Source organism: Bos indicus, chromosome 21 (genome assembly GCF_029378745.1).
Source record: "Bos indicus isolate NIAB-ARS_2022 breed Sahiwal x Tharparkar chromosome 21, NIAB-ARS_B.indTharparkar_mat_pri_1.0, whole genome shotgun sequence".
Lineage (NCBI taxonomy): Eukaryota > Metazoa > Chordata > Mammalia > Artiodactyla > Bovidae > Bos > Bos indicus.
The window spans coordinates 56,379,052-56,641,279 of NC_091780.1; the positions used below are offsets into that span (position 1 = coordinate 56,379,052).

General features: G+C 39.3%; 3 protein-coding genes and 1 pseudogene across 4 annotated transcripts; 2 read left to right on the top strand and 2 right to left on the bottom strand.

Moving 5' to 3' along the window:
• Positions 1-468: 468 nt before the first annotated feature.
• On the bottom strand, positions 469-35,313 carry PPP4R3A (protein phosphatase 4 regulatory subunit 3A). 2 transcript variants are annotated; one of them, XM_019983467.2, is made up of 15 exons: positions 34,403-35,313; positions 24,498-24,553; positions 21,541-21,639; positions 17,455-18,072; positions 14,349-14,426; positions 14,151-14,267; positions 13,606-13,722; positions 11,791-11,922; positions 11,587-11,689; positions 9,985-10,143; positions 4,837-5,006; positions 3,848-3,990; positions 3,006-3,196; positions 2,375-2,601; positions 469-1,190 (listed from the first exon to the last, which is right to left on the bottom strand). In XM_019983467.2, the coding sequence occupies exons 1-15, from the start codon at positions 34,542-34,544 to the stop codon at positions 1,080-1,082; spliced, it is 2,463 nt and encodes an 820-aa protein (XP_019839026.2). In that variant the 5' UTR covers positions 34,545-35,313; the 3' UTR covers positions 469-1,079. The 2 variants fall into 2 exon arrangements, with proteins under 2 accessions (XP_019839026.2, XP_019839025.2); XM_019983466.2 differs by having other exon boundaries at positions 13,567-13,722.
• Positions 34,535-45,517, top strand: LOC109575228 (cAMP and cAMP-inhibited cGMP 3',5'-cyclic phosphodiesterase 10A-like). Its single transcript, XM_070775558.1, has 2 exons — positions 34,535-35,713; positions 36,239-45,517. The coding sequence occupies exons 1-2, from the start codon at positions 34,681-34,683 to the stop codon at positions 36,379-36,381; spliced, it is 1,176 nt and encodes a 391-aa protein (XP_070631659.1). The 5' UTR covers positions 34,535-34,680; the 3' UTR covers positions 36,382-45,517.
• Positions 45,518-76,416: 30,899 nt separating this feature from the next.
• On the top strand, positions 76,417-79,625 carry LOC109575610 (U3 small nucleolar RNA-associated protein 14 homolog A pseudogene; annotated as a pseudogene).
• A 6,611-nt stretch (positions 79,626-86,236) lies between these two features.
• Positions 86,237-208,414, bottom strand: CATSPERB (cation channel sperm associated auxiliary subunit beta). Its single transcript, XM_070775557.1, has 24 exons — positions 204,239-208,414; positions 202,266-202,344; positions 199,695-199,783; positions 196,880-197,020; positions 186,799-186,859; positions 175,398-175,493; positions 163,662-163,811; positions 155,960-156,055; positions 155,701-155,819; positions 155,352-155,384; positions 148,680-148,746; positions 148,373-148,419; positions 147,641-147,793; positions 141,265-141,417; positions 138,912-139,056; positions 124,857-125,011; positions 121,770-121,924; positions 108,333-108,523; positions 105,350-105,688; positions 99,890-100,029; positions 96,226-96,423; positions 95,366-95,476; positions 91,257-91,367; positions 86,237-89,620 (listed from the first exon to the last, which is right to left on the bottom strand). The coding sequence occupies exons 2-24, from the start codon at positions 202,342-202,344 to the stop codon at positions 89,447-89,449; spliced, it is 3,003 nt and encodes a 1,000-aa protein (XP_070631658.1). The 5' UTR covers positions 204,239-208,414; the 3' UTR covers positions 86,237-89,446.
• Positions 208,415-262,228: the final 53,814 nt, after the last annotated feature.

Genomic DNA, 262,228 nt, shown 5'->3' on the forward strand with positions numbered 1-262,228 from the left:
ATTCATCCTCAATTTTGATTTAATGTACCATCATTTTTCCCCAGATATGAAATTTCAGAATCTCTTTGGAATACTAATTTCACGTTTCTAGGTTTAACAAAACTGTTGAAATTTTAAATTCCATTCTGTTTCCCTGAATTCTCAAGACAATTGCTGATGTAAATTTTAATATAAAATATTTAGTCACAAAATAGTATTGCTTTTTGTATGCACATAGTTGTAAGATTACTTTGCTTTTGTCAATAAAAACTATACCATCTTTCATAAAACTCTAAACAAATTAAGAAATGTAGAACAAAAATTACACATGGTAAAACAGGTACCAGCACAACGTTAGGTTATATTACATCAAAAAAAATTTTAATGGTCCCAAATATATATACTCAACAACTAAGCATACACTCAGAGAAGAAGAAAAAAAATCAAAAACAAAATGAAACAAAAAATTATGACACAAATGACCACATCTAGAATTCCACTCAATCTTTAATCAAGTAGGGACAAATCCCCACTTAAAAAAATCTGCAGTTTGAAGGGCAAAGGGAACAGATAAAAAAGAGGAAACTTTATATTCGCCCCTCCCCCAAAGAAGTTTTCCAAACCTGTTGTAACTTGACTAAAATGTTCAGAATGTATGATTTTAAAGGCAGGTCTCTTTATACAAAGAAACTGCTGGCATTCTTAACTAGTGAAGAATTATGGCAGAAAAGCCTATTCTTCTGAGTCTCAAACATGGTCCGAGAAAGCATATTCTGATTGTAGCAACTGACCAGTCAAACCAGAGTTCCACTTACAAAACCCCTGCCCTGTTGGCTTTTTGTTTCCATTTCCTTCCCTGAGAAAAGGGCAATGTGTGGTCCAAGCTGGAGAGCTCAAAGGCGTAAGTCCTTCCCCTAAATGCGTAACATCCCCTCCTCCTGCTCCACTGAATTGGCACTTGATGAGCAGAAGTCAAGTGTGCGAGCTGATGGGTGTGTCAGTCATTCACAAGAAACCACTGCTTTGTTGTCGATGTTGTAGTGGGGAGGGGTAGAGAACCAGTTTTCTTGACAGGTCCTGATCACAGGCAGTTGCCACTATTATGACTCAAACTTTGCTTTCTTTGACAACGGCAGAGTGTCTTCCTTGTCATCATCCTCATCGTCCTCTTCATCATCGTCAGGGTAATCTACCAGACCCACGAGGCCTCCCTGTTCAAAAATAAGGATTATTTCAAGAAAAGACTACGTTTTTTAATACTTGTGTTTTAAGTCTGAGTAAAGGACATCCTCCCACCCCAATATACAAACTGGTTATTTCTGGGAGGTGAGACTGTATGGAGCTGAAATTTATTACATATTTCCCAAGTTTTCCATGATAAATTTTTAAGCAGCTGATGGGATTTCCCTGGTGGCTCAGATGGTAAAGAAATCTGCCTGCAATACAGGAGACCCAGGCGCGATCCCTAGGTTGGAAAGATCCCCTGGAGAGGGGAATGGCAACCCACTCCAGTATTCTTGCCTGGAGAATCCCATGGACAGAGGAACCTGGTAGGCTATATAGTCCATGAATTACAAAGAGTCAGACACAACTGATAAACTTAACACTTTCACGTGATCCTTGCAAACCACTCGGGAGATCAATACTAAGTACTGAATTTAAAATTCAAAATTTAAGTTTTAAGACTTAATGCATTAAAATTTTTTAACACAGTCTCAACAGTATCAAAATTAAAACCACAGAAAATAAACAGACCACTAGAAATAAGGGTAGACAGGCTCTCAGAGGCTAGGAAAGTGATTCTGCCCTGTTCCTTTCTCATTTCATCCAGGCCCTGCTCCTTCACCAGAAACCACTGTGACTCACATCAGACCTGTTGTACATCAATGAATCCCAAATGCCACTGTGTTAGCTTAGTCCAGGGAAACATAAGGTGGCCAAAAAAATTGGTTTTTATTTAGAGATTATGTTTGTCTCGTATTTTGGTGGTAAAATTTTGATCCTTCCTAAATGAAATGTTTGTGATAGTAGACAGTTAATTGCTTTTTATAAACCTTGCTTTAAAAAAAAAAAAAAAAGGCATGTCCAGATATTTAAATTATCTTCTCCCCACGAAGTCTTTACCTGGGTATTAATTGGGAAAATTGATAAAATATAGTAAACTTTCTGTAAATGTTTTGACATATACAAGTATGAGCCTAAGGTTCTAAAATGTGAACAGCCAAAATAAGAATATATTCAAACTTCTATATGGGTTGTAAAAACTTTCAGAAATCTTTCAGCTCCTGGTGGGAGAATTCTTCTCTAGTTCACAAATGTTAAAATCAGTTCCAAAAGACAGTAACTGAAAGGAGTCCTAGCCATGACAATTAGTGTTGAGAAAGCTGGAACATACCTTGGTAGTAATAGCTGCCGTCTGAGATGTACTTTTAGGGATGGATCCAGGAGAGCCTGGAGACCCTGGCGATCCAGGTGATCCTGGAGAACCAGGCAGATTTGTTGCAGGTGACTGGCTGGAGAGGGTGGTCTTTGTTCCACTAGAGAGGGAAAGCTTGAAACTTGGGCTCTGCCGACCAGAAAGATTCGTTTTCAGAAGCACCTCCTTTTCCTCACTTTCTTTTACTAAAAATGAGAATATTGTCAATAGTTGTCACCCGTACTCATCTTTTACAATACCTCCAAATGAGGTGGCACTAAAACACAATAATTAACTAGCTTACTCCTTTGCAAGAGAGCAACACTGAAATTGTTTGTGAACAAAGCTTAGCAAAATATTAGGCGTCCTTATCCAGAAAAGGAAGGAAACCTTCATTGTTCTACCCTTCCTGAAATATCTTACACAAGTCAGATGAAGGAAATTTAGTCTATACCTTCACAACAGAGCTATTTAATCCACAGTCTATAAAAGCAAGAGTCTTTTAAAATCTGTTGTGACACAAAGTAGATACGAATCACTGTCAAGAAAAAAAAGGATAAACCTAGAGTGAGAAAGCCTTCATTTTTCTCTGCCCATCTTTTCAACATACATTTCTTCCTCTCCATGAATTTACTTATTGGATCCATAATGTCATCATCATTCTTAGTTTTGTCAGATGGAGACACTACAGCTTCTCCATCTTCCATGTCGTCTTCATCTGTGTTGAACCACATCTCCTCTTCATCTTCTAGTGTTCTAGCATCTCTTCGATATCGATGATTCCTCAAAATGGAACGCATACTGTGAGCAAAGAGAAGAGTAAAATGAACAGACTTATAAGGACTTTTTTAGTCTTCAAATATTATCCCAAATTACAGTCTTAATAGATTAATGGAATATTACAGATTCACAGACATAGAGGCTGTGGGAAAAAGAACAAAACAAAACAGATTTTACCCAGCACAGAACAAAACACTACACTCTACCATATCTAGTGTTAATTAGTGGAATCAAAATCCCTATTATCAAAATTGTACTGTTACAGATCAGTTATTAAACTAGGAATTAACAAGTCTTAATTTATGGATTTAAAAATATACCACAAGTATGTGAATTCAGGTATTTTGGAAAAAGGTACACAACTTCATTAAAATAATTTGTAACATTAAAGAAAAACTAATAATCTGATTTTACTTTGGACACAAAAAATTAGCCTTACTGTCATATCAGTGTTTTGCTTTTTTTCTTTTGCATTGTCTAACTGGATATATATGCCTGAGATAGGTCTACAGGTCATATCCACCTAACACTGCCAGGAAAACATTTACATTGATCATTAGAGAAAAATACAACTTCTGTTTATTTCCCCCTCCCTTGCCAAGCTAAATAATACACAAACAAAAAAGAGCTGCCACCATAAACCTGAATAGGTTCAAATATGTGGTAATCTACCTGTCAAGTTTGGGATTATCTTGCCTTTCTCTTTGTTGTTCAAATCTCAGTTTCAATCCTTTAAATGTTTGTACATAATCTACATCTTCCAGTGCTTTCCAGTAATTTTCAACTACATGAGCAGTTAATGACTTTATATCTTCCTATAAAAAGAATTATAATACAAAATGATAGGGAAAATGTTAATTTAGCAAAATATGAGGCTTAACTGCAGTGAACTCATAAACTCTCCCAGAATAGTAATTTCATAAAATTATTATCCAATCTTAGGGACAAATGAAAATGTGGCTACTTCCATATCCCCCAACTTTTGGTGCACCTCATAATTATCCATGGCTCTTTCCAAAGTAAATGCCCAGGTTCCACCCTAGATGATTCTCATTCAGTTAAGTCTGGGCTGAGCAAATATATTTTAAAATCACACTACAAAACAGTGCTAGAGATGGATGGCGGTGATGACTGCAAAACAATGTGAATGCACTTAATGCCACTGAACTGCACCCTTTAAAAATGGTTAAAAGGGCCAATTCTGTTATGTATATTTTACCATAATGTGTTAAAAAAACATGCCACAGATAATTAAGACACACACCAGTGTTTGAGAACTGCAAACATACTATATCAAAGAATCAAGTTTTCGCTCTTAAGAAACATGAAGAAACGTCAAGAAAAATCCAGAAAACCTCAAAGTCAAAAACAAAATAAAAACACATCCAAACACTAAGTCAACTATAATTTCACTTTCTTAAAACGACCAACATGACATTATTATATCAGTTTTCAAACTATTCTATAAAGGATTCATAGCTGCTGAGAGAGATTATTTTATTTTCTTAGTTGGAATTGAATCTCTCGTAAGCTTTTGGTAACATTGGTTTCCTTTCAGAAATTCTCTCCAAATATAATCTCAAAAAAGCCAAAATACCAATAATGCTTATTAGATTTTCTCAAACAAAATCAAAATTCTAACTAAAAAGCATAAAACCTACCACTCTAATAAATTCAAACATTTCTATTATAGCAGAGTTCATCAGATTGTAGCGGGATCCATTGTTGAGAAATGCTTTGACTACTGGTTCAAATAAAAAACTTTTCATTATGTAGCGGTTGTAAAACTCATCTTTTAATCCAATGATCTTTCTCTTAAAACGAAGAGCACCTGAAACACAGAGGTATTGTTGTTCAAATCACATACCATATTTTCGTATTTTAGAATTACAAAAAATAAACCAAAACTATTTAATAAACATAGTTCTTCATGCAGTAATAAGTTACTGCTTCCAGAAGTAAGAACCTAAAAGATTACAAAAGGGTTATCAGAAAAATGTATTCTAAAAGCAGTGTATGTCATCATAGAACGCAAGTCTTAGCCAGAAAAATTCTGGAATTAAGTTACTAATTACCAAGATGTATTTTATATCTGAAGTAAGAAATAAGATTGGGCTAATAAATGAATTAACCTATCATACTACTGCAGATGAGAAAATTCCAAATGTAACCTTTTGTATCTACCTTCAGAACAATAGAAGAAATATTAGGGCAATCCACTCTATAATTTGACCTTATTTTTGGACACTCTTATTATTTTAAATCAGGGTTAATGGGTTTACATTGGTTTGTATTTCGATGTGTTTGCAGAAATGCCATAAACCCACAGAAATCTGTAGGACCCCAAATTTGCCTTCCCATAGATTAGGAATCAATTTAGAGGATGCTTTTAAAATGTGGTCCTCTATGCTTGCTGCAGCGAGTATGCTTTTTTTCCCTAGTTTTCCTTTTTACAATTAATTAGGCTTTAACTTACAGATTAAAAGGTATATTTACATCTTGAAGTATGGGGAGTTACTTAAGTCACCATTCATCAAGATCCAAATATACTCAGACAGCTAGACTTCAACAAAGCCCTCTTCACCTAAACGTAATTATCAGTAAGTTAATGCCCCAGTTATTGTAAACAGTTCAAAAAAGCATACTCACTTCATGCAGTCACATCGTCTTCGGTTGGCAAGATTAAATATTGTGTTTGTATTTTGGTTTCTTTGGAGATCATGGAAGTGGCTCGTTAAATTGCCAATTTGTTATTAATCAAGTCCTTCATGAGCAGGTAGCCAGGCAACCATGCTGACACGGTTTCTGGGTAGGAAGGCAGAGGAGTAAAGCAGCTCAATTTTTCTTTAGTTGGCAGAAAAGAGGTCCACAAGTGAATGCCCAATTAGGTACAGTTGAGTATAAACTGCCTTAACAATCCAGCTTATTTAAGAGTGTCTCTTACTAAAGAGACACACTGGGCAGGGAGTTCAAAATAGTTTAAAAGTATTTTTAAACTACTATATAGTTTCAAATACAAAAGCATGGTGAAATAAAACATTTTAAACAATAAGCGGCATCTTTCTTTGTGATAATAAGTCAAAGCCTAACAATGAGTTTTAAGAGCCTTTTTTTTTTTTTTTTTTTTTAAATGTTGCTTGACAGAGGAACTTAGGCAGTTCCATTTGTCAGAATAAAAATCAGAACTCATGCTAATAGGCCAAATTTTAAGCTTTTAGTAAATAAGGCAAGTGCTATTATCTTAAAAATTGTTACTCCAGCTTTGCAGGCTTTTTGGAGACTTGTGTCCTACCATAACACACACTGGCTAAACCCCGTGGTCTGCATGCATTTCCTGGGTAAGTGAAAAGAACTCCCTTTCTAGAATTCACTAAGACAGAGTATGCAGATGGTGCCACTGCCATCTCCTCAACAGCAGTTTTGTTCAAAACTGCTAAGGTGGATAGAATGTGATTCTAATGGGCTTTTTTGTTTTGCTCCTCATTTGCCCTTATATATTTATATTAAGAGTTGTGTTATTTCCACCCATACCTCTCCCCAAAAAGAAACTTGTATGAAAAATATCCAAACACTATTCTTGTTCTTGAATAAAAACTTACTTTAAAAAATTTACTAGTGAGTTCTATGAAGTCAAGCTGCTCAAAGGAGAGTAGAGAAAGCTTTTGGGATAAGTCAAATTAGCACAACTATAGGATTTTCAATGTAAAAGTGGCACTTGGCTTCCACTCACATCTCTAACATTCATTAGCATGCCAGGGATCTCTTAATGCTTAGTGTTAATCATCTCTGAAATAATAAATCTTACCTTATACAACATGAGATCTTATATATATAAGTGTGAAACTTTTTGCCTCACATGTAACTAATGATACCATTAGTTATACTAATGAATCATCTACCACAAAAGTTTTACTTCATTCTTCATATAGATTTTCATACTTTAAATAAAAACAATCAAACATCATAAAGGTATGAGCTAAAAAGCTACAGTGTAAAATCCAAGAATCTGGAAAAGGCCAAGACTGATAAAACTGGTGTGTATATTTGTGTATACTCAACACAAACATATCTAATGTATAAGGACTAGGTAACAATTGCTGTTCTCACCCACAGACTTATGTTGTCTTTAAATATAAGAAAAAAATTAAGAACCAGCAGATATAAAAAATGCAAAGTCCTCAAAATTTAAGCAATCTTTTGTCTTTACAAATGGGCATCTAAATTTACTTATAAAACTTCCCTTAAAAAACAAACCATATTTAATATTTCAATGTACTCTTTTCTAAGACTGAAAACACCTTAAATCTCAAACTTACGCTAATTCTTTTAGAAATTCTTGATAAAAATTCCTACTATATAGACAGTTCTAAAGAATGCATTCCTAATGACTGGCATCTTCTTTCAGAAGCTACTCATTCTCAATCCTGGAGAGAGCCGCACTGAGAATTACTTGAGAAAGAGTAAGGTTTAATCAATGATAGCCTAACTTAGTTTGGAAAATATTAATAAAACAAAACTTAGATTTTTGCGAGCATGCTTAGTTTCCTGTAATACAGACTCATTAATTAGTCACAGTTCTCTTCATAGTTCTCATCAAACTGAGACATTTTCTTTGCAGTATTCTAAGCAAAATAACAAGATGAAGGACTAAAGAAAAGGCCTTTCCTTTTCTGCCACTCTTCCACTAGACTCACATATTCCACCTATACCAAACCACTAAAACATCACACTTAACATTTTGTTCATCTGAATTATGTATTCAACCAAGAATGTCACCCTCTCTCATGATCAAGACACAACTTACTTTACTCATTTCTGCAAGATCTCCCTCGTCTGCCTCATTCAGGTAGAATAAGTCATTTTCACTATACATCCAAAAACACCTTGATATAATGCTGCTGTTGTTTTGGTTTTATCTCCTCCTAATGAACTCTAAGCCACTTGACAGCTGAGTCTAAGTCTTAATCATCTTTATCCTAATACCAGGTATGTACCATACTCCATCAAATCTAAGATGCCACTGATTACAAAAAACCTTTTCTACTATTAAGAAAACAAAACAAAAAAACTACCAATCATAACATGTCATTAATTTTAAGACTCAACTTGATATGAGTATCAATACATATCTTAGAATCAATAAAACGTGGTAGTAGGTGTTAAATTTACTGAAACAAAATTAATGTATTTATTTATTCAGTTTTTCCATTCTCTCCCATCTGCTCAAACTCCCTTTCCCGCACTCAAATAAGACCTTCCAGACGTGAAAGAACAATTCAGAGGTGTTTGTTATTAACTCCCTCTCAACTTGCTTTGGGACTCTCACTTTTCCTGTGGTAGGTTTATAAGGGAAATGAGTATGAGTTTAAAAGCCCTTCTTTATATGCACCACATGTGTTCTCAGTACACACTGCAGAATCCACACTAGCTAATTCAGCTGTAACAACTGTCACCCTGATAGGTTTCCTTCTAAGAAAAATTCATTCAACTTTCTATGTTTAATACTGTTTTAAAGATAAAATGTTGACACGGTAAGTTAACATCAGGAATATCCTTATAACATGTTTTTAAACTTAAGGATGTTTTAAAAATTAATTAAGCAAAACCTTTTTTTTTTTTGGCCATACCACATGGCTTTTGGGATCTTAACTCCCCAACCAGGTATTGAACCCGTGCCCTTGGCAATCAAAGTGTGGAGTCCTAACCATTCCATTCACCAGGGAATTCCCAAGCAAAATAATTTAAAATGAAAGTAAAAAAAGATAGCAAAAACATGTTTATGTTCAGGCCTCTAACTAGTGGATGATTACAATGCCTTTATATACCAACAAAACCAAACTTACCCATAAAAACCAAAAGGCCAAAAGAGTTACCAACAAACATCTCTTACTGAACCTCTAGTGTACCCTAAAATTGGTGTGTCAACTTACCAAAGAAAGCTGACTGCTACATGATCAAGAACATGCTAGATTAATCTATTTATAATTCAGAAACATGTTTCATTTCAGTAAACTAGGGTTTTATGAATACAGTGAAAGTCAATTTTTGAAAAACGTATAACTAAAACAGCCTTGTTAAAAGACTTGTTGCTCTAAGAGTTAACAAACCTTTCTCATAAAGGTCTACAGAATACATATTCTAGGCTTTGTGGGCACAAATGGTCTCTGTAGCTTTATTTCAACAATGCTTTTAAACCATAAAACTATTTTTCAGCTCACAAGTGGTGCAAACACAGAGCACGGACTGGATGTGGCCACAGCTGTGGTTTGTTACCCTTGCTCTAAAATACCTGCGGTGACACAGGGTAATGTATTACAGCTGGGTGTCAAATATGTCTCAGTAAAGCAAGGGGGAAAACATTTGGGGAATTAATGAATGGACCATCTGTAGACATTTGTGCTAGGCAGTCTGTAACTTAGAAAAAAATGCATTTTGGAAACTTAGTACTATTAGCTATGTTTTCCAAATTATGAATATATTCTTCATGGCAGTGTGAGATTCTAGTCTCACAAGAGTGTCTAATTTGTGACTGTCATGCCATATATACTAAGTAAAAAATAAATAAGGTAATAAAATGATTTAAGGTGTCATTTTAATAATGTAATACTTTAATATATCTTTATTGTATACTGAGAAAGAAGAATCAGGAAAATCACCGCTCAAAATGTGGCAAGAGTACATTGTCAGTATAGTTTAGTATTAGAACCTAGGTTTCCTGAAATCAGTGATCTTTTCTTCTCAGGCAACAAGACTGAAAGATACCACAATAATACAGAGACAATAAGTAATCCAGCAGAAGCAACACTTACACAATGCCAAGAAAGCATGCTTCGAGGCCATAAGAACCAGCACTCTCCGGAGGATGTCCTTGTTAATAATGTAGTTCTTTATGTGGTAGGTATGGTGCTCCACACAAAATGTTAACAATTCCAATACCAATGCCAATAACTGGGCAGTCTGAAAATCATCTGAACAAAACACAATTATACTTAATGGCTTATATTCATTTTCCCCCCAAATTCCAATCAAATAAAATCCTTCCTATTAACCCAAATATGTTCAAATTAAGGAAAAGGAAACTAACATTTACTGAATGCCTACCATGTGCTAAGAACTGTGCTTTCCATTTTTCACATCTAATTTAAACAACTCTGAAGACTTAGTGTCATAAGACCCAGGTGTGAAATGTTATTAGTAAGGCAACTGGGATACAAATCTATTAGATCTGCTTTATTCCGAAGCGTGAGAATGCTCTACCATGTCTTACCATGTTCCTCAGCGGATGCAGATATCACAGGAGGTCCTACCAGACATCATCCAGCTTTAATGAACTGCTCTCTCTGCTCCTTTGATTCGTGTGCTTGATTTGTGCCTCCTTTTACTCCATATTACTGAGTCCACACTGCATTATAATCTAATCACCGGTTTATCTTCCTCACCAGGCAGCAAGCCTCCAAAAGTATTTCACACAGTTTTTTTCATTTCCTTCATTTAACCCCTGAAGATTAGCACAGTGCCTTTCCCACAGAGGGCTCTCAATAAATGTTTGATGAACTAAACATGTAGGTTTGGAAGGAAGCCTCAAGATTTACCTACTATATATTGTGTTCCTAAGACTTACTTTCAGAGTCATAAAAAAGGGTAAATTAACATTTATTTTCTAAGTGGTATTATGAATTATCAATATAGCATATTTAACTTATATGACAAAATTACTTATTGTCAAAGCTTCAATAAGGAATTTCTCAATGTAGACCCTAAAACTACTGTTATTTTCTAAATCTCACACAAGACACACACAAGCTAAAGTAATAAAATGCAGAAATAAATAATCCTAACTTGGAATAATCCTTAATGCCAAAAAAAAAAAAAAAGTTTAATACTGAGGACAAGCTTTGCTCTAGCTATACATGTGAAGTACAAATAACTTAAAATCAATCCTCTAATAATTACTTCCATTTGTTTCACATATGTAAATACAAACTAAACACAAATATTGCTTTAACAAAAAAATTGTTTTAAAACTCTGAGAGCAACAAATTATCTCTGGTATCTTCTTTCAGAGTTCTACTACCTCTGATTATAACACTTAAAAAAAAGAAACTTATCTTGACATTACCTCTTTTGAAAATATATTATCAGACCTCCTGTTGGCTCAGATCTGCCTGCAATGCAGCAGACCTGGGTTTGTTCCCTGGGTTGGGAAGATCCCCTGGAGAGGGGAATGGCTACCCGACTCCAGTATTCTTGCCTGGAGAATTCCATGAACAGAGGAACCTGGCAGGCTACATACAGTCCATGGGGTCGCAAAGAGTTGGAAACGACTGAGCAACTAATACACATTAACACCAACTTTTGGGGTTTCAGAATTCAAGAACAAAGAACTCAACTACCACCCTATATTATCTTACCTTTGCTAGGTTTGTCTTCAGTTGTATTTGCCAGCAAGGGGGCAGTAAGGACATGCATACAGTGCTTGTAGAAGAAACCCAGAAATTCAGTCTTTTCTGTTTTCTAAGGAATCAAGAACACTTTCATGAACTTTAACTGCACTGGTTCCTACCAGCAATAAAAATTATACTAGCATGAAAAAGTGAAAAATGCCCGTGGCTTACATTGGCAGTAGCCAACATGTTTTCCGGATCAACTAATGTTCGAAGCAGGCCCATAAGCTGGACTGCTCCTCCAAGTTCAGGGTCTGTATCACAAATCATATGTTCTATGATGAGGTTGATGAGCAAAATATCCTGTTGAGAAAAATGCACATAATAAGGATCACTTATTATAGGAGAGAATGGAAAGAGCACATACTATGACACATGCTACTGTATTACACCTGTATTTTGTTAACTGCAAACCAAATACTTGACTGACTTAATAGGATAGTGAGCAGTTTCCCTAAGTATGGTATAGGCACATCACACAAACAGTACCAAAACGAAAAGAAAGTTCCTTTTTCTATTATCTTTAAATCCCCTTGATTAAAAGAATGTTTAGCTAGAATTTATAATATTGTTCTTGCACTGCTATAGATTCCTTCTATTTATGGCGAATAGTAACTGTATCTGTTCTCCATTTATGGAAATGATGTAAAGTTTCCATTTAAAACAAATTTAAGGAAAAAATAGCTGATACCTAAATGTCTCAAATTGGAGGAAATAAGATTGTGTTATTTAGAGAGCACACAGGAGAACAAATATAGATATTCCAAATGACGTAGAAAATTGACTGTTTTCCTGATCCTCTACTATGATTGGTTTTCGTGGCTCAAGGAGTAAATAAAAACTGAGGGATTCAGTGAAAAAATCTCCACTCATGCCTATATATGCAGTAGTAGGACAGACAAGGAGAAAATGCAGACAGTATATGAAAATGATGATCAGGACTGGGAATCAAGAAAATTACAGCACATAAATAAAGTACATCGATGTGTGTTCAACTAGTGGCTTACAGGGCTAACAATAGTCCTTAAAAAAAAACACCCGTATGTTTATTTAGGTTTTTAAGATAGGACTATTTTATAAAAGCAAATATAACATAATATTCAACAGTTCAATCTGGCACTTCCTGCACCTACCCTGACGTTATAATCTTCTTTTAAAATTATTAAATATACAAGTTTCTAGGCATTCCACTTCATTTTGACATCACAACACATTAAGATCTTTTTAAAAAGTAAAAAGTATTTTCTATTTTGTAAAAATACGACAGGGTGCAATTCTGCATATATATTTTTTCTAAGAGGTATCTTTTTTACCTCATCCCTTAAGAAGGAATTCAGGGCAGTATATTATTTTTAAGTAACAAAGTACTTTCAAGATTTTATAGGGGAAGGAGGAAATAAAAACTCATGATCATTGGTTTAATTATCTGAAAACAGAGCACACACACTCAGTGCTTCCAGATACGCCATGTACCACAGACTCTGGAAGCACCTTTCGCATCACCAGGATACACTCTCACTGACTCTGAAACTGACGGGTGTTACAGGGGATGGAGGTGGGGTGTGTGTGCATTCCTCATCATTCTTGTTGATTTTGAGACTCTCTCCCTAACAAAGCCAATGTTTTCCTAGGGAAATTATTCATAATTCCACAAAGAGAAGAATGATTTATTGACTAAATGATTTAAACAACACAACACAGCAGGTTAATTTCAGAATTAAGAAACTTCATCTCAAAAACCTTTAAAGAAATTTAAGTTGAGCATTATCAAATAACTGCTGTAGGACAATTTATAGACTGAAACAGGAGTCAATTTAGGAGAAGAATAAGTCATGATATTATGGCTATACTTTTCTCAAACATTAATTATTTAAATCTTTAAGAATGAGTAATAAATATAGTTATAGCTCCCCATGTATACTTACTGTTAGTGCAAATAATATTTACCTTGTTGGTTATTTTTTGCTCTGTTAACTTCTTACTTACATCATCATTCTGTTGTGCCTCCTGCATGACAAACTCTCGTACCATGGATGGATTATATTCAACCAAGTATGAGAATATATCAGTAGCAGCACTTCGCACCTGTGTATCATCCATGCCCTGCAGATAAAAAAAACACTTATTTCTCCTATAATAATAAAAACATGGAACTTGCACCTATATAAATCCAAAATCTAACAAATAATAATGAAAAAAGGGAGGTCAAGGAAATTCTGCCATATGTAAAGTTCTTTTTCTGTGGATAGTTATACTTTCTATTCCTGTTTATTTTTCTACTTTAACATTTCAATGAATAGGCTGCAAAGTTAACAAATTATTAAAAATATGGAAAATTCCTGTGAGTATCCTTTCAGTACTGTGTTACAGGCTATCTAATACTAGGACTTTATAGCTTTTTAACTTTATGTAACACACAACTTATATTAAATATTGGCTATAATCAAATAGTTGCATGTTACATAAAAAAATACAGTATTTTGTGGCTTAAAAATATAATGGCAATTAAGTATAAGGAGAAATAAACTTACAAGGATGACTTCTAAAGCTGGTAATATACCCATGTTTGACAAAGTCTTGAAAAAAGCATCTCTGTTTTGAGGTTGTAGCGTTTGGGAGAATGCACAAAATTCTTTTAAAAAGTTAACCTGAAATTAAGAAAAAGGGTAAGTAATTATAAAAGGTATGTTGTTTTAGCTTCACGCCCTTCATAATATCAGATTTCTTACCAACTCTTGTCTTTTTTCCTCATCTGTTGCTTCATCTGTTAGTTGTGCAAATAAATCTGTCAGAAATTTTTCATCTTCCTGTGAAATCAAAGGATAAATTTAATTATGCTAATAATAAGACTATACTTTTAAGATACTATTATAGAAGATATAAATTGTATAACTAGAAAAGGGGAGATGGTATTGGCAATGCTGTTTTTTAAAAGAAAAGTAAAAAAACTATAAAGGATAAATTGGGCATTTATAAGGATATCCTTTGTATTTCGGCACGGCTCTATTTCCTAAGGGCCACATTATAAATATTTTAGGCTTTGCATTCTCTACCACAGCTACTCAATTCTGCTGTTATCGTAGGAAGCGGCCATAGGCAATGTCAGTGAATGAGTTTGGCTGTGTTTAGATAGAACTTTATTTACAAAAACAAACACGGTTTCTACACTCATCGTTTTCATAGGGTTTCATAACCTTAACCTTCGAAGTTAAGGTCCTATAACCTCTCAAATGAAGATAAAACTTCCTTCACATTTTAACAACAGAAATGATTCAATTACTTAAAAAGCTAAATTCAGAACTTTTAAAAAAACATTATTTAAAGATTTCCACATACACAATAATTTAACACATAATCAAATTATTCTGAAAATGAGTCAAATGATACTCTACAGGATACTAATCTGAGCATGTAAAAGTTAAAAGTACAGAACTTGGAAATAACATATGTTGTCTTATTCTTACCTCTTTATTTTATAATTGAGACATGATTAAGAAATTTATCCAAAGCCCAATCAGTTAGCAGGGAGGTGGGCAGAGCCTTCCTGACTGCCTGTTCAATATTTTCTGCCACTATTTTTAGTTAAAATTTTAATTCCATACTACCACATCAACTAGAAGTAAATTCAATAATACATGCCCTACAGTTATGCATATGAGTTATTTCCCATTCGTTTATAAACCCCATATTCACTACTGTAAGCGCTCAAGAAACATTTTGTGATACTAAATTAGTTATTCCCACCTTTACTTTTACAATACATAAGCCATACCTCAAATGGCATCCAATATTAAGATCCACCTCGGATATAATATATCCCAATTAAAAATCTAATGATTAAAAAACAATCTCTGCACTGCTGTGAAGTATAGAGAATTAAGAATGCTCCACAGTATTACAAAGAATATAACCAGTCAATGTAAGGCTTATGACCATGTACAAGGTGGATAAGAACCTGCTTTAATTACTCCCTGTCAAAATATTTGTAAAACTCTTCTTTCTTCACAGCAGCACTTTGGATATAAATGCTCAGCAACAAGAGAACAGAAGGACTACAGCACTGGCAGTCAGCATTTTACAGAGCATACTATAAGGAAACAAAACTTAACTTGAAATTATTTATACTTAATGAGTAAAACTGGCATTTTACCGGTCTGAAGACCAAGAAAAACAAGTGATGGATCCCTGTGAAAGAAAACAAACGAGAACCATGTGGAGCTAAATAAAAGGACCAATAGCATTTGGGACTATCCAGGGAAACCAGGAATCAAAACTACACCAGAACAAAGGATCTGTTAGGTGGCTGGCGAAAACTAGTTCCTTAGCCAAGAACAAATGAACATTAGTACCAGAACCCTCCTTCTTCCATTATCAATCACAATACACTATGTAGAAGAATACTACTGTAGTTACCAAATTGTACTGCCTGTATTATTTGTCTTAAATGAATGAAAAATAGGTCAAATTAGTCAACACGAACTGGACTTATCACTAGCTTCAGAAAAGCAGTTTTGGTAAAATTGACCTTTCTATTTGAATTCGTGTGTGTGTGTGTACGTATATATTATACATATATATATATATAGTGACAAAACCAGGATCACTGAAAATATAGTTTTCTAAAAAGGAAGAGACAAAAATTATATTTACAGTTTTATTCATAACATATGCTACCAAGCAGCTCTTGCTGACATTTATTTGCTTCATTTTTTAATATAACAAATCCAGGTTCCAAATAATTATTTTATTTATAGATCTGGGGTAAGGTCTTATAGCTTTCAAATCACATCACATATATGTTACTGTTACAATATTCTGGGTAGGAACAAAGCACACAAGAGGTGTGCAACTCACAAATCTTGGCACTATGAAGACATATTTCAGTTGAACTAGACTAATTCACGCACCATGAGATAATTTACTGAGAGATTCTCTGACTTTGGGGCTGCTACAAATGTAGATTACGAGCCAGCTCAGAGATCTGGATTGTGTGTTTTCTGCAGAATCCAGGATGTATCCTAGGTAATTCTGATGCAAGCACCCTAACACACCACACTTGAGAGACTGGGCATACTATAAAAAGAAAATTTGGAGTTTACGTTTAATAGGCGATTAACAGATATTTAAAATAATACTCAAGAGTCTTGTATCATGTTCAATGCTTTACATGCATGCATCTTATTTAATCTTCAGATGACCTTATAGGGTAGATACTAATATCACCAACCTTAAGATTAGGAAGCTGAAGCTTTTAAGAGATTAAGAAAGTTGCCCAAGTCACACAGTTATTAAGTAACAGGCAGAGCTGAAACTCAAGTGCAAGTCTAACCTCCCCACACTCTCATCATTACAAAAGCATGCAGCTGTAACTTGCCAACCTCTGCTATATTCTCTTGACCCTAAAGCTAGACCTTTAATAAATAATTACCCCGGAGTTCTCCATATTTTATAGAATTTGTATTCTATATTTAATGACATATTTTTTGGCTTCTATTTTTTTCTTTCCTGTTCCAATCTATTCGGTTTTATGCCTAATTGATAGTTTAATATCCCTAAAATTCTACATTCAATTGTTTCATTAAGATCCTTTCTCTATAATTTCTTTGAGCTAGATTTTAAAAAAAATCACCTTTATCATCCCTAATCCAAACACAACCTTCTGTGTTCCGCAGTATTACATATTATAATCTCTTGCAATATCACCAAAGTAAATACCTTTAGACAAAAAATAAAATTCAACTTATGTGCCTAAAGGAACAGAAAATTTTTGCTGAAGGTAACGGGCATTTTTTTTAAGCAGAGAAAAAAAAAAAAAAAAAGAATGATCTAACTCACCTGTAACATACCAACAATTTCTACCTTATTGAAAAAAATAAAGGAGTGAAGTGTTGATAACATATTTTCTTCAAAGACTGAAGGGGTAGGGAGAACCATATCTTGTATATACTGAACTCTGTATGTCTGATGAATTTTTTGTTTCAACTCAGGATCTGATATGGGAATCACTTCTTTAAACTTGGCTGTTTTTGTTAGAAATTCCCTATGTTTTCGTGGTTGTGATAAAGCAGGATCATATTCTAAGCATCCAATGACGTCCATGATACATTCCTCAGAGAACATAACTTCAAAAAGAGCAGTTCGATTCAAGAGGAAGATGCCTTTGATAATTTCATACAAGTGGTGCAGTCCTTCAATATTTTCCAAATCCTCACACACGTGGAAAAGCTCTAAGAGCTTTTTAATATAGCCCTCATTTTCCAGTGCTAGTGCAAGTTTTTCACGACGCAGGGGAGAAGGTAAGGATGACGCCACAAGTTCTGCAATTTCCTCAAGACGACTTAATTCACAAGATGGCAATTCTAAACCTGGTGATGACATATCATCGAAACGCTCCTCTTCAGACTCATCTACAAGGTCCTGAGTGATGTCCACTGATGGGTCCTTTCCTTGAACCTATTAAACAATATTTGTAATAGCTGAAGAAGTATAATCAAAGCAAATCTAAATGATATTCTTAGATATAAGAAACGTACAACAAAACTGTAATCATGATTTTCAAGATTAGAACTTTCTTCAAACTTGACACAAATGCCTGCTTTTCTAAGCACATTTCTATAAATAATACACACTTTTAATTTTAAAGAAGGAAGTTCAAAGTTCAGAAATGTAATGAGCTTCCTCATAAATACAAGGTTTATCAACAATGGAAACATTCATCCACTAAAGTATCGGTGACTGTGACTTAAGAGTGCCCTGCAGACCCATAATAAAGAGGCCTGATGGTAAAACACCCATTCATCAACAGGCCAGGGCAAATTCCAGAAACATTCCTAGCATTATGCTATGGTACATCCATTAAACTCTTCAAAGTTTAAGTAAAATTCTAACAAATGCTGTGACCATAGAAAATATGTATCACTGTAAGCAATAAGAAAAATATTTAATATCAGTTAATTTAGAAACCAAAGGAAAAGAGCATGTACAAACTGGCTTTGGACCAAAGTGGGTCACTGATTTGGTATAAATGCTGGTTGGTAGCCCAAAAATATGATTAAGAAAAACTGAGCTGGAAACTGCACCCACATAAAAATAAAACCACACAAAAAGTAACTGCAACCTATATGTAGTAGAGCTATGCCCTAAGAATACCCGCTTATAGTTAAGTAACCAAACCATTAAGTTTTTCTTTCTACACATCCAGACCTTTACCTTTCATGATCCCCTAGAAGCTCTAAAGTTTGTCATAAATCCCAACCTTATGTCAGTGTAGGGGACTCTACTTATAAAAAATTAACTTATAAGTCTTCACAATTAAATATAATTTAAGGTAAAAGAAACTTTTTATAAAAGGTCAAAGACATATTTCAGAATGAAATGAGTTTTGCTCTCTTGGCCCTATAATCTGACACTGGCATTAAACCAGCTCAAAAGGCCAAACTGAAAGGTAAAGGAATGGAAAAAATAGGCCTCATATGAAATGACCAACAAACTTAAACTGCTTAGAATGGTTAAGAGATGTTGATGAATATCAGAAGGGAAGAAGACCTGAACTAAGTCTTGAAATATGCTGCAAGGTGACACCATCTTGACCTTAATCCAGTGGGCAGAACCACTAAAAGGAGGCCAGGCACATTCACAGCTTGTACCTGGCATGGTCTCAAGTTGGCTCTGGATTTTTGAAATTACATAAGATCTCACCACAGCTTTAGACTCCTAATATTCAAGCTATGGCTTTACCTATAGAAACATGGTAGGCATTTGATTACAAAATCAAATGAAAAGGGATTAAAGACTGTAAATGTATTGAAAATGGTATCTTCTTGAGTGAACTCGCAAATATGAAGACTGAACAGGTAATCCAAAAGGCCTGTGTTTAGGAATCTGATCTGCTTAGGGAAACAAAGTGAAACTCTTAAATATTTGACAAGTATGTTTCAGTCTTGCTTTCAGAACAGAAGCAATATGAGAATGAAAATTTTAAAAGGAAACGAGGCTAAGCTAGAAGAAAGAGCTTTCCTGGAGAAAGGATAAATCTCAGAAGTCAATCTGGATATAAAGAAAATGAGAATGTGAAGACCATAAAAGATGTGCAGTCAGGGTCATAAGTCATTGGGAAATGACATTTTGAACATGAACTATGTAACTATATCAGAAAAGAACAACAAAGTAGGCAGGATTCCCAGGAATGTTACTACAGAGAAAAGTATGTAAGTACTACTAGTGTCCCAAGAGACAATGAAGAATTTATGGTGTTACAGACTAAGGAAAAGCATAATAAAGGTCTGAGAATTTTAAAGACCCAGGCCTGACAGTAACAGACTGAGTCCAGGACTGAGTTAAATACTAGCCTAATAAAAGACTGTGTGCAGGGTGGGGCTGTTCATGTCAGAAAAGTGAAGAGGAAACAAGATTTGTGTGAATAACAGATACTTTCAGCACCACCCTGAACTCATTAATTTCATCTGTTTCTACCGGAGAACTCCAAATGACAAAATCTAGAGGAATATGCTGTAGAAACAACTGTATGGGGCAGAAAGCAAAGAAAACATGAAGAAGGCATAAATACATATATGTTAGTTTTTCACCTGTTAAGAGAAGGAAAGCAACAACTAAACAGGTTAATTTATGAAACACAACTGAGTAGAACGATATAGCAGAAATAAACTTTGCAAGTTAAGGAAAATCTGTGTCTCAAGAACACAGGCTTCTATAGTCTATTAAGGCAGTGGCTCTCAAATGTCATGGTTCACCAGTCACCTGAAGCAGGCACTGACAGACAACTGCCAAACTTGGCCCACCACCTGTTAATAAAATTTTACTGGTAAGAGAACGACATCCATTTGTCTGTCTATGACTACTTTCTCAGTACAACAGCAGAACTGAGTAGCTAAACAGTAGTTAAACAGTGTAGTCCACAAAGCCTAAAATATTTACTACCTTGCCCTTTAAACAGAGAAAATCTGATCCAGAAGGCTTATTAAAACTGGTACCTACTCATAGAGTTTCTAATTCAGCAGATCTGGGATAGAGGTCTCATAATTTGCATTTCTATCAGATCCCAGGTTATGCTCATTCTACTGGTTTAAGAATCACACCTTGAGAACCAATGAATTAAAGAATCTGCTGAAAATTATTTCTTCTCCAGATAAAATAAACGTGAGGATAGAAAAAGTGTCCTTAGGATATAATGGTCTATATGAATCTTTAATAAGAAAAAACGGCTTGAGCCACTAGAGTGCATTATCAATGACCATTCACAAAAGATTGTGGAGATGTTACCACTAGACTCAGGTACAAGAACCACTAAGGAATTCTGGAATCAACCAAGAACAAAAATGATGAGACTGAAGAGAGAGTCGAGAGTCACAAGAAGTTACTGAACAAAGATGATCAGACTTCCATTTTAAAAAAGATACTCTAGCTGGGTAGATCTGGGATGAATGCAATAAACCAAGCAAGAAATGATGGTAGCTTAATAAACCAACAGCAGTGAAAATGAAGATAAATGAATGCATTGAAGACTTAAGAGTTTAAGGACTGAATGGACAGAGAGGATGAAGGAAGGATAAACTTGTTTCTGACTTCAGCAACTGAATGGCATTTACTAAGATGAGAGAGATAGGAAAATGAACAAATCTCAGTGAGATTAAGCTCAGTTTTAGACTACTGAATTTGAGATGCTAGTAGCATTCATGGAGGACAGCTCTGAAAGGCAGGTGAATATAAAACTCTGGAGTTCAGCAAAGGTCTGGACTGGGTATACTGGTGTCAATAAATTGTGCTTTTCTATAAATCAAGTTTTCACAGACAGTACTAATCTATATGACGTGTCTCTATGCATTTTAAAGTATGAGGTATCAGCTTAAAGCACAGCAAAAAACAAAATGCTTAAAATGAAAGCATGTTGATTTTCTAAATTACCTGACATATCTTCTCCCAAATTTCATCACATCCAGCTTTTTCTTGAAAGCTGAGGGCCAAGTCATAATTTTCTGCTTCAGACCACACAATCAAAGTGTCCTTAAGAGAAAAAAAGAAGTCTGAATGATTAACCTATATTATCACAAACTACTTTAAAGTAAAAAGCAAACGAACAAAATAGGGAAATGAGAACAGTACTCATTTCTGCTTTTTGCAACACTGATATTAGTCATTTCCAATGTTCTTTTACACTTCACTTTATCCAGTCTATAAAACGAAAACAATGTTCTCCTTAAGGAAAAGCTGAACCCATATATGAAAGCCACTACAACTGCACACACCATCCAAATGTACCAAAAGATACAAACTAAAATTATGTCAGTTTGCTTGCACATTGTCACATTTTATGCTCTAGTCAAAACGCCCAAAGAGAAAGTCTTGAGTATTTTAATGACAAGGGTATGTTAGGAGGATGGGATTAATAAAATAAACACAGTTCCTCCTCCTCATTGTCAGTATCCGGTGTTCTTTACTGGGGCACTCGAGGCCCGTAACATCCTTGAAATTATTAGTTAAATTTGTAATATGTGAGCATTTATCTGGTCAGAGGTTTTTTTTTTAACTTTTACCAACATTCGGGAAGCAAGAAGCTCCTAGCACCCCCTTTATTTTTCATACTGACTTTTTTATGACAGTAAGTTTAATAAACAGTTTTTACTAAAGATACCATCTCAGCAAGACACTACAACCACAATGCCAAGACCACTTTACATTTGCTGTAGTACAGTATGTATTCTACAATATGCATGGTATAATATTTATGGGATTTAAGATATCCTTTCAAGCTTGCGTTAGCCACTTAGTTGTGTCTGACTCTTTGCAATCCCCCAGACTGTAGCCCGCCAGGCTCCCGTGTCCATGGAATTCTCCAGGCATAAATGCTGCAGTGGGTTGCCATTCCCTTCTCCAGGGAATCTTCCTGACCCAGGGATTGAACGTGGGTCTCCTGCATTGCAGGTGGATTCTTTACCATCTGAGCCAACAGGGAAGCCCTTTCAAACTTACTGACTATATAAAGAAAAATAATTCAAACTGATTAATAAGTAACTGAAAAAAGCCAAGCCAAGGTGAGTTGAGCATCTGATTGGAATGATTAAGATTCCCATATTGAAGAGGAAACCTAACTGTATTTTAAGGTATCTTAAAGGATCTATTATTTCTTATACTTTTTACTACCTTGGCAAGGACACTTTATTATACACAAACAGATCCCATGTTCAAAAATCTATCTGCTAAACTTCATATAAATTCTATTCAATCATTTAACTATCAATCATGAGGCCAATAATCTCTTACTAAACTAAAGTGATGCCAGCCAGAAGTAAATAAATGATCCTCTGACTGGGTTGTGCAGCATTACTAACAGGATAAATCTACAAGTCTTACTCAGAATTTTTAAAAGAACTCAGAGCCCTTTTTATTACCTTCAAGAACTTCTAGAGATCCCAGGCAAGCAATCTGTTCCACAGTGACTGAGTAGCTATTCAAACTCAAAATAATTTACATTACAGTGTAAATTAGTCAGTTGGGTGGCCTCCCTGAGCCTCAGTTTGTCTTTAAATGAGACAATACATACTGTTTGGAAAACTGGTAATAACATAAGATTCATTGGAAGAAGTCTAAAACCACTACATTAGTAATGAGTTTAATACAACTAGAAGCAACTGTTCTGCTACAGTGTATATTCAGAATCACCTGGAGACGTAATCAGGGCACAGCTAGAAATATGCCCTTAATGACCCATTTGACAAATTTTTAAGTTTGAAAATTTTTAGGAACTGCTCCTCTGTTTTCCTTGAAGAGCCTAATTTTCACCAAATCATCTTGCTTATCATCCAACAACCTATAGGTTAAAACATATGGATTTGTTCATTCATCCTCAAAACAGATTCAGTCTTTTCTTTTTCTAAGGATATGCTTTTACTGTTCAGCTGACTGAAACCTCAAAATGTGAATTTAAGTACTGAACATCAAAACCAAATACTGTAGCCTCCAGCCATTCCAATAGAACCTGAAAGTTTTCTTAAGAACAACAAATAGTGTTAATAGACCATTAAACCATCAAGAGAATATTTCATATTGTACCAATGCTTGTTGGACAAATAAAACATCATTAAATAAATTTAGGAGTAAATATCAAATTTCCTATATATTATGTGTGACCTCAAGCAAGTCACAACCTTTAGGCATCATCTAATGTGCAAAGTAAAACTTCCCTCTAATAGTATTTTAATGGTCAATGAAAAAGCACTTTATAATTCATTTATATAAATGTGTTAGTAATATTTTTAAAGTTATTTTATATCTGCACCTTCAGAGCAATGAGAAGACTGATAATAATTTCAGTGGCTTTGTAGAGAACTCAGTATTATCTGTGTATATTTTGAATAAATAACAATTTTGGTGATAGTGCTTGTAGGCATTGAGAGATTTACTTTCAGATATCTCTTGCACCAGAAGGGTACAAGAAAGTTTATTCAAACTGAAAGTTCTTTAAAAACTGTTACATCATTATAAGGTCCTGCTCAGGCTATGTAAGAAATCAAATTCATATTTATACTAAGTTGCTGTACAGAGATATGAATGTTCCTCCTACACTACTAGCATTCACAGCAGCAAAGAAAGGAGCTGATTATTCCACCAATGGTGACTTTTTAAATTCTCTTTAGAAGAGAAAACTGTGGTATTTTAGATGTAACTTGTGAGAAATAAGGCTCGGCTGGTCAAGTATCTGGAACTGTATTTTGGAATTAGGCAAAACATGTAATCTGCTCCAATTTTTCACTGTAAGGAATCAGATGGTAAATTTTCATTTAATCACCAAACCGAGGATAATATTCAAGATAAAGCACATCAAAAAAAAAAAAAAAAAAAGCACAACATCTTCAAAATTTTACCTGTTGTTTCTGGTATGCAGTATTTGGATTTATTTTGGATTCTAAAAGTAGAGAACCTAGGAAAGAGGGGAGAAAAAACACACATTCCATTATGTAACTGCAAAGCAGCAACACTGTATTATTCCCTTACATACACACACATTTCCTTTTTGAAGGTCTGATGCGCATACAACTTCAGTACAGGAAATATTCCTTTAAAACAATACGAATTTAAATATAATAGCCTATAACCCAAGAAATGCTCACGTCATACATGCTTACTTTTAACAAGACAAACACAATCAACTGAAGAATGAGTACTGGATGGTAACAGAGATCTAACAAACTCCCGAGCAGCAAAGGTAGTGAAATAGCACAATGTGAAGCCAGATGATCTGGGATTAAATCTCTGATATTCACCAGTATTGAGAAACGGTAAAACATGCAAATTAGCATTATAAATAAAACCTGGCTAAAATAAGAATTTACTGATAAAAGTTTGAAAACATTAGGGGTGATTCATTAACCAAGTACATCCCCAAATTGTGATTCACCTTCAGAAAATCTTATATTTTTGTTTAATACAGGAATTACCAAACTTCTCCATCTTCAAACTATCAATTTACTTCTCAGAACAAGCAAACTTGCACATATCTGTTTTTCCCCTGGCAGTATCACAGTATCATAAGACTCAGGGTATTAGACCAAGTGTTCAATTATATAAATATATACATACACACACACTTTATCATGTTCCTTTCCACCATGATTTAATCATAGGGTGAATATAGTTCCCTGTGCTATACTGTAGGACCTTGCTGTTCACTTATTTCATATGTAACAGTTAGCATCTGCTAACCCCCCACTCCTAGCCCATCCCTGCTCTCCCTTGGCAACCACAAGTCTGTTCTATTAATCCGCTTCACGGAAAAGTTCATTTGTGTCCTATTTCAGATTCCATATGTAAGTGATATCATATGGTGTTTGTCTTTCTGTTGGACTTACCTTCATTTCCCTTCTATGAACAAGCTGTTTCCATGTCTTGGCTATTGTAGACAGTGCTGCAATGAATACTAGGGTGCATATCCTTTCCAATTATAGTTTTCTCCAGTTACACGCCCAGGAGTGGGATTGCAGGATCATATGGCAACTCCATTTTTACCTTTTTTTGGGAAGAACCTCCGTATTGTCTTCAGTAGCGGCTGCACCAATTTACATTTCCACCAACCATGTAGCAGGATTCCCTTTTCTCCACACCCTCCCCAGCATTGTTTGTAGATTTTTTGATGGCCATTCTGATTGGTGCAAGGTGGTATATCTCACCGGTGTTTGTTTGCATCTCTCTAATTAGCAATGTGAGCATCTTTTCTTGTGCCGGTTGGCCATCTGTATGTCTTCACAAAGAACAAATTTTAAGACTAGATTTATACCTCTCCGCCTGGAGAGGTATAAATTGTGTTTAAGGTGGAATCAACCAAGTCCAGTTTAAAGACAAGTTCTGGCCCAAAATACTTAAGAAGCATTTTCTCTGCAGCTGTCTCTCACCCAAGGCTTTCATCTCCTATTACATTTAACAATTGTTTTATCCATTCTAAATAGTGGCCAGACACTTGAGAAACAGGTGTGCTAACATTTCCAAATTGAACTAGCTTTGCTTTAAATTCATCTACTAATTGTGATACTGTCCTTTGTTAGTAATTTACTGACCCTTCACTGCCATGTACTCATAATGGTGCTAAATGGTACTGAATATATACAGCAAAATATCAGCACTTGCCAAGTTGTGGTGACTTAATTTGCAAACACCCAATTTAAAAATGCGCAATGGTTCTGAATAGATACTTCTCCAAAGAAGATGGCAGTAACAAGAAAAGATGCTCAACATCATTATTCATTAGATAAATTAAATCAAAACCAAGAAAAGATAACCATTTCACATCACTTAGGAAGCCTATAATCAAAGACAGATAATGACAAGAGCTGGCAACCGTGTGGAGAAATTGGAACCTCAAACATTTTCTTGTGGGTATATAAAAAGGCATCTACTTAAGTTTGGCAGTTCCTCAAAATGTTAAGAGTTACCAGCAATTCCACTCCTAGGTATATACAAGAGAAATGAAAACATGCCCACACAAGTACAATATACATTCATAGGAGCATTATTCATAATAGCAAAAAAATGGAAACAATCCAAAGGTCCAAATACTGATGAATGGATAAAGTGAACTACTATTCAGCTATACAAAGGTATCAAGTTCTGATCCATGCTATAACGGATGAACCTTGAAAAGATAAGTGAAAGAAGCCAGTCACAAAGGACCACATATTTTAGGACTGTGTTTATATGAATTGTCCATAATATGCTAATTTAGTGGATCTGCAGATTAGTGGCTGCTTAGGATTGGGAGGAAGGGGGAGCAAATGGGTGCTAATGGGTACATGATTTCTTTTAGAGGACAAAATGTTCTCTTACTGTGGTGACAGGTGCATAACCCTGTGACTATACCAGAACATACTGAATTATACACTTTAAATGGATCAATTAGCTGGCATGTGAATTCTGTTACCAAAAAAACCCCTAAAGAGTAAATATTCATACTTTGGAATACCATATAGCATTGTTAATGAACCAAATGTATGTAAATGCAATAATGTATATGAATCTTACAAACAAGCCTCAGACAAATGTATATCCCATAAGTCCATTTACATAAAGTTAAAGAAGTGCCAAATATTAATCTATGGTGTTAGAAGTTAGGTTTATTGCGGGGAGGCGGGAGACAGTGACTGGAGAGAGACATGAGTCAGGCTTCCAGAGTGCTGGTTACGGAGTTTGTTTTCAAGAGAAGGGGTAAAACAACACACGGAACAGGGGCTGCACTTCAAGTTGTGATTTCAAGAAGCACGTACCTGACTTGGCAGCTGCTAAAACAAAGCACCCAGCATTGGTAAAACTGTTATTTTTTAAGAACCAGTTTCCATCCCCAGCCCCTTTTCATTTGTTTCAAAACTCTCAGTAATGTTACAGAAAGGAAAAACTAGAAAGGAAAAACCAGTTACAAATTATCTGAAGTTTGAAGTGTTCCCTCCCAAAGTGCTGGCTAAAACAAGGATAAGCACATACCAGAAGCTTCAGGTGTTACTAAGTTTTTCTCTCTCCTGGGGCATTCAAGATTCAGGGGAAGTATCTCTCCTAAAACCCATTTCAGCCATATCCCATGGTTTAGTCTAAGATACAACTTCAGGTAGTCCAGCTCTGGTCCTCAAGTACCACGCTCCCTAAGATGTTAATACGTTGTAGAGGCTGGATCATGGAAAGCAATCTTTTAATTGGGAAGCTAAGTAAGACAATAACGGAAAGACATCATGCTGACGTATGGCAGAAACCAACACAATATTGTAAAGCAATTATCCTTCAATTTAAAAAGATCCCATAAAGACATATTTCTAGTTTTATTCCTAGCCCATCTATTAGGTTCCCCACCCCCATCTCTCAGTTCCTATTGGATCAAGTTATAAGCACTTATCCAATCAACCGAAGAAGAATCAGTTGAGACACGTGCTTTCAATAATGGATAGATCCAGCATATATATCTTAATAACTGAATCACATACGCAGAACAGCCCCCCATCCGAATTTGAGAAACATATTCATCCTCTCCAATGAAATAGATGCCTTCCTTTATCCTCCAAGGGGAATTTCATTCTCACCACCCCGCTACGATACCATCTCCCCACACATGTGAAAACCTCACATATTTGAGAAAGACACTCTTACAGACAAGAGAAAGACAAGCCTAGAGAGCAAACCCCAATATCAAAACTTGAAAAAGGCTTTCCCACTTGAATGACTCAGAAGGAAATATGGAAATGCAAAAACAAGAGAGATGGATGAAGCTAAGGGGAATGCATCAATTAAACTTGTCATTGTAGAATTTATCACAGCAAAATCAACTACTCTCAGGTGAACTAAAGAACACTCCTGCACAGCAAATGCTTGCCAGTCCATCCCAAAGTTCCGATGCACCCGCAAGTCGATATTTATGCATATATATACTTCAAAAGGAGAAGGCAATGGCACCCCACTCCGGTACTCTTACTTGGAAAATCCCATGGACGGAGGAGCCTGGTGGGCTGCAATCCATGGGGTCGCTAAGAGTCGGGCACGACTGAGCGACTTCACTTTCACTTTTCACTTTCATGCATTGGAGAAGGAAATGGAAGCCCACTCCAGTGTTCTTGCCTGGAGAATCCCAGGGACGGGGGAGCCTGGTGGGCTGCCGTCTATGGAGTCGGACACGACTGAAGTGACTTAGCATAGCATACTTCAAAAAATAAAAGAGGGTCCTTAACTTTCATTTACTATTACCAAAACTGAGTATCAGCACAACCCCTTTGGAGGGTCATTTATCTTTATGAAGCTTTTAAACACATATTACTCTTTAGTCCAACAATCCTTCTAGGAAATTATCCTACATCCTCATACAAGTGCCAAGCATATGAATAAAGATGTCATTAGCAGTGTTTGTAAAGGCTAAAGAAAACTAGAAACAATGTTTGTGCCAGCTATACTCAGAGTGTGGGGATCTCAAAAGGCCTAGAAAATAAAAACTATTTTCATAATATTACTAAGAGATTAGTTGCCCTTTTCATTCATATTCTCTCAGTATGTCTACACTGATACTGTAACAGATTGAATGCAGAAGTAGCAAAGAATCCTTTAAAAAAAATTAAACTGGACATTAAAGAGATATGTAAAAATGTAAAAGAAAAGATCTTTGAAGTCTAAGCTTTAACGTGGTAAATACTGGTATTTTTTGTTTAAACATAAATAAAGCTTTTAGAGGTCCTCAGTTTTACTACATTAAAGGTATCCTAAGGGAAAAAATTTGAGAAATGCTACTGCGTCAATAATGCTATACTTTGTGAATACTATGCTGATTTTAGATGAGATAGAACTGTTTGAAAAAGTGAAAGTGTTAGTCAATTTGTATATCCTGACACAAACAGATGCCCCAAATATACTGATAAAAAGATCTATACACTCAGGAAATAGGAAGACAATGGTAAAGAAGGGGAAATGCCCACTTATAACATAACCAAGACAATCACAGGTAAAGCTGTCATGGACTGACAGCAAGAAAAAGTAACCATAAAACAGTACAACTATGAGTATAAATATTTAAGTCATTAAAAATGTTCCCTCTCTACTTCATATCTTGGGTCTCCTATAAAATAAAATGTGATAATTTCTCTAGTATCCTGTTGCAAACTCCCAACACAACCCTATCAAAACGAAACGAACACCTTCAGGGATAGGGGAGAGCAGTTAACATGCAAAAGAACTGAAACGAGAGAACGCAGAACTAGTGCCTGTAGTATGGATCCAGCTCGGGACAGCTTGTTTAATTCCCAGTTCTAATAAACATACTCATTCAATATGTGCGTGCTCAGTCACCAGGCTACTCTGTCCATGGAATCTTCCCCACAGGAATACTGGAGCCGGTTGCTATTTCCTACTCCAGGGGACTGGCCCTACCCAGGGATTGAACCTGCATCTCCTATGTATCCTGCATTACAGACAGGATTCTTTAACCACTGGGGAATAATTCATGCAAACCTTTTAAAACAGAAAGATTTTATATTAAAAAAAAATATAGGTTTTTGGCTGGGTACAGGAAAAAAAGACCCCCAAACTATCCAATCAAAGAATCAATGCACCAAGACTTAAAGTTAGAAAAAATAATAAAGCAAAGCAACCACAGGGTTGCTTTTGAGTATTAACTGAATATATAGTGCCTGACCCAGAACCTAACACATAACCAGCACTCAATACTCTCTTTTTTAATAGCAAGATCAGAATATCATTTCCCTGGCATCACTTTATTTCTGAATAGTAGAAAAATTAGTATTGATAACAATGATCTAGAAACACATTATAAACAAAAGACTAAGCATCACAGGCTCATTGTACTGTTTAAGAAAAACATTCTAGTATACAATATTTAGGGAGCATTCCATAATAATTGTTGAGACTTTTAAATCTTCTGTTATACAGTTTAATTTAGCTGGAAAATTCACTTGTTCAAAAGGTACCAAAAGGAATTAATATAAGACCAAAAATCTCACCTGGATAGGAGATTAGTGTAATGCTTTAAACCTATAGTAGATTTGTATTCCAGGTCCCTCCCACTCAATTTTGTGGACTACAAAGACACTTAAAAACAAAAATGAAAGCTCAGGAAAAACACTCTGTAGTGTTACATTAAGAGGTTTCACACGTCTGTCAGCCTTCAAAACTCTCCACCCCAGTTATACACAACGTAGCCCATGCCCTGAACTCAAAAGTTATCACATGCAACAGATGATAACTAAAGGCTTGACTATCCTAAGCCTATTAATTTTCCATAATGCAGGACTACACAAGAGAAAAAGTGCATTTAAATCATGTTTTCAAAGTGAAATAGTTCTCCCACTGGGCTCTTCGTGGTAGCTAAATTTTGAAATGCTTATTGTTGCAAGATCATATACTACCTTATTGATTTATAAGAACAACACAGAAAATGCTGATTCTCTGTTCATTTCTCACCACAGCAGCCAAAACAAAACAGACTTTCCTACCCAAAGTGTTGACCTCTTCTCCTATTTATAGTGTATATAAATAGGAGAAGAGGCAGGTCTACTATAACCAAGTTCTATCAAGAGGTAGAAGCAGAAGATTCCAGTTTTCACCAGTAGCTAGCAGTACTACCCTGAACAAAACATTTCTTTTGTCCCATTTCTTCAGGCCTCAAGTAACAGTGAAAATTAAATCTTTTAAACTCTGAACAAGTCAGAATTAAAACTATTAACGTAAATTAATTAAAACTATTAAATATTAATAAAATTTATTGATTTTATTAATAAAAATTAATCAAACTATTGTAAATAAACATTAAAACTATTGTATGTAAAAAAACATAACTTAAAGTAAAAAACATAAGAACACTATTCTTGATAATTGGCAAGTAATCCAGAATAAAGAGTACTGATGTGATTTTATGTTCAAATACATCCTTCAGTACGTGAAGAAATTCCAATTTATCAATTCTAAAATTGGTAGGAGGTGGTAAAAATCATAATGGAAAAAAGGAATGATTTGAACAAAATGAGAGAGTAAGCAACAAGCTAATAGGTACAGCATAAACTGGAAGAAAATACACTAAATAATCTTTACTGAAGATGGAACCTTACAAGTACACGGCTATGATAAAGCCTGAGAAATTAGGTAATCTTTGTTTTTAAAAAAGGATACATTTCAACAACCTATTTTGCTAGTAGGAACCTACTGAATTGCAAATCAGAAAATGGGCTCAGTAGCTAGTGGGACATCTCTCCTCCAAGGCAAAGTGAGCTACAGAATTGTCAAGCCAACTCAGCTTCCAGAATGCAATCCAGACACGGACTGACGGAAGACACAAGTACTTCCATTCAAAAACTGCCTTCTTGATCTTCAGGTAAGTCTATAAGCTCCTCTAACAAGATAAATGACTCATATGGAAAACCAGAAATAACTTTCCATAAAAAGAAAATTCTGAATTATCCCGTATGGCAAATGAGGGAAACACACAATGGATAACCCAAGCTAGCAGCCAATGTGAAAATTCCCACATGTGGCTTGGAGACAAACTACAACTTTAAATACCGTCAGGCTAAACATTTGTCTTCATTTCCTTTGAAATAAAACTTGGGTCTAAGTATAAAGCAGCAAATGCAAGTAGACAATAATATGGGTGTTTCAAACACACTGTAAACAGTTAATGATATTAATTAAATAATTGATAATACAAGTTTCAAGTCATAGTCTAGAAATCTCATTCAATCTGATACCTCTCCACGACCTCAGTTTGAACACTGATCTTCCTTGCTTTTTTATTAACCTAGCTATGTGATCTTTGGTTCTTTAGCTTCTCTAGGCCTCAGTTTCCCAATCTGTATATATGGCTAAAAATAGTACCTACGTCAGAAAACACCAGAAGATACAAGTGGCACACAGCAGACACTCAGTAAATTTTGACTATTATTCCTATTTGGAGTTTTCCTGTTAGAAAAAAGAATAATCAAAAGCAAAAATTATTTATAAAGTATTCACAAATATCTTGGAATTTTCTAAGCCTACTCTTGGATTTAGTTTTCCTAATAACTTATAAATTGAACATGGCACAGTTAATTTTTTTAGCTCTTTCCCTAACAGATAAAAATGGGGGGGAAAAAAAAGATTCTTATTGTGTTAAACGAGTATGATTCCCTATGATAATATGACAATGGGACTTAATGCTTTAAAGTACTTTAAACAAAGGACTTTGTATGAGTACAATTAAACACAGGATGTGAAGTTACCTCTTATTTTAAATTATTATGAGATTTCAAAGAATTCATCTCGAATCTACACATGCTTGCATCTTAAGTTAACCAAACCCATAAAGCCTATACTTTCCAACTTATCACATAAAAAGTTTTCCAAACAAAAACATAGAACATAGAGTAGCTGGTTATTATATGATAGTCATATACCAAAGTAAACTAACACTTCACATTCAAACTTGTATTTTAAGAGGCAAGTAACATAGGCCTCAGAAAAATATACCCAATGAATTCAAAACCCTTTAAACGCCTCCAAGAAAAAATAGTTTTTCTCCGCTTTTATTTTGGGGGAGCCTTATAAAGTAACCTGTGGGTAATATACTCCAAGTTACCATTTTTCTTTCAATTCAAATTGAAAAGCAATGTCCCTGCAGTCGTCAATTACAGAATGGTGAGTCTTATCTGTTCCTTGGAACCGGAGTTCTGGCTAGGAAGTCCAATTAAAATTCCTTAAAATGAGTTTGTAGTAATGCATTTACAGAACAACTACAATTATAAACTGAGATAGTTAGCTACCATAAAACTATGGGATATTGTTACAAAACAGGTTTTCAAATTGAGAGGAACAATTTTGAAAAAAGTTTTAGCCCATGTGAACTTTTTCTTTAAGGGAAATTCACGGTATGCCACCGGGGGAAGTGGCAATTCCTGAAGAGTTGAGTCTTTAAAAATGTGAAAAGCTTATCTTCAAACAACTTGGTCTTTGAACCTTGAGGGCTGTTTCAAAATCTGTGAAGCTTACGCACCACTGGGGCAGAATCGAAAGGTTCTAGAGATACTTGCCAACTTCTCCCCACCTGTTAACTAAACCAAACTATGAATACAAATTTAAGCAATCAAAAAGCTCCGATAAAATGACTCCACACTTGAGAAACGTTTACACAGTGAAACTACGCACAAAAACCTTCATTTCTAATGAAAAAGACAACTAGCATTGGGGAAACACCCATCTACTTAGGCAAAGAAATATTTTCTCTGCCTAGTGCAGAGTTGCCAGATCCATGAACCAGCGCTGCCAACCTGCAACAGGGTCGGAAAGATGCAGCAGTAATGTGTTTGGGCGGGGGGCGAGGGGAGTACAACAAAATATTCATTCCTGTTCCAAAAAGCGAAACTGTTAAGAACTTTCTTAGCTCCGAGAAAAGTTTCATGCCTGCTCTACAGATGGATGAACTAAGGCAGGAGATCGGTTTAATGAGTACCTTTCTCAAGGTCACTCTGGTGCACAGGAACGGCCCGCTCCGGGCTCCCGCGTCCACGTCCCCGATCTCGCCACACTCCCAGGCGGTTCCGCTCAAACGCGCCCGGTCCGCTCCCGCCCGCAAGTGCGCCCAGGCGCTCAGACACCTAAACACTCTCCGGGCAGTTCCCGGAGGACAGGGGTGCCGGGGCCCGCCCTGCCCCGAGAAGGCGGCAGCTGCAGCCCATTCGCCCCCTTTTCGTCATCCCAGGGAGCGGCCCAGGGGTTCCAAAGAACCGGGGAGGTGGCCCAGGGACGCCGGGGAGACGAGGGATTCACTCACCGTCACTCTCGGCCCTGACAAGCAGAGACATGCCCTTCAGGCGCTCCACGTAGCCGGACGACACATGTCCGGTGCCCCGGTCGTCCCACTGCCGGTCCTCGTTGAGGGTGTAAACCTTCACCCGACGCCGGGTGTCGGTCATCTTGCCGCCTGGGGTCCGGGCCCCGCCGGAGTCGCCCGGGAAGGGGGTCCGGGGAAGGCGGGAGCACGCCCGCGAGCCGAGGGCCCCTCGGCCTCACTGCAGCTGCTGGCCGCCCCGGAGCCGCGCTGCCGCACGCATGGCCCGCCGCGGGGCCGAGTTCTGGTCCCCGCCTTTCCTCGCCTCTGGCTCCTCGGCGCTATTGTCCAGGCCCGGGGAGCCCTGCCGCCCCAATCGGGGCGCGCAGCGCTTCGCAGCTTCCCGCCCCGCCGCGCTAGGAACTCGGGGCGCCGGTCACTGCCCTGCTCCCGCCTCCGCCATGATCTCAGCCAAGCCGCTTCCCGCGCCGCCGCCGCCTCCTCAAGCTGCCGCCGCCATGTTTTCCTTCCTTATACCTGGCCCTGCCACCGCAGCCGGACGTTGTGCTCCTCTCGTCTGCTTCAAATGTCCGAAGCTGACGGGCGCCAGGTCCCGCTGCAACTTCTACCACTGCGCGGAAGACTCCGAGAGCCCCCAAGCGCACGAGCGCTTCTGGCTACTGGGAGTCCCTGTCCCTCCGCCGCCGCCGCCGCCGCCGCCGCCTCTTCCGTCTTCCTCACCGAGCCAAAGCCGCCGCCATCTTGGTTCGCCCCTCAATAGTGGCGCGCGCGGGGCCACCCAGGCAGCGGCTGCAGGGGCGGCCCGTTGGCCCCACCATTTAAAGAGGCAGGAACGAAGCTGTGAGTCTCGCAGCGGCGGAGGCCTCGGATGGAGGTGGGAGGCGGGCCCCGGGTTGCCGAGGTGGCGGGAGCGCAGGGAGCGGAGGAGGCGGAACGCTGGTCGCGCCGGTGACGAGCCGGGTCTCCCTCGCGCTCCTCGCACGCACCGTCGTGCGAGCGCAGGGCGGGTGTGCGTCCGTCGCGCCCTGTGTTCGTCATCAGCTCCGCTCCGGATTCGAAAGGGCGTGGATCCCGCCTCTGGCTCCTGCGGGTTGCGAGGCTTTTTGCCCGCGGGGTGCTCTGGGTCTGGGGTTCTGGAGCCCGCAGTTGTCTTCACAGGTGGCTCGCGGTCCAGACGCCGATCCCGGCGGGCATCAGGCGGCTTGGGCCTGGGGTCCTCCCGCGCCCGCCCGCCTCCGCGAGTATCCTGTCCGAGCCGCCTTTGGGGCTGGACTGGGCACCCGGCGCGCAGAGGTCGGTGGCGGCGGAGCCTTCTGGCCTCGGGCCCTTTTCCTTTGGGAAGAAATAGAAAAGTTCTTAGGCTGGGAGGTCAGCCGCCGGTCCTGGGCATTGCTGTGGGGCAAGCACTGCGTTGCGAATCTGGGGCCCTGGGGCAGTTTCCAAGCTTGAAATCACAGGTCTAGACCCTCCACTTACAATAGCTGCTACCTCTGATCCTCTGTCCTTTGTCAGAATTGTTGTTTTCTAGCTCTTCATGTTGCTAAAAGAACTTAAGGGTTTTACAGAGACAAATGGGGTACTGTATAATCATACTGAGTAATTTTCAACGTTCAGTGTTAAGCACTGTTAATCTTCATGGAAGAATGACGTTGTCATTCCTATCATACAAACAATAGCCACCGTTTTACAGGGCTTTTTACTATTTGCCGGGCCGTCTAGGTCATTGCTGGCCACTGGGGGAAAAGTGTGAGTTTCATATGTAGCTTTATGGTAGCCACTTCTTTAAAAGTATGAAGCATGTGTTTTTAATGTGTTAAGAAAAAAATGCCTGCCATGCCAGTTCTGCAAGATTCCAAGCATTAGCCACTGCAGTGGCCCCAAGACAGTGCACCCTGAGGGGAATTCAGGATGGGGAAAAACGGCAAGTATTCTGTGCTTTGGATTCACTGGACCCAAGATAAATAAGATATACATATCTATGGGAAAATTTCTATGACCACCAGATTCTAACATCTTCCCCAAAGTACAAAAGCGCTAAAATCATTAACTCAAGATGTCTGTTATTTGTGATTTACAGTAATCTTTTTATGCTTTACTAGGAATGTTTTTCCTAGCAAAAAGTTTGTATATATTCCTGGCTCCTCCCTTATTACTTTGGAGCAGTACCTTAGCGCTAAGAGCCTGTCGCAAGGGCTATAGCCATCAGTAAGGTCTCTGAATAGAACTTAACTCACAACTCTTACACGGTGTCTTTTTCAGTTGACAATTGAATGCAAAATATTCCATATAAAATCAATGAGATATTTTGAATGATTATTTTCATGCCAAGTTCAAAATGTGATATGTACTTTACCTTGAGTGTCAATTTCTATTTGGATGCTGAATTTTCATTGGAAATATATGATGTGGGTTTCAGTTCAGTTGCCTAGTTGTGTCCAGCTCTTTGAGGCCTCCTCCCTGTGGGTTTAGGTTTCACTAAATTTACAGCTGAAAAAGTAGATTCACAAACTAAAGTTATGTCAAATATACTTTTTTTCCAAAAATAAATCAAGTATCATTTTTTAAATTTAAAAATTAATTAAAATTCAGTTCAGTCGTGTTGGACTCTGTGACTCCCATGGACTGCAGCATGCCAGGCCTCCCTGTCCATCATCAACTCCTGGAGCTTGCTCAAACTCATGTCTATTGAGTCAGTGATGCCATCCAACCATCTCATCCTCTGTTGTCCCCTTCTCCTCCCGCCCTCAATCTTTCCCAGCATCAGGGTCTTTTCCAATGAATCAGTTAATCGCATCAGGTGGTCAAAGTATTGGAGTTTCAACTTCAGCATTCAGTCCTTCCAATGAGTATTCAGGACTGATTTCCTTTAGGATTAATTGGTTGGATCTCCTTGTAGTCCAAGGGATACTCAAGAGTCTTCTCCAACATCACAGTTCAAATTAATTAAAAGTAAGTAAGATTTAAAATTTAGTTCCTCAGTCCCATTAGCCAGATTTACAGGGCTTAGTTCTGAAACCAAGCAGGACCCTATGGGGCTTCTGGGCACAGAAGACTCTGTGTTCCCTGTGCCTTGTTTTCAGGGAATAGATTCCAACCTCCATCACCTTCCCTGAGTCATAAAGGGCACATTGAAACAGTTGCTCATCAGAGAAGGGAGGGGATACAGAGACAGGGGAAAAAAAAAAAAAGCCAAGAAAGCATTAGTGCAGCCCTGGGGGCCTCAGGCATACACAAAAATTTATTTAAGCTCCTTCTGTAACTAAGTTCCGTTCAGTTCAATCGCTCAGTCCTGTCCGACTCTTTGCGACCCCATGGACTGCAGCATGCCAGGCCTCCCTGTCCCTCACCAACTCCCAGAGTTTACCCAGACTCAAGTCCATTGAGTGGATGATGCCATCCAACCATCTCATTCTCTGTTGTCCCCTTCTCCTGCCCTCAATCTTTCCCAGCATCAGGGTCCTTTCAAATGAGTCAACTCTTCGCATCAGGTGGCCAAAGTATGGCGTTTCAGCTTCAACATCAACCATTCCAATAAACATTCAGGACTGATTTTCTTTAGGATGGACTGGTTTGATCTTGCAGTCCAAGGGACTCTAAAGAGTCTTCTCCAACACCACAGTTCAAAGGCATCAATTCTTTGGTGCTCAGCTTTATTTACAGTCCAACTCTCACATCCATACACGACTAATGGAAAAACAGCCTTGATAGATGGACCTTTGTTGACAAAGTAATGTCTCTGCATTTAATATGCTGTCTAGGTTGGTCATAACTTTTCTTCTGAGGAGTAAGCGTCTTTTAATTTCATGGCTGCAATCACCATCTGCAGTGATTTTGGAGCCCCAAAAAATAAAGTCTGCCACTGTTTCTCCATCTATTTGCCATGAAGTGACGGGACCAGATGCCATGATCTTAGTTTTCTGAATGTTGAGTTTTAAGCCAGCTTTTTCACGGTCCTCCTTCACTTTCATCAAGAGGCTTTTTAGTTCTTCACTTTCTGCCATAAGGGTGGTGTCATCTGCTTATCTGAGGATATTGATATTTCTCCCGGCAATCTTGATTCCAGCTTATGCTTCTTTCAGCCCAGTGTTTCTCATGATGTACTCTGCATAGCAGTTAAATAAGCAGGGTGACAATATACGGCCTTGATGTACTCCTTTTCCTATTTGGAACCAGTCTGTTGTTCCATGTCCAGTTCTAACTGTTGCTTCTTGAACTGCATACAGATTTCTCAAGAGGCAGGTCAGGTGGTCTGGTATTCACATCTCTTTCAAATTTTCTTCAGTTTATTGTGATCCACACAAAGGCTTTGGCATAGTCAATAAAGCAGAAATATATGTTTTTCTGAAACTCTCTTGCTTTTTCCATGATCCAGTGGATGTTGGCAATTTGATCTCTGGTTCCTCTGCTTTTTCTTTTTCTTTTTTAAATTTTATTTTTAAACTTTACAATATTGTATTAGTTTTGCCAAATATCGAAATGAATCCGCCACAGGTATACATTTGTTCTCCATCCTGAACCCTCCTTCCTCCTCCCTCCCCATACTATCCCTCTGGGTTGTCCCAGTACACCAGCCCCGGGCATCCAGTATCGTGCATCAAACCTGGACTGGCAACTCGTTTTATACATGGTATTATACATGTTTCAGTGCCATTCTCCCAAATCTCCCCACCCTCTCCCTCTCCAACAGAGTCCATAAGACTGTTCTATACATCAGTGTCTCTTTTGCTGTCTCGTACACAGGGTTATTGTTACCATCTTTCTAAATTCCATATATATGCGTTAGTATACTGTATTGGTGTTTTTCTTTCTGGCTTACTTCACTCTGTATAATAGGCTCCAGTTTCATCCACCTCATTAGAACTGATTCAAATGTATTCTTTTTAATGGCTGAGTAATACTCCATTGTATATATGTACCACAGCTTTCTTATCCATTCATCTGCCGATGGACATCTAGGTTGCTTCCATGTCCTGGCTATTATAAACAGTGCTGTGATGAACACTGGGGTACACGTGTCTCTTTCCCTTCTGGTTTCCTCAGTGTGTATGCCCAGCAGTGGGATTGCTGGATCATAAGGCAGTTCTATTTCTAGTTTTTTAAGGAATCTCCACACTGTTCTCCATAGTGGCTGAACTAGTTTGCATTCCCACCAACAGTGTAAGAGGGTTCCCTTTTCTCCACACCCTCTCCAGCATTTATTGCTTGTAGACTTTTGGATCGCAGCCATTCTGACTGGCGTGAAATGGTACCTCATAGTGGTTTTGATTTGCATTTCTCTGATAATGAGTGATGTTGAGCATCTTTTCATGTGTTTGTTAGCCATCTGTATGTCTTCTTTGGAGAAATGTCTATTTAGTTCTTTGGCCCATTTTTTGATTGGGTCATTTATTTTTCTGGAGTTGAGCTGTAGGAATTGCTTGTATATTTTTGAGATTAGTTGTTTGTCAGTTGCTTCATTTGCTATTAATTTCTCCCATTCTGAAGGCTGCCTTTTCACCTTGCTAATAGTTTCCTTTGATGTGCAGAAGCTTTTAAGTTTAATTAGGTCCCATTTGTTTATTTTTGCTTTTATTTCCAATATTCTGGGAGGTGGGTCATAGAGGATCCTGCTGTGATGTACATCGGAGAGTGTTTTGCCTATGTTCTCCTCTAGGAGTTTTATAGTTTCTGGTCTTACATTTAGATCTTTAATCCATTTTGAGTTTATTTTTGTGTATGGTGTTAGAAAGTGTTCTAGTTTCATTCTTTTACAAGTGGTTGACCAGATTTCCCAGCACCACTTGTTAAAGAGATTGTCTTTAATCCATTGTATATTCTTGCCTCCTTTGTCAAAGACAAGGTGTCCATATGTGTGTGGATTTATCTCTGGGCTTTCTATTTTGTTCCATTGATCTATATTTCTGTCTTTGTGCCAGTACCATACTGTCTTGATAACTGTGGCTTTGTAGTAGAGCCTGAAGTCAGGTAGGTTGATTCCTCCAGTTCCATTCTTCTTTCTCAAGATAGCTTTGGCTATTCGAGGTTTTTTGTATTTCCATACAAATTGTGAAATTATTTGTTCTAGCTCTGTGAAGAATACCGTTGGGAGCTTGATAGGGATTGCATTGAATCTATAAATTGCTTTGGGTAGTATACTCATTTTCACTATATTGATTCTTCCAATCCATGAACATGGTATATTTCTCCATCTATTAGTGTCCTCTGATTTCTTTCACCAGTGTTTTATAGTTTTCTATATATAGGTCTTTAGTTTCTTTAAATAGATATATTCCTAAGTATTTTATTCTTTCCATTGCAATGGTGAATGGAATTGTTTCCTTAATTTCTCTTTCTGTTTTCTCATTATTAGTGTATAGGAATGCAAGGGATTTCTGTGTGTTGATTTTATATCCTGCAACTTTACTATAATCATTGATTAGCTCTAGTAATTTTCTGGTGGAGTCTTTAGGGTTTTCTATGTAGAGGATCATGTCATCTGCAAATAGTGAGAGTTTACTTCTTCTTTTCCAATTTGGATTCCTTTTATTTCTTTTTCTGCTCTGATTGCTGTGGCCAAAACTTCCAAAACTATGTTGAATAGTAATGGTGAAAGTGGGCACCCTTGTCTTGTTCCTGACTTTAGAGGAAATGTTTTCAATTTTTCACCATTGAGGATAATGTTTGCTGTGGGTTTGTCATATATAGCTTTTATTATGTTGAGGTATGTTCCTTCTATTCCTGCTTTCTGGAGAGTTTTTATCATAAATGGGTGTTGAATTTTGTCAAAGGCTTTCTCTGCATCTATTGAGATAATCATATGGTTTTTATTTTTCAATTTGTTAATGTGGTGTATTACATTGATTGATTTGTGGATATTGAAGAATCCTTGCATCCCTGGGATAAAGCCCACTTGGTCACGGTGTATGATCTTTTTAATGTGTTGTTGGATTCTGATTGCTAGAATTTTGTTAAGGATTTTTGCATCTATGTTCATCAGTGATACTGGCCTGTAGTTTTCTTTTTTTGTGGGATCTTTGTCAGGTTTTGGTATTAGGGTGATGGTGGCCTCATAGAATGAGTTTGGAAGTTTACCTTCCTCTGCAATTTTCTGGAAGAGTTTGAGCAGGATAGGTGTTAGCTCTTCTCTAAATTTTTGGTAGAATTCAGCTGTGAAGCCATCTGGACCTGGGCTTTTGTTTGCTGGAAGATTTTTGATTACAGTTTCGATTTCCGTGCTTGTGATGGGTCTGTTAAGATTTTCTATTTCTTCCTGGTCCAGTTTTGGAAAGTTGTACTTTTCTAAGAATTTGTCCATTTCTTCCATGTTGTCCATTTTATTGGCATATAATTGTTGATAGTAGTCTCTTATGATCCTTTGTATTTCTGTGTTGTCTATTGTGATCTCTCCATTTTCATTTCTAATTTTATTGATTTGATTTTTCTCCCTTTGTTTCTTGATGAGTCTGGCTAATGGTTTGTCAATTTTATTTATCCTTTCAAAGAACCAGCTTTTGGCTTGTTGATTTTTGCTATGGTCTCCTTTGTTTCTTTTGCATTTATTTCTGCTCTAATTTTTAAGATTTCTTTCCTTCTACTAACCCTGGGGTTCTTCATTTCTTCCTTTTCTAATTGCTTTAGGTGTAGAGTTAGGTTATTTATTTGAATTTTTTCTTGTTTCTTGAGGTATGCCTGTATTGCTATGAACTTTCCCCTTAGGACTGCTTTTACAGTGTCCCACAGGTTTTGGGTTGTTGTGTTTTCATTTTCATTCGTTTCTATGCAAATTTTGATTTCTTTTTTGATTTCTTCTGTGATTTGTTGGTTATTCAGCAGCGTGTTGTTCAGCCTCCATATGTTGGAATTTTTAATAGTTTTTCTCCTGTAATTGAGATCTAATCTTACTGCATTATGGTCAGAAAAGATGCTTGGAATGATTTAAATTTTTTTGAATTTACCAAGGTTAGATTTATGGCCCAGGATGTGATCTATCCTGAAGAAGGTTCCATGTGCACTTGAGAAAAAGATGAAATTCATTGTTTTGGGATGAAATGTTCTATAGATATCAATTAGGTCTAACTGGTCTATTGTATCATTTAAAGTTTGTGTTTCCTTGTTAATTTTCTGTTTAGTTGATCTATCCATAGGTGTGAGTGGGGTATTAAAGTCTCCCACTATTATTGTGTTATTGTTAATTTCTCCTTTCATACTTGTTAGCGTTTGTCTTACATATTGCCGTGCTCCTGTGTTGGGTGCATATATATTTATAATTGTTATATCTTCTTCTTGGCTTGATCCTTTGATCATTATGTAGTGACCATCTTTGTCTCTTTTCACAGCCTTTGTTTTAAAGTCTATTTTATCTGATATGAGTATTGCTACTCCTGCTTTCTTTTGGTCCCTATTTGCATGGAAAATCTTTTTCCAGCCCTTCACTTTCAGTCTGTATGTGTCCCCTGTTTTGAGGTGGGTCTCTTGTAGACAACGTATGTAGGGGTCTTGTTTTTGTATCCATTTTGGGGCATTCAACCCATTTACGTTTAAGGTAATTACTGATAAGTATGATCCCATTGCCATTTACTTTATTGTTTTGGGTTCGAATTTGTACACCGTTTTTGTGTTTCCTGTCTAGAGAATATCCTTTAGTGTTTGTTGGAGAGCTGGTTTGGTGGTGCTGAATTCTCTCAGCTTTTGCTTGTCTGAAAAGCTTTTGATTTCTCCTTCATATTTGAATGAGATCCTTGCTGGGTACAATAATCTGGGCTGTAGATTATTTTCTTTGATCATTTTAAGTATGTCTTGCCATTCCCTCCTGGCTTGAAGAGTTTCTATTGAAAGATCAGCTGTTATCCTTATGGGAATTCCCTGTGTGTTATTTGTTGTTTTTCCCTTGCTGCTGTTAATATTTGTTCTTTGTGTTTGATGTTTGTTAATTTGATTAATATGTGTCTTGGGGTGTTTCTCCTTGGGTTTATCCTGTTTGGGACTCTTTGGGTTTCTTGGACTTGGGTGATTATTTCCTTCCCCATTTTAGCGAAGTTTTCAACTATTATCTCCTCAAGTATTTTCTCATGGTCTTTCTTTTTGTCTTCTTCTTCTGGGACCCCTATGATTCGAATGTTGTAGCGTTTAATATTGTCCTGGAGGTCTCTGAGATTGTCCTCATTTCTTTTAATTTGTTTTTCTTTTATTCTCTCTGATTCATTTATTTCTACCATTCTATCTTCTAATTCACTAATCCTATCTTCTGCCTCTGTCATTCTACTATTTGTTGCCTCCAGAGTGTTTTTAATTTCATTTATTGCATTATTAATTATATATTGACTCTTTTATTTCTTCTAGGTCCTTGTTAAACCTTTCTTGCATCTTCTCAATCCTTGTCTCCAGGCTATTTATCTGTGATTCCATTTTGATTTCAAGATTTTGGATCAATTTCACTATCATTATTCGGAATTCTTTATCAGGTAGATTCCCTATTTCTTCCTCTTTTGTTTGGTTTGGTGGGCATTTATCCTGTTCCTTTATCTGCTGGGTATTCCTCCGTCTCTTCATCTTGTTTAAATTGCTGAGTTTGGGGTGTCCTTTCTGTATTCTGGCAGTTTGTGGAGTTCTCTTTATTGTGGCTTTTCCTTGCTGTGTGTGGGTTTGTACAGGTGGCTTGTCAAGGTTTCCTGGTTAGGGAAGCTTGTGTCGGTGTGCTGGTGGGTGGAGCTGTATTTCTTCTGTCTGGAGTGCAATGAAGTGTCCAGTAATGAGTTATGAGATGTCTATGGTTTTGGGGTGACTTTGGGCAGACTGTATCTTGGAGCTCAGGGCTGTGTTCCTTTGTTGCTGGAGAATTTGCTTGGTATGTCTTGCCCTGGAATTTGTTGGCCCTTGTGTGGTGCTTGGTTTCAGTGTCGGTATGGAGGCGTTTGATGAGCTCCTGTCAATTAATGTTCCTTGGAGTCAGGAGTTCCCTGGAGACAGGGTTTGGACTTAAGCCTCCTGCTTCCAGTTATTGGTCTTATTTTTACAGTAGTTTCAAAACTTCTGCTTCTATACAGCACCACTGATAAAACATCTACGTTAAAGATGAAAAGTTTCTCCACCGTGAGGGTCACCCAGAGAGGTTCACAGCGTTACATGGAGAAGAGAAGAGGGAGGAGGGAGTTAGAGGTGACCCAAATGAGTTGAGGTGGAATCAATAGAGGAGAGAGTGGGCTAGCCAGTAATCACTTTCTCATGTGCACTCCACAACTGGACCGCTCAGAGATGTTCACAGAGTTATACAGAGAAGAGAAGAAGGAGGAAGGAGACAGAGGTGGCCAGGAGGATAAAAGGGGGGAATGAAAAGGAGGGAGACAGATCCAGCCAGTAATCAGTTCCCTAAGTGTTCTCCACCGTCTGGAACTCACAGAAATTCACAGAGTTGGGTAGAGTAGAGAGGGGTTAGGGAGGAGACACAGGCGACCTGGTGGAGAAAAAGGAGAGTCCAAAGGGAGAGAGAGCAGTCAAGCCAGTAATCTCGCTCCCTAGTGAAAAATGGGTACTGAAGATTGGATTCTTAAAGGTACAAAATTGGTAACAAATACATAAAAGCAAAAATTAAAAATCTAGAGTAGAGTTTGGAATTTCAAAAATACTATGTTAAAGAAAAGAAGAAGGAAAAGAAAGAGAGAAAAAACGAACAAACACAAACAAGGTCGCGAAAATTATAAAGAAAATACAGGTACAAAATTGATAACTAATACCAAAAAGCAAAAGTTAAGAATCTAGAGTAGAGTTTGGAATTTCAAAAATACAATGTTAAAAAAAAGAAGAAGAAAAAGAAAGAAAAAAGCAAAAACAAACAAAGTCGCAAAAATTATAAAGAAAATAGAGGTACAAAATTGATAAGAAATACCAAAAAGCTAAAGTTAAAAATCTAGAGTAGAGTTTGGAATTTCAAAAATACAATGTTGAAGAAAAAAAGAAAAGGAAAAAAAAAGGTCAAAAAATTATAAAATATATATATATATGAGGTTTGCTGTAAAAAAAAAGGTCTTTTTTTTTTTTGCAAAGTAGTAGGTTATAAAAGTGAAATTAAAGGAATAATACAGGACTTAGAATTTTTTTTTAAAATTAAAAAAAAAAAAGAATGATCATAAAAATAGTAAAAATATATCTAGGACTTTCTCTGGTTTTGTTGTGAGTATTGTGGGTTCAGTTCATTTTTGGCTAGTTCCTTGTTCCAACTTATATTTCTCAAGATCTATAGGCCCCTTCCTATGTAGTCGGTAGTAACCACAGGGTTTTAATCTATTGCCTAGCTTCTTCTGTTTGCTGGTATCTTCAGTGTCTGGTTTCCGCCCTGACACAAAGGGGACGGTGGAGGACACTTTTTTTTTTTTTTTTTTTTTTTAGGCTCACTTGTTCAGTCGTGCTGTGGGGAGGTAGGGAGGGATGCTGCAAACAAATAACACTGGAGTGTGCTCGCAGTGCCTCAGCCACACTGGGTCTGCCCCTGCTCACGGCGCGTGTAGCCTCCCTGCCCACACTGCTCAAGCTCTAGGTTGCTCCGCCGGGAACCATCCGTGGCCGGCCCTGGGCTGCCTGCACCTCCCAGGTCCAAGCCGCTCAGGTTCAGGCACTCGGGTAGTCCTCAGAGGTGCAGACTCGGTTGGGCCTGTGTTTTGTGCCCTTCCCAGGTCCGAGCAGCTCAGGTGATGAGGTGTTTGGCGAGCGCGATTGCTGCCACTTATCGCCTCCCCGCCGCTCGGTTATCTAGCTGTACAACCGGCGCACCTTCTCAGGCAGATGTTGACCGTCCAGACCCCCAAGAAGTTTTAGTTAGCAAAGAAGCCTGCTTACAGTTTTATAGATAATGTCTCTCTGTGGCTGCGATTGCCCCCTTCCGGTTCTGGCTGCCTGTCACCGGAGGGGGATGGTCTGCAGCCGGCTATCTCTGTTCAGTCCTTTGTTCTGTGCACAGGCCTGGCGGTGTCTTAGGTTAGGGCTGGCTTTTTGCGTGGTAGATATCCCACAGTCTGGTTTGCTAGCCCAAATTATTTTGCTCAGATAGCGCTCAGGGTATTCAGGCCAGGTCCTTACTCTAAGCGATGCAGCCCGCGCCGCGCCTCCCTGCCCAGCCCCCGCTTGCTAATGGCGTGTGCAGGCGTCTGCGCTGCTTCTCCGCTGGGGGAGTTACCGTAGGTCTCGCAATCTGCAGGTTTTAATTATTTATTTTTCCTCCCTGTTATGTTGTGCTTTGTGCTTCCAAAGCTTGGCACAGATTCGGCAGTGAGAAGGTTTCCTAGTGTTTGGAAACTTCTCTCTTTTTAAGACTCCCTTCCCGGGACGGAACTCCGTCCCTCCCTGTTTTGTCTCTTTTTTTGTCTTTTTTATTTTTTCCTACCTCCTTTCGAAGACTTGGGTTGCTTTTCTGGGTGCCTGATGTCCTCTGCTGGCCTTCAGAAGTTGTTTTGTGGAATTTACTCAGCGTTTAAATGTTCTTTTGATGAATTTGTGGGGGGTAAAGTGTTCTCCCCGTCCTACTCCTCCGCCATCTTGGATCCTCCCCTCCCCTCTGCTTTTTCTAAAACCAGTTTGAACATCTGTAAGTTCACGGTTCATGTATTGCTAAAGCCTGGCTTGGAGAATTTTGAGCGTTACTTTGCTAGCGTGTGAGATGACTGCAATTGGCAGTAGTTTGAGCCTTGCCTTTCTTAGGGATTGGAATGAAAACTGACCTTTTCCAGTCCTGTGGCCACTGCTGAGTTTTCCAAATTTGCTGACATATTGAGTGCAGCACTCTGACAGCATCATCTTTTAGCATTTGAAATAGCTCACCTGGAATTCCATTACCTCCACTAGCTTTGTTCGTAGTGATGCTTTCTAAGGCCCACTTGACTTCACATTCCAGGATGTCTGGCTCTAGGTGAGTGATCACACCATAATCATCTGGGTGGTGAAGACCTTTTTTGTACAGTTCTTCTGTGTATTCTTGCCACCTCTTCTTAATATCTTCTGCTTCTGTTAAGTCCATACCATTTCTGTCTTTTTTTGAGCCCATCTTTGCATGAAATATTCCCTTGGTATCTCTAATTTTCTTGAAGAGATCTCTAGTCTTTCCCATTCTATTGTTTTCCTCTATTTCTTTGCATTGATTGCTGAGGAAGGCTTTCTTATCTCTCCTTGCTATTCTTTGGAACTCTGCATTCAAATGGGAATATTTTTCCTTTTCTCCTTTGCTTTTCACTTCTCTTCTTTTCACAGCTATTTGTAAGGCCTCCTCAGACAGCCATTTTGCTTTTTTGCATTTCTTTTTCTTGGGGATGATCTTGCTCCTTGTCTCCTGTACAGTGTCACAAACCTCTGTCCATAGTTCATCAGTCACTCTATCAGATCTAGTCCCTTAAATCTATTTTTCATTTCTACTGTATATCGTTAGGGATTTGATTTTACTGTATATCGTTAAGGATTTGACCATACCTGAATGGTCTAGTGGTTTTCCCTACTTTCTTCACTTTAAGTCTGAATTTGGCAATAAGGGTTCATGATCTGAGCCACAGTCAGCTCCCGGTCTTGTTTTTGCTGACTGTATAGAGCTTCTCCATCTTTGGCTGCAAAGAATATAATCAATCTGATTTTGGTGTTGACCATCTGGTGATGTCCATGTGTAGAGTCTTCTCTTGTATTGTTGGAAGAGGGTGTTTGCTATGACCACTGCATTCTCTTGGCAGAACTCTATTAGCCTTTGTCCTGCTTCATTCTGTATTCCAAGGCCAAATTTGCCTGTTATTCCAGGTGTTTCTTGACTTCCTACTTTTGCATTCCAGTCCCCTATAATGAAAAGGACATATTTTGGGGATATTAATTCTAGAAGGTCTTGTAGGTCTTCATAGAACCATTCAGCTTCTTCAGCATTACTGGTTGGGTCATAGACTTGGATTACTGAAATACTGAATGATTTGCCTTGGAAATGAAGAGATCATTCTGTTGTCTGTAACTAATACACCCAACCAAAGGAAGATGTTGGATTCTTCACTCAGAGACCACCTGAGGCCAGATTAAAGGAGACCCTGCACACACCTTACCCTTACCAGCAACCCCACACTTTAACCATAAAACCTGGCTTAAAACTCAACATTCAAAAAAGTAAGATCATTGCATCTGGTCCCATCACTTCACAGCAAAACAAGTGGAAGCGGTGACAGATTTTCTTAAGCTCCAAAATGACTGTGGATGCTGACTGCAGCCGTGAAATTAAAAGATGCTTGCTCCTTGGAAGAAAAGCTACGACAAACCTAGACAGTATATTTAAAAGTAGAGACATCATTTTGCCAACGAAGGTCCACACAGTCAATGCTATGGTTTTTCTGACTCACTGGATGTGACTTTGAGCAAGCTCTGGGAGATGGTGAAGGATAGGGAAGCCTGGCTTGCTGTAGTCCATGGAGTCACAAGGAGTTGGATGTGACTGAACAACAATGGTTTTTCCAGTAACCATGTATGGATATGAGAGTTGGACCATAATGAAGCTGAGTGCCGAAGAATGGATGCTTTCTAACTGTGGTGTTGGAGAAGACTCTTGAGAGTCCCTTTGGAGTGTAAGGAGATCAAACCAGTTAGTCCTAAAGGAAATCAGTTCCTGAATATTCATTGGAAGGACTGATGCTGAAGTGAACTCCAGTACTTTGGCCACCTGATTCAAAGAGCTGACTCATTAGAAAGACCCTGATGCTGGGGAAGATTGAGAGCAGGAGGAGAAGAGGGTGACAGAAGATGAGATGATTGGATGTCATCACTGCTCAATGGACATGAGTTTGAGCAAGCTCTGGGAGATGATGAAGGACAGGGAAGCCTGGTGTGCTGCAGTCCATGAGGTCTCAAAGAGTCAGCCACGACTGAGCGACTGAACAAAAATCTGTTAACTTTTTACCCTTTAATTTTTCTGCCAGCTCAGACCTTCCATCTGGGATCATTTTATTTTTGCCTGAAAGATATCTTTTCATAGTTTTCTGTGGTGAGACTGTGCAGTTGGCAAAACTCTCTTAGTTTTTGTCTGAAAATTATTTTTTTCCTCATCTCTGATAGATATTTTTGGTTGCTATAGAATTCTAGGTTGGTGGTTATTTTCTTTTAAATATATTAAAGATATTTTCAACTGTCTTATTCCTTTTGTTGTTCTGAAGAAATCAGATTATTTCTAATTGCTACTAATGTTTGCCTTTTTGAGGATGATACATTTTATTTTCCCTGGCTGCTTTTTAATTCTTTATATTTTGGTTTTCTTTAGTTTCACTATTTATTTCACTTTTTTTACTTGTATGGCTTGGAATGTGTTGAGCTTCTAGAGTCAGAACTGCTGTTTCTCATCATGTGCTTGACATTATCCATCATTTCTTCGAATGTTGCCCTCTGCCCTCTTATCCTCCCCTTGGGGTACTCCATCTGACTGTATTTTAGATTTTTGTATTGCTTCGTCTTCATCTAAGTCTACCATGTCTTCTGTATTTTCTATCATTTTCTCTTTCTAGTTTGACATTGCTTGTTTGCTTAATGGGTTTCTTTGTTGTAACAACCTATAATCCAGTTATCTAACCCTTTTTCCCTAGCAGTATTGTCACTCTTGTTCCTCATTCACTTAAACTTAGTTTGCACAGCTGTTTCATAACATGTATCTGATAAATCCAATGCCTGAAGACTTTGTGGGTCCTTTTTGGTTTGTTATTTCTGCTTACTTTTGCTGATAGAGTCCTTTTTTTTTTTTTTGAGGGAGGGATCCTGTTATTCTTCAGCTGCGGTTTGAACATTGTATTTGAAAAACTATTTGTAGAAATGGCCTAAGGCCAAGAATTGAGGTGCTTTACTTTTTCTGAAGTAAAGCACCTTGGAAGACAAGCTATGCTCCTTGGAAGGAAAGCTATGACCAACCTAGACTGCATATTAAAAAGCAGAGACTTTACTTTCCCAACAAAGGTCCATCTAGACAAAGCTATGGTTTTTCAGTAGTTATGTATGGATGTGAGAGTTGGACCACAAAGAAAGCTGACCGCCAAAGAATTGATGCTTTTGAACTGTGGTGTTGGAGAAGAGTCTTGAGAGTCCCTTGGACTGCAAGGAGATCCAATCAGTCCATCCTAAAGGAAATCAGTTCTGAATATTCATTGCAAGGACTGGTGCTAAAGCTGAAGCTCCAATACTTTGGCCACTTGATGCGAAGAACTGACTCACTGGAAAAGACCCTGATGCTGGGAAGGATTGAAGGCAGCAGAAGAAGGGGACAGCAGAGGATGAGATGGTTGGATGGCATCACCGACTCATGGACATAAGTTTGAGCAAGCTCTGGGAGTTGGTGATGGACAGGGAAGCCTGGCATGCTACAGTCCATGGGGTTGCAAAGAGTCGGAAATGACTGAGCAACTGAACTGAACTCACTTCAGAGAAGACTTACATTTGCCTCTGCCAGGTGTTGGGGTTACTGCTAATTCTGAGTCACTTTAAAGCAAGTTTAAACTTTGTCAACCCAGGTGATTTGAAAACTGGCCGTATTTCCATGAGGGCTGTTCCACTTCTTGGTCATCCTGTCCTATTTGTGCTTTGTGTTTAGTTGTTCAGTCGAGTCCGACTCTTTGTGACACACCCTCCCCCGCCCCCCACCATGAACCGTAGCCCCCCAGGCTCCTCTGTCTATGGGGATTCTCCAGGCAAGAATACTGGAGTGGATTGCTGTGCCCTTCTCCAGGGGATCTTCCCAGCCCAGGAATTGAATCAGGGTCTCCTGCATTGCAGGCAGATTCTTTACCAGCTGCTTCCAGGGTTCAGTTCAGTTCAGTTCAGTCACTCAGTCGGGTCCAACTCTTTGTGACCCCATGAATCACAGCACGCCAGACCTCCCTGTCCATCACCAACTCCCGGAGTTTACCCAAACTCATGTCCATCGAGTCAGTGATGCCATCCAGCCATCTCATTCCTGTATTGTCCCCTTCTCCTGCCCCCAATCCCTCCCAGCATCAGGGTCTTTTCCAACGAGTCAGCTCCTCACATGAGGTGGCCAAAGTATTGGACTTTCAGGTTTAGCATCAGTCCTTCCAATGAACACCCAGGACTGATCTCCTTTAGGATGGACTGGTTGGATCTCCTTGCAATCCAAGGGACTCTCAAGCGTCTTCTCCAACACCACAGTTCAAAAGCATCAATTCTTCGGCACTCAGCTTTCTTCACAGTCCAAATCTCACATCCATACATGACCACTGGAAAAACCATAGCCTTGACTACACGGACCTTTGTTGGCAAAGTAATGTCTCTGCTTTTCAATATGCTATCTAGGTTGGTCATAACTTTCCTTCCAAGGAGTAAGCATCCTTTAATTTCATGGCTGCAGTCACTATCTGCAGTGATTTTGGAGCCCAAAAAAATAAAGTCTGACACTGTTTCCACTGTTTCCCCATCTATTTCCCATGAAGTGATGGGACCAGATGCCATGATCTTCGTTTTCTGAATGTTGAGCTTTAAGCCAACTTTTTCACTCTCCTCTTTCACTTTCTTCAAGAGGCTTTTTAGTTCCTCTTCACTATCTGCCATAAGGGTGGTGTCATCTGCTTATCTGAGGTTATTGATATTTCTCCCGGCAATCTTGATTCCAGCTTGTGCTTCTTCCAGCCCAGCGTTTCTCATGATGTACTCTGCATCTAAGTTAAATCCCTGTCCTATTAGAGTCCCTGGAGAAGGCAATGGCACCCCACTCCAGTACTCTTGCCTGGAAAATCCCGTGGACGGAGGAGCCCGGTAGGCTGCAGTCTATGGGGTTGTGAAGAGTCAGACATGACTGAGCAACTTCACTTTCACTTTTCACTTTCATGCATTGGAGAACAAAATGACAACCCACTCCAGTGTTCTTGCCTGGAGAATCCAAGGGACGGGGGAGTGTTGTGGGCTGCCGTCTATGGGGTTGCACAGAGTCAGACACGACTGAAGCGACTTAGTAGCAGCAGCAGCAGCAGCTACAGTCCTAGGCTTTGGTTCTGTCCTTCTCTTCTGGAAAATTGTTTTTTGTTTCCTTTTGGGGCTTACAATTTCTTACTGTATTATAATTTTTAATGCTATTAAGATTTTTTTAAAATGTGTTACCCACTACTTTTTTGTCATTTTTCAGCATGTAAATTAGCCTCCAATGACAGGATGATATATGGTATCTCCTTTTATCAGGTATAGAAAGTTCTTAATAGCTACAAAGTTCTACATAGTTAAACAATGTGATCTGAAGAAAAAACCCACAATTAAAACCTCGTTTGTCAGGCTTCCCTGGTGGTCCAGTGGTTAAGAATCTGCCTGCCAGTGCAGGGGCTGTGGGTTCAATCCCTGAATGGTCTAGAGTCCATGCTCCACAATAGAGTAGCCCCCGCTTGCCGCAACAAGAGAAAACCCACACACAACAATGAAAGCTTAGTGCAGCCGAAAGAAAACAAAAACGGAAACCTCTTTTCCCAAGATCGGGAAGCGTTGTCATTTCTCATTACAGACGAAAACTTCTGTGATTCCAAAATATGATAGTCCTCTTGGGTGCTTGTTTGAGTTTCTACTATAGAAAAAATATATATAAGCATCAATGAAAGACTAAGAGATTTAAAAACAGTTGAAGTTCTATAAAAACACCAGAAAGTAGAGTAACTAAGGTACTATATTAGTTTTCTAGAGCTCCCTAACAAATTACCAAAAATTGTGTGGCTTAGAACAACCTAAAGCCACCTCTTACCCTGGAGGCCAGAAGTGTGGAACCCACATGTCAACAAGACGGTGCCCCCTCCAGAGGCTCTAAGGGAGAGAATCTGTCCCTCACTTCGCTAGCTTCTAGTGGCCGCAGGTGTCCCTGCCTCATGGCCACCTCGCCTCTGTCTCCCTTATGGTCACGTGCCTTCCTTTTCTTCTGGGTCTTCTCTTCTGTGTCTCTATCACATCTCCCTCTGCCTTTCTCTTATAAGGACACTTGGAATGGCATTTAGGTCTCAGTCACATAATCTAGGATAATCTCTCCATCCTAAAATCCTTAATCACTTTTGCAAAGCAGTCCTACCCACCCCCAAATACAATGAATACAATAATTCTATGCCACGCCATGCCAAGTCGCTTCAGTCGTGTCCGACTCTGTGCGACTCCATGGACTGCAGCCTACCAGGCTTCTCTGTCCGTGGGATTCTCCAGGCAAGAACACTGGAGTGGGTTGCCATTTCCTTCTCCAATGCATGAAAGTGGAAAGTGAAAGTGAAGTCAGTCGTGTCTGACTCTTAGTGACCCCATGGACTGCAGCCCACCAGGCTCCTCCATCCATGGGATTTTCCGGGCAAGAGTACTGGAGTGGGGTGCCATTGCCTTCTCCCCAGTAATTCTATAGGAGTCATATTATTAACAGCATATTATATTACATAGTGCTAAGTATACTCTGTTAATTTTTAAAAAAGCCATAGTTTGTTGCTGCTTGTAAACATGATGTACAAATGTCAAATCTTTTTATTTTAAAAGTTAAACGTTTGTATTATCCAACCATATAGTTTAGCAACAGATTTACATGTTAACAGAAGGATCCAGTATGACAGTTTTGCTATCTACCAAGTGTTTAACATGTAGATTTTACTCATGCTATATGAAAAGCTAAAAACCTCGCACATATTCTATAAAATTGGAGGAAAAAATCGTAGGATTATAAGCATGGAACAATACTTGGATATTCTTTACTTGATCTTCTGTCTTTTTAATAGCGATTGATAGCTAATGAAACGTGGCTAAAAGATTCATGAGATCATTTGTATGATGTGATCAGGGCTACTCTAGGTCAAATTGGAGGGTCCAGGTCATTCTTTATACCTTCTTTCATTCTTCCACCTTCCCTCAGTTTCTCTTAGTTAAATCATGACAGTCACATCTTCCTCTCACATCCAGTCACCTAAAAAAGAGTGATTACATGTGCACTATGTCTTCCATACAAAAATAACTAAAGCTGCACGGATATTGGGCCTATTAACTCTGAAATGTTAGCAATGATCCTCAAGGAAGAACTGGATGTACACTCAGAATACATTGAGGACCCCCCTGCATGATAGATTGCAAGCTCCATCCTCAGAACTCTTTATGTATGCAGTTAAGATGGATACCTACTGAAATTCCAATTTTCCAGTCACTTCAAAAAGACTTCAATCCTTGAGTGTGTGTGTGTGTGTGTGTGTGTGTGTGTGTGTGTGTGTGTGCCCGTGCTTACTAACTCAGTCAAGTCCGACATGACAAAAGTGTCATGTCCGATACTTTGGCACAAAATGTTTCCTTCTACTGTTCTCTGTTGCATTTCTCTTTTGAGCCACAAGGGGGAGTAATCACTTCTCGCTATCCTGACCTGGGAGGTTCAATGCCCTCTACTGGAATTAGGGAGTCAGTTCAGTTCAGTTGCTCAGTCGTGTCCGACTCTTTGTGACCTCATGGACTGCAGCACGCCAGGCTTCCCTGTCCATCACCAGTTCCCGGAGCATACTCAAACTCATGTCCATCGAGTCGGTGATGCCATGCAACCATCTCATCCTCTGTCGTACCCTTCTCCTCCCGCCTTCAGTCTTTCCCAGCATCAGGGTCTTTTCAAATGAGTCAGTTCTTTGCATCAGGCGGCCAAAAAGTCCTTCCAATGAATACTCAGGACTGATTTCATTTAGGACGGACTGGTTGTATCTTGTTGCTGTCCAAGGGACTCACAAGAGTCTTTTCCAACACCACAGTTCAAAGGCATCAATTCTTTGGCACTCAGCCTTCTTTATGGTTGAATGCTCACATCCACACATGACTATTGGAAAAACCTTAGCTTTGACTGGATGGACCTTTGTTGGGAAAGTAATGTCTCTGCTTTTTAATATGCTGTCTAGGTTGGTCATAACTTTTCTTCCAAGAAGCAAGTGTCTTTTAATTTCATGGCTGCAGTCAGCATCTGCAGTGATTTTGGAGCCCAAGAAAATAAAGTCTGTCACTGTTTCCATTGTTTTCCCATCTATTTCCCATGAAGTGATGGGACCAGATGCCATGATCTTAGTTTTCTGAATGTTGAGTTTTAAGCCAACTTTTTCACTTTCCTCTTTCACTTTCATGAAGAGGCTCTTTAGTCCTTCTTCGCTTTCTGTGCTAAGTGTGGTGTCATCTGAAACTTCACAATGGCCTTCACTTCTTGAGTTTTTTTAAAACACTAAATAATATAACAAGCACTAAATAAATGTTGGCTCGTTTGATAAACTGCATGTGTGAATGCTTGGCTGAGAGCTGCATTTTCAAAAGACATTTTAAAAGACAGATGAACAGATTTCATCATGTTGGACTGCTAGTATCAGTTAACTTTCTAGTAATCAACATGCTTTTGATTTCTGCATACTTAGCCTCTTAGGTCCCATGAAACTGAAAGTTGCTCAGTCCAGTCCGACTCTTTGCAACCGCATGGACTTCAGTCCATGGAATTCTCCAGGCCAGAATACTGGAGTGAGTAGCCTTTACCTTCTCCAGCGGATCTTCCTGACCCAGGAATCGAACCAGGGTCTCCTTCATTGCTGGCAGATTCTTTACCAACGGAGTTATCAGGGAAGCCCCTTAGGTCCCTTAGCAGGAGGAACTTTTTGTCTTCTGATGTGAGGTTGCAAACTGCTAATCTGAGGATCAAATCCAGGTGATTGACCTATTACCTTTGGCTGTATAGTTTAAAAGTTGGGAAGTTTTACGTAAAAGTGTTGATTTGTGATTCCCTTGAGGGACTGGGAAATGTAACCACATTGCTTACATTCCCACAGGACAACAAAGTGTTGGTGATACACAGCAGAAATTAGCTTTGAAGAGGACCTGCAGGCTCCAGTTGGCTACAGGTTTCTCTTTTCTTGCTTCCTTATTAATTCCTGGCTCCTGTAAGCCCATTAAGTTTCTGACTATTCTTAGGACATCAGTAAATGCCTTGCTGCCTAGGAGACAGATGGCTACATTGTAGATGAGTCAGCAGAACAGTTTTTGAGAGTTTGTGTATGTGTGTTTTTAGTGTAGCTGCAAAAAAAGTTAAGTACCAAAGATTCAACAGACTTGAAAAGAAAAACATTTCCTAGGTTATGTGATTTATATCCCTTTTGAAGTTCCTTAACTCTTTGATGAGTTGATGAAGTTCCTTAACTCTTTGATGAGTTGATTTATCTCTCAATATATCTGATTTTTCTTTTGCTAAAGACATTAGAAAATTTTATTAAAACTAAGACTTAAACCACATTAGTAAAAAACATTACCAGAGCTATTTTTTCTTTCTAAAGTGATTAATAATAATTACTCTAAAATATTGAATGGTGAACCAAGGAGGCGTGTTGCCTGATGGCATTTACTAGAAGCTATTATTTCCAACGTGTAGATGTAAGTATTAGCTCAATAATTTTTTATTTCCATTTAAGCACATTCAGATTTCCTACTAACACCTGAATAAATGTTACAAACAACACATTGGCAACTGCTGTGGAACCAAGAACTATTTACATTAACCTGGTAAGATAATGAAAAACTATGTTTTAAAAAAGTCAAAGTTATGCTCAAAATCCTAGAGCAGAGACCATAAACTAGTAGCCCTATTCCTATATCTGTCTCACACATTGTATTCAAAAATTTTGAATGACAGTAGTTGCAAACTTGGAAAATCACGGTGCTGTAGTGTAGCTTCCACAAGGGGGCGCTGCCACAACACTTGACCAGGTTAAGAAACATGCCTGGCCCATAGGCATTAAGAGTTTGTGACCTGTGCTCCACAGTTACTCTTTTTCAGTTCAGATGTATTACAAGGAGACTCATTTTTACCATTTATTCCTATTTTTAGAAAGTATTGATGGAAAAACACACACACACAAGAAGTAGCTGTTGGAAACGATAAGGCCAAAATGTGACATCACTGTGAGTATTAAATCTAAATAAATTAGCAAACTATCAGAATTAGAAGATTTAATAAAATGACTGTGAATAGATAAATGTAGCTGTTAATAATGCTCTAGTATTTCAGCATGGAAAATAAGATAATTTCTCCCTCACCTCATCTTTTTAAAAGTATGTACTAAATACAGCGATTCTTGTTACATGTGGTAGTTAAGTTCTATAAAGTTGCCACACTCTGTGTTAGTGAATATTGAACCATTACTTCTAGGGGAAGTACAGGGACAGTTTCCTGTGAGCTTCTGGCCACAACTGACCAATACATGACCTTGTTTTTTGTATGTTTCTGTTTAAAGACACTTTGTTTAACATAGTGTTAGCCGCTAGAATTTTTCACACTTGGAGAATCCCTCTGTTCCTCTCTAGTGATAGAGGAAATCACCACATTGCTAGGTACTTCCACCTCCACAAAAACGACACTGTCCTTACCATCCTTAATCCTCAAAAAATAGAATGGGCCAGAAGTACAAGTTAGTCAAATGCTAAGGAACTCAACCTGACTCGACTCCTAAGTCTTGTTGTTAGCCCTGAGGATCCTATAATCTTCACTTTCCCCTCAACAATGATTCTCCCTTTGAGAAATAATCACTGGCAGGCCCATGAAGATCCCTTTACTTAGACCGTAGGAGGTTCAAATCTGATCCAATTTGGTTTTCTTAAATATTGTCAAGGTCTTATCCAATAACACTCATACTTATTATTGATAGTTCAAATGCATTCAGTACTTTCCTCTGAGATATCCTACCTCAGCCCTTACACGATCTTCATGTTGAAGACCTGGTCTTCTGGGAAAAAAAAGTCCATCAAAAGACCAATCTTGAAGCCAAATGGAAGGAACCTTATTTGTTGTTGTTTAGTCACTAAGTCGTTTGATTCTTTGCAGCCCCATGGACTGTAGCCCACCAGGCTTCTCTGTCCTTGGAATTTTCCAGGCAAGAATACTGGAGTGGGTTGCTATTTCCTACTCCAGGGGAATTTCCCAACCCAAGGATCAAACCTGAGTCTCTTGTGCTTTGCTGTGCTAAGTTGTTTCAGACATGTCTGACTCTTTGCGACAATATGGGCTGTAGCCCTTCAGGCTCCTCTGCCCCATAGGATTCTCCAGGCCAGACTACTGGAGTGGGTTGCCATTTCCTTCTCCATAGGATCTTCCTGACCCAGGGATCGAACCCTTATCTCCCGCATTGGTGAACACATTCTTTACTGCTGAGCCACCTGGGAAGCCAAGGAAACTTATACTGTCTTTCTAACCACTTGTACTGCAGCAGAACTATAAGGAATACATCTTTTCATGTCTCAATATTTAAAAAACAAAAGTCTTATTTTGAAGTTGGGAAAAGTCACCCGAGCAGCAGACCTTAAACTGAGGTTCCTTGAGAGCTCCCAGAAGCAGATGATGACATTAGACAAACTGCTTTCTCATGAATTTTGGAAAAAGCAGATGGCGCCACAATAGGGTCAACTTCCACCCACAATCTTGGAGCACAATTGCCTAGGATTCCTGTCTCCAGTGCCCTTCATGTTCCTCCTTTGTATCTTCATCATTTTTTAATTTTTTGATTTTTCTTTAGTTTCAGAGCTTCCTGAGTCATGTCTTTCCTATTCCTTTCCATTTCTGCCCTCCTTCTCTATTGCTCATTTATCTACAGTTGTGCACTTTTTTTCACATTTGCCCCACCCGCCAACTTCTCTGACCTCTACATCATAGGCAAGAACATGTGAGATGCTAATCAAGAAATTCACTGCATTGCCTCCACAATGGAGTCACAATCCTGACCCCATCCTTGAAGGATCTCCACATCAATTTCCTGGAATCCACTAGACTGGTTCTCACTGGCCTCGGGTCTTGGTTTTACTCCTTTTTACAGCCTCTGATAAACAATTTTCTGCTTTCTTTCGTAAGTATTCTTCTAATTAAGCACCTTTTCCCCAGAATCCTTTCTCAGCTTTAGACCACCATCAGAGCTCAACAGATGATGATTAAGCCCATGCTCCAAGTGGGGAGCCAACAAGAAACTGCTGACTCCATGGCCAATTTCACTGAGCCTTGACCAAAACCCGCAGGAATTAATGAGATTGTTCTAAGACTGATGATGTTTGTATTCAACAAGAGGAGGCACTAATTAAGGCCAAATACAGACCTTTCCCTCTTTGTCTGAACCTGCACATGAGGCCAGATACTGACCCTCCAACATTCCTTCTCTGTCTCATGACTGATTTGCTAAGATTACAGTTGTTTGTCCCTGGAAACTAGCTAACCACAGAAAAAGACATTTCCTGTTCACATAATTGATGTGACTTCTTGCTGGAAAAAAAAAAACAAAACACACACAACTATAAATCACCCCCTCTGCAACTTGTTTACTCCTCCCTATGAAAGTCTAAGGCAGAATCACCCTGCGGAGAGATTCTGATCATTGGATCTTAACTATAAATCACCCCCTCTGCAACTTGTTTACTCCTCCCTATGAAAGTCTAGGGCAGAATCACCCTGCGGAGACATTCTGATCATTGGATCTTAACTATAAATCACCCCCTCTGCAACTTGTTTACTCCTCCCTATGAAAGTCTAGGGCAGAATCACCCTGCGGAGACATTCTGATCATTGGATCTTAACTATAAATCACCCCCTCTGCAACTTGTTTACTCCTCCCTATGAAAGTCTAGGGCAGAATCACCCTGCGGAGACATTCTGATCTTTGGATCTTAACTATAAATCACCCCCTCTGCAACTTGTTTACTCCTCCCTATGAAAGTCTAGGGCAGAATCACCCTGCAGAGACATTCTGATCATTGGATCTTAACTATAAATCACCCCCTCTGCAACTTGTGTACTCCTCCCTATGAAAGTCTAGGGCAGAATCACCCTGCGGAGACATTCTGATCATTGGATCTTAGCTGTTGTCGCTATTGCCTGAAGACAACCTATCTCCTTACTTGACTGACTTACCTTTGATATTTGTTGTTCAGTCACTCAGTCTTGTCCCACTCTTTGCAACCCCCAAAACTGCAGGCTTCCCTATCCTTCATCATCTTCCAGAGCTCGTATCTGGAAGATACTGACCATTGAGTCAGTCAGAAGAGCACTGACCATTGAGTCAGTGATGTCATTCAAACATCTTATCCTCTGTTATCCCCTTCTCTTTCTGCCTTCAATCTTTCCCAGTACCAGGATCTTTTCCAGTGAGTCAGTTCTTTGCATCAGGTAGCCAAAGTACTGGAGCTTCAGCTTCAACATCAGTCTTTCCAATGAATATTCAGGGTTGATTTCCTTTAGGACTGACTGCTTTGATCTCCTTGCAGTCCAAGGGACTCACTAGTACTCACTAGATCAGTGATTGTCTGATCACTTTAGTGTGATTTAAAAGTGACCAGACAGTAGAGTACTAGTGCAAAATCAAACGGACCAAGAAACAGAAATCAATCTATGTTATAAGGGAATTCCATGTAGGATAAATAAGGTACCACCAAGGAATGGCAAAAAAAAATTTTTTTTTAATTTTTTTAAAATTTTATTTTATTTTTAAACTTTACATAATTGTATTAGTTTTGCCAAATATCAAAATGAATCTGCCACAGGTATACATGTGTTCCCCATCCTGAACCCTCCTTCCTCCTCGCTCCCCATACCATCCCTCTGGGTCGTCCCAGTGCACTAGCCCCAAGCATCCAGTATCGTGCATCGAACCTGGACTGGCAACTCGTTTCATACATGATATTTTACATGTTTCAATGTCATTCTCCCAAATCTTCCCACCCTCTCCCTCTCCCACAGAGTCTAAGACTGTTCTATACATCAGTGTCTCTTTTGCTGTCTCTTACACAAGGTTATTGTTACCATCTTTCTAAATTCCATATATATGCGTTAGTAAAAAAAAATTTTTTTAATTGATGCTACTGGCCAAATTGCCTGGAATATTCCATGGACAGAGGGACCTGTTGGGCTACAGTCCATGGGGTCACAGAGTTGAACATGACTGAGCAACGAACACTTTGATTTTCATGGAGAAAAATAAAGTTGAATCCTTACCTTATTCAAATAAAAAGATGGGTCTCAGACTGAAGTCCTAAATTCAAAAAGTAAATTTATAAATCTAATTGAAGAAAATGTAAGAGAATATCTATGTGAACTAGAAGTGGAAAGAAATTTCCTAACCAAGACTCATGTAATGAAGAAATGTGAGTGCATCAAACTTAAATTTATGATAAGCAATGTACCCATTTGGCAAAATTAACAGAGACATGACAGACCAGGAGATGCTTGAAAATCTATAACTGATTAGGGATTACAGCAAGGACAATTGATTTTAGATAATGATTTGCAGATCATTATTGAGTGGTAAATTCAACTTAGAGAGTTGCAAGCAGAACTTTAGAAAATGAAGCAAAATAGAATAAATATCAGCGTTCATAACAAGCATCATGAAAATATACTCATCAGCATTTTGTCTACATCATGTAAATAAAAATGTAAAATATAAAATGCGTATATATACAATAGTGTATATATACATTGTTTATTGGGAATATACATATTAATAATTAGTCATATTTAATTGTATAGAAAAAAACAATTATTTTACAAAATTAATCAGAATCTAAAAGTTTTGTTACTTCATAATATATATGCTATTTCTAAACTCCAAAATGAAAAAAAAAAAAGAGCACTAATACCAGAAAGGTATCTTACTGTATTAGAAAAAAACAGAAGTATTTTTAGTATGGAATAAAAATAAATTTATAAAAATAAATAAATATAAAAGATAAATATAAAATAACTAAAATATATAATTAAAATATAATTATATATTTTATTATATAAATTATAAAATTATATTTATAATTTTATAATTATATTATAATTATAATTATATAATTTATATAATTAAAATATATAAAAAACAAAAAAAAATTTAGAGACCACAAACAAATCACAACTAAACATATCTGTTCTAATATAAAATCAATCAAGGAATAAAATGTCTCTACCATCACTGACCATTATATCTACTGCTGTGTGCAGAAATCCCTTAGAAGAAATGGAGTAGCCATGATGGTCAACAAAAGAGTCCGAAATGCAGTACTTGGATGCAATCTCAAAAACGACAGAATGATCTCTGTTTGTTTCCAAGGCAAACCATTCAGTATCACGGTGATCCAAGCCTATGCCCCAACCAGTAATGCTGAATAAGCTGAAGTTGAACAGTTCTATGAAGACCTATAAGACCTTTTAGAACTAACACCCCCAAAAGATGTCCTTTTCATTATAGGGGACTGGAATGCAAAAGTAGGAAGGGAAGAAACACCTGGAGTAACAGGCAAATTTGGCCTTGGAGTACAGAATGAAGCAGGGCAAAGGCTAATAGAGTTTGCACTGGTCATAGCAAACACCCTCTTCCAACAACACAAGAGAAGACTCTACACATGGACATCACCAGATGGTCAACACCAAAATCAGATTGATTATATTCTTTGCAGCCAAAGATGGAGAAGCTCTATACAGTCAGCAAAAAGAAGACCGGGAGCTGACTGTGGCTCAGATCATGAACTCCTTATTACCAACTTCAGACTTAAATTGAAGAAAGTAGGGAAAACCACTAGACCATTCAGGTATGACCTAAATCAAATCCCTTATGATTATACAGTGGAAGTGAGAAATAGATTTAAGGGCCTAGATCTGATAGATAGAGTGCCTGATGAACTATGGAATGAGGTTCGTGACACTGTACAGGAGACAGGGATCAAGACCATCCCCATGGAAAAGAAATGCAAAAAAGCAAAATGGCTGCCTGGGGAGGCCTTACAAATAGCTGTGAAAAGAAGAGAAGTGAAAAGCAAAGGAGAAAGGGAAAGATAAAAGCATCTGAATGCAGAGTTCCAAAGACTAGCAAGGAGAGGAGATAAAGCCTTCCTCAGCAATCAATGCAAAGACATAGAGGAAAAGAACAGAATGGGAAAGACTAGAGATCTCTTCAAGAAAATTAGAGATACCAAGGGAATATTTCATGCAAAGATGGGCTCAATAAAGGACAGAAATGGTATGGACCTAACAAGCAGATGATATTAAGAAGAGGTGGTAAGAATACACAGAAGAACTGTACAAAAAAGATCTTCATGACCCAGATAATCACGATGGTGTTATCAGTCACCTAGAGCCAGACATCCTGGAATGGGAAGTCAAGTGGGCCTTAGAAAGCATCACTATGAACAAAGCTAGTGGAGGTGATGGAATTCCAGTTGAGCTATTTCAAATCCTGAAAGATGATGCTGTGAAAGTGCTACACTCAATATGCCAGCAAATTTGGAAAACTCAGCAGTAGCCACAGGACTGGAAAAGGTCAGTTTCATTCCAATCCCAAAGAAAGGCAATGCCAAAGAATGCTTAAACTACCGCACAATTGCACTCATCTCACACGCTGGTAAAGTAATGCTCAAAATTCTCCAAGCCAGGTTTCATCAGTACGTGAACCGTGAACTTCCAGATGTTCAAGCTGGTTTTAGAAAAGGCAGAGGAACCAGAGATCAAATTGCCAACATCTGCTGGATCATGGAAAAAGCAAGAGAGTTCCAGAAAAACATCTATTTCTGCTTTATTGACTATGCCAAAGCCTTTGACTGTGTGGATCACAATAACCTGGAAGATTCTGAAAGAGATGGGAATATCAGACCATCTGACCTGTCTCTTGAGAAATTTGTATGCAGGTCAGGAAGCAACAGTTAGAACTGGACATGGAACAACAGACTGGTTCCAAATAGGAAAAGGAGTACATCAAGGCCGTATATTGTCACCCTGTTTATTTAACTTATATGCAGAGTATATCATGAGAAATGCTGGGCTGGAGGAAGCACAAGCTGGAATCAAGATTGCTGGGAGAAATATCAATATCCTCAGATAAGCAGATGACACCACCCTTATGGCAGAAACTGAAGAGGAACTAAAAAGCCTCTTGATGAAAGTAAAAGCGGAGAGTGAAAAAGTTGGCTTAAAACTCAACATTCAGAAAATGAAGATCATGGCATCTGGTCCCATCACTTCATGGGAAATAGATGGGGAAACAGTGGAAACAGTGGCAGACTTTATTTTTTGGGGCTCCAAAATCACTGCAGATGGTGACTGCAGCCATGAAATTAAACGATGCTTACTCCTTGGAAGGAAAGTTATGACCAACCTAGATAGCATATTCAAAAGCAGAGTAAATATTCAGTTCAGTTCAGTTCAGTCGCTCAGTCTTGTCCGACTCTTTGCGATCCCCTGAATTGCAGCACATCAGGCGTCCCTGTCATCACCAACTCCCGGAGTTCACTCAGACCATCCAGCCATCTCATCCTCTGTCGTCCCCTTCTCCTCCTGCCCCCAATCCCTCCCACTTTGCCAACAAAGGTCCGCCTAGTTAAGGCTATGGTTTTTCCAGTGGTCATGTATGGATGTGAGTTGGACTGTGAAGAAAGCTGAGCACCAAAGAATTGATACTTTTGAACTGTGGTGCTGGAGAAGACTCTTGCGAGTCATTGGACTGCAAGGAGATCCAACCAGTCCATCCTAAAGGTAATCAGTCCTGGGTGTTCATTGGAAGGACTGATGCTGAGGCTGAAACTCCAGTACTTTGGCCACCTCATGTGAAGAGTTGACTCATTGGAAAAGACCCTGATGCTGGGAGGGATTGGGGGCAGGAGGAGAAGGGGACGACAGAGGATGAGATGGCTGGATGGCATCACCAACTCGATGCATATTAATTTTGTTGAACTCTGGGAGCTGGTGATGGACAGGGAGGCCTGGCGTGCTGCGATTCATGGGGTCGCAAAGAGTCGGACACTAATGAGCAACTGAACTGAACTGAACTGATCTGTTATATTTTCAAAAGGTGTTCATAAACTATTGTGAAATTTCTTTATTTAGGGAAAAAGCCTCCAAATCATAAAGAAGATAATATAGACTCTGGTAGAGAATAGAGAAGAGGAATCCTTTAAAAAGAAAAATTAAATCTCTACAAAATGTATAAAGCATGGTTGTGAGAAAGGTGAGTTTTTGTTTATTTTAGACACTATCCTGAAAATAATAGACAATAAGTGAAAGGAGCACATTCTGTTGATTATAAATACTAAAAATATTGGGCTTCCCTGGTGGCTCAGCAGTCAAGCATCTGCCTGCAATGCAGGAGCCTTAGGAGACTCAGGTTCAGTCCCTGGGTTGGGAAGATCCCCTGGAGAAGGAAATGGCAACCCACTCCAGTATTCTTCCCTGGAGAATCCCATGGACGGAGGACCTGGTGGGCTACAGTCCATAAGGTCAGAAAGAGTTGGACATGACTGAAGTGACTTAGCACACAATGATTATATATCCCGTACCTGTAACTCACCACGTTACTGGAGGTAAGAAAACACTTGACTGTGTTATTCTTTTACAGTTTTTTAACATCAGAGTAACAAGGAACAGTGTAACTTATTTTCTCCTAAATAATATAAAACACATGTTTTTGGTTATACATTTTTTAATAACAACAAACAAATGAAAAAATTATACAACTCAAACAGAAGAATCATGATATACTTTCATATTGCAATCCATCTTGCCCAAGATATTATTTAAATCTATTAAATCCTTGTTGTTGTTTGGTTGCTAGTGGTATCTAATTCTTTTGTGACCCAGTGGACTGTAGCCTGCCAGGCTGCTCTGTCCATGGGATTTCCCAGTCAAGAATGCTGGAGTGGGTTGCCATTTCCTTCTCCAGTGGATCTTCCCAACCCAGGGATCAAACTCACATCTCCTGCATTGGCAGGTGGATTCTTTACCACTGAGCCCAACTAAATGTTTAAAAACTGTTAATTCATACACAAAATACAGATTTTTCACTGAGCACAGCAGATCTGTAATTCACCAGGGAACCAGCTCATCTTTCACTTCTCCCATTTTCTTATTCTCCCAGACTCAAAATCTTGATATTACCTCAGACTTTTTTCTTCTCCCCAATTTTTTTTTTCTCCTGCATTTAATCAATTTTCATATGAAGGTCATAGTTTTTGATTCATCCTTTCCTTGGGATTCTATTCTGACCACCTCAAGTTGGGGCCTCACTACTTCAGTTGTGGATTGCTACAATAGCATCCTAACAACTATTTTTCTAGTTTGTCTTTTCTTTTTTAAATATTTATTTATTTTATTTATTTATTTGTCTGTGCCAGGTCTTAGTTGCGACACGTGGGATCTAATCCCTGACCAGGGATTGAACCTGGGCCTCCTGTATTGGGAATGCAGAGTCTTAGCCACTGCACCACCAGGGAAGTCCCTGCTCTTGCCTTTTCAAATTGTCCTCTTCTCACTGGTTAAGTTGGTATCTCACATATTACTTTCATCATGCTTTAAGAACTTACCTACCTACTACTAACTTCTCAGATTCATGTATCCAAGGACCTAATTATGTCTTATTTATCCAACATTGGACTCCTCTTCCTCTGCATCCTCCTTCCAGAAAACATGTTTGAAGTCTTATTTAACTGACACCAAAGGGATAAGTATTTAACTGACACCAAAGGGCTTCCCTGCTGGCTCAGATGGTAAAGAATTTGACTGCAATACAGGAGATACAGGTTTGATTCTTGGGTCAGGAAGATCCCTTGGAGGAGGAAATGGCAACCCACTCCAGTATTCTTGCCTGGAGAATCCTGTGGACATAAAGGAAGGAATAACGGACAACACAACGTCCTCACACAGTCTGCATCAAAAGGAGTGGTGGGGTGCGGGAGGTTTCTCTCGTCTCTGATCTGCTTTCAGTCTCTCTAATCAGTCACTGGCAACAGCTGTGCTTCTAGGGAGCGTCTGCCAGGGATATGTTGGGTCCTATACAAGTAATCTTGGAGAAGGCAATGGCACCCCACTCCAGTACTCTTGCCTGGAAAATCCCATAGGCGGCAGAGCCTGGTAGGCTGCAGTCCATGGGGTTGCTGAGGGTCGGACACAACTGAGCGACTTCACTTTCACTTTTCACTTTCATGCATTGGAGAAGGAAATGGCAACCCACTCCAGTGTTCTTGCCTGGAGAATCCCAGGGACGGGGGAGCCTGGTGGGCTGCCATGTCTGGGGTCGCACAGAGTCGGACACGACTGAAGCGACTTAGCAGCAGCAGCAGCAGCATACAAGTAATCTTGGAGAAGGCAGTGGCACCCCACTCCAGTACTCTTGCCTGGAAAATCCCATGGGCAGAAGAGCCTGGTAGGCTTCAGTCCATGGGGTTGCAAAGAGTCAGACACGACTGAGCGACTTCACTTTTACTTTTCACTTTCATGCATTGGAGAAGGCAATGGCAACCCACTCCAGTATTCTTGCCTGGAAAATCCCAGGGACAGAGGAGCCTAGTGGGCTGCCGTCTATGGGGTCGCACGGAGTCGGACACGACTGAAGCGACTTAGCAGCAGCAGCAGCATACAAGTAATCCAGCATGAAATCAGATTTCCAGGTGTCCGTGGGGAATGGTAGCCATGGAGGTATCGGCTCAGGTCTCTGCTCCAGAGAACCTGCAACCGAGGATGGGGTCAGCAAACAGCCTCCAGTTTCCCCACCTCGTTTCCCTGCAGTGTTCCCTGGGGGAAATGCCCTCCCTCGGCTTGTCTCAACCAAGGGAGGCCTGCGCCAGAAGGGACTTAGAACTGGCCATTTCTGCTTGACATGAAACTCTTCTCAAGGCAATCCTGTTCCTAGGCTCACCCCTGGCTGAGACTTTTTTAGGATGGCATGCAGCCTGAGTCTCCTCTCCCTTCCCCTTCCTCTCTCCTTCCACCGGAGGCTCTGGGGCTCCTGTTCCCTCCTCTTTCTTCATTCATTCTCTCAGGCATATCAGGTTCCATCTTGGAAGCTACAGCAGGACCCTGAGACTAGCTCTTAGATTCATAGGAAAACCTATAAATCCCCACCGTTCCTTACTTGGGTCCTGGAACTTCAGGCAAGTTATGAGGCCTAGATTCCCCCAGTTGTAGGGGGATTGTGTGAGCCAAGACCAACTCGCTGAACAGAACTTCTCCACTGACAATCATTTCTATATTACCAACCTTTGTTTTTTCTGATGTTCTTCCTAAATTACTACCACAAAATGAGTTACATCTTCTTACAGTGGTCTATGGATCAAACATTTTCCCTTACAGGAATTTTTTTTAATTCAAATGGTCCCTCCCCCCCCCACCCCCCCACCGCCACACACACACACACACATTGAAAATGCTTACTATTACTTAGAATCTTTAACTTGGTATTTTTCATTTCGGTTTTCAATTTTTAACATCTAATTCTCTTTCCTTGATTAATTCTGCTAGAGATAAACAGATTTGAAGTATCTTTTTTTCATTCATTCAACACATACTTAGTAATGACTACGTATAAGAAGCAATTTGCTGAAAGAAAAGATAAGATGGAAACGAAATATAAAAAATTCTTGATAAAGAAAAAATTATTTTAAGCTCCTGTTTCAAAAAAATACATTCCCAGGAATGAGACTGTGATAATTCTATCTCTATTAACAAAATTGATTTTTTTCCTAAGATTGCTGTTAATTTGCAATAATTCATTTTAGACAGATCAATTTGTTATCAGAGGGTTTTTTCTTCTAAGTCCCAAAGGAAAACTACATGTTCTTAAAAATATGATTAAAACAGAAAAAAAAATTGACCAGAATGATTATCAATTTTATCACAACCAGAATCTCTGAGATTTATGAATGGCATGATGGCAAATCAGAAAGGGATCTCTTTTTTTAATTTGATCCTGAGAAATGTTCACAAGATATAACCAATTTATTCAGAGACAGGATCTAACATGACAGATTCTCCTGTAAACTGATCTAGGTTGGGGACCAAAGGAGAGTTAGGATGAACCACTGCTGCTGCTGCTGCTAAGTCACTTCAGTCGTGTCCGACTCTGTGCGACCCCATAGACAGCAGCCCACCAGGCTCCCCCATCCCTGGGATTCTCCAGGCAAAAACACTGGAGTGGGTTGCCATTTCCTTCTCCAGTGCATGAAAGTGAAAAGTGAAAGTGAAGTCGCTCAGTCGTGTGCGACTAGTAGCGACCCCATGGACTGCAGCCTTCCAGGCTCCTCCGTCCATGGGATTTTCCAGGCAAGAGTACTGGAGTGGCTTGCCATTGCCTTCTCCAAGGATGAACCACAGTCTGACCCCAAACCATTTTTCCAAGAGAATTACTTTATCTTAGGTATGCTTATACATGCACATACACATACACACACACACACATAGATACACACACACAAAACACAGAAGACTAAGAAAAGATATAAAAATTTTAGGTGGTATGATTTTAATTTTTCTTCCTCATACTTTTATTTTCTAAATTCCCCCATTACTACTCTTAAGAAAACAAAGACAGATGAAAAAGAAACACATAATTATATACATATCATAGTGATCCTCAAAACCTCTTCTTCTGAGTCCTGCTTATTCATTTCAACAAATATTTATTGAGTGCCTACTCAGTAAATTGTGGGATGTGCCTATTGTGCCTGTGGGATGTTACATATCGTGCTACTTCATCTGAACATCTTTCATAGAAGGGTGCTCTCATATCATATTTATGTTCTCCTGTTCATCCCTAAATTTGATATAAAATATTTTTCATTCCTCATTCACTTATTGAACATCAACCATGTGTTAGTCACTACCCTGGACAGGCATTAAAAGGAAATGTGATAGAAAATCAGCACCACACCTAGTGAAGAGGAGAGACAAGTGTGTAAAGAGCAGACCCAGGCTAAGAGGTGTGATAATATAGAACTGTGCACAGTGTTGCACTACTCAAAGGAAAGAAAAACTCCTTATCAAAGAAAGCTGGGAGAGAATTTCTCAGTAGAGGAGACATTTCAACTGGACCTTGAATGATGGGTCAAATGATCATGGATGAGAAAGGAGACTGGCAGAGAAGGAGAAGGCTGGCAGAGAGGTGGAGGCTGACTGGGAGGCTCTGTGGGGCAAGCTGGGGACAGCAGGGAGGGCTCCCAATTCCAAAGCAGGCAGAGGTTCTAATGACACTGGCTGGCGTCTACCAAGAAAGGCACGGAGGGGGTCGATGGGCTTGGAGCACACATCCTTGTTTGGAGGTAGAAGGACTCCAGTCACCCACCAATCCCAGCTCTTTCCCCTTCCCTTCCATCTGAATTGCACTGCGGTTTGCCCAGAGCCCTCAGCCATTGATACTCAGTCATTGATACCATGCTCAGTCCTCATCTCTGCTCTCCATAGGCTGCATCAGGTTTTTGTTCTTCAGCAGTTAGAGGGATTGCCAAGCCAAATAATGGTTTTTCCTTTTCTGGAAATGGTGCCAGTGAACAGAAGGTGAGGTCTGCATTGCTTGACTTTGTCCCTGGCCATAGCTGGTTGATCTAGGAATAACCATCTGATCTTTCAGCCAATCAGGTTCCTGCTGAGGACTTTTAACCTGAACTGGGAGCCCCACAATGGAAGTTCTAGCTGTGTGTATGTGCAGGGAGTTTAGTTACACGATGGCAAAGTGTGAGGTTGCTCAGGAACTCCTGACACTGTAGCCTGAGCTGCTTAGGTTAATCATGGACTTCCTGGCTGTGACATAACATGGGAGTGGGCAGGAAGAGGGGGTGGATATTAGTTGAACACTGAAAGAGGAATATTGTAATTTAGAATGGTTGCTTCTGATGGTGCTGAGAGACTCAAATCCCAGTATAACTGACCTAGCAAAAAAGCCTTCCTCGGAACTGTCTTGTTACCCTTCTGAATGAAGCTCTTATGGCTGTGGCCCAAAGCTGAGATGATGAAAACCCAGTTCAGAACAGATTTTGAGGATTTCTGAAGTACACTTCCAGTTGAATTCACAACCCAGGTAAATATTGTTAATGAATATCAAAGTGGTAGATTAGATTTCCAAGTGTGTATTTCAGTTGTGTCCGACTCTTTGTGACCCTATGGACTGTAGCCTGCTAGTCTCCTCTGTGCCTGAGATTCTCCAGGCAAGAATACTGGAGTGGATTGCCATGCCCTCATCCAGGGAGGAGATCTTCCCAACCCAGGGATTGAATCCTTGTCTCCAGCATCTCCTGCATTGGCAGATGGGTTCTTTCCCACTAGTGCCACCTGGGGAGCCCTTTATACTTCCACAAATGACTAAAATAATCCCTCCTAACCATATAGGCTCTTCTGCCATGTCACCTTGCCATTCAAAAGAGGTGGTGTCTGTTTCTCCTGCCTTTGAACCTGGGCTGGCTTGGGACCACCTTGACCAGTAGAATGAAGCAGAAGTGATACTCTGAGACTTTGAAGTCTCACGTGTTAAAGTCTGGCGGTGCTCACTTTAGTGTTCTGGGGGAAGCCACCTGCCATGTAAGAAGTCCAATTACTATGAAAGTACAAGTCTGTGAGTAAGCCAAAGCTATTAATAGCTTCATGGAGATGCCACATGGAGAGACAGATGCCTTTTGGCCAGAACCCAGCTGCTGCAGTCAACCCAGCTGAGGAGCCAGATGTGTGAGTTAGGAAGCCATCTTGGGCATCCTAGCCCTGGCCCACAAAGAAGCCTAAACTTGTTCCTTTGGAGGATGGTGCTTTCTGATAAGCCTGCTGCATTTGGTGGCCTTCAGTGAACCTCATCTCTCAGTATTTATGATTGTGCATAGTCCTCCTCCCTTAAATCTGGGCGAGGCTGGTGATTGGCTCTAGCCAATAGAATGTAGATGGTGTTACGCTAGTACTAGGCCCAAGCGTGGCAGTTTCCTCTTGCATTTTTAGGAGACCTGAGCTGCCGTGTAAGAGGTCCAACTAACCCGTAAGGAAGCCACATAGAGGGGCCAGGTAGAAAAGAAATAGGTCCAGAGACTACTACATGGAGTGAGAAAGAAGCTCAGACATCAGGTGCCCAGCTGAGCTGAGTCTCCAGCCAGTCCTCCAGCTGAGGATATACGAGAGGGGTCATTGGTAAGACCAGCAGAAACACCCAGCTGAGTCCAGCCCAGGCTACCATCTTGAGAAAATAAAATGGTGGTGGTTTTGTTGTTGTTCTGTCGCTCAGTTGTGTCTGACTCTTTGCGATCCCATGGATGCAAAGATCACCTAAATTCTTATTTAGATCTAAATTCTTCCTTCAGTGAAACCTATGCCAGTTCCTGCTGTGCTTCCCTTGTAGACCAAATCTAAAAATCCCTCCTTTTGCCTACTCATTGTCCAATGGTGGATTCTGACTCAAACAGGAGAGTGTTAAGCACTATCAGAATAGAAAAGAGTTATACCATAGAATTGCAAATTATAGAGTATGCTCATTTTATTGTTAAAACTCAGAGGAAATGTTTATGGACCAGGAATTTTGAAATGCTTGAAAAAAATTGAAGAACATAATTTGTGATTATTTTTAATTCATTGTCATAGTGATATTGTATTTGTTATGCTAGCTAAGGCTGCTGGCTGGGGTTCTAAGGGATTGGATTGACTAATGTAAATTGGGCCCAGTACCTGCACTATGTTAGGTGATGCTGAAAGGCCAGAAAGCACCTGATACAGTGGAGAGAGAAGAATTCAAAGACTAATAACACCCAGAAGTCTGTCTCCCTTTTTTCATCATTAAGAGCAGATTGATAAGGGAAGCATCTGAGTCTTTTAAAATGTACTCCCTGACACTCCCTGTATAATAGCTAACACTTCTAATAGCACCTTCTAGATGCCAGGCTCTGTTCTAAGCACTTTACATATATTAGCTCCTTCAATTCCCAAGGAATTGAATGAGGCAAGTAATGTCATTTTTATATTGGCAATAAAACTGAGACACAGAGAAGTCACTTTCTCAAGATGACACAGCTAGAAAGTGGCAAAGACAGTAGATGATCCTACTCTGGAGTCCAAGCTCTTAACTGCCATCTTGGTAGGACTGGTTGAAGGCAGGCAGTGCTACACTTAGATATGGATCCCTCATATTGATGGAAACGAGAGGTGCCGAAGATGACCACATCCCCTGTGCTCATTATAATGACAGCCAAGTGGGCACCATAGCCATGGCACCTAGAGGGCCCTGGCACCTGGCATGTTGCTTCCATGTCAAGTATGGGCCTTCCCCTGGCCATTTAGTGGCACGCTGTAACTCTTCTGCCACTGTGACTCTGTGCCCCAGTCTAGCGGGGAGCAAGGCGACCATCTCATGATGTAGTAGGACCCGAAGAGCATAAAGAAACAATTTCCTAAGATATCTTGGTAAGATTCCACGATGAAATAGAAAATTAAAGTTAGTAAGAATACGCTTTAGCAAAGTTTGGATGAATTCAGTATTCTGGATCCCATAGTGATGTCCCATTCCAAAGTAAAGAACAGGCTAGAGAACCGCACATTCCCTACTGCCAAGACAAACGATGCCTGGAAATGGGAGGCTGAACATGCCACATACCATTTAGAATTTCTGCTCTAATAATTTTGGTTCGAAAAAATGGACAGCTTTGAGTGGGATCTAGCCCAGTTCCAGCTGCAGTACAAATTGGTTACTCTTCTCTCATGACCCAGTAGACCCATGAACAAATTTAAGCCTTGTTTGTGTCAAGAACTGTGAAGGATCTGAGATACTTAGCTACTTGCTAAGTAACGACGTAGTTCTGGTGATGCTGGTGGAGGACAGAAGACACTGGGACAAAACAAACAACTCATTAATTTCAACAACAGCAGTAGCCAGAGGATCAGTGTCTTTGTACCACACTTTGCACCTGAGCCCTCAGTTCGGTTCATTTGCTCAGTCGTGTCCGACTCTTTGTGACCCCATGAATCAAAGCACACCAGGCCTCCCTGTCCATCACTAACTCCCTGAGTTTACTCAAACTCATGTCCATTGAGTCGGTGATGCCATCCAGCCATCTCATCCTCTGTCGTCCCCTTCTTCTGCCCACAATCCCTCCCAGCATCAGGGTCTTTTCCAATGAGTCAACACTTCACATGAGGTGGCCAAAGTATTGGACTTTCAGCTTTAGCATCAGTTCTTCCAATGAACACCCAGGACTGATCTCCTTTAGGATGGACTGATTGGATCTCCTTGCAGTCCAAGGGACTCTCAAGAGTCTTCTCCAACAGCACAGTTCAAAAGCATCAATTCTTTGGCGCTCAGCTTTCTTCACAGTCCAACTCTGACATCCATACATGACCACTGGAAAAACCATAGCCTTGACTAGACGGACCTTTGTTGGCAAAGTAATGTCTCTGCTTTATAATATGCTATCTAGGTTGGTCATAACGTTCCTTCCAAGGAGTAAGCGTCTTTTAATTTCATGGCTGCAGTCACCATCTGCAGTGACTTTGGAACCCAAAAAATTAAGTCTGACACTGTTTGCACTGTTTCCCCATCTATTTGCCTAGGGTGACACAAAGCAGGCTAGATGACAGGTGCACACATGATGAGTTGCGTTACCTGGTAGGAACCCTGAACTTACAGAACCTGAGACTGTTATCACAGGCAGTAAGCATGCTGCCTTTTGCTCCATAAAAAGATGAATTCCTTGTACAGTAGGCATGTGTGCCCATTCGCTCGGCATGTCTTATCCACTACCATGTGTTGCTCCATTTCTGTCACTTTATGTACCAACACAGGGAATGAGGTAATAAAAAATGAGAATAGTAAGGCTCTGACGAATTTGGAATTTTTCCAATCAGGAAATCTGGAAAGAAGTTAATTTAATTTCCACGTACATTTAAGTGTTGTATTATAATCAAACACTTAAATTTTAATTACCCGTAGGGAGACAACAACAATCTTTTCAGCACACTGGAACCTTAGACATTTTAATCCCTCACGATTTGCCTCTGTCCTATCCTCATTCATATCACAAAAAGAAGTGAGGTAACGGGTAGATGTTTTGGGGATTCATAGCATTATTTTTTTTTAAGTCTTTTTTGAAATTTTGTTTCTGTCTTATGTTTTGGTTTTTTGGCCATGAGGCATGTGGGATCTTAGTTTCCCAACCAGGAACTGAAGCTGCACCCCCTTAACTTCTGGACCACCAGGGAAGCCCCCATTGCATGATTGCTACTCTGCTATCCAGAAACGTGGATGGTCTTATGACATAAAGAAGTCTACCGAAAGTTCATGCACAGTGGTCCTGGGGACGCTGTGATTTCTCCCGTTGGATGAAATGTATGTTCCATGTTGGAGATCCCCAGTATACAGGGATGCTTGAGATAGCTGGAACACAATAAAATGGGAAGTAAGGGGTGGAGAATGAATGTGATTATTTTTAGATTTCACTTAATAAGCCACTGCCAACAGTTTTGCTTTTTTGAGCTCTGTTAATCAAGTGACCTATCTAACCAGTATAAAAATACCAGTGAACACAACAGTGACCCCAGTGATTCCACCAAGACTGCCATGTAGCCATTTTTGTGCATTAGAAAAACAGGCACAAGAGGGGATCATCAATCTTATTGAGAAAAAATAGAGATGCTCTAACACAGGGAAAAGTGAAAGTCTCTCAGTCGTGTCCAACTCTTTGCAACACCATGGACTATACAGTCCATGGAATTCTCCAGGCCAGAATACTGGAGTGGGGAGCCTTTCCCTTCTCCAGGGGATCTTCCCAACCCAGGGATTGCACCCAGATCTCCCACATTGCAGGCAGATTCTTTACCAGCTGAGCCACAAAGGAAGCCTGTAACACAGTGAGGACCAATATTAATTGGGTGGCTTTCAGGCCACACACTTTTACTACCAAGGATACCCCAAGATAAAAATCCATATAAACTGAAAAAAAAAAAAAAAATCAATGGAAACTAACTTACAGAGTGATAGGTATCTGATTGCCAAAGCCTCAGATCCTTCAGGAATGAAGGCATTTCATTGTTTGGGGCAAAGGATCCTAATCAAATGAGGTACAGTTCAGAGGCAAGGCAGCATGTGGAATGTGTGGAGGAGAGATAAACCTAAGATAAACTAAGCCAGCTTTAGGGGCTTAGTTACAGGGTCATAAAAGTCACTTTTTTTTTTTTTTAATTTTATTTTATTTTTAAACAACATAATTGTATTAGTTTTGCCAAATATCAAAATGAATCCACCACAGGTATACAAGTGTACTAATTATCACCATTTTCTTCCTTTTTTGACAAGAAATTAAGAGAAATTGATAGCACCTAGAGATCCTGGACTCCAAGAACAGTGGCTGTATGACATTATCTCTGGAATCCCATCATTAGCTGACTTTGGATGGACTGTTTTCAGGGAAGAGGCGAATAAATTTGTGGTCACATGAAGAATGAATTAGCTGAGCAGGGGTATCTTTGAACACACAGGAATACAGATGCATGCATACATGGCATCCTACAGCTCAAACAGCCAAAGTGTGGACCACAGGATGGAATCTTAGGTTAAATAACTTTCCTGAGGTCACACAGCTTGTAGGTGATGGAGCTAGATAAAAACCAGGCTATAAGATGTTAATATCACCTTTCGACTTCCGCTCCTGGTCCATGTGAGAGACAGGCTGCTGAGATGAGCAGGAACCAGGCTGCGGAGAGCAACCTTCTGGCTTTGAACCAACAGAAAGAACTAGAGGATTTGCCAAAAGACTACCCCTTGAGCACCAGTGAAGATGAAGGGGACAACGATGGGGAAAGAAAGCATCAGAAGCTTCTGGAATCAATCAGTTCACTTAATAGAAAGGATAGGCAGAAATTGGCTGAGAGGTCTGAGGCTAGTCTGAAGGTGTCAGAGTTCAGTGTAAGTTCTGAAGGATCAGGAGAAAAGCTGGTCCTTTCAGATCTGCTTGAGCCTGTTAAAACTTCATCCTCATTGGCTGCTGTGAAAAAGCAGCTGAATCGAGTGAAATCGAAGAAGACTGTGGAGTTACCACTTCACAGAGAAGAGATTGAGCAGATCCACAGAGAAGTGGCATTCAATAAAAGCTCCCAAATCCTCTCCAAATGGGATCCTGTCGTTCTGAAGAACCGGCAAGCAGAGCAGCTGGTTTTTCCCCTGAGCAAGCCCCAATCAGTCTTTGCTCCCATTGAACATGTGGTCAGTGGCTGGAAAGCAGGAACTCCCCTGGAGCAGGAGATTTTTGATCTTCTCCATAAGAATAAGCAGCCTGTGACAGAGCCTTTACTGACTCCTGTGGAAAAGGCCTCTCTCAAAGCTATGAGCCTGGAAGAGGTAAAGATGCGCCGAGCAGAGCTTCAAAGGGCCCGGGCCCTGCAGTCCTACTATGAGGCCAGGGCTCGGAGAGAGAAGAGAATCAAAAGCAAAAAGTATCACAGAATTCTGAAGAAAGGAAAGGCCAAGCAAGCCTTAAAAGATTTTGAGAAGCTGCAGAAGGTCAATCCTGCTGCGGCACTGGAAGAACTAGAAAAACTTGACAAGGCCAGAATGATGGAGCGAATGAGCCTTAAGCACCAGACCAGTGGGAAATGGGCAAAATCAAAGGCAATTATGGCCAAATACGACCTGGAGGCTCGCCAGGCTATGCAGGAACAGCTGGCCAGGAACAAAGAGCTGATGCAGAAGGTCCAGGTGGCCTCTGAGAGTGAGGAAGAGGAGGAAGTCCAGGAGGAAGAGGAAGAACCTCTTGTCCCTGACATGGTGAATGGGGTGCAGATAAAGGCAAATGGACTGAACCCCTGGATGTTCCAGAATCACTTCATTGTTGCCAAAGAGGCTGAGGTCCAGAAAGACCTGGAAAATCCTGCTGAGCCTGAAGCCCAGGAGACTTCTGAAAGTGAGGAAGAAAGTGCAGTGGTGGAGGAAGAAACTCTCTTGAAAGAATTTGAGGAAAGGCGATCACTTAGACAGAAGTCTGAGCTCAACCACATGGCGGAGCCAGTGCACAGACATGTAACAAAGGATCCTAGCAGCCAGGAGGTTCTGTCCGAATTGAGGGCACTGTCTCAGAAACTCATCACAGAGAACCATCAGTCAGGGAAGCAAGAACTGAGTTCAGCGAGGACAGCTCAGAGAGAGGAACCTGCCAGGGAGGAAGAGGAGCCCATGTTGCTGCAGAGGCCAAAGAGAGCTCAGACTCTGGATGAGCTGGAGGAGCTGGGCAGAGAAGGGTGTGTTGAAAACAAGGAGCTTCCCAGAACTGCAGTGGAAGGCCTGCAGTTGGAGAAGAATCTAAGTAATCATATTGGCACCCCCAAGGAGAAGAAAAGGAAGGAGCAAATGATTGATCTCCAGAACCTCCTAACCACAAAATTGTCTTCCGTGAAGTCCTTGGCAGTTCCCACGACTGTACAGGAGTTGGAAGATGAAGAAGAGAGAGATCAAAGGCAGATGATAAAGGTAGCTTTTGCTGGGGATGATGCCATCAGAGACTTCTTGAAAGAGAAGAGGGAAGCTGTGGAGGCGAGTAAGCCAAAGGACCTGGACCTGACTCTGCCTGGCTGGGGCAAGTGGGGTGGTATGGGCCTGAAGCCCAGTGCCAAGAAGAGACGCCGGTTTCTCATTAAAGCCCCTGAGGGTCCTCCAAGGAAAGACAAGAATTTGCCAAACGTGATCATCAGTGAGAAGCGGAACATCCATGCAGCAGCTCATCAGGTGCAGGTGCTTTCACATCTATTCACACACCATCACCAATTTGAAAGGACCATCCAGACCCCCATAGGATCTACGTGGAACACCCAGAGGGCCTTCCAAAAGCTGACCATGTCCAAGGTTGTCACCAAGCCAGGCCATATCATTAAGCCTATCAAAGCAGAGGATGTGGGCTACCGATCTTCCTCAAGGTCGGACCTCTCTGTCGTACAAAGGAATCCAAAACGACTTTCCATACGTCACAAAAAACTTCTGGAGAATAACTGTGTGGATTGAATTGCTGAAGTAGTGACACCTTGGTGCCGGGAACCAATAGCCCCGACTGTTCCTCCACTGGCCTGGTTTTACTTGGAGCTGCAAGATGATTCCAAAACAAGCTTAGCACACCATGGGTGTAGTTAAGCCACATTTTAGAAATAAAGGCATTTTTATCTATTTAACTGGAAAAAAAAAAAGATGTTAATATCAGGGGCAAGTGAGTGTGGGTTATATGAGAACTCTCTGTACCACCATAATAACTTTTCAGTAAATGTTAAAGTAGTTAAAAAAATTTATTAAAAGAAGAAACACAGGTTGTCAAACTCTGTAGTTTACACTTTTAATCTCTGTGCCATGTTTAATCTCTGGAGCCCTAGCCCAAGTGATGCTCTGAGGAGCTGACAAATTCCTGTCTCCTAGGTCCCCAGAATGGGTCTCCTTCCTCCCCACAGACAAGCACTCCTTGTCCAGATTTTGCTTTGATTTTCTGGCTTCCTGTAGTATCCTTCCAATAAACTCCCTTTTCATTGTAATTAGACAGGATGGATTTCTATTACCTGCAACAGAACAGCAATTCACAAAGCCAGGCACTGTTCTAATTACTTTGTTTGTATTAATTCATTTGGCCTTCACAACAGCCCTATTAGGTAGGTATTAATATTATCCCCATTTTACAGGTGAAAACACTCAGGCACAAAGAAATTAAATGATTTTCTCAGGTCATACATCTCGGAAGTGGCAAACTTGTAATGTCTGGCTCCTGAGTCTGAGTGCTGGGTCTACCCTGCCCACTGTCCTCTCAGAAGAACTTTCAGGATACACAGGCACGGCCATGGTTTGCGGTTCCCAGAACTGGACTCTCCTGGGCTGGGTGCCTAGCCTTGCCCCATGTTGTTAAGAGCAGACTGTGGCTCCTCCTGGGCTTTTTCAGGAGGGTGTAACTCTCTGATCTCCAAATGTGCTGGCCATCTTCTGACGACCTGGGAACGGGTGCTCTCAGAGCACACAGAGGTGCATCTTTTGGAATTCTACATGTCACATGTAGTTCTGTAAACCAGTACCGCCCCCAGACTCAGCCCCATGACGGAGTCACATTTCCTCTTTAGGTATTACAATCTGATTTTGAAGTTGCCTCAAGAAAACCCAAATGGCTTCACCTGTAATTCCCACGAGGTTCTGAAAGCATACATGGACATGGGCCTCCTTTATCACCTATCTTTCCCTCATCAACTGTCTTTCCCTGGCAGGACTGCATTCTCCTTATTCTAATCAGAAAAGGACAAGGCTCAGAATGGGCTCCAGTCAACAAAAGCTATAGAATAAATACAGAAAACCCGTTCCCCAAGAGATGGTTATCATTTTTCATTTTCTTAAAAATCTCAAGGAAAATTTTCTAAGTGTTAACATAAGAAATTTTCTATGTATCCAAAATAAGAGAATGGAATGGTAAACATGTTGACAAAGTGTAATTTGAGTTAAAATGCTAATTCTGTAGTATTTTATCTAATTTTTACATTAACATTTAAATATATTTTTTCTAGGAATTCTCTAATGAAACTAGGAAATACAGAGAAAATGATGATTATCATTTGTTCAATATTCAGATTTTCATCTATGAACTAGCTAATTGGCAGTGATATTTGTGGGGTTCACATTGTTTCTTCTAATCAGTTTTTTGAATGTATCCCATGGGTGGATATTACGTATTTGGAACATAAATGCTATAAAAATTAATCCCCCTAGCAGTACAGCTGCTGCAACAGCAATAAGTGTGTGTCCTGGAAACGGCAGAGGGACTTCGTCAACATAAATCTGCAACAGAGAAAGCAAAGTCTTATATTTAAGTTTTCTGAGCTCAGCAATTCAAAACATTGAACTTGACATGATTCACACAATGGTGGAAACACTACTACTCATATAGCAATATTCTGTCCAGACCAATATCGATATTCAGCCTCCACAAACCTTAGAAACAGTCTCTTGGCAATCTGACAGGTAACAATGTGCAGAATTTACATAGGGAATAAGAATTCAATTTATATCCTGTATCTTTATCTTTCATCTTTTTTCTTCTTCTTAATCTTTTTTCCTACGCTTGGGCTTACTTGCTCTGTGGCATGTGGGATCTTCCCAGACCAGGGATCGAACCCGTGTCTCTTGCATTGGCAGGCAGATTCTTTACTACTGAGCCACCACGAAAGCCCTATCATTTGTCTTTAATGGCAGAGGTGGTCAGACAGAGCACTTACACAGTAGGAAAACATTCTGTGTTCAGTCACAGAGGAAGAGGCAAAGTGCCATTGGAACATGGTGAAAGTGAAAGTGGCTCGGTCATGTCAGACTCTTTGCGACCCCATGGACTATACAGTCCATGGACTTTTCCAGGCCAGAATACTGGAGTGGGTAGCCTTTCCCTTCTCCAGGGGATCTTCCCAACCCAGGGATCAAACTGGGTCTCCTGCATTGCAGGCAGATTCTTTACCCGTTGAGCCACAAGGGAAGCCCAAGAATACTGGAATGGGTAGCCTATCCCTTCTCCAGTGGATCTTCCTGACCCAGGAATTGAATCGGGGTCTCCTGCATTGCAAGCTGATTCTTTACCAACTGAGCTATCAGGGAACATGGAACATGGTGAGAAGTGCCTGACTGCTTAGAGTAACCAGGGAATGTGCTTCCCGATCAGAATCTTGGAGAATAAGAGGAGGAGGAGAAGGTACATTCAAGGTAGAGGAAAGAAGCATGTGCTCTTCCAGACTACCATCTCTTCAGAAAATTCTCAGTATGAGTGACAACAGTGGGAAATTTCTGTATATTTAAAATGTTTCCTCTGCCTGAGAGAATAATTAATAAAAACAAGTTCCTAGAGGGGAGACAGGACACTGACAGAAGCAAGGATCTTTTCCTCTGAGACTAGAGGTAAGGATGGACGCCATGTATGCTACAGGTAGAAATGGGGGCATATGGAGGGTAAAATGGTTCAAGCTTACGTTTTCCCTGTGAAGTAAGAAGCAAGATTATCTTTTGAGGTAGGAAAGTAGAGATGAATGGAAATAGGATGTGGGAATGTGGGAAATGCCAGGACAAGATAAAGGATTAAAAAGCTGCTGTAGTGTATAGCTCAAGTTCAAGGTATGACCATCCTTCAGTGACCTAAGGGTATATATGTTTTTAAGAAGCAATCCTATAGCTATTAATTTTTAAAACACTTTTTTCAGGTTCTTTCTGTTCTACTTTTGATATTGCTATTTGGAGTTTTATTACCTTACTTTGTATAAATAGCCTCCATTCCATGCTGTCAATTCATGTTGACATAATAACATTGCCAGATTGATCTTTGTAAAACATTGGTCTATAAAACAATTTTTTTTTTTTTAAACACAGACTGCTTTATTTTCGAAAAAAAAGAATCTTGACCGTCTAGGTGAAGGTGAAAGTTGCTCAGTCATGTCTGACTTTTTGGACTCTACAATCCATGAAATTCTCCAGGCCAGAATATTGGAGTGGGTAGCCTATCCCTTCAGTGGATCTTCCCAATCCAAGAATTGAACTGGGGTCTCCTGCATTGCAGGTGGATTCTTTACCAACTGAGCTATGAGGAAGCCTTGACTATTTAGAAGTAGTACCAAAAAGGAGGTATTGAAAGCAACAGTATTTAAAAGGTGGCTCTGGCAAGTGGTGTGGAAAGCAGTGAGAAACTGCTTCTAATGTGAGAAGATAATTATCCTCGTGGTAATGGATCAGCTGGTTTAATCATGTCCTGTTGTACTTGGAGGCTCAGACTATGTACCCAGTGCTTCAGGAATTATTGGGGATTGAAGGAAATGGCAACCCACTCCAGTACTCTTGCTTGGAAAAAACACATGGATGGAGGAGCCTGGCGGGCTACAGTCCATGGGGTCGCGAAGAGTCAGACACAACTGAGCGACTTCACTTCATTTTTATAGAAAAATATTACCTATTGAATGTGATATACTACTTGTGGTTTTTGGAATGGTGCTCCAAGACAACAAAAGTCTTTCTTAAAAGGTGGCCCATCAGAGGAGGTTGAATAATTAGCTTTGTAAGATCTAAAGATCTAATCTGTTTGTGGTCTGTGAGGAAGACAATTGTGTGCTGCACGTAATTGCAAAAATGAGTCTGCTTTTCTCTAAAGAAAATACCAAAGTTAGGAAGACCAGAGGAAATAATCCATTGTAATCATAATCTTTTTTTTTCTTCTATCTCTCTGTTCTGCTTCCTCAGTGTCGGATAACTCCCTCCAAAGTCCTAACAGTCCTACGGCTTGATAGTAGCTCCTGAGGCTGCAAGCTTCCTTGTTCAATGTCATTAAGAAAGAGCAAGTTCACATCTCAGCACTTTGAGCAAAAGCACTGGGATTGCACAGTTGTAGATCATGTGCTCATTCCTAAACACTCCTTTTCAAAAATGTTTAATAGCTTCTCATTGCTGATAGGAATTTTCCAAAGTTCTCATTCTGACATTCAAGGTCTCCCACAATGGGACCCTAACCTACCCACTTTCATATATATAACTTTGCATTCCAACCAAATGGATCTACTATTGAAATGATTGCTTAATACCTCTCTGTATCTGTGTCTTTGCTGCTGTCATTCTTTCCACCCAGAATGCGTTCCTTACCCATTTCTACCTAAAACAAAATTTTAGTGACTTTACCAACTGGACAATATGAAAATTTCATTTCTTCAGTTAAGCTATATAATACATTTCTAGGGCTTCCCTTGTGGCTCAGCTGGTAAAGAATCCACCTGCAATGTGGGAGACCTGGGTTCAACCCCTGGGTTGGGAAGATCCCCTGAAGAAGGGAAAGGCTACCCATTCCAGTATTCTGGCCTAGAGAATTCCATGGACTACAGTCCATGGGGTTGCAAAGAATTGGACACCACTGAGCAACTTTCACTTTTATACATTTCTGAGAGTGGAAACCCCAACGCCCCTGAAATCATGTATTCTCCAGCTAAATTTCTGTCTCTAAAGCTCTTGAAAACAGTTTTTCTTTAAATGTTTCCCTTCCAATCTTCTATGATTATCTAAATATTCCAGGACATGTTTTTAAAAAAGGTTGAACACCAGAATCACAGAAAAGTATGTTCTAGACACGATATCTTTTTATCATCAAAATACTTCAGTTTGTGCTTCTTTAACACAAATTGAAAGGATTCACTCATATTAGAGTGCAATTATCAAAACCAAGATATTAACTGTGAGACAATGCTACTTTCTAATCTACAGATCTTACTCAAATTTTGTCAGTGATTTCAATAATGTCCTTTATGGTGAGAAAAAAAGCCAAAATTTTGTTTTGCATTCCATTGTTTTAGGATACTTTCAAAAGCATGATTTAAGAAACTTTATCTTTTTCTATTGTTTTTTAATGATTCTCTTCCTTTATTAACTGTGCAATCACTTCCTATTTTTCTTTCTTTCATTTTTATAATTCTTCCTTCATTCCTGAAACTTTGTGTCTCTGCTGACTTGTCTTCTTAGCCTGAAGAACTTCCTTATGCATTTTTTTAGAGAAGTTCTGCCTACAGTAGATTATTTTATTCTTCCTTCACCTTTATTTCCCTCTCATTCCTGAAGGATATTTTCACTAGATACAGAATTCTGGGTAGACAGTCCTTCCTCCCTACACTATGACTGTCCTCAGTACATTAAGGATGTTGTACAACTTTCTTCTTGCTTCTGTGGATTCCAGAATCTAATTCATTAGAGTTTTATCCTCCCGTATTATTGTGCTCTTCCATGAAACTGGGGCTGACCATGGGACAAAGAGGTGAGAACAAAGAGAAAAATAATGAGGATTTTCTCTTAGGCTCCTCATATGACAGGTACTTCTTTTTCTAGATCCTCTTTCTAGTGGGATGGATTTTCTCTCAGGATCTTAAGTGTCTACACTGCTGCTTTGACCACCTATCTGGTGCAGACTCATTACTGAGGCAGGGCCAGGACAGAAAAAGGAAAAGGAGAGAGTTGAGAGCTTTTGTTTCTGATAATGTTGTATTGGTATTTGACAGTGAATGAGCCATTAACTAATTTAATTAAATCCTCATTCCTCTACAACCCCATAGGCAGCAGATACCATTATGCGAGTAAGCAAAAATGAGTCATTGAACATCAGAGGGTGATTTGAGGAGACGGACTTTGATTTCCAATTCTTTTGGATCTTGATGGCTTTGGCAGCATATAAGACTCTACTGTAACAATGCAAATAACCAAAGGGAAGATAATGCTGGAAACTAAAAAGTTACAGACCGTGGTCTCTGTGGGGAGATAGTCAAGGGGATCAGAAAACCTAGCTAAATATGGAAGGTGAAGAGGGAACAAAAACAAACACAGGCAATTATTGCAACTTTCCCAGCATCAACTGGTCCTGAGACCTTTTGAGGACCCTGACTTCACCCTTGCTGATGATGTCACCTCCAGTCTCCAGGACCCCCCATCTCTGAGCCTTGTCCATCATATACATTCTGTCATTTTTTTCTCTTCAGTGTGTCCTGGACGGATGCCTGTCATATTACTTCCTCAGCCATCACCCCACTGGATACCTGTGCCTTCACTGTACCTGAAATTCTTCAACTAAGTTACAGAAAGAGACCCCCGGAACAACAGACACTCTGAAGTGAAAGAGCTCAGATCCCTGTGGAAAAAATACACCAGGCATTAGCAACATCGACATGTATGTTCCTTTAAGTAAAAATACACACTGGGGTTACTTTCCCTAACTGATCGTGCATAGAAAAATTCCCATCTCTTTTCTAAGCTTCTTGAGCATATACTTTATATAACAAAATAAAAATGGAAGGAGAAGGACAAGAATTTGAAACAGAGGGACTCTATAGCTGATACTTTTTTCTTTTTCTTTCTTCTTTTTTTGAAGAAAAGATATTCATTCTATTTTATTTATTTTCCCTACAGCTCTACTGAGGTATTATTGGAAAATAAAAATTATATACATTTAAGGTATACATGTGCTGGGGTTTTGGGGTAGATTTTTCTAAAATTGGAGTATAATTTCTTTTCAATGTTGTGTTAGTTTCTGCTGTACAGTAAATCAGCTATATATATCCCCTCCCTCTTGTATTTCCCTCTCTGCCCCCCTACCCATCCCACCCATCAAGGTCATCACAGAGCTCCTAGCTGAACTCCCTGTGCTATACAGCAGGTTCACAGACACATAAAGTCTAACAAGGCCTTGAGGAGCACTTTGGGCTAGTCCACATATATGGTTTTAATATGTCCCCTAACTTTTATTGGCTTTCACCACAATTACCTAGATTATATCAACCTGCTGTGCTCTTAGAGGCAGCTGGACCCAGAAGACATGTATCTGTGTGTGTCAAGGTGAAGAACAGTGAATCCGTTTCCACTAACTTTGGGAAACACCTTATCTGTTCCACCTTGATAATCCATTAGTCTTGTATTTCAGCTCAAAAAATGGTAAGTTAATGTTAAATTCAACATTAAGGTATCTATAGAAATAACAGCATCAAGGGAAATGAAGGAAAGCCTCCACACACTTCTCAGATGCTATTTCCACCATTCATAGATAACTAAACTTTAAAAACAAAGACATAAAGGTCTTATCTAAACTCAAAATAGGGAAAATACAAATGTTGTCAACTTACTTTTATACTTAAGTTGAGGCCTAAAGGATTATACACTGGAACAGAAAGAATCGATTCTAAGTAGGCCTTCATTTTTTTAACGTTTTCTGGCACAGTGTGTCCTAAAATCACACCAAGTGTATTTTAAGCACATGTATGCTATTTTCTCATTCTGCATAAAGTTTCTTAAGTACATTAAGGTACAATGAAAGATTCCAGTCTATAACATGGCTACCTTCTTTCATAGTTTTAGTTCTTCTTGACTTGGTGGAGAATATATTTATGGGAAATTAGCCCTAGCGTATGACAGTGTATCTTCTCAGGGGCATCATCAAGAAGGACAAGATCTCTGACCACCTTAATCCAGACTGACCTTTCTTTCCTGCCTTATGCTCTTGACTAGTCCTGATCTGCCTACATTTTGGATATTTGGCAATGAAATAATTTCAGGACTACCTTAGCAGTTGGTAAATGATTTCCAGTAAGGTAGCAGAGAAATTCCACAATAAGATCACTAAATCTTTTCTAAAGGAAATGATCAGTTACTCCTGTTTTCTTATAATTCTTTCTAAAACTAGATATGTAGTGTAGAGGTTAGAGATTGCAGTGGTGTAATGGTACATGGGATCTAAAGGGGGAAAAAACCCTCTGATTGCAGCATCTGCCAATTTACAGGATGTGAATATTGTTTTCTAAATTAAATTTAAGTTGAAGTGTAGTTGATTTAAAATATTATGTTAGAAAAAATATTATGTTAGTTCCTAGTATATTGCAAAGTGATTCAGCATATATATATATATTCTTTTTCATATTCTTTTCTATTATAGGGTATAACAGGATATTGAATATAGTTTCTTGTGCTATACAATAAGACTTGTTTATTTATTTAGTTTATATATAGTAGTTTGTATCTGCTAATCCCAAACTCTTAATTTCTCCTTCTCCCACCCCTTTTCCCCTTTGGTAACCATAAATTTGTTTACTATGTCAATGAGTTTTCTTCTGTTTTGAAAATAAGTTCATTTGTAACATATTTCAGATTCCACATATAAGTGATATCATGTGATATTTATCTTTTTCTTACTTTGCTTAGTGTGATAATCACTAGGTCCATCTATGTTGCTGCAAATGGCATTATTTCATTCATTTTATGGCTGAGCAATAGTCCATCTATATATGTCTCTCTTTCTCTCTCTCTCTATGTCTATATATATATATATATATATATGTATCTCACATCTTCTTTATCCATTCATCTGTCTGCGGGCACTTAGGTTGCTTCCATGTCTTGGCTATTGCAAATAGTGCTGCTATGAACAGAGGGGTGCATGTATCTTTTTCAATTATAGTTCTGTTGGGATAGACACCCAGGAGTGGGATTGCTGGGTCATGTGACAGTTCTCTCTTTGGTTTTAAGAAACCTCCACACTGTTCTCCATAGTAATTGTACCAATTTACATTCCTACCAACAGCATAGGAGGGTTCCCTTTTTTCCATACAGGGTATGAATATCCTCTTCATGACTAACTTTAAGCAACTAGTGTGTAACAACCAGCATGCAAAATACTTGAATATTTAACAGTTGGCACTCAAAGAGAACAGGTTGCAGCAAACCATGGAAAAATGAGGATGTTAGTTAAAGCAAAATGTTTACTAATTCTCTTTGCTTAATTTTTCATTTCAAAAATTCATATGTGGGTCAGAGTACGACTCACAGAATATGAAATGTCTGGATATTTGGTCACATTTAGAAATTTCATTTAACTCCATTTATTGATGTATCAATCTATCTACCCATAAATCTCCTTAAAAGTACACATTCATGAACAAACACAAATGTGCAACAAAAAATTATCTATTTGAGGTAAAATTGAATTTTGGTAGATTTCATTTTACTTATTTAGAAATACTTCTGCATTATTTCAGTTATTTTATCATAAGCTATTTAATAAACTTTTCTTATATAATTAGAAGACAGATCCTATGGATAACCTGGCAACACCTTTTATATCTTCCTCCATACAAGCGATGAAAGGAGACGCCAGACCAACGTGTAGCACAAACTCAATCATTTTTGCTGCTAATCTAGATAATGGTCTGAATCCAGGTCACTGAAGTGATGATGAAATAAGTGTGAGACACAGACACAGAAAACAAACTTATGGTTAACAAGGGGAAAGGGGAAGAAGGGATAAACTAGGAGGCGGGGATTAACATAGATAAGCACTATTTACAAAACAGATCGCCATCAAGGACCTATTGTATAGCACAGGGAAATCTCAATATTTTGTAATAATTTATAAAGAGTAAAGAATTTGAAAAAGAATATATAAATATATGTACAACTGAATCATTGCACTGTATTAAAAATAAGTATGAGATGATAGAAGTAGCATGGACACTGATATAATAACCGATTCAACTTCTTTTCCAAAGACCTCTTGATTATCTTTTGTGTGAGAAGGTTTTGTAAACCACTTCCCTAGGTAATAACAACAGTGTGTGTGCTGTGCTCAGTCGTATCTGACTCTTTGCAGCCCCATGGACTGTACCCCGCCAGGCTCCTCTGTCCATGGAATTTTCCAGGCAAGAATACTGGAGTGGGTTGCCATTTCCTATTCCAGGGATTTTCCTGACCTGGGGCTTGAACCCACATCTCTTGCATCTCCTGCATTGGCAGGTGGATTCTTTACCACTGCGCAACCTGGGAAGCCCAATAACCACAGTACTTATAGCTGTAACAATTGTAGAAGAAAGCAAATCCTACTTAGGTTCCAGTTTTCCCTGTTATTCACTTCAGTCACAGTAACCAGGTATGGAGTTTCCACTGGGAAATTTCCATCTTCACTGTAAACTTGCAAAGAAACTGGATATTGTATAACTGGAAACTTAAAACGAGGAACCTAAAATGCAAATGCCAAGAATGAGTATAAATTTGGAAAATTCAATACTAATTTCATTTCCTGGAAAAGGATGAATAGAATTTGGCTATTCTAAATTAAGTGTGCTTCTGAGAGAATTTCTGCCTTCTCAGGTCATGAAAAAAAATCTGTCTTACAGTAGAATCAGTGTGAATTCCAAAAGTAATATGCAAACACTGTGGTAGCAAAACTTGTATCTTTCTATTGACCTTTTTTTTTCCCATAGGAATTTGCTATGATGATTTTTTTTACTAACCCATATCCCTTAAGGTACTGTATGAACTGTAAGGTACTGTATGAGGAGAGTGAAAAAGTTGGCTTAAAGCTCAACATTCAGAAAACAAAGATCATGGCATCCGGTCCCATCACTTCATGGCAAATACATGGAGAAATAGTGGAAACAGTGGCTGACTTTATTTTTTTGGGCTCCAAAATCACTGTAGATGATGATGGCAGCCATGAAATTAAAAGACGCTTACTCCTTGGAAGAAAAGTTATGACCAACCTAGACAGCATACTAAAAAGCAGACACATTACTTTGCCAACAAAGGTCCATCTAGTCAAGGCTATGGTTTTTCCAGTAGTCATGCATGGATGTGAGAGTTGGACTCTAAGGAAAGCTGTATGAACTGGGTCTTCCCAAAGCCCTCTCCCTGCCAGTCATGATCTTTCCGTATTCTCATTAAACTCAGGCTCCAGAGTTGAAATCTAGCTCCATCACATATTAGTGATGTGATCTTTAGCAAATTACCGGGCTTCTCTGTGCCTCTAGTGAAACAAGACAAGTCATGGAGAAGACTTAGAGCAGTATATGGTAGAAGTAAATGCTCAAGAAATAGTGGAATTCAGCAAGCGTGGAGTTGTGGTGGTATATAATAGCAACCTTTGTAATTTATTGAATGCTGACTCTATGCCCAATATTATGGTGCATGATTTTATTTTTATATAAAAACAAAACAAATCACTTAAAATAACATCATATGTAGTCTGACAAGGACTTTGAAACAGATCTACTTAAAAGTTATACCAAGTGCATAGGTTGAGTCAGCTAATGCAGACACCAACATCAGCCTGATACATGTCTGAATGCTTGGAGACTAACAGAGGAACTATTTGACATAGAACCCACTCTCTTAACCAGCGTGTTATACTGTCTTCTAGTTCGTCACTACTACCTTGAGCTTCAAGTTTGATATTCCAGAGCCTGATACATATTATATACTCAATACTTTTTTGAATAAATCAATATTTACCACAATCTAGTGTAGTTTTTGACAGGTAATAAATTGCTATCATATAGATATATGCATGTGTGTACCTTTATAAGAACCTGTGAAATGAATAGGGCAATGCAAGTTTTATTCTCTTTTACAGATGAGGTTAATTACTATGTCTCAGTTCAGTTCATTTCAATTGCTCAGTTGTGTGTGACTCTTTGTGAGAGAATTACTATGTCTGGGAACATTTAAATTACAATCTTTTTAGCTTGATGTCATCTTTAATTCTATGTCACGATAAGACATCTACGTCTTGGGTTTCATGTTTAACCAAAATGCCCATTTCAAAATCTTATTAATACGAAAGCACTCTGTCTTCAGGAAATTAAAGATTATCTTACCTTTTCTCGACAATCTGAGAAAGCAACAGCGTATGAAAACTTCTGATCGTTGGTACAATTGCACTCCTTCCGAGTAGTTGCATTTGCACACTGTTTGAATTTACCAGATCTCTGCAAATAGAATTAAAATAGGTCGATGTGCTGGTTTTGGTGGCAGAATTTCTGCAGACTGAGTAAATAGGAAATAAATATTTGTTCCCTGAATGAATAAAACCTTGAGAAGGTCAAAGGGGAAAAATCCATTAATAATAAGGTAAAAGCACAGTATTTCTGAATTTTGTCTCCTTGCTTAGTAAGGAATCCAAGTATCACTCAGCTGCTTACCTCAGGGTTACCCTAGAGTCAACAGGCAGGGGACCAGAAAGCTTGTATCATTAAAAAAAAATTATTTTATATTTGGTGCGCTGAGTCTTCCTTGCTGTGCACAGGTTTCCTCTGGTGGTGAGTGGGGGCTACTCTTTGTTGAGGTGCCCGGGCTTCCCATTGTGGTGGGTTCTCGCTATGGAGCACGGGCTGTAGGGTGGAGAGGCTTCGGTAGTTGTGGCTCCTGGGCTGTCGAGCGTGGGCTCAGTAGTTGTGGCACACAGGCTTAGCTGCTCCGTGGCATGTGGTATCCTCCCAGACCCGGGGTCGGTCTTGTGCCCCCTGCATTGGCAGGCAGTCCTATCCACTGTACCACCAGGGAAGTCCAGCCTGTGTCATTCTGAATGTAGTAATTAGGATGTTCACCTCCCTGTCCTTGGCTGCTCCCATCACTGGCATGGAAGCTGAGACCTAAGGGAGCAGACTTGATATGCCGTGCTGCAGACTGTGGATAGTCTTCAAGCGTATTATTTTGTACTTGTCTCTTCTCATCGCAGTCACTAATGCTGTTAAAATCCCCACTGTAGCCATCCATGTGTTAATCATTTTTTCATTTGATCACTCTTTCCAGAGGTTAGTTTATTCATTTTGGCAAAGAACTGGCTTTTGATTTTGATAATCAACTCTATTTCTAAAAAAAGTTATTCTTCCTTCTTTTTATAAGATTACCATTCTTGTCCTCATTGCTTCTTTTCTTCTTCTATTGAGATAAAATTTATCATTTTCAAGTGTACAATGCAGTGGGCTTTAGTACATTCACAATGCTGTTCAGTCATTACCACTATTTCATTTCAGAACTTACTTGCTGCTTAGTTGGGTTCATTAAGCTCTTTGAATCTTTTGAACTGGTTTCACAATTATATTTTCAATTTTTGACATTCTTTTTTGTGTGTATGTGTATGATGTCTCTCTCCATTTTTTTCATCATTACAATAGTTCCTTGAATTGTTCTGAAATAATTATTATGCTTATTCTAAAGTTTGCTTGTATTTATGATACAGTTTTCTGAGGCACAGTTTTTTAAGTTGTTGAGATTATGCTTCTTTCTTATTGTAGAAGTTTTTTTTTCAAATATTTGTTGTTGATCATCATTGTTCAGTCACTCAGTCATGTTCAACTTTTTGTGACCCCATGGACTGCAGCACACTAGGCTTCCCTGTCCTTCACCATCTCCTGGAGTTTGCTCAAAGTCATGTCCATTGAGTCGATGATGGCATACAACCACCTCATCCTGTTTTTCCCTTCTCCTCCTGCCCTCCATCTTTCCCAGCATCAGGGTCTTTTCCAATGAGTCAGTTCTTTCTATCAGGCGGCCAAAGTATTGGAGTTTTAGCTTCAGCATCAGTCCTTCCAATGAATATACAGGGTTGATTTCCTTTAGGATTGACTGGTTTGATCTTGCTGTCCAAGGGACTCTCAAGAGTCTCTAACACCACAGTTTGAAAGCATTTGTCTGCTTATCCTTGGGAAGTCTAACTGCAAACTGTGTGTCTGGAATGATGTTACACATGATTCCTAGTAAGGGGATGGTGTCAGTGTAACACGAAGTTACAGCATCAGTCCAGATGCACTTTTCCCCCAGGTGGTATATTTTGAGGTGATCAGAGGCAGAATTACATACATTTTTAGTCTGCTCCACTAGGTGATGCTATTTAATTTGTATAGCTTTCAAAACTTGAAAGTGTTAGTGAAAGTGTTTGCCGCTCAGTCATGTGCCATTCTTTGTGGCCCCATGGACTGTATAGTTTTCAAAGCTTATTCTCCCCCATTAAAGATCCTCAAAGATGTCATGTTTATCTAGTTCACTGTTGTCTCTCTAGAAAATATCTATACAGTGTCTGATAACTCTGGAAATGCTGGAGTGTGAAATTAACATTTGTTGAATATAGAAAAGGTGCCCACCAAAATCTGTTATTTACTTATATGTAAATTAGATAATTTCCTATTCAACTCCTAAGAAAATCCAGAAGAAAAAAAAAGAAAACCCAAACTAAGGATTTCCATGTAAATATATTAAACTCATATTTCAATAGAGAAGGCTTGATTCTAGTGACATAACAGAGTTCATCTTTGGAAGAGACTAGAATTGAAGAATTCAGTATTTGAGTTGTTCATTGCCTGGAACAGAGTTTTTTACCCTGAAATTTAAGTTTCAACAAGTCAGCCTCATGTTGTGCATGTATGTGTGTGTGTGTTTGTGTGAGTGTGTGTAATAGGATGTGTATAAATGTGTATTATTAGCTTGTTGAACAATTTTTAAGCACTTCCTATGTCTGGTACTTTTCTGGGTACTAAAGATGTATGTGTGCCAAGTTGCTTCAGTCATGTCCTACTCTGAGACCCTATGGACTGTAGCCTGCCAGGCTCCTCTGTCCATGGGGATTCTCCAGGCAAAAATACTGGAGTGGGTTGCCATGCCCTCCTCCAGGGAATCTTCCCAATGCAGGGATTGAACCCATGTCTCTTACATCTCCTGCATTTGCAGGCAGGCTCTTTACCACTGAGCCACCTTCGAGGGACACTAAAGATAGCAGAGAGAATAAAACTGATTAACAATCCTCAATAATAACCCTGTCTTATGTAGCTTACCTTTTAATGAAATCTAATAAATAAATGGGTAAAATACGTAAAATTGTAAAAAGTGCAATGAAGAAAAATAAGGCAGGGAAGAGGGGCAAGGTTGGTATCAGTGGAGGTGGATGGTACAGTTTTAAATAGAGTGGTCAAGGAAGGCCTCACAGTGATGGCAACATTTAGGCAAAAACCTGAAGATGGTGATGAGATGTGCCATGTGATATCTGGCAGAAGTGCATTCCAGACAGAGGAAATTTTTGAAGCTTAAAGACCCTGAGGTGAAAATACATCTAGTATATTTGAAGAATAGCAAGGAGGCCAACATGGCCAGAACGGACTGACCTGAGGGGAATCAGGTCAGATGCAAATCCAAAGCTAAACCATGGAGGACCTTATAAATCATTGTAAGAATAAAGCTTTTATTCTGAATTAGATGGGGAGATGAAGAGTTTTGAACAAAAGGAACAACCATTTTCTGTCTTTGTGTGTGCATGTACATTCAAGAATGGATATGAATGTCTACGTGTCCATATATATACGCAGGTGTGTTTTTCTGGAGGGAGATTTCACAGGTATCTATGAGGTTCCCTTGGGCAGCCACCCCCTGATGCACTTTCCTTTTGAACCTAGTGGCTTCTCTCTGTTCTCTCTACTTTGTTCACTCAAACTCCAGAGAGGCAGAGTGCTGCTGGGGTTTGGTTATCTTCTAGGCAGGAAATGAGTCTATGGAGCAAACACTCTTCTCTCCTTTTGGACATCATTCCTTTTACAGGGCTCGAACTATGAGATGCCTTGGGGCTCTTTCGTTAAACAAACAAACAAAAAACAATGCTCTCATCCTCGTTATGCTCTTTGAAATTCAAGTGGGAGTTTGGGAGAGTCCATTTAGACTCTTTGGTTCCAAAACCAAATCCAGGAATAGCAGTAAGAGAAGAAAGGGCTCAAGTAGTGGCAGGAAGAACAGGGATAGCAGTAGTAACAGTAGTAGTGGTAGTAGTAAGGGAGGAGGAGAGGGGGAGGGGAAGGAGAAGAAGCACTGCTGTACAGGGCATATTATGCTTAATGCACCTTCTCATTTAATCTCTGCAGCTAGGTCTGTTCATCTGTAATTTTACCGAATGATTTCTTGAATTAAGATAAATACTAGTTTATTTGCAGAAAAAAATATTTACCTTTGACTTGTAAAATAGATTTCTCGGTATGGGTTTGCTAGGATCTGCATGATAAAAATGATCTGTAAGTGGAATAGCAATTCCCATATTAGATGGAGGCCTGTAGTTTATCTGAAAATGACCAAACAAAGATACTGTAAATTTCATTATTATTTACCAAGTCTTTAATTTAAAAATCTTGATTTTCCAGAAAACCATTCAAAACAGATATTTCACTTTTAGCTCCCCATATTTAAGTAAATTTCTCTTCCCCCAGAACTCCCGTACCATCCTAATGCAACTTGGATCTTGTAAATAAGTGAAAAAAGTTTTAGAGACTAAGGTAGCTGTCATGAAGTCATGCAACAAAGTTTTAAAATCTTATTAAGAGTCTTAGTGACATATTTAATAAATAATTCAATTATTTACTAAATAATTGAAGGTTTGGGTAATAATTTGGGGTTTTTTGTTACAAAGAAAATTATAAGTAATCAGTTAACAAAGAGCAGTAATTTATATTTTAAAAAGAATCACGTGTTCTGATAAGACAAAAATTAAAATTGTTACTACATTGAAATGGGACCAGTAAGATATATCAGCTCAAGAGAACTATGAGTCATCTTAAGGGCAAATAACTATATACTGTGAAAGCCCAAGATTATGCCACCATAATATAGCAGAAAATAATGATGAGACTATTACACTAAGAAAAACCATTAGTTCAGAACATTTTCACATTTTAGTCATCATATCCTCAAAATGACACAAGGGTTGAAAAATAACTTAAGTGTTTTGAGTAATTCAGGAAAGAAATGCTAAGACCAAATGGCCAGCCAGTCACACAAAAGTAACATATCACTAGAACTGCTTAGGTTTCTTACCGGCAAAACTTTGATCATATTAAAACCCTGACTGTTCACGTAAACTCCACTCATCCAGTCTTCCAAGGGGATAGTTTCACTAGGAATGTGATGCATAGACTTGAGATAACTACAGCTGCTTTTCAACACTGGCACGAATGTTGTAACATAGCACTCAGTCGATGCTCCCCAGACAATAAACTCCAGTGAAGTTGAACCCTGGAAATATCCAAATAAATGAAGGCTAATTAAAGTAACTGTTATCTACTGAACTGTGCCTATACCATATGTTGAAGTCCCTACCGCCAGTATCTCAGAATGGGACTATATTTGGCTATAAGGCCTTTTTGTTGTCATTGTTCATAAACTCAGTTGTGTCTGACTCTTTGGAGACCCCATGGACTGCAGCACACCAGGCTTCCCTGTCCATCACGAACTCCCAGAACTTGCTCAAACTCATGTCCATTGAGTCAGTGATGCCATCCAACCATCTCATCCTTTATCATCCCCTTCTCCTCCTGCCTTCAATCTTTCCCAGTATCAGGGTCTTTTCTAATGAGTCAGCTCTTCGTATCAGGTGGCCAGAGTATTGGAGATTCAGCTTCAGCATCAGCCCTTCCAATGAATATTCAGGATTTATTTCTTTAGGATTGACTGGTTTGATCTCCTTGCAGTCCAAGGGACTCTTAAGAGTCTTCTCCAATACCACAGTTCAAAAGCATCAATTCTTTGGTGCTCAGCCTTCTTTATGGTCCAATGCTCACATCCATACATAACTACTGGAAAAACCATAGCCTTGACTAGACGGACCTTTGTTGGGAAAGTAATGTCTCTGCTTCTTAATATGCTGTCTAGGTTGGTCACAGCTTTTCTTCCAAGGAGCAAGGATCTTTTAATTTCATGGCTGCAGTTGCCATATGAGGTGATTTTGGAGCCCAAGAAAATAAAATCTGTCATTGTTTCCCCACCTATTTGCCATGAAATGATGGGATTGGATGCCACGACCTTCGTTTTTTTGAAAGTTTAGTTTTAAGCCAGCTTTTTCCTCTTTCACCTTCAACAGTTCAGCTCAGTTCAGTCGCTCAGTCATCTCCAACTCTCTGTGACCCCATGAACTGCAGCACACCAGGCCTCCCTGTCCATCACCAACTCCCAGAGTCCACCCAAACCCATGTCCATTGAGTTGGTGATGCCATCCAACCATCTCATCCTCTGTCATCCCCTTCTCCTCCTGCCCTTAATCTTTCTCAGCATCAGGGTCTTTTCAAATGAGTCAGCTCTTCACATCAGGTGGCCAAAGTATTGGAGTTTCAACTTCAACATTAGTCCTTCCAATGAACACCCAGGACTGATCTCCTTTAGGATGGGCTGGTTGGATCTCCTTGCAGTCCAAGGGACTCTCAAGAGTCTTCTCCAACACCACAGTTCAAAAGCATCAGTTCTTCAGCACTCAGCTTTCTTTATAGTCCAACTCTCACATCCATACATGACCTCTGGAAAAACCATAGCCTTGACTAGACGGACCTTTGTTGACAAATTAATGTCTCTTCATCAAGAGGCTCTTTAGTTCTTCTTCGCTTTCTGCCATAAGGGTGGTGTCATCTGCATATCTGAGGTTATTGGTATTTCTCCAAGCAAACTTGATTCCAGCTTGTGTTTATCTGGCCTGGCATTTTGCATGATGTACTCTGTATTTAAGTTAAATAAGTAGGGTGACAATATACAGCCTTGACTACTCCTTTTCCAACTTGGAACCAGTCCATTGTTCCATGTCCGGTTCTAACTGTTTCTTCTTGACCTGCATACATTTCACAGGAGGCAGGTAAGGTGGTCTAGTATTCCCATCTCTTTAAGAATTTTCCAGTTTGTTGTGATCCATACAGTCAAAGGCTTTAGTGTAGTCAATGAAGCAGAAGTTGATGTTTTTCTGGAATTCTCTTGCTTTTTCTATGATGCAGTGGATGTTGGCAATTTGATCTCTGGTTCCTCTGCCTTTTCTAAATCCAGCTTGAACATCTGGGAGTTCTCAGTTCACATACTCTTGAGGCCTAGCTTGGAGAATTTTGAGCATTACTTTGCAAGTGTGTGAAATGAGTGCAGTTGTGCGTTAATTTGAACATTCTTTGTTCAAAGGCCTTAAAAGAGGTAATTAAATTAAGATGAGACCAATTAGTGTGGGCTCTAATCCAATATGATGGGCATCACATAACAGTAGGAAATTTGAACACAAACACGCACAGGGGGAAGACCAAGTGAAGACACAGGGAGAAGTCAGCCATCTGCAAAATCAAGGACAAAGACCTTAGAAGAAACCAACCCTGCCAATGCCTTGCTCTTGGCTTTTTGCCTCCAGAACAGTGAGAAAATAAATTTCTGTTGCTTAAGCCACTCAGTCCATTGTATTTTGTTATGGCTGCCCTGGCAAACTAGGATAGTAATCAACTAAAGAATATAGAAAATGAAAAGAAATAAAAAATAATGATAATATAATAGGAGACAAAAATAGAGTCATAAATTTGACCATAATGATCTGTTTTAGAATAAATCTTAACAGAAGACATATTCTTTTCCAGGAAGAAATACATCCCAATCTAATTGTCTGTGGGTGACATTTGAAAATGAACAAGGATCAAGTGTTTATTATTAAATAAACACTATAATTGGATGTAGTTGGATATAAAACCAACTTAGAATAGCAAGGCCTCTCTCATTCATTGATGAGCCTGTGGACATTTGCTTTGATAATACAAATAAAATTACTTCCATTGGTATACATTCTGAAAAGAAGATATTCACTTAGCAATCACTGTATTTCACAAAGATATGCTTTTAGTAGAAATTTGTGTACAGAAAACATATTTTCACCTTGCACAACATTAAACATTCAACAAAATTTGATAAATTCTGTTTGAAATTCTCAAGTATTTCTGGAAATTAAAAAACGTAGAGATACTAATAATTGTAGAGATATAGTAACTCTGGTAGTTTTGTCCCTATCCCCATACTCTATATTCCATTAATAATAACAATTTTTAATGAATTTCTGCCAAAACACATCAAATCAGAATCTAAGCAGGGTTCTACTATTAAAGGAAATTTGGGATGTGAGGAGGGGGGACGCCCAAGTTCAATAAGAAATAAGTTGACGCCATAGACGGCAGCCCACTAGGCTCCGCCATCCCTGGGATTCTCCAGGCAAGAACACTGGAGTGGGTTGCCATTTCCTTCTCCAATGCATGAAAGTGAAAAGTGAAAGTGAAGTCGCTCAGTCGTGTCCGACTCTTGGCGACCCCATGGACTGCAGCCCACCAGGCTCCTCCATCCATGGGAGTTTCCAGTACTGGAGTACTGGAGTTGGTTGCTGTGCCCTCCTCCAGGGGATCTTCCAACCCAGGAATCAAACCCAGGTCTCTTGAGTCTTCTGCATTGGCAGGTGGGTTCTTTACCACTAGTGCCATGTGGGAAGCCCACAAAAACAGTAGCAGCAGTGAAAACCCAGTCTTTTCCAGAGCTTAATTTTTTAATGTCTATCACATACAGACTTTTTGTAATGCCCAAGATATTAAAAGTGTTTCATCATCCTTGATAGGTAGGATTCTGCATGATTTTTCCTTCTTTTTCTTGATTTATACCCTAAATTTTCTATAATCAATAGATTTTAAAAAATAATTGAAGGAAAATTTACTTGGTGTAAAGTTTTGCTAGCTGTAGAAACTTCCATTATATAACTATCAGTTTCATCAAAATAGCCTTCAACTTTAACTTCCAACAAATTTGGGTTTCCAACAATTACTTGCAGTAGCGGTATTTCAAGCGTTCTAAGAACTATGGAAACAAAACCAAGAGTTAACATGAAATCAAGAAAATTTTAAGCAGTTTCATAATGATTGGTCAATCAGAATTCTAGAACATCTACAGAATCTATTATGAAGGCTGCATAATGGCCACAAATATACCTAGGGAACTTTAATACTTCTTTGAAAAAAATTATTTTTTAATTTTTTTAAATATATTTAATTGGAGACTAATTACTTTACAATATTGTATTGGTTTTGCCATACATTGATGAATCAGCCATGGGTGTACATGTGTTCCCCATCCTGAACCCTCCTCCCACCTCCCTCCCCATCCCATCCCTCAGGGTCATCCCAGTGCACCAGCCCTGAGCACCATGTCTCATGCATCGAACCTGGACTGGCGATCTGTTTCACATATGATAATATACATGTTTCAATGCTATTCTCTCAGATCATCTCACCCTCACCTTCTCCCACAGAGTCCAAAAGACTATTTATACATCTGTGTCTCTTTTGCTGTCTCGCATATAGGATTATTGTTACCATCTTTCTAAATTCCATATATATGCTTTCAGTTCAGTGGCTCAGTCATGTCTGACTCTTTGCGACCCCATGAATCACAGCACGCCAGGCCTCCCTGTTGTCCATCACCAACCCCTGGAGTCCACCCAAACTCATGTGCATCGAGTCAGTGATGCCATCCAGCCATCTCATCCTCTGTTATCCCCTTCTCCTCCTGCCCCCAATCCCTCCCAGCATCAGGGTCTTTTCCAATGCGTCAACTCTTTGCATAAGGTGGCCAAAGTATTGGACTTTCAGCTTTAGCATCAGTCCTTCCAAAGAAATCCCAGGGCTGATCTCCTTCAGAATGGACTGGTTGGATCTCCTTGCAGTCCAAGGGGCTCTCAAGAGTCTTCTCCAACACCACAGTTCAAAAGCATCAATTCTTTGGCGCTCAGCTTTCTTCACAGTCCAACTCTCACATCCATACATGACCACGGGAAAAACCACTTGACTAGACAGACCTTTGTTGGCAAAGTAATGTCTCTGCTTTTGAATATGCTATCTAGGTTGGTCATAACTTTCCTTCCAAGGAGTAAACATCTTTTAATTTCATGGCTGCAGTCACCATCTGCAGTGATTTTGGAGCCCCCCAAAATAAAGTCTGACACTGTTTCCACTGTTTCCCATCTATTTGCCATGAAGTGATGGGACCAGATGCCATGATCTTCGTTTTCTGAATGTTGAGCTTTAAGCCAACTTTTTCACTCTCCACTTTCACTTTCATCAAGAGGCTTTTTAGTTCCTCTTCACTTTCTGCCATAAGGGTGGTGTCATCTGCATATCTGAGGTTATTGATATTTCTTCTGGCAATCTTGATTCCAGCTTGTGCTTCTTTTAGCCCAGCATTTCTCATGATGTACTCTGCATAGAAGTTAAATAAGCAGGGTGACAATATACAACCTTGACATACTCCTTTTCCTATTTGGAACCAGTCTGTTCCATGTTCAGTGCTAACTGTTGCTTCCTGACCTGCATACAGGTTTCTCAAGAGGCAGGTCAGGTGGTCTGGTATTCCCATCTCTTTCAGAATTTTCCACAGTTTGTTGTGATCCACACAGTCAAAGGCTTTTGCATAGTCAATAAAGTAGAAGTAGATGTTTTCTGGAACTCTCTTGCTTTTTTGATGATGCAGTGGATGTTGGCAATTTGATCTCTGGTTCCTCTGCCTTTTCTAAAACCAGCTTGAACATCTGAAAGTTCATGGTTCACATATTGCTGAAGCCTGGCTTGGAGAATTTTGAGCATTACTTTACTAGCATGTGAGATGAGTGCAATTGTACGGTAGTTTGAGCATTCTTTGGCATTGCCTTTCTTTGGGATTGGAATGAAAACTGACCTTTTCCAGTCCTGTGGCCACTGCTGAGTTTTCCAAATTTGCTGGCATATTGAGTGTAGCTCTTTCACAGCATCATCTTTCAGGATTTGAAATAGCTCACCTGGAATTCCATCACCTCCACTAGCTTTGTTCGTAGTGATGCTTTCCAAGGCCCACTTTACTTCACATTCCAGGATGTCCAGCTGTAGGTGAGTGGGAGTGATCACACCTTCATGATTATCTGGGTCATGAAGATCTTTTTTGTACAGTTCTTCTGTGTGTTCTTGCCACCTCTTCTTAATATCTTCTCTTTCTGTTATGTCCATACCATTTCTGTCCTTTAAGGAGCCCATCTTTGCATGAAATGTTCCCTTGGTATCTCTAATTTTCTTGAAGTGATCTCTACCATTTCCTGTTCTGTTTTCCTCTATTTCTTTTATATATTATATATATATTATACAATTATTTTTATAATGTCTTTCTGATTTTTCTATCAACTCAAGATTGAAATTTGGTTTCCTATGCTTGTTGACTTTTTCTTATGTTGGATCATTTCCTTACATGGTTTTAAAATTATTTTTTTCAATACATGGTCAATGTAGATAGATATTTTTTTAATTTGAGGATAATTGCTTTACAATATCATGTTGGCCTCTACCATTCATCAGCATGAATTAGCCATGGGTATACATATATCCCCTCTCTTACGAACCCACCTCCCATCTCCCACCCCATCCCACCCTTCTAGGTTCACAGAACACTGGGTTGAGCTTCCTGTGTCACACAGCAAATTCCCACTTGCTATCTATTTTACATATGGTATGGCACCCCACTCCAGTACTCTTGCCTGGAAAATCCCATGGACGGAAGAGCCTGGTGGGCTGCAGTCCATGGGGTCACTAAGAGTCGGACATGACTGAGTGACTTCACTTTCACTTTCACGCATTGGAGAAGGAAATGGCAACCGACTCCAGTGTTCTTGCCTGGAGAATCCCAGGGATGGGCGAGCCTGGTGGGCTGCTGTCTCTGGGGTCGCACAGAGTCGGACACAACTGAAGCAACTTAGCAGCAGCAGCAATGTATGTTTCCAGGCTATTCTTTCAATTTGTCCCACCCTCTCCTTCTCCCACTGTGTGCACTAGTCTGTTCTCTATGTCTGCATCTTCCTTGCTGCCCTGCAAATAGGTTCATTAGTACCATCTTTCTAGATTCCAAACACATGCACAGAGCGAAGTAAGTCAGAAAGATTGACTTTTTTTTTGTGCAAGTCCATGTTACCTGGTTTATGAAAGTATTCATACAGGTGGTTTTGTGCTTCCTTAAGCTGGGGCCCAGGGATTGTAATGATTTCTCAGTTTGGGATTCTTGTATCTGGTGTGTAGTCTCTGGGTGTTACACAGTCTAGAAGTTTGGGTTTTTTATAAGAAATTCTTTTTGAGTCCCATGGAGATCATAGTCCCCCTATCTCCTTCTTTACGTTGTTGGGTAGCATTGTTCTTATTGCCTCTTCACCTCTCCACTATCTGATGGTTCCAGCCTTACTTAATGTTCTCAGTTCCAACTTCCTACCACAAGGTAGAAATGTCTAAAGGTCTACATCTTCAAACCAATGGCTGGGCATTAGAACACATTCCACTGTCTACATCTGAGCCTCATAACCTTGTAGGAGCTACATATTAGCTAACTCTTTTGATTTTGAATTCCCTCTTCATTTCTTGTTTTTGTTGCTCAGTTGCTCAGTGGTGTCTGACTCTTTGTGACCCCATGGACTGCAGCACACCAGGCTTCCCTGTCTTTCTCCAACTCTCGGAGTTTGCTCAAACTCATGTCCAATGAGTTGGTGATGCCATCCAATCATATTGTCCTCTGTCATCCCTTCTGAAAGAATATTCAGGATTGATTTCCTTTAGGAATGACTAGTTTGATCTCCTTGCAGTCCAAGGGACTCTCAAAAGTCTTCTCCAATATCACAGTTCAAAAGCATCAATTATTTGGTATTCAGCCTTCTTTATGGTCCAATATGCTCACATCCATACATGACTATTGGAAAAACCTTATCTTTGACCAGATGGACCTTTGTTGGCAAAATAATGTCTCTGCTTCTTAATAAGCTATCTAGGTTTGTCATAGCTTTTCATCCAAGGAGCAAGCATCTTTTAATTTCATGGCTGCAGTTGCCATCTGAAATGATTTTGGAGCCCAAGAAAATAAAGTCTGTCACTGTTTCCATTGTTTTCCCATCTATTTGCCATGAAATGATGGGACTGGATGCCACAATCTTCGTTTTTTTTAAAGTTGAGTTTTAAGCCAGCTTTTTTCACTTTCCTCTTTCACTTTCATCAAGAAGCTCTTTAGTTCCTCTTCGCTTTCTACCATAAGGGTGGTGTCATCTGCATGTCTGAGGTTATTGATATTTCTCCTGGCAATCTTGATTTCAGCTTGTGCTTTATCCGGCCTGGCATTTTGCATGATGTATTCTGCATATAAGTTAAATAAACAGGGTGGCAATATACAGCCTTAACGTACTCCTTTTCCAACTTGTAACCAGTCCATTGTTCCATGTTCAGTTCTAACTGTTGCTTTTTTACCTGCATACCTGAGGTTTCTCAGGATGCAAGGAAGGTGGTCTGGTATTCTTATCTCTTTAAGAATTTTTCTACAATTTGTTGTGATCCACACATCAAAGGCTTTAGTGTAATGTTGAAGCAGATGTTTTTCTGCAATTCTCTTGCTTTTTCTATGATCCAGTGGATATCTGATTCCTCTACCTTTTCCAAATCCAGCTTGAATATCTGAAAGTTCTCGGTTCACATACTGTTGAAGCCTATCCTGGAGAATTTTGAGCAATACTTTGCTAACGTCTTCATTTCTAGTGACAAGATTTTCCTTTTTCTCTCTTCTCTCTTTCATCTTTTTTCCCTCACTTTCCAGCTAAGTTATTTACTAAAATTTTTTGTTTTACTTTTTTCTAGCATGCTATTTTATCATCATCTTTAGTAAGCTTTTTATTTTTAAATACATAAATACTTTAAATAAATACTTGGATAATGGAGCAAAGTATAGAATTCTATTTAAAAGTGTTTTTTTTTTTTTGGCTTAAAATAAATATTTGAAATGGTTATAACAATAACAAGATAATTAAAAGGTTTTCTTTTCAGAGGGCAGCTAAAATTTAAACTAAAATCCTCTGTAAATTTGTGCTGGTAATATAACCTCATTTTTCTCATTTATAAAATAAGGATTATAATCTAGCCCATTAGGATAGTCATAAACCATAAATTTTAAATGTATAAAAACATTTAATATACAGTTTTGCATAAGTGCTCAATAATTAGAAGGTTATACTGTTAGTGATAAAATGCCACCTACTAATGAAACCAAAGATAAAGGAAATATCAAAGAATGTATTTTACATGCAACAAAAGCAATAATATCTCCTCTTGTTATTTCCCAATAAAAATAAACTTACGTTTTGTATTAGGTATGACCTTCATTTTTAAAGTGTGAGATTTCCCCAGATCAATGTATTTCAGGACACTGAGGGATAGTGAATCATCATGTTGTTGAAACCAGTAATTACACGGTTTTGCATATATGTTCCATGTTTGTCCATTCCTTTTTCCAAAGTTGTATAAGAACCAGGAATCTTTTTGAAAGGTCATGTTATGGGGGACTATTTCAGGCATGGTAGCAACAGCTAAAGCATTCTCATTGTCCAATATCGTTGTGATCAGGAAGCTGCTATAACCAGGAATCACCACAGTCTTTTCTATATCCGAATCTTGAAATGAGGAGATAACACCTGGAGCTAAAACAAGAATGATTTGGCATAAAATAGAATGGCCAATGTTCTCTAAGCAATACTGGTGGACATAACTGAGGAATATATTATTTGAGTTTTTAAAGTATGGTCTTAACTAGAGAACATATTTGTCAGATTTCTGGTCATAATTCAAATTATTTTGTTGAAAGTGTATCACAACTTCTACTGTAAAACTAGTTCTATAAAATTCTCAGCAAAAAACAACCCACATAGGGTTAAGTAATTATGAGAAAGTTGATTTCTTTTCTATAGAACTAGTAAGAGCCTTAATAACCTAGAGATTGGAGAAAATCCATCAGAGTAGATATGAGAGAAGTCAAAAGATGGCTGTTTGAAGGAGAGGGAAGTCATTATTTTAAAATGTTTTTGAAACACATCAACAATGATACTCACCTTGTTCTGAAAAAAATAAATAGAAGTAGTCTGAAGAGAACCTAATAATTCCTTTATTATGCACACATGTTCTAATTTTTCCCATTTCAACAAACCAACAAAAAACCCTTTTCTACATTTCCTTCAACTACCATCTCATTTCTCTTTTCCCCTTCACTGTGAGATTCCCCAAAAGGATTGCCTTATTCACTGTCTTCAATTCCCTGCCTCTTGTAATTTTTTGACCCTAACCCAATGACTACATGTCATTTTTGTCTACATGATTCCACCCAACAACAGCTTTTGTCAACTTTACCAGTGACTTTGACACAGATCCATCGGGCAGTTTTCTCTTCTGACCTTTTTTCTAAACCCACCTCTTGGCAGCATGTAGCACAGCATCACTTCTTCCTTCTTGAAGTAACTTCTTCACTTGGTTTCTGAGACATACTCTCTTCTCCTAGTAGACCATCCAGTCTTCCCCATCTCTCTGACCACTAAATGTTGGAATACCAGAGATTGGATCTCAAGCTTTTTCCTTTCTTTATCTACACCTGCTTTCCCAGTGATCTCATTTAATCTAGCAGCATTAACTATCATATATGCTGACCACTGGGCTTCCCAGGTGGCTCAGTAGTAAAGAATTCACCTGCCAATGCAGGAGATGCTGGTTGATCTCTGGGTTGGGAAGATTCCTTCAGGAGGGAATGGAAAACTGCTCCAGTATTCTTGCCTGGGAAATCCCATAGGCAGGGGAGCTTGGCAGGCTACAGTCCATGGGATCACAAAGAGTTGGACATGACTGAGTGACTGAGCACACATGCATGATGCTGGTCACTCACTTTCCTCTCCACCTTTTGACTTTTTGAGATATAATTGATACATAATATTAGTTTCAGGTGTACAACATAATTTGGTATTTTGGTATTTTTTTGGTATAAAACACCAAAAAAAATTAACAAAGTGGTGATCAGTGCATACCTACCCATAACTACTTAAATGTAAATGACCTAAATTCTTCAATCAAAAGATATAAAGTGGTTGAGTTGATTTAGAAACAAAAACAAGATATGCTATGTGGTGCCTACAAGGGACTCATTTTAGATGTAAGGAAACATGCAGACTGAAAGTGAAGGGATGAAAAAAGATATTCTATGCAAGTGGAAATCAAAAGAAGTCTGGGATACCAATACTTATATCAGAAAAAGTAGACCTTAAGACAAAGGCTAAATAAGGTTATTATATAATAAGAGTCAAACAAAAAGATAAAACATTTGTAAATATTTATGCACTTAACAAATGAGCACCTAAATAATAAAGCAAACATTCATAGACTTTGAGGAGAAATAGATAGCAATATGCAAATAGTAGAGGATTTTAACACCCTACTTTCATCAATGGATAGGTCATACAGATAGAAAATCAACAAGGGGCATGATTGAACTTATGTTTTAGTAAGATCACTTAAGCTGCTCTGTTGAGAATAGACTGGGCATTTGACAGAGAAAGGGCAAGAAGGAAAGCAGAGAAATCAGTTTCCCTAAAAACTATTGCGTTGGCCAAAAAGTTTGTTCAGGTTCTCCTGTAAGATGTTATGAAAAACCCAAACAGACTTTTTGGCCAACTCAATAAATATGCAATTACTATTCAGCCCAGCAATTGCACTCCTGGGCATTTATTCCAGAGAAGTGAAAACATATGTATACACAAAAACCTGTACACAAATACTTAAGGTAGAGTCAAAATTCTGTCTATTGTATTATTCCATTTATGTAATATTCTGGAAAGGAGAGAATTTGGGGAACAGAAAACAGATCATTGGTTGCCAGGGGCCAGGGTTGGGAGAGCAAAGAATTAGGAGAGAGTTTTATGGGACTGATCACAATGGTGGCTCCATCATTGAATGAATTTATCAAAATCCATAGACATACACTGAAAAGAGTGAATTTTACTGTATGTAAGTTATACCTTAATAAACCTGACCAAAAAAAAAAAAAAGAGAGAGAGAGACTATTGCAATAATCAAGTGAGAGAAAGTATTAAATGTAAGATACCTGTTATTTGTCCCAGTGGAGAAATCAGGTTTTATTATATTAAAAATAAAGAATTCCTCTAGGAATTTAAGTATATGTAGACTTCTGTAGATTATCAATTGGTTTAAATTTTGAAATCTATTGTTCTATAAAAGAGCATGAACACTCATCCCAAAAGATAATTCTTCATCTTTCCCAGCCATCAGAAATATCATTATACTTACTTTGTAACTGAAGACTAAGTTTATAGGAGTGATTTCCAGCTTCACTAATGGAAAGGGAACTGGACAAACAAGAGCTCTCATTTACTTCCTCTATTCCAAAAGGGTCTATCAGTTCTGCAATAACTGAGGACAAAAATCCTTCAGGAGTGTTATGTTGAAATACCTTTCTTATGTAAGCTGTTCCAGTTTTCCTAAAAACAAACCAACAAATATCAAGCAATTTGGATAAAACAGTGGTTTAAATTAGCAAGTTCATAAACATATAATTTATAAATTAAAAAAATACCACAAACGGTTAACAAATGAATATTTGAGTAACATTTATTCAATTTTATTAGTAATTGATGAAATGTCTGTTACAGCAACGGGATGTGATTTTTCACCTATCAAATTAAGGAAGTTTTTAAAAGACAGTAATTAATATTACTATTAATTACTTATTAATGGTAATAAGAACTGAGAGAGACTGACATTAATGAAATGGTAAAATGGTACACTACTCCTAGAAAGCAGTTTGAAACTATGCATTGAGTTCTATTTTTTTTTTTTTTTTTTTTGCCCTCTGATCCCATAAATCTACTGATAGGTCTCTATCCTAAGGACATAACTTGAAAAACAGAGGGGAAGAAAAGTTTTCCACACAAAGATGTTCATCACAGCATTATGATAAAAGTTAGAAATAAAAATGCCAACAATAGGAAAATTAACTAAATGATAACACCTCATCTACCTAGAAAAAAAGTATCCATTAAAATGATTCTTACAAAGAGTTTTTCACATTATAATGTCTAAAATAAAGAAGTATAGTGAAAAATGTTGAAATGAATGTTGAAAAGGACTAATCCATAATTCATCAAAGTGTTAACAGTCATGATTTTCATTGTCTTCTTTATATTTGCCTTGTAGGAAATTTCTGCAATGATCATGTGCTTTATAAGCAAGAAAAACAATGTTCAGATGTTAAGCTAAGATGTGTATGTGTGCTAAGTCACTCAGTCGTGCTGACTCTTTGCAACCCCATGGACTGTAGGCCACCAGGCAAGAATACTCGAGTGGGTTGCCATTTCCTACTCCACGGGATCTTCCCTACCCAGGGATCAAACCTGTGTCTCCTGTGTCTTCTGTATTGGCAGCCAGATTCTTTACCACTGAGCCACCTGGGAAGCCCTAAGCTAAGATATCTATATCAAGAAAAAACAAATCTACACACAGACCTTATACCCTTCACAAAAATCTAACTCAAAATGAATTACAGACTTAAACATAAAATGTAAAACTTCTAGAAGATAACATGGGAGAAAATCTAGAAGAACTTGGGTATGGTGATGACTCTTTAGATACAACTTTAAGGACACAATCCTTAGAGTATCCTTTCACAATGAATGAAAAAAATCAACAAGCCATACTTTGTTAAATTACAAACTTATGCTCTATGAGAGACACTGTCAAAAGAATTAGAATACAAGATGTGGGCTGGGAGAAAATAGTTATGAAAAACATATCTGACAAAGGACTGTTATCCAAAATAAACTATTGGGGAAGAATAGAATCTCCTTTTCCTCTACTCTTCTAGGTTCTGTGCCTGGGACCCTAGAAATTAAACTGGCAAAGGCCATATTAACAATAAAAAATTAACAATTTATTAATGTGTATCATCCTTACACAGGGAGAAGCCTCAGTGATGAGTAATTCAAAGGAATGTTTAGAACCTGGGGCTTATGTAGCATCTTAATAAAGAATAATATATTTGTGGGGAAGTGACAAGAGACAGAAAAAGGGGATAGCTCAGATGGTAAAGCGTCTGCCTGCAATGCAGGAAACCTGGGTTCGATCCCCAGGTTGGGAAGATCCCCGGAGAAGGAAATGGCAACCCACTCCAGTACTGTTGCCTGGAAAATTCGATGGATGGAGGAGCCTACAGTCCATGGGATCGCAAAGAGTTGGACACGACTGAGCAACTTCACTCACAAGAGAGAGAAAAAGGGGATAAGACTTTTAGGGGTGGCAAACTGAAAAAGTAAATACATGGGAGAAACTATTGTAAGAGAAGGGTTGGTTTTAATAGTGCTTATTGTGAAGAATTCTCTCAATGTCTCTAGACTGGTAGAAGTCTCCAGTTGTCTCTGATGGTTAAGAATCATCCTGCCTTTCTATATGTCTGCTTTTTCTTAATTGCCTTTGACTAAAAGTAATCCTTAAGCCAAAACACCATATTTTGGATTGCTAGATGCCAACCCCCACAATACAAAGAAGTCTTAAAATTCAACAGTAAGAAAACAAATAGCCCAGTGAAAAGTGGGCAAAGGGTCTAAACAGACACCTCACTGAAGAAGACATGCAGATGGCAAATAAACATATGAAAGGATGAGTATATGCATCATATATCATCAGGAAATGCAAATTAAAACAACCATGAGATACCACTACATACTTATTACAATGGCAATAATCCAAAATGCCAAATTTACCTACAATGCCAAATACTGCTGAGGATAAAGAGCAACAAGAACTCTTGTTTACTGCTGGTGGAAATGTAAAATGGTACAGCCACTCTGAAAGCCATTTATCATATGATCCAGCAAACAAATTCCTTGGTATTTATTCAAATGAGTTAAACACAAAACCTGAACAAGAATGTTCATGGCACCATTATTCAAAGTAGCCAAAAACTTGGAAGCAACCAAGATTGCTTAATTAGTATGTGAATGGATTAAAACACTGAGGTATATCCAGACAATGGAATGTTATTCAGTGGTAAAGAGAAATGAATGATCAAGTCATGAAAAGACATGAAGGAAGCTTAAATGGATACTACTAAGTGAAAGAAGCCAATATGAAAAGCAACACACTGTGTGATTCCAACTACATGACATTCTGGAAAAGGTAAAACTATAGAGACAGCATCTACTTCTGCTTCATTGACTATGCTAAAGCCTTTGACTGTGTGGATCACAACAAACTGTGGAAAATTCTTAAACAGATGGGAATACCTTATCCGTCTCCTGAGAAACCTGTATGCAGGTCAAGAAGCAACAGTTAGAACCAGACATGGAACAACAGACTGGTTCAAAATTGGGAAAGGAGTATGACAGGGCTGTATATTGTCACCCTGCTTATTTAACTTCTATGCAGAGTACATCATGCACAATGCTGGGCTGGATGAATCACAAGCTGGAGTCAAGATTGCTAGGGGAAATATCAATAACTTTAGATATTCAGATGATACCACTCTCATGACAGAAAGTGAAGAGGAACAAAAGAGCCTTTTGATGAATGTGAAAGAAGAGAGTGAAAAAGCTGGCTTGAAACTCAACATACAGAAAATTAGTATCATGGCATCTGGTCCCATCACTTCATGCAAACAGAAGGGGAAAAAGTAGAAACAGTGACAGATTTTATGTTCTTGGGCTCCAAAATCACCATGGATAGTGACTGCAGCCATGAAATTAAAAGACACTTTCTCTTAAAAGGAAAGCTATGGCAAATCTAGACAGCATTTTAAAAAGCAGGGATATCACTTTGCCAACAAATGTCCATATAATCAAAGCTATGATTTTTCCAGTGGTCATGTACGGATGTGAGAGCTGGACCATAAAGAAGGCTGTAATTATTAAGCTGTAAGCAATCTGAAAGAGCACAGCACAGTAGTTAAATGGCCAGACTGTTGTGCTTATGTGCTCAGTCATGTCCAACTCTTTGCGACCCCATGGACTGTAGCTTGCCAGGCTTCTCTGACCATGGGATTTCCCAGGCGAGAATACTGGAGTGGGTTGCCATTTCCTTCTCCAGGGGATCTTCCTGACCCAGGAATCAAACTCATGTCTCCTGTGTCTCCTACATTGCAGGTGGATTCTTAACCCATTGAACCATCAAAGAAGCCTGAACACCGAAGAACTGACGGTTTCAAATTGTGGTGCTGAAGAAAACTCTTAGAGTCCCTTGGACAGCAAGGAGATCAAACCAGTCAATCCTAAAGGAAATCAACCCTGAATGTTCATTGGAAGGACCCTTGCTAAAGCTGAAGCTCTAATACTTTGGCCACCTGATGAGAAGAACTGACTCATTGGGAAAGACCCTGATGCTGGGAAAGATTGAAGACAAAAGGAGAAGAGGGGCGACAGAGGATGAGATGGTTGAATGGCATCGTCAACTCAATGGGTATGAATCTGAACAAACTCCAGGAGATTGTGAAGGACAGGGGAGCCTGTCTTGCTGCAGTCCATGCAGTCACAAAGAGTAGGACACAACTTAGCAACTGAACAATAACAGCAAAATAGAGACAGTATAGATGTCAGGGATGAACAGGAAGAGCAGAGAGGACTTCCAGGGCAATGAAACTATTCTGTATGATAATATAGGATATACATGTGTCATTATAGAACTGTCAAAATCCATAGAAAGTACAACACCAAGAGTGAATCCTAACGTAAACTATGGACTTCGGGTGATTGATGATGTGTCAGTATAGGTTCATGGATTGGAACAAATAAACCACTGTAGTGTCAGACACAAAGTGAGGGAGATATGTGTGGAGATGAGGCACATGGGAACTGTCTGTACTTTCTGATCCATGTTGTTTGATCCTAACACTGCTCTTAAAAAATAAAGCTTATTACCGTAATTAAAAAAAAAACTATTAACCTCTTTGCATCTTGAGTCACTGACCAATAGCCAGGCAGACATCTTAATTATTGACCCTGCCATCCCACTTCTCCCACCACTGGAGAAGTAAATGAGTCTCTTGTATTCAAGTGTCCAGGATGGCTCTTGGGGGGCAATCAAGCTTCACTCTTACAGGAGAGGTAAGAATTCAGCTTTTAAAGGAGAGAAGAGGGTTTGGGCAATGAAGGATGGGGTTAAAATTAGGAGTCAGGAAGTTCCTGAGGTGGAGAGGAATATCTGTTGAGTGGAGAAAACACTACAGAAAGGCAGTCGCCATCAAACGTAACTACCTATACCAGATAAACTCCAATTCCAGTACCCGTGCTGTTTCTCCAGCCCACTGCCCTCATCCCAAGCCAATGAAGCTGCTTTAATCAAGGTTACTACAGCTTGGAAGGTTGCCATATCCAAAGGTCACTTCACTTCTTGGTTCTTATGTTACTCAGTCTCTCAGTCACATGGTCACAGTGGTTTACTCCATACTTTCCAAAACATCTGCCTCCCTTGGCTTACATGTCCCCACTTTGCCCCCCTCTTTTTTTTTTTTTTTCTATTTTATTGACTATTCCTTCTTCGTTTTCTTGGCTGGGGCCTCCTCTTCTGCCTAATCTCTCTTCCAGGAGTGCCCTAGGCCTTTTCTTCTCTATATACATCCATTTATATGGGAACAACTACCAAATGCAGAGCTCCTGCTATTTTTGCGGTATGCATTTGTATATCCAGGCAACTGTCACATCTTTACCTGGGTACCTAATAGGTATTTCACACTTAATATTTCCAATGTGCAAGTCTCACTCACCCTGCCTAACCCTGCACTCCAAATCTCAGAAAATGACAGCATCCTCTACCTAGCTACAAACTAAAACCCTAGCAAATTCTTGATGGCTGTCTTGCTCATTCCCACAACAGGCAATCCACCATCAAATCCTGTCTTTTCTCAAGTGCACTGCTTTGACCATCTTCTTTTCTCACCTGTATTATTTCGGTAGCTTTCCAAGGAGCCTGGAGACTTTAACTCTCACCCTGTCCTATACTTTTCACAGCAAGTGAGCTTTTAAAAAATATAAATTATTTCACTATCCTATATAAAACTTTCCAATGGGGCTTCCTCTGGCACCAAGAATAAAATATAAACCCCTATGCAGCCTAAAGTTCCCTATATGATCTGGTGCTTCCCTACCTTCTCACTGACCTTTCAACACACCATCTCACTCTGTACTATCCACACAAACAGTCCAAGTGTAATTGGACTAAGCTCTCCAATTAAAAAAAAAAAAAAAACAGTTCTAAAAAAAAGAAAGAAATAGTTCTGGAGATGGACAGTGGTAATGGTTGCACAACCATTAATACTTAATGCCACAGAACTGCACTCTCAAAAATGGCTAAAATGGTAGATTTTATGTTATGCATATTTTGCTATACCCGCTAGGCTGTAATACAAAAAAGCATCATAAATATAAACGTAGTTATTAAATACCAATAAAATTTTCAACTCATCAAGAAGATGTAACAATTCTTTTTTTTAACACTGCAAGTAGCTGTCTTATTTTAAACTACTTTATTGAAGTTATGATTGACACATAAAAGGCCTTACATATTTAATATAAACAACTTGATAAGTTTCAGGATAAGTATATACCCATGAAATCAACATCATAAGCAAGTCTGAGAAGATGTAACATATTTAAACTTATACACATCCAACAACAGCCTCACACATATATAAAGCAAAACTGACAGAACTACAATGAAGAATTGACAAATTCAATATCACATCAGAAAATTTTAACATAACTCAATAATTGATAGATCACAAAAGAAAAAATCAGTTAAGGATAAAGAAAATTGGAAAATCACAATTAACACAATTAATCTAACAAGTGAATACTAACACTGCACACAAGAATGTATGAAATGTATAAACATAGATAATACACAATGACCAAGATAGGTTTATTCCATGACTTTCAGTCTGATTCAACATTGAGTCTATAATATAATTCACAGCATTAAGTAAAAGTTCAAAGGAAAAAATTATATAGATAAGTTCAATAGATACAGGAGAAACATAAGGAAGCCCACTGCTAATGATCTGAACGTTTGTATCCCTCCAAAATTCCTGTGTTGAAAACATAATGCCCAAAGTGATGGTGTTTGGAGATGAAGCTTTTGGGAAGTGATTCAGGTCATTCAGGTGAAGCATTTGTAAATCGGTTTAGTCCCCTGCCCCTTTCAATCATGACAGTATATGGTGAGAAGTTGGCAATCTGTACCCAGGAAAGAGCCTGCACCAGAAACTTACCATGCTGGTACCTTAATCTTAGACTTCTGGTCTTCATAACTGTGAGAAATACATTTGTTTATAAGCCATCTCTCTGGAGAATCCCCATGGGCAGAGGAGCCTGGTGGGCTACAGCCCATGGGGTCGCAAAGAGTTGGACATGACTGAAGTGACTTAGCACACACATACAGCCATCCAGTTTTTTTATGTTTGATTAGAGCAGCCTGAACAGAATGACACCCATTAACTTCGTTTATATTTAATAAGCTCCTAGATACTGTAACAGAAAGAAATGTATAATATGCTAAAAGGTGTTAAAATAAATTATCTGAGGTGATGTGATTATCTGCTTAGAAAAATACTTACCCCTACTCAGAAAATCCAAAAGAATATATAGAAAAAGTACTAGAATCAGCAAATGAGTTTAGCAAATTTAAAACACTTGAGATTGCTACACAAAAGTCAATTATAAGGCATTCTGCTTTGGCTTTTGATGTAGAAAGAAGCAGCCCAACAAGCAATGAAACAAAATGGATAAATCACAAAGTTGTCACTTTGCTTAAGCCATCCAAGAACTAACCAGAAATCCAAGGGAATAAGCCATTCCAAGGAAAGTCTCAACACAGCAACAGTCTCACTTGTGGAATAGCATAGAAGCGGGAAACATGGTACTGGCCACAAAAGAAATAAATAAGAAATGTCTAAAAATAGAAAAAACAGAAACAAAAAAACTGCCAAAGGCCAGGATGTGCTGGTATGTGAGTCTGGAAATGCTGGGGCACCTTTCAAAGGGGAGCTGCACTCACTTGCAAGCTCCTTCCCATGGGCCTCAGGAGAAAGACGGGCAGAGAGTGAACCAGAGAGAGTCCCTGCTGGTGATGTGGAAGTATGGGGCAAGGTCATTAGTGGGAGGTTGGAGAGGGTGGGAGGAAACAGGGAAGAAGTCTCATTCACTTCCCTGAACCTTCTTTCATAAGAAGCAAAAGCCTTGGCTGGGCATTAAACAGTTAAACATAGGCCTCAAAAGAGGTGATCCTGGCTGGGGAGGAGGGCCTGGAGGGTGCTGGCCCTGAAGCCCCGGCTCCCTCCCCTTCACTCCCACCTCCCCTCTCTCCACCCACCCTCGTCTCCCCCACACAGCAGAAGCTTTAAACTACTGAGAGGGAGGAAGCAAAGCCACCTGTCACTGGGGCACAGGCAAAGACACATTATGAGTAAGGGAAGACTGAAATAATAACCCTCTATCCTTATGGAGAGTCAGGAAGTTGTCCTGGGCCTAAAATTCTAGAAGCGCAAATAGAGTATCCTACTGCGAGAAGAGTCAGGAATCTCCACCCAGGATCTAACTGCAGCTATAATGCAGAATTTGGTTGGAAGAAGTAATTTTTATTAACAGGTTGTTGTGCTTTTTTTTCCCTTTAATGGAACTTGACTAGCTGAACCTAACATTTAAATGCAAGAACAAAGGCCAAGAAGATCTAAGACAGGGTGCTATTCACACAAGTTACCTGGTTAGATAAAATTTGTCAGCGTGACCTAGGGAAGGTCAAATACAATAATGAAACAGAAGAGAGACAGAGACAGGCTGATGCACACGGGGAACTAGGATATGTTACAGTGGTGACTGCAGATCAGAAGGGCCGTGTTTGCACAGTTGGTAGTCTAACCATAAAAAAATAAAGAAATCTGATTTCTATTATACTTCATACTACACTCCACATCTATTCTAGATTAAAAACTTAAAAGCTATAAAACTACAAGACATAATAGGAGAATAGCCAAATAGATTGTGATATATTCATATGAGTGAATATAGACACATACATCAATACCAAATAATTTTTTGTATGAAAAATGCAAATCATAGGAAAGGGTATACATTGCTAAGTAATACATTTGGCAAAATGTAACAATATAGTTTGATACACATGTATGTTAAACCTTTAAAAAAACATTTCTTAAAATGTTCACACAAAATTTAAGATAAAGGTTATTTCTGGGGAGGTGTGGTTTTGGGAGGAGAGGCAGGAAAGAAAAGGAAAGTTGCCCAGAAGTAATAGTGGAAGAGTTCAGGGCCCCCAACAGAGGGGAAGACTGTCACACACCTAGAAGTGAGGGGGGCAGTGGTGTTCAGGTCAAAGAGTCACCCCCATCAGCAGACCTCTTGCCCCTTTATCTCACCTCACTCTCAGTCAAACTCCAGAAGGGCTGGCAACCATCAGCTAAGAGGGAGGGAGGACACGAGTCTAAAAATAATAAGAAAGAGAAACTCTTCACCCCCTATACTCTAGGCTCCTCAGACTGGGTCAGGCTCAAATGGGAGTTGGAAAACAGACTTAAATCCAATAAGGGTTTGACGTTTCTTAAAACACTGGACAGCAATGGAGTCATGTGGTAATTGACTGACTTAGATATTTTTAAGCTAAGGAAACAATTATATACTCTCTAATGGAAAAGCTATAGGCCTTGCAGATACTTCATCTAGAGACAGAAAGCAAATAGGTCCACAGAGGTGGTTTGAAAAGACAGGATGAAAAGTAAAGTTGATATTTAGCTGATTGAGTAAACAAACTACACATAATCAATCTGGTCATTCATTTAATTAGAATCCTTCAAGCTTTCTGCTCCCTTAGAATAACATCCACATTCCCTACTGAGACTAAAAGGGGCCCACCTGGTCTCGAATAACTTTTCTCCTTGGTTCACAACACTTAGGTCACTCTGGTTTTTCTCGAGTTTCTCAAGCACACATCATACTTCTTTGGGCCTGGGGGCCTTTTCCACACTGTGGTTTTGGCTGGAGCCTTTCCCCAACCCGCTTCCTTCACCCTCATTCCTCTGATCACATCTTAAGCATCACTGCCTCTGTGAAACCTCCCCAAATCCTCCAAACAAGGACTCAGCCCCTGAGAACTCTCTCAATGCTCCATGCTCCTCTGTTGCAGACTCACGTTAACTATAATTTCATAACTGTCTACATCCTGTGCTGGAACACAAGTTCCAGGAGGGCATGGGCTTGAATGTCTTCCTCACTCTATCATCAGATCAGATCAGTCGCTCAGTCGTGTCCGACTCTTTGCGACCCCATGAATCGCAGCACGCCAGGCCTCCCTGTCCATCACCAACTCCTGGAGTTCACTCAGACTCATGTCCATCGAGTCAGTGATGCCATCCAGCCATCTCATCCTGTCATCCCCTTCTCCTCCTGCCCCCAATCCCTCCCAGCATCAGAGTCTTTTCCAATGAATCAACTCTTCGCATGAGGTGGCCAAAGTACTGGAGTTTCAGCTTTAGCATCAGTCCTTCCAAAGAAATCCCAGGGCTGATCTCCTTCAGAATGGACTGGTTGGATCTCCTCGCAGTCCAAGGGACTCTCAAGAGTCTTCTCCAACACCACAGCTCAAAAGCATCAATTCTTCGGCACTCAGCCTTCTTCACAGTCCAACTCTCACATCCATACGTGACCACAGGAAAAACCATAGCCTTGACTAGACGAACCTTTATTGGCAAAGTAATGTCTCTGCTTTTGAATATGCTATCTAGGTTGGTCATAACTTTCCTTCCAAGGAGTAAGTGTCTTTTAATTTCATGGCTGCAGTCACCATCTATAGTGATTTTGGAGCCCAGAAAAATAAAGTCTGACACTGTTTCCACTGTTTCCCCATCTATTTCCCATGAAGTGATGGGACTGGATGCCATGATCTTCGTTTTCTGAATGTTGAGCTTTAAGCCAACTTTTTCACTCTCCACTTTCACTTTCATCAAGATGCTTTTGAGTTCCTCTTCACTTTCTGCCATAAGGGTGGTGTCATCTGCATATCTGAGGTTATTGATATTTCTCCTGGCAATCTTGATTCCAGATTGTGTTTCTTCCAGTCCAGCGTTTCTCATGATGTACTCTGCATAGAAGTTAAATAAACAGGGTGACAATATACAGCCTTGATGTACTCCTTTTCCTATTTGGAACCAGTCTGTTGTTCCATGTCCAGTTCTAACTGTTGCTTCCTGACCTGCATACAGATTTCACAAGAGGCAGGTCAGGTGGTCTGGTATTCCCATCTCTTTCAGAATTTTCCACAGTTTATTGTGATCCACACAGTCAAAGGCTTTGGCATAGTCAATAAAGCAGAAATAGATGTTTTTCTGGAACTCTCTTGCTTTTTTTGATAATCCAGCAGATGTTGGCAATTTGATCTCTGGTTCTTCTGCCTTTTCTAAAACCAGCTTGAACATCAGGAAGTTCATGGTTCACATATTGCTGAAGCCTGGCTTGGAGAATTTTGAGCATTACTTTACTAGCGTGTGAGATGAGTGCAATTGTGTGGTAGTTTGAGCATTCTTTGGCATTGTCTTTCTTTGGGATTAGAATGAAAACTGACCTTTTCCAGTCCTGTGGCCACTGCTGAGTTTTCCAAATTTGCTGGCATATTGAGTGCAGCACTTTCACAGCATCATCTTTCAGGATTTGAAATAGCTCACCTGGAATTCCATCACCTCCACTAGCTTTGTTCATAGTGATGCTTTCTAAGGCCCACTTGACTTCACATTCTAGGACGTCTGGCTCTAGGTCAGTGATCACACCATCATGATTATCTGGGTCGTGAAGATCTTTTTTGTACAGTTCTTCTGTGTATTCTTGCCATCTCTTCTTAATATCTTCTGCTTCTGTTAGGTCCATAACATTTCTGTCCTTTATCGAGCTCATCTGTGCATGAAATGTTCCTTTGGTATCTCTGATTTTCTTGAAGAGATCCCTAGTCTTTCCCATTCTGTTGTTTTCCTCTATTTCTTTGCATTGATGGCTGAAGAAGGCTTTCTTATCTCTTCTTGTTATTCTTTGGAACTCTGCATTCAGATGTTTATATCTTTCCTCTTCTCCTCTGCTTTTCGCTTTCTCTTCTTTTCACTCTATCACAGCACCTCCCTAAGTGCCTTGCATGTAGTAAGTATTAAAAAACTATTTGTGGAAGAAGAAAATATAGGGCTCATCCTGCTTCACCCCTGACCATCTAGACATCTTCCTTTGGCCTATGGCTGACCTCATGACTCCAGCTCCCAAATCCTTGACCTTTCTGGTTGAAGTCCCACCTGCCTCCAGTTCCCAGATCTGGCTCTTTGCTACCATGTCTTTCCTCAGAAATGCCCATTCTCTGGTTTCTGTGCAAGTAGAGCAAAGTTACTGACTGTACACAGAACATGCTATGCTGCTTTTTAAACATTCTGATCTTTTAGAGAATTATCATATGTTTTCAAAATAATTAGGATAAAAATTGATATTAATAGAGATGATACTAATTATATGTTAATTTTAAAGAGTGATTCTCTACGTTTTCTACAAAGACATACCTATATAAACAGGCATTAATGGATCTGTAATATCATACATACGAAAGCCATCAAAAACAAATAGTTCTCAACGATCACAGATACTTTTCTTTGAGATAGAAGGTTCTACAATCATTGTGGAATAAAACCTAATGCCAACATCTGCTATATTATGTTTGCTTCCTGTCTGCATATCTACCTCTGAGGGAGGTGTTGGGTGGAGTATGGAGCTGTTGGCTGCTGCTGCTGCTGCTAAGTTGCTTCAATTGTGTCCAACACTGTGCGACCCCATAGACGGGAGCCCACCAGGTTCCCCCGTCCCTGGGATTCTCCAGGCAAGGACACTGGAGTGGGTTGCCATTTCCTTCTCCAATGCATGAAAGTGAAAAGTGAAAGTGAAGTCGCCCAGTCGTGTCTGACTCTTAGCAACCCCATGGACTGCAGCCCACCAGGCTCCTCCATCCATGGGATTTTCCAGGCAAGAGTACTGGAGTGGGGTGCCATTTCCTTCTCCAGCAGCTGTTGGCTATAGGAAATTATCTAGTTGATAGCCCAGTGGATGTACAATAGAGAGATTTCAACCTGGTGGAACAAGGCTCACCAGTTTGGGAACAGGTGAGTTTCTGGTAATCTGAGACTGTTCCTTTTCTGGTTGTTAGATGTGTGTGTGGGGGAGGGGGCAGTTGTAGAATTCATACTGTTTTTCAAAGATTTTAAGCCTTAAAGGCAGCTTTCAGGGTCATTGGCTCTTGCTAATATCTTGGGAGAAAGCATTCCTGAGAACTCTGCACACCCTGTCAGGCAGTATTTCATGCAGGATGGTCTCCTCTGTTAGATTTGCTTGTCATAGGGCATATGACAACTGCCATGGGAGTGAGCTCTGAGGATAAGCAGTACCCAGTGTAGCCCAGACATTTTTGATACTCAGGACAACAAGCACACATTTCTTTAGCTTGGCTTGATGGTGCTGATAACCTGGCCCCATATTCCTAAAACTGGGGCACTGTGCAAAGCACCTTGAAGTCTACAAACGTGTATGACCTCGCAAGGTGTTCAAAAAGACTTACTCTCCTTGACTAAGAAAATTACTCCAAAAAAGTAGGCTCAAAATTTAGAATTTAGATACCAGTGTGCAATCTAAGTAAAATGTGAAGCTAATCAGTACCTACCTGGAGTGTATCAATTTTCCAAAGTGAATGTCATAGAATTGCTTAGTGTGTACTCTGTCCTTTGGTTCATTCTTGGGCACATATGCATAAAATATCATTTCATTTAAGGTGAGATACTGTGGAGCAAGGGCAGTGTCAAAGCCCATGTCAAAAGCCTGGAACATGAAAAAAGAAAATATTGAATTTATTTAGACTGCAAGGAGAACAAACTGTCAATCCTAAAGGAAATTAACCCTGAATACTCATTGGAAGGACTGATGCTGAAGATGAAGCTCGAATATTTTGGCCACCAGATGCAAAGAGCTGATTCATTGGAAAAGACTCCAATGCTGGGAAAGATTGAGGGCAGGAGAAGGGGGCTACAGAAGATGAGATGGGTGGATGACATCACCAACTCAGTGCACATGAGTTGGAGCAAACTCCAGGAGATAGTGAAGGGACAGGGAAGCCTGGCGTGCTACAGTCCATGGGGCTTCAAAGACTTGGACACGATTTAGCGACTGAACAACAGCATAATTCCATTACAACAAAATACAAATAATGGATTTGCTTCCATTTCACATCAAAACAATACTGCTTTTCTTATCGATAGAAGGAATATCGCTGAATATCCATGCAGATGGGAGGGAAAACACACTTTTCTATTGAGGAGGAGAGGAAATTCTGAAGAGTTAAGTTCAGTTTAACATTCCTGTATAGAAGGCTGCAATGGCAGACAGGAGTGTCTTGTCTCATATGTGGGGGAGGAGTTTAGAAGTGCAGGTTCTAGAACTTGGTTCTTGTTTGGAGTATTCTGTAAGCAAGGGGCTGAGAAGCACCTCCTGACACTTGAGAGCTACTCCCACCATGTCATGCTGGTAACTCTGTACTGCTGCTGCTGAGTCCTCAAGGCTGGTGGTTCACAAGGCTTTTCCTCTCTCTCTCAACACAGACAACTTTGGACCAGATTTCTGATATGCAAGTCATCTTCCCAACATACCCTTCTCTGATGCTGACCTTGTCCAGCTTTGGGAAATTGTAGGAGTGAGAAGACAGGTGGGGACCAGTCCCCAGGGGATGCTGGAGTTGCCCTGGTTGCTGTGACATGAGGACGGAGGGGTAGATGCTGCAGTCTGATGGAGCAGCCCTCATCAAGCAGTGCCGTTCAGACCATGTTCTGTCATGCCTTTGCCTCTGGTCTCTGAAATTTGGGAACTCGCTGAGAAAGGGAAACAGATGCCAGGAGAATACACATGGGACTGAGCATGTATTGAACGGATGGCTTAAGGACTCTTGCAAACTGACAAGGCTTTAGGAGTTCTGTGTGACATTCGAGACTGGGAGTGGCAAGAACATCCCATGAAAGAATGTGCAAGTCCTGGCAAAGACAGTATAGTGACTAAAAACACAGGTCCTGAACCTGTTGCCCCAAACTGATTTGATGCCTGATTCCAGGAACTAACCAGTGGTGTGTATAATTTGGGGTGAATTATTTACCCTCCCTGTGCCTTGTTTTCCTTGTGGGTAAAATGAGGATAAGTAATTGTTATAAAGATTAAGCATTCACAACAGTATTTGGCACCTACTGAGAGCCAAACAAGGTTTATGGATCATGTGTATTCAGAGAGGACACAGATATAGTTTGTTTTGGGAGAGGGAGGTGATATTGAGTGCAAATTCCTTGAATGAAAATTCCTTGAATGCACTCACCCTGAGTATAAAAACCCATTTTGGCTTTTGATTTTAATAATTTAAACTTTCACGTAAGAGAACATTTTCTACAAATTGTGAAGTTAGTGAAAATTGAGGTAACTGCTTTTTTTGGTTAGGGCTACCCTGCTGATCACAGGATTTGATTTGTTTCTATGTAGCGCCACACAACAGACTGGTAAATAAATTACACAGGGAGTCACATGATGGCATCTTACTGTCACCAGGAAGTTCCACTTTTTTCCCTGTCAGTATCTCAGAAGACAGGGAAGTTAAAGCACCGTGTTCTGAACCACAGTCTTGGCCTGGTAATTTTGAGTGATTTATTAAAACTAGAGTCACCCTTGGAGAAGGCAATGGCACCCCCACTCCAGTACTCTTGCCTGGAAAATCCCATGGACAGAGGAGCCTGGTAGGCTGCAGTCCATGGGGTCGCTAAGAGTCGGACACGACTGAGCGACTTCACTTTGACTTTTCACTTTCATGCATTGGAGGAGGAAATGGCAACCCACTCCAGTGTTCTTGCCTGGAGAATCCCAGGGACAGAGGAGCCTGGTGGGCTGCCGTTTGTGGGGTCGCACAGAGTCGGACACGACTAAAGCAACTTAGCAGCAGTAGCAGTAGCAGCAGAGTCACCCTTTATTCTATATCCTTTAAGCTAAAGTGCAGATTTTATTAGATCCCAGTTAAAAAATCTGTTTATTTGCTGATATACTGATGAGAACTCATTATCATGATTATGTGTTCTGTGATGAGTTTGTAGGTTCAAATATCTTTATAAGTTGGAGAAGGAAATGGCAACCCACTCCAGTATTTTTGCCTGGAGAATCCCATGGACAGAGAAGCCTGGTGGGCTACAGTCCCTGGGGTCGCAAAGAGTCGGACACGACTGAGCGACTTCACTTACTTACTTATCTTTATAAGTGGCCCACTGTACATTAAAATTATTAGAAAAATCTGCATGAAGTATCATCTGTGATGCAGATGATTATTCCTTTCTCTGTTAGCATTAGAAAAGGAAGAAACAAGTGAGGGTTAGTAAGAAAGAAAAGTCAACAGTGGGGAAAAACAGAACTCATGTTTCTTTAAGGTCAACCTTGAGAGAGTCAAACTCACCATAAACCTGGGTTGGATCTAGTTTAGAACATCTGGTGGTTTGCTGTGAAAACATTTATATGAAAATATTCCAGGTGAGTGTGTAAATCTATAAAGCTCTGTATGGGACTTAAAAGATTTTGGAGATGTTCCCTGATATATGAAAGTTTTTCCTTTAGTTAAAAATAGCAAAGAGTATTAAGAGTGTTTGTCCCAAGGAAAACACTTTCCCTATTTCTCTGTATATAGAATATGACATCTATTAAAACAAGGCACACTGTTTCAACACATTAGATCACTGACCTGTCCAAAAATACCTTTAGAATTTCCAAAGGCAGCAAGTGATCCACCAGCTTCAAAGTGGTCTGGAGTCAGTTTATGTATGAATCCCATGTGGTCATAGTATAAAGTGAAAACTTTATCAGAAATAGATCCAATTTTACTATATTTTCCTAACCCTGTTAGGAAAGAAATGGATATCGCTTGATATTGATATGATACACTTCAGTTCAGTTCAGTCGCTCAGTTGTGTCCGACTCTTTGCGACCCCATGGACTGCAGAACGCCAGGCTTCCCTGTCCATCACCAACTCCTGGAGCCTGCTCAAATTCACGTCCATTGAGTCAGTGATGCCATCAAACTATCTCATTCTCGGTCATCCCCCTCTCCTCTCGCCTTCAATCTTTTCCAGCATCAGGGTCTTATCCAGTGAGTCCATTCTTCACATCAGGTGGCCAACGTATTGGATGATACAACTAGAGAACTTTTAAAACTCTACCTTATAAAAACTCTATTTAAACTAAGAGGTGAGAGAAGTGCTCTGAGACTCCATAATTAGCAAATTCATGTTAGTTTTTGTTAAGTCCACGGAAAGTTTTTTTTCAAGCTCCATTTCATTACTGAACCTGTTTGCTGAAGCAGGTGGACAGTGAGCAGATGTCTGGAGGAAAGGGGGCTAGCTCCCCCTGGCGGTGGGTTCTCTTCATAACACTGAAATCAGACTCACCAGTAGGTGGAAGTGGAGAAGGAAATGGCAACCCATCCAGTACGCTTGCCTGGAAAATCCCATGGACGAAGGAGCCTGGTAGGCTACAGTCCATGGAATCGCGAAGAGTCGGACACGACTGAGCGACTTCACTTTCACTTTTCACTCTCATGCATTGGAGAAGGAAATGGCAACCCACTCCAGTATTCTTGCCTGGAGAATCCCAGGGACAGAGGAGCCTGGTGGTGTGCTGTCTATGGGGTCGCACAGAGTCGGACAGGACTGAAGCGACTTAGCAGCAGCAGTAGGTGGAAGGCAGTGAGAAAATAACCCTCGGGGAGGCAAGGGGGATTATCAGTAGAGACCACTGGGTCATTAGCTATACTAGGATTAATATGTTGAACCAGACTTGGTTATTTCATGTTTCTCCTGTGTCCTGGCAGTAATCTCGTGGTGCAGCAACATTCACTAGACCAGACATTGATCCACTGAAAGAGAGTGCACCCTCTCCTGGATGGACGATGAACGCCCAAGTCTCAGTATGAGAAAAGCTGATTTCCATGCCCCAGCCACCAAGCCCTCTCATCTTCCCAGTTTGGCCAGGGTCTCCTGGCCTATTCTCCTGTCCCAACACCTAAATACTGGAGTGACCCAGGACTCAGTTCTTAGATCTATTCTCTCACTCTCTGAAGATATCTGGTCCAGTTTCAGGTTTTTAAATACATCTTTATGTGGATGATTCTCAAATTGAAACCTCCCATCTCACTCTTTCCTGAACTCTAGACTTATCCATAACTGTCTAATGACATCTCCATATGCATGTCAGCCATGTATCTCCCACGGAAATGATCCCATACTGCACTCCTAACCCTCACACAAACTTCCTCCATGTTCAGCCTTGTTACTCACCCAGTCGTGTCTGTTTGTGACCCCATGGACTGTAGCTCACCAGGTTCCTCTCCAGCAAGAATACTGGAGTGGGTAGCCATTCCCTTCTCTGCAGATCTTCTCAATCCAGAGATAAAACAATGGTCTCTCGCATTGTGGGAAGATTCTTTACCATCTGAGCCACTAGGGAAGTCCTCCTCATCTCCAATAAGGGAACTGCGTTATTCCTGCTGCTCAGTCCAGAAACCATGGTGCCATTCTTAACACCTTTCTTTCTGTCACACCCTGTATCCAATCCATCAGGAAATCCTACTGACTTTAGCCTCAAAGAGGTATGTGTATAAAACCCAGCCTCTCTCACCAGAATCACCCTGGATGAGCCAATATATACATTTAGTTATTAAGAAATTTATGAGGAATTACCTCATGCAATTATGGAGGCTGAGAAGTTCTGTGATCTGCTGTCTGCAAGGCAGAGAAGAAGTGCAAGCACCAGGAGAGTTGGTGGTGTGACTCCTAATTGGAGCCCAAAGGCCTGAGAACTGGGTTGTTGGGTGGGAGAGCAGAAAACAAACATCCCAACTTGAGCAGGTGCAACAAGAAGCAGAAGAGGTGAATTCCTCTCTCCTCCACCTTTTTGTTCAATTTAGGTCTTCAACAGACTGGATGATACCCACCCATACTGGGCAGGGCAGTCTATAGATTCAAATGTTAATCTGGTCCAGAAACAGCCACACAGACACATGCAGAAATATGTTTACTATGGGCACCCCTTGGAATCATGATGGTGTGATCACTCACCTAGAGCCAGACACCCTGGAATGTGAAGTCAAGTGGGCCTTAGGAAACATCACTACGAACAAAGCTAGTGGAGGTGACGGAATTCCAGTTGAGCTATTTCAAATCCTGAAAGATGATGCCGTGAAAGTGCTGCACTCAATATGCCAGCAAATTTGGAAAACTCAGCAGTGGCCACAGGACTGGAAAAGGTCAGTTTTCATTCCAATCCCAAAGAAAGGCAATGCCAAACAATGCTCAAACTACCGCACAATTGCACTCATCTCACACATAGTAAAGTAATGCTCAAAATTCTCCAAGCCAGGCTTCATATGTGAACCATGTGAACCATGAACTTTCAGATGTTCAAGCTGGTTTTAGAAAAGGCAGAGGAACAAGAGATCAAATTGCCAACATCTGCTGGCTCATGGAAAAATCAAGAGAGTTCCAGAAAAACATCTATTTCTGCTTTATTGACTATGCCAAAGCCTTTGACTGTGTGGATCACAATAAACTGTGGAAAATTCTGAAAGAGATGGGAATACCAGACCACCTGACCTGCCTCTTGAGAAACCTGAATGCAGGTCAGGAAGCAACAGTTAGAACTGGACATGGAACAACAGATGGGTTCCAAATAGGAAAAGGAGTATGTCAAGGCTGTATATTGTTACCCTGCTTATTTAACTTATATGTAGAGTACATCATGAGAAACACTGGACTGGAGGAATCACAAGCTGGAATCAAGATTGCCAGGAGAAATACCAATAACCTCAGATATGAGGATGACACCATCCTTATGGCAGAAAGTGAAGAAGAACTAAAGAGCCCCTTGATGAAAGTGAAAGAGGAGAGTGAAAAAGTTGGCTTAAAGCTCAACATTCAGAAAACGAAGATCATGGCATCTGGTCCCATCACTTCATGGGAAATAGATGGGGAAACAGTGGCAAACTTTATTTTTCTGGGCTCCAAAATCAGATGGTGACTGCAGCCATGAAATTAAAAGACCCTTACTCCTTGGAAGGAAAGTTATGACCAACCTAGATAGAATATTTAAAAGTAGAGACATTACTTTGTCAACAAAGGTCTGTCTAGTCAAGGCTATGGTTTTTCCAGTGGTTATGTATGGATGTGAGAGTTGGACTATAAAGAAAGCTGAGTGCCAAAGAATTGATGCTTTTGAACTATGATGTTAGAGAAGACTCTTGAGAGTCCCTTAGACTGCAAGGAGATCCAACCAGTCCATCCTAAAGGAGATCAGTCCTGGGCATTCATTGGAAGGACTGATGCTGAAGCTGAAACTCCAATGCTTTGGCCATCTGGTAGGAAGAGCTGACTCATTTGAAAAGACCCTGATGCTGAGAAAGATTGAGGGCAGGAGGAGAAGGGGACGACAGGGGATGAAATGATTGGATGGTATCACTGACTCAATGGACATGGGTTTGGGTGGACTCCAGGAGTTGGTGATGGACAGGGAGGCCTGGCGTGCTGCGGTTCCTGGGGTTGCAAAGAGTCGGACACGACTGAGTGAATTGAACTGAACTGGTAGCTCAGATGGTAAAGAATCTGCCTGCAATGTGGGAGACCTGGGTTCGATCCCTGGGTTGGGAGGATCCCCTGGAGGAGGGCATGGCAACCCACTCCAGTATTCTTGCCTGGAGAATTCCATGGACAGAGGTGCCTGGTGGGCGGTCAGAAGAGTGGGACATGACTGAGCGACTTTCACTGGCTCAGTCAAGTTGACACATGAAATTAACCATTACAATTACTAAGTTTCAATATGCTGTATTTCATCTATAAACATAAGATAGATTTTTTTCATATTTTAACATCTTGGAAATGAACATTTTATAATTGATGTCTTATAATCATCGTCCACTAGGTGGCACTGATGCCATAGTAGTCAGTTAGCTATGGGCACTATATCAATATTGTCTCCGTTCTTTATATTGTCATTACTTCCCTGGATCATTGGTATAATACATGTTGAGTTATAATGCTGCTTAAAATGCTTTAAAATATTACATTATAATTTGGTATTGAAACAAAATTACTGTGGGTTCAGCAAGAGAGGAAAACAAAGCATGGCCTATATTCATCAAAAAAAGCAAATGGCACTAAAGAATTACCATACTATCACATTTTCTTGTAGGACATTCACCAACTATTTTATATGACCTAAGAGGAAAGAAGCCTATAAGTAGATAAAATTACATGTTTTACTGTGCAGATACACATGAAATTATTGCCTTATCACACACCAAGCTGGGGAAATAACGTCAGCATAATCCATGCATCACCCATGATCATTATTAAAACACTGTGTTAAAGTTTAACTGGAAGAGTTATTCCTTTCTTTGTGTGAATAGAACCAGGTGTATCTTATACTCAATAAAGCTCATATTTGATGAAATACGTTTATAACATTCGTCTGTTGGTTTTGCATATGAACAACTCGTTGTGCATGAACAGTTGGTCAGCCGTGTCAGACTCTTTGTGACACCATGGACTATAGTCCGCCAGGCTCCTCTGTCCATGGGATTTTCCAGGCAAGAGTACTAGACTCGGTTGCCATTTCCTCCACAGGAGATCTTCCTGACCCAGGGATCACAGCTGCGTCTCCTGCGTTTCCTGCTTTGGCAGGCTGAGTGTTTACCAGTGAGCCACTTGGGTTGAACTGGCTCCAGATTCTTAGGTAACCTTTTTCTCCAAAGGTTCTTTAAAAGAATATGTGATGTTATTTGTTGCAGCAGAGAAAAAAAACCAAGGTTGGCTTGATTCTTTTGTGCCTTTAACATTGATTTACATTTTCTACTTCAAATAATCCAGAAGTGTTTTTTGCTTTCTTTATTGGTTTTGCTTTCAGCTAAAAATTTAATGTCTTATCAATTTTGGTTTCCTTTATTCTTACTATTTTCAGTATTGATTCATTCATTCATATTACAGAGCTACAATGTGCCAGGAAGAGAAATACGGAACCACCACCTTTGTTCATCACAGAAAATCCCCACCACTTATAAGTTCTCAATCTTTAGCATCAATATTTGTCATCTGAGATTCTACTTACTTATTCATTCTATATGTAGACATGTTTCTATAGTTTATATCTATGATTTTTAATAGTTTATATTGTCAAGTTAGTTTAGTTTTCTTAAGTGTTGGTTATTTTTACTATTTCCAAAGTAATCTTGCTTAGTCTATTTTGACTTTTGTTCCTAATATGTGTTTATTCTCTATTTGACTATTCCCCTGGATCCATTCTCTGACTTTCTTCCTTGTTTGGTGCACTGAAAGGCTCATCCCTTTGAATTTCAATCTGTTGCTGTTCAGTTGCTAAGTTGCGTCTGACTCTTTGTGACCCCATGAACATCTAGGCTTCCCTGTCCTTCATTATTTCTCTGAATTTGCTCAAACTCATTTTCAGTGAGTCAGTGATGCCATCTGACCATCTCACCCTCTGTTGCCTTCTCTTATTTCCCTCAGTCTTTCCTAGCATCAAGATCTTTTCCAAAGAGTCAGCTCTTCACATCAGGCTGAAGTATTGGAACCACTTGTGCTGTTTCTAGCAGGCTTCTGATTGCCAAACCAAGTAAAGGGAGAGCCATATATCATTTACCCAACTCTACCTCTTACAAGCTGTGGATATCAATTTAATCTGTAAAAGTAACTAACACTACCCACGTCACCTTGGTTGTGGTGAATATTAAATGAGATGATACTTGTAACATTCTGAATACAACTGCAGTAGCTCAGTGTGTGGGAGCTATTAGTATTAATCGTCTTTGGGTAGAGTGACATTAATAAATGAGAATAAAGCATGTTTCAGAGTTCCCCTGCTTTAGGGTTGTTCACAGGATCCTACTTTTGTAGATCCTAAAAATCTACCACCACCACCCCATCCCTGCCAGAGGATTCTGGGAAGACGGTAGAGTAGGTTGCACTAGGAATCTCTCTCCCCACATGGACAACAATTGCACTGGAAGATTCTATCTGATGTAACTCTTTGGGAACTCTGGAGTCTATTGAAGGCTTGCAACTTTCAGAGGAAGACTTGGATAGTAAATTGTGGTTAATTTCAGCTCTTAACACAGAAGAAGCTACCCATCCTCCATTTTCAGTCTCATGGCAAACAGTTATGCATATGTTTCTGGGGCAGTTGCACACAGCTTACAGGAACCAGAGTGGGCAAAAAGAACTTTGTCCTCCAAATATTGCAGATCTGTGTTCTGTTTGCTGATTGTGGCTTCTTATCACACAAGTGCAGACAAAAAGGTGGGTGGCCATTCTTTTTGCACATCTCTCAGTGTTGCAAGTCTCACTCTCCCCTGGCTGAAATGACTTCCAGGGAATTTAAAGGGCCTGGGCTTTTCCAACCCTTATTTACTCTTTAATTTCTACCCCTTTTCCATTTTTAGAACCAGATATTAAAGACTAGACATCTCAGTTATCAAAAAGACTAAAGATAAAAAGTAATAGTTAAGATTTAGTATACTGTATTGGTGTTTTTCCTTCTGGCTTACTTCACTCTGTATAATAGGCTCCAGTTTCATCCACCTCATTAGAACTGATTCAAATGTATTCTTTTTAATGGCTGAGTAATACTCCATTGTGTATATGTAGCACAGCTTTCTTATCCATTCATCTGCTGATGGACATCTAGGTTGCTTCCATGTCCTGGCTATTATAAACAGTGCTGCGATGAACATTGGGGTACACGTGTCTCTTTCCCTTCTGGTTTCCTCAGTGTGTATGCCCAGCAGTGGGATTCCTGGATCATAAGGCAGTTCTATTTCCAGTTTTTTAAGGAATCTCCACACTGTTCTCCATAGTGGCTGTACTAGTTTGCATTCCCACCAACAGTGTAAGAGGGTTCCCTTTTCTCCACACCCTCTCCAGCATTTATTGCTTGTAGACTTTTGGATCGCAGAAAAGAGAATACTTGTACACTCTTGGTGGGAATGTAAATTGGTGCAGCCACTGTGAAAAACAGTGTGAAGACAACATAAAAAATTAAGACTGAAAATACCATATGATCCAGCAATTCAACTTTTGGGTATATATCCAAAGGAAATGAAATCACTATCTTGAATAGATAGTTGCATCCCCATTTTCTTTAAAGCATTGTTCAGAATAACTGAAATATGGAAACAACGTCAATGTTCACCAACAGATGAATCGATAAAGAAAATATGGTACATATACACAAAAGAATATTATTTGGCCACTAAAAAGAAGGAAACCCTGCCATATGCAACGATGGAGGAAACTTGATGGCATTATGCTAAATGAAATAAGTCAGAGAAAGTACTATAGGACCTCATTTATATGTTGAACCTATAAAAAAGTCAGTATCACATAAAGTATCTCCTCTGACCACAAGGAGATGATGTTAAAAATCATTAACAAAGAAACTGTAAAATTCCAAAATTGCGGGAACTAAATAAAGCACATTAAAACTAGCAACTACCAAAGAATAAATCACAAGGGAAACTGTAAAATACTTAGAGGCAAATGAAAATGAAACTACAATATGCCAAAACTTACGGGATGAAGTGAAAGTGGTACTATGGGAGTAATTTGTTACTATAAATATTTACATTAAAAATAAGGAAGAAACAAGAGCCTATTATATGGAGTGAAGTAAGTCACAAAGAGAAAAACAAATATTAACGTATATATGTGGAATCTAGAAAGATGGTACTGATGACCCTACTTGCAGGGCAGCAATGGAGACCGCAGACATAGACAACAGACTTGTGGTCACAGTGGTGGGGGGAGGAAGGAGAGAGTGGGATGAATGGAGAGAGTAACACGGAACCAAATACACTACCATCTGTAAAACAGATAGTCAATCAAAATTTGCTGTACGACTCAGGGAACGCAAACTGGGGCTCCGTAAAAACCCTAGAGAGGTGGGCTGGGACAGGAGGTGGTAGGGAGGTTCAAGAGTCAGGGGACAGATGTATACCTATGGCTGATTCATGTTGATGTATGACAGAAACCACCACAATATTGTAAAGTAATTATCCTTCAATTAAAAATAAATGCATTTTTTAAAAATTAAAAAAAAGGAGTAACTGAGTGAAGGGAATCAAAGACTACAAAATTTCAATTATAAAATGAATAAGTCACAGAGATGAACAGGAATATCTTGGAGATGCTGCAACTTTGTTTCTAATAAAGCAAATATTGCAATAAAGTGAGTCACATGAATTTTTTTGATTTCCCAGTGTATATAATGCAACTGATCAATGTGATTGATCAATGATCAATGCAATGAAATAAAGGAAAACAATAGAATGGGAAAGACTAGAGATCTCTTCAAGAAAATTAGAGACACCAAGGGAACATTTCATGCAAAGATGTGCACAATAAAGGACAGAAATGGTATGGACCTAACAGAAGCAGAAGATATTAAGAGGTGGCAACAACATGACCCAGATAACCACAATGGCTTGATCACTCACCTAGAGCCAGACACCCTGGAATGTGAAGTCAAGTGGGCCTTAGGAAGCATCTTTATGAACAAAGCTAGTGGAGGTGATGTAATTCCAGGTGAGCTATTTCAAATCCTAAAAGATGATGCTGTGAAAGTGCTGCACTCAATATGCCAGCAAATTTGGAAAACTCAGCAGTGGCCACAGGACTGGAAAAGGTCAGTTTTCATTCCAATCCCAAAGAAAGGCAATGCCAAAGAATGTTCAAACTACTGCACAATTGCACTCATCTCACATGCTAGTAAAGTAATGCTCAAAATTCTCTAAGCCAGGCTTCAACAGTATGTGAACTGTGAACTTCCAGATGTTCAAGGTGGATTTAAAAAAGGCAGAGGAACCAGAGATCAAATCATCAATATCCACTGGATCATCGAAACAGCAAGACAGTTCCAGAAAAAACATCTACTTCTACTTTATTGACTACACCAAAGCCTTTGATTGTGTGGATCACAACAGTGGAAAATTCTTCAAGAGATCAGAATACCAGACCACCTTACCTGCCTCCTGAGAAATCTGTATGTGGGTCAAGAAGCAAGTTAGAACTGGACATGGAACAACAGACTGGTTCCAAATTGGGAAAGGAGTATGTCAAGGCTGTATATTGTCACCCTGCCTATTCAACTTATATGCAGAGTACATCATGCAAAATCCTGGGCTAGATGAAGCACAAGTTGGAATCAAGATTGCCGGGAGAAATGTCAATAACCTCAGATATGCAGATGACATCACCCTTATGGGAGAAGAACTAAAGAGCCTCTTGATGAAGGTGAAAGAGGACAGTGAAAAAGCTGGCTTAAAACTCAACTTTCAAAAAACGAAGATCGTGGCATCCAGTCCCATCACTTCATGACAAATAGATGGGGAAATAGTGGAAACAGTGACAGACTTTATTTTCTTGGGCTCCAAAATCACTGCAGATAGTGACTGCAGCCATGAAATTAAAAGACGCATGCTTCTTGGAAGAAAAGTTATGACCAACCTAGACAACATATTGAAAAGCAGAGACATTACTTTCTCAACAAAGGTCCACCTAGTCAAAGCTATGGTTTTTCCAGTGGTCATGTATGGACGTGAGAGTTGGACTATAAAGAAAGCTGAGCACCAAAAAATTGATGCTTTTAAACTGTGATGTTGGAGAAGACTCTTGAGTGTCCCTTGGACAGCAAGGAGATAAACTAGTCAATCCTAAAGGAAATCAAGACTGATATTCACTGGAAGGACTGATGCTGAGGCTCAAGCTTCAATACTTTGGCCACCTGATGCAAAGAACTGACTCACTGGAAAAGACCCAGATGCTGGGAAAGATTGAAGGCAGGAGGAGAAGGGATGAGAGGATGAGATGGTTGTATGGCATCACCAACTCAATGAATATGAGGTTGAGTAAACTCCAGGAGATGGTGCAGGACAGGGAAGCCTAGCATGCTGCAGTCCACGGGGTCACAAACAGTTGGACACCACTGAGCAACTGAACAACAACAACATTGTACAGGAGGCAGTGACCAAAGTCATCCCAAAGAAAAAGAAATGCAAGAAGGTAAGTGGTTGTCTGAGGAGGCTTTACAAAGAGCCAAGAAAAGAAGAGAAAGGCAAGGGAGAAAAGGAAAGATAAAACCAAATAAACACAGAGCTCCAGAGAATAGCAAGGAGAGATAAGAAGGCCTTCTTAAATGAGCAATGCAAATAATAGAGGAATGCAATACAATGGGAATGACTAGAAATCTCTTCAAGAAAATTAGAGACACTGAGGGATCATTTCGTGCAAGGATGGGCACAATAAAGGACAGAAATGGTATGGACCTAGCAGAAGCAGAAGATATTAAGATGAGATGGCTAGAATACATAGAAGAACTATACAAAAATGGTCTTAAAGACCTGGATAATTGTGATGGTGTGGTCACTCACCTAGAGCCAGACATCCTGGAGTGCAAAGTCAAGTGGGTCTTAGAAAGTATTACTACAGCAAAGCTAGTGGGCATAATGGAATTCCAGCAGAAATATTTAAAATCCAAAGCGATAATGCTATTAAAGTGCTGCACTCAATATGTCAGCAAATTTGGAAAACTCAGCAGTGGCCACAGAACTGGAAAATGGTCAGTTTTCATTCCAATCTCAAAGAAAGGCAATGCCAAAGAATGCTCAAACTACCGCACAATTGCTTTCCTTTCACATGCTAGTAACTGCTACTGCTGCTGCTAAGTCGCTTCAGTCGTGTCCGACCCTGTGCGACCCCATAGATGGCAGCCCACTAGGCTCCTTCGTCCCTGGGATTCTCCAGGCAAGAACACTCGAGTGGGTTGCCATTTCTTTCTCCAATGCATGAAAGTGAAAAGTGAAAGTGAAGTCGCTCAGTCGTGTCCGACTCTTAGCGACCCCATGGACTGCAGCCCACCAGGCTCCTCCGTCCATGGGATTTTCCAGGCAAGAGTACTGGAGTAGGGTGCCATTGCCTTCTCCAACATGCTAGTAAAGTTATGGTCAAATCCTTCAAGCTAGGCTTCAACAGCATGTGAACTGAGAACTCTCAGATGTATAGCTGGATTTAGAAAAGGCAGAGGAACCAGAGATCAAATTGCCAACATTTACTGGGTCATAGAAAAAGCAAGAGAGTCCCAGAAAAACATCTATTTCAGCTTCATTGACTCCATTAAAGACTTTGACTGTGTGGATCACAAAAAACTGTGGAAGATTCTGAAAAAGATCGGAATGCCAGATACATTATCTGTCTCCCAAGAGACCTGTATGTCTGTCAAGAAGCAATTGCTAGAACCGGACATTGAACAACTGACTGGTTCAAAAAACTGGGAAAGGAGTACGACAAAGCTATATATTGTCACCCTGCTTATTAAACTTATATGCAGAGTACATCATGAGAAACGCTGGGCTGGATGAAGCACAAGCTGGAATCAAGATTCTGGGAAGAAATATTAATAACTTCAGTTATGCAGATGACACCACCCTTATGGCAGAAAGTGAAAAGGAACTTTAGTTCCTTTAGCCTCTTGATGAAAGTGAAAGAGGAGCGTGGAAAAGCTGGCTTAAAACTCAACACTCAGAAAACAAAGATTATGGTATTCGATCCCATCACTTTATGGCAAATAGATGGGGAAACAATGGAAACAGTGACAGACTTTATTTTTGGGGGCTCCAAAATCACTGCAGATGGTACTGCATCCATGAAATTAAAAAACACTTGCTCCTTGGAAGAAAAGCTATGACCATCTTAGACAGCGTATTAAAAAGCAGAGACATTGCTTTGCCAATAAAGGTCCGTCTAGTCAAAGCTATAGTTTTTCCAGTAGTCATGTACAGATGTGAGAGTTGGACCATAAAGAAAGTTGAGCACCAAAGAACTGATGCTTTTGAACTGTGGTGTTGGAGAAGACTCTTGAGAGTCCCTTGGACAGCAAGGAAGTTAAACCACTCAATCCTAAAGGAAATCAGTCCTGAGTATTCATTGGAAGGACTGATGCTAAAGCTGAAGCTCTCATACTCTGGCCACCTGATGCCAAGAACCGACTCACTGGAAAAGACCCTGAGGCTGGGAAAGATTGAAGGCAGGAGAAGGGGACAACAGAGGATGAGATGGTTGGATGGCATCACTGACTCAGTGGACATGAGTTTTAGCAAGGTCCAGGAGTTGGTGATGGACTGGGAAGCCTGGAATGCTACAGTCCATGTGGTCACAAATAGTTGACCTGACTAGTGACTGATCAACAATAACAACAACCTCTTCACACCCAGAAGGAAGATTGCTATCAAAAGACCAGAAAATAACGTGTTGGCAATGTTATGGAGAAACTGGAACCATTTTACACTGGAAATCAGAATGTAAAATATTACAGTGCTGTGTAAAATAGTATTGCAGATCCTCAAAAAATTAAAAGTAAAATTATCATATGATTCTGAAATGCCACTTCTGAGTATATACCCAAAAGAATACGACCCAGAGGGATGGTATGGGGAGGGAGGAGGGAGGAGGGTTCAGGATGGGGAACACATGTATAAAAAAAGAAAAAAAGAAAAAAAAAAAAAGAATTAAAAGCAGGTCTTAAAGATGTATCTGTATACCTGTGTTCGTGGCAACACTATTCACAATAGATAAACACAGAAGCAACCCAAGTGTCCACTGATGGACAAATGGACAAGCTAAATGTCATCTATACAGTACAATTATTATTCAGCCTTAATCATGAAGAAAACCCTGATACAAGCTATTATATGTATGAAGCTTAAGGCCATTATGCTATGTGAAATAATCTAGTCACAAATAATCTAGTCACAAAAGGACAAATACTGTATGATTCCACTTATATGAGGCACCAGAGTAATCAAAATCATAGAAACAAAAAATAGAATGGTAGTTGTGAGAAGCTGTGGGGAAGAGGGGTGTGGGGATTTATTTTCAAAAGGTATAAAGTTTTAAGATGAAGAGAGTTAAGGAGATGGATGTTGGTGATGGTTGCAGAATATTTGCATGTATTTAACACCACTGACGGAGAAGGCAATGGCACCCCACTCCAGTACTCTTGCTTGGAAAATCCCATGAATGGAGGAGCCTGGTGGGCTGCAATCCATGGGGTTGCGAAGAGTCGGACACGACTGTGTGACTTCACTTTCACTCTTCACTTTCATGCATTGGAGAAGGAAATGGCAACCCACTCCAGTGTTCTTGCCTGGAGAATCCCAGGGATGGGGGAGCCTGGTGGGCTGCCGTCTATGGGGTCGCACAGAGTCGGACACGACTGAAGCGACTTAGCAGCAGCAGCAGCAGCAGCAGCACTGAGGCCTTCCCAGGTGGTGCTTGTGGTAAAGAACCCACCTGCCAATGCAAGAGACATAAGAGATGCAGGTTCAATCCCCGGGTCAGGAAGAACCCCTAGAGGAGGGCATCACAACCCACTCCAGTATTCTTGCCTGGAGAATCCCATGGACAGAGGAGCCTGGAGGGTAAGTCCATAGGGTTGCAAAGAATTGGACACAAGTGAAGTGACTGAGCACGTATCTAATACCACTGAACTGTATACTTAGAATGGTTAAGATGTTAAATTTTGTTATGTTTATTTTTATTACTATAAAACATTTAAAAAATCCATCTAAAACCCCTAATATGTCTGAGACCTTAGGGTCAGTTCATTAATATGGCAGATTTAAAAATACATCTTCTAACCCTTGGCTCACAGGTAGTGCTTATACCAGTAAAAGTGAATTCCTCACCTGCCTTTGTCAAGTAAACCTTTCCACTTTGGGAAACAAGCGTAATATCTGAAGTATAAAAACTATGGTAAGTATTCTTTATGATATCATCATGAAAGTCAGCTATTAAATCAAAGGTGTTGCCGCCATCAATTGAAAGCCATACCTAAGGGAATAGAAAGACAATACCTCACTAAAGAGCTGCCATGTAACAGTCAGCAATTACCTAATCTTCCTACATAAGAAAGTCAGGCAGCATAAGCATACTCCCACATCCATCATGCATTCATCCCCCCTCACACACACAAGTGTAAAGGCTCCTTATGTACTTGGTCAGCCCTCGATTCCCTTCCTAGAGTTTGCGCAACAGTGCATGTGGCAATCTTCAGTTTTATAAAAGATGCATAAAAGAACAAAGTTATTTCATTATCTCTCAACTGGGTCCTCCTTGTTCATAAAATGATGAAGTGTTAGATGAATTGCTGTATGGAGGAGAGTGCTTACCCATATTAAAACAGGTAAATGCTTATCCATATTAAAATGACTTTTTGCTGAATTCCTCTAACAGGTTTTTTTGTTTGTTTGTTTTTTGCAGTATCTTCAGAGTTTTCTACATAGAAGATCATATCACCTGTGAACACAGATAATTTTGCTTCTTCTTTTTATACGCAGATACTTTAAAATTTGTTTTTCTTGTCTAATAGCTCTGGTCAGAACTTCTAGTACTATACTGAATAGAAGTGGTGAGAGTGTGCTTCCTTGCCTTATTCCTTCCTTACCTTAGAGGAAAAGCTGTAAGTCTTTCACTGTTGAGTATAACGTTCATTGTGTGTTTCTTGTATGAGGTTTTTATCATGTTTAGGTGGTTCTCTTCTATTTCTAGTCTACTACATGTTTTTATCATGAAAGTATGTTGAATTTTATCAAATGCTCTTTTGTATCAACTGAGATGATGTTGTGATTATTTTCCCCCTTCATTCTGTTAATGTGGTATATTACACTGTTCAGTTTTCATATGTTTAACCATCTCTGTGTTACAGGAACAAATTCCACTTGGTCGTGGTATGTATAATCTTTTAAATTTCATTGCTGAATTCAGTTTCCTAGTATTTTGTTGAGAATTTTTGTATCAATGTTGTCTAGGGATTTGATTTATAGTTTTCTTGTAGTATTCTTATCTGACTTTGATATCAGGTTAATGGTGGTCTTAAAAAATGACCTTGAAAATATTCATTCCTCTTCATTTTTTTTCTTCCCTTTGGCAAGAGTTTGAAGAGGTTTAGTATTAATTCTTCTTTAAAATTTGACCAATTCACCAATGAAGCCATATGGCCTTGGACTTTTCTTTGTTGGGAGGTTTGATTACCGATTCAATTTCCTAACTAGTTATTGGTCTGCTCAGATTTATTTTTTCATGATTTAAGAATTAGTAGGTTGTGTGTTTCTGGGAATTTACCTATTTGTTCTAGGTTATCCAGTTTGTTAGCATACAAAACTATTCATAATATTCTCATATCCTCCTCATTTCTGTGGCATCAGTTGTAACATCCCCTCTTTCAATTTTTAGACGAATCTTCTCTTTCTTAGTTTACCTAGTTAAGTTTTGTCAACAAACCAGGTCTTAATTTAACTGCTTTCTTCTATTCCCTATTACATTTATCTTTCCTCTATTCTTTATTATATCCTTCCTTTTGTTAGCTTTCAGTTTGTGGCTCTTCTTTTTTTAGTTCCTTAAGTTGTAAAATTAGGTTGCCCATCCTCCTAGGCAACTATTTAATTCTGTTGTCTCTTTCCTCAAATCCCCTCCCCTCTACATTTCTCCTCCATCATCACTCATAAATAATTCTGATTTTTTTTGTGTGAGAAAATAAAAGATAAATTCCCACATCCTCCATTACCATAGCTCCCCACCTAACTGCTTTTGAAACCCAAAACCCTTCCTCCCTCCACTTACTATTGTTTGTGCTGAGATCAATCTCTTCACTAGTTCATATAGATTATCTCCTCTCACCTCTTCAGAAATGTCTCTCCAGCAGTTTGTTCTCTTTCCTGCATCATTAATTTTTCCCTCTCTACCAAATAATTCCTGAAAGCACACATCATAATTCCTTCTGTCTTAAAAAAAAAAAACTCTTCTTTTGACCTTTCCTTTTTCAAATACTGTCATATTTCCCTGTTCCACTTTTCAGCAAAACTTTGCAAAAGATTTGCTTGTATTCACTGTCACCAATTCCTTTCTTCTCATTCTCTCTTCATTAGGCTTTCCACCTTCCTGACCATCAGAACAACTCCATTCTTAATGTATATCCATTCAGCATAGAGTAAGTGAAGAATTTACATCTATACTAGAGTGTAAAGTTTAATCTATACATACCTGATTACCGTAAGCATACAGAAAATGGCTTCGTGGGTGGAATATCATTCCAACAGGAGAAGAGAATGATGAAGGAAAAGAGAAAGGTGGAAATTTTTGTATTAAGTCTGGTTTGTTGTGTTTTAGGATCCTCACAGAGACAATGGTATTTTTCTAGAAATAGATAAACAAAGAAGGAGCAAATTGTAAGGTTTCTTTGCACCAACAGTACTATGTCTATGTTACAATTTTTAGAGTTTCTTGTTACCTGGATTTTGATTAAGATAGGGATACAACCTTTAACAGCATAGAATTGAAAGGATTAGCAGCTATTGGTATCTCTTTACTCTGCTTCCCTCTACTGTATAGGTCCATCTTGTAGATATTGAACATAAAGTAAAGAGGATTAAATAATTTGTCCAAGGTTCTAAAATAAATGTCAAGGGATTTATTGTAGACTCATTACTGAACTTGACAGACTCCAATGCCCATTCACCAGAACTATAATGTCAAATTACTTTTTAAAATATGAACCCCTAGGCTACACTACAGTTCTGTCAGATCATGATTCTGGTGGGGATCAGAATATGTACCCCAAGGTATGACATTTTGGTATAAAGTTTATTTCATGCTGATATTTTAGATTCAAAAGATGCAACAAATTTCTTCCCTCATCTGACTAAAAGCAGCAATATCTGGAATATAAGGCTGCCATTAATTTCTCTTCAGAGCATATCTACTCCTAGAAGGCAGCATGCGAACAAAACCTACCCCAGATCCCTTCTGCAGGGGAGCTTTAAGGCCCACAAGAGACAGAAAAATCACTCAAGCTTATTCAAACAAATATTATCATGGACTTTCTTAACTCCTGTTTGTTCTCCTGTAAACCCATTACCTTTTCACTTGTTTTCTTTCAAGTATCCTTCTCACTCAATTTCTTAAACTATTAAGATGGTATATAACCTCCAAAATTTAACTACCTTTTGAGTTATTCATCACTGACTTTCACCCATATGTTTGTGCATTCAGTTCACAGTCAGTTGTGTCTGACTCTTTGCAACCTCATGGACTGAAGCATGCCAGTCTTCCCTGTCCATCACCAACTCCTGGAGCTTGCTCAAACTCATGTCCATCAAGTTGGTGATGCCATCCAACCATCTCATCCTCTGTTGTCCCTTTCTCCTCTTGCCTCCAATCTTTCCCAGCATCATGGTTTTTTTCCAAGGAGTCAGTTCTTCGCATCAGGTGGCCAAAGTACTGGAGTTTCAGCTTCAGCATCAGTCCTTCCAGTGCACATTCAGTTTTGATTTCCTTTAGAATTAACTGGTTTGATGTCCTTGCAGTCCAAGGGACTCTCAAGAGTCTTCTCCAACACCACAGTTCAAAAGCATTGATTCTTCGGCACTCAGCTTTCTTTATAGTCCAACTCTCACATCCAATACATGACTACTGGAAAAACCATAGCTTTGATTAGATGAACCTCTGTCAGCAAAGTAATGTCTCTGCTTTTTAATATGCTGTCTAAGTTGGTCATAGCTTTTCTTCCAAGGAGCAAGTGTCTTTTAATTTCATGGCTACAGTCACCATCTGCAGTGATTTTGGAGCCCCCCGCCAAAATAAAGTCTGTCACTGTTTCCATTGTTTCCCCATCTATTTGCCATAAAGTGATGGGACTGGATGCCATGATCTTCATTTTTTGAAAGCTGAGTTTTTTTTAAATATACATTTATTTATTTTAATTGGAGGTTAATTACTTCACAATATTGCAGTGGTTTTGCCATACATTGACATGAATCCGCCATGGGTGTACATGTGTTCCCCATCCTGAACCCCCCTGCCACCTCCCTCCCCATCCCATCCCTCTGGGTCATCCCAGTGCACCAGCCCCGAGCACCTTGTCTCAAACCTGCATCAAACCTGGACTGGTGATTCATTTCACATATGATAATATACATGTTTCAATGCCATTCTCCCAAATCATCCCACCCTTGCCCTCTCCCACAGAGTCCAAAAGACTGTTCTATACATCTGTGTCTCTTTTGCTGTCTCGCATATAGGATTATCATTACCATCTTTCTAGGGTTATCATTACCATCTTTCTAAATTCCATATATATGTGTTAATATACTGTACTGGTGTTTTTCTTTCTGGCTTACTTCACTCTGTATAAAAGGCTCCAGTTTCATCCACCTCATTAGAACTGAAAGCTGAGTTTTAAGCCAATTTTTTCACTGTTCTCTTTTACTTTCATCAAGAGACTCTTTAGTTCTTCTTTGTTTTCTGCCATAAGGGGGGTGTCATCTGCATATCTGAGGTTATTGATATTTCTCCCGGCAATCTTGATTCCAGCTTGTGCTTCAGCCAGCCCAGCATTTCACATGATGTACTCTGCATACAAATTAAATAAGCAGGGTGACAATATATAGCCTTGACATACTCCTTTCCCAATTTGGAACCAGTTTGTTGTTCCACGTTTGGTTCTAATGTTGCTTCTTGACCTGCATACAGATTTCTCAGGATGCAGGTAAGGTGATCTGGTAGTCCGATCTGTTGAAGAATTTTCTACAGATGGTTGTGATCCATACAGTCAAAGGCTTTGATGTAGTCAATAAAGTAGAAGTAGATGTTTTTCTGGAACTCTCTTGCTTTTTTGATGACCCAGCAGATGTTGGTGATTTGATCTCTGGTTCCTCTGCCTTTTCTAAATCCACCTTGAACATCTGGAAGTTCACAGTTCACATACTGCTGAAGCCTGGCTTGGAGAATTTTGAGCATTACTTTGCTAGTGTGAGAGATGAGTGCAATTGTGTGGTAGTTTGAAAAATCTTTGGCATTGCCTTTCTTTGGGATTGGAATGAAAACCGACCTTTTACGCCCTGTGGCCACTGCTGAGTTTTCCAAATTTGCTGGCATATTGGGTGCAGCACTTTCACAGCATCATCTTTTAGGGTTTGAAATAGCTCACCTGGAATTACATCACCTCCACTAGCTTTGTTCGTATAGATGCTTCCTAAGGCCCACTTAACTTTGCATTCCAGGATGCCTGGCTCTAGGTAAGTGATTACACCATCGTGGTTATCTAAGTCAGAAGATTTTTTTTGTATAGTTCTTCAGCATCGGACTTTACTTCCATCACCAGTTTCATCTACAACTGGGCATTGTTTTCACTTTGGCTTTGTCTCTTCATTCTTTCTGGAGTTATTTCTCCACTCTTTTCCAGTAGCATATTGGGCACCTACTGACCTGGGAAGTTCATCTTTCAATGTCATATCCTTTTGCCTTTTCATACTGTTCATGGGGTTCTCAAGGAAAGAATGCTGAAGTGGTTTGCCATTCCCTTCTCCAGTGGACCACATTTTGTCAGAACTGTCCACCATGACTCATCCGTCTTGGGTGGCCCTACACAGCATGGCTAATAGTTTCATTGAGTTAGACAAGGCTGTGGTCCATGTGATCAGTTTGATTGATTACTTTTCTGTGATTGTGTGTGCATTGCATGCATAAATAATTATTTTCTTTTCTCTTATTAATCTGTCTTTTATCAGTTTAATTTGCAGGGCCTGAATTAGAGGGTTTGAGCATTCTTTGGCATTGCCTTTCTTTGGGATCGGAATGAAAACTGACCTTTTCCAGTTCTGTGGCCACTGCTGAGTTTTCCAAATTTGCTGGCATATTGAGTGCAGCACTTTCACAGCATCATATTTCAGGATTTGAAGTAGCTCAACTGGAATTCCATCACCTTCACTAGCTTTGTTCGTAGTGATGCTCTCTAAGGCCCACTGGACTTCACATTCCAGGATGTCTGGCTCTAGGTCAGTGATCACACCATTGTGATTATCTGGATCGTGAAGATCTTTTTTGTACAGTTCTTCTGTGTATTCTTGCCACCTCTTCTTAATATCTTCTGCTTCTCTTAGGTCCATACAATTTCTGTCCTTTATTGAGCCCATCTTTGCATGAAATGTTCCCTTGGTATCCCTAATTTTCTTGAAGAGATCTCTAGTCTTCCCCATTCTGTTGTTTTCCTCTATTTCTTTGCATTGATCACTGAGGAAGGCTGTCTTATCTCTTCTTGCTATTCTTTGGAACTCTGCATTCAGATGCTTATATCTCTCCCTTTCTCCTTTGCTTTTTGCTTTTCTTCTTTTCACAGCTATTTGTAAGGCCTCCCCAGACAGCCATTTTGCTTTTTTGCATTTCTTTTCCATGGGGATGGTCTTGATCCCTGTCTCCTGTACAATGTCACGAACCTCAGTCCATAGTTCATCAGGCACTCTATCTATCAGATCTAGTCCCTTAAATCTATTTCTCACTTCTACTGTATAATCATAAGGGATTTGATTTAGGTCATACCTGAATGGTCTAGTGGTTTTCCCTACTTTCTTCAATTTCAGTCTGAATTTGGCAAAAAGGAGTTCAAATAAAGAGTTCAAAGAATGCTCAAACTACCACACAATTGCACTCATTTCACACGCTAGTAAAGTAATGCTCAAAATTCTCCAAGCCAGGCTTCAGCAATACGTGAACAGTGAACTTCCAGTTGTTCAAGCTGGTTTTAGAAAAGGCAGAGGAACCAGAGATCAAATTGCCAACATCTGCTGGATCATCAAAAAAGCAAGAGAGTTCCAGAAAAACATCTATTTCTGCTTTCTTGACTATGCCAAAGCCTTTGACTGTGTGGATCACAATAAACTGTGGAAAATTCTGAAAGAGATGGGAATACCAGACCACCTGACCTGCCTCTTGAGAAATCTGTGTGCAGGTCAGGAAGCAACAGTTAGAACTGGACATGGAACAACAGACTGGTTCCAAATAGGAAAAGGAGTACGTCAAGGCTGTATATTGTCACCCTGCTTATTTAACCTATACGCAGAGTACATCATGAGAAATGCTGGGCTGGAAGAAACACAAGCTGGAATCAAGATTGCCGGGAGAAATATCAATAACCTCAGATATGCAGATGACACCACCCTTATGGCAGAAAGTGAAGAGGAACTAAAAAGCCTCTTGATGAAGGTGAAAGAGGAGAGTGAAAAAGTTGGCTTAAAACTCAACATTCAGAAAATGAAGATCATGGCATCTGGTCCCATCACTTCATGGGAAATAGATGGGGAAACAATGGAAACAGTGTCAGACTTTATTTTTTTGGGCTCCAAAATCACTGCAGATGGTGACTGCAGCCATGAAATTAAAAGACGCTTACTCCTTGGATGAAAAGTTATGACCAACCTAGATAGCATATTCAAAAGCAGAGACACTACTTTGCCAACAAAGGTCCGTCTAGTCAAGGCTTTGGTTTTTCCTGTGGTCATGTATGGATGTGAGAGTTGGACTGTGAAGAAAGCTGAGTGCCGAAGAATTGATGCTTTTGAACTGTGGTGTTGGAGAAGACTCTTGAGAGTCCCTTGGACTGCGAGGACATCCAACCAGTCCATTCTGAAGGAGATCAGCCCTGGGATTTCTCTAGAAGGAATGATGCTAAAGCTGAAACTCCAGTACTTTGGCCACCTCATGCAAAGAGTTGACTCATTGGAAAAGACTCTGATGCTTGGAGGGATTGGGGGCAGGAGGAGAAGGGGACGACAGAGGATGAGATGGCTGGATGGCATCACTGACTCGATGGATGTGAGTCTGAGTGAACTCCAGGCGTTGGTGATGGACAGGGAGGCCTGGCATGCTGTGATTCATGGGGTTGCAGAGTCGGACACGACTGAGCAACTGAACTGAACTGAACTGAATTAGAGGGTAGAGGAAAAATTTTTATCTCCTAAAATCATGCAGGTAGAGCTTGTTCCACTTTTTGTTCATTTAAACTAACCATTTTATGGAAACTTAAATATATACAGAGCAAATACAGCTTATACTATCCTGAAGAATAAGCAAAGCAGAATCATTATACAGACAGCATTGAATTTTGTGTTTTCATCAAACTGAATGATAATCAGAAACAAGACATCTATAAGGTATCAAGTGAAAGTGAAAGTCACTCAGTCATGTCCAACACTTAGTGACCCCATGGACGTCCATGGAATTCTCTCCAGGGGATTTTTCCAACCCAGGGGTCAAACCCAGGTCTCCTGCATTGCAAGTGGATTCTTTACCAGCTGAGCCACAAGGGAAGTCTAAGAATATTGGAGTAGGTAGCCTATCCTTTCTCCAGTGGATCTTCCCAACCCAGGAATCAAACCGGGGTCTCCCGCATGGCAGGTGGATTCTTTACCAACCTAGCTATCAGGGAAGGTATCAAACTATATTAATTATCATAAATAATTTCACTGCAGCCAATTTTTATCAACTTATACTGCCAAAGAAAACAAGAACTTGGAATAAGCTTTGGTTAGGTACATTTTCATTATTGTGGTGTCAGGAGCAATCCCCTCTGGGCTTTAAGGCCTACCTGGTTATGGAAGAGGTAGACTGCAGAACTTTGCTCTTGGTCAACAAGAAATGTTATCACAGTTGAAAGAATAGTTTTGGTTCCTTTTGGAACAGGGGGTAAGCAAGGTAACCATTCAAGAAATGGTTCTTTACTGTAAAAACAAGAGTTTGCCTACAAAAAGAGAAAGGAAAAAGTAATGCCATTGTTGAACTCTAGAAGTCCTCATTAGCTTCTATAGGCAAATAAACCAATGGACCACTGTGTTGTTATCTTCTGGGGGCTGAGAGTCCAGAAAACATGGCCAAACATCCCTTTCTGGCATGAATTGTTAGATAATTGCTGCTGCTGCTAAGTTGCTTCAGTCGTGTCTGACTCTGTGTGACCCCATAGACAGCAGCCCACCAGGCTCCTCTGTCCCTGGGATTCTCCAGGCAAGAATATTGGAGTGGGTTGCCATTTCCTTCTCCAATGCAGAAAAGTGAAAGTGAAGTCTCTCAGTCGTGTCTGATTCTTAGCGACCCCATGGACTGTAGCCTACCAAGCTCCTCCGTCCATGGGATTCTCCAGGCAAGAATACTGGAGTGGGTTGCCATTTCCTTCTCCAGTTAAATCCAAGTAGAGGCACCACTGGGAGCAAAGAGTGGTTGTTAAGCCTTTCAGTCTGTAGAATTGCCATTCTTTAGATTAAAAAGAACCTATAAAATTATGCACAGCAAAATTTCTTACTTTTTAAAATATTGAATATCATACCTCACTTAGGGTCCTGTTTCTGTCAAAGGTGATAGTAACATAATCAACTATAAAATATAAAGGTACAGAAATTATAAGTAGCATCTATATTTTTAAATATATCATTAAGTATACTCAAATACAATTTTCTTACATTTTATAACAGGGCATGCCTATTGCCTTATATTTAAATTAATCCCCCCCCCCCCCAGTTTTAGGCTCTTAACTTATACAAAACAAATCTATCTTTATGCTTAATTCTATTTTTATTTCATTTTATCTAATCTATATGTGCTATCTATGTTGAGAAAAGTTTATTAAAATTTACCTTCAAAGTGTTCTCTGTTAGCAAAACATCTTTCATTATACCACAGTTTTCCTTTGATGTAGTCAACCTACATAAATAAACAGAAGTATCATTTAGGCAATACATAGACTTAAGATATAAGATAGAAAAACATCAGAAAATTTAAAAGTTAGTTCAGGAATGTGAGGCAAATAGAAAGAGAAAAACTGTATGCCAACAAATAAAAGGTCATAGAGGGCAGGAAACAAGAATATGATTTTTGAACAACACACAAAAGAGGAATACAAAATTTTGCTTGATTAGCATATGTTAATGAAGATGCTGCTGCTGCTAAGTCGCTTCAGTCATATCCGGCTCTGTGCGACCGCATAGATGGCAGCCCACCAGGCTCCCCCGTCCCTAGGATTCTCCAGGCAAGAACACTGGAGTGGGTTGCCATTTCCTTCTCCAATGCATGAAAGTGAAAAGTGAAAGTGAAGTCAGTCATGTCCGACTCTTCGTGATCCCATGGACTGCAGCCTAGCAGGCCTCTCCATCCATGGGATTTTCCAGGCAAGAGTACTGGAATGAGGTGCCATTGCCTTCTCTCTATGAATTGTCTATCTGAGGCTCCCAGGAGCTGTTGATCTTTCATTACAGTTAAAACAGGCCATATGCTTATCTTTTATTCTCCTTCAGCTGCAGCTAGGTTTAAGGAGTCTTCCCAGAAGCCTGACAGCAGCACAAAGCAATAAGAAAAAAATACAAGTTTTGAAAAATTGGTCATAAGAGAGAAACTTCCAAGAAGGTAAGATTATTCATGTTGGATATGAGTTATATGCAAGAATTTGAGATGGTTCTGTTATAGGTATCTATGAAAAAATGTTGCCTGCCTGCAGTAAACAAAGGATTTGCAGCCATCAAGCCACTACAACCATGACTGTGAGCCCCGAGGGAACTCAGGATGGAGACAGATGGGCTGTCTGCCTGCTGCCATGCTCTCAGTCACTGCAGCCAGCCCCCAAAGACACACCCTGAGGAGACTCAGGATGAGAAAGCACAGGGTACTGGTGCCAAAGAGCTGAGGTGCACATCAGAGGAATGATTTCAGGGAGCCCAGACGCTTGCATCTTCCCATACATAGAAAAGCACTAAATTCCTTGAGATATCTGGTTTTCTTTAAAGAAAACTTTTGATATTCCAACTACCTGGTCTTTGCTGCAAAAACTCCTTTTATATCCTGGTTCCCCTTTCCCTCTTGGGAGCAGTCTCTCAGAGCTATCTGAGAGGCTGTGTCCTGGGCTTATGTCCTCAGTTTTGTCCACAGAATAAAATATAACTCTCAACTTTTAGATTATGTAATTTTTTCAGTTAACATAGGAAGACTCTGACTCTCAAATTATTGTTGAGACAAAAGGAAAACCTTCTTACATTTTTAAAGATCAATAATAAAATCTGCATAATCTGTACAATAAAAGCCTTTAAAATATTTTAGAATAGACTGTGGTGATGGTTGTACAATTGTGATTATACTAAAGGCCATTGAATTGTACACTATAAGTGGGTAAATATTATGCTATGTGAATTATATCTTAATAACACTTCTAAACAAATAAAGAAGCCTTTTAAAATGGAATAGACAATAATTTATTTGAATTTCAATCTAAGGCATTATATCAAATGAGCCTGTTCTCATATAAATCTTTAGTGCTTTAGAATATTGTGATTATCATGACTATATATGGGCAATTAATAAAGAACCTCTACTGGGTCCGGAGATTCCTTTTTTTTTCTCTCTTGCTCTTTACATTTCTTTTTTTTTTTTTCCTACCTGGAATAAAACTGATAATACTTCAGTGAATATCCCTGGGGATAATTTAATCTGAACAGGCTAACTTTATTCCAAGGATGAGCTCATGCCTCAGGCCTGATTTAGAGTCACAAAGAGGGGTCAGGAATGAACACACGATCCAAGTCAGGGTAATGAGTAGGCCCTGAGACTTGGAACTACCAGAAAAGAGAGGCTTTATTCCCGCGGGGATTGCTAAATTGCTTGCACGTAAACTTGGTGGCCGTTCTTACTGACAATTGGAACAAATGTACTGAGAGTGAAGTCAATGCAGAGGAAAGCAGATTCAAATGCTGAGAAGACAGAGTTCAACGGACATTTGTTAGGCACAAAATCCAGTCATGTCTGAAAGCCAGATTCTTCATTCCTTGAATTCCCTGCTCACATGAGCCAACAACTGCATCTCCTTTGCTAAAATCAGATTTAGTTGGTTTCTGTCATTTGCTTTCAAAAGGTTCTGACTATCTGTTTGGAGAGAAAATATAGTTTTTGTTTGTTTGGTTAAGTTTCTACTTTGATTCATGAACCAGGCCAAATTTTTATATAATGTTATTTAATCACTTCAACTCTAAGAGGTAGGTAATGCTATGAACATTTTAAAATGAAGAAATTGAGGCTAGAGAGGTATATGACTGTTCAAAGTTCCATGCTGCATGGCTACTAACTTCCTACAAGACTGGATTCCTGTCTGTCTTCATTTATTCACTCATGGATTCTGCCAACATTTATTTGAGATGACCTATGTGCAAGGCAGGGTGGTAACTTATTAGCTGCTGCTGCTGCTGCTAAAGCGCCTCAGTTGTGTCCGACTCTGTGCGACCCCATAGATGGCAGCCCACCAGGCTCCCCCGTCCTTGGGATTCTCCAGGCAAGAACACTGGAGTGGGTTGCCATTTCCTTCTCCAACTTACTAGCATACACCAGTAAATAAAGTAGTTCTTGACATGAAAGCTAAAATCTGCTGAGGCAAGTCAGAGGGCTCAACAGACAAAAAAGGGTGACAAACGACAGCCATTAATGGTGACAGCATTGAGGCTGTACAGGAAAGGGGGTGACAAACGACAGCCATTAGTGGTGACTGCATTGAGACTGTACAGGAAAGGGGGTGACAAACGACAGCCATTAGTGGTGACAGCATTGAGGCTGTACAGGAAAGGGGGTGACAAACGACAGCCATTAGTGGTGACAGCATTGAGGCTGTACAGGAAAGGGGGTGACAAACGACAGCCATTAGTGGTGACAGCATTGAGGCTGTACAGGAAAGGGGGTGACAAACGACAGCCATTAGTGGTGACAGCATTGAGGCTGTACAGGAAAGGGGGTGACAAACGACAGCCATTAGTGGTGACAGCATTGAGGCTGTACAGGAAAGGGGGTGACAAACGACAGCCATTAGTGGTGACAGCATTGAGACTGTACAGGAAAGGGGGTGACAAACGACAGCCATTAGTGGTGACAGCATTGAGACTGTACAGGAAAGGGGGGGACAAACGACAGCCATTAGTGGTGACAGCATTGAGACTGTACAGGAAAGGGGGTGACAAACGACAGCCATTAGTGGTGACAGCATTGAGGCTGTACAGGAAAGGGGGTGACAAACGACAGCCATTAGTGGTGACAGCATTGAGGCTGTACAGGAAAGGGGGTGACAAACGACAGCCATTAGTGGTGACAGCATTGAGGCTGTACAGGAAAGGGGGTGACAAACGACAGCCATTAGTGGTGACAGCATTGAGGCTGTACAGGAAAGGGGGTGACAAACGACAGCCATTAGTGGTGACAGCATTGAGGCTGTACAGGAAAGGGGGTGACAAACGACAGCCATTAGTGGTGACAGCATTGAGGCTGTACAGGAAAGGGGGTGACGAACGACAGCCATTAGTGGTGACAGCATTGAGACTGTACAGGAAAGGGGGGGACAAACGACAGCCATTAGTGGTGACAGCATTGAGACTGTACAGGAAAGGGGGGGACAAACGACAGCCATTAGTGGTGACAGCATTGAGGCTGTACAGGAAAGGGGGTGACAAACGACAGCCATTAGTGGTGACAGCATTGAGGCTGTACAGGAAAGGGGGTGACAAACGACAGCCATTAGTGGTGACAGCATTGAGACTGTACAGGAAAGGGGGTGACAAACGACAGCCATTAGTGGTGACAGCATTGAGACTGTACAGGAAAGGCACCCTTGGCAGTCACAGAGGGGCTATTGAAGAAGCGGTAGGAACTCTGAGTCATGGGTCCCTAACCTCCAGGATCTAACGTTTGATGATGTGTGGTGGAGTTGATGTAATAATAGCAGAAATAAACTGCACAATAAATGTAATATGCTTGAATTATTCCAAAACCATCCTCCCTCACTCCGGTCTGTGGGAAAATTGTCTCCATGAAACTGCTCCCTGGTGCCAAAAAGGTTGGGGATCCTTGCTCTAAGTGAAATGAAAGGGAGGGGGAGGAAATGCACCCTAAGGAGATGAAACATCTTGTCCAACTGATTCAAAGTGTAAGAAATGATGGCTCATTTCAAGATGTGTTTGCTGTGCCTGGAAAGGGCTGCTTGGGGTGAGGAGCAGGCACCACAAGGCTGAGGAAGGCACGAGAGGCTCTGACCATGAAGGACTCTGTATGTCTCTCAAGAGCTTGGATTTTATCCTTAAAGAAGTGACCCCAGATGCCTGCTAGTTCCACTAACCAGATTTTGGCAGAGAGATTTTGCCTCATGTCAAGTTCCCAATTGAGGGCCTTTGCACCACTGTCTGGACATATTTTGGTAAAATCATTTCTTCAAATCATTTGAATTTCTGCTTCAATTTCACCTCCTTGCAGAGGCTTACTAAAATCACCTGGCTTAAAATACAGTATTATCTTCTCTTCACTCTCTGTTTCTCTTTCCTGCTTTAATTTGAATAAGCCCTTTTTACTCTTCACAGTCTGCATATGTTTGTGTACTTGTTCATGGTCTAGCTGCTTCAGGAGAATGGAAAGCTACAGGAGAGTCAGGACTTTATCTTGTATGTCTTTGTCTAAACAAGCCTGGCTCAACAAACTTCTGTTGAATGGATGAATAAGGGCATGAATAAACCGCCAAGTATTAACTCCTTCAAATTCCTGGCTGGATAGCCACACACATCCCATTCTTACTGTCCTTTCTTCAATCATTATAGAAGAGGCCTTTCCTAAAGGTAAATCCCTATACCTTTAAGAATAAGTTCACTTTCCCCTGCATTTTGCCCTGCCACATGACCTCACTATCTTCAGAACACTTGTAATTCTCCTCTCTCTCATCATTATCAGAAGTTCCTGAGTTTTTGCTGAAATATTTCAGCTCAAGAGGATTTATTTTAATATCCTTGTAAATAATAAAAACGTCTATGAAGGGCAACTTGTGCTTGTCTTTTAATATTGTACAAGCATTTACTCCTTGATGTGTCCATCCAAATTCCAAGAATGTATTGTACTGATAAAGCCGGATATGTACAAACTTGCTGGATACAAATTATTAATGGAAGCATTGTTTGCAATATAAAAGCAAAAGATTAGAAAAACTACTCAAATATCCACTCGTAGGAGACTGGTTAAGTAAACTCTGGTTAAGTTCACATGATGGAATATATGCAGCTATAAAAACACAGAAGGGTGGGCTCAGGTCTGGTGAAAAGCACAGATACGTTTCCTGCCTCCCTTAGAGTTCACATTTCTAGTTCCATCATTATTTCTGGCACCCCACTTCTTCAAGGGAATCTCTGGACGATAAACTCTCCTGAAGCCTCATCTGTGAAAATTTCTTTTCTTCACCCTCACTCTTGAGTGGTAAGAGTTTTTCTCAGTTTGGAATTTTGTCCTTGACAGTTCTCCTCCTTGCTCTTTGTAATGGAAACCAGATTTGCCTGCCGGACCTTCCCAGTGCTCAGCTTGACGGTTCTTGGAATCAGTGAAGCAAGAAGTCAGTTCCTTTTGCTTCCTGAGAAGTAGCTGCCTCTTTGCTTCAGTCAGTGTGAGTGTGCATGCGTGTGCCCACATGCATCTGCGCCCACAGGCCTCTATGGGAGGGGACAGGGCAAAAGGCTACGAATACTCATAATTTTGTTGTGCTCATATGTTGATGCAATGAGGCAATGACTTAGTTGAATCTCAAAACCTGACCTCATAACAGAGAGAGAGAGAGAGAGAGAGAGATGGAACAAAATCACACCCCGAAAAGCCAGAATCAGAGCTTATATGGTCGCTTGTATCATATTAGAAAGAGTGCCCCTTTCTCTTGGTAGACACAGACTCACATGAGGGTCAGGAGCAGGCAGACTGAGGTGTCAAGTGTTAAGCCAGATTTCATCTCTCACTATCTTTTCTTTACTTTTTTGTTTTTTTTTAAAGATTTTTTTTGATGTGGACCATTTTTTTAAAAGTCTTCATTAAATCTGTCACAATACTGCTTCTGTTCTATGTTTTGTTTTTTTGGCCCTGAGGCATGTGGGATCTTAGCTCCCCAACCATGGGTTGAACCCATGTCCACTGAATTGGAAGGTGGAGTCTTAACCACAGGACTGCCGAACCACTGGACAGCCCATCTTTTCAACTGGGTGCTCTTGTGCAGAACACATTGAACAGCCACAGCAATCCTGGACAGAACGTATAAAGAAGGGGTAAGGGCTGCCTATAAAACAAAGAGTGGCATTTCCTCCTTTGAAACAGAACAAGAGATCATTGCTTAATGGCTAGTGGAAACACATTTTTAAGTTCAAACTGTAAATAATATTGTAGTGTCAGGTATCATCTATATTATGAACTCTTGTCTTGCACTTCATCTCTTAGGTCACCAAGGAAATGAATATCTTCTAACAAACCCTTGGAAATTGAAAGCATCTTACCCTTTCGAAACCGCAAAAGTCTACCCGTGAAAGCTAGAAAGAAAGAAAAGAAGGAATTTAAATTTTTGCTTGCAATCAGAAGGCATGATAAAACATAGCAGTTTCAATTACACCACATGTGTTTTCTACATGTACATATTTGAAACTTCCCATAAATTTGTATAGCAACAAAACTAGCCATTTCCAAATGATATATTCAACACTATAAGGCAAAGGAAAAAGTCATGCTATTATGCTTTTGCATTTCAATTTTAAGATATATCACACGTAACTCAAGTATCCAATATTTCTACTTTATATCACATAAGATATTTAAGGTTAACTTCTAGTTACAGAGCAATTTACCTACCATTAAGACAGAGGATGATGGATAACGAAGATCTCCACTTATAAAAAGACCCAAAGAGGTGAGGATAACTAAAAAATGATTTGTTAAAACCATATCCACCACTGAGAGCTGTTTGTGCTCTAAAGGAAGAAATCATATAATGGGTTAAAAGATAAGGGAAAAGTGCTGTTTTCAGCAAAGCAAAGACATTTCATAAATATTCATCAAATCTTGATGCAAAGGAAAATGTCAAAGATGAAGTCACTGTTAGAGGAATTACCTTCTCCAACTTGGGAATAGACCATATCTGTCAGGTTATACCATTGGGTATCATCATAATCCCAAAATCCAGAAAAGCTGAGGCCTATGTAAACACCTACCATGAGAGAAAAGGGAAATTAAGGCAAAATAACTGCAAAGCGAGTAACTGCCTCCTAAGGTGCTAAGGTTTTAGGAAGGAGAGCCTGTATCTGCCCCACCTTCCAGCCTATGCTCCACCCTTGCCCCAACCCCCCAAAGTGAAGTTTGAGTGTCACTTCCCCAAGCATTGGAAAGATAAAGTAACTTGAGTCGTACCACAGGAGTTTAGCCAGCCATCAAATTATTAAGGATTTTGTTTTATTTTGAAGGAGATCAGAATATGTTATCCCTAAAATATGCCACTTTGGCATCAGGGTTTTGAGCTGGAGGCAGCTGAGAATCAAGAAATTCAGAAAGAGTTCTCTGCCTCCCTTTTCCTGCTAAAAAGCAGGGCATTTTCTAACCACTTCACCTGTATCAGGAAGTGAAAGTGAAAGTCACCCAGTCATTTCCTACTCTTGACCCCAGGGAATACACAGTTCATGGAATTCTCCAAGCCAGAATACTGGAGTGGGTAGTATTCTTCTCCAGGGGATCTTCCCAACACAGGCATTGAATCCAGGTCTCCCACACTGCAGATGGGTTCTTTACCAGCTGAGCCAAAAGGGAAGCCCAAGAATACTGGAGTGGGTAGCCTGTCCCTTCTCCAGTGGATCTTCCCAACCCAGGGATGAAACCGGGATCTCCTGCATTGCAGGCAGATTCTTTACCAACTGAGCTATGAGGGAAGTCCATAAAACCAGGAAGAGAAGAGAGCAATCTTCTCACCAGAGACAGGGAGATGATTCCAAAATGAGTCTGAATAAACAGACTTCACTAAAATAAGTCTTATCTTCCATGAGTCCACCCACAAATTTCCTCATCACTTCACAATTTCTTGTCCCTTGAGGTCTAGACTTCTTTCCTTTGTTAAGATGGTATATAAGCCTCCAAGTTTAACTAGTTCTCTGAGTTTCATTTCTCTTCTGGGAACTCCCACGATTATAAATATTAATAAAAAGTACACGCCTTTTCTCCTGCTAATGTCTTGGTTAGTTTGGAGGCCCCCAGTCATAACTTATGAGGATACAGGAAGAACTTTTCCTTTCTGATAATATCCTTCTAAGCAAAAATATGTCCCTATTTAAAGAATACAATTATAGTGAACAATACAAAAATTCCAGAGAAAAAGATTAAAATGCAAAATCCAAGAGGGAAGAAATTGTGTTTGATTTACTTTATTTTTTGAAAGTGATTTGCTTTATTGTGATTTTTAAAGTAGAATAAATTGTTAATAAGGGAATCTATTTGTGGCTCAGATGGTAAAGAATCTGCTTGTAATGCAGGAAACCCCAGTTCAATCACTGGGTTGGGAAGATCTCCTGGAGGAGGGAATGGCTACCTACTCTAGTATTCTTTCCCTTAGAGGAAAGGGAAAGGCTACCCACTCCAGTATTCTGGCCTGGAGAATTCCATGGACTGTACAGCCCATGGGGTCGCAAAGAGTCAGACATAACTGAGCAACTAACACTTTACTTAATTCAAACTTTGAGAACTTATTAAAAAGAGACTGAACATGTTGCAAATACCAAAACCACTTTGTTCCTTGATCTTACCTTTCCTTGGCCATAGTAGGAATGTTTAGCGTCTTCTGTGTTTAAATGTGGAACATTAATATGAAGTCTAGTCAACATGCATATAACTATGTGGGTGGTAGAAGCAGCCTGAAGAGAGTTGATAATCTAATGCATATGCTTTGTTTCTAAAAGATAAATGCAGGATCACTCAGATTGTGAAGTGTGTGTTTTAACTCCTAGATCTTGTCTATGCAGGGAAAGATATAGAAGAAAATGCTATCATCATCCACTTTTTCCAGAAAGAGGAAAGCTAAAGACAAGCTTTGCTTTTCTAAGGCAAAAGCTAAGCAAATCACATGACCAGACTCTGGCAAAGTCTAGAAATATTTAATAGAGAGGTAAGTAGTAAAATAAAAGCTTATTCTGGTTGATATTTTAGACTGAAATTACGTTACAGGCTATTCTCTGTGACAAACTGGCCATAATTGTATCTCAGGGTTACAAAAGCTGATGTAGACAGACCATTGCAAAGATTTTGGATTTTATTCCAATGGGCAAAGGGAAGCCACTGGAATGTGTGAAGCCAGAAAGTAGTGTGATTTGTTTTACGCTTGATATCATTGTGGTGACTGTTTGGATGGTGGGTTGTACTAGGGTTAGAAACAGGGAGACCACTTAAGAGGCTGTGAATTAGTCTCATGGAAAACCATTGTTATCGTGGCCTAAGATTTTACCAGAGGAGAGAAGTGGTCATGCTGAGGATAGACACTGGATGTGGCCTCATCCTGGAATGTCATCAGAGTAAGAACAGTCAAGAGTCTATGCTAAATTTTACATTTGAGTAATTGGATATACCTTAGGATGAAAAGTACTAGAGAGGAACAGATTTAAAAGGGAGATAAATCAAGAGTTTTGGCTTAGCTTTGTAATATCAGAGATGCTCATTAGATACCAACAGGAAGTGTGAAACAGACAATTAAGTGTGGGAGTTTGGTCTCAAGGAAGTGGTCAGCACCAGATATACAAATTCAGGGATCATCAGCCTGAAGGTGGCATTATTACCAAAGGACTAGATTACATTTCTCGGAGAGGATCTGGTAGAGTTGAAGACAAAGCCTTATTTCATTGACATGTTAGGGGTCACAACAAATAAGCTAGTTTAGAAAACTAAGGATTGACCAATGAGGTAAGATAGATGTAACTATAGGTGGTGTAAGAAAGCCAAAAGAATAAAGTGTTCTGTTGAGAAGTAAAGTAGTTAACTGTGTCAAATTCTGCTGGGAGGGAGAGTAGAATGAGGATAAAGAATTGACTGTTGGAACTGGCAACACGGAGATCATGGGTGACCTTAGAATGAATTGTTTCAGAACAATGGTAGGAAAAATCTGATTTACAGGGGAATGAAGATAAAATAGGAAGATGGAAAATGTAATGCCATCTACAATAAATTCTTCCAATCATTTTGTTTGAAGGGGAACAGGGGGATGAGGGATGGTGATAAAGTGAGATAAATGAAGATTTTGGCTAAGATGGAGGATAATAGGGTATGTTTGTATACTAATGCATCTAATCCACTGAGGAGGGACAGAGTGATGATGTATGAGAGAAAGGTGAGAACTGCAGGACAGACACAGGAACAAGGTTCTCCAGGTGATTGGAGAGAATGGGATACAGGACACAAGGGGTGATGGGCAGCCTTAGGCACAGCAGAGACATTTCTCATGATGCAACAGGCAAGAAGGCAAAGTGCGCAAGTATTAAGGCAGGTAAGGTGGCAGGTGAGTGCAGAAGCGATGATTCTTGATCTTCTACATCAAGTATTAAAGGCACAGCTGAGAGCAGAGAGGGAAAGGAGGTGAGGCACAGCATTTGAGGAGTGGGAAGAGGTGTGACCAGGTCACTCTGCAGAATGGGACAATAAACATCCCAAGGAAGAGAGGTGGGATTTCTGGGTCGTTCTGAGTACTCACTTGAGACTTGAAATCATGAATTTACGGTGAGACCAGCTGATGGAATTTTAAAGAGAGTCTGGTGTGCAACTTTTATCTAGTAATATTCTGCTCTGCCAATGGAGTAGAGGTGGTTTTAATGACAGTTGGGATTATGCAGGCAAGGAAGAAAGAGAATGGCAAAGAAGTCACAGAAGTGTTTACAAAGAGAGACAATTAAAATTATGGTGAAAAAGTAAGGATGTTGAGTAGTAAAAAAAAGTGGTGGGGAAAACATATTGATGTCTCCAAGAAATCCAAGAAATGTCAGACTGTGAATACTAGGGTAGGCTGAAAGTACAGAAAGCAGTGCACAGAGCATGAGATGATTGTACTGGAGATTTTGGAGGCAATAACAATATCAGAGACAACAAGGTCAAGAAAATGACAACAGATGTAAGATGGGGGAAAGATCACTGGGGAAGAACAGGCCTTGAAAGCATTGGTCCATATGGGTGGTGAAATCACCAAAAATAGTAACAAAAATAAAGTGGAGAGAAAGGTAGGGGTCCAGATGCTAAACTCATAAATGAAAGTGAGTGATGGGAAGGTTGTCATACACTGGCAGCCAAGAATAGTTAGAGGGAGTAAAGTCTGAATTCAAAGGGATTGAACATTTTCAAAGAGAAGACAGGAGTTAATTATTAAGAAGTAGCCCTTAAGGAATGAGGACAATGACCCCTGAGACCCAAACATGTGCCATGCAAGACAGCTTCAGGGAAAAGAATAATAACTGGGATTGGCCAGATTACTCTTTACAGCAACTGAGGGGACCCTTCAGAGAAAAGAGTAGTAGTATGGGGGAATTTACTGATAACAGACCACATATTCCAATGAATGGATTTGGGAGAATAGAGATGGACAGACGTTTCAGTTCAGTTCAGTTCAGTTGCTCAGTTGTGTCCAACTCTTTGCGACCCCATGAAGTGCAGCACACCAGGTCTCCCTGTCCATTGCCAGCTCCTGGAGTTTACTCAAACTCATGTCCATTGAGTTGGTGATGCCATCCAACCATCTCATCCTCTCAACCATCTTATCCTCCTGCCTTCAATCTTTCCCAGCATCAGGGACTTTTCTAATGAGTCAGTTCTTTGCATCAGGTAGCCAAAGTATTGAAGCTTCAGCTTTAGCATCAGTCCTTCCAATGAATATTCAGGTCTGATTTCCTTTAGGATGGACTGGTTGGATATCCTTACAGTCCAAGGGGCTCTCAAGAGTCTTCTCCAATACCACAGTTCAAAAGCATCAATTCTTCAGCACTCAGCTGTCTTTATAGTCCAACTCTCACATCCATACATGACTACTGAAAAAACCATACCTTTGACTAGACAGACCTTTGTTGGCAAAGTAATGTCTCTGCTTTTTAATATGCTGTCTAGGTTGATCATAACGTCTTTTTAATTTCATGGCTGCAGTCACCATCTGCAGTGATTTTGGAGCCCCCCAGAATAAAGTCTGTCACTGTTTCCATTGTTTCCCCATCTATTTGCCATGAAGTGATGGGACCAGATGCCACAATCTTAGTTTTCTGAATGTTGTTTGGGTGAAATTAAAGGAAATTCAGAATAGTATGTGGTATAAAGTAGCCAAAAGTGACCTGGAGGCTTGGGTTTCTATAGTGACATAAAATTGGGGTGAGAGGCATGATGGATGTATCAGGAGTGTCATAGAGGAAGAAGATGGTAATGAGTCCATACTGGAACATATGGACCATATGAGGCTCCTGGATTCCTGTTCTCACCATTGACTCCATTTGGGATGAAGCCTCATTGTTGTGGGGAGGGCAGATGAACCAAAGCCTCACAAAGGAATGGTCAGTGGCAGCCTGATACTATGGGAACTTATTTTCTGTTTCAGCACACCAGTGGCCAGCTGAGGGAAAAAGTGGGTTCATCTAAAAAAAGATTTCCAAAACTTTCTTTTCTCCAGATGTTGAAGTGATCGAGTGAGTGAGACCCTGAGGAACTGAAACTTGCCTTGTCTCCTATGATTCTCGGGGGTGTGGCAGGATGCAGAGACTGGCTCCTCTCCTGTGTCTCACAAAAGAATGGCAGGTTTGGACAGAGAAAAGAGGAGGGGGCCCTGGCCTTGCATCCATGGAACAAAGCTAGAAGAGGAGCTGAGTTTCCATCTGGTTGAGAGAGAGGAAAATGAGACACTGAACAAAATTAGTTCAGTTTCTCACTAAACTAATTCTGCACAAAGCAGCCTGGAGCTAGGATAATTAAAAGACTGCAAGTCATTGGAATGCAAAGAAATTTGGGGCAATGCTATCTGTATATCCCTATACCAGTGTATATTACTTGAATCTATTACTTTATCACGGTAGGGCAACCTATTGTGCTGTTTTATTCTTTAAAATCATGTTTGTTAGTCATTTTCCTTTAGTCTCCCACATGAATTTTGGTATTGGCTTATCAATTTCCATACACACAAAAATACAGCTGTAATTTTTCTTGGATTTGTATTGAATTGATTGATAAATTTTGAGAGAACTAATATTTTTACATAAAATCTTTTTTAGTCTCTTTTTATAGCCTTCGTTAAAATTTTATAATTTCTACACAAGCCTTGCAAGTCTTTTTTGGCTTATTTCTAGGTCCCTATGAGGTTTTATTACTTTCTGAATAGGGTTTTTAAATTTATAATCTTTAATCAGTCTTTAGTGGAGTGGTTTTTATGTACTGTTATGTTTGTCAATTCCATAGCATTCCCATACTTGTTCTGATAGTTTGTCTGTTGATTCTTTTGGATTTTTATATAGATACACATATAATCTATGGGTGATAAAATTTGTTTCCTATTTTTTTTTTCCTTTAGAAATATCAGATTTGGGGTCACTGAAGTCATCAATGACCTGAGAAAAACAATCTAGAATAAGACAGTAATTGAAATGTGTAGGATGCTATTAATTATAATAATAATAGAAAAACACATAACAAAATAATGTGACACCTCAGAACAACTTTACCTATTCACATGTGGCAGGAATAGAAGATAGATTAGAACTGCAATGAATTATCTCTGGGAAGAAAGAACATATAACGGAGGACAGAGTGTCAAGTGGGGCTTCCCTGGTGGCTCAGATGGTAAAGCATTGAGAGAGTCATTTCCTAGGCAGGTTGATAAGAAGTCTAGGGGTCCCCAAGGAGAGAGGGGTCTAGAATTCTCAAGGAGGAAGAAAGGACAAACTTTTTTTCCCCTCTACATTCCTTAGGATTATATAACAATAATGTATCCTGTCTGAGGACAGTCTCTGGATTAAACCTTCTGGCTAATCCTGTTATCTTAAAATGTAAATTATGGGAGTAGGTCTGTTGAGGTGTTTACAACCCCCAGACATTCTTTTGATTCATTGGAGAGTATATAACTCCACTGCCAACACTAGCAACTGCTAACTGCTGCTAACACTGCTAACACTGCCCTCTTCTGATGCCTATGTCAGAAGCTTTCTCTATCTCTTTTATACTTTAATAAAACTTTATTACACAAAAGCTCTGAGCAATCAAGCCTCCTTCATCTCTGGCCCCGGATTGAATTCTTCTCCTCTGGAGGCCAAGAATCCCGGCATCTTTTTGTGGTTCAGCAACAACCTTTCAGCATCTGCCTGCAATGAGGGAGACTCGGGTTCGATCCCTGGGTTGGGAAGATACCCTGGAGAAGGAAATGGCAACCCACTCCAGTACTCTTGCCTGGAAAATTCCATGGATGGAGGATCCTGGTAGGCTACAGTCCATGGGGTCACAAAGAGTCAGACACGACTGAGTGACTTCACTTTCTGATAAACCTTTTTATCCTCTGCTGTACAGAAGCAGTGGGTATTTCCAAACATAAATCACCAGAGTATCAAGGAAATTTGGAGAGACATTAAAGTTAGTAGTAACATGGCAAAATGTCACAGAGAAAAAAGTTTACCGCACTAGCAAGCAGACAAGGGAAAGTGACAAAGTTCTTAGGTATTTTTAGGAAACATTTTCACTCCATTATGCCTGCACATTTAACTTGCACTTCCAATTAAACATAACTGTCATATAATATAAAATGCCATCTCCAATTCTGAATAAAGTCGCAAACTTACCATCAAATGTTGTGTTCATAACGAAGCCAAGTAATGCCACATCATTGGCACAGGGACACTTTGTCGTTTTGAGATCTACCACATGTGGATATAATCGCTGGATTGTTCTTTTTTTCATCATAGTCCCAAGTTTCCAGTGAAGGATAGGTTCTGTGGAAATCAAGTTTTGGTGTTTAAATTACAGTAACGCTCTTGAAAATAGAACATTACTGCTTTCTTTTTTTCTGTCTTTTTTAAAAATTAAAAAAAATTAAATTGAAGTATAGCTGATTTTATAATGTTGTGTTAATTACTGTTGTACTACAAAATGATTCTGCTATACATACATAGCAACATATATATGTGTGCATATACATATTCTCTTTTACATATTCTTTTCCATTATGGTTTATCACAAGGTACTGAGTGTAGTTCTCTGTACTATACAATAGGACCTTGTTGTTTATCCAGTCTATATGGATACCCATTCTATATGAATCAGAAGTTTGCATTTGTTAATCCCAAACTCCCAATCTCTCCTTCTACCCACTCCCCTTGGCAACCATCAGTCTATTCTCTATGTCCTTGAATCTGTTTCTGTTTCATAGATAGGTATTTGTGTCATACTTTAGATTCCACATATAAGTGATATCATATGGTATTTATCTTTCTGACTTACTTCACTTTGTATGATAATTTCTACATGCATGTTTCTGCATCCATGATCCTGCAAAGGGCATTATTTCATTTTTTATGGCTGAGTAATATTCCATTGTGCACAGGAGCAGTGGCTGCGCCGGCATAGGAGCAGCCTAGAAGAACTACCCCATGTCCAAGGTCAGGGGTGGTGGCTGAGAGGAGCTACCCCACATCCAAGGTCAGGGGCAGCGGCTGAGAGGAGATACTCCACGTCCAAGGTAAGGAGCAGTGGCTGCACTTTGCTGGAGCAGCCGTGAAGAGATAACCCACATCCAAGGTAAGAGAAACCCAAGTAAGATGGTAGGCGCTGACAGAGGGCGACAGAGGGCATCAAAGGGCACACAGACTGAAACCACAATCACAGACAACTAGCCAATCTGATCACATGGACAAGAGCCTTGTCTAACTCAATGAAACTAAGCCATGCCATGTGGGGCCACCCAAGATGGATGGGTCATGGTGGAGAGGTCTGACAGACTGTGGTCCACTGGAGAAGGGAATGGCAAACCACTTCAGTATTCTTGCCTTGAGAGTCCCATGAAAAGTATGAAAAGGCAAAAAGATAGGACACTGAAAGAGGAACTCCCCAGGTCAGTAGGTGCCCAATATGCTACTGGAGATCAGTAGAGAAATAAATCCAGAAAGAATGAAGGGATGGAGCCAAAGCAAAAACAACATCCAGTTGTGGATGGGACTGGTGATAGAAGCAAGGTCCAATACTGTAAAGAGCAATATTGCATAGGAACCTGGAATGTCAGGTCCATGAATCAAGGCAAATTGGAAGTGGTCAAACAGGAGATGGCAAGAATGAATATCGACATTCTAGGAATCAGCAAACTAAGATGGACTGGAATGGGTGAATTTAACTCAGATGACCATTATATCTACTACTGTGGGCAGGAATCCCATAGAAGAAATGGAGTAGCCATCATAGTCAACAAAAGAGTACGAAATGCTGTACTTGGATGCAATCTCAAAAATGACAGAATGATCTCTGTTCATTTCCAAGGCAAACCATTCAATATCATGGTGATCCAAGTCTATGCTCCGACCAGTAATGCTGAAGAAGCTGAAGTTGAATGGTTCTATGAAGACCTACAAGACGTTCAAGAACTAACACCCCCCAAAAGATGTCCTTTTCATTATAGGGGACTGGAATGCAAAAGTAGGAAGTCAAGAAACACCTGGAGTAACAGGCAAATTTGGCCTTGGAGTACAGAATGAAGCAGGGCAAAGGCTAATAGAGTTTTGCCAAGATAATACACTAGTCATAGCAAACACCCTCTTCCAACAACACAAGAGAAGACTCTACACATGGACATCACCAGATGATCAACACTGAAATCAGACTGATTATATTCTTTGCAGTCAAAGATGAAGAAGCTCTATACAGTCAGCAAAAACAAGACCGGGAGCTGACTGTGGCTTAGATCATGAACTCCTTATTGCCAACTTCAGACTTAAATTGAAGAAAGTGGGGAAAACCACCAGACCATTCAGGTATGACCTAAATCAAATCCCTTAGGACTATACAGTGGAAGTGAGAAATAGATTTAAGGGACTAGATGTGATAGACAGAGTGCCTGATCAACTATGGATGGAGGTTTGTGACATTGCACAGGAGACAGGAATCAAGATCATCCCCAAGAAAAAGAAATGTAAAAAAGCAAAATGGCTATCTGAGGAGGCCTTACAAATAGCTGTGAAAAGAAGAGAAGCGAAAAACAAAGGATAAAAGGAAAGATATTCCCATTTGAATGCAGAGTTCCAAAGAATAGCAAGGAGAGATAAGAAAGCCTTTGTCAGCAATCAATGCAAAGAAATAGAGGAAAATAATAGAATGGGAAAGACTAGAGATCTCTTCAAGAAAATTAGAGATACCAAGGGAACATTTCATGCAAAGATGGGCTCAATAAAGGACAGAAATGGTATGGCCCTAACAGAAGCAGAAGATATTAAGAAGAGGTGGCAGGAATACACAGAAGAGCTGTACAAAAAAGACCTTCACAACCCAGATAATCATGATGGTGTGATCACTCACACTCACCTAGAGCCAGATATCCTGGAATGTGAAGTCAAATGGGCCTTAGGAAGCATCACTACGAACAAAGCTAGTGGAGGTGATGGAATTCCAGTTGAGCTATTTCAAATCCTAAAAGATGATGCTGTGAAAGTGCTGCACTCAATACGCCAGCAAATTTGGAAAACTCAGCAGTGGCCACAGGACTGGAAAAGGTTGCTTTTCATTCCAATCCCAAAGAAAGGCAATGCCAAAGAATGCTCAAACTATTGCACAATTGCACTCATATCACATTCTAGTAAATAAAGTAATGCTCAAAATTCTCTAAGCCAGGCTTCAGCAATACATGAACCGTGAACTTCCAGATGTTCAAGCTGGTTTTAGAAAAGGCAGAGGAACCCGAGATGAAATCACCAACATCCACTGGATCATTGAGAAAGCAAGAGAGTTTTAGAAAAACATCTATTTCTGCTTTATTGACTATGCCAAAGCCTTTAAACTGTGGAAAATTCTAAAGGAGATGGGAATACCAGACCACCCGACCTGCCTCTTGAGAAACCTGAATGCAGGTCAGGAAGCAACAGCTAGAACTGGACATGGAACAACAGATGGGTTCCAAATAGGAAAAGGAGTACGTCAAGGCTGTATATTGTTACCCTGCTTATTTAACTTATATGCAGAGTACATCATGAGAAACGCTGGGCTAGAGGAAGCACAAGCTGGAATCAAGATCGCTGGGTGAAATATCAATAACCTCAGATATGCAGATGACATCACCCTGATAGCAGAAAGTGAAGAAGAACTAAAGAGCTTCTTGATGAAAGTGAAAGAGGAGAGTGAAAAAGTTGGCTTAAAGCTCAACATTCAGAAAACTAAGATCATGGCATCTGGTCCCATCATTTCATGGGAAATAGATGGGGAAACAGTGAAAACAGTGGCTGACTTTATTTTTCTGGGCTCCAAAATAACTGCAGATGGTGACTGCAGCCATGAGATTAAAAGATGCTTACTCCTTGGAAGGAAAGTTATCACCAACCTAGACAGCATGTTAAAAAGCAGAGACATTATTTTGTCAACAAAGGTCCATCTAGTCAAGGCTATGGTATTTCCAGTAGTCATGTATGGATGTGAGAGTTGGACTATAAAGAAAGCTGAGCACCGAAGAATTGATGCTTTTGAACTGTGGTGTTGGAGAAGACTCTTGAGAGTTCCTTGGATGGCAAGGAGCTCTAACCAGTCCATCCTAAAGGAGATCAATCTTGGGTGTTCATTGGAAGGACTGATGTTGAAGCTGAAGCTCCAGTACTTTGGCCACCTGATGCGAAGAGCCGACTCATTTGAAAAGACCCTGATGCTGGGAAAGTTTGAGGGCAGGAGGAGAAGGGGACGACAGAGGATGGGATGGTTGGATGGCATCACTGACTCAATGGACATGAGTTTGGGTAAACTCTGGGAGTTGGTGATGGACAGGGAGGCCTGGCATGCTGTAGTTCATGGGGTCATAAAGAGTTGGACTCGACTCAGTGACTAAACTGACCTGAACTGAATATTCCATTGTATATTAGTACTGTGTCTTTTTTATCCATTTATCTGTTGATGGACTTTAAGTTGTTTCCATGCCTTGGCTATTGTAAATAGTGCTGCTATGAACATAGGAGTGCATATATCTTTTTGAATTATAGTTTTATCTGGATTCATGCTCAGGAGTGGGATTGCTAATAATTGGTAATTCTATTGTTAGTTTTCTGAGGAACCTCTATACTGTTCTCCACTAACTGTGTAGGAAGGTTCCACCAACAGTATAGGAAGGTTCCCTTTCTCCACACCCTCTCCAGCATTTAATACATGTAGACTTAAAGAAATATATTTATTTATTTGGTTATGCTAGGTCTTATTCTTTGATTTTTGTTGTGGCATGAGGAATCTAGTTTCCTGAGCAGGGACTGAACCTGGGCCCCCTGCATTGAGGACATGGAGTCTTAGCCACTGGACCACCAGGGAAGTCTCTGTAGCCTTTTTAATGATGGCCATTCTGACCAATGGGGCTTCCCTGGTGGCTCAGATGGTGAAGAATCTGCCTACGATTTGGGAGACCTGAGTTCAATCCCTGGGTCAGGAAGATCCCCTGGAGAAGGGAATGGCTACCCACTCCAGTATTCTTGCCTGGAGAATTCCATGGACAGAAGAGCCTGGCAGGCTACAGTCCATGTGGTCACAAAGAGTTGGACATGACTGAGTGATTTGGATTCTCTCTACACCATTGTGACCAATGAGAAGGTACCTTATTGTAGTTTTGACTTGCATTTCTTAAATAATTCATTATTTCTTTCTTTTAAGGGTTTTAAAGAAATTATGTAAAGGAACTATTCCATTGTTTAAAAAAATAGGTGTATCACCTCATTTTTCATCAGTTAAAAATAGGTTGATTCTTATTTTCCAAAGTATGAGGAATGAAGGTTAATTTCCTTGAAGGGGGCCTGGCAAGGTCATACATCAGAAGAGCATGTGATGTGGGAGATACCTGTTTTGAACATCTTTGGGAAATACAATTGGCCACAGGATCTCTCCCTAGAAATGGCTGGATCACAGGGTTTGCACATTTATAACTTAGAGAATAACTTCTGCTTTGAGAGGCCCCATATTTCCTTTCTGTTCACTTTCCCAATCCCATAGAGACAGCAGGAGATATAGATAAATGAGAACAAATTTGGAACAGCAACAGAGAATGGGAAAAATTGTCATCAGTGGCCAAGACACTTAGAAGGATTTCTGGAAGATACGAAGGAGTCAGGGAGAGACTAACAGGAAAAATCAGTCAGAGGCAAGACATTTCCAACCCCTCAACCCAGCAATCTATTCTTAGATATACAAAGGGTTGGAGCTGGACAAAGTCAAAGTTTAAAGCATGAGGAATGGGAGAATTTATTTTTCTGAAAAAAATGAGAAAAGAGAATATAAAAAGTAAGCCAGGAGAGTTTGACAGAGTACTGCTGTCTGAATTTCAAAAATAGTCAAAAGACTTTTAAGAACAGAGATGCAGTCACTCCATACGTGTTTACATTTCTGCAACATGAATCTTCTCATCAAATTTCCAATAAAGTCTGCTATAAAACCAAAAACTTAGTATATACTGCAGTTTGGGCAAAGTAAGAAAAGGAACTAAGTTTCCATCTAGGTTGACATAGTGTAGCACAGGTACGGCCAAGAAGGAAAAGAGACACAATTTATAACCCAATTAATTCATCCTGAAATTCAAAGAAATCTGGGGCAAGGCGGCTGACTTTCCAGGTTGTAGCATGTGTGTACAGACAATTAATGACCATATCTCAGAGGGCAGGGAGATTTGAACTTGCATCTGGAACATGACTCCATTGACTTGAAAATGCCTCTTTACTGATGTACTGTATTTTAAGTGTTTTAGGAATGAAGGAGTGATTAAAAGTCTTGACTGGTGAGAAGCTATAAAGGAGACAGAAAAGTGACCGATATGAAGGTGACTGGTGATTGTGATTAACAGCAATTTCAGTGAAGTGGTCTAGGCTGTGAATCAAAGATTAGGAAGTAGAGATAATACTTTTCAACATCTCTTTTGAATTTAGGAATGAATAAAGATTCCCAGCTGTAACTCCAACCTTAATACTTATTGCTACTTCCCAATGTTTTCTCCTCACGTCTTCAGCATCTCAGTAAATGATACCATCATCTACTTGACTGCTCAAGTAAGAAATCTAGGACTCATCCTTAGTATCTGTTTCCTTCGTCCCCATTCCACCTGGAGGTCATATCAGCTCTATTTTCAAACTGTACCCTGAGCACTGTGACTTCTCACTGTCCCCACTGCTCAGCCCAAGTACTCCAGACCATCTCCTGCGTGGAAAGTGGCAGCAGCTGCCCACCAATTTCCTTCATTCCATCTTGTCATCTGCCCTCAAGAGTCCATTCTCTACATGGCAGCCAAAGTGATATTTTTAAAAAGAATAAATCAGTATCATTCTCTTGCTTAAAACATTTCAACGGCTTTTCATTATGATTAGAATAAAACCCACACTTTACTGTGACCTCTGCCCATCTGTCTAAACTCATTACACAACATTCTGTCATTTACTGTGCTCCCACGACACTGACTTCCTCTCAGTTCCTCAAACAGATGAATCTCCTTTCTGTAACTGGAAACTTTAAGAACTTTTAATTTTCCACGGTGGCTGCATCAATTTACATTCCCACTGACGGTGCACAAGAGTTCTTTTCTCTATATCCTCACCAACACTTGTTATTTGTTGACTTTTTGGTAACAGTCATTCTGGCAGGTGAGGTAGGAGCTCACTGTGCTTTTGATTTGCATTTCCCTGATGATTAGCAATGCAGAGCATCTTTTCAAGTGCCTGTCAGCCATCTGCATGTCTTCAATGGAAAAATGTCTACTTAGTTCTTCTGCCCATTTAAAAAATAAGGTTGTTTTTATATGGGTTCTTTGTATATTTTGGATGTTAGCCTCTTATCTGATATACTGTTTGCATATATCCTCTCCCACTCAGTAGTGGCCTTTCTGTTTTGTTGATAATTTCCTTAACCCTGCAAAAGCCCTTTAGTTTGATGAAGACCCATTTGTTGTTTGTTTCCTTTGTGTGAAGAGAAAGATCAAAATATTGCTGTAAGCTGGTACCCAAGAGCGTACTGCCTCCATTTCCCTCTAGGAGTTTTATAGTTTCAGGTCTCACATTCAAGTCTTTAGTCCATTTTTGAATTACTTTTGAATATGGTGTGAGAAAGTAGTCCAGGTTGATTCTTCTGCCTGTAGCTTTCCAGTTTCCCCAAAACTAATTACTGAAGAAGTTTTCTTTCCCTGCACTGTACTTCTTGCCTCCTTTGTCATAGATTCATTAATCATGTAAGTGTGGGTTCATTTTTGGGCTCTCTTCCATTCCACTTATCTATGTGTCTGATTTTTTGTGCCAGTACCAGAGTTTTAGTTACTATAGCTTTGTAGTACAATTTAAAATCAAGGAGCATTATGCCTTTAGCTTTGCTCTTCTTTCTCAAGATTGTTTGGGCTATTTGGGGTCTTCTGTGTTTCCCTACAAATTTCTAAATGATTTGTTCTAGTTCTGTGAAGAATGCCATTGGTATTTTGACAGTGATTGCATTGAATCTGTAAATTGCTTTGGGTGGTATGGTCATTTTAGCAATGTTAATTCTTGTTTTTTTTTTTTAATCCATTCAGCCACTGTCTTTTGGTTGGAGTATTTAGTCCACTTAGAGTAAAATTATTGATAGGTATGTATTTATTAGGAGAAGGCAATGGCATCCCACTCCAGTACTTTTGCCTGGAAAATCCCATGGATGGAGGAGCCTGGTAGGCTGCAGTCCATGGGGTCGCTAAGAGTCGGGCATGACTGAGCGACTTCACTTTCACTTTTCACTTTTCACTTTTATGCATTGGAGAAGGAAATGGTAACCCACTCCAGTATTCTTGCCTGGAGAATCCCAGGGACAGAGGAGCCTAGTGGGCTACCGTCTATGGGGTCGCACAGAGTCGGACACGACTGAAGTGACTTAGCAGCAGCAGCATGTATTTATTACCACTTTGCTCATACATGATTATTTAAAGTTGATAATCTATTAAGTTTGATGATATCTTAAGGAGGTCTGACTGAGGTTCTTTTCCAATTACTGCCTCTGCACTGGGACTAGAAGCATGTGAGATTTGGTGTGTGTTCTTTAAGAGCAGTCTCTGTTTCCTACAGTTCTCTGGCTCTCCCACACACAAGCTGCACTGGGCTTCAAAGCCAGATGTTCTGGGAGCGTGTCTTCCCTGTACATCGGTCTAGGGAGCCCGATGCGGGGTTTGGACCCCTTGCTCCTTAGGGAAGACCTCTGCAGTTGTGATTATCCTCCCATTTGTGGGTTGCCTACATGGTGGTATTGGTTTTGGCTCTACAGTGACTCTATCCCCGCTCCTACTCATTTTGTGGTTCCTTCTTTAAATGTTTACTTGTGGGAAATCTTTTCTGCTAATCTTCTGTTCACTCCATAGAGAGTTACTCTGTAAATAGTTGTAATTTTGGTGTGCCTATGGGAGGAGGTGAGCTCAGGGTTTTCCTGCTTTATTTTGGCCATGAATCATCATTACTTTTCTTAAAGCTACCCAGGTGACTCTTTCCATAAGATGAAATATTTATTTATTTTTACTCTGGGCTTCCCTGGTGGCTCAGAGGGTAAAGAATCTGCCTACAATTCAGGAGACCTGGGTTCAATCCACTAGCAACCCACTCCAGTATTCTTGCCTGGAGAATTCCATGGACAGAGGAGCCTGGTGGGCTACAGTCCACAGGGTCACAAAGAGTCAGACACAATTGAGCAACTAACACTTTCACTCTCACTCTGCATTCTACATAGCACTGTATCAAAGTGGGAGCAAAAGAATAAACATGAAAAGGGAAGGTGAGGAAAATGAGGATAAATACAAAATCCAGGACTGAGGTTTTTTCCTATATACAATAGAGTCACAAAGAGTCAGACACGACTTAGTGACTGAACAACAATAGCACTATCAGTTCAGTTCATTCACTCAGTTATGTCCGACTCTTTGCGACCCCATGGACTGTAGCATGCCAGGCCTCCATGTCCATCACCAACTCCTGGAGCCTACTCAAACTCATGTCCATTGAGTTGGTGATGCCATCCAACCATCTCATCCTCTGACATCCCCTTCTCCTCCTGCCTTCAATCTTTCCTAGCAACAGGGTCTTTTCCAGTGAGTCAGTTCTTTGCATCAGGTGGCTAAAGGACTGGAGTTTCAGCTTCAGCTTCACTCCTTCCAATGAATATTCAGGACTGATTTCCTTTAGGATTGACTGGTTGGATCTCCTTGTAGTCCAAGGGACTCAAGAGTCTTCTCCAATACCACAATTCAAAAGCATCAATTCTTCAGTGCTCAACTTTCTTTATAGTCCAACTCTCACATCCATACATGACTAAAATGCACTATAGGTGATCCAAAAAATTGGGCAATCAATCAGACAAGTGAAAAAGAAAACCCTAATCAGTTGTATTTCTCAGCATTTGTAAACTTAAAACAACCAATTTTTTAATGAAAAAATACAAATGTTCTTACTAACACTGAACAAAACTTTTTGCTTGATGGTTCTCATAGTGTGTGATGCAATAAATACAACCTTCTATAATATCTCTACAGAAGATGCAAAAACTGACTTTATAAAGCCATTGTTTATGATGACCCCCAATATGGCTATAGAAAAAATATAATTCCATATTTCTATACCAGTCTTTTGTTGTTGTTCAGTTGCTCAATTGTGTCCAACTCTTTGCGACCCCATGGACTGCAGCGCACTTCTGTAGTGATTAGGTGATGGCTTCTCTGTCCATTACCTACTCCCAGAGCTTGCTCAAACTCATGTCCATTGAGTTGGTGATGCCATCCAACCATCTCATCCTCTGTTGTCCCCTTCTCCTCCTGCCTTCAATCTTCCCCAGCATTAGGGTCTTTTCCAATGAGTCAGCCCTTCACATCAGGTGGCCAAAGTACTGGAGCTTCAGTTTCAGCATCAGTCCTTCCAATGAATACTCAGGGTTGATTTCCTTTAGGATTGACTGATTTGATCTCCTTCCTGTCCAAGGGACTCTCAAGAGTCTTCTATAGCACTACAGTTTGAAGGCATCAATTCTTCAGTGCTCAGCCTTTCTTATTGTCCAGATCTCACATCCATAAATGACTACTGGAAAAACCATAGCTTTGACTAGATGGACCTTTGTTGGAAAAGTAACGTCTCTGCCTTTTAATGACACTGTCTAGGTTTGTCGTTGCTTGTCTTCCAAGGAGCAAGCATCTTTTAATTTCATGGCTGCAGTAACCATCTGCAGTGATTTTGGAGCCCCCCAAAATAAAGTCAGCCACTGTTTCTACTCTTACCCCATCTATTTGCCATGAAGTGATGGGACCGGATGCCATGATCTTCATTTTTTGAACACTGAGTTTTAAGCCAACTTTTTCACTCTCCTCTTCCACCTTCATCAAGAAGCTCTTTAATTCCTATTTGCTTTCTGCCCTAAGGGTGGTGTCATCTGTGTATCTGAGGTTATCGATATTTCTCCTGGAAATCTTGATTCTAGTTTGTGATTCATCCAGCTTGGCATTTCTCATGATGCACTCTGCATGTAAGTTAAATAAGCAGGGTGACAATATAAAGCCTCGACACACTGTTTTCCCAATTTGGACCCAGTCTGTTGTTCCATGTCTGGTTCTAACTGTTGCTTCTTGACCTGCATACAGATTTTTCAGGAGGCAGGTAAGGTGGTCTGGTATTCCCATCTCTTGAATTTTCCACAGTTTGTCACAATCTACACAGTCAAAGGCTTTAGCAGAGTCAATGAAGCAGAAGTAGATGTTTTTCTGGAATTCTCTAGCTTTTTCTATGATCCAATAGATGTTGACAATTTGATCTCTGGTTCCTCTGCCTTTTCTAAATCCACCTTGTACATCTGGAACTTCTCAATTCACATACTGTTGAAGCCTAGCTTGAAGGATTTTGAGCATTACTTTGCTAGCATGTGAAATGAATACAATTTTGTGGTAGTTTGAACATTCTTTGGCATTGCCCTTCTTTGGGATTGACTTCCCTGGTAGCTCAGATGGTAAAAATCTGCAATGCATGAGACCCCAGTGATTCCTGGGTCGGGAAGATCCCCTGGAGAGGAGATAAACTACCCATTCCAGTATTCTTGGGGTTCCCTGTTGGCTTAGATGGTGAAGAATCTGCCTGCAATGCAGGAGATGTGGGTTTGATGCCTGGGTTGGGAAGATCCCCTGGAGGAGGGCATGGCAACCACACTTTGCAGACCTTTATTAAAAATTACCCATGTATATTTAAATCTTTGCCTCATCAGATTGTGAGCCCTTGAAGAGTCATGATTATTTCTTAACTATCTCCAGCACTTAGCAGAGTACAGCATATTATAGTTTACAAAATTTGTTGAAAGAATAATACAACTTTTGCTTTATTTTACCTCCTGGCATTTACCTCGAACAGTATCCAGTAGTGTTCCTTCAGTGGTATAAATATTTAATCCATATTGTAAAGTGATTCTTACTAACCATTCTTCTACAGCTGCAATATCTGAAAACAAAAGGCAAGCAATTAGTTAGTTTTTTTTGTACGTCATGTTGGTGAAATTTAAGACTATTCGAACCTGGATCTCCTGCCTGACAGGCAGATTCTTTACCATCTGAACCACCAGGGAAGACCCATATGAACATTACTAACAACAATTATCTTTTATTTCCCTATCATTTTGATTAGACTTATATATGTTTTACTATAAACATTTTGATGATAAAATAAGGACAGAAGAATTATGAAGTGATCTTATCAACAGAGTAATGAACCCAGAGAAAAATATTTTAGAGTATAATTTTTCTTGAGAGCTGTTGTAACTTGGTAAGAAGCAAACTGTGATACTTCAAGTGAAGTTGTGTAATACTTTTTGAAAGCAGACCATGGTTAATTAAAATACTTAGCATATCAGAAGTTTCCAGTGGATAGGACTATTTCGCTGCTGAGGGAACCAGTAGAGTTCAATCTCTGGTTGGGCAAAAAAAGGCTAATAAAATTGAAAGGAGAAATAAATCCACACAACTGTAGCTGGTCCCTTCAACACTCCTCTTTAAGTAACTGACAAAATTAGTGAGGATATAGAAAAGCTAAATAACACTATCAACCAACTGATCCAATCGACTTTAATAGAACACTCTATTAAAAAAAGAACTTTTTAATAGTACTTTTTTTTTTTCAAGTGCACAGGGAAGATTCACCAAATGATCATACAAAATATATTCTCAGAACATAATAGAGTCAATCTAGAAGAATCAGTAACAGAAAGATATTTGGAACATTCCCAGATATATGGACATTGTACAACAGATTTCTAAATAACACATGTCAAAGAGAAAGTGACATGGGGAATTAGAAAATAATTTTAATTGAAAGAAAATGAAAACACAACGTACAAAAATTTATGAGATGCAGATAAAGCAGTGCTGAAGAGAAATATATAGTAGTAAAATATTTATATTAAAAAAGAAAGATCTCAAATCAGTTATCTGAAGCAGTAGTAACAGCCTTATAAAGTGTCAAAGAGTAAATATTTAGGTCTTTGTGGGCCATGTGGTCTATGTCTCAACACTTCAACTCTGCCATGGTAGCACACAAGCAGCTATAGAAAACATAAATAAATGAGCATGGCTGTGTTCCAATAAAGCTAATTTACAAAGCAGGCAGCAGACCAGATTTGGCCTGGAAACTGTAGTTTGTCAACCTTTGATCTAAAGGTTCCCAACTTAAGAAATTATGGAAAAAAAGCAGCAAGTAAAATGTAAAGGAAGTAGAAGGATGATATAAAGAGTAAAATCAATGAAATGAATAGAAAAACAATAGCCATAATCAATGAAATCTAAAGATGATTCTTCGAAAGCATCAATAAAATTGATGAATTTCTACCAGACTAATCAAGAAGGAAATAAAGATGCAAATTACTCATATTAGAGATGAAATATGGCACATCACTACAGACTCTTTATGGTTAATGAAAGAACATCACAAAAACTTTTATGTTATAAATTCAACAACTTAGATGAAATGAAGTTTCTTAAAAGATACAAATGACTGAAACTCACTTCAGAATAAATAGAAACTTCGAGTACTTCCATATCTATTAAGGAAATTGAATTTGTAGTTAAAGTCTTCACACAAAGAAAACTCCACACCCAGAAATCTCCACTGGTGGTGAATCCCAAACATTTAATGGGCTTCCCTAGTAGCTCAGATGGTAAAGAATCTGCTAGCAATGGGAGAGATCTGGGTTCGATCTCTGGGCTGGGAAGATCCCCTGGAGAGGGGAACAGCAACCAACTCCAGTATTCTTGCCTGGAGAATTCCGTAGATAGAGGAGCCTGGCAGGCTATAGTCTATGGGGTCACAAAGAGTCAGACACAACTGAGTGACTTTCACTTTCATATAAAAATTCTTTTTTTTATTTTTTTAATTTTATTTTATTTTTAAACTTTACATAATTGTATCAGTTTTGCCAAATATCAAAATGAATCCACCACAGGTATACATGTGTTCCCCATATAAAAATTCTTACATAATATAGGGGGGAACTCTGCTCAACTCATATTTATTTATGTATCTCCCTTTTTAGAAAGCCTGCAAATTTACTTTCTGACCAGATACTTACCAGTCAGGATTTCAAAAATCACAACAAGCAAATCAAACACCTGTGAGATTCTGGCAGTGCCCTCCTGTGTTTCATTTTGGCAATTAAACCAGAACTCCCTTTCAAAGAAGCTTCTGTGCTGTATTTCCTAGAATGAGGCTCATTGTTTTTCCACTTGAACTCACCCACTTGAAAAGCAGACCCCAAAACCAAGAACTCAGTCCCAATATCACCACATAAATCATTTTCATTCTAGCAATTGTACAGTTAATGACCCCCCAAACTCCTTTATTTAACAGAATGTTTCAAGGCAAGGTAAAATTTCTAACACCCTTGTCAGCATCTGCCAAATGTCTTCTGTGGGAATCAGTAATATTTCACCCGTAAAGTCCTGGAGATGACCCCACCTGGCAAGCAGAGCCAAATCTTACCAGGGAGTAATATGGACAAAGAGCTCCTTGCTGGTCCCAAAACTGCTGTCAGACCCAGAAACAATAAAATTACTCCTTACTCATAAACACTGTCCAACAGAGAGGCTACCATAAAACTTAGAAGCCCATCTTTCTGCGCAGTTTTCTGGATAAAAAAATTTTTTTAACTCTGTGATTCAGACCAAAAGATGATTATTAAAAAGAAAATCAAGAAATGGAAACAAGTTTCTAGTAAAAGCTTCCTAGAAGACAGATTCCAATATGATAAAAACAATCTAGATAAGTTCTTTTGTCTAGAGGAATGCAATATTATCAGTCTCGTACACAAGCCCTCCTGAAACTCCTTAGTAGACAACATTTCAACTCAGAAATCCAAGTGAAAATACCTTTGAAACGAAAGAAGTGATGTGGCTGGGAAACCATGTGCACCTTGGCGAACATTTTCCTAACCCACCAAGAGCTTGGGTTTTCTGGTAAGATCACCAGCTTTCTGGTCAAAGACATTCTTGAAGTCATTGGGAACAGAGGATTGGAGATTTGGTGTCTGAGCCCATGTGTTCTGGGTTCCATATCTGGGGCTCAAGAGCCAACAGGATCCTGTGGGACTCATGTAAGGTTTTCCAAGGTGACGAGATTCTAAAGTTCCTAAAGCTCAGTAAGAACTCAAGGCCGGTATCACCTGTGCTGGGCTTCCGTGACTCCTCCCAAAATTCTGTGCACCCTTGGTTTTCAACTTAAAGCTGAGCACTTTAAGCACTTTAAGCACCAATGTTCATCAGCCCCAGCATCCTAAACAGCTGAGCAACTCATGTGAAAAAGCATTACCAGATACCAAAATGAAATAAAAACATTACAAGAAAATAAAATGCCAGATTGATAACTCCAAGAACCCACTAGCCAAATGAGTCTAGCAATACACAAAAAGGATAATGCATCATAACTAAGAATTGTTTATCTTAGTATTGCAAGGCTGATTCAGAATTCAACATAAATCAATGGAATCCTCCATATCAAGAGATGAAAGAAAAAACTCCTTGTAATCATCTCAATAGATTCAGAAAGAGCATTTAACAAAATTCAACACCAATTCATGAACTCAGGAAATTAGGAATAAAGGGAACTTCCTTAGCCTAATAAAGGGCATCTGCAAAATACCTACATATAACAACACCTTAACCTAATGAGGAAAGGTTGAATATTCTCTCCCAAAGTTGGAAACAAGGCAGCGATATGCTCTCTCACCATTCCTACTTAGCATTGTACTGGAGTTCCCACCAGTACAATAAGGCAAAAATAAAGAAGTAAGTACATAAGAAAATAAATGTAAATATGTAAATAAATAAAATGAATACATATTAGAATGGAAGAAATGAAGTTATCTCTATTTCTAGATGGATGATTATCCATGTAGAAAATCCCAAAGAGTATAAAAGGCTGTGCATGTGTGCTAAGTCACGTTAGTTGTGTCTGATTTTTGCAACACTATGGACCATCAGGATCCTCTGTCCATGGGATTCTCCAGGCAAGAATACTGGAGTGGGTTCCCGTGCCCTCCTCCAGGGGATCTTCCCGATTCAGGGATCAAACCAGTGTCTTTTGTCTCCTGCATTGGCAGATGGGCTCTTTACCACTAGCACTGCCTGGGAAGCCCCATACAAAAGGCTACTTGAATTAATAAGTAAATTGAACAAAGTTGCAAAATAAAAGGTCACATTACAAAAATCATTTGTATATTTATATATTATCAATCAGTTCAGTTGCTCAATCCTGTCCAACTCTTTGCAACCCCATGGACTGCAGCATGACAGGCTTCGCTGTCCATCACCAACTCCCAGAGTTTACCCAAACTCATGTCCATTGAGTTGGTGATGCCACCCAACCATTTCATCCTCTGTTGTCCCCTTCTCCTCCCGCCTTCAATCTTTCCCAGTATCAGGGTCTTTTCAAATGAGTCAGTTCTTCAAATCAGGTGACCAAAGTATTGGAGTTTCAGCTTTAGCATAAGTTCTTCCAATGAATATTCAGGACTGATTTCCTTTGGGATGGACTGGTTGGATCTCCTTGCAATCCAAGGGACTCTCAAGGTTTTCTCCAACACCAAAGTTCAAAAGCATCAATTCTTCGGTGCTCAGCTTTCTTCACAGTCCAACTCTCACATCCATACATGACCACTGGAAAAACCATAGCTGTGACTAGATGGACCTTTGTTGGCAAAGTAATGTCTCTGCTTTTTAATATGCTGTCTAGTTTGGTTATAACTTTTCTTCCAAGGAACAAGCATCTTTTAATCTTATGGCTGCAGTCACCATCTGCAGTGATTTTGGAACCCCCCAGATAAAGCCAGTCACTGTTTCCATTGTTTCCCCATCTATTTGCCATGAAGTGATGGGACTGGATGCCATGATCTTAGTTTTCTGAATGTTGAGTTTTAAGCCAACTTTTCACTCTCCTCTTTCACTTTCATCAAGAGGCTTTTTAGCTCCTCTTCACTTTCTGCCATAAGGGTGGTGTCATCTGCATATCTGAGGTTATTGATATTTCTCCCAGGATTCTTGATTCCAGCTTGTGCTTCAGCCAGCCCAGTGTTTCTCATGATGTACTCTGCATATAAGTTAAATAAGCAGGGTGACAATATACAGCCTTGACGTACTCCTTTTCCTATTTGGAACCAGTCTGTTGTTCCATGTCCAGTTCTAACTGTTGCTTCCTGACCTGCATACAGATTTCTCAAGAGGCAGGTCAGGTGGTCTGGTATTCCCATCTCTTTCAGAATTTTCCACATTTTGTTGTGATCCACATAGTCAAAGGCTTTGGCATAGTCAATAAAGCAGAAATAGATGTTTATCTGGAACTCTCTTGCTTCTTCAACAATCCAACAAATAACAATTGGAAACTAAGGTATTAAAAATAACCATTTAAAGTAATACCAAACCCATGAAATACTTAGATACAAAATTTTACAAAGTATAGGTACTATTTCTATACTGAAAACCACAAAACCCTGATGAAATAAATCAGTGGAGATGTAAATAAATGGAGAGATATACTGAGTCCATGGATTGGAAGACTGAATAGTGTTAAGATGTCAATTCTCCCTAACAAATCTATAGATTCAATGAAATTCTGATTAAAAAAAAATTTTTTTTTTGCAGAACTAAAGAAGTTGATGGTAAAATTTACAACGGAGTGATAAAAGAACTAAAGGAACAAAAGAAAAAGATTGAAAAACATTGAAGGGATACTATTACTCACTATAAGCTTATTATTAGTTCCCTGGTAGCTCAGACAGTAAAGTGTCTGCCTACAATGTGGGTAGACTTGGGTTCGATCCCTGGGTCAGGAAGATCCTCTGGAGAAGGAAATGGCAACCCACTCCAGTAATCTTGCCTGGAAAATCCCACGGACAGAGGAGCATGGTAGGCTACAGTCCATGGGGTCACAAAGAGTCGGACATGACTGAGTGACTTCACTTTCATTTTCATAAGCTTATTATTTATAAAGCTAAAGTAATCAAGTGTGGTATTGGTAAAGGATAGAGAGTTCAAAAATAGCAACTCATTGGAGACAAAATAGCTTTTTATGACAAAGATATGGGAATTAATGGATATCCATATTTCCCCCATATTTACCTCTGTCCATATAATGTGCAAAAAATTAACTTAAATTTAGTCATAGGCCTAAATACAAAACCTAGAACCATGAACTTCTAGAGCTTTTATGTGGGACAGGCAAAGATTTCTTAGCTACGATGCCAAAAGTAAAATCCATAGGAAGAAAAAACTGATAAATTAGACTTCATCAAAATTAAATCTCTGATCTACAAAGAACATTCTTAAGAGATTAAAAATATAAGCCTGAGAGAAAATATCTATAAACTGTATATCTGATAAAAGAGTTATATCAGAACATATAAAGAACTTGAAAAAATTTGAATAGTTAACTCACCAAATGGCAAATAAGCCCCCCAAAATATGTTCAATTCATTAGTTATTTGGCACATGCAAATTAAAAACATAATTGAATATCACTATACACCTATGTCCGCAAAGAGTCAAACACAACTGAGCAACTGAACCGAACTGATACACCTATTAGAATGGCTAAAGCAAAATACATATGTATTGATACATATTAAAAATGTATATATATTTATATACATACTATATAAATATACACATATATATGGATTTCCCTGGTGACTCAGTGGTAAAGAATCTGCTGGCAATGCGGGAGATGCAGGAGACTCCAGTTAGATCCCTGGGTGGGGAAGATCCCCTGGAGGAGAGCATGGTAACCCACTCAGTATTCTTGCCAGGAAAATCCCACGGACAGAGGAGCCTGGTAGGCTACAATCTACGGTGTTGCAGAGTCAGACACAACTGAAGTGACTGAGCGTGCATGTACACATATGTATCAGTTCAGTTCAGTTCAGTCGCTCAGTCATGTCCAACTCTTTGCGACCCCATGAATTGCAGCACGCCAGGCCTCCCTGTCCATCACCAACTCCCGGAGTTCACTCAGACTCACATCCATCGAGTCAGTGATGCCATCCAGCCATCTCATCCTCTGTCGTCCCCTTCTCCTCCTGCCCCCAATCCCTCCCAGCATCAGAGTCTTTTCCAATGAGTCAACTCTTCGCATGAGGTGGCCAAAGTACTGGAGTTTCTGCTTTAGCATCATTCCTTCCAAAGAAATCCCAGGGCTGATCTCCTTCAGAATGGACTGGTTGGATCTCTTTGCAGTCCAAGGGACTCTCAAGAGTCTTCTCCAACACCACAGTTTAAAAGCATCAATTCTTCGGCACTCAGCCTTCTTCACAGTCCAACTCTCACATCCATACATGACCACTGGAAAAACCATAGCCTTGACCAGACGAACCTTTGTTGGCAAAGTAATGTCTCTGCTTTTGAATATGCTATCTAGGTTGGTCATAACTTTACTTCCAAGGAGTAAGCGTCTTTTAATTTCATGGCTGCAGTCACCATCTGTAGTGATTTTGGAGCCCAGAGAAAGAAAGTCTGACACTGTTTCCACTGTTTCCCCATCTATTTCCCATGAAGTGACGGGACTGGATGCCATGATCTTCATTTTCTGAATGTTGAGCTTTAAGCCAACTTTTTCACTCTCCACTTTCACTTTCATCAAGAGGCTTTTTAGTTCCTCTTCACTTTCTGCCATAAGAGTGGTGTCATCTGCATATCTGAGGTTACTGATATTTCTCCTGGCAATCTTGATTCCAGCTTGTGTTCCTTCCAGCCCAGCGTTTCTCATGATGTACTCTGCATGTAAGTTAAATAAACAGGGTGCATATGTATACATGTGTTCAAATACACTTACATATACTAAGTGCTGGCATGGCTCCAGATAACTGGGTGATGAAAGTAAAAAATAATATAACTACTTTGCAAATAGTTTGATAATTTCTTATAAAGTTAAACATACTTATTGTATAACACAGTAATCCTACTATGTGGTAGTAGCCAAATGCAACAAAAATTTGTATTCACACAAGAATCTATATGAGAATGCCTATAGTAGCTTTATTCATAATTGCCAAAAACTAAAAAAACTCCAAATGCCCTGCAAAAAAATAAACTAAGGTATATCTATACAGTGGAATAATAGCCAGTAAGAAAATGAAAGAAACTATAACAGATAAATCTCAAATGAATTATGCTAAGTGAAAGTAGCCAAACTCAAAAGGCTACATATTCGATGATTCCATTTATATGCTCTGGAATAAACAAAACAATAGGAACAGAGAACAAATCTGTGGTTTCCAGGGCCCAGGAGACAAGAGTTGACTACTGGTGGGATAATCTTATTGGATGATGGAACAGTTCTAAATCTTGATTTGTGATTACCCAATTGTGACAACTTACAGAGCTAGGCACTTAAAAGGGTGTATTTTACTGAATGTAAAGTATACCTTAAAGGTCAAAAAAAGGAACAAATTGTGAAGTATAAATGGAGAGACTCTTTTTACTTTTTACTGTCTTCCCCATTTTCCAGTTATCACCAAATCACCATATAGATCCATAGGCCTGTTAAATCATTAAAAAATGGAGCTAATAATAGTACCTAACACATGCCTGCCTTCTAAGTCACTTCAGTCATGTCCAACTCTTTGCAACCCAATGGACTGTAGCCTGCCAGGTTCCTCTCTGTCCATGGGATTCTCCAGGCAAGAATACTGAAGTGGATTGCCATTTCCTCCTCCAGGGGATCTTCCTGACCCAGGGATCAATCCCCTGTAGCAGGCAGGTTCTTTACCACTGGTGCCACCTGGGAAGCATACATAACACCTACTGAGTAATAAATGAATTAAGATAGATAAAGTGTTTAGAGTCACACTGTAAATATAAGAATTTAGTAAATGCTCTGTGCTGGTTCTACTACTACCAAGAAGATTATTTTGCTATCTTTGTTATTGATGCTACATAAACTGCCCTTTCCAAGATTTCACATGTACACCTTGTGGCTCAGCTGGTAAAGAATCCGCCTGCAGTGAGGAAGACTTGGGTTTGATCCCTGGGTTGGGACAATCCCCTGGAGAAGGGAAAGGCTGCCCACTCCAGTGTTCTGGCCTGAAGAATTCCATGGACTATACAGTCCATGAGATTGCAGAGTCGGGCACGACTGAGCAACTTTCACTTTCACTTTCAATGCTCAAATGCATTGCATGGTAGCAAATGAGAAATGATTGAGGAAAAAGTGAATGAGCAAATATGGTCTCCTTCCCCCTGAATATTTTCTTTCCTGATTTCTAGTGTATTACTAATATGAGATCATCCTCTTCTATTACATTATGAAGTGAAGTGAAGTAAAAGTTGCTCAGTCATGTCCCACTGTCTGAGACCCCATGGACTGTACAGGGGGGTACAGGGGCCTGTACTCCAGGCCAGAATACTGGAGTGGGTAGCCTTTCCCTTCTCCAAGGGATCTTCCCAACCTAGGGATTGAACCCAGGTCTCCTGCATTGCAGGAGGATTCTTTACCAGCTGGGCCACAGGGGAAGCCCATTACATTATGAGCTCAAATATATCTCTATTTACTCAATCCAGATGTTGCATCAAGATAGGCAGATATTATTTGGTCTCTTTCTCTAAAATACTTAAATTTTCAGATCACCCTTGTTCCTCCCTAGGTGATCTTAGAAATCAATGTATTGCTGAAATTAAAATTTGTAAATAGGAGAAGTGAAAATAACAACTGATCTTCACGTCTTCAATTGTCAAACTAATGTCAATATTAGGCCAAGCAACCAGAACAATCCATCATTAGACTGTACTCCCTTGCTCCTTTTTTAATGGAGTAGAATTTCCAGGATGAATTATTTGAAACAAAAATCACAAAAAATTCCAATAGATTAATTTGAAAAAACTGAGATGAATGAAGGATAAAAATAGTGATGTAATCTAAGTTAGCTGTTATAACATGGGGGCTTCTTTTTCAATCTTTTATTTTCAATGATTCCTTATATAGAGTCTTTTCCATTCTTTCTGCCTACTGTCACTTCTCCCCTGCCTTTTACTCTGTAGGACACATAATTTGGTTCATCCTTTAACTTCTTCCATAGAAGGGTTGACCTGTATGATTCCCCCAATTCCTCATCACCTGCTACGTTTGACTGGCACACAAGAAGGTGCCCAATCAATTCTAGGGCAGTTGAAGACACTTTTCTGGGAATTTTGAATTGGGCTGCTGCTGCTGCTAAGTCGCTTCAGTCGTGTCCGACTCTGTGCGACCCCATAAACGGCAGCCCACCAGGCTACCCCGTCCCTGGGATTCTCCAGGCAAGAACACTGGAGTGGGTTGCCATTTCCTTCTCCAATGCATGAAAGTGAAAATGAAAGTGAAGTCGCTCAGTTGTGTCGAACTCTTAGCGACATCATGGACTGCAGCCTACCAGGCTCCTCTGTCCATGGGATTTTCCAGGCAAGAGTACTGGAGTGACTGACCCCTAGGAAATATAAATAAAAATTTGATAGCAGTGAATCAGCTTTAGAAAACTAATCTGCAAAATGGAAAAATAAATATAGAGGTATATAAAATATAGATAAGAGAAACAGGGTGAAAATATCCCCTGGGTTCTTGACAGCTCTCCATTTCTTCTAATTCCTTCTATAGTTTGGCTTCATTTTTGTCTTTGGGTTTCACAACAAAAAGAAATTTAGTATTTTCCCTTTAGTGAGGTCAAGATGGTTTCTGTTTCTTGCACCTACCAAATTAGAATAATATACCCTTTATGATTTTTAAACTATGGGTCTGTATCTCATGCCTGAAGATCAACTAGCCCAGTCCACTAACTCAATATTCACACCTTCTGGAATTTCATTTTCCTCCTTTCCTTTAGGTATTTACAGTAGCATGTAAACTAGGCTACCACATAGCACTTAATAATAGAGCCAACAATAAAATAATATATTACATTTTTAAATTAATGTTTCCATTTCATTAAAATTAATCGGTACCTGAATTTCTCAATACTATACATTTTAAGTTCTAGAAAATGAGTCTACTTTAAATAAAGAATATAAGCTATGTATATCAGAACCATTCATCTATAATAAATTTCCAGATAAAACACAGGAAGCTCAGTTAAATTTGAGTTTCAGATGAATCACTAAATAACTTTTAGTAAAATATATGTCCCAAATATTCCAGAAGACATTAACATGATATAGCATAATTTTTAACACGATAAATGATTTTTATTTGATAAATTTGGCAATCTATACCCATGAGTAAAATAATTAATTTGGATCACTCTTACCTGTATTTTTTGTAATGTTTTCTCTGGGAATATCAATCAACCAGTAAACCCGATCACTGTACTTGAATAAAGAAGATGTGAGAAAACAGTGTCTTACAATTTTGATAGCAACAGTTATTTTGGCATAGTCTACCCCATATTTAAAACCTAAATTAAATAAAAACATCCAATGCAAATATCCTTTACCCAGAAATTTCACTCCTGGGAATTTAGCTTACATTATATTCACATATGTGTGACATGTGTTCAAGGATATTTTCATCATTACTTTTGATAGTATTAGAAGATTGAAAATAACTAAAAAATAACTAAAGTATTCATTACATAAAGTTATATGTAATGAATATGTAAGAATATAGTCACAAAATGGAACATGATACAGCCAAACTCAGGTAGCATAAAGCTGAAGCATTACTGGCTTATGTGTCAGAGGACAGAGCCTGCTGCTGACAGAAAATTTAGAAATTTAAGAAGAAAATACCAGGAGCAAGGAATCTGCAAAATATTGATCTAAGAGTTAAATAAGAATGTGAGAGTTTGGCCATAAAGAAGGCTAAGCACAGAAGAATTGATGCTTTCAAACTGTGATGCTGCAGAAGACTCTTGAGAGTCCCTTGGACAGCAAGATCAAAACAGTCAATCCAAAAGAAAATCAACCCTGAATATTCATTGGAAGGACTGGTGCTAAAGCTGAAGCTCCAATATTTTGGCCACCTGATGGGAAGAACAGACTCATTGGAAAATACACAGATGCTAGGAAAGACTGAGGGCAAAAGGAGAAGGGAGTGACAGAGAATGAAATGGCTGGATGGCATCACTGACTCAATGGACATGAATTTGAGCAAACTCTGGGAGATGGTGAAGGACAGGGAAGCTTGGCATCCTGCAGTGCATGGGGTCACAAAGAGTAGGACATGACTAAGCAACTGAACAACAACAAGAGTTAAATATAAATTCTTTCCAAATTCTTGGGCAACACAAGTGCAGGAGAGAGCCTCAGAAGGCCATGTTAAAAAAAAAAAATCAGCAGTGGAAACTAAAAGAACTAAGTAGACATATTAGCTGCTGAAACCATAGGTAAGACCATTTGCAATTTGCGCCAGGGTGTCAGGGGATGTTCGACTTTAAGGAATCCAGTATGTTGCACTTTTCTTCCTTTGTGCATTTCTCAATGGATTTCTCAATCCATTTCTCAAGGATTCTCTGTTCCTTATCAGTTCCTATTCTGGGAACGAGTAGAGCTGCACGCAGTTCTCAGGACTGAGATCATGGGAAAGGGACCTGCCTGGATTCCTCTCAGCACCTCCCTTCAATGACTCTTTTCAGCATCAGCAACCTTGTATGTATTAGACTATCCATTTTGTTGCAATTGATGGGATTTCATCCTTTGTAATGGCTGAGTAGTCATTTTACTAAAGATATATAAGCCTGAATTTCTGCTAATAAAATACACTTGTTTCACTAGAGACTTGGGTCCCTGTGTCTTTCTTTCTCTTTCTCTCTCTCTCTAGCTAATTCTCTGGAGCATAGAAACCTGCCAAGCTCACTTTCCTGCCCGGGCTTTCAGGTGCCAGGGTCCAGCCCGGGTGGGTCCAGGGAATTCGAAGTGGGGACGGCGTCGGCAAGGATCAGGAAACAACTGCTTAATTAAACGTTAATTAAGGATATAAAGAGTAATAGAATAAGGATAGCTCAGTAGGAAAATTCGGTGAAGAAAAGAGGCTGAAATAAGGATAGCTCAGTGAGGAAATTCAGTGGAGAAAAGAGGCTGAATAATTCAGCCAGAAGGTGAGAGAAAGAATGACATGGGGAGACCAAGTTTCGGTGAACAAGGCCCACACTTTATTTTCCAAAGTAGTTTTTATACCTTAAGTTATGCATAGAGGATAATGGGGGAAGGGGTAGAGTCATGCAGCAAGCCAGGCTTTCTTCCTGCAAACTTATCATATGCAAAAGTTTAGGTGATTTACATCATCTTCTGGCCCAGAGGCCTGTTAACATTTTAAGAAACTTATTTTTCTCTAAAGGTGATTATTCTAAAGTCAGGCGCCAGCCTCCAAAAAGCATTAGATAAAGTTGCATTCCTACAGAGCAAAGGTGTGGTGGGCTATAACAAGAAAAAGAATCAACTCAAGGGTCCCAGGTTACAAACATTAAAGCTACTACTTATACCAATTATATTAATCAATACACTGCCAGGGACACAGCAGGTAAGGGATATGGAAACTTAGCAGCAAACATTGGCCCGACAAGTGAAAATCCCTTCACCAATACAATTTCTAATCAATCTTTTAACTGCTCAAAGGAATCTGTATTTAGACAGTTTAGAACATCTCATGCCTCTCACAGTTGGGAGGCTCTGAGCAATCACATGTGGCCGGAAAAACCTATTCAGGCAGGCTAGAGGACTTCCAAAGGAGTTTGTAGGTTGAAACACTGTCACACCCAGGAATTATTCACTGGAGCTGTAAGCTAACTCTTTTTTCAGAGAGAGGTAGTGGGGGACAGCCCCCCGTAAAGTCAGAGGTGTAGGTGAAAGCACAAAGCAGAAAGTAGGCAGACTCTGGTTTTGGGGGGGTAGATGCTCGAGAATTTCCAGGGGGACTCCTGAGGCTCGATCCTGCCTTTGCGTATGCCGAGCCTCCTTCCTCATGACCTTTGTCATGGGTGGAGCTCGCTCCCAGCATTCAGGACCTCTTCAAGAGGACACCCTGTGCCTCTGTAAGTGGTACAAGCCCTGTCCTAGGGCTTAAATATGAATTGGTTCTTTATTGGTTCTCTGCATAACCCAGGGAATACTAGCCTCTTTCTCTCTTTTGCTTTCTTATCATTGACTCCGGACCACCAGGTTCTGGTCCATTAAAGGACTGCAACACCAGGGCAATTAATAGTATTTTAGATCACTACCAACAAAAACAACAGCAAATTCTTATAAGAACATAGCAAAATCCAGAGTTGCTACAGCTTACTATTGTCAATGTCACTTTTCTATCAAAAATAACAGGATATGAAAATAAACAGAAACATGTAACTAATATTCAGGTAAAAAAAGATAAACCATAAACTGACACAGAATGAATTCAGATACAGACAAAGACTTCAAAGAAGCTATTACAAATATGCAAAGAGATTTAAGGAAAATTTGTTAATGAGGGAAAGGATAGGAAATCCAGTATTGAAATTAAAAATAAAATCATAAAACCAAGTGGAAATAATTAGGCTTAAAACTGTAACAGATAAAATATTAACTGTGTGTGTTAGTCGCTCAGTCGTGTCTGACACTTTGCGACCCTGTGGACTGTAGACCACCAGGGTCCTCAATGGATTTTCCAGGAAAGAGTATTGGAGTGGGTAGCCATTCCCTTCTCCAGAGGATCTTGCCAACCCAGGGATCAAACCTGCTCTCCTGCATTGCGGGCAGATTCTTCACCATTTGAGCCACCAGGGAAGTCCTGTCAATTTTCAGATACTATAAAAATTCAGTTGTTGTTGAGGAAGAAACTAAGGTACACTGACCTCCCTGCACCTCAGGCCTCTGTTTGGCAGTCCACGGTCTAGCCTACACCCTCCTACTCTCAGTGGAATGAGTCGCATGCAAGAAGACTTTTGCCATGGGGGAGGGTCTCAGGAGCCCTCCTGGTGGCCTGTGTTGGGGGGAGGCTGGGAAGGGTCAAGGGCTGTGGATGGGGGAGCAGGAGGAAGGATGTGGTTGGAAAGGGCCAAAGAAAGAATAAGTGAACTTAAATATATAACAACTGAGATTATTCAGTCTTAAATAGGGATAAAATGATTAAAGGAAAATAGATGGAGCTATAGAGATCTGTGGGTTGATAAAACATTTTCCAAAATGTGCCCAATTGAGCTTTTGGTTCAAGATGGTGGAGTAGAAGAACATGTCCTCATCTCCTCCTGTGAGAGCACCAAAATTGCAACTAGCTATTGAATAACCATCAACAGGAGGACACTGGAACCCACCAAAAAACACCCCATGTCCAAAGAAGAAGCTGCAGCAAGATGGTAGGAGGTGTGCAATCATGATAAAATCAAATCCCATACACGCCAGGTGGGTGATCCACAGACTGAAGAACAATAATACCAAAGAAGTTCTCGCACTATTGTGAAGGTTCTGAACCCCACTATTGTGAAGGCTGGGAAGCCTGACAATCCAACAAAGGGAGTGGGAATCCTCAGGAATCTGGCCTTGAGGGCCAGTGGGGTTTGATTATAGGCCTTCCAGAGGACTGGGGGAAACAGAGATTCCAGTCTTTGAGGGCACAAACGAAATTTTGGTGCAGCAACACCCAGAGGAGAGGAGCTGTGACCCCATAGGAGACTGAACCAAAACTACTTGCTAGTGTTGGAGGGCCTCTTGTAGGGGCCTGGGTCAGCAGGGGCTCACCACAGGGACGGTGGCACTTGGCATAAACTCTCTTGGAGTTCACCATTAACCCTACCATAGAGCCTATAGACACCAGGGCTGGGTCACCTCAGGCCAAACAACTACCAGGGAGGGAGTGCAACTCCACCTATTAGCAGATAATTGGATTAAAACTACTGAGCAAGGCCCTGGCCACCAGAGCAAGACCCAGTTTTTCCCAGTCCCTCCCGTCAAGAAGCTTACACAAGCCTCTTAGCCTCATCCATTAGAGGGCTGACAGAAGAAGCAAAAGAAGCATAGTTTCACAGCAGCTGAAACAAAAACCATATCACAGAAAGTTAATCACTATGAAAAAGCAGAAAGTTTTGTCACAGATGAAGGGATAAGATAAAATCCCAGAAAAACAATTAAATGAAATAGAGATAGGTAACCTTCCAGAAAATGAATTCAGAATAATGATAGTGAAGATGATCCAGGATCTTGGGAAAAGAATGGAGGCAAAGTTCAAGAAGATGCAAGAAATGTTTACCAAAGACCTAAAAGAACTAAAGAACAGACAAACAGAAATGAATAATACATTAGAAAGAATCCATAGCAGAATAACTGAGGCAGAAAAATGGATAAATGACCTGAAGGACAAAATGGTGGAAATCACTGCCATGGAACAGAATATAGAAAAAAGAATGAAAACAGCCTAAGAGACCTCTGATAACACTAAATGCACCAACATTCACATTATAGGCTCCCAGAAGGAGAAGAGAGAGAGATAGGACCTGAGAAAATATCTGAAGAGATAATACCTGAAAACTTCCCTAACATGGGAAAGGAAATAGTCAACCAAGGCCAGGAAGCACAGAGAGTCCCAGGAAGAATAAACCCAAGGAGGAACAAACTGAAACACATAGTGATCAAACTGACAAAAATTAAATACAGAGATAAAATATTAAAAGCAACAAGGGAAAAATGACAAATAATATACAAGGGAACTCCCATCAGGTTATCAGCTGATTTCTCAACAGAAACTCTACAAGCCAGAAGGGAATGACATGATATATTTAAAGTGATGAAAGGGAAGAACATACAACCACAAATACTCTTCCCAGCAAGACTCTCCTTCAGATTTGATCAAGAAATCAAAAGTTTTCCAGACAAGCAAAAATTAAGAGAATTCGGCACCACCAAACCAGCTTTACAACAAATGCTAAAGAAGCTTCTCCAGGCAGGAAATACAAGAGAAGGAAAAGATCTATAGAAAATAAACCCTATTATGTAAAGTTTAAAAATAAAATAAAATTAAATTAAAAGAAAAGAAAATAAACCCAAAGCAATTAAGAAAACAGTAATAGGATCATATGTATTGATAATTACCTTAAATGTAAATGGATTAAATACACCAACCAAAAGACATAGACTGGCTGGGTGGATGAAAACATGTTGCATGTATGCACTTTCACTTACCACATCACTCTGTTTGACAACCCCCAGATTGTATGTAATTATTTTATATTGTTAAGTTAATCATGTTCCCATTATGGCTTGCAATTGTAATAATCTTTTACTTTTTTGTCTGGCTGTTGATTGTGAAAACTGATAAACATCTTTTACTATTATAAAAAAAAAAAATGTGCCCAGTTAGAGTCCCAGGCAGGAAAAGAGAGAAAGGGGTAGAGCATTTCTTTGGAGAAGTAGTGGCTGAAAACTTTTAAAATTTTGTAAACTTACAATCCAAATAGCCTAGAGAATCTCAATTAGAGTAGATATAAAAAGAACATCTTAAAAGCACTAACAGGAAAATGCCACATTACATACAGGGGACAATAACAAAATTAACAGTTTGCTTCTCATCCAGGAAAAATGATGTCAGGTGACATATTCAAAATGCAGAATGACATATTCAAAATGCTTAAAGCAAATGAAATCACTCAGAAACTCTACATCTTACAAAATAGTCTTTCAAAAATTAGAGTGACCACTAAAAACCTGCTAGAATTTATAAGTGAGTTCAGTATGTTTTCAGGACATCAGATACAACAATTAATTGTATTTTTTATATACTTGCAAAGAACAATCTGGAAATGAAAATAAGAAAGCAATTTTCTTTACAACAGCATCAAAAAGAATGAAATATTAGAAATAAATTTAACAAAAGAAGTGCAAAACTTTGTTGAAAGAAATTCAAGAAAACCTAAATAAATGGAAAGAATCCAGCTTGTTCATCTGGAAGTTCTTGGTTCATATACTGTTGAAGCCTAGCTTGAAGGATTTTGAGCATTACCTTGCTAGGATGTGAAATGAATGCAAACGTGTGGTAGTTTGAACATTCTTTGGCATGCTCTTTGGGACTGGAATGAAAACTGACCTTTTCCAGTCCTGTGGCCACTGCTGAGTTTTCCAAGTTTACTGACATATTGAGCATAGCACTTTAACAGCATCATCTTTTAGGATTTGAAATAGCTCAGCTGGAACTCCATCACCTCCACTACTTTTGTTTGCTTCCTAAGGTTCACTTGACTTCACACTCCAAGACGTCTGGCTCTAAGTGAGTGACCACATCATCATGGTTATCTGGGTCATTAAGACCTTTTTTTTGTATAGTTCTTTTGTGTATTCTTGCCATCCTTCTTAATCTCTTCTGCTTCAGTTAGGTCCTTGCCATTTCTGTCCTTTATCATGCCCATCCTTGCATGAAATGTCCCCTTGATATCTCCAATTTTCATTTTATTTCTTAAAATTTTCATTTATTAATTTTTAAACTTCTGGTTGAGCTCTGTCTTTGTTGCTGCACACAGGCTTTCTCTAGTTCTGACAAGCAGGGCCCACTCTCTAGATGTGCCTCGGGTTCTCTTTGTGGTGGCTTCTCTTCTTATGGAGCATGGGCTCTAGGGCCCATGGGCTTCATCAGGTGTGACTCTAGGGGTCTAGCTGCTGCTGCTGCTGCTGCTAAGTCGCTTCAGTCATATCCAACTCGTAGCGACCCCATGGACTGCAGCCCACCAGGCTCCCCCGTCCCTGGGATTCTCCAGGCAAGAATACTGGAGTGGGTTGCCATTGCCTTCTCCAAGGGGCCTAGAGCACAGGCTAAAAAGTTATGGGCTTAGTTGCTCTGCAGCATGTGGGATCTTTCTGGACCAAGGATTAAACCAGGGTCCCCTGCATTGGCAGGCAGATTGTTAACCACTAGACCACCAAAGAAGTCCTTCCAATTTTCTTGAAGCAGTCTCTAGTCTTTCCCATTCTACTGTTTCCCTCTATTTCTTTACATTGTCCATTTAAGAAGGCCTTCTTACCTCTCCTTGATATTCTCTGGAATGCTGCATTCAGTTGTGTATCGTGGTGGTGGTGGTTTAGTTGCTAAGTCATGCCCGACACTTGCAACCCCACTGACCGCAACCTGCCAGGCTCCTCTGTCCATGGGATTTCCTAAGCAAGAATAGCGGAGTGGGTTGCCATTTCTTTCTCCAGGGGATATTCCCTGACCCAGGGATCAAACCTGGGACTCCTGCATTGCAGGAAGTCTCTTTACCAACTGAACCACCAGGGATGCCCCAGTTGGGTATATCTTTCCCTTTCTCCATTGCCTTTCACTTCTCTTCTTTTCTCGTATATTTGTAAAGCCTCCTCAGACAACCAGTTTGCCTTCTTAGATTTCTTTTTTGGGGATGATTCTGGTCACTTCCTCCATTAGAATGTTACAAACCTCCATCCATAGCTCTTCACGCACTCTATCAGATCTAATCCCTTGAATCCATTCATCACCTCCACTATATAATCATTAGGGATTTGATTTAGGTCATACCTGAACAGCTTAGTGGTTTTCTGTACTTTCTTCAATTTAAGTCTGAATTTGGCAATAAGGAGCTTATGATCTAAGCCACAGTTAGCTCCAGGTCTTGTTTTTGCTGACTGTCTAGAGCTTTTCCATCTTTAGGTGCAAAGAACATAATCTGGTTTCAGTATTGACCATCTGGTGATGTCCATGTGTAGAGTCATCACTTGGGTTATTGGAAAAGGGTGTTTGCTATGACCAGTGTATATTCTTGACTAAACTCTGTTAGCCTTTGCCCTGTTTCATTTTGTACTCCAAGGCCAATCTTGCCTGCTGTTCCAGGTATCTCTTGACTTCCTACTTTTGCATTCCAATCCCCTATGATGAAAAGGACATTTTGTGTGTGTGTGTGTGTTAGTTCTAGATATTGTTTTGGGTCTTTATATGACCAGTCAACTTCAGCCTCTTTGACATTAGTGGTTGGGCCTGGACTTGAATTACTGTGATGTTGAGTGGTTTGCCTTGGAAATGAAGTGAGATCATTCTGTCGTTTTTGAGATTGCACCCAACTACTGCATTTCAGATTCTTTTGTTGACTATGAGGGTTACTCCATTTCTTCAAAGGGATTTTTGCACACAGTAGTAAATATAATGGTCATCTGAATTAAATGACCCATTTAATTCCCATCCCATTCCCATCCATTTTAGTTCATGGATTCCTAAGATGTTCATTCTTGCCATCTCATCTTGCTGGTGAACTCAATGTTCAGTGCTTGACCACATCCAATTTACCTTGATTAATGGACCTAACTTTCAGGTTCCTATGCAATATTGTTCTTTACAGCATCAGACTTTACTTTCCCCAAGTGTCATTTCCGCTTTGGCCCACCCATTTCATTCTTTCTGGAGCAATTCATAATTGCCCTCTACTCTTCCCCAGTAGCATATTGGACACCTTCCAACCTAGGGGGCTTATCTTCTGGTTATATCTTTTTGCCTTTTTGTACTGTTCATGGAGTTCTTGTGGCAAGACTACGGATTGGTTTGGCATTTTCTGCTCCAGTGGACCACATTTTGTCAGAACTCTTCACTATAACTTTCTTGGGTGGCCCTGCAGAGCATGGCTAATAGCTTCATTGAGTTATGCAAGCTTATGGATCACAAGGCTGTGATCCATGAAGGAGATCATAATATAATGTCATTAAAAAGGATTATGTACTGATATATGCTATCACATGATGAACCTTGAAAATATTATAATTGAAGGAAGCCATTCACAAAATACTGCATATTATACAGTTTCAGTTAAATGAAATGTTCAAATAAGCAAATCCAGAGAGACAGAAAGTACATTAGTGGTAGCTTAATACTGGGGAGCAGAAAGTGTAATGGGGAGTGACTGTCAATGGGTATGGGTTGTCTTTTGGAAGTGGTGAAAGTGTTCTAATATTAGATAGTAGTGAGGGTTGCACTCTGTGAATATACTAAAAACCATTTAATTGTACACTTAAGGCAAATTGTATGGTATGTAAATTATATCTTAATAAAGTTGCTACCCTCTCTCACTCCACCCAAAATGAAATAAATACATTTTCAAAGGCAAAAAACATCCAGAGAATTAATTGCTAGTACACCTGCTCTGTAAGAAATGCTAAAAGTTCTTCATTGTTGAAGGAATATGACACCAAATGCCAACTTATACTTACAGAAAAGAATGAATAGCAGTAGAAATAATGAATATGTGAATAAAAAATACGAATCTTTTTCTTTTCTTCTCTTAATTTCTTAAAAGAATATCACTGTTTAAAGTAAAAAGTATAGCAATGTATTATTGGATTTAAACCATATTGCCAGATTAGCTGTTTTTAAAAACACATGCTAAAAGGAACAGTATTCTTGTTAATAATATATCATAGAATAAAATAAAATGTAATTACCAAAGTTAAATTAAAGTGGAAGACCCCCGTGTATGTACTATTTATGATTTCCAGGCTGGGAGCAAGTCCTGCTGATGTGAATACGCTGAGAAACTCCTTTGTAGTAAACTCAGCTTCAGATTGGAAAAAACACTGGATTTTCTTTGGGAAAGAGAAAAACAAAAGCAAGTAGTGACAATTTAATGAAGGGAAGCATGTTTTACATTAATTTAAAAGTGAGGAGAAATCTATGAAAAGTAGATGCTGCTAAAGATTACTATCTCTAGTAATTCTAGTCTAACTTAAAAAAAATCTATTTTGAAAAGTACACTTTTCAAAAGTCAGTAAGCTATTATGCTAGTGTCATAACAGATTTCAATACATCCTATAATAATATTTTCTGTCATAGAAATGGTCATAAAGTTATTATATTTGATAAACATAAAATCAAAGCCTAATGCTATCACATGTAGAAATTTCTATTTTATTAACATCATTATTTTGTGTCTAAATAAAAAAGAAGCAAGTGTATGAAGCAAAATCATTTCACTGCATTTTTATTGAATATTTCCCAGTTGTGAGAAGGTAAATGAAAAGGTAGTGATCATAAATGGTGGATTTTCTTGAAAGTCAGTACAGATAAGATGAGCTTCATCTCATTTGGTTCTCTTAGTAGAGGTCACTTTGGGCAAGTTACCTATCTGAATCTCAGTTTCCCTATCTATAAAATGAGGAAACATTCATTCCAAGGATATTTACTGAGCCCTTACCATGAAGCAGGCAGCATCATAGGTGCTGGGGAAACAGAAGTGAACAAAACAGGCAAAAATCCTTGACCTAATGGGATTTGTATACTAAGGGGGTTAACCGGGTCCCCTGGGATTCTCCAGGCAAGAACACTGGAGTGGGTTGCCATTTCCTTCTCCAATGCATGAAAGTGAAAAGTGAAAGGGAAGTCACTCAGTGATGTCCGACTCTTCGCGACCCCATGGACTGCAGCCCACAAGCCTCCTCCGTCCATGGGACTTTTCAGGCAAGAGTACTGGAGTGGGATGCCATTGCCTTCTCCAGGTTAACCAGGAGATAACCCCAAATACAAAGGTGTTATCACTTCTCCACAATTTATTGCTGTTTGTTAAGATGGTATATAAACTCCAAATTCTAAGCACCCCTTTGAGTTACTCATCACTGAGTTCTCCTATGCATATGTGCATTGCATGTAAATAAACTTTTCTCTATTTTTGGCTGTGCCCTGCAGCTTGCAGGATCTTAGTTCCCCAATCAGGGATTCAGCCCAGACCATGGCAGTAAAAGTGCTGAGTCCTAACCACTGGGCTGCCAGGGAATTCCCAAAGTTCATATTTATCTCCTGCTCAATCTGTCTTTTGTCAGTTTATTTTACAGGGCCCAGCCACAGAACCTAAGAGGGGAGGTTCAGTACTTCCCTATAGTACTTATCTTAAAGAAGATTAAATGTTATAATGAACATGAAAATGCTTAGAAAAATGCCTGACACACATTAATACTTTATAAATGTTAACTATTATTTCTACTAATTCCTCTTCTAGAACTGTGCTGTGATGTGCTTAATCTCTCAGTCATATCTGACTCTTTTTGACCCCATGGACTGTAGCCCACCAGGCTCCTCTGTCCATAGAATTCTCCAGGCAAGAATACTGGAGTGGGTTGCCATGCCCTCCTCCAGAGGATCTTTGCAACCCAGGGATTCGATTCAGGTCTCCTGCATTGAGGCAGATTTGTTACTGGCTGAGCCATGAGGGAAGCCCCTTCTAGAATTAGCACATTACAGCTATCCAAAAACTAGGTTATAATTCGCCTTCACAAAGGACAAAATTGAAGATTAGAGAGGCTGCCTGAGGCCACACAGCCCATGTATGGTAGAACCGAAATTTGACCCCAGTTCTGTAAGTCTCTCTTTCTCTAGAGCCCATTTCTTTTCTAAAATATGTACTCAGAGACTCAGTCATGTCTGACTCTTTGCAACCCCATGAACTGTAGCCCACCAGGCTCTTCTGTCCATGGGCTTTCCCAGGCAAGAATACTGGAGTGAGTTGCCATTTCCTTCTTCATTTCCCATAATATTCAATCACAAACAGGAAAGACATGTGTGACTCAAATGTCATGAACTTCATAAGAGCTGAAAATAAAAAATTAAATATATGTTTGGCATATCAAGAAGGAATGGGGAACTAAGTCAAAGCAGACTTTAGGATAAACGTATTTGTCCTTATGGAGCATTTTTCTTTGTTGTATTTATCATGGATTTTTAGACAATCTGTGCAATTTTCACTAACTTATATTTTTGTTAGCATTTGCTTCATGACTATCTTAACAACATTTTATTTTGCTGTGCTTTTTAAACTTTGTCATTATTTGAATCAAAGGAATCAAATAACCCTTACCCAAAATGACAACTGCAATGTGGTACTTGTTATGAAAGGAAAAGATTCTTTCCCAAGTTCATGTGAGGTAATGTTCTTTCTCTAACAGGCTACATCTGTCAAACTTCAAATGAACAAATTAGATTCATAAAAAATGAAGATTGTTACAGCCAATCTTTTTTTAAAAAGAGGAAGGAGGCATCTTAAAAAAAAAGAAAGCAAACTACCCAGAGTGCTCAATGGTTAAATGAAATATTTCACTTGATCCAAGGGAAATGAAATAGAAAGGATAATTATTTATATCTAATTTCACCTCCTGAAGTCTGAAAATGGTAGAAGATACTTGAAAAGAGTACAGTGCTACTGGTTTCACATTTGGACTTAAAAGGAGTACAAGGGATTGTAAAACACATGCTATTAGTAATGGACCTTACCAAGTCATCAGAGGAAAGATACAATTTGATCATTTCATCCCTTGGGGGAATCCCTTCACTATCACAAGCAAAGCGTGCCTCTGTGTCACCTAAATAATACAAACACATATATGTATATTTTAGGTCATTAAGGAAGAATTTCCATTAAAAAACATATTTTTAAACAGGAAATATTTTTAAAAGAATAAAAATTATAATTGTATATTTTAAATTCCCATGACTCTAGATAAAGTTAATCTCCCATTTTTTCATTTTAAAGATACAATTGCTGTTGTTTTTCAGATGCTAAGTCATGTTCAATTCTTTGTGACCCCTTGGACTGCAGCATGCCACACTTCCCTGTCCTTCACTATCTCCCTGAGTTTGCTCAAACTCATGTCTATTGAGTCAGTGATGCCATCCAGTCATCTCATCCTGTCACCCCCTTCTCCTCCTTCCCTCAATCTTTCCCGCATCAGGGTCTTTTCCAATGAGTCGGCTCTGTGCGTCAGGTGGCCAAAGTATTGGAGCTTCAGCTTCAGCATCAGTTCTTCCAATGAATATTCAGGGTTGATTTCCTTTAGGATTGACTACTTTGATCTCCTTGCAGTCCAAGGGACTCCCCAAGGGTTTTCTCCAGCCCTAAAATGTTAAAGCTAATTTCGAAAACTAATTTCAAAAGCATCAATTCTTAGGCACTCAGCCTCCTGTTTATGGACCAACTCTATTATCCATGCATGATACTGGAAAAATCAGAACCTTGTCAGCAAAGAAATGGTTCTGCTTTTTAACATGTTGTCTAGCTTTGTCATGGCTTTCCTTCTAAGGAGCAAGCATCTTTTAATTTCATGGCCGCAGTCACCATCAGCAGTGATTTTGGAGCCCAGGAAAATAAAGTCTGTCACTGTTTCCACATTTTCCCCTTCTATCTGCCATGAAGTGATGGGACCAGATGCCATCTTAGTTTTTTTAATGTTGAGTTTTAAACCACTTGCCTATGCTGTGTTTGGAACTGAGACTAGTTCTATACTGAGATATTTTTTCCTCAATTGCAACAGTCCCTGAATAAACTGTGGTATTACAGCTTTAAATACTGTCCAGCTCTGGCTTTCTTTGGCAGAATGAAGTTAAAGCCAGATGCAGCAAAGTACTGAAGCCCATCATAGGTAGGGCTAGATGAAGAGTGACTACAGACATCTTTTATAATAAGCATGGGTTTTGGTGGTATCCAATGGCAAAATACTTTTTAAAAGACTGTTTAATTTAAAGATGAGTTAGGGATTTTTTATATCATTTTTGAAAAAGTGTTTTAAATTTTTTTATCTTTTTGAAATGAAAAATGGCTGTCAGGAATATGCTGACAGTTTCAAAAAAGTAAATCAGGACTCAATATGTCCTTTCAAATTGAAGGTTCATTTGAACAAGGAACATGAAATCAAATACCTTAAAAAGTGCATGCTGTGGAGAGAGCATTTTGAATATAGGTAGTGGGAAATGTTTACATTATTATGTGATTTTGTTGTAAGAAATCTCATAAATATATCACCTATAATTAATGTCATATCTGTAATACTCTAGACATTTGAAAATGGAATTTTTACTTAATTTAAATATCTCAAATGAAATTTCAATACAGTTTGAAACTATTTAAATGCAAAAAACCTGATGTACAGAAAGATGGAAGCTTGCTAAAATTTTTTCAATAAAAACCTTTACAAAGTTGAAAGATGGGATTGAAAAATCACTTATCCTTAGATCACTTATCCTTGTGCTGTCTTTGTGGGATACTCTTCCACATGCCTGCATAGACATTTGGGGGACCCATATATATCGCTATCTTTCCTGCAATGTTTTCTCTGACTCCATCCTGTGCCCAGTTGGAAGTATATACTCTCTCTTCTCCGAAGTCTCATAAGTTTGCCAGTGACTCTGTAATCTTAATCCATATTTGTGTAATATATTCTCTAGCAGATATAGGAAATAGAACTGGTTCACTCCACAACTCATCCAATTCTGCAACACATCCATGTGTAGAAGAGAGCCTCAAGTCTCTCCATCCACTCAGTCAACAATTTTTTTTGAGCATCTACTATATTCTGGTAGATCCAGTTTCGGAAACTACAGAAGCTATACAATCTGCACAAATAGAGGTGGATTTGTCTTATTCCTTTTATAAAGTTTTACACCATAAAAATCCAATTCGTCAATTTGATCCATGCATTAATTTCAGAAAATTCTCAGATTATTAGCCTATAACTCAGTTTACAATTCACCTTACATGTAACCATTCATGGAGGAAAAATCAAAAAGATCTATCCAAATAATTTAAGCTTTGTAAATATAAAATGCTCCTTAAAATTTAAATATTGTATGACTTACAAGTAATGAAATACTATAGCTAAAGAAAAGTCCCAATGTGCACAATGATATTATTAGAAACCTCTACAATAGATAGTACCCAGGAAAAACTGGAACATAAGGTAAAGAAGACATGCTAAAAGAAAAAACTGTTACTGCTGGTGAGGAAAGGATATAAAGGGGAACTCCTGAGGAGCTTTTCTGTATTTTAGAGAGTAAGAGTCTGAAACCTACCTTTATTATATGTTATTCCTGATGAAAAGTCAAACATGTTCAAAAGTAAAATCAGAACATATAAATGTGGCAATTCCATCTGTTAGAAGAAACAAGAATTGTTTCCATTCATTTACTCTGAACACACTTTTTAGTTCCTTTTGCTATAAACAACAGCATAGTAAAGAAAACATCTCTCTTTTGAATTAAAAATATTTCTCATTATGTGATAAAAGCAGGGAACAATGGACTAAACTCTACACTTACTCCTTAGTTGGTGAGAAAGATATTTATAATTATTGTAAACTAAAGAGCTGTTGCTCAGGTTTTTCTGCAATCCACGTCACTGTTAGAGAGGCGTGATTAATTCTACAGCTGTGTAAAACACAACCTGACTTGATAAAGACTCGGGATGATATAGTTGTACTTGATCTAAGATTCTGACTGCAACGCTCTTGAAAGAGACAACCCACATGACTCCTAAGCATCCCTGCACATCCTTACTGGGAACCAAGAATGCAAGGCCCTTTTCTCAGCATTGTGTTTGCAGCAAACAACCTTGAAGGATGAGGTAACATCTTCCCTGGACAAGCACAGGCTTGTTTCCGTGAAGAATCTCCCAGCCTTGGTGTTCTTCTGTAATGCACACCACTATGTGTGTTAGCAAGTATCTGTTATGGGCCAAACTGTTTCCCACCCACCAAATTCATATGCTGAAGTCCCAAACCCCACATATATTAGAATGTGGTCATATTTGGAGATGGGTGTCTTTGCTGCTAAAGACACTTCAGTCGTGTCCGACTCTATGCGACCCTATAGACAGCAGACCACAAGGCTCCCCCATCCCTGGGATTCTCCAGGCAAGAACACTGAAGTGGGTTGCCAGTTTCTCCTCCAATGCATGAAAATGAAAAGTGAAAGTGAAGTTGCTCAGTCATGTCCGACTCTTCGCGATCCCATGGACTGCAGCCTACCAGGCTCCTCCATCCATGGGATTTTCCAGGCAAGAGTACTGGAGTGGGGTGCCATTGCCTTCTCCGATGGGTGTCTTTACAGAAGTAATTAAGCTAAAATGAAATCAGTAGGGTAGGCACTAATCCAACACGACTGGTGTCTTTATAAGAAGGGAAAATTTTGGACACATGCTCATACAGAGGGAAGATGATGTGAAGACACAGGGAGAAGGCAGCCATCTACAAGCCAAGGTGAGAGGCCTGGAACAGTTCCTTCCTTGTGGCTCTCAAAGGGAACCAACTCTGCTAACACTTTGATCTTGAAACTAAACAGGACTCTTTAGGACCTTCTAGCTTTGTTTGGGACCCTACGTGCCCCTGACTTTTTGAAGTAAAAGAGGCTTCTCCTGAAGTTCGCAGGTTTCTCCTGAGTCTCTAAAGGCTGGCTCAAGAGTTAAATATCAGGAAAGTGTGATCAAGAAAAAAAAAAAGAATAACTGTTGGGTGAGGAAACTGGTAATGATTTAAACAAAAGATTAATCAGATAGCAGAGTCAGAGGACCTTTAGTTTCTCCACTAAGATGTTTGACTACTGGAAAGTGACATAACTTTTTCAGGTTCAGGTTCATTTTCTATTCAGTCAATTAGGGCCTACTTCAGAGGGTTGTTGTGAAAAGAAATGAATAATATACTAACACATCCAACAGCTACTTTACACAGAATAAGCACTTGATAAATATTAGCTCTGAATCCATATTTTCATACATTGAAGCAACCTCTTTATCCTTATCATATCATACTCTCCTACTAATCCTTAACAGTCAAATTACCTCCACTTATTTCCATTTAACGCTTACAAGTTTCATGTAATGGTCAGATATAGGGCACATATCTGGGCATTTCTATTCTCTGCCACCAAATAAATATTGGAAATTGTCCCAGAGAAGGAACCTCCCTCCCTCACCATCTGGTATTTATATTATCATGGAGGAGTGATTACACTATAAATTCATGCTCTATAGTAGGGCCTTTATTTCTTACTGTAATTTCCTCTCACTGGGATGCCCAACCAGTTGCACTTTTCTTTTTTATATTTTCCCAAGCTTTCTTCCATATAAGTTGACAAAGAAGAACCCAAATTGGGAGCCGAGTTTTCACAGCTCACTGGTTTAGTAGTTCACTTAACTGTGGAAACAGCCAATCAGCTGCTACCAAGTACAGAAGCATGCTTAGAAAAACCTAAAGGACAGGCAGTTAGAATTTCCAATTAACTGTCTCTTTCAAAGAGCACCAAAGGTCATTTTCTTTAAAAATCTTCAAGACATGGAGTTTGTTCAAACCTATCATCTTTTATACAACATCCATCCAGGAAGGTTCGGAAACCTACAAGTGACTATCTACAAAATACTTCAATCATCATGGGATTGAGTGCCTGAGGAGAAACAAAAATGATAAAAGGTCATACCAACTACCTACAATGAGGTTTAAGGGAAGACAGTCTGCCAAAGAGAGCTTCATAACTGTGTCCAGAAAGAAGAATGGGACTTAATAGGGAGTTGATTAGGGTTGATTGATTAGGGTTGCTAAGTAGGAAGTTAGATACGAGCAACAAGGGGAGGCCTGGCTGAAAGGGATGCAAGCTGATCGCTAAACTTCATCCCAGATACACACAGCAGAGCTCACAGATACTCTACAAAATAACTAGAGACTTTTCAACTCTTGCACATGTGTCCTAGGCACACAGTGGATACAAAAGACCACAGGGGCTTCTCCAAGAAACCTTAGGCGGTTAGGCAGTTAAGAGCCCATTAAGGGCTCATGAATATTCTACATCTAATTATAACAGATGGAATTACGGGAAGATATAAACAACACAGCCTGCTGTTATACAACTTATAATTGTCAATCGGCCTTGAGCATATGCCCATTTGTATTCCCTTTCATTGATTGGTGGTGGGTACAAGCCCTACTTTGAATCAGACATAACCAAAAGGAGAAGACTGGAAGTATAAAATAGGGAAGCCAAGAGGGTTTGCCAGGAAGGATGAGGAGGACTCCTTTTATTAGTTGGACTAATAAAAGATCTGTATGCTTGACCTGAATGAGTTGTAACTTGTCTGTTGTTCTACACCTTTTGGTCCATTGCTTTAAGGTTTTGTTGTGACAAGATAACCAATGAAGAGAAATAAACCAACCCAATACGATAAACAGAAGAATGAATATACAAAGCAGAAAGATAGCACTGAATTACTTGTGTTTGAGAATCAGTAAGATAAATTGCCAACATCTGCTGGATCATCGAAAAAGCAAGGGAGTTTCAGAAAAACATCTATTTCTGATTTATTGACTATACCAAAGCCTTTGACTATGCGGATCAAAATAAACTGTGGAAAATACTGAAGGAGATGGGAATATCAGACCACCTGACCTACCTCTAGAAAAACCTGTATGCAGGTCGAGAAGCAACAGTTAGAACTGGACATGGAACAACAGACTGGTTCCAAATAGGAAAAGGAGTACGTCAAGGCTGTATATTGTCACCCTGCTTATTGAACTTATATGCAGAGTACATCATGAGAAACGCTGGACTGGAAGAAACACAATCTGGAATCAAGATTGCCGGGAGAAATATCAATAACCTCAGATATGCAGATGACACCACCCTTATGGCAGAAAGTGAAGAGGAGCTAAAAAGCCTCTTGATGAAAGTGAAAGAGGAGAGTGAAAAAGTTGACTTAAAGCTCAACATTCAGAAAACTAAGATCATGGCATCCGATCCCATCACTTCATGGGAAATAGATGGGGAAACAGTGGCAGACTTTATTTTGGGGGACTCCTGAATCACTTCAGATGGTGACTGCAGCCATGAAATTAAAAGATGCTTACTCCTTGGAAGGAAAGTTATGACCAACCTAGACAGCATATTAAAACGCAGAGACATTACTTTGCCAACAAAGGTCCATCTAGTCAAGGCTATGGTTTTTCAAGTATGGATGTGAGAGTTGGACTATAAAGAAAGCTGAGTACCAAAGAATTGATGCTTTTGAACTGTGGTGTTGGAGAAGACTCTCAAAAGTCCCTTGGACTGCAAGGAGATCCAACCAGCCCATCCTAAAGGAGATCAGTCCTGGGTGTTCATTAGAAGGACTGATATTGAAGCTGAAACTCCAGTACTTTGGCCACCTGATACAAAGAGCTAACTCATTTGAAAAGACCCTGATGCTGGGAGAGATTGAGGGCAGGAGGAGAAGGGGACGACAGAGGATGAGATGGTTGGATGGCATCACTGACTCAATGGACATAGGTTTGGGTAGACTCTGGGAGTTGGTGATGGACAGGGAGGCCTGGCATGCTGCAGTTCATGGGGTTGCAAAGAGTCGGACACGACTGAGTGACTGAACTGAACTGAACTGAATTGAAGATAAATGATAGACGTATCTGTTCTTCAGATTCTTTCTTATGTGAATGTTCTTGGTGGGGTTGATACTGATTTAGGCTGCCTTTGACTAGTGAGCTGATACTGAACTTTCTTGACTTGGTACCCTGATTGGTCATCAAGATTACAGAGGCTATAATAAGTATGTCTTTAAATGGTGGTAAGAAGTCCTGTTTTACATTCATGTTTTCCTTCAGAATTCCTTTCACATGGCCATGTAGAATCTGTTTACACCCACATCATGAAAGATAGCTGGTATTTGGGTTATCTGTTCCTAAAGAGAACATGTCATAACCATTTCCACCCCTGCCCTACTCTTTTCTGATGACTTTAACTTGAAGAAAGTTACTCATCAACCTGAAAGAACAGTGCAGAACTCAACAAAATATCTCTCCCAGTAAACACTCAGTCCCTCCTCCTCCATTAAGAGTATGGATTTTCTTTCAATCAGTTAATGTTGAATTACACTTTGATATGAATGAAAGTTCCTATAGCAGAGCTTTTATCTGTAAGTGGAATGAACATATTCTTCTGGGAAACAAGACAGGCACTGGGCATTTTTGTTAGGAAATTAGAGGACAAGGAAAAGGGCTGATTGGAAAAAAGATGTCTTGGACTTTTTCTGTAATTTTTCCCTGACTATGCAAGTTTTCATTATGTAAAACTTGAAAAATACAAACAAGTATAGAGAAATTAATTACCCATAAGCTAACAATCAAATATAACCACTGTTAACACTTTGACCTATTTCTACAACCTGTTCCCTACACATTTCTGTTTTAGGTAGGATCCTTCTGTATATAGCTTCAGTATATAGCTTTCAGTCATTGTTACTATAACCATTTTCTCATATAATTCAATTTTTTTTTCAAAAACATTCACAATTACATATCTAAAGTAACGCTGCTCAGTCACTAGGTCATGTCTTTTGGGACCCCACAGACTGTAGCATACCAGACTACTCTGTCATCCACCATCTCCCAGAGTTTGTTCAAACTCATGTCCATTGAGTTAGTGACACAGTCTAAACATTTCATCCTCTGCCACACCCTTTTCCTTTTGCCTTTAACCTTTCTCAGCATCAGGTCTTTTCCAATGAGTCAGCTCTTCACATCAGGTGGCCAAAGTATTGGAGCTTCAGCTTTAGCATCAATCCTTGCAATGAATATTCAGAGTTGTTTCCCTTTAGGATTGACTGGTTTGATCTTCTTGCAGTCCAAAGGACTCTCAAGAGTCTTCTCCAGCACCACAATTTGAAAGCATTCAATTCTTTGGCACTCAACTCTTTTTTACGGTCCAACTCTCATATCCATACATGACTACTGGAAAAACCATAGCTTTGACTATGTGAGAGCTGCCTCTTAAGAAACCTGTATGAAGGTCAGGAAGCAACAGTTAGAACTGGACATGGAACAACAGATGGGTTCCAAATAGGAAAAGGAGTATGTCAAGGCTGTATACTGTCACTCTGCTTATTTAACTTACATGCAGAGTACATCATGAGAAACGCTGGGCTGGAAGAAGCACAAGCTGATATGAAGATTGCCAGGAGAAATATCAGTAACCTCAGATATGCAGATGATCATGGCAGAAAGTAAAGAACTAAAGAGCCTCTTGATGAAAGTGAAAGAGGAGAGTGAAAAAGTTGGCTTACAGCTCAACATTCAGAAAACTAAGATCATGGCATCCAGTCCCATCACTTCATGGCAAATAGATGGGGAAACAGTGAAAACAGTGGCTGACTTTATTTTTGGGGGCTCCAAAATAACTGCAGATGGTGACTGCAGCCATGAGATTAAAAGATGCTTACTCCTTGGAAGGAAAGTTATCACCAACCTAGACAGCATAGTAAAAAGCAGAGACGTTACTTTGTCAACAAAGGTCCGTCTACTCAAGGCTATGGTTTTTCAAGTAGTCATGTATGGATATGAGAGTTGGACTATAAAGAAAGCTGAGCGCCAAAGAATTGATGCTTTTGAACTGTGATGTTGGAGAAGACTCTCAAAAGTCCCTTGGACTGCAAGGAGATCCAACCAGCCCATCCTAAAGGAGATCAGTCCTGGGTGTTCATTGGAAGGACTGATGATGAAGCTGAAGCTCCAGTACTTTGGCCACCTGATGTCAAGAGCTAACTCTTTTGAAAAGATCCTGATGCTGGGAAAGATTGAGGGCAGGAGGAGAAGGGGATGACAGAGGATGAGATGGTTGGATGGCATCACTGACTCAATGGACATGAGTTTGGGTAAACTCTGGGAGTTGGTGATGGACAGAGAGGCCCGGTGTGCTGCGGTTCATGGGGTCTCAAAGAGTCAGACATGACTGAGTGACTGAACTGAACTGAACTGACTGTGTGAACCTTTGTCAGAAAAGTAATGTCTCTGTTTTCTAATATGCTGTCTAGGCTTGTCATAGCTTTCCTTCCAAGGAGCAAGCATCTTTTACTTACATGGCTGCAGTTACCGTCTGCAGTGATTTTGGAGCCCAAGAAAAAAAAATCGGTCACTGCTTTTACTTTTTCCCCTTCTGTTTGCCATGAAGTGATGGGACCAAATGCCATGATTTTAGCTGTTTGAATTTTGAGTTTCAAGCCAGCTTTTTCATTCTCTTCTTTCACACTCATCAAGAGGCTCTTTATTTCCTCTTCACTTTCTGCCATTAGAGTGGTATCATCTGCATAGCTGAGGCTGTTGATAATTCTCCTGGCAATCTTGATTCTAGTCTGTGATTCATCCAGCCCAGCATTTTGCATGATGTACTCTGGTTAGAAGTTAAATAAGAAGGGTGACAATATATAGCCTTGCCTTACTCATTTCCCAATTTTGAACCAGTCAGCTATTCCATGTCCAGTTCTAAATCTAACCGTTACTTCTTGACTTGCATATAGGAGACAGGTAAGTTGGTCTGGTATTTCCAACTCTTAAGAATTCTCCACAACTTGTTGTGATCCATGCAAAGACTTTAGCATAGTCAGTGAAGCAGAAGTAGATGTTTTTCTGGAGTTCCCTTGCTTTGTCTATGATCCAACGAATGTTGGCAACTTGATCTCAAGTTCCTCTACTTCTTTGAAACCCAGCTTGTACATCTGGAAGTTCTCGGTTCATGTACTGCTGAAGCCTAGCTTGAAGGATTTTGAGCATAATCTTGCTAGCGTGTGAAATGAACGCAATTGTATGATAGTTTGAATATTCTTTGGCGTTGCCTTCCATATGCTTTTGATTATAGTGTTTTCATTGTTATTTGTATCTAGGTATTTTTTTATTTCCTCTTTCAATCCTTTGATGATCCAGTTTGTTTAGTAACATACTGTTCAGTCTCCACCTGTTTGTGTATTTTTTATAGGTTTTGTCCTGTGATTTATTTCTAATCTCATAGCATTGTGGTTGAAGTGAAGTGAAGTCGCTCAGTCGTGTCTGACTCTCTGCGACCCCGTGGACTATAGCCCACCAGGCTCCTCTGTCCATGGGATTCTCCAGGCAAGAATACTGGAGTGGGTTGCCATTTCCTTCTGCAGGGGATCTTCCCGACCCAAGGATTGAACCCAGGTCTCCGCATTGCAGGCAGACGTTTTAACCTCTGAGCCACCAGGGAAACCCAAAAAGATGCTTAATATGAAACTCCCCTTCTTATCCCAAATTATTTTTTCTCTCCTTTTTTCCTTGCAACTTATTATCTAAAGAAGTAGTTTATTCTAATGTTTTCTTTCTTTCTTTTCTTTTACAATATTGTATTGGTTTTGCCATACTAATGTTTTTCTCACATTCTGAAATTTGCTAATTGTATCATCATCACTTTTTTTTACATCATACATTTATCTCATTTGTCCTGTAAATTGCTGGGTAGATTTAAAGGTTTGATCAGATTCAGGTTAATTTTTTGGCAGAGACACTTCATATGCGGAGTTTGAGTGTTTCTAACAAGCAGCACATAATGTCCAGTTCTCTCTTTCTATGAGACACCAACAACTATGTATTGCCTAGTTAAAGTGTTCAGTCATGTCCGACTCTTGGTGACTGCATGGACTATACAGAATATAGTCCTATATATTTTGTATAGTATTCTGTACAGGCCAGAATACTGGAGTGGGTAGCCTTTCCCTTCTCAGGGTTATCTTCCCAACCCAGTGATCGAATCCAGGTCTCCCGCACTGCAGGTGTTCTTTACCAGCTGAGCCATAAGGGAAACCCCCATTTATTGCCTAGATCTGTTAAATTCACTGGAAGTGGCAAGATGGTGATATTTTATCATTAGTTTTTTAATTCATTCATTGGAATACTTCTATAAAGACAAAATTTCCTTCACTGACTATTTGGATACCCAGGAAAGGCAATATAAATGCTTCATTCTTTTCCTTCACTTACTAGTTTTGATTCTCTGGCATTGATTCCGTATCATCCTCACAGAAGCAATCAATATTTATTTTTAAATATAATTATGAACTCACAGATTTATATTTAAATATATTTGAGTGTTTCTGTTCGTTTCAGTTATTATCCTTATTGATGTTCAAAATGTCCAATGTTTAGCAGGTATGGTCTTGTTAAAGAGTCCTTTTGGCATGACTCTACTAGAGTCTTTGCTTGCTTGCTTTCCTCCTTTCTTCTAGGACAAAATGCTTCAGGCTCACTCTATATATTTCCATCCCAAACATAGAATCAGTCATTTCTGTATGTAATTCCAATTCCTTTTACTGGAAAATGGTATTTAGAAACCAGAACCTGAAGTAGGCTAGTCTTTAAAAAAATAAAGATGTAAAATAAAGATGTAACAACTGTACGGAAGATACATTGTATCTACTTAAAACTTAATTTCTCCACATATTCATCAAAAAATCACATACATAAAGAGGAGAATTAGTAAAACAAACTCAGAGCAACCACTGCATAGAGATTACTAACAACTTCAATTTACATAAAAGAAAAATAAATATTGAAACCCAGCAGGACCAAATCCAGACTCTACATCAGAGCAAAGTGGGGTAGAGATTGTGTGGGAAAGAACAGGTCTTCATAGGGGTGAAGCAGTGTTTGGATATAGGTGGATTTCTCTGTAATAGAATTCTACCTGAGAGAAGGAATACTGAGAACAGGTTTGATAACTGGTAGATTATAACAGCTGTAATCTCAATGGGCAGGAGTTTGAGCCAGCTTCAGGAGATGGTGAAGGACAGGGAAGCCTGGCGTGCTGCAGCCCATGGGGTGGCAAAGAGTTGGACACAACTGAGTGACTGAACAACAGCAACAAAATCGCATCACTGGTTTAAGAATTTCCTTGCAATGTTAGGAAGGCACCATTCAGAAGAAGAGGTAGGTACCTTTGAATGAGGAGGAATTTCTCAGATGTTTGATAGTAAAAGAAAAAAGAAAGCAAACAATGGAAATTATGTCTTACAGAAACAAAAGAGAACCATAAAATCAGGAAACACACTGACCCCACCCCAAAAAGTTTTCATCTATTCACTCAAAAAATGAACTTCCCTTTAACAACAGAAGAGGATGCTTTTGAATTAAGCAACCTAGATAGAACTAATGACATTTTTTTCACAGAATTAGAACAAATAATTCTAAAATTTGTATGAAATCACAAAAGACTATGAATCACCAAAACAATCTTGAGAAAGAAGAACAAAACTACAGGTATCATGTGCTCTGATTTTAAACTACACTACAAAGCTGCATTAATCAAGACAGTGTAGTATTGGCACAAAAACAGACAGATGAATCAATGGAACAGAATAGAGAGCCCAGAAATAAACTCAATAATTGGTATTGGGAAAATTAGACAGCTACATGCAAAAGAATGAAACTGTACTATACTCTCACACACATTTAAAAAGCTCTCAAATGGATTAAAGACTTAAATGTAAAACCTGAAACAATCAATCTCCTAGAAGACAATATAGGCAGTACTCTCTCTCGATGTTGGTCTTGGCAATAATTTTTTGATCTGTCTCCTCATGCAAGGGAAACAAAACCAAAAATAAACAAATGAGACTACATCAAAATAAATAGTTTTTGGACAGCAAAGGAAACTATCAACAAAAGGAAAAGTCTGCCTACTGAATTGGAGAAGATAATTCCAAACAATATATCTGATGAGTTAATGTCCAAAGTATACAAAGAACTTAAACAACTTAACATCAAAAGCAAAATAAAAAATCTGGGCAGAAGACCTGACTAGACATTTTTTAAAAAGACATACCAATGGCCAATGAAATATTAAAAGATGCTCAACAGTCATAAGAGAAATAAAAAGCAAAACACAATAAGAAATTGCCTTATGTCTACCAGAATGCTGCTGCTGCTGCTGCTAAGTCACTTCAGTCATGTCCGACTCTGTGCGACCCCATAGACGGCCTCCCACCAGGCTCCCCCATCCCTGGAATTCTCCAGGCAAGAACACTGGAGGATAGAAACAGTAAGGACCTAACAGAAGCAGAAGAGATTAAGAAGAGGTGGCAATAATTGGTACAAAAAATGGTACCAATGGATAATCACAATGGTGTGGTCACTCACCTAGAGCCAGGCATCCTGGAGTGTGAAGTCATGTGGGCTTTAGAAACATTACTATAAACAAAGCTAGTGGAGGTGATGGAATTCCAGCTGAGCTATTTAAAATCCTCAAAGATGATGCTGTTAAAGTGTTGCAGTCAATATGTCAGCAAATTTGGAAAACTCAGCAGTGGCCACAGGTCTTGGAAAGGTCAGTTTTCATTCCAATCCCAAAGAAGGTCAATGCCAAAGGATGTTCTGTACAACTGTGCTCATTTCACTTGCTAGTAAGTTTATGCTTAAAATCATTCAAGCTAGCCTTCAGCAGTATGTGAACTGAGAACTTCCAGATGAATAAGCTGGGTTTTGAAGAGGCAGAGGAACCAGAGATCAAATTGCCAATGTCCATTGGATCATAGAGAGGGTGGGATGATTTGGGAGAATGGCATTAAAACATGTATAATATTGTATATGAAACAAATCGCCAGTCCAAGTTCGATGCATGATACTAGTTGCTTGGGGCTGGTGCACTGGGATGACCCAGAGGGATGAAACAGGGAGGGAGGAGGGAGGGAGGTTCGGGATGGGGAACACATGTACACCCGTGGCAGATTCATGTTGATGTATGGCAAAACCAATACAATATTGTAAAGTAATTAGCCTCCAATTAAAATAAATAAATTTATATTAAAAGAAAAGAAAAAGAATTCCAGAAAAACATCTACTTCTTCTTCACTGATTATACTAAATCCTTGACTATGTGGATCACAATAAACTGTAGAAAATTCTTAAAGAGATGGGAATACCAGATCACCTTACCTGCTTTCTGAGAAACCTGTATGCTGGTCAAGAAGCAATAGTTAGAACCGTAGATGGAACAATTGACTGGCTCAAAATTGGAAAATGAGTAAGGCAAGGCTAATTATTGTCACCCTGCTTATTTAACTTCTATACAGAAGTTAACTTCTATACAGAGTACATCATGCAAAATGCTGAGCTCGATGAATCACAGGCTAGAATCAAGATTACGAAATATCAATAACCTCAGATAAGCAGATGATACCATTCTAATGGCAGAAAGTGAAGAGGAACTAAAGAGCTTCTTGATGAGGGTGAAAGAGGAGAATGAAAAAGCTGGTTTGAAATTCAAAATTCAAACAACTAAAATCATGGCATTTGGTCCCATCACTTCATGGCAAATAGAAGGGGAAAATGGGGAAGCAGTGACCAATTTTCTTTTCTTGGGCTCCAAAATCACTGCAGATGGTGACTGCAGCCATGTAAGTAAAAGATGCTTGCTTCTTGGAAGGAAAGCTATAACAAACCTAGACAGCATGTTAAAAAGCAGACATCACTTTGCTGACAAAGGTTCGTATAGTTAAAGCTATGGTTTTTCCAGTAGTCAAGTATAGATTTGAGAGTTGGAACATAAAGAAGGCTGAGAGCCAAAGAACTGATGCTTTTGAATTGTGGTGCTGGAGAAGATTCTTGAGAGTTCCTCAGACTGTAAGGAGATCAAACCAATCCATCCTAAAGGAAATCAACCCTGAATATTCATTGGATGGACTGATGCTAAAGCTGAAGCTCCAATATTTTGGCTACCTGTTCCAAAGAGTCAACTCTTTGGTAAAAATTCTGGGGCTGGGAAAGATTGAAGGCAAAAGGAGAATGGGGTGGCAGAGGATGAGATGGCTAGATGGCATCACTGACTCAATGCACATGAATCTGAGCAAACTCTGGGAGATAGGCAGGACAGGGAAGCATGGTGTGCTGCAGTCCATGGAAACAGCAAAGATTCAGACATGACTTAGTGATTGAACAACAAAAATCCAATAATTTCATTTCTGGATATTTATTTGAATAAAATTTAGACAACTAATTAAAAAAGATATTTTTACTATGTTCATTGAAGCCCAATTTACAATAGCTAAGATATGGAAGCAACCTAAGTGTCCATCAACTGATGAATGAATAAAGAAGATGTGTTATATATACACAATGGAATATAACTCAGGCATAAAAAGAGTGAAACCTTTCTATGTGCAACAACACAAATGGACCTAGAGGACATTATGATAAGTGACGTAAGTCAGACAGAGAAAGATGAGGACTGTGTATCGCTTATACATGAAATATCAAAAACAAAACAAATGAACAAACATAACAAAGCAAAATAGAGTCATAGATAAAAAGAACAAATTGGTGGTTGCTTGAGGGAGAAGAGTGGTGGAATAAGTAAATTAAGTAAGAGAGATTAAGAGGTACAAACTTCCAGTTACAAAAAATTGAGTCACAGGGATAAAAGGCACAGTACAGGAAATATAGTCAATTATACTGTAATATCTTTGTGTGGTGACAGATGGTAACTGGACATATCATGATGGATCATTTGTAACATATAGAAATATTGAATTACTGTGTTGTGTACCTGGAACTAACACAATATTGTGAGTCAATTATACTTCAATTAAAAAATATGTGTACACTGAAACAGGGCATTAAAATGCTAATGATGGCCATCTCTGGGGGGGGTGAGTTATGGATGATTGTTGATGTTTACTTTATGTTGATTTCTTTTATAATTTTCTAGTTGTCCACAGTGAACATGTATGGCTTGTAAAATCAGAAAGAAAGCCAATAAATGTCACTATGAAAACATTTTTAAAATAAAATTTTTTAAAAAGAAAGAATTGAGAAATTAAATTTCATTAAAAGTAAAGTTTCCTGCTGTGTAAAATGCACTGTCAAGAGAATAAAAAAACATAGATGGGAGAAAATATTTGCAAAAGGCATAAGTGATAAAGGACTGTTATCTAAAACATACAAGGAACTCTTAAAATTCTATTTAAAAAAAATCCAGTTAAAAAGTGGGCCAAAGATCTTAACAGAAACCTCATGAAAGAAGATAGACAGATGGCAGATAAGTATATGAAAACATGCTCCATATCATATGTCATCAGGGAAATGCAACTCAAAACAATACCATTACATACGATACTATTACGCATCTATAAGAATGGCCAAAATTTGGAGCACTGACAACACCAGTGCTGGAGAATATGTGGAGCGAAAGCTGCTCTCACTCATTGCTGGTTGGAATGCAAAATGTTACAGCTACTGGGAAAACAGTTTGGTGAGTTTTTAAAAATAAAACTAAATATACTCTTTTACCACATAATCCGGCAATTGCACTCCTTGTTATTTAGCCTAAAACATTGAAAACTTAAATTCACATAAACACTTGTAAACAGATGTTTATACTAGCAGTTTTATTCATAATTGCCAAAACTTGGAAGCAACCAAGATGTCTTTCAGTTGGTCAATGAATAAACAAACCGAGGTACCTCTAGACAATAGAATGTTATTCAACACTAAAAAGAAATGAGCTTTTCACAAGGAGGAAACTTAAATGCATATTGCTTGGTAAAAAAAGTTAATCTGAAAAGGCTAGTTATTCTACAATTCCAACTATTAATACATGGCATTCTGAAAAAGGAAAAACTACAGAGACAATAAAAATATCAGTAGTTGACAGGAGTTTGTAGTCGGGGAGGAAGTGGTGAACAGGCAGAGCACAGAGGATTTTGGCAATAGTGAAAATACTCTCTATGTTGTAATAATCATTAATACATGTCATTTTTCATTTATCCAAACCTATAGAATACACAATACCAAGAATGAACCCTAAGGTAAACTATGGACTTTGGATGATTATACGTCAATGTAGGAAATTCATCAGTTGTAACACATGTATGACCTTGGTGGAGGATTTTGATAACAGGGGACGCTATGCATGTGTCAGGACAGGAAGTATATGGGAAACTTCTATACTTTCCTCTGAATTTTTCTGTAAACCTAAAACTGCTCTAAATTTTTTTCTAAAAATTTGAAAAAAATAAAATTAAGAATTACATTGTCCAAAAAAAAAAAAAAAGAGAGAGAGAGAGAAATAGAGACATAGATACTCAAATCTTGCCCTCTACCCGCAGTCTTGTCCAAAAAACATATGACATTTCAAAATAAACACAAAATAGCAGGAAACATCCATGCAAAGCTATTGGAAGATAGAAGTATAAATGGAAATATTTCAACAAATAAGAATATTCTCCCTGGGATTTCCCTGGTGGTCCAGTGGTTTAGACTTCATTAAGACTTCTAATGCAGGAGAAGCAAGTTTGATCCCTGATCAGGGAACCAAGATCCCTCATGCCTCACAGCCAAAAAGGAAAAATTAAAAAAAAAAGAGAGAGAGAGACTATTCTCCCTGCCCAATACAGAAAATTAACAGAAAAAAAAAAAAAAAACCCAAAAAACTGTAACATAACACTCTAACCTGAATTAAAATGTTAAAACAAGGATTTGTACATGAAAACAAAAATTACCTTAAATAATAAGTTCAAAATAAATCAAACTAGAAACGGAGAAAAAATAAGGTGTGAAATGAGAGTTAACCAAATGCAAGAAATGGAAGAAAAAGACAAAATAATCTCAGAAATTAAAGATTAAATTTCAAGAGGCCCAAGGGAAAATAATTTTGACCGGAATATAGTAAGGGTCATAGAGAATAGAAATGAAAACTATCAGGAGCACAAAATGAAATAAAGGAAATGGTAAAAGTATTGGAGGAAAAGTAATAAATATAGGCAATGGGCAAAGGAAATCTAACATCTTCTCAGAGCAAAAGAAAGACATTAAATATATAGACTGAAAAAAAAAAATCACAGAATGCCAACACAAAAAATGAAAACAGGCTTATATCTGGACGTAGCTCATGAAATTTCCAGACAGAGAAACTCCCACTAAAGAGACAAGAATCAGATTAGCATAAGTCTTATGAGCAATACTGGATAATGGAAGAAAATGAAGCTATGCCTTCAAAGTTGTGCAGCACTTGTGAAATAATGAATGGATAAAGGAGGCATGGTATAAAATAAAAAAAAAATTTTAAAAGGAGGCATGGTATATACATATATACACCCACACACATACACAATGCAATATTATTCAGCTATGAGAAATAAGGATATCCTGCCATTTGCAACAACATGGATGGACCTTGAGGACATTATGCTAAGTAAAATCAGTGAGACAGAAAAAGACAAATACTGTATGATATCACATATATGTGGAATCTAAAAAGCCAAAAACTCATAAAAACAGTAAAATGGTGATTACCAGGGAATGGAAAGAGGGGAAGGATAGGAAAGATGTTAAGGTACAAACTTGCTATGAGAGTAAATGAGCCCTAGAGATCTAATGCACAGAATAGTAAATACAGACAATATTTTGTTTTTTGGCTTTTGGCCTCAATGCACAGCATGCAGGATCTCAATTCCCCAACCAGGAACTGAAAGCATACCTCCTGCAGTGGAAGTGCAGAGTCTTAACCACTGGACCACCTGGGAAGTCCTTAGACAATATTGTACTATAATCATCAAACTTGCTAAGAGACTAGATCTTAATTATTTCAGTCACTGAAAAGAAATGACAATAATGTGACTTGATAGTGATGCTAACTACATGACAATGGCCATCACATCACTACACGTAAATGAATCCAACCAACATGTTGCACACCTTCAGTTTATGCAATGTTATATATCAAATATTACTTCAACCAAAAAAATTTAAAACGTCTATTGATAATAATTGTTCATTACTTTGAGGAACTTACCCTCTCTCTATAGTCTGGTGGGAGTGCTAATCAAGAGTCCTTGCCTTGATGTAGAAAACAAATTCACAGTTACCAAAGGGAAAAGATGGAGGAAGGATAAATTAAGAATGTGGGGATTAACATACATATACTACTAAATATAAAATAGACAACCAACAAGGACCTACTGTATAGCCTAGGGAATTATACATAATATTTTGTAATAACCTGTAAGGGGAAAGAAACTGAAAAAGAATATATATATAAAACTGAATTACTTTGCCATATACCTGAAATTAACACCACATTGGAAGGCGATTATACTCCAATTTTTTAAAAAAGTAAAAACCAAAAAAACCCTTGTCTTTCAATAGCTATCTAGAATAATTAAATTAAACCCCTTAGCAAGCACATGCACATGCCTCAAGCCAAGACAAGCAGATTCTACTTTTCTGAACCAGGAGTCATGCACAGAACAACAAAAAGACAGCTGATGGTGGGAGTCCATTCTTGAGGCAGGTTCCAAACTACATTGGTAAGTGCTTTCTGTATAATCCTCTCTGGAGTTGTCTAATCTTTATCTTTTCTTACCCTAGTTTATCAGCCCTTGAGTAAGTGAGAACCCCATTATCCTTCAAATAAACTTCTTGATTAAGTCATAAGTCTACTTATACTGTAGGATCTAATACAACTAGGACTCAGAAAGAAAACTTGAAGATGGTCAAAGCACATTATTCTCTTGTTAACAAAAACAACAGCAAAATGAAAGGGGATAAGGAACTCTAGGAAAACAAAATGCTCTATGATAAAGCACCGTTTCAAATCATGATAGACGACACTTCTTAAAGCCAGGGTGCTTTACTTTTTTCTGTTTTATTTTTTAAACCAAAGTTATACATTCACATAGTTTAAACAGCCAAATAGTTCTACAAGTCTGGTTGCAAAAACACAGCAGTTCTTTGTATCTTCCACCCATCCAGAGACAATCACTTTCAATCTCCTGTAGTTTTGTGTTAGTTTTAGGCATTATTACATCTGTCTCTCTTCTATTCTCCCAACACATGTGAACCCTTTCTATTTCTTTATTATCCAACAATCTTTTGATCTGTTCATACAACTTTCTTTCCACTCCTGTTTCCACTTTGTCTTTTTGCTTACTTTTCTAAGAATTTTCTCAATTTTGTCTTCCAAAGACTTTTCCTTTCCATAGATTCTATTCTTATTTAATGCTCTCTTGTCTGAGACAATGTATTAACTGTAGGGTGTTTTTATTTAACCTCTTTACATAGATTCCTCAAAATCATTTTTTCCTTTTAATTTTTTCTGGTTTCAGTCTTTCAGTTTTGAGACTTTCCCAGCACCCTTCATGATCCTTGGTTGTTTTCTCATATTTAAAAGCAGGTACTATGAAGTTTGGGGTTTCCTGGTGGTTCAGATGGTAAAGGATCCACCTGCAATGTGGGAGACCTGGGTTCAATCCCTGGGTTTGGAAGAGCCCCTGGAGGAGGGCATGGCAACCCATTCCAGCATTCTTGTCTGGAGAATCCCCATGGACAGAGGAGCCTGGTGGGTTACAGTCCCTGGGGTTGCAAAGAGTTAGACATGACTGAGTGACTAAGGACACAACTATGAAGTTTATTTGAAGTTCATCATTGGATAAACCATCCAAGAGAATGGCCTATCAGCTATGAAAAGTGATAAGAAAGAGTAGCACATTCTGGAGAATTTATTTTCTTTGGGAACAGTCTCAATGTTTTTAACTCTTTTCTCTTTGGCGTTTCAAACTTCATCTGCTCTCTCCATCTCCTTTCCAAAGAGATGAAACAGGCTGCTAGCGCTCTGGGGCATCAGTATTTAGTATTTAAGCACTCAGCTCCACCTGTTTTCAGTATAGTGCCTCCTTTTTCACATATGCTTGACTTTGATCAGTCCAGCAACTCTCTGCTTTACCCTCTCCCAAGAATAAACCTTCAGCCACTCTCTGGGTGGGGAAGGGCAGCTGCCAGACTGCACAATATTGAGGATCTAAAAACTTCTTCCACAGGTATTCAAACAATCCTACTTTTAGTCCCACATTGATCTCCACTTCAGGACATATTTGTTGCTAGAGTCCAGAACCCTTAGAGGGTTCTGCAGTACAAACTCCATTGCTTCCACTCTTGCTCAATGCCAGTTTAGGATTTAGCTTTCCTAGGTCTGCTAATTCAGTTATCATTTATCCATCTGCTTTCCTGCTTGCTAAATTTTGTTCCCATTGTCACATCTCCAGTTCTCTCTGTCCCTATGGATTTATGCCACTTTAGAGATCCTTTTAGTGTTTAGTTTGTAGGTGTTAGAGTAAATATGTTTATTCAAAATCAATAAACAGAAATCCTAAATGTACCACAAATTTAAAGAATTGATGTCCTTGTTGTTGTTCAGTCGCTCAGTCAAGTCCAACTCTTTGTGATTCCATGGACTGCAGCATGCCAGGCTTCCCTGTCCTTCACTCTCTACCGGAGCTTTCCCAAACTCATGTCCATTGAGTCAGTGATGTCATCCAACCATCTGGTCCTCTGTTGTCCCCTTCTCCTGCCTTCAATCTTTCCCAGAATCAGGGTCTTTTCTAATGAATCGGCTCTTCATATCAGGTGGCCAAAGTATTGGAGCTTCAGCTTCATCATCAGTCCTTCTAATGAATATTCAGCACTGATTTCCTTTAGGATTGACTGCCTTGATCCCCGTGCAGCCTGAGGGACTCTCAAGAGTCTTCACCAATACCACAGTTCAAAAACATCAATTCTTTGACACTTAGCCATCTTTAGGGTCCAACTGTCACATCCATACATGACCATACATGTCACATCCATTACAATGACTACTGGAAAAACCATAGCTTTGAGTATACAGACTTTTGTCAGCATGTAGTGTCTCTGCTTTTCAATATGTTGTCTAGGTTTGTCACAGCTTTTCTTCCAAGGAACAAGTGCCTTTTAATTTCATGGCTGCAGTCACCATTGGCAGTGATCTTTGAGCCTGAGAAAACAAAGTCTGTCACTGTTTCTATTGTTTCCCCATCTATTTGCCATGAAGTGATGTGATTAGATACCATGATGTTCAATCTCTGAATGTTGTTTTTTTTTTTTTTCAGTTTTAATATTTATTTTTTAAATAAAAACCCTTTATTTTTCTTTTATGACACTTCAGTTTTGTAGGTTACATAGGCTCAGTGAAAATATTTACCAATTCCTCTCTATGATACACAAGTTTATATTCTAAAAGTTTCCTCTGGATATATTTCAGACAATCTCTTATATTGATCTACTTGTCTATGCTTATATAAAAAAAAATCACAACTAGACCATGGTATATTTATAATAACCATTTAAATTAGGTAGTTTAAGTTCTTCAAATATTTTTAAATAAGGTATTGTGGGCTAGACTATATCCCCTATATTTCAATATAATAATTAAAGTTTTCTTTTGAATTCCTCTCATATACATATATATAAGTTCTGTTCTGATTTATTTTTTTATAGTTTATAAATACATTTTATTAAGACATTGTTTTTCTTTTTAAATTAAATTTTTATAAATCATGAAATTTTAATTTATTTTTTTAATTTTATTTTATTTTTAAACTTTACAATATTGTATTAGTTTTGCCAAATATCGAAATGAATCCACCACAGGTATACCTGTGTTCCCCATCCTGAACCCTCCTCCCTCCTCCCTCCCCATACCCTCCCTCTGGGTCGTCCCAGTGCACCAGCCCCAAGCATCCAGTATCATGCATCGAACCTGGACTGGTGACTCGTTTCATACATGATATTATACATGTTTCAATGCCATTCTCCCAAATCTCCCCACCCTCTCCCTCTCCCACAGAGTCCATAAGACTGATCTATACATCAGTGTTTCTTTTGCTGTCTCCTACACAGGGTTATTGTTACCATCTTTCTAAATTCCATATGTATGTGTTAGTATACTGTATTAGTGTTTTTCTTTCTGGCTTATTTCACTCTGTATAATAGGTTCCAGTTTCATCCACCTCATTAGAACTGATTCAAATGTATTCTTTTTAATGGCTGAGTAATACTCCATTGTGTATATGTACCACTGCTTTCTTATCCATTCATCTGCTGATGGACATCTAGGTTGCTTCCATGTCCTGGCTATTATAAACAGTGCTGCGATGAACATTGGGGTACACGTGTCTCTTTCCCTTCTGGTTTCCTCAGTGTGTATGCCCAGCAGTGGGATTGCTGGATCATAAGGCAGTTCTATTTCCAGTTTTTTAAGGAATCTCCACACTGTTCTCCATAGTGGCTGTACTAGTTTGCATTCCCACCAACAGTGTAAGAGATTTCCCTTTTCTCCACACCCTCTCCAGCATTTATTGCTTGTAGACTTATGGATCGCAGCCATTCTGACTGGCATGAAATGGTACCTCATAGTGGTTTTGATTTGCATTTCTCTGATAATGAGTGATGTTGAGCATCTTTTCATGTGTTTGTTAGCCATCTGTATGTCTTGTTTTAAGCCAGCTTTTTCACTCTCCTCTTTCACCTCCATCAAGAGGCTCTTTAGCTCCTCTTCATTTTCTGCCATAAGGGTGGTGTCATCTGCATATCTGAGGTTATTGATATTTCTCCTTCTTGATTCCAGCTTGTGCTTCATCCAGCCCAGCATTTCACATGATGTACTCTGCATCTAAGTCAAATCAGCAGGGTGACAATATACAGTCTTGACATACTCCTTTCCCAATTCAGAACCAGTCCATTGTTCCATGTCTGGTTCTAGCTGTTGCTTCTTGACCTGCATACAAGTTTTGCAGGAGACAGGTAAGGTGATCTAGTATTCCCATTTCTTTAAGAATTTTCCACAGTTTGTTGTGATCCACACAGTCAAAGGCTTTAGTGTAGTCAATGAAGCAGAAGCAGATGTTTTTATGGAATTCTCTTTTTCTATGATCCAGCTGGAATTCCATCATCTCCATTAGCTTTGCTTATAGTGACACTATCTAAGGCCCACTTGACTTTGCACTCGAAGATGTCTGACTCTAGGTGAGTGATCACACCATCGTAGTTATCTAGGTCATTAAGATCTTTTTTGTATAGTTCTTCTGTGTATTCGCCCCACCTCTTCTTAATATCTTCTGCTTCTATTAGGTCCATACTATTTCTGCCCTTGACTGCACCCATTTGGCATGATCTGTTCCTTTGGTATCTCTAATTTTCTTGAAGAGATCTCTAGTCTTTCCCATTCTATTTTCCTCTATTTCTTTGCATTCTTCACTTAGGAAGACTTTCTTATCTCTCTTTGCTATTCTTTGGAACTCTGCATTTCCAAAAGATAGATCTTTCCTTTTCTCCTTTGCCTTCTGCTTCTCTTCTTTTCTGAGCTCTTTGTAAGGCCTTCTCAGATGACCATTTTGTCTTTTCTGCAATTCTTTTTCATGGGATGATCACCACCACCTGTACAATGTTACAATCCTCCATCCATAGTTCTTCAGGCACTCCATCTAGCAGATCTAATCCCTCGAATCTATTTGTCACTTCCACTGTATAGTCATAAGGGATTTGATTTAGGTCATACCTGAATGGTCTAGTGGTTTTCCCCACTTTCTTCAATTAAGTCTTAATTTTGCAATAAAGAGTTCAAGATCTGAGTCACAGCCAGCTCCCGGTCTTGTTTTTGCTGACTGTATAGAGCTTCTCCATCTTTGGCTGCAAAGAATATAATCAGTCTGATTTTGGTATTGACCATCTGGTGATGTCCATGTGTAGAGTCATTCCTTGTGTTGTTGGAAGAGGGCGTTTGCTATGACTAGTGTGTTCTTTTGTCAAACTCTGTTAGCCTTTGCCCTGCTTCATTTTGTACTCCAGGCCAAACTTGCCTGTTACCCCAGGTTATCTCTTGACTTCCCACTTTTGCATTCCAGTCCACTATGATGAAAAGGACTTTTTTTTAATTTTAATTCTAGAAGGTCTTGTAGGTTTTCATAGAATGGTTCAACTTCAGCTACTTCAGCACTAGTGGTTGGGGCAAAGACTTGGATTACTTTGATATTGAATGGTTTGCCATGGATATATAGAGATCATTCTGTCATTTTTGAGATTGCATCCAAGTCCTGAATTTTGGACTGTTTTCTTGACTACTCCATTTCTTCTAAGGGATTCTTGCCCACAGTAGTAGATATAATGGTCATCTGAATTAAATTCACCCATTCCAGTCCATTTTAGTTCACTGACTACTTCCAATATATCTTGATTCATGGACCTAACTTTCCAGGTTCCTATGCAATATTGTTATTTATAGCATCAGACTTTACTTTCACCACCAGATACATCCACAACTGGGAATTGTTTCCACTTTGGCTCAGCCTCTTCATTCCTTCTGGAGCTATTTCTTTGCTCTTCTCCAGTAGTATATTGGGCACCTACCGGCCGGGGGAGTTCATCTTTCAATGTTATTATTATTATTATTATTTTTGCCTTTTCATACTGTTCCTGGTATTCTCAAGGCAAGAATACTGAAGTGTTTACCATTCCCTTCTCCCGTGGACCACATTTTGTCAGAACTCTCCACCATGACCTGTCCATCCTGTGTGGCCCTACATGGTGTGGCTCGTAGTTTCATTGAGTTAGACAGGGCTGTGATCCATGTGATTAGTTTGGTTAGTTTTCTGTGATTGTGGTTTTCATTCTGTCAATTGATGGGAGGTAGTAAAAAAAACTTGCTTTTAATACTAGGTACATTCTTTATTAAAATTTAGATATAATTGACATATAACATTAGTTTCGGGTGTACAAGACAATAATTTGATATTTGTGTATAATGTGTGGGGGAATGACCACCACAATAAGTTTAGTTAACATCCATTGTTTTTGATAGTCTAGAGATTATGACATTAGACCCACTGGACCCAGGCCCCTGGAAATGAACAGTATTTACACAACCATTGTGCCTGACATAACCTAAGGTAACCCACAAAGATTCATGTTTTGTATAATCCCCTCTCCCTGAGTGTAGGTAGGATCTGTGACTTGTTTCTAACCCACAGGATATGGCAAAGGTGATGAGATGTCACTCCTCTGATTAGGTTATATCATATGACACAGGTAATGGTAGGTCACTCCTGTGATGACGATTCATTACATTACACATAAGAAGACTGATTTTGCTGAAGGTATCCTCCTTCTGGCTTTAAAGGAGTAAATGGTCATGCTGGGAGCTGCTTATGGAGTTGGGCCATGCTGCAGGGAACTGCAGGCAAAGGGTGGTCCCAGGTAGTCAGAAGCAAGGGTCCTCAATTATACAGCTATAAGGAGAGACATTCTGCCAACAGTCTGAGCTAAGACATGAATTCTTCCCCAGTTGAGTCTCCAGATGAAACATCAGCCCAGCCAACTCCTTGACTGAAGCCCTGAGATTCTAAACAGAAAACTGGTTAACTTGTGTTTGGGCTCCTCACCCACTGGAAACTGTGAAGTAATAAATGTGTGTTGTTTTAGGCCAGTAAGACTGTGGTGCTTTGTTACACAGCAGTGGGGAGTTAGTACAGGTCACAACAAGGATTTCACTGACCTGCAAATAGAGACTGTCACCCAGCCACTCCAGGCTATTCTGCCTCTGAATCAACAGATTAAGAAGGAAGTTATTCTACAGGTCAGGGTGATTGATCTTGACTACCAAGCAGAAAGCAGCTTGGTTCTATACAAGGTGAGTAAGCAGGGGTATGTATGGCTTACAGGAGACTCTTCCAGGGCATCTTTTAACACTATCATGTCTGTAATTAGAGTCAATGGAAAACTGCAACAACCCAATTCATGCAGGACAGCTAATGGGGCCAGATCCTTGAGGAATGAAGATGGGGGTCACCCCACAAGGCAAAAAACCATAGTCAGCTAAGATGCTTCTAAGGGCAAAGGAAATAAGAAATAAGGAATGAATAGAAGACAGTTACAAATATCAACAACAACCATATGACTAGTTAAATAAATAAAAACAATAACAGTCATGAGTATTTCCTCCTAATTCTACTATAAACATGTGTATATACATACATATGGGTTTCCCTGGTGGCTCAGCCGTAAAGAATCTGCTTGCCGTGTGGGAGACCTGGGTTCAATCCCTGGGTTGGGAAGATCCCCTGGAGAAGGGAACAGCTACCCACTCCAGTATTCTGGCCTGGAGAATTCCATGGACTGTATAGTCCATGGGTTCACAAAGAGTCAGACATGACTAAGCAACTTTCACTTTCTCATATATATATATATATATACATGCACACTATTTGGATATATCCAAATATTTTTGTGGCTTTCCCTCTCTCATCCCCTTATCATTTAGCATGTGATTAATTATCATTAAATTTACATCTCAGTATTTAAATTACAGGATAGCAAAGGAGAAGAGTACTATCACTGAAGGACCCTGTCATCTTCTGGGGAAAAGGTTAGCCTATTACAATTGTGCAGGGCAGAACTGTAGCATGTAAGGCAGAAATGTGACTGTTTCACTGTCTTTATTTGGACATTAAGTATGATTTAAGCAGATATGTATGACGGCCAAGTTGACAAGGACTGTGGTGCTTTTGTGGTGTGTCAGCTTGGCTACATTCCCCAGAATCTCTTTCTAGCATGTTTCTAGTTAGGTTGGGCTGCAAGGGCTATTTTCTCATGAGCTGGAGGACAAATGGAAAGCAGCAGACATTTTGTAAAATCCATGTACCTTCTTCCAGTTATCCAATCAACCACTAATCTAGGTACTGCTGTAAAGGGATTTTGCAGGGGCAAAGACCCTAACCAGTTGACTAACAAAACAGGAGAATATCCTGGATTGACAAAGCAATTCAGAGGCTTCAAATTTCAGCTGTTGCTCCTGGGTTCCAGGCTGCTTGTGATCTTCTCTTTGTGATCGCCTGCCCTACAGACTCCAGGCTTGCTCGGCCAGCCCCCACATTGCATAAATCACTTCCTCATAATAAACTAGTGTGTGTGCACATATTCAGATATATGTCTCTTTCTATATATACATAGATAGATACATAGACAGATAATCTTCTGGTTTTGCTTCTTTGGCTGAACTCTGATACAATAATAATAAATGTCACTGATTGGTTTCTGACATTTAAACTGAACTTATTGAAAAAGCATAGGTTTACAAATCAAAAAGAGAGGAATCATCATATTTTATAAAGTTAGGGGGGCAATCACTGAAAGAACACAGAAACCATTAGGAAAGATGTCTCTGGAGAAGAGGACTAACTAAATGGAAACTGAAACTACAGCTTTTCATCATTATTTCTTTGGCACTACTTTGTTACTACATATTTGTATATCTTCAAATAAAAGAAGGCAATGTATAATGTATTAAAAGAAATACACACAAAACACACACACATATAATTCTATATATATAATTTTCCTCCCCAGTGGAGACAATATAGATTGGAGCAAGGACTCTGCAGTTAGATTTCCTGGACTCTTAGTCCTATAGTCTTTGTTAACTGTGCTATTTTGAAAAGGTTACTTATCCAGCTAGCCCTCAGTTTCCATCTCTGAAAAATGGGGGTAATAATACTATTTATCTTACACATTATATGAGTGTGTGTTCATATACACTTTTGCTTTTCCTTTTAAAGTAGCTTACTTTACATGCTGTTATGTTCTATACTTTTGAATCTAACAATGCATCTTGAAGCTCTTTCCTTATAGCTGCCCCATTCCTTGTTAGTGGTTGCCTCTTATCCCATCGTGTGGATGTACCATAATTTATACAACCAGCCATAATTTATATACAATTATGTACTACAATTTATGTAACCATAATTTATATAACCTAGGACAGACAATGCTGTTGTTTCTAATCTTTTTCTGTTATAAAGAATATTCTCATCAACATGTCATTTCACACACTTGTAAATATAAGATAAATTTCTGGAAATGAAATTGTTGGCTTAAAGAAAAGTGCTTTTAAAATTTTACTATTACCAAATCTCCCATCACTGCTGATGTGGAAATTAAAGCACACTTTAGCAACAGCATGTGAGGGCCAGCATCTCCACATCCTCACCTACTGAAGCTATTATGTCATGGAAAATATCATATTGTCACTGTATTTGCATTGCCTATAGTATATACTCTTTTTTTAGAGGTTTTGCCTATTTATCTCGAAGGTTGATCTTTCTTACTGATTTGAAGCATTCTTATATGTTAAGGAAATTAGCTCTTTGTCTATGAGGTAAATTATAAAGAATTTCCTCCATCTGTCCTTTGTCTTTTGACTTTTTTATGGTGACATGATTTTTAAAATAAAAGGATTTTCTCTATTATTCTGTGGTAATTTATGGTTTCATTTTTTAACATGACTTCTTTGATTCATCTGGAAATTATTTTGGTACAATCTGTGAAGTAGAGATCCAATTTTTTTTTAGATGGCTACTCAGTTGTCCCAACACTATCTACTGAATAATCCTTTTTTTCTCCACTGTTTTGAAATAAGACCTTCATTTAACTGCTGTGTATATTTTGGGTCCATTTCTGGGTTTCCTTTGGATTGTTGATTCACAAAAGTACCTGTATCTCATTCTTTTCATTACTGTAGATACGTTTTTATATTTAGTATAGTTAATGCCCTTTCATTAATCTTCTCTTTTCAGAACTTTCCTGGTAATTGTTACTTCTTCATTTTTCCACATTATTTTTAGAATAAACTTGCCCAGTTCCAAACAAAAAACAACAACAAAAACACGTTGCTTGGATCAGTCACATTAACTTAAGGAGAATCAACATGATGATGATACTGAATTTTCCTATCTAAATGTGGCAATACTCTTACATTTCTTTAGGTCTTCTTTTTTCACGGTGCTTTACCATTTTCTTCATATGAATTGATGTTTCATGTTAAGTCTATTCCTTTATTTTAATTTTTTTCTAAATTATCCAAAGTGGTAATTTCTTCTTCACTTCTTCTAACTAGCTGTTAATTGAATATATAAAATTCTGTTTCTGTGCCTTTTGTCTCAGTGACCTCATTGAAGTATTCTACCACTTAGTCTTTCAATTGATTTCTGGGATCTGCAAATGTTGTTTTAATCTTCATCTTTTAAAAAATCTGTACTGTTTCTGCTGCTAAGTCACTTCAGTCATGTCTGACTCTGTGTGACCCCATAGACGGCAGCCCACCAGGCTCCCCCGTCCCTGGGATTCTCCAGGCAAGAACACTGGAGTGGGTTGCCATTTCCTTCTCCAATGCATGAAAGTGAAAAGTGAAAGTGAAGTCGCTCAGTCGTGTCCAACTCTTTGCGACCCCATGGACTGCAGCCCACCAGGCTCCTCCATCCATGGGATTTTCCAGGCAAGAGTACTGTTTCTAAGAGTACTGTTTCTACTTCTGTCTAATTGCAATGGCCAATACGTTTAGAACAAAGATAATTATGATGACTTCATCCTTATCTCATTTCTGATTTTAATGGGGGTGCTTATAGTATTTCTTTATTAAGTGTGATACAATTGTTAGTTTTCAGCAGCTTATGGTTGTTTGATTCCACAGTTGCTAATCTGTTAAAAATCATTCCATTCAAATGGGCTCAATTCATCTCAATTCATTATACCCTAGCATACTGATTTTAATCTAGACTCTCAGAGAGGGAAAGGGCTTGTTGTAGAGTCAGCAGCTATGTGGGATGGTGGTGGTGATATAAGATTTCTGACAGTAACCACAAATGCAGATGACTGTAAACTTTGAGAACCAGAAAACAAAAAAAGTATCAGGGTAAAGAAGTGGTACAGAGAATTATAGTAAAAGAAAAACTTAACCAGTTTTACAGATGGAACAATATTCCTTGCAGCCTGGGGTTGATATTCAGACCAAAACAAGTTGGCTATTGGGAAATTACTGGGCAATATATTTCTAGTAATTTCTAGAGCTCTTCAGTTTGATCATCACTCTTAAAAAGAAGAACTGAAAGCAGCTAGGGAAAAAGTGGAGAGAACACCTGCAAAAAAATAATTAGAAACACAACTGACTTTTCTTTAGTGATAATTAGGACCAGGAGGCAATAGAAAAATATCTTCAAAATGTTCAGCAAAATAACTGTCAACCTATAACTGTGTGCCCATCAAAACTCTCTCTCAGGAATGAGGTTAAAAATAGAGCATTTACTATCAAGAATTCCACACTAAGGTAACTTCTACAGTAGTACTTCAAAATAGAAAATGACATGACCTCAGAAAAATGATTGGAAGTACAAGAAGGAATGATGAAATAAAGGGAAATATATTAAAAAAAAAAAAAAAAAAGGTACCCAGCAATCCCACTGCTGGGCACACACACCAAGGAAACCAGAACTGAAGTAGACACATGTACCCCAATGTTCATTGCAGCACTGTTTACAATAGCCAGGCCATGGAAGCAACCTAGATGTCCATTAGCAGATGAATGGATAAGAAAGTTGTGGTACATACACACAATGGAATATTACTCAGCTATTAAAAAGAAAGCATTTGAATCAGTTCTAATGGGGTGGATGAAACTGGAGCCTATCATACAGAGTGAAGTAAGTCAGAAAGAAAAACACCAGTACAGTATATCAACGCATATATATGGAACTTAGAAAGACGGTAACGATGATCCTATATGCGAGACAGCAAAAGAGACACAGGTATAAGGAACAGACTTTTAAACTCTGTGGGAGAAGGCGAGGGTGGAATGATTTGACAGAATAGCATTGGAACATGTATATTACCACATGTGAAATAGATCGCCAGTCCAGGCTTGATGCATGAGACAGGGTGCTCAGGGCTGATGCACTGTGATGACGCTGAGGGATGGGATGGGGGGGAAGGTAGGAGAGGGGTTCAGGATGGGGGACACATGTACACCCATGGCTGATTCATGTGAATCTATGGCAAAACCCACTACAATGTTGTAAAGCAATTAGCCTCCAATTAAAATAAATAAGTTAATTTACAAAAATAAAAGGTAGTGTTCTTAGATGCAACTAATTTTGATTTTGAATTTAGGAGTCATCTGAAAGGATATTGTGTGACCCACACAATTGCTGGGAAGGCTCACAGGAGCCAAGACTACAACCAAAGTATTATACCATAGTATAGTCCATGAGCACATTTTGCTGCTACAACCAAAACACTGAAAGCCTGCAGCTCGCTACATGACCTCCAATGACCAAATGCCAGATACTACCTCTGCAGACAGGATGTTCCTGGAATTATCTACTGCTCCTGCTTCTTTTTGTCATAAACTCTGGATCAAAGTCGGTGTGGGCACCCCTGACTGATCAAACCTAGGTCAGTGGGATGTATGGCTCAGTGGTAAAGAGTCCACCTGCCAATGCTGAAGAAACAGGTTTGATCCCTGGATCAGGAAGATCTTCCAGAGAAGGAAATGGCACCCCACTCCAGTATTCATGCCTGGGAAATCCCATGGACAGAGAAGCCTGGTGGGCTACAGTCCATGGGGTCCAAAAAGAGTCAGACATGAGTTAGCAACTAAAAACAAAACAAACAAAACAAGAGTTCCCAAAGAGGATCTAAGTCTCACTCCCAGTAAAACCAAGGTCTTTCTTGGTGGCTCAGTGGTAAAGAATCCACCTGCCAATGCAGGAGATGCAGGTTTGATACCTGAGTCAGGAAGATCCCCTGGAGAAGGAAATGGCAACACAGTTTAGTATCCTTGCTTGGAAAATCCCATGGACAGAGGAGGGTGGGTTGCAAAAGACTTGGACACAATTTAGCACTAAACAACAACAAAATTGCAAGGAAGGCTGAGATACCAACTATGTAGCATTTTGGGTTACATTTCTCAAAAAGACTTCTATGTAATAATGTCCTAAACACTGGAATATGGGGTGCTGAGCAACCCAACACATCTGATAATGTCCACTACAGGCAGAAAATTTTAAATTCAGATCAGACCATTGTCATAAAAAATAAAACCAATAGGACAAAACCAAAACTAAGGCAGAATGTTTTAGCTAAGATTTTTAAAATAACCAAGACTGTTATGAGCAGAGTTAGAGACATAATTCAAATAAAATATTTTATTGGAAAAATCACAGCTGAAAAACCTTTGGAAGTGGAAAACCCCAGGCAGATATCCAGAAAGCGGAGAAGTTCCAGGGAAAATCCCTTTGTTTGTGCCAAAGTATTATGGCTCCCTACATGAAACAACTGATTGGTTCAAGATTGAGAAAGGAGTACAACAGGTCTGTCAGCTGTCACCCTGTTTGTTTAACCTATATGCTGAGTACATCACGAGAAATGCCAGGCTGGATAAGTTACAAGCTGGAATCAAGATAGGCGGGAGAAACACCAACAACCTCAGATATGCGGATGATATCACTCTAATGGCAAAAAGCAAAGAGGAACTAAAGAGGCTCTTGAGGAGGTGAAGGAGGCGAGTGACAGAGCTGGCTTAAAACTAAATATTAAATAAACTAAGATCATGGCATCTGGCCCCATTACTTCATGGCAAATAGAAGGGGAAAAGGTGAAAGTAGTGACAGATTTGTTCTTCTTGGGCTCTAAAATCACTGTGGATGGTGACTGCAGCCATGAAATCAGAAGACGATTGCTTCTTGGCAGGAAAGCTATGACAAACCTATACACTGTGTTGAAAAGCAGAGACATTACTCTGCCAACAAAGGTCCATATAGTCAAGGCTATGGTCTTCCCAGTGGTCCCATATGGTTGTGAGAGTTGGACTGTAAAGAAGGCAGAATGCCAAAGAATTGATGCCTTTGAACTGTGGTGCTGGAAAAGACTCCTGAAAGTCCCTTGGGTAGACCAAGATTGCTTTAAAAGGTGAGGGGAGAGCACAGAACTATAGGTTGTGAAAAGCAGGTACGGCAATGCACTGAAGAGTAGGCAGGTGCAGTATAACACCAAAGAAATAAACAGAAATTGAGAAAAGTTGGATGTGGGGCAAGCACTGGCACATAACGCTGAAAAGTAATCATGAAATCATATATGGTAAGACACTGACATTTCTATAAAGAGAGACAGAAAAAAGAACTCTGTTAATTTTCAAAAAATTTTAATAATCACTTGATTTACTCATTCATTTAAAAATATTAAATATGTGTAGGTTGGAATGAAATACTGACATGTCCTTGCATTTATAATCCAGTGAGGTATAAAGCCAAAAATGAGTAAATGATTGAAAAGATTAGTAAGAGATCATGAGTAGTATGGGTGCTATGATAGAGACTATGGGGGTGAGGGGTATGTACTATTGAAGGAATGCCTCTTTGAGATGACACCTAAACTAAAAGTTGGAAGAAGGCCTTCTTGTGAAGAGTTGTTGAGTATAAAGGGGGCTAGTATAAAGGGCAGAGGGGGCAGCATGTGAACTCTAATGATTCTTCCCATCACATGATTCAGTATCAATGCAGTTACAATAAGGATGTGTATAACAGTACATAGGAGAAATGTGAAACTATCTTCTTGGCATCATGAAGGCTTCTGAGAATTCTTAGGTTTTTGTGTTTTCTTTTCTGTGAAAATCTTGAAAAACTAAAGGAATCATTTTCTGTATCATTTGGATGACTCTACGTAACTGAGCACTGCCATTCAGCTCTACTGCTCAAGTATGTGTTCATGATCTTTGTGTTTGTTTGAAATTTCCTTACAGTATCAAGCCTAAATAGAAACAAAAATTCACACTATTCCTTTCCCTTCCCAAACCCCAGTTTTGACTTTTATTAACCAAAAACACTGGTCTTTGTTCATTATCTGAGTATGTTTTCCTAGTTCCTCTTCACCTCTCTAAACTCTTTGTGTTGGAGAACTTCAGTGCTCAGTCCCTGGTATTCTCTCTGTCAAGACCCATTCCTTGGCAAGTCTATTCAGGCTCTTAGCTTTATACATGTATGCCAATGACTCCAAAAATTTACATTTCCAGCCCAGACCCTGTCTCTGAACTTCTAACTAGTAACAAGCTGCTGTCTTGAATCTCTATTCGGATGGCCCACATTTCAAACTTAATATGATCAAATGGAAATCTTCATCCTGTCCCCTCACCCCAACAAACCTTCTTCCAACCATCCCTAAATCATTATCTGTGTCTCTGTGTGTGTGTACATGTACACACACGTGTGTGTGTGTGTTAGTAGCTCAGTCGTGTCCAACTCTTTGCGACCCCATGGGCTGTGTAGTCTGCCAGGCTCCTCCACCCATGGAATTATCCAGGCAAGAATACTAGAGTAGGTTGCCATTCCCTTCTCCAGGAGATCTTCCCTACCAAGGAATCAAATCCTGGTCTCCCTCATTGCAGGCAGATTCTTTACCATCTGAGCCACCAGAGAAGCCCTAAATCATCACCCACCCAGTCATAAAGTAAAAAACATGGGAGTCATCCTTGCTTTTCTCTATCACTCCTCCATTTGGCTGGCTGCCTTGACCAGCAGATGTGCCTCCAAAATTGACCTCAACTCCCTCCACTCCTTTCCACTTATAATGCTGTCACTCTATGCCAAAGCTCTCACTATCTCTCAAACAGACCGCTATCTTGGTTTCCTGATTTCACTGCTCCTATTCTAAACCATTCTTCATATGGGAACAACAGCTATCTTTTAAAAACCTACATCAGTAGCTTCCCATAAAATGTGGATTCCTAACTACAGCCAAAGAGGCCATTTATTATTATCTGGCCCTACTGCATTTTGTGTTTCTCCGAATTCCTTTCACAATACACTCCCTCTCCCTTACCTCAATCATCACGCTCCAAATATCCAAATTAACCTTCTTTCAATTCCTCAAAAACATGGAGCTCTTCATCTCTGGTACTTTCCTTATTCTGCTTCCACCTAGAGGCTCCTCCCCTAGGTCCTCATAGGATTACTTTCTCAGTGTCCAATTCTCAGCTTAGATGTCACTTTCTAAAATAGCCCTCTCAATCACTCAACAATCCAATGTATACAGCATCTCTCTTAAATCTACTGTTTTACAACACTTTAATATCTGTCAGTTCTAAAATAAATTCTACATTAGACAGCATGGGTTGAAGATGGGCTTTACTGGGGAAAGAGAAAACTTAGAGGTAAAAGGCAAGACTAAAGAGAGAAGAAAATATATGAGAATCCCACTCTTCCCCTACAGAAACCATTGTACTCCTGGGCTTCGACTCTAGTTAGAAAGACAACTTTGTTGTTTGGTTGCTAAGTCCTAAGTCCTGTCTGACTCCCTGTGACTACATTGACTGTAGCCCACCAGACTCCTTTGTCCATGGGGTTTCCTGGGCAAGAATATTGGAGTGGGTTACCATTTTTTTTTCCAGGGGATCTTCCCAACCCAAGGATAGAACCTGTGTCTCCTGCTTGGCAGGAGGATACTTTACCACTGAGCCACATGGGAAGCCCAGAAAGACAATGAGCCCCCCTGCTATCATCCCTGTTTATGGAGCCTTAACTTTAGAGAAATGCTCAAACCACCTGGTACCAGGCAGCCTGACTTTGGTAGCTGGCAGGCTGTTTCCTGGAGTTGTCTAAGAATTCCAGCTTCCCTGTGAAGTTGCAATCACCTCTACTAAGAAGACAAAGCTACCAGTCCATAAGAACTAGGCACAGCTCTTCTTACAGAGGGGAAAAAGGAGCACCCAGGTCTCTCATTGTTCAGGAAACCCAGGGTAAGAACTCTGGCCATTTTCAGACAATTCTGTCCCTTGAACCACACCTTATTTCTTATCTTTCTCCCCTACAAGACTGAAAGCCCCACGAATGAAGGGACCAAATCTCTTTTGTCTCCTTTTATACTCCTTTTGCTGCTGCTAAGTCACTTCAATCATGTCTGACTCTGTGCGACCCCATAGACAGCAACCCACCAGGCTCCCCCACCCCTGGGATTCTCCTAGCACCTATCAAAATGCTAGGACAAATACTAGGCACTCAATAAACACTTGTTGAGTAAATGAAAGGATGGATAGAACGGCAGACCGAAAAAAAAAAAAAAAAAAGTCCAAGATTAGAAAAACACAGTAATTTTCTAAGGTACTGCAAAACAGAAATCAGAAACTCTAGCTTTGTAGGAATGGTTCCAAGGTATTAAACACTTTCTCAAATCAGGTTTCTGATCAAACCAATTCTATATAGAGATTAAGAGGAGCCCTGCTGGAGAAGTAGGTCTGGTGTATGGTGGCAATGGTAGGGTGATTTGATTACTGCTGTACGGGTACTGATTATAACATGTCATACTTGGTTGACTCAACCCAGCACAAGAAAAACTCAGCCTTTATATTGCTTCCTACTGCTCACACAGCCAAAGAGTAGACATTTAATAACTTCATATACATGTAGTGGGTGATGTCAGCACTGTACCCCTACCCACTGGGATTCATTAACCTTTCCTGCACACTGGCTCTTAGGGGGCTTTCACTTTCCAGAACCAATGTCTCTGAGTGCTGCTCTCAGGCTGCCAAAGACCACTTTGCCTGATAGCCTGAAGTTTTTGGGAGTTCACAGCTCCTCAGGGGAGAAAGCAATGGCACCCCACTCCAGTACTCTTGCCTGGAAAATCCCATGAATGGAGGAGCCTGGTAGGCTACCGTCCATTGGGTCGCACAGAGTCGGGCACAACTGAAGCGACTTAGCAGCAGCAGCAGCAGCTCCTCAGGGGCAACGTTTAAACCAGTGGTCCTCAGCTGGGGGCAATGTTGACCTCCAGGGGGTCAAACTGTCTAGAGGTAGTTTTTGGTGTCATCACTGAGTAGGGAAGGGGGTTGGAATGCTACTAGTCCCTAGCAAGTATAAGCTAGGGATGCTGCTGGACACTCTATGCTGCACAGGACAGATCACTGCAACAAAAAACAAAGAACTATCCCCCAAATGTCATTAGTGCCCAGGTTAAATGCCTTAAACAATGATTGATGGGCCAGGAAGTACAAATATTCCAGCTCTCTTGGACCTGATTTGGATACTTCTGAAATATGACCTATGCTATCTCCAGAGCTCTCTGTGAGACTGAACAAACTACTTCCTTGGGCTTATAAAAAACAAACTTATGGCTACCAAAGGGGAAACACAGCAGGGAGGAACAAATCAGGAGCTTGGGATGAATACACGCACACTACTAAACGCAGATAGACAACCAACAAGGACCTATTGTATAGCACAAGGAACTCTACCCAGTATTCTGTGCTAACCTATATGTGAGAAAAATCTTTAAAAAGAATGAATATATATGAGTAACTGAATCACTTTGCTGAACATCTGAAACTAATACAACATTGTAAATTGACTATAGTCCAAAAAAATATTTTCTTAAAAATTACCTCCTTGGTAGTTTGCCTGCTATTTTATCCTTGTTTGGCTTCCTTCTCTTCCCTTTCCATGTCCCCACTGCCCTATAGACTTTCCCAGGGAACATTTCCTGATAAACCATTTACACAAATCTTCACCTCAGGGTTACTTTGGGAAAACAACCCAAAACAATATGTATAAGTGAATACTTAAGGATCACTACAGATTTTATGTACACAGTATGAAGTAAGTTACTAAATGGTTGGCTCTGTCCTAACCGAACCCATATATAGTTGGACAAGCCCAGAAGTAGAGAATCAGCATACATTAAAGCCAAACTAGGAAAGCATGGTATGGTAGGAAAAGAAACTGAGAAGTTAGGAAACCTGAGTCATCTCTGTGACTAAGGAGTCATGAGATCTTCAGTAAATCATGGCTGCTTGGAAAAGGAGGAAATACAAAGCTGGATAATTGCTAAAGTCTTTTCTCTAACAATTCTATTTTGGCTTAGAGCAATGGTACTCAACCAGGGGCAGTTTTGCTTTGGGGGACATTTGGCATTATCTGGAGACGTTTTTGGCTGTCACATGTAGTGGCAGGGGAGCTACTGGCATCCAGTGAATAGAGGCCAGGGATATTGCTAAACCGTCTACAATGTACAGGCAAGTCCACCAATTTCAATCCCGCCCCCCCCCCCCCCCTCCACACACACACACCCTGCCAACAAAGAATTGTCAAGCTCAAAATGTCAACAGTACCCAGGCTGAGAAATCCGATCTTATAGAGGTAGATTATAAATTAACTTAAGACTTACCCGATCTTTATATGAGGAAACATTACTGAAGGAAACTATAGCATAGTAACTAAATATATCCTTAAAAACAACATTGACTGTAGATGCTTTTCTGTACAAGATTTGGATGGACTTATTCAAAACAGATCTTGAAATGTTCTGTGGCAGAACTAAACACCTATCCAAGAAGCTAGACAGAGGAGATCTGGGGCCTGAATATCAGCAAGCTGGACATTCTTCTGAAGAATCAACTCAATCATGCATTGGGATTTTAAATATTCTGTGATTACGCACCCCTCTCTCCTGTAATGACCAAAGAATCCTCCCTCAAATGTCTACTACCTTGTGGATACAACTTGGCTGAGCTTTCTCCTCTAAACATTTTCCTACAGTGAAAAAGTTTCCCCAAATCATATGAAAGTAAGAGAGAAAACTAATTATTTTATAGCTGGCTTATCTGAGTTGATAAAAATTTAAGAGAACAAGATATTTGCTTTTGAATCCGGGTCTATTCATGTGACAGGTGGTACAATGACACCATACTTAACTTTGACTTCACATTCCTGTTAGCTCAAACCTCTCACACCCTTTTTAAACAAAGAGCTGGCAGTAAAATCCAACATACTGCGTAAGTAACTAATGTTACAAATTACTCATAAAACTCTACACTCCCAACAGGAAATTCCAGAAATGAAAGGGGTTTCTCAGTTTCATTATCAGATATGTGCCCTGTTCCAGTCACCACAATAGGTAGACTACAATGAAAACATTCATTCCTGGTTTATTTCCTTGAAAGTGATTTAAGGAACAAACTTACAATTTTTAAAAATATTTATTTTCTTTAATTGATTGATGATGGCTTTACAGTATTGGTTTGATTTTTGTCATACATCAACATGAATTAACTATAAGTGTACATATATCCCCTCCCTCTTGAATCTCCCTCACACCTCCTGCCATCCTCACCCCTCTAGGTTATTAGCAGGTATGACATAATTAATTATTTTAAACCTTTGAAATAATATGTTGAAATATGCATTAGAAAATCTTCTAAGGTGCTTAAATTTTTGAAAGGTGTGTGTGTGTGTGTATGGTCAGTGTCTGATTCTTTGCAACCTCCTGGACTGTAGCTCACCAGGCTCCTCTACCCATGGAATTTTGCAGGCAAAAATACTGGAGTGGGTTGCCATTTCCTACTCAGGGGATCTTTCTAACCCAGGGATTGAACCCAGGTCTCTTGTGTGTGTCTCCCAGATTGGCAGGCAGATTCTTTACCACTGCACCACCTGGGAAGCCCAGGTTTTTGAAGACAAAGCTAGTCTTTAGCTGCTGTCAATTGCAAGGCTGAGTTGAGATGGAGCCCAAAGTTTTCATTTGGTTCTGAAGGTGGATGGCTGGCACCCTGCACTTCATATAAGTCTTGTTTATCAGGAGAGGCATACGGATCAACCCTTTCCCTCCCACTGCCCCTCCCCCTCCCCCTGGCTTAGGAGTGGTAAATTCCATCTACCATAACAGTATCACAAGGAATTTGACTATCTGCTGTCAATGGCTGAACCAAAACATGTTTAACAGAAAGGCACAGGCACATTGACTTTTCAGATCCAAGGTCTGAAAGGTCAGTGTTTACTTTCAATAATACAACTGCCCAGGTATTAGTCAGCAGCAAAGCAAACACTTTAAACTGTGATTCATACTGCTTACAGTTATTAAATGCAAATTAAAAAAAAAACTAAATAACACTGATTTTCTTTTTACTAAAATTACCATAACTTTCTGGAGAAGGAAATGGCAACGCACTCCAGTATTCTTGTCTGGAGAATTCCATGGACAGAGGAGCTCAGTGGGCTATGGTCCATGGGGTCACAAAGAGTCGGACATGACTGAGCGACTAACACGTTCACTTTTCACCATAATATTTCTATCACGGGGACACAGTATACCATCAAAGAGAATGGAATGAACATCTGCTGAGATTCAACTCTGAGTCTTCCAACATGTTTTAGCAAAATGCACTTATTCTGGAAGGCGGGGAGGGGCAACTGAGGGTACTGATTCAAATGAAAGTTATTTTACTGCCATTTGGGTTATTTAAGAAATAATAATGATGTAAAAACTAGATTTTCTTTATTTCTTCACAGTTTGACTTGTCAATATTTGATGTAAAAACAACAAAAAGTCAAGGTAAAGGACAAGTTTATAGTAAGTTGTGTTTCCTTTCCACTCATATTAAAATAACTCCATTTCATTACTAAAAAAGAAGGGACAGGGAAGGGAATGAAAGTAATTCAACTAGGTAAGTCTACAATTGGTTAGATAATGGTTAAATCAATGATAACTCAAACATGAATATTAGAGGAACAAACAGCTCCTAGTAGTAGACACTCAAGCAATATCTCTACCTTTAGCTGCTGTATCAGTAATAAGGTACAAAGATGTAACAAAACTATTAAATTTTGAATTATACAAAGACACAGGCTTATTATTTGGATAGTATCTGATACCTCAATATTTCTTCTTCTATAACTAAAATGGGCAGTAACATGTTATAAAGTTATTATATATTCTAAAATAATTTTAGCCAAACTACGGCATCTAACACATTACCTGGAGATGTAACAAGTACTTGTTGTCTGTTGAGCCAAAGATCATTAGACTAGACATCAGGAAACATGAATGCTTGACCTAGTTCTGACACAAATTAGCTGATCTAATAAATCTCTGCAACATTTACTTTAGATTCCAGGCTTCAGTTATGAAATGTTTATTTTTCATCTCAGGTTTATGATTCTAAGATCAATCAGATGGGCTAAATAGCTATTAAGATATTAAACCAGAAATTATAATCTGAAAATACACACTTTATGTTAAAAGCTATCAATTACTATAAAATAGGATCAGAAGGGGAGGAAGGAAATTGGCCTAAGATTTAGTGGTTTTATAACAAATCCAAAGAGTGATAAAATAGGGTTGTTGTTGTTCAGTTGCTCAGTCATGTCCGATTCTTTGTGACCCCATTAACTGCAGCATGTCAGGATTCCTTGTCCTTCACTATTTCCTGGAGTTTGCTCAAACTCATGTCCATTGAGTCAGTGATGCCATCCAACCATCTAATCCTCTGTTGCCCTCTTCTCCTCTTGCCCTCTGTCTTTTCTAGCATCAGGGTCTTTTCCAATGCGTTGGCTGTTCACATCAGGTGGCCAAAGTACTGGAGCTTCAGCTTCAGCATCAGTCCTTCCAATGAATATTCAGGGTTGATTTCTTTTAGGATTGACTGGTTTGATCTCTTTGCAGCCCAAGGGATGTTCAAGAGTCTTCTTTAGCACCCCAGCTGGAAAACAATTCTTTGGCACTCAGCCTTCTTTATGGTCCTGCTCTCAGATCTGTACATGACTACTGGAAAAACCATAGCTTTGACCACACAGACCTTGGTTGGCAAAGTGATGTTTCTGCTTTCTAATATACTGTCTAGGTTTGTCATAGCTTTTCTTCCAAGGATCAAGTGTCTTTTAATTTCATGGCTGCAGTCATTGTTCAGAGTGATTTTGGAGCCCAAGAAAATAAAATCTGTCACTGCTTCCACTTTTTCCCCTTTACTTGCCATGAAGTGATGGGACTGAATGCCATGATCTTGGTTTTTTAAATGTTGAGTTTTAAAACAGCTTTTTCCACTTTCCTCTTTTACCTCCATCAAGAGGCTCTTTAGTTCGTCTTTGCATTGTGCCACTAGAGTGATATTACCTGCATATCTGAGGTTATTGATATTTCTTCCAGCAATCCTGATTCCAGATTGTGAGTCATCCAGCCCAGCATTTCACATGATGGACTCTGCATATAAGTTAATAAGCAGGGTGACAATATACAGCCTTGATGCACTCCTTTCCCAATTTTGAACCAGTCTGTTTTTTCATGTCCTGGTTCTGTTGCTTCTAGTCCTGCATACAGGTTTCTCAGGAGTCAGGTAAGGTGGTCTGCTAATCCCATCTCTTTAAGAATTTTCCATAGTTTGTTGTGATCCACACGGTCAAAGGCTTTAGTGTAGTCAATGAAGCAGATTATTTTTGGAATTCCCTTGCTTTGCCTATGATCCAGTGGATGTTGGCAGTTTGATCTCTGGTTCCTCTTCATTTTCTAAATCCAGCTTATACACCTGGAAGTTCTCAGTTCATGGATTGAAGTCTAGCTTGGAGAATTTTGAGCATAATCTTGCTAGCATGTGAAATGGGTGCAACTGTATGATAATTTGACCATGCTTTGGCATTGCCCTTCTTTGGGACTGGAATGAAAATTGACCTTTTCCAGTCCTGTGGCTGCTGCTGAGTTTTCCAAATTTGCTGACATATTGAGTGCAGCACTTTAACAGCATCATCTTTTAGGATTTTAAAGAGCTCAGCTGGAATTCCATTACCTTCACTAGCTTTGTTTGTGGTAATACTTCCTAAGGCCTATTTGACTCCACACTCCAGGTTGTCTGACTCTAGGTGAGTGATAGCACCATCGTGGTTATCTGAGTCATTAAGATCTTTTTTGTATAGTTCTTCTGTGTATTCTTGCCACCTCTTGTTAATATCTGCTGCTTCTGTTAGGTCCTTGCCATTACTGTTCTTTAGTGTGCCCGTCTTTGCATGAAATGTTCCCCTGGTATCTTCAATTTTCTTGAAGATATCTCTTATCTTTCCCATTCTATTGTTCCCTCTATTTCTTTGCATTGTTCACTTAAGGTTTTTTTTTTTTTTTTTTTTAACTTTACAATATTGTATTGGTTTTGCCATATATTGAAATGAATCTGCCACAGGTATACATGTGTTCCCCATCCTGAACCCTCCTCCCTCCTCCCTCCCCATACCATCTCTCTGGGTCGTCCCAGTGCACCAGCCCCAAGCATCCAGTATCGTGCATCGAACCTGGACTGGCGACTCATTTCATATATGATATTATACATGTTTCAATGCCATTCTCCCAAATCATCCCACCCTCTCCCTCTCCCACAGAGTCCAAAAGACTGTTCTATACATCAGAGTCTCTTTTGCTGTCTCATATAAAGGGTTATTGTTACCATCTTTCTAAATTCCATATATATGCATCAGTGTACTGTATTGGTGTTTTTCTTTCTGGCTTACTTCACTCTGTATAATAGGCTCCAGTTTCATCCACCTCATTAGAACTGATTCAAATGTATTCTTTTTAATGGCTGAGTAATACTCCATTGTGTATATGTACCACAGCTTTCTTATCCATTCATCTGCTGATGGACATCTAGGTTGCTTCCATGTCCTGGCTATTATAAACAGTACTGCGATGAACACTGGGGTACACATGTCTCTTCACTGCTGGGCATACACTTAAAGTTTTCTTATCTCTTCTTGCTATTCTCTGAAACTCTGCATTCAGTTGAGTATGTATTTCCCCTTCTCCTTTGCCTTCTGCTTCTCTTCTTTTCTCAGCTATTTGTGAGGCCTCCTCAGACAACCACTTTGCATTCTTGCATTTCTTTTTTTGGGGATGGTTTTGATCACTGCCTCCTGTACAATGTTATGAACCTTCATCCACAGTTCTTCAGGGACTTTACCAGAGCTAATCCCTTGAATCTGCTTGTCACTTCCAGTGCATAATATTAAAGAATTTGATTTAGATCATAACTGAATGGCCTAGTAGTTTTCCCTACTTTCTTTAAGCCTGAATTTTGCAATAAGGAGTTCATGATCTGAGCCACAGTCAGCTCCAGATTTTGTTTTTGCTGACTGTATAGAGCTTCTCCATCTTTGGTTGCAAAGAATATAATATCTGATTTCAGTATTAACCATCTGGTGATGTCCATGCGTAGAGTTGCCTTGTGTTGTTGGTAGAGGATGTTTGCTATGACTAGTGTGTTCTCTTGGCAAAACTTTGTTAGCCTTTGTCCTGCTTCATTTTGTACTCCAAGGCCAAACTTGCCTGTTACTACAGATTATCTCTTGACTCTCTATTTTTGCGTTCTAGTCCCCTATGATGAAAAGGACATCTTTTTTTGGTGTTAGTTCTAGAAGGTCTTGTAGGTCTTTATAGAACCATTCACCTTCAGCTTTTTTGGCACTAGTGGTTGGGGCATGGACTTGGATTACTGTGATGCTGAATGGTTTGCTCTGGAAATGAACGAAGAACATTCTGTCATTTATGAGATTGTGTCCAAGTACTGCATTTTGGACTCTTTTGTTGACTATGAGGGCTACTCCATTTCTTCTAAGGGATTCTGTATACTTTTTTAATAGGGTAAAATAAATGAAATCCTGGGTCACATGAACAGAAGTATAGCAGCTAGACTACAGAAGAGAATAATCTTTTTGCAAGTGCTGGTCAGATCACATTTGAATGTTTAATATAACTGCAAGCCATGAACAGTACAATTTTTTAATTTTATAAAATAAATTATTTCTGAGCTTTCTCCAAAAAAAGTTATACAGCACTGACAATATTCAGGCATCCAGGGCTCTAAATCCAAACTTGGGTTAGGGTTAAAAGAGGCAAGGTATGATGGTGAACTTTATGTGTCAACTTAGAAGGTATTTGTGGATAAGATTAACATTTAAATTGGTCAACTTTGGGTAAAGCAGATTGCCCTCCTTAATGTGGGTGTGCTTCACCAATACATTGAAGGCCTGAATAGAATGAAAAGACCAAGCTCTCCTGGCAAGAGGGAATTCTCCAGCAGTGTGACTTTAGACCTCATATGACCCTTGTCTGCTGGCCTTTGGAGTAGAACTGCATGGTCCACTCTCTTGGGGCTTGAGCCTGTCTGCCCACACTGCAGATTTCGGGTTTCCCAGCCTCCAAAATCATGAGAGCCAATTCCTTACAACTTATATGTGTGTGCATATGTATGTATGAATACACATTATTAAATATATGTTTATTATAAATTAATTTATGATAAATTATTATGAATATATATTTTATATATCCATATCTTATTGGTTCTTTTTCTCTAGAGAACCCTAAAACAGAAGATTTCCTGAGAAAATGAGTCTAAGCTGAGACACTTACAATACACAGAAATTAGGTAGGTGAGGTGGGAAAGAGGAAGGCACTGACTGAAGTGTTTCAGGCAAAGGAAAACAATATCAGCATAGCTCCAAAGGGTAAGAAAGTATATGACACCCACATACAAACCCCAAGACCTATGCTAATGATACTGGGTATTGAGATTTTATCAGAGTCTTTCTCTTATTCTGTATCCTGAGAAAAGGAGAAATAACTATTCCCAAGGAACATGGATTTACATATCATCAAATTACTTCCCTTTTTCTCAGGACAGACTATTTCAAGAGACTTCTGGCATGTAATTAATCTCTGTTAGTTAATGTTAACCCTTGTTATTTAACTTGAATCAATCTGGAAGATAACCAATCATTAATGGTCATTCTGTTACACAAAAGTCAGTAGAGCACTTCTTCCTACCACTTTCTCATAGACACGCAAGTGAGGCAGTATATAAATACATGTTGAAAAAATTAAGAGTTAAAAATTTTAATGACTGGCACACAGATTTAATTATAAAAAAGAAAAAATAGAAATAGTTTTCTCTGGAACCCATATATAATTGATATCCTGTGCATATAACTAATTTGAAAGCTACATTTACCTGGATTCAAGTCATTTATCTACATAAGATAAAACATTTCTCATGTGCTTATAATTTTTTTTAGGTATGAATATGAACTTCTTCAAATGGGAATGATTATACTTATGACCAATTGGCTTGGTGATGGTTAAGTGATGTTTTATTCCTAGTTTTTTCTCCATTTTTGGAAACAAGATCTTTGTATGTACTTTTTTCCTCATTACCACTCCACCTCTATGACAAAATTATTTGGAATTGTAGCAGATAAAGCCTTTTCCATAAATGTAATAAGCTTTCAGATGTTTTTTATAAGTATACTATCACAACTCTCCTCCTTCCAAGAATTTTTATTGATGGTTTCTGTAATTATGACCACATCCCAAAGAGAGTAAGCAGAAAAGTTAATCTCAGATTAAGTAAATCCTCTGCTATATATGCTAAACTGGTGATGATCACCCTGCAACGCTGGTTAATAATGTGGATGATAAAACACTTTCAGGTAACTTTCATCCCACGAAAGGGGTAAAGTCAGCACTGAGTAAAGGAATTGCTCTTTAAAATTTAGGTGACATTATGGGCATTTCTCTGGCGGTCCAGTGGTTAAGGCTCTGTGATTCCAGGGCAGGAGGCACAGGTTCAATCCCTGGTCAGGGAACTAAGATCCCACATGCCATGTGACATAGTCGAAAAAACAAACAAACAAACAAACAAAAAAACTTAGGTAATGTTATGAACTAATGTTTTCAAGAAACTCTACTTCTGAAACTTGTAGAAAACAGGGAGTCTCAGCAAATCTTTAAAACATAATACCAATGCAAGACTACATTTCTTTAGCTCTACACCATACTTGGCATGAAAAAGCTGTTTCTCATCATTTTCTTCCTAAGGGAGAAAAACGATAGAACACTTTCAGATAAGTAAACTAAGATGCCAGAAAGTATCAAAATGTACTTTTCACACTTTCAAACGACCCTGCAATGAAAACAGAAATCTTGCTAGAGAGAGTGAGACACATAAAGACAGAGACAGCTGTTTTATAACATTTCCCCTGTATCTTTGGAAAACATATCATTATTTGGAAACTCTGGGTTCCAGTCATCTAAATCCCAAACTGACATATCATTGGGATGCAGATTCACATGAGATTCACATGATGACCTGAGATATTCTCTGACTAGCCGAAGAGGAATTCTGCACTGATATATTCCTCTTACCTTCCTTGTGCTATGAAGTCTCCCAACAAAGTACAACATAAACCCTTTCCTTGCCTTCTAAATGATAGTGCCATATTTTCCTCCATATTTCATTTAGTGCTTAAAGATACTCCAGCTAAGGCAAAAAAAAAAAAGTTTCTTTAAAATGAAGAAAAGTATTTTTAAAAGGAGGAGGCAATTAACTATGTCAAATGCTATTGATAGAATAAAAACTGCAAACCTAGAGACTTCATTTATATATTACCAAACACATATTTACATATTATCAAAGAGTGTGGGGAATTTCTAAAACTGCACATTGGATAATCTGGGAGACATCATAAAATGTGATTATAACTTAGCAAGCTGAAACCTTATCAATTAAATAACTTATGTGACCAAAGACTATAAAATAGGTGGAGGTGATTAGAATGAATTACAGAAGAAGGAAAATTCAAAGAGGCAGAAAAAACCGTGTGAGGCTTAGACTCTATAGGAAAAAGACAGTATGGATATCAGACAGTAAGGATCTTCAGCAGTCTCCAGCTTGGGGCAGGATGTTAAACTGGCCACACCAAAGCCTGCAATATACCTCTGTCTACAATCTGCTTCCCTTTGCTTTGACTTCATGCTCTCCAAACAATTATCTGGCTCCTAAAATTCAATTCTCTAGGGGCCCTGACACAAAACAGAGGCTGACTGTGAAAGCAGACATAAATATTTCTGTCACTGGAAGGACTATCCTCACTTAATAAATTAATAAATGTACTACAGTTGTACATGAGACTTTGGAAAGTTTTGTTAACCAAGCCAACTCCTCTAACTTATTAGTGTTCTAAGAAAATGAAAATTCGAGCCTCACAAAACTGTGAGCCCAAATGCCACGTGCAGAAACTTCACTCAGATGAAGCTGTCCTGAGCAGTCTTGGTCCTCCAAGTAATTTGGATCTCCCTTCTCAAACAGCCACAAAGTTTACCTACTATCTTATGGCAGGCAATAGCAATCACACCAGGTCCTGAATGGTTATTTCCACTTTTCAAAGAAATACTTTGAAACACTTAAATAAATGTTTTCCAAACGTGGCCCAAAGATCAAAAGATTAATATCTTCCAAGACTATGCTAAAGCCTTTGACTATGTAGATCACAACACACTGTGGAAAATTTTTAAAGAGATGGGAATAACCAGAATACTACCTGCCTCCTGAGAAACCTGTATGCATGCAGGTCACGAAGCAACAGTCAGACCCGGACACGGAACGGACTGGTTCCAAATTGGGAAAGGTTGTATGTCAAGGCTGTATATTGTCATCCTGTTTATTTAACTTATATGCAGAGTATATCACGTGAAATGCCAGGCTGCATGAAGCACAAGTTGGAATCAAGATTGCCAGGAGAAATATCAATAATCTCAGATATGCAGATGACATCATTCTTATGGCAGAAAGTGAAGAGGAATTAAAGATCCTCTTGATGAAAGTGAAAGAGGAGAGTGAAAATGCTGGCTTAAAACTCAAAATTCAAAAAATGAAGATCATGGCATCTAGTCCCATCACTTCATGGCAAATATATGGGGAAACAGTGGAAACAGTGATAGACTCTATTTTCTTGGGTTCCAAAATCATGCGGATGGTGACTGCAGCCATGAAATTTTTAAAAGACCCTTGCTTCTTGGAAGAAAATCTATGACAAACCTAGAAGCATATTAAAAAGCAGAGCCATTACTTTGCCTACAAAGGTGCATATTGTCAAACCTATGGTTTTCCCAGTAGTCATGTATGGATGTGAGAGCTGGACAATAAAAAAGGCTGAGTGCTGAAGAATTGATGTCTTTCAACTGTGGTGCTAGAGAAGACTCTGGAGAGTCCCTTGGACAGGAAGGAGATCAAACCAGTCAATCCTAAAGGGAATCAATCCTGAATATTCACTGGAAGGGCTCATACTGAAGCCCTCATGCTGGCCACCTGATGGAAAGAGCTAACTCATTAGAAAAGACCCCGATGCTGGGAAAGATTGAAGGCAGGAGGAGAAGGGATGACAGAGGATGAGATAGTTGGAGGGCATCACTGACTCAATGGACATGAGTTTGAGCAAACTCTGGGAGATAGTAAAGGACAGAGAATCCTGGCGTGCTGCAGTGCATGGGGTTGCAAAGAGTCGGACACATTGAACAACAAACATTTTTCTAAAAATATATTTTAAAACATATTTTAAAAACATTTTAAAATAAAATATGTGTACTTTATTTGCCTCATCCCTAGGCTATGAAAAATACTTACACAATAATTTAGGGTTGGCCAAAAAGTTCGGTTTTCCCATAAGATGGCTCGAGTAGCTCCTAGTTGTCTTTAACTTCATTCAAAACAATTTTGTTAGATTGTATTATGACAGCTGTTATATCAGTGTGCATTTTTTAAAAACTTATCAAAATTGTTGGGTTTTTGTGTAGCCATTTTAATATTGAAGATAGAAGGAAAAAAGCAACATTTTTAGCATATTATGCTTTATCATTTCAAGAAAGGCAAAAACACAACTGAAACGCAAAAAAAAGATTTGTGCAGTGTATGGAGAAGGTGCTGTGACTGATCAAAACACGTCAAAAGCAGAGTTTTATGCTGGAGATTTCTTGCTGAGATGTGCCACAGTCAGGTAGACCAGCTGAAGTTGATAGCAATCAAATCAAGACATGAACTGAGAACAATTAAATTATACCACATGTGAGACAGCCAACATACTCAAAATATCCAAATGAAAATCATTTGCACCAGCTTGGTTAGGTTCATTGCTTTGATATTTGGATTCCACATAAGTTAAGTGAAAAAAACCTTGTTGACTGTTTCCGCATGCAATTCTCTACTTAAATGTAAAGAAAATGTTCCATTAAAAAAAAAAATTGTGACAGGTGATGAAAAGTGGATACCATAAAATAATGTGGAATGGAAGAGACCGTGGGGGAAGCAAAATGAACCACCTCAGCCACATCAAAGGCTGGTCTTCATCCAATGAAGGTGATGTTGTGCATATGGTGAGACTGGAAGGGCGTACTCTATTATGAGCTCTTTCCTGAAAACCAAATGATTAATTCTAACAAGTACTGCTCCCAGTTAGACCAACTGAAATCAGCACTTGATGAAAAGCACCAGAATTGGTCAACAGAAAATGCATAATCTTCCATCAGGATGATGCATGACTACATGTTTCTTTGTGTGTGTATGTGGTCTGTCATGTCTGACTCTTTGCAACTCCATGGACTGTAGCCTGCCAGGCTCCTCTCTCCATGGAATTTTCAAGGCAAGAATACTGGAGTGGGTTGCCATTTCCTATTCCAGGGGATCTTCCCAGCCCAGCGATCGAACCCATGTCTATTACGTGTGTATCCTACATTGGCAGGTGGATTCTTTACCATTGCACCACCTGGGAAGCCCCACATATTGCTTTGATGACCAGGCAAAAGCTGTTACAGCTTAGCTGGGAAGTTCTGATTAATCTGCTGTATTCACCAGATAGTGCACCACTGGATTTCCATTTATTTCGGACTTTACAAAATTCTCTTAATGGAAAAAATTGCAGTTCCCTGGAAGAATATAAAAGGCACCTGGAACAGTTCTTTGCTCAAAAAGATAAAAAGTTTGGGGAAGCCAGAATTATGACATTGCCTGAAAATGGCAGAAGGTAGTGGAACAAAACAGTGACTATGCTGTTCAATAAAACTCTTGGTGAAAATGAAAAATGTCTTTTATTTTTACTTAAAATCAAAGGAACTTTCTGGTCAACCCAATGTTAGTGAGGAACAAACACTTGAGAAATTTGAAAGGATAAATTACATTTTAATGTGTGACTTGCTTTAAGATGAAACTACATAGCCTAGGATTTGGCTATGACAACAAAGGCACAGGCAACAAAACTAAAAATAGGCAAAATGGACCTTGTACAAATTACTTACTTTTGTGCATCAAAAGACAATATCAACAGAGTGAAAAGACAGCCCACAGAGTGGAAGGATATATTTACAAATCATATATCCGATCCTGGTATTGATATCTGGAATATATGGAGAACTCCTAAAACTCAACAAAAACAAAAAAACCCAACTCAAACAAGGACAAACGATTTGAATACACACATCTCCAAAAGTATACAAATAGCCAATAAGGACATGAAAAGGTGCTCAACATTACTAATCATTACAAATCAAACCTGAGTTTCCTGCATTGTAGACAGACTCTCTACCATCTGAGCTACCAGGGAAGTTCTACTAATCATTAGGGAAATGCAAATCAACAATAGAATGAGAGACTATCTCACACTGATTAGGATGGCTATCATCAAAACAAACAAACAAAAAACAAACACACACACACACGCAAAACAGAAAAAAAAAACAATAAAACAGAAAATAACAAGTGAGGATGTGGAGAAATTGGAACACTTGCTGTTTCAGCTTGTAGATGGGATGTAAAGTGGTATAGCAACTACTGGAAAACAGTATGGTAGTTACTCAAAAAATTTAAAACAGAATTACCATATGATACAGTGATTCCAATTCTGAGTATATACAAAAAATAAAGCTGAGTTTCGAAGAGAATTTGCGCACTTATGCTTGCAGCAACATTATCCAAAATAGCTGAAATATAGCTATAGCTATGGACACCCAAGTGTCCATTTTTGGATGAAAAACAAAATATCACATATACATTCAATGAACTATTATTCAGCCTTAATAAAGAAAGAAATTCTGACATATTCTACCACATGGATGAACCCTGAGGGCTATAAGAAATGGTGTGTGCGTTCTCAGTCACGTCCAACTCCTTACGATCCCACAGACTATAGCCTGCCAGGCTCCTCTGTCCATGGGATTTTCCAGGCAAGAATACTGGAGTGGGTTGCCATTTCGTCCTCCATAAGTGAAATAATTCAGTCACAAAAAGACAAATGTTCTATGATTCTACTTACATGAGAGACCTGAAGCAGTCAAAAATCATAGGAACATAAAGTACAATGGTGGTTTCCAGAGGCTGGGGGAGGAAGGAATGGGGAGTTATGATTTTAATCCATCTTGGATTTTCCAAGATGGAGTTATGGAGATGGATGGTGGTGATGGCTGCAGAACATTATGAATATACTCCTGAAGTATACACTTAAAAATGGTTAAGATGGTAAGTTTTATATCTATTTTACCACAATTATAAAAAATGAAAAAAATCTACAAACTACATAGCTTAGGTATGTGTATGAATTTCACTATGATCCACCTACTTCAATAATTCTATAACAGGTATAACAAAATCATCTAGAGTTCCCCAAACACACCTCAAGATTCACAACCTGGATGCAAATTATTGCTGCTATGACTGTTAGTCATGAAGTGTGTCACACACCTCAGGTATTCCGGGGAAGAAAAAAAGTGAAAAACTATTATTTTGTTTCATATACCCAGGTAATACCATTAGGAAAAAAATTTTAACTCTCTCAGCATTCAGAAAGGAACCAGGAATACAAACCCCTAGAGCATGTATTATTTATCATCCACTGCAGAGATAGAATGCTAGACCCAGGGAACTGTATACTCTAAGCCAAAAAAAACAATGACATTATTCCAAACATTTTCCTGTTTTGTTGTTTCTGCAACTTACTTTCTTCTGGACTAGGAAAGAGGAAGACTTTTCCCCTTTATTATTTCTTAAGCTTAGTGTTTTTCTGGATTGGGAAAAGAAATAAACTTGATTGTGATCAAATCTGTCATAATGTTTCCATCATTCTTCCATCTCCATTGGAATCATTTATTCCCCTTTCAAGAAAACAGATGTCATTTTTCTAATTCTGCAAGATAAAGGACATGTGTGTTGCATGCATGGACACATGCATACACACACACACACACACACACACACACACACTTTAAAACAAATCCTACCACTTATTGTGACTTTCTTGACACCTGATACCACCATTTTCCTGAAAAACCCCACTAACTTAAGCCCACTCTTCCTTTTGCCTTGCCCATATGCTTCAAAAGAGTAAAAAGACATAAGGATAAAGAAAACATTTTTAGAAAAGACTCAACTACTTTTTCAATGTTCCAAAGAAACTGTGCTTAGTTAATAAATAATCTAGTTTTAACATTTTAAGAAAATATTTCTGATGCTTTTTTCCTTTCCTTCATCTTCCATTCTTAAAACACAAAAAATAATCAACCTATGTGACTACATCAGGGAGAGTGTAAGTACATTCACATACACACACAGAAAGAGAAAGGAAATGCAGAAAACTGAAATACTTTCTCTTTGGCCTTCCTAGACACTATAATTTCTTACAGTACAAAGATGTCCGTTGTACTTTTTGGCTAAAGTCAAAGTAGTTCAAGGAAAATAATACTTTCAAAATATACCTCTTTTGAGAAAAACTCTTAGAATATCAATATATTATGAACATGAGTATTTGAAGTAACCTACAACAGAAGGAAATTAAATAAGGACAATCAGTATTTGAAAGAGTCATAAGAAAGGAAGATCAGGAACAGATTTTCTGATCTTGTATTTGCTCATTCATTCATTGAAATTCATCAAATCTTACTCAGAAATAGTCTGTGTGTTCTGATATATTCACTATAAATTTTATGAGAGCAGTTTTTATTTATTAGGTATATTCCCAGCATATAAAAATGAATGGCACAAGGTAGTTACCCAACAGTGGGAATTTACTCTAGAGGACCCTTCAGGTCTTATCTAGACACAATAGTCAATGATTTTATTATCACTGACCAAACCAGTTTTCATATTTTCTATGAAGTAAGCAAAAACTGAGCATGAGTTTTGGTTAACAGTAGAGATGCAGAAGAGAAGGAAGGAAGAAGGAAAGAGGAAGGAAAGGAGAAGAGGGAAGGATAGTGTAAGAATTTTACACACATTTTTCTGAAGGAAGTCTAAATTACGACAAGGTGTTTTATGTAAAAAGTGTATAGTATTAGGAAGAATACAGTATTAGGCATTTTGCTAAGAGATCACTGTGCAACTACATCATAGTAAGAAAATCTTATTCACCTTTCTTTTCCCCAGGATGAATATCTGTGAGGATGAGTCCTTTGTTTTGAGATGTATATAGGGTTAGGTTTACTTCTCTCACAGCCTCTTCTCTGAATTCCTTTCTTAAATTCTATCAGAAAAGGTCTCCAAACTTCTCGTTCTGTCCTTCCAGTATTAGAACTGTTACCCAAACAATCCTCTACTCATCTTCTTTTCTACTAAAGTTTTATGAATCCTGTTTAGGCTGGCAAATAAATAGGTTATTTACATCTAAAAGGAAAATTTCAAAGCTGGACACAATCTAAGTATCCTTCCTATTTTATTCAGGAACCAAACTTAACCACTTTCCTGCAAAAAAAAAAAAAAAAAGGTTTTAAATAAACTAGTACAATATTTGTGCTTCATAATGACACACAGTAAGCTGTTAACATGCAACAATAAAGTAAAATCTGATGACTACTCAGCAACCCATGAAATTTAGCATCAATTATGGCATGCTGCAGTCCATGGGGTTGCAAAGAAACAGACATGACTTCGCAATGGAACAACGATGTTATAAATACTGCTCAGAATTTCAGAAAAAATTTTTCCAGACCTATTTTTCCTAAGCTGTAACTCAGTGTGAAGGTATGTTTCTTTTTTCTATAATTAAGAATACATCAACAAATTTTAAAAGTAAATGTACTAATAATGTATGATCCAACATTATTTCCTTCAGGGAGAAGATATTGGCCTTCAGCTATCATTTATGAGCAATATAATATGACTCAGTGTGTTCATTCATCTTTTTCTGTTTATTCACTGCTATATCCCTGGAACCCCAAATGCTGACTATCAGCTAAATGAATGAATAAACAATATTTACTATATATATCCATTATGTGCCAGGTACTGCACTAGCCTCAGGAAAGAAACAATAAACAGGACCCTGCTTTCATGGAAATTGCAATGTAGAAGAGATCTTAAACAAAAATTTCACAATTTTTAACCATAACTATGATAAAAGCTATAAAGGAAAATTATATAAGAAAATAGGATCTAACATTGCCTAAGATATAATAAAAGACTTTTCTGAGGAATAGACACTTAAGCTAGCACCTGAAAAACAATAGAATTTGGCAAAGGGAAGAGTAAAGAGTAAAACTATGCCACAGGGATGAGACAACATGTGCAAAGATACTGAGGAAGCTAGGCATGTACTGTCCTCCAGGAACAGAAACGGATCCACGCAAATAGTTTAAGATCAGGCTGGAATACAAAGCAGAGCTTGGATTATGCATGACCTTGTAGGATTTGGGGCTTCACATCAACAGCAATAGGAACTAAGGAGTGACAACCATATTTACATGTTAAAAAATAACACTCTGCCTTCTTAGGGCTTCCTGGTGGCTTAGTGGTAAAGAATCTGCCTGCCAGTGCAAGAGACAAGGGTTCCATCCCTGGTCCGGGAGGAGTCCATATGCCCCAGAGCAACTACGCCCATGTGACACAAATATTGAACATGTGCTCTAGAGCCCGGGAGCCGCAACTACTGAGCCCACGTGCCACAACTACTGAAGCCCGCATGCCCTAGAGCCTGTGCTCCGCAACAACGGAAGCCACCACAATGAGAAGCACGCTCACGGCAACTAGAGAGTAGTTCCTGCTCACCGCAGCTAGAAAAAGCCCAAGCAGCAGTGAAGACCCAGCACAGCCAAAAACAAATAAATAAAATTATATATATAATATTAACTGTATAATATATAAATAATTTCTTAAAGGAAGGAAATAGGCCACTTTAGAGAGGCCTGAAGTGTAGGTGGTCTAACATACTATGTTGAGAAACGAATGCTTGTACTCACTAACTACACTTAAGTTCTTAACAATTGCTTGGGAATTTGTTGGGATTGTTTTCCACCAGATACAACACTTGTTAAGCAAGCAGAAATGAAGGTTATGGTTGGAAATGAATAACCAAGTGAGAGAAGGAAAGTGAAGAAAAATAAAAATTCCTGTGGTTATGAAAACTGAGCTTCTGGGAATCCTTATGGGCCCCAAGTAGATTCATTCACAGTAGTATGCCCTGAGGCAAACAAAGGGACCTGGAGAGACAGATCTACACCAGGAGTATGCACTGTTCTTGCTTTATATAATGTCTCCATAGGCTCCTTCATCAGAACAGAAACTTGACTTCCATTGTCAAGCATGCACCAAGGAGCCTGAATGATGATAGGAGTTATCCACTAGAGAGGCTCAAGGAATAGAAGAGAATAGGCATAGTAAAAGAAATGAGATCCCTGAAAAGCAGAGGGTTGGATTCAGAATTCATAAGAAAGAATTGACTTCCTAATACAATGGAGAATAGATATGACTAAAAATAAGTTTGTGGATGTGACAATGGGATAGTGAAGGAATGCCTGACACTTTTGTGAAGTATGAAACAAGATCTTCTACTACTAAGAGTAAAGAAAGGAGTAGGTGAGTTGAAGATTAGAAGAGGGTGGAAGCAAGTATAAACTGTTTTTCAAAGTGAGTCAGCTGATCAAAAAAATGAACTAAGATTGCTAGTTTGGCAGAGTCAGTGATCATGAATTCACATTGCTGCCAATCTGCCTGGTTTTGTGTGTTTCAGATAAAAGATTTACCAAGCCTTTCCTAATTTCTTCAGCTGTATTTAATTAATTCTTTTTTTAAACTTTAAATATTTTTCTTTTTTTAGGAAAATTGCTTTATAATGTTGTGTTGTTCTGCTGTACAACACTACCAATCAGTCATAACTACATGTATATCCCCTCCCTGTTGAGCCTCCCTCCCACCCCCACTCCATCCCAGTCATTACAGAGTGCCAGGCGGGGCTCCCTGTGTTATATAGCAGCTTCCCACTAGGTATCTATTTTACACATGGTATTGTATATATGTCAATGCTACTTTCTCAATTCTTTATTTAAGCCTCTAAACATTTTGTCCATATTTAAATCCTGCTTCTTATTACAATTCTGCATTATACTGTTTTATTCCCCTAATTAAATATTAAACCCCAGAGTAAAGAGTGATGGACTATTCATTTTTTTATCCCTGAAAGGACTTAAAACAGTTCTTTGCATGAAATGCCATATAGACATTTTTTGTACTGAATTATGAAATATATAAAATGGCTCATTTTAAAATTTAGTTTTTAATTTTAGTCCATGCATTGTATAATCAAGAAAGATTGACAATCTAGAAATTAAACTAAAAGACAACTTAAAACCACAGTCAACCAAATTTATCTGTTAAAATCAATCTAGTTCTTTGATTAAGGACTGCTGCTGCTAAGTCGCTTCAGTCGTGTCCGACCCTGTGTGACCCCATAGACGGCAGCCCACCAGGCTCCCCCGTCCCTGGGATTCTCCAGGCAAGAACACTGGAGTGGGTTGCCATTTCCCTCTCCAATGCATGAAAGTGAAAAAACAAAGTGAAGTCGCTCAGTCGTGTCCGACTCCCAGCCACCCCATGGACTGCAGCCCACCGGGCCCCTCCGTCCATGGGATTTTCTAGGCATGAGTACTGGAGTGGGGTGCCATTGCCAAGTTTATTTTATCCTCCTACCTCAGAAACTAAAGAATGGTGACCCAGAAAAAAAATTCCACAGCATGAGAAAATGAAATCATCATATTCTAAAAGACATATCTCAGTCATAGATTTATCCCAGCATGGAATCAGATATCTTTTTTAACTGTTTGAGAGGACATACAGACCTTTCTTTCTAGACATCTACTGCTATTACCGCTTCCCTGATGGCTCAGATGGTAAAGTGTCTGCCTGCAATGTGGGAGACCTGGGTTCAATCCCTGGGTTGGGAAGATCCCCTGGAGAAGGAAATGGAAACCCACTAAAGTACTCTTGCCTGGAAAATTCATGGACCGAGGAGCCTGGTAGGCTACAGTCCATGGGGTTGCAGAGAGTTGGACACGACTGAGCGACTTCACTTTTACTTTCTTTTACTGCTATTATCAGAGTCCTATGTTTTAATATAGTTATATAATTGAAGTTAGTTACCAGTTTTAATAAAATGTCATTATTTTAGATACCAGACTTTTATACATGAAAGTTAAGAAATCTGTAAATCCTAAATTAAAATTTTTTCCACTAGAAAATCACTGATAATGTAGGCAGCATTCATCTTCAGACAATCTATCACCCATAAAATATAATCTAATTTTATACAGGGCTTAGCAGCTAAAGCTGAAACTCCAGTACTTTGGCCACCTCACGCAAAGAGTTGACTCATTGGAAAAGACTCTGATGCTGGGAGGGATTGGGGGCAGGAGGAGAAGGGGACGACAGAGGATGAGATGGCTGGATGGCATCACTGACTTGATGGACGTGAGTCTGAGTGAACTCTGGGAGTTGGTGATGGACAGGGAGGCCTGGCGTGCTGCGATTCATGGGGTTGCAAAGAGTCGGACACGACTGAGCAACTGATCTGATCTGATCTAGCAGCTAAACAATAACAAAATTTCACAGGGCTACATTTTGTGTGTGTGTATATGTGTGTGCTCAGTTGTGTCTGACTCTGTGATCCCCTGGACTGTAGCCTACCAGGCTGCTCTGTCCATGGGATTTCCCAGGCAAGAATACTGGAGTGGGTTGCTATTTCCTTCTTCAAGGGATCTTCCCAACTCAGGGATCAAACCCATGTCTCTTGCATGTATCTCCTGCATTGCCAGGCAGATTCTTTACCACTGCATCACCTGGAAAGCCCAAGGCTACGTTCAGTTCAGTTCAGTTGCCCAGTTGTGTCTGACTCTGCAACCCCATAAATGTAGCATGCCAGGCCTCCCTGTCTATCACCAACTCCTGGAGTTTACTCAAACTCATGTCCATCGAGTCGGTGATGCCATCGAGCCATCTCATCCTCTGACGTCCCCTTCTCCTCCTGCCCCCAATCCCTCCCAGCATCAGGGTCTTTCCCAATGAGTCAACTCTTTGCATGAGGTGGCCAAAGTATTGGATTAACTACTACAGGCTATATTAACTCTTGTAAATAAACAAACAGAAACCTCAGTAAGATTGAATTGGGAGACCAGAAGGGGGAGCTCCCATGCCCTGCAATGTGACCAAAGCCCAACAGTAAGCAGAGACTCCTCTTCTTTCCTGGCAAGAACTCAACCAATGAAAAGCCATGGACTCTGTTTACAGCAGCCCTCTCAACTTCCTTTTCCTCTCTATAACATAAAATGTTTTCCTTCACTGGCAGGTGGGACTTAGACTTGAGTTTCCATGGTAGCTGGCCACAAATTGCAATCTTCTGCTGTTCCCAAATAAATTCATCTTTTCTAGAGAAATATCTGACAGTTTTGAATAAAAAATGCTTCCTGTCATATGGGTAAACAAAGGATGTTGCCATCAAGCTGCTCCTGACAGTGAACCCTGAGGAAACTCAGGATGGAGACAAATGGGGCTGCCCCTGCTGGCAAGCCCTCAGTGGCTGCAACCACCCACAACGGTGCACCCTGAGGGAACTCAGGATGGGAAACCAAGGACACTGGCTCTTGATAGCTAAGGTGCACATCAAAGAAATGATTTTCAATGAGCCCTGGTTCTTGCATCTTCCCATATATAGAAAAGTGCTAAATTCCTTAAGATATCCAGTTTTCTTTAATTCATCTTTTGATGTTCCCACTACCTTGTTGTAAGAACCCCTATATATCCTGGCTCCTCCCTTACATTTTCAGGGCAGAGTGATCTGAGAGGCTATCTTCTAGGCTTGAAGTCCTTGGAAAACAGCTGAATAAAACAGAATTCTCAACTTTCAGGCTGTGTGGTTTTTTTTGTTTGTTTGTTTTCTTTTCAGTCAGCACAGTGTATTTATTTCAGGTCAACACTCTAACACCTTTTTAAATCTTAAATCTGTATTTCAAAATGGACAGGTACTTCATATATATCCTTTTCATAATTATTTTCTTGATATTTCAGACAAAATGTCAAGCATTTGATATTTATTTTTGAACAAGAATTACAACTAATGCACTAAAAGAACACTAGTAGGTACCTGCCATAGTTAATTTTATGTGTCAGCTTGACTGGCCAGGGTGCCCAGATTAAATATCATTTCTGGGTGTGTCTGTGAGGGTATTTCTGGATGAGATTAGTACTTGTATCAGTGTGGGTGGGCATCTTTTAATCTGTTGAGCGCCAGAAAAGAACAAAAGGCAGAGGAAAGATGAATTTGCCTTTTTTTTTTTTTTCGCTTCACTGAGCTGTTCTTATCTCATCTTCTCTTGACTTCAGACTGGGATTTATACTATTGGTGCCTCTGGTTCTCAAGCTTTTGGACTCAGACTGAATTAGACCATTGGTTTTCCTGGGTCTCCAGCTTGGGGCAGATTGTGGGATTTCTCAGTTTCCATAAACATATGTGAATTCCTCATAATTAAAAGAAAATTTGTATCTCCCTCCTTTCTTATCTATCTCCTACTGATTCCATTTCTCTGGAACCCTAATACAGCTGACTCTTGAACAACACAGGTTTGAACTGTACAAGTCCACTTATATGCAGATTTTTTTCAGTAAGTACATGAGGCAGACAAGCTCTGCCCCAGGCTAGTGGGTGGGCTCAGAGCTAACCAGGTCCACTGAGGCTGGGCTTGAGTAATCCGAGCATGGACCTTGCTGAGATGCACAACCTCTCATCAGAGTATTTTGTACCTTTCCTAGACACAGTGCCAAGGCAGGCAGAGATGTGGCCAGGTTCTAAATGAAGACAGCCTCTCTTAACTCCCTGTATCCACTGTCCATATCCAAAATGATACTCCACCAAATTTTTAAAAAGATAAACATTGTTCAGTTTATTTAGACTAAATCTGAAATGAAGAATTCTCTCCCCCTGGACTTGACACTGCTGGGGTTTTCCTGAACCTAAGTCCCAGTTTTGATATTTACTAACCAGATAACTGGGCTTCCCAGGTGGTGCTAGTGGTAAAGATCTACCTGCTAATGCAGGAGATAAAAGAGACCAGGTTCGATCCCTGGGTCAGGAAGATCCCCTGGAGGAGGGCATGGCAACCCACTTCAGTATTCTTGCCTGGAGAATCCCAAGGACACAGAAGTCTGGCAGACTACAGTCCTTAGGGTCACAAAGAGTCGGACACAACTGAAACGACTCGACACACATGCACAGTATAACATAATGCAAGGTTAGTTGAACCTATGAATTCAGAACCACAGAGGGACAAATGTAAAGTTATACTCAGATTTTCAACTGCATTGGGATACCCTTAATCCCTGTGTTGTTCAAGGGTCAACTGTAAACATTCTCACAACTAATGTAAATACAGACTTTTATCTGGAACTTCCCTCAATGTAACCTACCAAATACCAAAAGTAAATATATATTTTTGAAATATCCATTACTGCCATAATATAAAAAGTTGATATTTATTGTAAATTTCTGAAATCCTTCATAAACCAACCATTATTTGATTAAACAAACAGTGGAAATTTTTGTTGGGAAATATAGTTTTTGTACATTAGTATCAGAGAAATTCACATAACTGTATTCAAACAAAAGACCAGTTTAGGTTATTTTCAGACCATGACTACATAACTTACGTTTAAAATCCCACTGGTTCCCTCTGAACTGATAT

Bases quoted from the DNA above. Each gene is read 5' to 3' on its own strand.
- LOC109575228 (XM_070775558.1), top strand. From the start codon at position 34,681: ATGGCCCGCCGCGGGGCCGAGTTCTGGTCCCCGCCTTTCCTCGCCTCT. The intron at 35,714-36,238 runs GTCGGTGGCGGC...TAATGTGTTAAG, and splicing joins TGGGCACCCGGCGCGCAGAG to AAAAAAATGCCTGCCATGCC.
- CATSPERB (XM_070775557.1), bottom strand. From the start codon at position 202,344: ATGGAATTGCCACATTTATATGTTCTGATTTTACTTTTGAACATGTTT. The intron at 156,056-163,661 runs GTAAGTTTGCGA...CTCTCATGGTAG, and splicing joins TATGAACACAACATTTGATG to GTGTTTACATAGGCCTCAGC. The intron at 96,424-99,889 runs GTAAATTTTCCT...GGATATTTCCAG, and splicing joins CTAGCAAAACTTTACACCAA to GGTTCAACTTCACTGGAGTT.
- PPP4R3A (XM_019983466.2), bottom strand. From the start codon at position 34,544: ATGACCGACACCCGGCGTCGGGTGAAGGTTTACACCCTCAACGAGGAC. The intron at 18,073-21,540 runs GTAATTTAGAAA...ATTGTTTAATAG, and splicing joins TTTGGGAGAAGATATGTCAG to GTTCAAGGAAAGGACCCATC. The intron at 3,197-3,847 runs GTAGATTACCAC...CTTTGCTCACAG, and splicing joins GATAATCCCAAACTTGACAG to TATGCGTTCCATTTTGAGGA.